At 35.9% G+C, this 248,863-nt stretch overlaps 14 protein-coding genes across 22 annotated transcripts; 8 read left to right on the forward strand and 6 right to left on the reverse strand.

Annotated features, from left to right (window-relative positions):
* Positions 1–7,664: 7,664 nt before the first annotated feature.
* On the reverse strand, positions 7,665–36,558 carry LOC113501853 (glutamate-gated chloride channel). Of its 3 annotated transcripts, none has more exons than XM_026883146.1 (11): positions 36,069–36,558; positions 27,467–27,547; positions 22,894–23,009; positions 14,288–14,358; positions 12,081–12,150; positions 11,606–11,842; positions 10,262–10,396; positions 9,754–9,906; positions 9,106–9,377; positions 8,328–8,512; positions 7,665–7,753 (listed from the first exon to the last, which is right to left on the reverse strand). In XM_026883146.1, exons 2-11 carry the CDS (start codon positions 27,538–27,540, stop codon positions 7,714–7,716), a joined length of 1,353 nt encoding a protein of 450 aa, XP_026738947.1. In that variant the 5' UTR covers positions 27,541–27,547; positions 36,069–36,558; the 3' UTR covers positions 7,665–7,713. The 3 variants fall into 3 exon arrangements, with proteins under 3 accessions (XP_026738947.1, XP_026738946.1, XP_026738948.1); XM_026883145.1 differs by lacking the exon at positions 36,069–36,558 and adding an exon at positions 32,081–32,117; XM_026883147.1 differs by lacking the exons at positions 14,288–14,358; positions 36,069–36,558 and adding exons at positions 14,978–15,045; positions 32,081–32,117.
* An 11,924-nt stretch (positions 36,559–48,482) lies between these two features.
* LOC113502008 (proclotting enzyme-like) lies at positions 48,483–67,271 on the forward strand. Of its 2 annotated transcripts, XM_026883363.1 has the most exons (7): positions 48,483–49,020; positions 63,313–63,363; positions 63,445–64,470; positions 64,682–64,874; positions 65,526–65,686; positions 66,030–66,286; positions 66,674–67,271. In XM_026883363.1, exons 1-7 carry the CDS (start codon positions 48,966–48,968, stop codon positions 66,827–66,829), a joined length of 1,899 nt encoding a protein of 632 aa, XP_026739164.1. In that variant the 5' UTR covers positions 48,483–48,965; the 3' UTR covers positions 66,830–67,271. The 2 variants fall into 2 exon arrangements, with proteins under 2 accessions (XP_026739164.1, XP_026739163.1); XM_026883362.1 differs by having other exon boundaries at positions 63,313–64,470.
* A 642-nt stretch (positions 67,272–67,913) lies between these two features.
* On the forward strand, positions 67,914–77,850 carry LOC113502143 (protein unc-50 homolog). Of its 2 annotated transcripts, XM_026883540.1 has the most exons (7): positions 67,914–68,322; positions 69,264–69,329; positions 69,999–70,119; positions 70,742–70,878; positions 71,359–71,460; positions 71,527–71,550; positions 76,609–77,850. In XM_026883540.1, the coding sequence occupies exons 1-7, from the start codon at positions 68,088–68,090 to the stop codon at positions 76,740–76,742; spliced, it is 819 nt and encodes a 272-aa protein (XP_026739341.1). In that variant the 5' UTR covers positions 67,914–68,087; the 3' UTR covers positions 76,743–77,850. The 2 variants fall into 2 exon arrangements, with proteins under 2 accessions (XP_026739341.1, XP_026739343.1); XM_026883542.1 differs by lacking the exon at positions 71,527–71,550.
* A 147-nt stretch (positions 77,851–77,997) lies between these two features.
* Positions 77,998–84,616, reverse strand: LOC113502141 (calcineurin-binding protein cabin-1-like). The gene has a single exon (XM_026883537.1). It carries the CDS (start codon positions 84,309–84,311, stop codon positions 78,099–78,101), a length of 6,213 nt encoding a protein of 2,070 aa, XP_026739338.1. The 5' UTR covers positions 84,312–84,616; the 3' UTR covers positions 77,998–78,098.
* Positions 84,617–84,685: 69 nt separating this feature from the next.
* LOC113502144 (probable 28S ribosomal protein S26, mitochondrial) lies at positions 84,686–85,800 on the forward strand. The gene is made up of 2 exons (XM_026883543.1): positions 84,686–85,238; positions 85,568–85,800. The coding sequence occupies exons 1-2, from the start codon at positions 84,771–84,773 to the stop codon at positions 85,742–85,744; spliced, it is 645 nt and encodes a 214-aa protein (XP_026739344.1). The 5' UTR covers positions 84,686–84,770; the 3' UTR covers positions 85,745–85,800.
* Positions 85,801–86,157: 357 nt separating this feature from the next.
* LOC113502142 (DNA-directed RNA polymerase III subunit RPC4) lies at positions 86,158–90,682 on the reverse strand. Of its 2 annotated transcripts, XM_026883538.1 has the most exons (9): positions 90,452–90,682; positions 90,212–90,333; positions 89,608–89,720; positions 88,997–89,132; positions 88,479–88,556; positions 87,310–87,422; positions 86,923–87,036; positions 86,544–86,651; positions 86,158–86,357 (listed from the first exon to the last, which is right to left on the reverse strand). In XM_026883538.1, the coding sequence occupies exons 1-9, from the start codon at positions 90,610–90,612 to the stop codon at positions 86,199–86,201; spliced, it is 1,104 nt and encodes a 367-aa protein (XP_026739339.1). In that variant the 5' UTR covers positions 90,613–90,682; the 3' UTR covers positions 86,158–86,198. The 2 variants fall into 2 exon arrangements, with proteins under 2 accessions (XP_026739339.1, XP_026739340.1); XM_026883539.1 differs by lacking the exon at positions 88,479–88,556.
* Positions 90,683–90,917: 235 nt separating this feature from the next.
* LOC113501748 lies at positions 90,918–92,865 on the forward strand. The gene is made up of 4 exons (XM_026882970.1): positions 90,918–91,149; positions 91,325–91,564; positions 91,866–92,012; positions 92,455–92,865. The coding sequence occupies exons 1-4, from the start codon at positions 91,062–91,064 to the stop codon at positions 92,511–92,513; spliced, it is 534 nt and encodes a 177-aa protein (XP_026738771.1). The 5' UTR covers positions 90,918–91,061; the 3' UTR covers positions 92,514–92,865.
* A 145-nt stretch (positions 92,866–93,010) lies between these two features.
* Positions 93,011–94,121, reverse strand: LOC113501749 (trafficking protein particle complex subunit 2). The gene is made up of 3 exons (XM_026882971.1): positions 93,925–94,121; positions 93,700–93,849; positions 93,011–93,614 (listed from the first exon to the last, which is right to left on the reverse strand). The coding sequence occupies exons 1-3, from the start codon at positions 94,015–94,017 to the stop codon at positions 93,435–93,437; spliced, it is 423 nt and encodes a 140-aa protein (XP_026738772.1). The 5' UTR covers positions 94,018–94,121; the 3' UTR covers positions 93,011–93,434.
* A 322-nt stretch (positions 94,122–94,443) lies between these two features.
* On the forward strand, positions 94,444–95,352 carry LOC113502077. Its single transcript, XM_026883458.1, has 4 exons — positions 94,444–94,453; positions 94,522–94,739; positions 94,918–95,083; positions 95,228–95,352. The coding sequence occupies exons 1-4, from the start codon at positions 94,444–94,446 to the stop codon at positions 95,350–95,352; spliced, it is 519 nt and encodes a 172-aa protein (XP_026739259.1).
* Positions 95,353–95,389: 37 nt separating this feature from the next.
* LOC113501747 lies at positions 95,390–100,945 on the forward strand. The gene is made up of 13 exons (XM_026882969.1): positions 95,390–95,572; positions 95,768–95,954; positions 96,126–96,304; positions 96,494–96,701; positions 97,055–97,189; positions 97,303–97,391; positions 97,557–97,672; positions 97,976–98,186; positions 98,518–98,656; positions 98,982–99,115; positions 99,375–99,516; positions 99,872–100,086; positions 100,516–100,945. Exons 1-13 carry the CDS (start codon positions 95,520–95,522, stop codon positions 100,658–100,660), a joined length of 1,953 nt encoding a protein of 650 aa, XP_026738770.1. The 5' UTR covers positions 95,390–95,519; the 3' UTR covers positions 100,661–100,945.
* On the reverse strand, positions 100,940–109,342 carry LOC113501745 (nucleolar complex protein 3 homolog). Its single transcript, XM_026882968.1, has 13 exons — positions 109,205–109,342; positions 108,804–109,090; positions 108,411–108,619; positions 107,747–107,997; positions 107,154–107,319; positions 106,496–106,616; positions 105,878–106,091; positions 105,212–105,400; positions 104,605–104,786; positions 103,967–104,175; positions 101,951–102,129; positions 101,441–101,652; positions 100,940–101,150 (listed from the first exon to the last, which is right to left on the reverse strand). The coding sequence occupies exons 1-13, from the start codon at positions 109,208–109,210 to the stop codon at positions 100,964–100,966; spliced, it is 2,412 nt and encodes an 803-aa protein (XP_026738769.1). The 5' UTR covers positions 109,211–109,342; the 3' UTR covers positions 100,940–100,963.
* Positions 109,343–109,715: 373 nt separating this feature from the next.
* On the forward strand, positions 109,716–201,841 carry LOC113502048 (regulator of G-protein signaling loco). 2 transcript variants are annotated; one of them, XM_026883425.1, is made up of 13 exons: positions 109,716–110,348; positions 111,590–113,121; positions 113,326–113,520; positions 193,624–193,716; positions 194,107–194,261; positions 194,646–194,835; positions 195,564–195,713; positions 195,995–196,126; positions 198,065–198,250; positions 198,653–198,922; positions 199,205–199,360; positions 199,760–199,862; positions 200,040–201,841. In XM_026883425.1, the coding sequence occupies exons 1-13, from the start codon at positions 109,946–109,948 to the stop codon at positions 200,213–200,215; spliced, it is 3,741 nt and encodes a 1,246-aa protein (XP_026739226.1). In that variant the 5' UTR covers positions 109,716–109,945; the 3' UTR covers positions 200,216–201,841. The 2 variants fall into 2 exon arrangements, with proteins under 2 accessions (XP_026739226.1, XP_026739224.1); XM_026883423.1 differs by having other exon boundaries at positions 109,717–110,348; positions 199,757–199,862.
* A 482-nt stretch (positions 201,842–202,323) lies between these two features.
* On the reverse strand, positions 202,324–204,473 carry LOC113502049 (probable 39S ribosomal protein L45, mitochondrial). The gene is made up of 4 exons (XM_026883426.1): positions 204,269–204,473; positions 203,872–204,112; positions 202,940–203,328; positions 202,324–202,651 (listed from the first exon to the last, which is right to left on the reverse strand). The coding sequence occupies exons 1-4, from the start codon at positions 204,290–204,292 to the stop codon at positions 202,355–202,357; spliced, it is 951 nt and encodes a 316-aa protein (XP_026739227.1). The 5' UTR covers positions 204,293–204,473; the 3' UTR covers positions 202,324–202,354.
* Positions 204,474–205,010: 537 nt separating this feature from the next.
* Positions 205,011–220,400, forward strand: LOC113501687 (protein krasavietz). Of its 3 annotated transcripts, none has more exons than XM_026882875.1 (12): positions 205,011–205,372; positions 205,680–205,751; positions 213,025–213,201; positions 214,145–214,245; positions 216,249–216,314; positions 216,579–216,651; positions 217,165–217,330; positions 218,035–218,146; positions 218,467–218,598; positions 219,105–219,251; positions 219,606–219,801; positions 220,004–220,400. In XM_026882875.1, the coding sequence occupies exons 2-12, from the start codon at positions 205,691–205,693 to the stop codon at positions 220,030–220,032; spliced, it is 1,260 nt and encodes a 419-aa protein (XP_026738676.1). In that variant the 5' UTR covers positions 205,011–205,372; positions 205,680–205,690; the 3' UTR covers positions 220,033–220,400. The 3 variants fall into 3 exon arrangements, with proteins under 3 accessions (XP_026738676.1, XP_026738677.1, XP_026738679.1); XM_026882876.1 differs by lacking the exon at positions 205,011–205,372 and adding an exon at positions 205,431–205,541; XM_026882878.1 differs by lacking the exon at positions 205,011–205,372 and adding an exon at positions 205,433–205,545.
* Positions 220,401–248,863: the final 28,463 nt, after the last annotated feature.

A 248,863-nucleotide genomic window follows, 5' to 3' on the forward strand; every position in this document is an offset into this window, starting at 1 on the left:
GCGACCCGAAAAGTGGCTGCTTCAAGCAGTCGCTCGTCGTTCGATATCTGGCGTGGCCTCATTGAGTCGCTGGTCGCTCCTTTCCAGCGACAAATATGATCACGTGACCCCATTTTAAATTTCCCGCGACTCGAGAAGTTGCTGCTTCATGGAGTCTATCGTCGCTCGTTTGCAGCGACAATCTGGTCGAGCGACCCCATTTTAAATTTCCCGAAAAACAAAACATTTATATCTATAATCTAATTGTGAACTGGCTATTATGTAGAAACAAGTGTGATTAAAAGTTACAAAGGTACATTTTAAACTCGATAAAACTACAATAAGGAAACAAAATTATGGTTTAAACGTACATTGTGTCCATACTTTACTAATATTTGTGAAATGTTTTAAAGTATTTACCTTGTCCGATTCCATTATTTACGAGAATTAATTTAGAGACCGTTTGCAGCAATACTTTTATGTAATTTAAATCGACTTGTTTCTACCGCTTAATTTTTTCTTTCCTTTTCTCTATTCTATAGTGTATTAGTCACCTATGTTCTTTTTTTTCCAGCGACAAAGGTCAACATTTTGAGTTTTATCATTACATATCACATGACCAGATTTGTCGCTGCAAACGAGCGACTGCAATGGCCGTACCTCAAAATTTTCAGCTTTGTGGCTACCTTTCCTGCGACCATATTTTGTCGCTTTTTCGAGACGCGGGAAATTTAAAAATGGGTTCGCGTGATCAGATCGCGAGCAACGAGCGACCATGAGGTTATGCCTTTAGTTAAACAGCTCGTTTTTTTGGTAAGACAAAAATTACCTGCCTGTACATAGGCATATGTACAGGCAGGTAATTTATTAAGGTAGGTAATTCATAATAGAGAAAATGTGTTTTTGCTGAACTCTAGGCATATGGCAAGGTACTCGAATAAAAGAATAAAATAAAGCATAATAATTTATTTAATCATCATGATTCCGAATATCGTAAATAAATAGTACTTAATGAAAATAGTTTGACTTCGTTAAAAGTTTAGCTTCTTCAAGGTTTCTGGCAGAGGACAAGTCTCTCGGCTTCATTCTGAAAATGAGAAAAAAATGTTTAAGTAAGTGTTCTTTTTTCATTTATTGTGGAATCATTTTACTGGGTTATAAAACTGTAGATTTCTACAACGGCAAGTACCCAGCACATAAATTTGCTGATGATGTTCGTATACCTACAACACACATACATTAAAAATTGAAGAAATGTATGCTATATAAAATTTATTTAAAAAGTAGGTAGGTATATTTAGAAAACCTTTTTTAATACAATTTCATTTCATAATCGCCGTAGAAAATTGGTTTTATAAATATAATAAGACACCATTAAAACATTCTGTATTACGGAATTAAACGTGCTGCGTCAGCATAAAGAGTCCTGATATTATAAAATCGAGCCGATTGTATGGTCTTTTAAATTACCTGAATTAACTTATAAATGGCAGCAATAGTCTCATCATTTCTGCAGGACATGGTGGCGGTGACGGCTCCTCGCTTGCCCCCCCAACTCGACGTGAACGTCAGCTGTGCTTCAGCGAGCATGCAGAGGCAGGCCGCCAGCAGAACGAAGAAGAACAAACGACTCATCTTAAACTGAAGTATTTGGGTAAAAGGCTGCTTACGGTTGAACGACTGGTGGTAATGTGATGGAAATACGTTCAAGTCGTGGGTTTTATACGGTTCAAGAAGCCGTAGCTGTTTTAATTTTCTTTTCTTTCTGATTGGATGTGTATGGGGGAGATGCAATTAGGGAAAGATTGTTTTGATTAGTTCGTTGTTCTCAAATGTGTCAGTGGGTTACAAAGTAGTAATTTTAGTAATATAACTAATACGTATAGAGATAGACGAAAGAGGAAATAACAAATAATATACTTTTCAAGGCACAGACGTGGGCAAAGTCGCAGGCAACAAGCAGTGAAAAGGACCACGGAAGGTATTACACTTTACTGATCCCTCCAAACCTGTTGATAAAGAAGTTTACCTGTCTATCTGTGTCGCAATTTATAACTAACCGGTTCTTCTTTCCACCAGAAGCTCTTAGGAAGCGGTGAAGCAAAGACTGTTGTAAAATTGTATGATGAAACACTGCTAATTCACAGTGTAACTTGTATTAATAACTTTGATTATGAATATTTATAATTCAAATCTTACTAGCTCAAAATCTCACCAAACCGATTGGCTGTCGATAGCCCTCCTCAAGGTGTTTTTCATCTCGATACCCAATGCTCTTATTGTATTCCACATGTATAAATAATAATAAATGATAAATAAATGCGGACAACATCACATACATTGTTCTGAACCCAAAGTAAGTTGCTAAAGCACTTGTGTTATGGAATTCAGATACAACGAAGGGGCCACAAACACCCAGACCCGAGACAATGTAGTAATAAGAATTTTTGCTTTGACCCGACCGGGGATCGAACCCGGGACCTCAGAGCTAGCGGTACCTTGAAACCGGTGCGTACGCCACGCGACCACGGAGTTCGTCTTTCTTAGATGGTAAAACTTAGATCATAACAAAATGGACCGTGAGGTAGACTAGCAGGCGCTGTTTATAGCACGGTCAATATTCCCAAAAGTCAAGTCTCCACTTCAAATACGTCACAAGTTAGTGGTTTGGAAAATACTCATATTTTACAATTATCAACTCCATTTTCAACCATCAACTAAAAATATACTTTAAAGTGAGAGTTAAAAAAACAATTCTAATTAGGCCGTTAGAATTTGACCTTCCTGCCGCCCCCAGATCACAGTAATTCAATACTGGTCCATGAAAACATCCCTTACAAACACTCGAAAACAATTATTACGTCTTCCGCCAGACAAATTTGAGATGTGCGCCAATTGTGAGCATTTCATTATCATTTGAGGGGCTTCATTTGATTTGCATAGAAAACCTTAAAGGCGAGCTGTAATTATTGCAAGGGGGTATAAAAACTGAGTGTTCTCGGTTCGGAATACATTCTTAGTTTTGACGAGCTGAAGTGAATACGTGCAGGATCCAAAATCAAAATGTGCCGTTTTCTTGTTCTGTTCCTTCTGGTGGCCGCTGTAGCTGTCGTGATCGAAGCACAGCTGACCTTCAGCTCGGGCTGGGGCCAGGGGAAGAGGTCCATCAATACCGACCCTGCGAATGACGACTGTAACCCCGACGATGCGATCTACCAGATATACAAAATTATTGTGGTGAGTAACGAAGGCAGAAAATTTAAAAGATTTTCCCACGGATTTATACACTCGTTTTTAATCTTCACGTTGTTTTTCAATATATTTTATAAATATAAATACTGTGTTGAAACTTTGATACCAGGCCATGTAGAGCAAAAAAAATAGGGCGATGTGCGCTTGATATGCGCGAAAGTTTTTCAAATAGAAAAGACGGATTGTTTTATCAAAACCCTGAAACAACTAATAAATTGTAAGGTCAATTTGCAATAAAAACGATAATTTTTCAAGCATCGAGTCTTTGTTTCTTACTGCATGTGACTTTAATGTTTAAGGATTTAAATTCCTTAATGAGTCCTTTTTTAAATGTCTTTCAAACAGCAATAAAATCGTTTTCATTTTTTCCTGACAGGCTGAAGCAGAAAAAATGCGAGCGTGCCAGCGGGATGGAAAAATATAAACTCCGTTAATTAAATCCCACGATATTACCATCGCTGATAATTCTAATTTCTTGCGTCTTCGTTAAATCTTTATATTTAATTATTTGTGCGTGCTTCTAACTCAAATAACCTTTGTATTCACAAACTTCACTTAAAATATTTAAAATTCGAACTAAGGATCACCAGTCACGCTGACTGTGTAGAAAGTAGAAAAAAAAATACATTTTAGAATGTCACGTCGTTAAATGTGTCGTTTGTGAATACGACTGTATTATAGATCTAGGCTGAATTATATTCAGTGTTCTAGTCTATTTCCCTAAGACTTTTTGGCAACTTCATGTAAGATTTTAAGGCTGGATCTTACATGAATTCAATTCTTACTAGATTATCATCTCACTGATCCGTTAAATTTATGTTTTATTCCAATTTGTAAAGGTTTATTTGGGCTGGAATAAATCACTTATATAAAATGTATTCTATTTTAATATAAGCTATTGTATCTCTCTTATATTATATCACTGTCAATTTGTTGAAATAAAAACACATTTACATATTCGGGTATACTTTTATTAAAATCCATTTATACATCGTTCCTTTAAAATAAATGGAAATGGTGTGAAGGAGGTATAATAACTTATTCCTTTGCCGGCTTCGTAAAGAAAGGAGAAGTTTTACGGCTATGTCACTAGCTATTTTAAACGGGAATATTTAATATAGCTTATGACAACCCTTCAAAGGCTTGAAGAAAAGCTGACCATTGGCTAAAATCGTTTATTATAGTCATTACAATATACTTATACAATTACTTATCCCTACCATCGTCCACTATCTCCATCAGATCGTACAATACATCTAGTTGCATGTCGGCGTCGTTACATCTACAGTAGGACAAAATGAATCTTAACAGTGACAGATATGTTGAAAATGCATTAACATACAGACATTTAATTGACTTTACAATAAAAAGTGTGTATAACTACAACATGCACTGAAGTAGTGAGGGTCGTGTGTCTTGTATGTGAGATATTGGTCTAAGTGAAGTGCTTTAGATGTTACCGATATATTTATATGTACACGATGATATTATCATATTAGCCCATCACCATTCATAGCCAAACATAGGCAAGTACCGGTCGATTTTTTTCTTCTTTTATTTAACCTCACATTTTAAGGAGGTGGGAGATTTTCGCCACGATTGGCACCAACCTTTTTCATGTTACCTTGAAGGCAAAAACCTTTTTTCTTGTTGAGAATTTACCACAGTTTTATTTTAATACTGTTAGCTATCTCTACTTGTCTTGATTCGGATTATGACTTAGCTCATAATTTGGTGAAATAATTATATTATATAAATGGCAACCATACCTTTAGATTGTTTTTCCAATCCAAGATACGTCTATAATAACATACATACATACACATACGAAAAGGTTACATATCGTATGCCTGCCTAATTCGTCTACAAGATTTTGAGCGTTGGACATAGGCTAACATTTTCCTTATATAATAATGGTAAACGAAATTATTAATAAGATGAAACTAGTGCTTGTCACAGCCCGAATATATATATTAATGAACGATATAATACACATTGAAAAGTGGAATTACGGTTTACCTAAATTCAAATTAAAGGACGGAAGAGAAAAATGAGCAAGAACAGGCTATTTGACTGGTTTTTAAATAAAATAGAAGCTTCGACAGATAATATATGATTTTATTCATTCGTTTACTGTTATAAAACGTGTAGAGAGAGTAGACAATAAAAAAACATTTATTGTTTCAGAACTTTTATTGCAATTTGTTTAAAAACCCATGACTTTTGATGCTGTATGTCAAATAGCCTATTGTAATTAAAATAAGGGCCGTTCAATTTCCAGCGAGAACGTAGAGCGGGCTTAGATTTGTTAGACGTGTCAGTAAAACAAGGTTTTCAATATGTAACATGTATTTACGAGGTATTCGTTAAAAGTGGTAGGTGTTGCATTCTGGATTGGTACTTAAGGTGTTAATGGAATATTCAGGTATGTATATATCGGCTTTGTCACTTTGAATGTGATAGCTTTATATCAATTTATATGTCAGATTTTTAGCATCAGATTTTTAAACGGCCAGCCAATTGATAGATTCTAGTGATAGCCGGCTTCTTTATCAAATAAAAGAGATCGTGTGATAAAAGGTTTGTCTTAATGTAAATATTCGAACACATCTTTAGTGATATTATAAAGTGAAGGTGTAGATACATCGAGACGTAGATTTAAATTGTTATCCATAGGGTGCCCCTTGAGACTATTTTAGTGAAACATTACAAAGTATTAACACAACCCATTGTTCATGAAGTTACGCTAAAGAGTTTTCCATCAGTCTTTTCACTTGCGTGAAAATCATCACGCGGTATTTTTGACAGTTTTTTGACAGTTCTAAATTTTTTATCTATATTCAAAATGGCTGCCGTGAAAATAATTAAGGTGTATATTAGTTAATGACATAATAATAGCTCAAGGGATATCTACGAATAATATAAATAGGAAACATTGAATAATATTTACAGTGATACGTACAGACAGAGAAATAAACGTTTAATATAATCTTATAATTGTTTATAATGATATAATTGTAATATTAAGTATATTACTGTACAATGAGCGACACAGGTGTAGAGAGTTGTAGGCCCAACTATATACACGTTTACCATTTACCTACATGTCACTGGATATCTTAATATGAATGAACACGACATGCTTACGACACCTAAGATGTCCGTCTAAGACACAGGCAAAGGTATTTATACTCCAAAGACGAATTAATTTGTGTTTTAATTATGTAGACATTGGAATAGATTTTTTAGATTTTTAATCTGTTCAAAACGAAGTCATAAGAAATACCATTTGATGGTATTCCTTTCATAGCCAAATATGTTTGGATAATCGATATAAAATACACTTTTAAACTAATCGGTAGTTTGCGATTTTGTCCGTGACATTCATATTAAGATTTCCAGTAAGAGAATAGCCAATTAATAGTACTTATCTAATATAATTAATAAGGTTTCATAAATTCCTTTAGTCACATCTGTGTGTTATCCTAAATACGTGTAATAAATGATACCTACACAGTACACCGACGTCATTAGGCCAAGGAGGCGCGCCATAGACAAACACCTCTATACTGTCAATTTTGAACACAAAGAGGACAGGTTCAGCAGGATATAATGATTAATTACATGAATGATGATTGATAAGGCTGTCAACTGGAGTTGACTGAATAAATACAAACTGAATTGTCCCCTTTGTGAATATTGTAAGCAAAGCGGTGTCCCCCTTTGCCGGCTTTACCTGTGAGCATTTTGACATGAAATCTATCAACTAGAGTTAATATGAACTCTATTCCCTAATAGATAAAGTCCAGTTCAAGTACTGCAGACTACAAATATAATACTTAAATGTAATAATTTCCATTCACAATGTTTTCGCTTCCACATAAAGATTAGTACCATTCTAGTCCTTATACTTTAGTTAGGGTCTAAATTAGCGTATATAAACCTCATATGTGGTTCATGTCTTAGCCTAGGTTACATTATATACGAATCCATACAAGGACTCATATCTTTGGTAAAATTATCGAAAATTCACTTTCGAAAAGTAAGACTTTTTGTACACAATTATTTGGGGCTCAATAAGTGCCGAAGTAGACATGATGGCGCATGCAGTACAATCGGACGTGATACAACGAAATGGGAATCGTGAGCTATGGAAACGTAAGTCTGAGTAGCACGTGGGTGCTCTTGCTTAGGTATATGATACATTTGAGCATAGAATAAAACGAGTGGTCTAGGTGAGGATGGAGGGGGCGTTTATTATGTCGGCTGTCGGGCGACTGCAGCGGGCGCGGGCGGGGGCGCGGGCGCGGGCGCGGGCGCGGGCGCGGGCGCGGGCGCGGGCGGGGGCGCGGGCGGGGGCGCGGGGCGCGGCGGCGGCCGCAGCCAGGCGACGTAGAGCGCGGCGAACAGCGCGTAGGGCGCCAGCACGGCCGCGGCCAGCCACCAGCGCGCCGCCGCGCCGCGCTCCAGGGCCGCGGAGAATCACTTCTCCTCGTCCTCCTCGCGGAATAGGTACGTTGACCTATGAGACACCGCAAATCCCAATGTATATTCAACGTGGCGTGTTCTCAGCAGCAGTGTCTTACAGTGCACCCCGAACTTACTATCGACGATAGTCGTATTCAGAGCGGCACTTAAAATTAACAGTATCGTGCTATAACACTAAAGTCTTTAATTTTATTCCATATCTTAAATCTATTCCTGTCATATGATAAACTTAACTTATAATTACAGAGTTGTCACTTAAACTTGTAATTAAGTTAGCAGTTCTTTTTAATAGGATTATTTATAATCGTCTAGGTTCAAAACGTTTATAAACCTTAAAGACAAACATTAACTATAAAAGATACTCCAGTCGAAGGCTGTCCTAGCCGGTAGAGGTTTAAGAAAGTTTCCCGGCTATCCTTCAGTATCAAGATGAATAAAATAACGGTAGGCTTGACTGAGGCGCGCGGGTCTGAGCTTGAACAGCCTTGATCTAGGCGATAACAAAGCAGGTGGGGGCCTACAGCCGCCCTCTAAAGGAACACTTTAGCAGTTGTGGAAGCGAGGTAGCGCTCTACCCTAGCTCGCCTGCACAACTGAGTAGACCTCACCAATATGCCAAATTGAAGAGAGCGAACACAAGTGGGAAGGTGATCCTCGAGATGACGTCTATCCTCTTGGACCTGGTGGGGAACTTGGACATCCAGAGGCGGCAGCAGTTCTTCCGCGGCGGGTTGATGTGGATCTCGCACTGCCGCATCTTGGATTCCACCACGCCACCGCGCACCAGGGGTTTCTGCCAGTTGCAGACACGTCAGGGACGACGGACAAGTTGTATCTACGACTACGTCATCTACAGAGTGCCTTTGATTGTGATGTTATACTTTATTATAGTTTGATTTTCATCTTTTGGTTTTTTGGTGATGAAAATTTAAGGCTGTTTGTTTATTTTCAAAGTTAAAAAGAGTTTCATTCGATACTTCGATTTTATATGATCTTTAAATGCGTTCGTGTTTTATTCAATTTATAAACTAAAATATTTAAACTAATTACTAACTTGATAAATTAATGATAAATCATTCCAAACTATCAACCAACATCATTATTTCATTAATGATGACTGATGCTAATTCTACGGAACAATTGACGTCACTACTCTACGAGTCATGAACTACTCTTTTTTTACAAAATAAATGATATTGTACCAAAGTATAAATGATCTTAATTTCTTCATTCCAAAGCCTCAATAATACTTAATATACCAAATCATGATCATTACCAGTACAACTAACTGTCAAATAAATCGAATAATCTAGAATATTCAACAAAGCATAACAATCCAAAAGCACTATTTGTGAATGTTGAATGTTACATCGGAGTTGAGCTCACCATAGCGAAGGTTGTGTTGCTGTCCGTGTCCAGGAGATCGGACGCAGCATCCATGCTCGCTGCTTCCATCTCCCGTCTCGCTTTCTTCATGTTTTCTCTGTGCATGTCAGAGCGAGACGCGTAGTTCACGAGCGCGAATTCGAGGAGCGCTCCGAACACGAAGGTCAGGCACACGCCGGTCCAGACATCAATGGCTTTGGTGTAGGACACGGGGGGTAAGGACGCGTTGATACCTGATGACTGCGTTGCCATTGTGAGCAGGGTGGTCACGCCTGGGGGCGAATAGTTTGCTCAGTACAGTTAGATACGGTATAGGTGGTACCTAGAGTGAAAGTTGACATTTTGTTCGTTATGTCTGGAAAACAGTTTGTCAAAAGACTATCTTCTCTTGAAGCAATTAAAATCTCTATCATACATATGTATTTCTATAGTTAGTTTACAAGAGCATTTCGATGCAACTGCTTAATGATCAAGAACTCAATTTGAGTGTAAATTGGACAATCCATGTTTAAAAGATAAGGATACATCTTACACAACATTTACCCTCAAAATTATTTATAACAATAACGATTCAAAGCCCCATTTTTTGTCTAATTAGCTTTGACAGAAAGTTTCTTGTGCAATTTTTCTTGTTATTCTGCCCCTTACCTAGTGAGACTCTAGCAGGAACAGCTCCCTGGTCTAGCCAGAAGGACACCCAGGACACAATGACAAGCATGCAACACGGGATGTAAATCTGGATGAGGTAGTAACTGAACTCTCGTTTGAACAGCAGGTCCACTTTCAGGCAACTGTATTCACCTGGAAACATGGACAAAATTGGTACGTTACCGAAAAATAAAGTAAAAAATCCACCTAGGTGAGACAGGCAATAATGAAAACTGTGTCTTAAAAATGGGGAGACCAGGAGTCAGGCTAATCCTGGCTATACCAGGCTGACATTTTGATGATGATAACACAGATTTGAAAGTATTAAAAAACAATTTATCCAACAACAGTCGTGTAGGTTTTCTATTTTTTTTTAGTAATTTAATCTGTATTTGTGAGACCCCTACAATTTGACTACTAATTATGGTAATGAGTAGTCAAATTGTTAAAAATTCCTCAATATTGGATTTAGAACAAACAGATTTTAAATAACTCCATTAATACTCACCAGTGTTAGTTTTGCTGTTACAATAGTCAGTGAGGAACTTCTCAAGTGTGAACCGGGGCAAGTGGAGGTTCTTCACTACCTGTACGGGGTCACCTTCCTTCCATAAGAACACTAAGTCGTCTGTCGTCCAGCCGTCTGCGGAACACAAGAATTATGAAAATGCTGTTTCTCGGTCGATCGGTCTTAAGAAAGGTACTTTTATAATTTTGGATGTTTAGAAAATAGCTTTGTAATGGAAAAATGAGGTATTACCGATACCACAACAGTTCCTTTCTGAAAGATCTAATAGAAAGCCATAACGACCGGAAGCATGGTACTAAAAAAAACACAATAAATAAAAATCCAGGAATTATACAATCCATAAATAAATTGTATATTATTCTCATTACAGTAAATAGAACGGGAGTTAAATAAACATCTTTGTATAAAACCAAGGCTGTGCGGTGTTTGTATTGCGGGGTCGACGAAAAATGGCGCGGTTCTGTTAGACTTAGCCGGTAATGTAAACACCGTCATTACGTAATGTAATGTAAACGAAACGCCTGAATATCTTCACGAAATTATTGTGAAGAAGGAAAATAAATATTGTGTCCGAATATTGTTTTTATTTTTAAGAGGAAATTCAAATTTTTGTGTTGCAGCTGACGTGTTTGTCTCGGTTGTTATTAATCGTTGTTCAATAATGTATATTAACAAGAATGTAGTGTACATAACTTTAAGCTTCAACACCGGGTAAATATTGTTCTTTTTTCGTTAAATAAAAACTATTAACTTTTGACGGGCCTTTTGGTCTAGTGGTTAGTGACCCTGACTGCTGTACCGGAGGTCGTGGGTCCGATTCCCGCCCAGGACAAATGTTGTGTGATGAGCATGATCATTTGTTCTGGTGTCTGGGTGTAATTTATCTATAATATGTATGTATTTAGAAATATATAAGTAAGTTTATCAGTTGTCTGGTTACCATAACACAAGCTCTGCTTAGCTAGGGATCAGATAACCGTGTGTGAGTTGTCCCAGGATATATTATTAGGATATATTATATTATTAGATGTTTGCTGTGGGATATTAGAATATCGCGCAGTAGTCAATTTTAGTGAAAAAAGTACGCCCATTTTACGCAAAAGTCTAAAGTTCACATGATTCTTTTACCGGTGGTCTAATAACGCATCTTAATGTAAGACTGTAGCAACTGGACATGTAGGGGCAACTACAATAGCTTTACTTTCTGAAGTGACAATACCCCTAAATAAAGCTATACAGCGTGGCGCGACTATGGTGACATCACATAATGTCACCATTGTAGCGCCACGCTTTATGAGGTGAGCAGTGTCTGCTTATACTTACAGCTGGCCATTCTTAGTGAGCAGGTCTGTTTGTCCAGAGGATACAACTTCAAGTTCATAGGGCAGGACAAAGTCAGGGATATTCGGATGCTGTACAGCACGTTCCCGTTGGGAAAGATACGGATGTACACGTTAGGCATAATGATGTTGTGGAAATGGCCTTCCTTCTCATTCGAGAAGAACAGATCCGGCATCCATACCCTGTTGGCTTCAGTCAAGGTCAGATATTTGAGACGACCTGAGGAGTAAAAGAAATCATTTAAAACTTTGGAGATAGTAATAATATGCTGTGATGTGTAATGATGATTGTGATAAGACAGAACTACAAATGTTTTGAAATTCTTAACGTTGTTTTTCCGAATTTACTTTGTGACAATGACAATATGGACTAATGTTAATAATCGTTTTATCAAACTTTGTTAAGAGGGACTCCAAAGATTTTTTACTAAAAATGTTGTAACACACTGTTGACTCACCTCCCAAATTGTTGAATTTGAGCCGCTCATCTAACCATTGTTCCCTGAACGTTAACTGAACAGAGTATTCCTGAAAACATGACATCTACCTGTAGCAGGCCCTCGGTACGAGACGAAAAACATTGATATATTGTCAAAAGAACCCCAATGTAACAACTTCAGATAAACCAGATACCTGAGTGTTTCTGGTTTATCAGAATGTTTTCTTGTCATTGTCTAAATGTTTCCTTAATGAATTTGATTTTGGTTTCAGATACAAGTATAATATCACTAATGGATGATTCATTAATTACAAGGATTGTGCCGCACATTATGCGGTAGACTCGTTTAACAAAATGGCTTTTACCATTTTGACAATATACCAATGTAACACGAACTCTCTCTAGACTAACGACAGTTTCTTCACTTTGCTTTCATAGCATCTGTGCATCTAAAAGCTTTAGATCTCCTTTATTTTTATCGTCTAATCTTTTATAGTACGCACAAAGCTATTTGCTAATGACATTATTTACCAAAAAGCTTTTAACGTGTTTTTATTTGCGCCAAGAGCAGCTTGTTTAAAAACTTGATTTCATTTTACAAAAGATACATTTAGTTTTGAATTTTACAGTTTTTAATCAAGTTTATTGGCACAAAACGATATTTACACACATAAATATAAGACTACGGGAAGGGACGGTGTCGAAGGTTCGCTCAATAATTAATTTGACATCAAGGCACAAGGCGCAATGCACTAGAGGATCCCTCGACATCTCAGCAAGTCAAATGAATTATCGTACAGTTAAAGCCGGCAGATGCTTACAGAAGAAGTTCAAACATGCTCACTCGAATATTGACTTTTGGACTCGGAAATGTAGAGAATTTATACGTTGAAAAATTATATAACATGGAGAAAATGAGTGTTCGTAATGTGAGCCACGCCGGAGCGATCCCAATCCAAAAGTGAAGTTCCGAGCGTCACAATTCGAAGCAACATGCACAGAAGCGAAGCCCAGTATCGAACTTACCGTCATCAGCATTCGTCGAAGGAATGCTTTTATTTATTACCTTCATGCACAATCGGCCAGTTTAACTAGAGCTACGGTACGTCTAGCTGTTGTTTGGGGTCGGGTGTCACATATTGGTGGGCAGCCACCGTTCCAAGCACGAAGGCGAGTGCGGGCGCGGCGGTAAGTCCCGATTACACAACACAAATTCACATGAACAAGACATATCAACAATTAATTACAATCAACGTACACGACCAAAATAGTTTTTATAATCTCCTCATCTGCGTGAAATAAACATAAGAAGCATGATCAAATAAATATAAGAAAATCAAAAGAAATGATGGTGTCTGGTGCGGGCCGCGGTCCCCCGTGTCTCCTATAAGCGTGGCCGGATTGGTTCGTTTTGAAAACGTGATTACTTGACAAATTGTACATCTAGACAAATTGGAAAATTGAACTTGGAGCGTAGTGCTGTTACCGAAGCGGTTGTTAGCTGATATAGTTGGAGCAATTTAGTGCGAGCTACTTGTAGTGCCAATGGTCCATCCTGACGTGTTTATACAGCTCGAGACGCTCCACTCGGAGACAACTCTAAACCCAAAAACAAAGGGAAATAAAACAATCAAAAAGAAAAAGAATAGACAAACTGTGAAGTGATTTAAACGACAATTTTGAATTTCCAGTTTTAGTACTAATATAATTTATTAAATTCGTAATTTAAGTTTTATTTACGTAGAATTTAATATTAAATAAATAATAGAAATTAATATAAATTTATCAAGTGCGCGGCACCGCACCACTCAAATTAATATCTAGCGAAAATATTAGTTACTAGTTTAATTTTTACATTGAAGGTGGGTTAAATGAAACATTTAGGGAAAGGAAAAAAAGGGTGCACAAAATAAACAAAACAAATCAAGAACCAAGAGAAGAGAAAAGAAACAAAAACACGAACACAATTATTTACGAACAGCTTGAGAATGTTTAGCGGAGTGCAAATATTGCTTAATATCCACGTTAATGACTGCCACATTTATTATAAACAAAGTTCACATGACCGAACGAATCAGATGGGCCGAGTCCATTGCTCCCTGTAAGCTAACGACTTTACAAAGATATCCCAACAGCGAAGCAATGGATCATAAACTCCCAGAAATATAAACTTTGCTTTATAATAAAGATGTCACAGGTTACATCAGGTTATGTGCAACCACTCACCATTTTGTAATCATCTATTTTGCTGATGGACCGTAGATACATGTTGACATGGACTAACGTTGGCGCATAGCCTTAACGAGAAAAAACCATTGAACATTTTAGTATTTAGTTTATACCGCTTCATAAAGGAAACCTAACTATAGTCTAGCATCGTGAGAACAGTACGCAGGTTGATGAGAATGTTAGATGCTTTAACATATTAATGAAGTGGACCCGGTCGCCGCGGGGACGACGCGCCTTGCAGGGCACACTGGTCCAGTTCATTAAAGCAAGCCAATGCCCCGTCAGATTAAATCATAAGGACAACCAGCCAGTTAACAAAACAAAACATAAAACCAAAGTCAAAACTAAGTATAATGAGTCATTATTGTTAAACTCTAGTTAAGAATATTTTAGTCTGAGATGATCAATAAAGCTAGGATCAAAACCAATACTGGCCTTCTAAGAAGTAACAGACGCGCATCTAAAAACGATTTTGGTCGTCAACACCAAACGGGATTAAAGAGAAAATTGAAAGGAAAAAATAAAGAATAAGAATAAATGAAGATTACACATAGGATCGGGTAAATCACTCCTAGTCAACAGGAGCGAGTTGCCCATTCATTTGACTTGTTTAACCGCGTGGAAACAGAAAACTTAAATGTTTGTTAAACACTAGTTGCGGCCCAGTCTGTCCTTATAGTGACTTACCATCGTGACGTCATCGATCTTTGATATACTTCGGACAAATATATTGACGCTCACTACCGCTGGCCCATCTAAGTACCAAGCAAAATATACGATAAATCACGGTATTATTATGTCATCTACGGCCTAACATTAGTTTGTGACGCGCGGTACAGAATCAGTAGGTCTAGCAGCTAGCACTCACCTTACACCTGCAACACAACTATGCTCATGGGTGACCGGCGAGTAGGCACAAACATAAACAGAACTATGATCAAACAAAACCTCGAACACTAAATAAAACGACACTGGGTACAAATAAAACGCTGCAAACAATTCTTAACGTCGGCTTGTCAACGAGAATTTGTGTTAGTGTAATACAGAGCAGTATTCAGTCAAGTTACAAATAAAAAAACAAACTTTGTCCAACATATATAAGAAGAAAATATCACTCAAACATAACAGTAATATATTACAAGTGAAATAATGCTCTTAAAGCCCTGATGTTTAATAGAGTATGCTAATCTAAAACGAAATTATAATAAGAAATGAAATTTGGAAATTTACAAAACAAACAAGTCCAAGAAAAAATGGCAAATCAAAATTATAAATACTCTATCTAAATATCGATATAAATAAGTATTGACTAACAGCCGATACTAATACCGATATGATTTACTCACGACTACATTTAACCGATACACCGATTCATAAAATAATTCGTACCAATCTAAAAAAGGGGCGTAAACCTCAAAGATGTATGTGTTTTGTTAATACATCTGTCAATTTTTGAACACTATAATATGTTTTATTCAAGAGAATGTTATTTTAAATGAAATTATTCACAATTATTTTAGAGGTAAGCCAAAATACAAAATCATCTACTAAGTATCGGATCGAGTATCAGTATATCGGTGTTATTTTCACGTAAATCGGTATCGGTATCGGCGGATACATACCTATACATTGCAATATGATATTTTCTTTACTTATCACGGCGTTACGTCGATATTAAAACGCTAACTCACGTTTCGGGGCTAAGAAACTCAGTCTTGGCGGGAAGTGTGGCGTGGGCCGGAAATTAACATTTTGTTTCAGAGACTTACGTACCAACGACTACAGCCTTGTTTAATCGGATTTCTATTGTTTGTTTTACGCTAAACCTGGATTAAGTTAACTGACATTTGACAGATTGAGTTTTTTTTATTATCTTCCTCTAACCTCTGCGTGCCTACAGCTATACGACCTCATTTGTATACCCTAATAAAACTCTTTTCTTAAAACCTCTTATTAAACTTAGTTTTCTTACACTTAGACTATCTCGAAGTTATTATTCTAATTAAACTTAATTTATTTATAATATTGTACACGCAAGTAGTGCTTTGTGGAGTGCTGACGGTTGTGCATTTAACATGTAATGAGCATGATTCCTGTTAACTACTGTAGTTTCTAACTTTATGCGACTGCCGATTTTTGCTTACAGAAGATTTTAATAGCTTGCTAACAGAAACCATGTCACATTTAAAGCGCGGTTTTTTAGAACTTTACGTCTTAACAATTATTTAGCGCAAAGGCACATCTTACAGACACATAGCATTAGACAATATACAATCGTTTCTGCGAAGCTTTTGACAGCATTGCCTACCATGGTTCCTTCCTAAATCGCCTTTGCCGTTCGTAATTTAAATAGTTACGTTTACGAATATTTTATTCTTCACATCCCGATCTTAAGAATATCTCAATCGATTATTTACATTTAAAACCTGTCATAATAATTTCAAAAAATATATTGCGCCTATTTTTTTACGCACATAATCGAATGACAGTATACAGTTTTTCGAAATCTGACTTAAGCAAAGGTATATCAATGTACAGCCTGAGTATTAAAATAACCTGTTGACATTTTTTTCATGCAATAATAATGCGACCATACCGCTTCGTATTTTATCGATATTTTTTTACGTAGTGGTTATTCAAAAACTATATTTTTATTTTGTCTATGAAATCGGAAAGCTAGTTTTTAAACCATAGAGATCGCGTGATTCGAACATTGATATCGATTATTTAATAGCACTGCAACATTTCGTTGAGTAATTCTGATGGAGATAGTGTCACGAAATGTGTTAAATAATAACTTTTTAAAAGCACACTCTAAAATACATTTTTATACTATCTCTACCCGTATTTTTAAAACCTAGGTTAATTCATTTTATTGAAGAATTTGTGCCAGCTGTATATATTTAGGTAGACCAAAGATTTTTTTAAAACCTGTTCACCTAACGTGATAAACAAACGAAAACAAAACAACAAAAATAATTAAAATAAAATAAAATATACTCGTAGCAAGGATTTCAATTCGGATCAATTGGGAAATCATCAGCAAATAAAATGACATATGCACAATATTAATTTAAATACCACAAACAAACAAACTTTTGATTGAAACATAAACAAGGATTTGCTCTCTCGTTTACCGTTAACGCCCGCCCCCGCCCAAAAACAAAGTCATATAGGCTGTAACATTTGTTTTTGATTCCAATTCAAATATTTAATTTGTCCAAGATCGTAATTAACAGCAAATTTAAAACTTGTGTCAAACTATGAACAAAATGAATACCAATAAAACTAAAAAGAAAACATTTAAATTTGGAAGCTATTCTATTCGAATTGAAATGTGCCAATCTGCCATAAACAGGTCTTAATAAAAAAAAAACGTGTACCACAAACCTAATGAAATTTTCCTATTAAAAAGGTGCGGATACGAGCTTGGAAAATTAAGGTTATCAAACTAGGTATGTCTCCTAAATTAACTAAGCTTGCGTTTTAATTACGCGAGCTAATCCCTGGCACATTAGTCGCGGGACTTTCGTATCTAAATCTCAACGAATCACTACCGACACAATGGCTTGTGGCTAACAACCAAAAATAAATTCATTTCTATAGCAATTCATTTCTTTTTGGTTACTACGGACCGTTTGTTCTAATATGCTGCAAATCGGGCTTATATCTAAATGAACGTACCTTGTAACGTTACCTGACGCCGAGCCAACTATTGAGCTAATCTCAGCATGTTTTCATATACCACGTATGAGGAAGATTCGAGTCCATCCATAGAACGATACGCGATCCAATGTAAAGGATTTGGCTCGCGTAATAAACACGCAGCTCGTACACACGTTAGTAAAACAAACGCTACAACCTGGGTATGATCGGGTCCGCACTGCCGGTACTAACACTAACATGTATAGACGCTGGCCGTCCCTCTTACTAACCATCTTAATGTCGCTTATAGTTGTTATACTTCTCACGAACAGGTTTATATTAACTACAGCTGGGCCATCTGTTAAAACGTTTCAGTTAATTATCAGTTCAGGTCTTACCTATCCATTGATTAATTAATTTCATTAAAACAAGACTGTTTTCTAACAGTTCCGATATAGAGAATATTAATTATCGAAATCGTTTTAATTCCTGAGCGATCGTTGCCAAATAAATAGAGATAGAAAGAGTAAAATATAATAAATAAGCGAGTAAACTAGCGATGGCTGTGAAAAACATAAATAATAATGATTTACAACCTTCTACACCAATTTGACAAACTTAATAAAGTGAAAACTTAGTTTTAATAAGTCTAGGTCAAAACGATTGTTACCAATATTAAAACAACGATTGCGTGTTAGTGAACACATTAAATATTCAACATTAGGACCCGTACGTAAATAGGTGGAATGAAATGGAAATTAATATTCTATTATTAACAGTTACAGGTCGATGGAAATGAGTTTAATAAGTCTATAATTTGTACTAACGATATAAGAGTCTTGTTATACAAAAAGGGGAAAACTGTCACAGGGCAAAAAACCAAACTGTTATTCCAAGAAACAATTCGGGTGTCAGGACTTTATCACAAGTGAAATGCTTTTCCATGAACGACAAAAAACGGCAAAAAGTGTTTCGCAGCTATCGGGAAAACCCACATAATCTATTGGTTACATCTGCGCAAGATATCTAGAGCACGGACAAACGATTAAGAAGAGAAAACCTTCCGCCTTTATCTATTAAAGGGGTGATTAATGAAACGTCCACTATTTTGCTTCCATTCAATAGTTTTCATAGTCCCAAACGACACGAAGCCAAAGCAAGAGAACTTTGTTGAACACGTGTGATTAATTTTAACTTGGAAGCCGAAAAGGAACATGAATTGACTATTTCTGTACACAAACTATAAGGAAAGAGTCGAAACCCCATACAATGCTTGAAAATCGGAAACTTTTGGGGTACGTGAAAGGTAAATGCATAACATTGTCGAAAAGTGGTTGGGAACGGAAAATTTGGGACAATATTCAATAATTCAGAAGTTAGATAGGCATTTCATTATAAAAATATGCACGAAATAAAAATTGTTCAAATAAAACGAGTCGCAAATAGTCTGAATGCTTTAACAAGAGCAATTGTCTGCAATACATTTCCTGCTATTTTCACCGATCATTCTTCATTCACATTTGCTTCTAAACCTGGAGGAAGCAACAGCAATTTTCTTTTATACATCACTTAACCAATTCTACATTCAGTCCGACTAACCCTCCATCATACAAATAAACCAATTCTTTGAGTGAATGTAAATGTGAACTGAATGTAATGGAATGATGCATGAGAACGAATGAATGAAGCTATAATTAATTCACAATTCACGAATTCACAAGCGGTGCTTAAGTACTTCAATTCCATTTAGTTCTATAGGTAGCGACATTTTATAATTCACATTACATTTGAATAAGTACAGTCGTAACTAATAGCACAAACAAGAAGACCTAACAAAAATAAAGAAAACAAATGTAAAATAATGCAACCATGAACAACTACCTACAGGTTCTAGAAATCTAGACCTCATTGCTAATCACATACCGAAAATTCCTGTGTCAGTTGACGCCAAAAAACCTGTTACAATCTTAATACGTTTCCCATTATCACAAATTGAAACATATCCATTAAATTAAAACCAAACTTAAGTGCTCCAGAAAATGTATTTTAAGACAAAAAATACGCGCGTAGCTAAAGCAAGATGGCGGTAAAAATCGAGGCATGATTAATGGTTTTCGCGCCACGCTTTTCTTTTGTTACATTTTGAACTGAGAATAACGAGATGGAGGACCCTTTCATGTTCTTTTTCGTGTTTAATTCTTCAATAATATATCTAAGATTTCCGGTATTCGAAATGTTTTATTTTTATTTTGGAGCTACCTCCGTGATTTTCTTAAGCTTACAAGTTTTCAGGTTACGTTACAATACTGCATAGTTACGTTTTTTGACTCTTCAATTTTATAATGAACTCGTGAAATATATATCGCGTTTAAAAAATAGACTGCATACACTCGCGGCCAAAATGTTTAATAATTTTATTAGAAACATAAACATAAATACTCATAGAGCGATGTGGGTGTTTGGTTACGTGTGTTTTTCTATCCGGCATCAAGTTAATGTGTTCCGTCGTCGGACAAACGACTTCCCTTCAACAGCCAAGATATTAGCTAAAAACCTTTTACCGTAACTTTAACCTAACACACTATAGAAATTGCCACGGTCAACATCGTTGGTTTTAATAACTAAGTAAGTATATTTTCACTGACAGTGTCTAAACCATATTTCTTTACTTTTAATTTTCGCATATAACCCATCCTAGATAAAAAATTAAATACATGTCCGAATTCCGAAACCTAACAAAAAAGAACAGTGTTAATATTTTTTTTACTTTTGTGACTTTGTTGTTGTCATTCAGCCTACCACATACTGTACTGTGCTAAGATTATTATTATACAGCTTATTTTAGTCGCATTCTCTTTTCGCAATAGTATTCACATGTGGCCTAACATTCCAGAAGTTTTCAAAATAGGAACGCGATATCTACAACGAACGAATTTAGAGAAGTATAAAATTAGCAAAGGTATTTGCTGTACAGCTTATTTATTTAATGCTTTAGTATTAAGTAAATTTTATCTATCCTGCGATTTGGTTTATAAGATCATTATAATTATCGTTCATTTTTCGAGTAAATTAAACAAAGTAGAAGAAAAGAGTAAATTATAATTTCATTGAGTTGAAGGCAAGAAATAATAATGCTTAACATTCGTCGTGATTACGGAGATGCTTATTAAAACACAATAAAAAAATAATTAAGTACTTACATACCGACATAATCATCTCATTGTTTAAAGCTAACATATTTCCTTTTCGTAGTATGCTTAGTTGTCAAAAGAAGTTAGTTAATAAGTTCCATCCTAATCCGTACTGTTATTATGAGGTAAACATTTATAATGTACATCAGTTTAGGGCAGGTTCAAGTGTGGCTGAAGCGATAGCTTTTTCCTATCCGAATAATTAGTTTTTCTGGGTTGGGGAGCTAGGTTAATAGACGGAACCTTCTTTTAGAGAAACCTTTAAATACCATCACCAAAGCAGGCATATAAGAATCTATCCTGCTAGTTAGGAACGACAAATAAAATTTGTATTTAAATTTCGAACAGAAAACTTATTTTTCCAGCCAATTAGAAAATGTCAGGACACAAAATGGCCGCTCAAAATTTAACATCCATTCAAAACGATTAACGAATTAAATTGTTGATATAAATCACCAAAATGGCTAGTAACTAAAGAGCATCTGCACCTTATTACCCTTTGCTAGCCAAAAACTGAAAATATAGTACCGGTAGTGCAGACTGGGCCGTGCCAACTCGTATATAGAGATAACTGGGGCCATGTCACGAACTATTAAGCCATTAGTGCTGTAATGAAAAGAGATGGCAGTATCAATTTGTATAGCTGCGTCTCTATCTCTCATTCCGCAATCAAAGATCATTTTTAAGGTTGATAATATTGGATTGCATTCAGAAAAGCTCTCCAACCCATGATAGATGAAGTTGGGAGATAAACAGGTGATGTAAACGTGGATAATGGATGTTTTGTTGATGTTACCGTGTTAGATCAGTGTGACGCCGGCATTGCCAAGAATTTAGGCCATTCGTCAAATCGTAAGCCCATAGAACTTTGTTTGAAGTCACGCGGCATGACACCGACTGTTAGACGTGTATTTCCAGATTCCCATTATCTATATTTTTAAATTTACAAGTGTTGTAATCCCTTGATGGTGAGTGAGAAAGGTTTCTTATTTCTTCGCTTTACACAGCTGCTATTACGTTTCTAATTTATGATCCGTCACGTTCTCTCGAATGTAAGTGCCACTCTTTTAAAGGAACTTTTTCGATTGCATTTTTGTTAATTGGACTGTCAATTGGTTTGAAACCTAGTAACTATACAGTAGAATGCTCAATCTGCAATATTGTTTTTAATACATCTCGTAAAGGAATTATCATTTGTACTTGCTCTACAAAAGTTAACTCTGTTTTTGCCAATTTTCCATGTAGCTGTTATTTGTTGTTTACTTGTTTGTTCATTTATTGGTTACAAGTACTTCAGTTCACAGCCGATTTTGTTACGGCACCACTTTCTAAATAAGCTTTTAGTGGTCATTTAACAAAACAATGTGTGTACAACTTACGGTAATTCGTCAAATACTGTCTATTCCTGCATTATTGCAAGATTTTGATAAATCAATTAAAAATCCTTCCCTTGAAAATAGACTCCACATCTAAAGTGAGCGATCATAAATATATATATAAAAGAAGAATATCTCTTGTCTGGCTCTAACTGATTAATGATCCAGAGCCGCAGAGAAAACTTAAGTGATCCCACAACTATGGAATAGACAAGGACAGCACCGAGATTTTTCTAGAAGATGCAAATCTGACACATCCTCACGACGACGTGTAAGAAAGTTAGTATCACTTTGTGGCGAAAACTGAAGGATTGGTCCTTTTCCCTTTTTCCTATTCCCTAGCTATCGCTTCTGCCACGAACCTTTAAGATTGAGCTCAGGTCCCACTCACCAGTTCCGTTGATGCCCGAAGGTCTGATCCTGGCGTCGTACCGGCCCGGGCCCAGGATCTGGTCGAGGATCTGTTTCTCCTTCTCCCTGAAGTTTATCTTCCCACCGTTCATGCATCTGTACAGACAAACGTGATTTCAGTATGTACTGGTAAGTAGATAATATTTTTTAAGATGTGGAAGAGAGATGGCACTCAACGCTGTGTCTTTGTCAGGCTTCACAACTGCAATGATATAACTTTAACGATCTTTTACGTTCATTATGCACAGATATATAGCTGTAAGTCCAATCTAATACGTTCATTGTAGTTATTGATTTACATGGCAATGAAAAAGGTTACATATCGCCCATTACGTGCACTGACTAATTAATAAATAGTGACCTATAGACTGTAAACCTGTACTCTATTCTGTCCCAGGTAAATACTTGTTCACCTTAGAATTAGAAGAACTTATAGTGTGTATCATATTATTATTTTGTTGCACTACTATTACACGGTCAACGTGGAATTTTTCAAAATAGATTCGGATTAAATATAGAAATGTAATAAGAATGCGAGAACTGTTTCAGCATCTCCAGACGTGGATAAATGGTTTGTTTTCCTTGTTCCGCGAATTACTTAAAAACTGAAATACTTGTGTGTTGTATAATTCACGTTCATTACTCACTGTCTTTATTTAAAAACTAGCGCGTACCCGCAAATTCGTCTGTGTGGTTATGAAGATTTAGAAGTTCATAAACTTTAATTTTGTTTAAATAACAAAGTACTTTGTCTAGCCCTAGGAAATTTCTCGCATAATGATTGTGTCTGTGAAATATACTTGCATGACTTTTTCAACTTTATTGAGATGTACAACATTCAAATATTACCTCTAATGAAGATTTATGAATTGGTCATTATAGGTAAAATTATATACAATTCGCATGAATGTATGAAAACTTAATATTAGGCAGATTTTGTAGACGCCTATCTACAAAAAAAACTGCGATTACAGAGGTTTTATTTCATCTGAACCATAATTACCTACGTACATCATCATTATCAACCTAGCCTTCTCGATATAAGACCATGGCCACATTAAAATAGATGGGAGTATACATAAAAGAATGTCGAGAAAAAAACATAGGCCTGCGTAGGATGAACTATGAGACAAATGTTACAAAATCATAGAAATAGATGGGTTTGCTTCATAATTAAAATAAATAATCCGTAGTTCTCGTAGGATTCCAGTAAATTATTTTTAAGGGCCATTTTGATTCTACGGTATTAATTTTTATAACTATCAAAGTAATCACCACCATATGTTAGACAATATATCACTCATAGCATCAACGAAATATTTATAATAAATTGCGTAAGAAGGTTACCATATTAAAATAGATTCAATATTTCTTAGAGTAAACATTAGTTTTGTGAATATATCTTTTACTTTAGACTGCATTAGTTTAAAACTATTTTAAACACATTCGATCGCGATTTCGATTCAAAATAACATAATAAATAATATAATTCATGATGGAAAAACAAACATACTAATATAATTATATTACCTCAGCTTTTCATTTCGGCTTAGTTTGCAGACATTTGTTTCATAAACATGTCTGAATCGCGAGCTAATAATTACTGTATATGTCAACATGGATTAAGCTTGAATAAATTATGTTCGTAGGGCTCGTTATGTAAAATATTACTAGCGACAGAGCTTGACAAATTACACGCTACACGTAAATAAGGAATATAAAAGGGTTGTTTGTTACTTAATATTTAAATGATGTACACAATATGTCTCATACTGTACTTTTAAGTAAGACTTAGCTGTTGTGGGACACGGGACACTGGTCTATGCCGCGAGTCACCAGTTTGTGCTTCATCTAACTTCATAATATAATAGAAATATTTATTTCAGACCTATTTCATAATAGTCCATAGTAATGTATTTATATAAATTCTAATCCGAAAGCTACTTTAAAATTAGTTTATTATTATTTAATATAAGTAAATGCTGGTCGATGTCTGGTCATGCAGCGCCACATTATGGGGCTATCTACATGTCCAGCTGCAACAGTAACCCGACTGTTAGAACTGTCAGGTATAACTACAATTCACTCTTACTACTGTAGACAGTTCAGTACCCAATGGATAAAAATGGAACCTTATTACTGATATTCCTATGTCTGTCCGTCCGTCACACAACCGGTACGTTTCTCTTTAGGTTATTTGTACGGAACTCTTAGTCTCGCGATTCAGACACGCACTTTGACTTATTGTTTCTGTCTCATCTGACTCTACATTAATACAATTAGTTTCAATTACAAAAAGATTTCGTATAAACCCATGGACTTGATAATACTAAGTAGCTAGAAATCAGCCTATAGTTGCTAACAACTCTGACATGTATTATAAGGATCAACTCTAGATAGTACCCACGAAATTTTAAAACTTACTAGAACATAATAAGTTCCTACGTACCTGCGTGCTTCATAAAAACCTATACTTATTCAACAATTATTCAGCTGGAAATGAACTAGTAAACGCAGAATGGAATGATACCTCTTTACTTGGTATATGAAAAGATTGCCAGTATTTTTAGAAGATTACAGTGGCTGAATGAGAAAATTACATAGTTTAGGTGTGGGTGGAAAAGAATATGTAGAATTATTAGCTAGCAGTTTGTTTGTTGTACTCAGTTTAGCAAATATTCTAAATTATGTAATTCGTGATATAAAACTTCTTTTCAATATTTGTTTATATTACAATGTTCTATAGCATCAATTTAGATGGTATGTAACGGTGTTGCAAATTAAAAACATATAAATAAAGCTTTATTAGTATAATTATGAAAATTTTGGCTTTAGATCTCTATCTTATGTCTGTTATGCGTAATGAAATAATTTCGGCAAATTAAGCCATCAAACCCAAAAGTACATAATTATAGCCCTTTCTGCACCTGTAACTATGGTCCGGCTTAATACCGCCATCTTGGGAAAATGCCCCCTATTATCGGAAAACCTCCCCCTTAATCGGGGAAACATCAGCCCTCGTTACCGTAACTTTACTAATACGGGAAAAGGTCATGTAGGGTGAGGTTACAATTTTTCGTAAAATTACATTTATTTCCGTAAGTGTAGGAAAAAAAATAAGAAATGTATTTTTAGGTGTGTCGAAAAACGTGTCGAAATTTGATTGTCCTAATACTTCTAATAAAGTTGTGTCCAAAGGTTAAAATCCGTTTGTTAAATCTTAATGACGTATTTTTTCTATTTGGTCAGAGATTGTTAAGACATTGGTTTTTTTATTGATTATTATTTTAAGTTATCTATAAACCTATAAAATGTTTGTAAGCTGACAATAGCAGAATATTACTGACCTCATTTTATGTATTAATATTGTAATAATATTTCTTCCAAATAAATAAATATTCAATTCTAATTGGGCAAGACGCCACTTTAATAAATTAAAGAGAACAGCCATATGGTACACTTTATAATGGGGTAACAGGTAATGCTCATTAATCACGACCATAAACTACTCTAGTTCATAAAAAAGTTTATTGTTCTGCACTAATCACTACTTAATAACAATAAATCATCATTTTAACATTAGCATCGGAATACCGCTTTCATCTTTTACGACGCACGAAATAAAATACACATAAAGATAAAGTTAGCTAAATAAATAACTATTTAAAACACTTCGAATAATGGCCGATCGAAAATAAAAACATTTTTTGTTTTGATGAATGAACACATCACGAACGTAGCTATAGCTATTATATCATCTGTGCCCAAACTAATTCTGATGGATTGTCTGTCACCAATTTGCCGCCAAAATGTGTCAAGAACGAACGAGTTATTTTTTTTGTCTCAGTTGACAGCATGACAAAGGTTTTATGAAAATAGTGGATATTTATGTTCATAATATACTGGAACTTTAAAGTGACGTTCGTTTTTCATGTAAGAAAATTTATGAAAAACCCCGGAAATTACCAACTTAATTTGATTTTTCACAAGCGAGTTTTTCATGGAATATTAATAGCTGTTTCTGTTCTTTCTTTAGAGGATTACATATTTAATTTCCTGAAAATACCATTATTAAGGTTGGCTGTATTTGTTTTACTAATAGATTGTCAATCTTCATCATTCAATCAAAGCTGACAGTCTGTTTGTGTGAGCCTAGTAAAAATGTTAGCTGTTTTCGTATCGATTTGTTTTGTAAATAAACTGTTTTAAATTTAGAATTGATCCTTGGATGATGGATAGTAGTTACAAAGTTATAAATAGGCTACACTGACCGAGAAGTGCCAGAAAAAAAAAACGTTATAAGTAACTTGGTATTTTTATTTCAATAAATTTAGCTCCTATGGCACGACGGTACCACAGCTTTTTAATACTCCAATCGCATTAATTTTGTTTTTATATATAGGTACATTGCTTATAGATGAATGATAAAACAAAGATCGCAGTTTTCGGATTAAGTTGTTTTTGTGTGTACTATATTAGATTTTTTTTTCTGATTGTTGTTTTAGATACCTACCTTAAGTGTCATGATTTTGTGTATTGAATGTTATACTCACTCTGCGATATCTAGGATCGTCAACAGCAACAGCAAAGAAATGAGGACCCATGTTGATGGCCGCGGGATTTCCATCCTCCGTCTGGAATAACAAACATATTGGTTAGGACAACGTTTAGATATTATACCTACAGTAAAAGATTACATGTTGTATAATAGTGTGAACAAGATAAGTTCTGGTATGTGGTGAATAATCTAAATAAATATACGTCAGTTTTGAGAATCTGTTTTCCTTGTGACATTTTTTTTTCATTTTCACAGATATTGTATAATCAACGATATATTTTTATTAGTAAGTAATTTCTTTTAGTCCACTCTGAACATAGTTACTATAAATGCGTTACGAAACCATAGTACCACGGTAACTTCTGATATTTAATTACAAATGTGTAATAAACGCACAAAAAGAACGGAAAGAAAAACAAATCGATACCTACTACTTAAGAATCGAAAATACATCTCTACCTATCACAGTACGTCACAAAAACTTATTTTTGATACCAATATTTAATTCATAACAAGAAACTACCGATATATTATTTCATAAGACGCAAGCCCATCCCTAGTCGGCGCGGAGCACCGTATAGACAGCATTAATAATGCAAGATGGCGGGCTTCCAACCGCGTAAACTTTCAGTCTGTCTGATGCACTTTATTTATAATACAGCAGTAGAAAGGTCAGGAAAACGACCCAATTAACTTGCAGTAAATCATAGCGCCGACAATATTGTAGTTTCCTTCTATTTATTTCCTGATTGCTGCCGTTTTATATTACCTATTCACCGCCCGCGCTTTCGAAGAAGCTTCTCGGCCGGAGCTATTTTAATGAGGTCTTGAGTTTATCTGATAACTAAAGGATTTTCTGCGAATTTTATTATTCTATTCTGCATAAAGCTTATTTAGATGTTGAGAGAAATATCGAACGAGGTACCTACAGTACATTACGGAGACGCGTAACTCTGTTATCAAGCCTTTGCTTTGAACTGTTTTATAGCAATTTAAGTAATATGGTTTCACAAGAAATAGAGACAGTAAATGTGAAATGTAACTCAACTCTCATCTAATCAAAACTCGAAAGTCGCGCGTGTCCAGTTCAAATCACTTGTCAGAGGTTATTAACAGTTAAGATTGTAGGCTATTACTGAAAAGGCAAGTATCCGACCTAAATACCCACAAAAATGTTCAGTTAATTTGGAAACAACGACCTGACCGATGTTTGAGCAGCTCAACACGCAAATATTTAATCAAGAACGCTGTTGCTAGGCAGTTTTGTTTCCTTAAAAGATGTAATTTGATTGTTGGTAAGTAACGTGAGACCCATTTGAGATAATGGTTTTATTTTATTTTTTTAAGGCGATGTTTAATTTTAACCTGTGAATGCTATATGAATGGAAAAAACGAAAATTTGTATAAATCTTTAGAGCTTAACTTGTTTATCAAAATAAGTCCTAAATTGCGACTGTCTAAGGTAGAGCAACCATTTTTAGGAAAAACTTGTAATGCAAACCTCAGGTTTGTTACTTAAACAGTTATCTATATCCATTAAAGTGCAGATATTGTTTAATGTTCTAAATAAAATCTGAAAAATCATCTTTAATGATAACCTTTGCTCTGAAAACTTCAGTATCAGTGTCCGCCGCGTTCCTGTCATGGCGGCGGAAGTAAACACATTAACAACAACGCCATCTATAATGCGCTAACGGACGCTTTTGACATTACTAGGTTGTAGAGGGAACTTGCCATCATGTTTAAAGAAACCTTGTTGCAGTTGTAAGAGCAAGAAGCAGAGGTATCTCGCTTTCACGACAAACTTTAAAACGATGTAATAAGCTCTCTGCATTAAGTTTCCAATAGGGTCATATTAAGTTTCCATAGGTCATGTGTTCACAAGTCTGTATTAATTCACTTGTTATTTTGAATTTATTTTCCCTGACCTTTCTAAGTCTAATATTTACACTGACTTGACGTGTAAATACACAATGTTGATAGTTTAAAATGAAAACGCTAAGTCAACTGACCTTTTAAGGGGGCTATGGAAAATGGTTTACGGTCAACAATTAGGCGTTGATATTTTTTTTGGACATCTTCACAAATATAAAGGTGAAGACAATCATATTGCAAACCGCATTCGAAACAAGGCAACTAAAAACTGCTTTTTTCACCTAACTCTGACCGTCAAGTACTCGCAAATAAAGTGGCTTTCTATAGATACCTAAAAGTATTACCAAAATCGGTTCACACGAGCTCACATACTCTACCTTTTATAAAAAGATAGAGTTTCCCAGATACCGATATTAAACCTCATTTCTCAAAATTAACAACAAGCAAGCCTGTCAGCTGATAGACAAAAATACTCTTAAACAAACGAAATAAAATTAAAAAAAGATTAGAGTTACGTTGGTTATGTTGGTATGTGTTCCAAACTCAAAATACGAGAATGCGTACCGCGTGCTCGCCAACGCATATCTCACTTTGCGCGCTCACTGACGCGCGAACGACTTAGTGTCAAACCGAATATCATTATAGTCTCTTTAGCGCCACGCTTGATTTATGAGTTGTAAAAGTGAACAGTCTGGATGAAACTGTTCCTTGGTTTCTTTTTGTTTTTCATTGAATTATATTAACGTGATCCAATCATTTAAAATGTTGTTAAATTACAGAAAAAAACGTTTTATTAAACTATACGCATTTTCAATGTTAGCGCACAGATGCATGAAAAAGTCCAGTCCAGACTATTGAACGTGACTGCCGATTTAGATTACCTGTGCATTTTATTTTAATGTTTGGGAAACCCCCGGATCGGGGTGATTAAAAAAAATCATTTTAAGCTAGCAACCGGCTCCTTTAATCTGCTATGTTTTACTCCCCCTATATATCAAAGCTCTTATATCTTCCAAAGGATTACAAAACACACCAGCGCTTAGCTACGGAGATGCACCAACAACAGTATAATAATAATGTCAAAACAATTGGTACTACAAGTTCCGCTGCAAGCCAGGAGCACCAACTTCGCCTCGCTTGTCAGAATTAACAAGCTGTATTCAATGCGATGCGACAGAAGCACTGAGCATCAAACAAAATAAATAATAAACTCATTTCTTACAAAGCGTAACCTTTGAACTTCGTGATCGAACAGATTTGTTAGCAGTTATAATAGGATTGACAATTGGAAATTCAATTGACATTTGCACTAATGGAAAAATGAAGATCTGTTTCTGAACGCGATATGCTTTGAAACTATTGGTCCAGCAGTTTTTTTGCAACGTGTCGCGGGTTTAGTCCCCGCATAAGACAAACGTTTGTGTGATCCTTAATGTTCTGAGTTTCTTTTTGTATGTGACTTGAATGGTTTTGGAACCCAACGTTACACAAGGATTTAAACCATAACATGGGAGTTGTTTAAAAAAAAATTGTAGTAGAAAAACTGGACGCAACCGCTATGCCAAATGAGAATTAATTGTTTCAAAAATAAAATTTGGAACATTAATTTTTCATACGTAGCTCTTGTTTCACTTTATACCAGGTTATGCCTTTGTTATTAAAGTTTGGTATAAAGGGAAACTATTTCGTTGACCTATACCGCGGTAAAGTTTAAAGGTTACATACAAAGTATTGCATTTCCACTTTGTGAATGTCGAGAATAATTGTTTACAGTTTCAAATGTTAGGAACAAACCCTACACGTGCACATGAGGACTACTGTGAGTCAGGATCTACAATTAATTGAATATACGATATACACTAGCTGTTGCCCCCGACTTCCTCCACGGCGTTATGAAGATATAAACTTACACGTTACTTTAGCCACTCACTAGAGCATGCAGTTTCTCCCCGTTTTTGTAACATATTTTATTGCTACTTGGTTCATATTTGCCTGTCACAGCGTAATGGTTCATATATCCTATAGATTTCCTCAATAAAAGGCTAAATATAGAAGACTAAAATATTCGTTCAAATCGTACCAATAGCTCCTGGGATTAGCGCCTTCAAAAAACCTTTCCGCCTCAAATAGATAAATCTATTACAAACTGTCTATGTAATTGAAAAAAATAATTTCGCTTCGCTCCACTGCGCTTTAATAAAACTTCCACCTTTTTAAATCTTTTAACCAAGAAAATATTACTGTTTTTTAGTATGTAGATTTTAATGTGGGTTAATATCATTATCCACGAAAATGAAAGTAATTAAAGATCTATTTAAAAAACACAGTTCGTAGTACGATTAAACTACAGTTAAATAATAAATTGATTAGCGTAAACACGTTGTTTAAATATTTTGAACAATTGGACAACTGCCAGTTAAATAGAACACAGTTACAAGATATTTGTTGGTCGTGTTACCTTGTCACGAACTGACAGAAATTTTAAGATTTTTTTACGTTTTTTTTCTTCAAATATCTTTTTACCTACCGCGTAAAGCTGATGCAAAAATATTTCGTAAATGAAAAATAATATGTAGGGCAGGATAATAATGAAGCATTGACCACCTATATTGTAGGTAAATTAAAAGGTTGAAAGTATGTACCAATTAAATTTTTAATCAATAGGTATTTAAAAAATTGCTTTGATTTGTTTTAAATGAAATCTGCAAAAAGTTTTAATCAAAGTTGCACTTACGCTTTAAATAATCCTTAAAACAAACTAAATCACAAGCACTTAGGCCAGCAAAAACAAAAAAAGTTTTTAATCACTCATAGTTTTATTAAATACTGCACTATATTATTTAAACTATTAATCTTAAATCATTGTTCGAACTGAGTTCCCGACACGTTGCCAGTACGTCCGATTCGTTTGGCGACCGCACTACAACTGCCGGCTACTGCGCTTCCTTCAGGCTGAATACGCCGCTACCTTTGACACAGCCGTGCAATCAAAATGTCAACGTGACAAGGTCGATTTTCCCGCGCATTCCTCTCTTGGGAAATGTCAAAACCGATCGGAAAATAGATTAAATATCAGTTTATAGTTATTTGACCGCGTTCGATAAAATAAATTAACAATTGAATATCGACTGCTTTTACGTAAAACAAGGTGGAAACTCGATAGAGCCTCTGCTAGTAGCGAAATAAACGCAAAAAAGGTAAAGTTTAAAACCTGAAAAAGCCATTGACCCCCATTAGATCTCAATACTCAATTATTTATTGCGTTCCATAATGTACATCAAGGTCTTAAAATCTAATAATACGGAACGTTTATGGACCCTGTCGGGCACAGCAAATATCTTAGGAGAGAGGAAGCAGTAACAAATAGCCTTATATACACACATGGTACATATGCCTATCTAAAATTTTATTTTATCTTTTTATGTATTTTTATCTACCAAGGATAAGAAAAACCATAAATTATTTAAGAGAAATCCGTGCAATTTTAGCTTAATTGATAACCAGATAAAGAGACAAGATGAATAGAAGGTAGAGTACTAAATCTCTAAAGTTTGCTCCACAATAGCTTATTTATACTTGCCTCAAAGCCACACCGGCAATATTGTTTCCCATTAAAATAATTCTGCGCCCAAAAGCAGTCAAAACACTAGTCTGGCTATCAGCCCGCTTGAAATTTCTAGTGAAGAGGCAATTTCTAATAACTTCCTGACATTTCGCCCGAATTGCACCGAATGACGGACAGGCACGATGGGCTCAATAACACAGTTCCTCGCAAAATTAAAACGGAAAAGTACGATTACTCTTTTGGTAGGTTTTCAAATTCAGGGAAGATTTCGTTTTGATGTGTTTCCCTACATCTGAAATATCTTGTTTTAATCAGTTATTCTAAGTTGCTGATACATTCTGTTTTTCCCCTTTCATAATTACATAAATTTTCTTGTACTAAGGGTCAGCATCACCTTTTATATAAACAGAATTTTGTCACTCTATATTTCTCCAAAACATAGCAAATATCCCTATTCTTCTAATTGCAAAAATAAGATGAAACATCATTCCAGAGTAATTTTATTGTGAAACCTTTTCAAAGCTTGCATGCCTTTGAACTTTGACATTTACAATATGAAACTAAAAGGCAATAGTAACTACGAGTACTCTATACACGCGCTCGTGTAAGCTAAAAATATTTACAGTAGTATGTGTGCACTCGACTAGGCACTATCGGTAATATTTTGTATCGGGAGAAGCTTTGGGGAAAACTTTATTATCTTTTCTACCTTAACGTCTTAAAAATAAGGTTGACGTTTAGTTTGTAACGAAAATATATCTTACTTAATATATTACGTGTCACGTTGTTTTTCCGATATGGAAACTCCTAAACTAGTCAACCGATTTTAATCAAATCTACACATTGTGTGTAGTTTCATATAACTTGAAAGATAGGATAGTTGATACGGGAACCTAATTTTTGTATTTTGCCTGTATTGTTACTATAGAGTTTCAGGCTCCACGGAGTTCGAAGTGTCAATAAGTAATATATAACACCAGAACACAGCTGCTGCTGCCTGAACAAAGGTTTCTCATATGTGAAGACTTGACCATCGATCACTATGCTAGCTCAAACTGCACACTGAGAGTAGGCGATTTGAGATACCAATATTGGAAGCTAGATTTCCTCATGAAGTTTTCAGTTACTGTTTGTCACTATTATCTTAGGCTCATTAGAAAGGAATGCCTAAACATGACTTAAAATAGAACCTGCATCCCGACAATACAAATGCATACACATACACCGCAAGACCTCTCCGACATATTTTCCTAAAGTAAATCAATCTCAAATAAATTGGTGCCCTAATAATAACCAGGCTATATCTCATGACCCATGTTTGCTACAGTGATATAACAACAAATGAAAACTGTGATTAAGCAACGTTAAGTTTGATAGGTGATCAATTATGTTTACAACTTTGATTCTGTAATTTGTCAGAGATAGAATAGATTAGATTAGATTAGAATATTCTTTATTGTACACCATGGAATTACAGCAGTGATTCTTAATACATACAATGTTAGGGTACAATGAATAAGAGTTAATGACGATTTCAATATTCACCCGCTAAATATAATGTGGAAACAAAAAGAACATAAAAACTAATTTACGGTACAAAACGATATAAAAAAACTAATATAAATAGTTAGTTAATTTTGGTAGTTTTCAACAAAGACTTTAACTTTAAATCTTATCAGATAAGACTTAGGTAAGTCCAGAATAACGTCAGTAGGACTAACTTTTGTACTACAGAAGAATTGGAGTAATTTACTCTACATTTAGCTAAGTACTGAAAATTATTGCAAAAATTGTGGACACTGGGATATCACTATTTTCTTTATTTCGTTATCCGTTAACAAAATTAAAAATCAAGCTTGATATTTAATCATAACTGTGGTTTAAAATTATCCAAGTAGTTTGAAACAGATTGACAGATCAGATTGTTTACTTTTTATCTCACTTTTTTGATAGGCTGGTTAAACAAGAGAAGTTTAATTCTAAAAGAGTCCATTGTTAATGGACATGTTTTCATCTCATATTAAATACGTAGTTAACCTTAGCATATCCATAATTATTTACAAAATAGTAATCTAAAAAATCTTGTCAGTAAGTTTTACACAAGCTTGGTTGACTACAGGAATAAATGCATGCATGCTTGCAGCCATTTTATCGTTGCAGGTCCCGTTTACAGCCCCACCCTGTTCTACAATACATGGCCGGTTATGGATTTTTCCCGATCTATTATTCGATTGGATTGCGAACAACATCAAATCACTCACAATTACACTCGTATTTTTATTCTGTGGATTTAGATTTTTATCAAACTATATTATATCATAACCGAATTTTGAATAAGGAATTCCATTGCCTGTGTTTAGTTTTTCAGATTTTGACGTTTAAACAAAAAAAAAAATCAACATGGATGCCATTAAATATGAGAAGATATAATTTATTTGTTTTTTTCTTTCACATTAATTAACGTTGACGGTTTATATGGTCGTAAAGATTGTAGTTAAAACCATATATTTATGGCACAAAGGGAACAGATGGTATAAAACTGCAGTACAAATCGATATCACCGGATGGTGGTCATGATTTGACCTACTTGCAATGCTTTCACAGAATTTGCTACCTGACCTATGTGATATGCCTGGTATTAAAACTGTAATATCATGATTGTGTATTAAGATGATTATTTTTCGGTTTTTAGCCAGTATCACTTCGACCAGAGCATACTAATCCTTAGCACTTAAAAAGTCACAATATTAGCAAGTATGTATGTCGTTTAAAATGTAGGGAAATATCTTATTGATTTTCTGCAAGTACACGTAAACGGTCGGCCAGTATATATATATTGTTTTGGGTTTTCAGTATTTTTAAACAAAGTAACGTCACGTGCACATTTTAACAATTCATTTATTTAAATTAAATGTTAGTTAATTTATCTACACTATTTCTCTTACCCCTACTACCTTTATTTTCATCAAAAAGACTAAGGCCCAACCACGCCCCCGAAAGCCTTCAAAATTTATTTATAAATTTTATTTAGGTAGTAGCGTTTTCGATATTAATTAAATACAATGAATATTGATTATAAACACATACCGCATAATAAAAAAAAATCCCCACAAATAGAAAAAAAATAGTATCTATGAATTCGGAATTCAAAACTCACCTCAGCAAACTCCCATCTCCAGACCACTCCGGAGCGACAATCCTTTTAAAAAAAACTGTATTAAAGATGGCGGTTACAAAACGTGTTTAAAAAAAATGTTATTAAAAAATGTCCGTAATGTTGGTTAGGCGGGCTCGGGCGCGGTACTGAGCCTGGGCGGGACGGCGGGGCGTCTCTATTGATCGGGAGATCGCGCAGCATCCGACGGCCGGAGCCTGCCAGCCTCGCGAATACCCGATGCCATTTGTACGGATGGTGTACATTGCTGGTTTGTCATTTGTATAAATCATTTCAACTAATTAACGACCACCTTGATTTCTATCATGAATATTCGCGTTAAGCTCATCGTGAGAATTAATATAAGTTTAAAAAGTTGGTTAGGTTAACAAATGTATTAAATTACTTTCCTTTTAACTAATAAACAATCTCGAAATTATACTCTGCTTTTTTTGTTTTGAGCTTCGTTAATTCTTAACTCAATCATTCGCGACGCAATCTTAAGCTCAATAATCATTAAATTACCTCTTAAACTAATTTCAGAATTTGTCTGAATGAATAAAATCTGCAACACTAATAGTCCAGACGGAGACAGACAGACATCTAAATTTGTTTTGGCACAGACATGTCATTTATTCAGCCGCGACTGCCGTGACTGAGAGTACCGCGAAGATTAGTAAACGACACGCGGAAATATGTTGTGAAAAACAAGAAAACTGAATACCTTATGTACAGCAATAGAAAATGATTTATAGTTCACGCTATTTTCATACATTTCATGTATTTTACAAGGTTAAGTTTGTTGAACTCTATTTTATAATATTCTAGTCCAGTATAATAATAAATTGTTATAAATTAAGAATCATTTCAGTGCAAAAGTAGGTCTTGTTGACATTTGCCATTGAAAGAAGGAAGACCTCTTGATCTTATTACTTAATAGTCATACCAACATACTGATGAGTGATGTCCGGGCCGGGCCCAGGACTCCAATATACGGAAAGTTGAGCGTTGATCACCACGCCAACTCACTGCAGGTTGAAGATTTCAGATTCCAATATATAAATCCCAGATTTACATGTTTGCCTTCACTGTTTGACAGTGGTGTCTTAATATAATAAGAAAATACACACAAATTTATAACAGTAGGTACTGCCTGCGTTGGAAACCACTATGACACTTTTGATCTTAACGTTTATCAAAATAAGTAAAACTTTGTAAATACCAAGGTAAATACTAACAACACTGAAAAAAGTTTCGACCAAAAAGGTTTTAAACCTTACAACCAACAATAAAAAACGTTTTGACTGTACTTAGTTCCTTAATACTTTTCCATAAATTGTTTACAAGCATTTTCAAAGGCTCTCAATTGTCTAAACACTTGACTTTTAATAAATGACACCATCACTATCTTATTACAAGACCTCGAGATCATTACCCTCATCCAAGCAGCAATGTACTCCATCCACCTGCTACGACTCGCGAACCCCGCGTGCACGCGTCGCGTTACCCTGCTCCCGTATTTATGGAGCCCACCTGCAAACTCTAATACTAGCCACTTACCATTTTATTGTTTAAACTACCCTTGCCATCACAAATGGTGATTATCGTCATCGGGATTACTAACTCCAGAACCTTACTCATTTTTGTAGCTGGTGTCGGAGTGTATGTACGTTTGGTTTGTGTTTCTGAGTTCGCGACCGTGTTACTATGTGCTAAGGGTTCTCTCGCCCTTACTCAATGTTAAGTGGCTGATCTGTTTCAGTTTTAAGAGACTTTTTTAGCAGTTAGGTTTGGAGTTGATTGATGAATTGTTCAATAAGTGAGCTAAGTAATCGTAACACTACGGGGTAATAAAGGTACTATACTATTTTCTTGAATAATTTAAAGCCCTAATTGAATAAGATATATTTTACGTGACTAGCTGACCCAGCAAACGTTATTTTGCTATATAAAATATTTTACCTACCAAAAATTAAACATAAAATTGGTCAAGGTACTCACCAACAATTGTTTATGTGAGAAATTTGCCCAACAATCTGTTATAGGTAAGCACAGCATGCATTGTACTACTTAGTTAATGTTAAAATATTGACAAAGCGAAGATACATACAAAACATCATGACATTAATTAAGATCTTTCGAATTATATTTAGATCTTTCGGACTCGTTTAACAACTAACATTGTGACACGACACTTTCCTATGTAAGAATAAATTAAACTTTAAAATCTGCGTTTCCGAAAATAAATACCAGCTCAAAAACATGAATGAATATTTATGGAACAACAGTGATTGATAAAACCTCATCAATACGAGGAAGTGAATCTGCAATACCGTACAATAATCAATATACAAACAATCTACAAACAAACATTAATTCCAAATCACGTAGTGTGTAAGCAGGACAGCGCACTACATATTATAGAGCACTGTCTCTTTTCGTCATTTACAACAATTCACCTTTATCTCATGGTGGTATAGTCCCTGTTAAAATGAATAGCCGATATTTCAGCACTGTCATGACTCTTGGCACGAATCCTCCTTCAATGTAAGCCCCAGCATAAGTATAAGTATCTATAAATCAAGCAAATATAAAAACGTTTGATAAAATACTCTCATGAATGAATATTACGTTGTCATCAGCCAGTTTTGAGTATATCCCTATATGAGGATTAACAAGAATGTAAAACCTGCTCGTTTTATGAAGTCTTCTGACCTCAATATTTCAATTTAAAGTTAAGAAAGTTCTAATTTCTCAACGTATTTCAAGTTATAAAACATTTATTTTTTTAAGTAGGTATATGGGTCTAAAAAACAATTTGTATGAAAAAACGGCTTAAAAAAGTGTATGTTATTGAACATTGAATATTATCCTATTCTATTCTAATTCTACAATTATTATATTACACCAACCGTACCTGGTAAATGAAAATGTTAATCTGTATCTCATAAATAAGTAGAGTCCTTGCCCAACGCTATCAAGAATGTTATTACATTGTTGATATAAAATGTATTTTGTTTTACGTTTCAATTTTCTCACCTTTTAACTCATGATTCGACTTTTGAATACGATTCCATCCCTTATTCAACCCCATCTTGTCATTACGGTACATTTATCCCAACTGCTTCCCATTTATTTCAATCCGAGTTTCGCAACAACAAACAGCTCGTCAATTATAAACCGTCGCAGATTGCACAGGAACCCGCTATGTTAATTGATCACCGCAGCAATCCACAATTGCCGCAGTTTATCCATACCGATAATATACCAGTCGGGGAAATTGTCGGTTTGTTATGATTTCAGAGATAAATTGAAAATTTGATTCAAGCGAGGTTTGAGGCGAAACTTTACTTTTATATTTTATTTACTTTAAATATAGTTTTATGATTATAACGCTGCTAGTGTAATCTCTAGAGTATTATATTCAAGTACCTAGGAGCAAGGAGACTCCACTCTTAGCCGTGTTGTGAGCCTTCACAAGTGCAATAATATAACTTTTTTATAGGTTTTTTTTTTAAAACGACTCCCGCAGTAAGGAATTTAATCCTTGTGTCACAGGGGGTTTACAAACATACAACTCTATTTTGATAGTAACTGTCGTGAGAATGATTCATTATTAAATGATGTAACGGTTTACTCACGCGTATTTATCGGGGTAGCCGAGTCGAACTGAGTTCGACTCGCGATCCCGCCGCGTCTGCTCATGATTAGGGACTCCGGTTGGGTCCGAAACTAGTCGGGCTACCCCGATAAATACGCGTGAGTAAACCGTTACATCATTTAATAAACATACAACTCACATGCGCAAACACACCCAGACTCAGAACAAGCATTTGTGGATCACACATTTTTGGCGTGATGACCTCAACCACTTATCCGTGCAGTCAACTTGGCTGTAGACACTCAAAAATCTAAAATTTTTATAACACTTTGCCTATATGTACTAGGGCCAATATACCTTAAACAATTATGACTTGATGACTCTACCTAGGAAGTTACAGCATAAGAATAACAGCAAGATTTTACCATAGGCAAAAGAAACTCTTATAGAACTAAACGTTGCGCGTCGTCTATAACCCTTTATCCCTCTAAGCATGGCTCTACCATACTGAAAATATTCACAAGTAACCTAAGGTAGTTGAAACACGATCACATAGCTTACAGTCCACCTGTCGTTTCGAGTATTTAACGATCAATCACCCTCTAGCACTAAGATCTAGTACTTTAAGGTACAACAGGGTTAAGCTTTAAGAAGCAGGGAAACATATTTCAGAAGGTTTAATCTATATCTACAACTATACTAATATATAAAGCTGAAAAGTTTTTTGAACGCGCTAATCTCAACAACTGGTTCAAATTGAAAAAATATTTTTGTGTAGTATAGACCATTTACCGAGGAAGGTTTTAGGCTATATACCATTACACTGGACGCACTAATAGGAGCGAAGATACAATGTAAAATGTGGAAAAAACAGGGAAAATTATTCATCTTCGAGGGCTTCCGTTCAAAAATTCCTAACTTATATCTTCTAACCACGCGGACGAAGTCGCGGGCAACAGCTAGTTAAAACATATAATCCTCCTTTTCCGCCTTTGCGTCTTTACTAGAAAGTAACCTATACTCAGACAATACTAGCATAAAATGGCAATCTCTTAAAATAATCCTATCGCAGATGTAGAAGAAAGACGGTGCTCTAGAGGGTGTTAATCAAAATTATAATCGAACTCAAAAGTTTTTGTTTCAAGTACGCTATTTTTCAGACATTGTTAAAACTTAACTTAACTTAACACTTATGCCTTCTGACGTTATGAAATGTTGTAAAAACCTTCATCTTGAAGTAGTTACACTCAGAAAAAAATATACTAAGGAGTTTTCGTGCAAATATCAAAAAACACCGAAGGAAGTGTTTGTAAAAAGGTTTTAATAAGTAAACCTTCTTAACTCTATCACACAGTGGTTACAAGTCAACGGGTAACGTACCTTTACAAAGCTCTGAAAGCTTCAGCAGTTCTTTGTGGTCTGTGGTGCAGGGCCCACAGCAATTATATTAAGGGTGGGTTAAGAACATAATTACGGGACAAGTTTCAAGTCAGTTGCGAGAATACAAGTCATAGTATTAAATTAGGCCTTAATTATGGGGGCTTATTGTTAGAGCCTCTTTTAAGGAATGATAAAATAATAAAGAGGTTTTTATTGTTTTATTAATTTGATGTGACCAAGCTTTTGTTTTATGCAGTCTTAGGCAACTTATATTTTAAGATTCTGAGAATGTTAGCGTTGATAGGATCAATCAAATATATGGAAGTGTCAACAACAACAAAACACTTCGTTCTAGCAACTCCTGTTTTGTCAACTACGTGTTATTAAAAATATTTAAGATTTATTTTCTGATACTTGCAGAGTTTCATGGTTTTAGAAGTCACAAACATTAGGTGACATCTACTTAAGACTAAAGAAAAACATGACATGTTACCTACTTACGTTTTTGGCTAGACCGGTGGGAATCCTCATGGACACCAACCTCCTCCTTATGTATATCTATGCCTCTGTAGCCAAATTACATTTCTACAACTGCATTTCATGTTGCCTCGACAAGTCATGTAACTCCGACCTGAGGTCTCAATAAATCGGAGAGTTTTCTATTGACTTTAACGATGGTTGAATTTTCACTTGATTACAGGGAATGAAATATGTTATACCCTCCCCTACTTCTATATTAATATTATAGAACTAATACTTAGTTGTAGCATGTTAGATAGTTGTAGTATGAAATTAGATGTCGAAGGATTATCCCCGGCAAATGACATGAAGCGGTGGAAACTACTCGGATGCTGTAACCTCGCATCTGAACTAATTAGACAACTCCGGAAATCTGTTGCGACATATTAATTTCCGCGACACAGTTACCTCGCGATGTCTGAAAGCCTGTCATTAATATTCTGGTATTTCAAACTGAACTATGATGTAAGTAGATTATATTAAAGCATTTGATGATATAATTGAAGTATCTTACATGTTTAACCAAAGTTTTATACCAATGGAGTTGGGCCATAATTCCGCTTTTGTGTTGGAAAAATGCTTAGGAAAATACGAATAGTGTTAAATTGAATGCATTTACCGGCCATTGAATAGCAGGAGTGCCAGTCCCTCAGGTCTTTGTATAAGTAAATCGTTTAAAGGTTAAGGTCAAATTCCAATCAGCAAACTTCATAATCCTAAATATCTTCTTCGCCTCTTTCCTCCTTAAACTTGAACTTCAAAAATGTTAATCTGTTCACCATCTACTTAAACTTGACTTAAATTTAAGACTGTGTTTACTAATCACCAAAAGTTAACATCTGAAGAATGTTAAAACGTTACACAATATATAACGAGTGTTCAGTCTCGGCAGACATTTTGACTTTCAACTTTACGCGATACAGTCATCATTTTTCAGTTAATTGAAAAAGTTTCAGGCGTTTTCGGGTGTCCATGAGGCTGACGAATTAGAAAATTGTTTTATAAGTGAATTTGGCTCTTTTATCTACCGTCTGCCTACCGTAATATAATTATTAGTACTTAGGTAACTGGTGTAATATTCTCAGTAGGATTCTACGATATGGCTTTGTTAACTTGAGATACTCGTAAAAAATAAATGTGATTGATTTGTAATTCATTGATGACCTTTTTAAAGAGGTTTCTGTTGCTTTGTTTATTTGTATCTTAAAATAATCACCATGTGTTCGTGAAACATTATAACTTTTCTTTTGAAGCATTGCATTTGTTTGTAGTTTTATACAAAGTATAACCAATTATAGTTATGCTTTGTAATTATGACTGCATATTTGTATACAATTTGATTGTATTTGCGTACAGTGCATGTGTCATTGAACTGGTTTTGAACTTGGTGGTTTTTTTTTTGTATGCTTTGTGGTTTGTGCTTTAGGTGGTTAAGATTTAAAAATCAGCCTGGCTGTAGGGATTGTTATCACTTATCATTATATCTTTTAAGTTACGTCATAACAATACAGGAAGAAATCCAGCCCTTTTTACAACTAGGTACGTCTTTGTAGGTTTTGTTGAGAACTTTAATCTAATTATTATATTATTGTCATCGTGTAACTATAAAATTATTTTACAGTTTTAATAAGAGAATTGCACCAAACAACCCGTATTCTGTGCTGGCTCTGCACGTGTTTCATTGCATTCTTCTTGGCACTGATATTTCTGCTCCAATATTATTTGTACGTGAGTTTACTTTACAACTACCGACCTTCATAACATAACTAGCCAAGTTCTGCTGTTTCACCCGCATTTTACAAGCTCCTAATAGTCACAGCTATATATTATACTAGCTGTTGCCCGCGACTTTGTCCGCGTGGTTAGAAGATATAAGTTATAATTTATACCTGCCTGTTTTTTTTCCACATTTTCCATTATATCTTCGCTCCTATTAGTCGCAGCGTGATGGTATATAGCCTAAAACGATTTTTTCATTACATTACGATTCCGGCGAATAGGTCCTATTTAGGTAAGATTGAAAGTTTAAACATCAAATATAACACAATGTTTATCTCATCGTCATCGAATGAAATTGCTGGGCTCTTATCGGTGTATCCATTTCCACTTTTCTCAATCCTGTGCTGACTATCCCTTTTTAGTCCTTACAAGCTAAAATGACCTAAGATTTTTAACAACAGAATTCTTCTTCCTTCAATTGTCCTTTATTTGTTCCCAGCATTAAGCTTTAAAACAAATGTTATGTTCACCTTTATAATGCTATTATTGATTATAATTAATTTATAAAGGTTCGCTCTCGGATGTTATCTTAGTACCAACAAGATGATATTGATTGTCCCAGTTAAGTTCCGGTAATATGAGACACGTCACACGTGGGCTTGTTACATTCAGGTCAGTCATCAAAGATATTGAGATCGTGAGATAATTTTAAACGAAGTGATCATTAGACAAAGCAAAGGTGACTAAATTGGGTATTTGGCTTAAAATATCTAATTAATCCGTCAGATAGATTTAGTAAAATATCGGGTGAGACTTTTTTCGTTTGTGATACATAAATGTAGATGATACATTGAGTTGAAATCTCATATGACATCTCTTAGCAATACACTTCTACCTGCACATAACAGTGAGTTTATTAGCCCCCACTTCTCATCAAATATGATGCGTTTTATTTTCGTATCTTTATTATTTTAATAAAATTAAATGAATATTTATCCAATATTAAAAAATTCAATTATAGTGCTCGCCATTTAATAAAATTCTGATCATAAATAGAAGTGAGAGAAATGTGATTTGTTTTAAAAAAAGGGGGTTTCCTTCTTGGTTAGTCGCACGACTACTAAGCTAGCTGAGCGATTAAGAAAGTTGGAAAACTTAACCACACAACATTCTCTAACCGCTAACATTTTCCTTGATTCGTGACAGTTAATTTGGCCATAGCGTGATTTAACCACTATGCCTACAAAACAGTAACATTGAGTGAGTATCGAGTACTTTATGGTGAAGAAGAAAACTAAGGAAAAATATGAAAGTTGCCTCAAAATTAAGAAGATACTGACTTAGGTCACAAATTCACATTAAGGCCAAAACATGGACGGCGAATCCCTTTAAGCCGAGGATAAGATACAGGAGTATTATGTTGACCATGACTATAATAATTATAAAAAAAAAATCTTTTACATTTATATATTTTTCGTCACAAAGGTCCTAAAATTGATTTTCTTTTCCTTACCGCATCTCAATAATGTAGAGTGAATCATGGCGACAGCAGTCTGTCTTTGTATCAGCGGAACCAATAGAATCGAGGGCGCCTCGCCGTGACAACTCTGACACCGCGCTAGAAGCCGGCGTGTGTAAGACACAAGAGACTTGGGCCATAAACAAATATGGAAAATATGTGAAAATGAAAGAAATCTGGCTCTTAGTAATGAGCTACCTAGAAATAACTAGGTAAGTAAACAACAAAAGAGCTACATCTGGTCTACGCCTTTTTTACAACGACATTCTTTTTTAGGCCTTCTTAAGGTTTAGCCGGTTTCTCTTTTCTTCATTCGATTTTCCTCGCCCTCACGTGCATCACTCATTGAACTCATGCATTATTTTCCTTTGAGGACTCCCCTTACTTTTAAACCATAAAGTTTATCTAAACAAAAATTCTATTTGCAATAAAACCATCAGCGAGCTTTAAAGAATCGCCGCTAGCTCCCACTTCCTGGACCGTTGGTCCCCCGCCCTACTTGTCGGCCACCAAATGTTGTCTGTCATGGCTGCCTCCTGCATATTACACAACTTACTCTACACTCTGTACCCACCTCTCTCCCGACGAAAACTTCGTGTGACAACTTTACTTTGTCAGTTAAATTATATTTCGGATGCACTTAGGTCGTGCCATGGATTTATATTGGAAGACAGGGTTTAGGTGGGTTCGTCTCTCTGCAGGGTAGAAAGGTCTACCTACACAATTCTTTGTAATGTGGGGTGACATTTTATGTTTCTTAAAGAAGGTTGTAATCTTGTACTATAAAAAACCGGTCAAGTGCGACTCGGTCTCAGTAATTGTGTTCCATTTTTACCCTTTGTGCAAAGAAAAAAAGGTAACACAAGATATTATACAAATTTAAGCTTGTTCACAATTTTTTGTGAAAGTGAATGTAGTTATTAGTTATCCCATTCCAGACGTATAAACGATTACATAAATTATTAAAATTAAACGTGTAATATCGTCCAGGTAATTACAATTATCGTGCATTTAACCCAATTTATGACGCCAATTTCATATTTCCATCCGCGTCGACATCGCCGCAGTAAGCAATTAGTGTACGTGACCCGCATTAGACGCCGAGCGGGAAATATCGCTTACATTCCCAACTAGTGTTCAAATATTCTTACATTTAATAAAACTTTTTACATGATTCTGCAGAGCATTCGTTCCAGTTTTTTGGGAAAAATTAAAGCACGTATCAGATTTCATTATGCTATTTAAAGATTTTAAGATTTTTTCCTTTTGTCGCAGGGTGGTTCAAAAACATTCAAGTCACATGCACAAAGTCACCCAGTCTGAAATTCAAGTAAGAATGTATACTTTTATTTAATTTAATGGAGATATAAAGTTCCAGATGAAATTTGTACGTGACCTATCCCAAGGTATTCTAACTTATCTATGATCTAGCAGACTCAGAAATAGAAAAATATAAAAAGTTCCTTTGAATTCATTTACAAAACCTCACTCTAGCGCCTGCACAAAAGATATTCCCACATCGCGTAGCTATTGCTCATAATAAAATGGCAGGCGCTCTCAATAAAACGCGTGGAGTGAATTTTCAAATACGAAGGGTATTATTTAAAGACCTAATATAGCACCTGGCGGCCCAACACAATAGCCCGCGAGTCTTTTGAATATAGATGACTCAATGCTAGGGATGTAGATGAAAAATTCTCTAAAATATTCAGGATTTCAGTATTTATTCAAAATGTCATAATGAACATTTCCTATTAAAGGCTTATTTGAAAATTATTAGTCTTGTTTGTCAGAGTAGAATAAATAGAAAATATGATATTCACGACATAGACACAAACAGAATATATGTTCAGTATTACATATTTCGTTTATATCAGAGACGAGGTAAATATCCATTACCTACTTGTATTCCCGAAAGGTTTAAATAATGGTCTTATACCCGGTTTCCTAGAACAGATATTTCTGACGAAGGGCAAACCACAGAACTTTAAACGTCATATTCAGAATTTGTTAACAGAGCAATCAAATTATCAAGCACGGGTAATTTACCTACCTGAAAATTTTAATTAACATAATTAGACTACACATTTCATGTGGAGTTTTAAATCGGGGCAGCATTTGACCTAAAAACTCCCAACCTCCTTCCTTTAAATTGGATAAGCATTTATTACATCATTCAATTTTCGATCGAGAGAATCAAAAATCGATATTACTCGTCACATCACTGCGCGTCGCTGGGATATTCACAAAAGACAGGATGAAGGCTGTCTACGTATCCGGGATGAAAATTTATTGTTGTTTTTATCAAGATTTTTTTTCATTCACCAAGCCACAATCACCCATAGGAAGGGAGCGGCAAAAATAACATATACGATCTGGAGAAAATTGAAACTGAATTGAATGTTTTGGCTCAGGCAGGTAATTTATACAGCCTAGTTTTGCTACCTTTTTCGTGGTGGTTGCCGCATTCAAATGCATTGAGAAATATGCTGATACTTAGGATGGACGAAATGGAATCTATTTTCGCTTTAAAATGTAAAGTCAACAAATACGTAATGCCATTTAAGGGGCGCGAATGTTAAATCGGCCATCTTTTAATATTAATATTACGCGACATTAAATCAGGGCCCCAATTCCGCTATTTACGATGGCATACATTTCGTATTTTCTTAAGCATTTTTCCTACTTTTGTTTTAGCATAATGCTTATGAGAGTAGGAATAATTTCAAATCTAATCGAATGGCCATTCATTCGTCGACCATTGTAAAATAGCAGAATCTGCGCACTGGCATCATTTAATATCAATGTTCTCACCTCTTAGCAAAAATTTCATCCTTCTTACTTTTTTGTGCTGTGTTCAGCCACACAGCAGGAAACATCTCGAACTCTTTGGACATCAGTCCCGGACCTCCATTTTGAAATATAATTTTAAGAATCGCCGGCCATATTGTGTAACTTAGGTTTTTACATTTTGCTCATGACTCGGGATTATGAAGCATCGTTTACCTTTTCTGTATGACATTGGACCGTAATTTGCGTAATATTTTCAACTTTGCTATTTTACTTCTGTAATGTTTTAAGGAAAATATTTTGTTTTTTATCAAGGCCAGTATTCAGATGTAAGTACCTAACTGTAGACCAAACCAATGAGATTTTAGTAAAATAGATATCTAGTGAGAAAATGACGCATTTTTATTGTTTTTCTATAATTTATAGAAATAATAATGTGCTCTATTAAGGTAAAGTTATATTTTAACGACGCTCAAATTTATAACGTGTCTGTTAATATTTTAGTAATTTGACCCGCCAAACCCTATTACCTACCTATAAGGTTATTAGATGTATTGAAAAAACTCATTTAATATAGTGCTTATGCCATGCTTAGCCAAAGCTGTGAAAAAAGTCTTCTGGTACGGTTTCAATCGAAAAAAATGAAAAAATCTGTTAAAATTTTTTTTCAATATTGGCACTAAGGAAGTTTTCCTTCTTTAATGTGGTATTTGCCGTAACTGTTTGTTTTGGTACGTTCTTTTTTTATTTCTTTTGGCTCAAGACAAGTATTCAGTCCTTTTGTCGTTCTTTTTTTTTAATGTTGAGATCGAGAACCTCGTTGTTGTGTATTTATGTTATTTAAATTTGTATAGTGGTAAGCCACGTAACTTGTATTCATTTAATTTAAAGTGCATCGCAGCTATATATAACGTCAAAAGAGTTATTAGTATGACCTCTTTTATCAGCTCTTTTTTTTCTCCTGCATAAGTGTCAAACACTCGTGCCGTCACACTGTAACGACTTTCCTACATCTGAACAGGGGACAATGATCACAGACGGCCTGCAATCAACCGATGCTCCCCACTGAACGCAGAAAGTAAAAGCACAACGCACCACCGCGGCCAATTCACTGTCCGTTACAAGAGTGAGCGCGACTCACGCGTTATGTCAAATTCTCCCGCCAAAAAAAACGTCAAACACAAGTCACGACACGAGTTTCGTCCGAAAACCTTTAACTTTTTTTTGGGAATATTTAAAGTCTTTTTATTTGTTTAAAGTGCGTCGAACTCCGGAGTGCGCCGTCCCCAGTTTCATAAGTGCTTATAGAATGTTATTGTGTGGTCGCGCAGTGAAAGTGGCGTGACGTAAGAGTTACATTAGAGCTGTTATTATGGCGGATATCGCTCGATTCGGGAAGCGGTGTCTTACTGTTTTCGGAATTTTTGGTAAGTCGAGTTTTTTTACGAATTATTTTAATATTGAAGTAGAATTTCTAATATTTTAAAAGCAGTTTCTCCTAAAAGTGGTTTCACTGTAAAAGTAAAGTACCTACTCAACGATGTACATAATTAATCCAAATATTGAGCAGTAAAATAGAGGATATAATTTATGGCATAATAATATATTATAATTTAACATGTTACGAAAATATATATTTTTTCTATTTATTTATCTAAACCTACAATTATATCTTAAAAAAGTGACTTGAAAATGCTAAATAAATATTACTACGTACAGATGTCACCAAACAATTGAATCGCGCATCATATTTTTAAAAGCAATAACGGCCGTGACCGCGGCGAAATGATTGTACCTTGCATTCAATTAATTAAATATTCAATCATGCAAGTATCTGCGAAATTAGCCGTCCGAACTAATTAAAATGACCTATTACGTTAATCCGATACAACATTATACTATTGGTACATAATAACTGACCCGCACAGCCCATTTCGTTAAGTTATGTGTGACACTGACGAATAACGTTACTTTTATTATTTTATTAGATAGTAAAGGTATTTCTAACTAAAATCATGAGACCAGGGGTAACCTGGAATCGTCACAATTTGTCTTATTATTCTATTATACGTGTATATTATGTCACTATACTTCTCCTAAACGGCTGGAACGATTCGAATGTAAATTTTTGGGCGTTTGGGTCGCTCCCTTAATGCTTTAATTAGATTCACAAAACAGGCACAACGAAGTTCACCGGATCAGCTAGTATTAGTATAGATTGCTAGCTCCACGCTGATCGCTGTAATTTGATCATAGTTCCGCATAGATGAGGATCGATATTTCCGGAATTTTAATCTTTCCGTAGTGTTACCTACAATATAATTTTATTATTATTATTTGTATGCACGCAAGCAGTCGAGACACAGGTTCATGCCTGTAATGTAATCCGTAGTTCGTATATGAGCTTTGATTTTATTGTTCTTCTTTCGAGACGCGTTTTAAATATTCTGTGGTCGGCACAAAGTTCAGTTCACTTTGGAATTTTCCTGTAATTTAAAAGTAGTTATGTTTAGAAAACGAAAGTCTATTTTTATGTGGTTGTTCCATTTTCGATTTGATCTTATAGAGCAAAAAGCACATCATCGAAATAATATCTGAAAATAATAAGGATGCTTTTGCGTTTGCTTTCTAATGAACTTTACGGCTTTAGGAGATGTTTATCATTCTTCCATATTATGATCGTTGTCACAAAGCACTGTTGACCCAGGCTTTCTCTAAGACACCTCATCAGATCTGTCGTAAGTTTGTTGACAAACATTAATCTCACGTGCTTAGCGCTGACTCAGAACAAATATTTAAAGGTTGAGCCGACAGGCGTGTAAAAGAAATTAGCCTTCTATGACTTAGTTAAAAAAATGTTCTTGTTAACGATAACTAACAATTCCGAACCCATGGCTATTAGCTTAAGGAAGATCTGGGAGCTTTTTTGGCGGGGGAATTCTCATGGATACCTGCTCCCTCGGGGGAGGGGACGGACAGTGTCAGGCAGTTTCTAACTAAACCCAACCACTGGATAACATCAGAAACGCTTTAATAGCAACACGTGTAAACGCATAGTGTGGCACCACGTGCAGACTGCAGCACTTCTCTTTCCACAGCTGCAACATAACTTTAAAAAGTGTTTGTACGCCTAGTCTAATTCACAGCCATATAATCGTCCAGTTGCCAAAGGTAACTAGGCAAGCAGAGTATGTTTTTTATTTGGTAATAATTCTTTTTATGGTAGAATAAGATTTAGATGGATAAAACAAGACAGTTAATCGTTTCTCCTATTACTATAGTTGAATTCGTTAGTTTTATTTCAGTTTTCTATGCTAAATCTGTCTCCACCTAATTCAGACTTACCCTACATCAATAGCCGTTGTAAATATGATAAATCAGCAAACAAATACAATAATTACGCCTTAAAAAGTAACTTCGGTAAATCCTGAACTAAAATCCTTACCTTAACAGTTCATTAACTTGTTATTTTCCCGAAATATAGAAATAATTTCGGACCTGAAACAGCTCTATCAATCTATCGCTACATAATTATTAAAATACACTTCTACTACACAAAATAAATCCATTCATTCATCACTTTCATGTGACATCAATTGTGTATGAAACACTTGCATAACATCTAGAGTCACACACTGCCTTAAATAATACATCCACTTTTAAAATCTCTCCGTAATGACGATAACTAGCTAAATATTTCATTTTAAATTAGAAACTAAACAGAGAAAGCCGTGCTTTTCTTTTGTAACAATTAACTCCGATGTTTTGTAAAAAGTATAACAGAAGAACGGAGACAGTAGAAATAGTTTTGTTTTGCGGATGCACTGTACTTAGATAACTATTATTCTGCTTTTCATCCGTCTCTAGATTCATAAGGAAATATATGTGAGCATGTGACACTAATGTTTTTTTGTGAAAATCGTGTTTTATTATACTTTATTCTTGCAAAGTGCTTAATTGTTTATGTCTCAATGATCATGTTACTTTGACCAAGGGTATAATATGTGTTTCACAAAGATGTTAGACAGATTCGTGGAAAGTTTAATCATCTGAATTAACTGTGTCAGCAATTCAAACAAAAACAATGTTTAAATTCGTGTACCGACGCGATGTTAAATATGTTCTGCTCTTTTAAAACACGGTGTAATTATACTGACGAATTTATATTTCATCCTAATGAGCATGTTTCGAATCATAAGTGGCATCCATTGGAAAAACCGTTTTCGAAACAGCCTTCAACGTGACATAATTTGTGTGCAGGTCAAAGATATTATTATAGTGAGTAATTAAATAAGCAAGAGTGCAAGTTACGTGGGGATTTTATGTTATTCTTGACCCCAGTCTAGATTTTGTTATGTACAGCGCTTAACAGTGCATGGACACTTTCATAACGCCCTTGAGTAGTCATTGTTGCAATTAAAATCCAAATGATTTTACTTTAAATTTGGTGCCTCTTTCAGGAACATTCCAACGTTAATATGAATTTTGTTGCTCGTTACCGAAATGCCATTCTTTTAAAGAACCAGCAGGAAAATCTATCAGTTAATCTTTTATAAATATTTTACAACTTAAAAAATAATAATCGATTATTTTATCTGACATATAAGGTAGCAACAAAAATATTCTCTTTACATCTCAAAGAAAGGGGAAGCCTGAGCATTGACCACCACGCTAGCTCACTCCGGGTTGACAATTTCAGATTCTAATTTTTGGAATCCAGGTTATGATGTTTTATTCCTGTTAGTCCCTGGTGTCTTAGAATAAATAAGAAGAAGGTAAGTACTATAAACCTTGGAAAAAAGATACATTTTTGTACTTGTCTATCTTGGAACCGAACCTGCATCTCGCGCATAGAAATGCATGACCTGCAAATCTATTGCGACACAACAGATTTTTATAACGACTACCTTTGCTGACTATACAATACACGGTGGTATTCTAGTAATATACCTTTCATTGCTTTCTAAACTCTAATGCCAAACATGGTCTTGGATTCTTATCTAAGTAACTGATAATTAAAGCTATAAACCATCACACTATGGATAATATTAGATATAGTAGGAGCAGACCGCTACGAGAAATGTCATAAAACTGTTTTATGAAGGAATTGTTTTCCTGAAACTTCTTAAAATATTTGCAGCAGCAAATGTCAATTTTTATTACATTGGATCACCTATTATTATAGAAACATCTCAAGATAGATTTACTGTAAAATATTACTAAATAATCGACCTGTACCATGTTATACCTGTGTGATTAGTATTTATTACTAGCTAACAACGTGTAACAATCTTAATGATTAACATACAAAAACATGTTACATTACTCGAGTATTGCATGATCGATTATCGCATCCACGTAACAATTACTATGTAATCGATTAATTTGCTACGCGCTCGTTTTTGTGCTGCTGCACGGCTATGGGCCACTGCTTATACTACGCGCTTAAAAAAAAAGAACTGTCAAGAAAGTTGTGATAGTTTCGCCATCAGATGGCACTGTTTTTTTTTGTTCGTAGAATTAAATTAGACGTAACATTCCAAATGACTATTTAGAAAACTATTTGTTTTAAATTTCAAATCGGTCATTAAGTCAGTAATAATCGTCAAACACAAATTATGACCTCCTTATCTGCTTACCCGCATGACATACCTTGGTATTTATGTAAATTCCTTCTTATTTTTACAGCACAAAATGAAACTAGCACTTTTGTGCATTTCTAACATAATTTCGATGCCCCAATTAGGTGTGACAACTACCATTTACATCGCTATTCGACATAATCGTATTTGACATATATTTAGTGAAAAACACCTTTACACCACAACCAAATCGACAAAACTTTAGCAAGAGACAGTGCACTATTTATAATCCTCCAGGCTCCTACATACAAGAGAAATCCACTAACTAGGAACAGCTTTTTAAGTTAATTAATAATCGTTCCTATTCTGCGATCTAGGAACACGCACGGGAACGGCAAATGGCAATTAATTAAGCGTTTTAAATATGATTTATTATAGAGAGTGGGTCGTAACACTGTTACTTATAATTTTCTCTCTCGGATACATGTAACGTGGTTTGCTGCCTATTTGTATTATATCGAGAAAAGCCTTGGTAAAGGCGAGTTCATATGAAACTCTGGTACTTGAGGTTCTAAGAAGTTTTTATAATCGTCTTTGATTCCATACTTTTTGATATCGTAGCCAAAATTCTCCGAAATTCATTCCCGGTTTTTCCTATCGTTTTGAGGTAAATAAAAAATTCTGACATTTATTTTAACGGAACTGTTCAGTTTACTTAAGCGCCAGTTTTGGTTGCATCATCAGACTAAGATTAACTTAGACTACTTCTGGCAAGTGATCTTTCGACAAACGTTATCGTTGACAGATCTCGTTTAATATGTATGTAGATAGATGACAGGTCAAATCGTAATCTTCCAACATTTGGGTTAAAATTGACGTGAACGATTGTATAAATGTGAGGTGGCTAGAGGGGCAGTTGAAGATTGAATTTACACTTGTAACAGTTGTAACCACGATTATAATTATGACGCTACTAAACGCGCCCTTTCTTCTTACATATTGAGATATCGGGCACAATGTTATTTCCGTTGTTATCCGCGCAGTGCATTACCCGCGTGAAGCTAACCCTGTTTGTGTCATACGCCTGTAACTAACTTACCAGCCCGCCATCCCGCCATCCCGCCAAGCGGCCATATTGGATCTGCATGATACGCGGATATTGTTTTACATTATGCCGGCATTCGGCTTTTAAGATTATGATTCTAATATTGCTTTCAATCAAATCACGATCCGAATACTTATATACTTTTTTTTGTAGAATTTTGTGCAATAGAGATACGTTTTGTGTTTTAGGGCATGGCAGGCATTTTACATTATAAATCTTTGTTTTGAACAAGGTTATTTTCCGTCATCCCTAAAAACCACTATAATTAAGCCAATTCACAAAAAAGATACTAAATCAGACATGAAAAATTATAGACCGATTGCTCTCATCCCTACATTTTCTAAAATATTTGAAAAGTCTATCTATACCAACCTTTATAACTATTTTGATAAAAACCGCATCTTTTCCGACAAACAAAAAGGCTTTAGAAAAAATATGTCCATAAACTTAGCCATATATGATTTTTTGAGTATGATTTATCCTAGAGTAGACGCAAGACAGCCATCATTTGCTTTGTATATGGATATGTCAAAGGCCTTTGATTTTGTAGACAACTCAATTTTATTAAAAAAACTGGAAATATATGGCATTAGAGGCAATGCTCTTAATTTAATCAAATCCTATCTAACTGACCGAATTCAACTTACATGTATAAACAAAATCTGTCCTAAAACTAAAACTGAAACTGAGTATAGATCTAGCCCTAGAATAGTTAAATTTGGTGTTCCTCAGGGCAGTGTTCTGGGTCCATTGCTATTTCTCATATACATTAATGACCTTCCCAACTCTACCACTGATAGGATGGTGCTATTTGCAGATGATTGCACAGTCATTTACAATAATGAAATTGAAATAAATAAAAGCTTATCTTCAATAATAGAGTGGTTAAAAAATAATAACTTATTAACAAATTTAGACAAAACGAAACTAATGCATTTCAAACAAAAAACAAATTATAAATTAAATACTAAAGTACAATATTTTGGAAAAGAAGTAAAGTTAACCGCATCAACTAAATTTCTCGGAGTTCACATAGATGATAATCTGAAGTGGCAAACACACGTCGATTCTTTATGCAAAAAAATATCCCAATCATCTTACGGCCTTTACCTCCTCTCCAAAAAAGTAAACCTCCCCGCACTACTGGTTGCATACCATGGTTATGTTGCTTCCAGGTTAAGATATGCAATAATCTTTTGGGGCAATGATACAAATTGGGACAGAGTTTTTAAATGTCAAAAGAAATGTATCCGCGCTATGTGTGGTTTGAAAAAAACTGACAGTTGTAAAGAATATTTCAAAAAATTAGGTTTACTTACAATTCCATCAATTTATATTCTAGAATCAGCTCTATTCATAAAACAAAATTCAACATTAATTACATTAGAATCTGGATCTCGCAATAGAAGTAGATTATATAATAAACTTAGCAGGAGATTTAAAACTACACTGTATGAAAAAAGTGTATTCAATATGGCTACTAAGATATATAATAAAATCCCAAAAAATATAAAAGATATTGAGAATATAAATATTTTTAAACATAATTTATCTAAGTTTTTGATAGAAAATTGTTATTACTGTCTCAGTGATTTTCTTTCCAGCTAAATAATTATTTTAATATTAAGTACCTATTAAGTACATGTTTTTATTACCTTTTTTTGTAATACTAGTTGTAAGATACATTTGTTAGCATTTAATACGCTAATAATGAATGTTTTTCATTTTATTTTTTCACATTTGTATGCCCTGTGTGGCGGATCACGGCATGAACATATTTTATTTAAGACCTACCTTATACCTGTGAATCACAAATAAACGATTTGATTTGATTTGACAGAATGGGCTTCAAGGTTTCCATTAATAAGATCCACAAAAAAAAAGTTGTATTTTTGTTTTCAAGTTAAAAATATAATTATAACTTGAAAACAAAAACATCACCGCGATAGCTCTGCTCTGACACTGGACAAACCGTTGGACCGTTCTAACACTATATTCTCTGCATTGCTAGTTTAGCTATTTAGAGTAAGCACACAGGCCAGTCTTAGCAGATTCAACTGATAATCAAACTTCCCATGAAGTGTTGCTCTTATTCAAAATTACCAACCAGACAATCAAATTTTACCTATCTATTGCTGGACATCTATAATTTTTTAACAAATCTATAGTTTAAGACACTCGCGGTACGTTTTCTGCTTACGTTACACTAATTACAAACAACACAGTTGCTAACAGGAACGTTTTAACCTTGACATCCAGTGTGAGCTGCGCTATAAATTATGTGCGAACACGACGTGTCTTCGCATACTAAAATAACAAACGTTTTCTAAACGAAATGCAACGCCGTTAGCTGTGTGTAGGAAGTTCAGGAAAGTAAAAGAGTGGGATTGTTGTCCTTACATGGATGAAAAGGATTTTTTTCAGAAAAATGTTTTTTATAAATGCGATTCTTCGTAATGCATCTGGTGTTTAGAATGATATAAAGAGATTGTTCGTGTTAAAATCGGTGAAGAAATCAAAGCAAAAAAAACTATCGCTAGTACAGTCAGTGCTGGAACAGCCCGTCTTTTATTCTTATAAAAAAATGCCGTCCGCTAAGGAATTTAATCGTTACCTCGCGGGCGGTTTACAAAAATTATGTCCGAGAGCACAAAAACACCCAGACTCAGGACAACCAAAAAAATAAGAAAAAATATTCCGACTATTTCCAAGTCAAAGATATTTTAGATAAATATAAAAGTTACTAGATGGCTTCCACCTCTGAAGTTTGACTGCAGTTGTGAAATCTCGTGAGATTCAAGGTTTTTTCCTCAACGTGGGAATCGTTTTAGTAGGTAAAAATAAAATAAAACCTTTTAAATACGATAATTACTAGATATAAATAGCAAGAGTTAACATCCTATTCACACAAATCTCCAAGACATTCACAAGCAACATTTCATAACTGAACCGAAATGCATATGCCATCATTCTGCATAAGAACATCCGTGATAACATTATGCAAATCGGAACCGAGCACAAAAGATTACCCAACGCAACATGAATGAGTTGCCGGAGCGAAATAACTCGAATTTTGAGATGCGCTGACGCCGGTCGTAACCACAGCAATTGCAAAACTTATGTAGATAAGTAGGTGCGTTTTTGAGACGAGGATAATCTTTTCCTGCAGGGATTGTCGAGTGGTAAAGGTCTCTACACCAAACCCCTGAGCGCGACTCGTCGGGGTTCGATCCACGAAGACAATCTTTCGAGCGTTTTGTGTGCCACGAATGGGTCTGGCAGTTTTTAATACACACACAGGGATATCAGACAAGAATTTTTTTTTCCTATATTTAAGGCAAGCGGAAAATCTGGCGAGGTTATCCTTTTTAAATTATATTCTTACTCATCAATAAATGATAAGGATAAGGGAATCAGCATTTTGATACAAAATGCGACCCTTCTTTACATGCCTGAAAGCTCTACTTCGAAAACTCAAAATTGACGTATTTTAACACATTCTATGGCAGCTCCCAACGTTTGCACCCTCATGTTGTTAGCCTTTCCCAGTTAACCGCCTAACAAAGACATACGACGTTACGTTCAAACAATATCAATTCACCGGTATCTATGTTACCGAGTCCGTGGAAGCTGTTAACCCGTATTTTTGACTCATTGACCGCCTTATCTGAACGACAGTGAAAGTGAGTGATGTCATCGACGCTCGCGCATTATATAAGCTATTGTGTGCGAAATGCCACTCGTTTAACATCGTATGAATATGCAGAAGATCAATAGATTGACCTAGGGTCCGTTTTCCTGATGATTTACTGGTAAACGGGATGGGTGAAGGACTCCCGTAGTTCTTAACAGCAAAAAAAGGACTTTGGGAAATTCTTTCCGATCCTCCACTCAGAAGAAGGAGCAAGGATTCTTCCCCAGTAGGGATGACCATGGATTTTTCCGAATAATTAAAAGGAACTTCTGACTTGCAACTCTTTTTACAGACACTCAAATCTTACCTTTCTTACAATTAAAACCGGGTATTTCACATCGTGGACCTTCTGCAGTAATATTATTCTTGGACAATGCGAATTGAAATCATTTTAATCTTGATGAGTTCTATGTCTTGTTATCGAGATGAAAACATTGTTGTTTTAATTTTAAGTTGCTTAACGTGTTTTATAAGGAGTGTGGGGCCTATTGTGTGTGTGAGAGATTTTTAAGAACTTTCAATAAAGTCGGAGAGTCATTCATTTCGTGATGGGACTTTCGTTGTCTGTATTTGGAGTTCGCCATATTCTTGTCAAGGATACGTAGGTTGTAACTCTTTATTAAGCTTTTTACGACTTTTCTTACAACATTTTTTAAAGGTACCTAAGTAGGATAAAGTGTGTGCGTTATTTGGAAACTACGAAAAAGCGATACATGAAAAAAAAATCATTTTTGGCTATTGATTGTCAATTTTATTTAGATAATAAACTAATTATAATGGAAATGTCCAAGTAGCTTCAGGATCAATAAGATCTTTTAACTTTCAACTCTTCTTTTCCCTACAAGCTACTTAATTATATCTTAATCAACTTGTTTATTAATCAAATACTAAGTGGTAAAAAATATCCTCAATCGTAATGCCGCAATCAGAACAGGCCCAGTTGAAAATTCTTATGAAACATTAGTTATTAGTTGGAAAATCCACGTCTGTGCAACTTTACCGATACATGCGGGCTGTAATTATAATTTATTGCGTTTAGTTACTTCATTTATACCTAGTATTTTATTTGAGTCAACTAAAAACATCGATCATATCATAATTTTGACGCTATTTTATTATAACAACTTTCGTAAGGCGGATGCGTAGTTATTTATTTAATAACTCGAGCGTATTTATCGGGATTATATTGATATAAATAATAATACTAAGCTTTATAATAAGGCCTGAATAAATAAACAAAACCCGAATTCTTTTATAATATATAATTGATAATTAACTTACATTACACAATGCTATGTCTGGTATCCAACGATAGGAATATATTACAATTACGAACTCTTACCGACCGTGGGACAGACCGTTTATGATATGCTTTTGTGCTGCTTTTCTTTATTTCAAAGTAATAATACTTATTAAGAAACGCATTACTAAGTAGGCTGGTTATTGTTGTTAGAGTGACAACAATATGACACTAAACGCAGTTATGATGAAGTAACGCTAGACGCATGTAGCAGCCTGTCGCTTACGAAACGAAATAAGTCGTGCACGCAATTTTTTTAACTACTCTCTGACTAATAATTTAGTTCATGTGTCAATAACATTTAAGTCAAATGCACGAGATCCTCAAACTCAGATTAAGTGCATGTGGATCACAAATGCTTCTTCTGCACGGATATCGAAGACCGGACACACATTGAGGTTGGAATGGCGATACCACTCGGCTATTCGTGCAATCAAAAGGCATTTAAAGTTAAACCTATGTACTTTCAGAGTAACGACATCTAGGGATCTACAAAAAAGCCTTATGCTCTTCCTTCGTCGTTCCCCCCTTTTATGAGTTCACTTCTTCAATTCTCGGAATCACCAAGTCCGCTGGTAAGAAGTCCAAGGTTACGAACAAGCAAACTGGGATCGTACCTCTTAAAAGTAAAACTGTAGCCTAAGTACAAGTTAGTCACCGCACTAGACCGTATAGTGCCGTCTCGCTTCCAAAGCAGTACAAACCTTTAAAAACAACCTGATCGCCTTACATAATATTACATAAAGTTCTGATCATTACCAGCTCCGGGTCTACCAATAGGTGCGTGAGTAACGCTGTGTTTCCCAGTGACGTAACGAGGTCAGTGTTTATGAAACATCCTTCGTTGCATGTTAATACGTGCGGTGATACCACACCCCCGGTTTTGGGACACGGATCTTTTGTCAACAAACTGCAATACCTAATTGTGCCTAAGGAAGTTTCTTTGAGTTATTTTTAACTCTGCCAAATATTATGATGAAAACTTTTGTCACTGCAATCCACAATGGATGCGGAGACCTGTATCTAAACATTTAATAAAAGTACAGATCTACAGATCACAAAACTGACAGTCTATCCAAGTGAGATTTCTAAAATCCTAAACTAAGAAACTTCCATTGCAAAAATGTCAATGAGTCAGATGGGACTTTTACAGAATATTTAAAGAAGGTAAAGGGATCTTCCTTAAAATTGAATTTAGCGTAAGCGTAGAGCTAACTTCATAAATGAAAACCACCACTTAAATGAAAGATTTCACAATTAAGCGTAACAGTAAGACCTGTTTATATACATATTTTCCAGTTAACGAACTATATTTATATAACAGCGGTAAGTCGGCAAGATAAAGCAGTCTTGACAACTGTCCGATACGAATTTCAGGTCAGTATTCAATAGACCTGTTGCTAGAACTGGCTAGGAATAGATAATGATTCACGGAATTAATTTACTTGGATTATCCATTTATAAGTTAAGTACACATTTGGCGTTTTAGATCCTAAAATATAAAATTATCTTTATTCGCTTATAGTGAGGTAAAATAGATAAAATAATTACAATTATCACACACTTTGTTGGAAAATCACAGCATGCAAATTTGATGAAGCAAACTACTATCATATCTAAATTCTTACTTCCATAGCCCAGCCCATATTCGTCCTCTGCTGGACATAGGTCTTCCCAATTTTACGCCATCTTCGGCTGCTCGCATCCAGCTCCTGCCAGCCATATTGCGCAGATATGTTGAAAGCTATCAAATTGATCCTACCATCTCTGCGAAGACATTACCAGCCCATATAAAGAGATAACTATACATCGTTGCGTTTACTGTGGACCAGCACAATTGGAGACAGTAAATGTAATGTTTGTTTACTAAGAGACACTATTTTAGTCCTGAAGAGATTAGTTAATAAGCCTTTTGCGGCATTTAATTTGCATTAAGCTAGGTAATCACTGTTATGTAGAAAGTATATTGTATCTTAAAATCAACTTATTCGGTTAATTTGAAACAATTAATACCCACGTTAGTATTTTTGTACACTGTACGATTGACAAACGCCTGGGAATGAACTGCACTAAAACATGTATTGTTAATCTTTGCGTGATTATTTTTTATTTGTTTATTCAAAACACCCTTTTTGGATTTGGTGCGAGTCGTATTTTGTTTCCGATCTGTTAAATAAAAAACTGCCAATGCTTGTTTTGTTTGATCTCCGTTTCTCATTATCTTAGCAATCTTTCCATTGTGTCGGATAATGTTTCACACAACCCTTCCGTCCTTTTTCTTAATTCTATTTAGCTTTTAGCTCCCTTGTCAACTATTTTTTTAGAACCGATTTCTAACCCAAAATATAAATATTTATTTCTGACTACTAATCAGAAATAAATTTACTATCATCCTGAGGGCCTGCCTCTTCCTCTTCTACTAAGATTGTTATACATGTAGAAGCAAGTTGCGAAGAAGAACTCTACAACTGGCATATTGGTCTAGTGTTTAGTGGGTCTGACGGCTATTCCGGAGGTCGTAGGTTTGATTTAGTTTGGTTTGCTTAGTTTGAGACTAGGCGTTGTGTGAAAGTTATGGAATATTATTATCATATCTCTCTTTCACAAACACACTTGTCTTGCTTCGCTTTGCTTTGCTTGCCCAGAACTGGCTAAGACTGACCCTAAAACACATCGAAGGCTTCGCCATAACCAATGTCAGTCAAGGCACATTGCACAACGTTAGCATAAAACTTTCTACTGACTCACAAATGCCCATAAGTCCTAGTCGTACGTTGGTAACATATTACGTTTATTTTTAAAACTATTTATGGTAATTTTGACCGACTTTTCTCGTTTATTTAAAAATAAACTAGGTCTAAATTTAGATTCTAGTTACGTAGAGGTTCAAACTACTTGATACATATACAAGATACTTTAGGATGAGTAAAGTGGGTTTTGCTCGAGTTTGTAAGTTATCTGCAGTATAATAAAGAGTCAAATTCGTTTACTTAGCTTAAATCCAAGAGCTGACTATAGGCTTCACCAACCAGATCTAACAGCGATATGACATTAAAATGTTCCATGAGCCGTAATATTCCCTTACATAACGACAAGCTTTGCAAAATATTACCAATAAAAGAAAAAGAACGCAACTAATCTTAAAAATGTAAGTTGCGTGACTTCCGCTAGAGACAATCGTGATGAGTCACGATGGACAATCTCCAAATGTTAACGAAATACCTGCGAGACACACACGACACACGACACTCCAATAAATACACAAATAAAACCAAAACCTTATTCTGAGAAAGCATTAAATTAGGTAGTTTCACTCTCCTTTGAGACGTAATCCACTATTATTATAAGATTAAACAAATTAAAAGTTTCTCCGAAACCAAAGATGGATGCGACTTTTAATTGTTTACCTGTTTTTGTTTTTCTGTCTTTGTTTAGTATTGGAAGCCTTTGCATTCGTTTTGGAATCATAAACCAAAACCTATTGTTTTTCAACAAATTGATGTGAAATAGCTAAATCGTGTAGGCCTCTACTTAAATTGGAGACGACAAAGGTGAAAGCTGTCTAATCCATAAAAGTACCTAAAATGAAGACAGTTTAAATACTTCACACGTAACCCAGCGTGTCTAAAGGACTCGATTACTTTCACGACTCGCTCATATAATTGTAACTAAAATACGAAATTTCTTTTAAAATATTCTAATATCGATTACGTGAAACTTGATTTTGCATAACGATTTTAAGATACATGTAATCTAGAGACATAATTAAGTAATTGCATGATGATAATTATTCTTCACGACACGCACGGAGGTTACTACCGCTAATATTAGAGAGTTTTATGTAGGGAACTAGGAATGTACTTTTACTTTAGCAAGCAAAAATATATTGTTTATTCAATTTTCATTCTTAGGCAAAACAGTGAGAGAACCTTCTTTATTTTAAACTCTTCCGTATCATCTCAAATGATTTTTCCAGCTTAATACTTTTTCTATTGATGTAAATTGGAAACAATAAAAGCAATGTTTCTGTTGTTCCAGGTGTAATACAGATATTACCAGCGGGATGTCAGTACGCAGACCACCACATGGGTAGGTATGCATCAATTCTTCTAGTCGCCCCCTACCTCTTGCCTCAAGTACAGACTTTACAACGTTCTTTCCATCTTCCAGTAAGCTTCGTGCAGAGCCCGGGTGACTGGAACAGACACTCACAGCAAAGGAACCCCCCATGGCATCAGTTCTCATCACCAAGAAAAAGATCTCCAGACCAAAGCGCTTACTACGCAAATAACCAGTACGACCCTCAGTATGGCTTTAACAATTATGGTCCTCAACCTAATCAAATTGGTAATCCCCACTATGGACAAACCCAAAACTATCCGGGACAACATTTCCCCGGACCGCAATATAATAGCAGATCATCCGTAGGACTGATCTATTCTGATCCAACATATCAGAACGATCCGAGGTTACTGTCAGACTCAGCGTTCACGAAAATTTCTGAAACCCTCGGTGCTATCAATACCGTCGGTCACTACCTAGTGGATATGGTCAGTGACTCTCGAGATAGGGATGAAAAGGATCCCAATTTACAACGGTTGCCGCATGCTCTGTACACCATAAGTAAAAATGTTTTAGGCCGAAACGTTACCGATAAAATAGCGCCTATCGTAAAGAAGGCTCTACCGAACGTATTACCCGATGTCCCTGTTTCAAAAATAACGAATATTGAGGCAGAAGAAGACAGAGGAGCTATATGTTCAACACCTGAGAACGAGGAAGGCTACTGTGTAGATTTGTCGAATTGTCCGAAACTGCTGCTGAACTTCATGTACCTCCGAGAATCCTTGTGTTTCAAGGATTCGCTTGTCCCTGGAGTCTGTTGTCCGAAGTACGCGATCACACCTTCGGAGAAACCGGTAGTGGCTTCATCTAGTAAACCGACACTGTTAGTACCAGTGACAACTCAGAAACCTAAGCCTGTGGTGACTGAGAAGCCGTCAGCGGTGTTGGTGCTCACGACGAAAAAGCCGAAGCCGATTACCACCACGAAACGGCCGCCCAGCACCACGCGGCGGACGACCACTACTACGCGCCGCCCGCCCACCACCACGGTGACCACACCCAGGACTACATCATATTACACAGTCGCGCCACCTGTTATCAGCAATTACTCTAACATTGTTGATATTGAAGGTAAGAAATCAACAGAATTATAAATACTCTGCTTGTCACGTAACTATGTGCCTCTGTATTTACAGAATTCTGAGGACCAACCTATTTATCCATTTGATACGTTTTTAGGTTGTAACGATCACGAAGACGATATCAAAACGCAATACTTTTCAGAAAATGTAGTTCTCCAAATACCTAGATTCATACTTTATCAACATACTCCTGTTTTCAGACTGCGGCCAACGAGAAGACGAAGGTGGTCGCATCGTGGGCGGCACAGAAGCCAAGTCCGGCGCGTGGCCGTGGATGGCCGCCATCTACCTGCACAGCCCCAAGGGCCGCGAGTTCTGGTGCGGCGGCACGCTCGTCAACAAGAAGCACGTGCTCACCGCCGCGCATTGCACTCGGGACTCCAAGCAGAAACCGTGAGATTGGCTATTCTGTTGCCAAGTTTTTTCTTGTTTTAAGTCTGAGGAAATAAGTATACGTCATACAAATTTTGTTGTAAAAGTACCGAAGAATAATTTAATTCCATATTTTGATGAATTTGACACCATTTTCTCGTTCAATATAACGTCCAAACTTCCAAAAATCGACTTTTTTTTTAACCAATCTTCGATTCACTGACAGATATTACTTATACCTGAAGGAATTATTTATGAACTTGGCATTAGATAATTATGTTAAGTCCACTTTCATTTAATTGTACAATATACATATATTAACACAAGCTGTTGCCCGCGACTTCGTCCACGTGGTTAGAATTTTCCCCGTTTTTTCCACATTTTACATTGTATCTTCGCTTCTATTAGTTGCAGCGTGATGTTATATATCCTATAGCCTTCCTTGATAAATGGTCTATTCAACAAAAAAAATGTTCAATTCGAACCAGTAGTTCCTGAGATTAGCGCGTTCAAACAAACAAACAAACTCTTTAGCTTTATATATTAAGTATAGATATTCCAGTAATTCCTTAAAATATTTTTTTATGAAAGTGCGATAAACACCTATAAATAACACTTTGCAACCATGTTCTATTTACCGTGAGTAACCTGTTCTGACCTATTGCTCTGTAGATACCCTCCCCGTCAGTTCAGCGTGCGTCTGGGCGACGTGGACCTGGCGCGGGACGACGAGCCCTCGCGGCCCGTCACGTTACGCGTCACCGACGTCAGGACACACAACCAGTTCTCAAGGGTCGGCTACTATAACGATATCGCTGTGCTGGTGCTTTCAGGTAAGGGGGACAGTTGTTGAAAAGGTCGCTTTTTATGTACGGATGAATTTGTTTACAAGGTTAGCAGTAGGTACTTATGGGTGTGATTGTTTTGGTTGTAGAAGTGCGTCACCGCTTTAGGATGTAGGTCTCGTTTACCAACTTCAGCAGTCCTGGTGGAACTATGACCTTTATTCTCTTTTCTCACAAGTCTAATTTTACAATGTAATTTAGATAGAGAATAAATGCTACGCCACTACTTGATTTAGTTATAAATGCCATAATTATTATAAGTATATGTCAGTTAAAGGCACCATCCATGATTCCCGAAAAAGACTCAAACACAAATGGTTTTTTTTATCAGACAACGTCCAAAAATCGAAATACGTGATACCAATATGCCTACCTCACGGAGAGCTAAGACGGCAGCAGTTCGACGGAGCTATCGCCACAGTGGTGGGGTGGGGCAACACGCGCTACGGCGGCGGGGAGAGCTCCAAGCAGCTGGAGGCCAGGATGCCGGTGTGGAGGAACGAGGACTGCGACCGAGCCTACTTCCAGCCCATTACTGACACGTTCCTGTGCGCTGGGTACGCGAGAGGCGGTGTTGATGCTTGTCAGGTAAACTGTTCATATAATTCTACTGTTGCATGATGATGAGTTTGCGTCGCGTTCCCATGGTCTCAGGTACAGGGAAGGGTGAAGCACTTTGGTGGTTTTAGCCGGTCGGAGTTCGGCACACCTCTCTGCCTTTCCAAGGGCGGAGAAAGTCCATGAGGATTTCCCCGGGTAGAAAAAGGATTATAATATTATTAGGATCAAGAAGCCTCATCTTAAAGTAATACTGATGAAATGTGCAAGCGAGACGACGGTCTATTACCAGCGAGAGCTATTTCTTTATGGGGTGAGTTTAGCCCCGGAAAAAAAAGAGTAATTTTGATATTTCCTCCAACTTAACTATTCCTTTATGAATTCCGTCATATTCAAATATTTTGTCTTTTGTTTCAGGGTGACTCAGGAGGACCTCTCATGCTTCAAGTGAAAGGCCGTTGGGTACAAATAGGGGTGGTTTCGTTCGGAAACAAGTGCGGGGAACCGGGCTACCCAGGAGTCTACACCAGGGTCACACACTACTTCAACTGGTTACAAGAAAACTTAATTTAAATATGTAACGTATAAGTCAACGAGTTCGATAATTTATGTTAATTATTACGTAAAACATGTTAATGCAACGAGTCACTTGTAGTTTAATATTTATTAGAGAATGATAATAAATAAGAAGAATTGTTATTTTTAATGTTGAAACGAAATTATCATTTTTATTATCAATTAATATCTTAGTTATCAACTGGACCTATTCCTTTTATTCATAGTAAATAGTAAAAATAGCACTCCATAGTTTTTCAGGTTTAATACCTCTCACCCAGTTACCATGTTTCAAGAATAAGTTAGTTAATTTAAGTAACAATTTGTAAAAATATTAATTTATTTTTTACTCATAATTATGCGTACATAAATACTGCACTCGATCTATTTATTAGCAGGACCACAGCTGGACCTATTTACTTAAAAAGATAAAAGATATTGTGATAATTTTATAATTTAAAATTACTGACTGTTAGTTATAAGATTAATAAATGTAATACTATGGACCAAATTGTTTTATTTCAACTACCTTTGTTCTATGGAAACAGCAAGACACCCAGCGGGCTCGTCGTTGCACATAAGTTATCCAAGTTCCTAACTTCATAACGTCAAGAAAGCATTAGAAGTATATATTTAAAAGTATTTTAAAGTAACTTTCATCTTGGTGAATTTAAGGTATGTACTTGGTAACTTCAAATTTTCTCTTGCTTCTATTATATATCTTAGTTATCTTGGTCCCCCTAAAATTGTAGGCGATAATCCTGGGAGTCACTAGAAGCTAAAATTAAAAAAGATTCCCGGGATTACGTTACAGTAGTTAAGGTATTTTTTTTAATTTTTGTAATAAGCCCGAAAATATCGCCCCACGAAATCCTTCAAACATAAGTATTACTATTGAACAAAAATAAATGCGCCTTTTGAATTGCTACGTAAAAGAAAGTAATGTAAAACTGTATATTCATTTCTGAACGCAACCGTAGAACGTCATTTGCGAAATGTTGTCAAAAATAATATTCCTCACATTTGAAGCATACACGTTAAATCTATCTTTGTCATACGAATAGCGTTAAACAAGAAAGCACTACCGGTGACGTTTACCATTCAACATCATAAACTGACGTTTCGCTGTGACTAATGGTTTATGTACATTCTATTGGATTAAAATAAATATAAATGTTTAAGACCCGAAGCCTTAACAATATTTAGGAAGTTTATAAATTACTTAGGGTCTTAATGACGTGAAATCTACGTGCGGTGAACATAAAATTTGGTCAAAATGAAGTACGCGACGTCGCCCACTCCAAGTCTGAGTAACTATCCAAGGAGTACTTCTCCATTGCCAGCGCCGGCTAACTACCAGCAGACGACGGCCAGTGCGTCCGTCAAGCGGTATAAATACATCAAAAGACTCTTCCAGTTCAATCAGATGGACTTTGAGTTTGCTGCATGGCAAATGGTATACTTATTTGTGGCGCCACAGAAAGTCTTCAGAAATTTCAATTATAGGAAACGTAAGTAGCTAATTTAGGAGTTATTACCGAATTGTATGTGTTGCCAATATTGCTATTTAATAACCAAGCATTTCTACAATGTTATCTTAAAATACAATTGTTGAAGTTTTGAATACTTACTACTGCTACTGTTTTACGTTGTGCACGATGTACTCCAATCTATAAATTCAATCTTTTATTTGAAATCAATATTAATAAGTATTTATTCATATCTGTATCTGATCTAATAGTAGTATGGATACAATTTTTGATAACTTATATCTTAAACATTATCATGATAAAGAATGACCTCTTAAACTGGAGATAATATTTAAGAAAAGTTAAGCTTAGTATTTTATACCTTTGTCATGACAAAACAATGAACTGATGCAACAATAGCAAACAAATGTGTAACTGATGTGTGTGTGACATTGTTGAACTATTGAATATATATTACAAAAAATGCAACTGACTCCTTTTTAATTTTGAGTCTTCATTTACCTGAGATTTCTCAATAATTGAATCATCATCATTCCGTTTACACTTTTTAACCGACTTCAAAAAAAGGAGGAGGTTCTCAATTCGACTGTATTTTTTTTTTTTTTGGATCAGCACTTCATATCTTCTTCCATACCTTTCTGAAGTCACCAGTAACACTCTTTGTAGTTAATTCATATATATCTATTATCTTTATTCAGATATAATGTTGAAAAACAGGCGAACTACTGAGAGAAATAGGTAAATTGCTGACTCTTAAACAAAAGCTTTGTGGAAAACAAACTTCTGGTTATAAATGAAAAAAATGTTTATCATAGAAGTTTTCACAACCAACGTCAACTAGAACTAGTCATTTTAATTAAGCTAAAATGTTAAATTGGTATGCTCAAGAAAACCTTTTTATCTTTTTAAATTAAATAGTGTTTTGTTTTAATTAATAAAAAGATATCATTATGGTATTACAGATACAAAATCACAGTTTGCCAGAGATGACCCGGCTTTCCTAGTTCTACTCACAATATGGTTATTCTGTAAGTATGAATTTAATACTTATTATAAAACAAAGCATATGAACATATTATGGTTACCATAACTCTGACACTCACTTGATGGTCCAGGAGGTGGAATAAGAGGCTGTAGTCCTTGGAAAAATAATTCAAAAAATCTACAAACAAATGTTACAGCACCTCCTCTCTGCATAGTTATTCAAGCTTTAACTACAAAACTCTAGATAAAGTGCTAGCTTAAATGTCGAGAATCTCGATTGATTGAACAATTAAAAGGGCGTCAAAGATGCGCAATTCAGTCCTCTGTACCATCCATATTAAATAAATATATTTAACATGTATGTATGACCCTTGGCCATAGCTGTCTGAACCTCAGATGAACGGTCAGTTCTTATATCATTCTGTAATACTAGCTGTTGCCCGCAACCCCATGGGTAGAAAATATAAGCTATGATTTATAACTGCCCTGTTTTTTTTCACATTTTCCATTGTATCTTCTCTCCTATTAGTTGCAGCGTGATGGTTTATAGCCTAAAGCCTTCCTCAATGAATGGTCTATTCAACACAAAAATAATTTTTCAATTTGGACCAGTAGTTCCTGACATTAGCGCGTTCCAACAAACAAACTCTTCAGGTTTATATATTAGTATAGATTAATTGATATTGTAATATTATTTAATATGCATGTTCCAGTATCATCAATATGCTTCGGGCTGGCGATGGACATGGACTCCTACGACATAGTGAAGTTCGTGCTGTACGTCATATTTGTAGATTTCATCGGCATCGGCCTTCTAGTTTCTACTATATTCTGGTAAGCATAACATTATGTACCTATAGTTTTCAAACTGCAATTTAATTTTTATGCTAAAAGTTAATAAACTTCAATGAAAATTTGTTGAATGACTATATAAGCAACATTATTTGCGTAAGGGTTTAGTGGTGTTTGTTTCTTTGGACTAATTATTAGGATATTTTTTAAGAAATTCGGCGGAGTGTTGGCAGCTAAAGGTTGAATAAAAAGCAAAGTATTTTTTTATAATAACTATCGTGAGACTGATTCATTATTAAATGATGTAACGGTTTACTCACGCGTATTTATCGGGGTAGCCCGACTAGTTTCGGACCCAACCGGAGTCCTTAATCATGAGCAGACGCGGCGGAACTCGACTCGCGATCCCGCCGCGTCTGCTCATGATTAAGGACTCCGGTTGGGTCCGAAACTAGTCGGGCTACCCCGATAAATACGCGTGAGTAAACCGTTACATCATTTAATAAGCAAAGTATTGGTAATATTTAACATTCAAAGTATCCAACACTCCCTACATCATCCTTCATCTCCATCACTGGCATGTTGCAGTAGACACCCTAAACGGAGTTACAATATTCAAAACAAATACGATGTGTCCATATTGACTATCTATGTCCTTTACCAGGTACGCGAGCAACAAGTACTTGCGGCGCGACCCGAGCGGCCCAGACGTGGAGTGGGGCTACGCCTTCGACATCCACATCAACGCCTTCTTCCCCCCACTCTCGCTGCTGCACTGTATACTCATGCTGTTCTTTAGCGGTAAGTTCTATGGAAATACTTTTGCAGTATTTCCAATAATAGAAAAAAGTAACAGAGGAATGCCGCTACTGGACACAGGCCTCTTCAAGCAAAAGTGTTCATGTGTTTTGTATCTGAGTCTGTCTTGGTTAGTTTAAAAGTTTATAGCGTACGCCTATACGTAATTTGGTTTGGTCCTTAAAAAGGTAATCAGTCATGATGTGACTAAATAAAGGACCAATATATTTAAGTGAAAAAACTTGTTTAACGTTGATTCTTATTCGCATTTTGCTTTTAGACTGAGTTTTTAAACAAAGAGACACACTAAGATTGTTCATCTTCATTCTTATAGTTTTCCCTTTTTAGGTTAGGTACTGGTACCTAACTAATTGGAATATGTTAGTACTGGTATGTAGTTAGGTTCTGGTTTGGTACCTACCTCATTGGAATATGCCTCTTAATTTCAAATTTCAGTAACAATTTCTCATTTTTTACTTCCAGACTATTACTTCCTGCGCGGCTTCGTGTCGTGTCTGGTCTCCAACACGTTCTGGTTGGCGGCTGTCTTCTACTACCTGTACATCACATTCCTGGGCTACAGCAGTAAGTGTACTCCCTAACACTACGTCATCACACAGCTCCACAACTAACATTCATGTTGACTTTCAGATTATGGCAAATGTCTTGACTCCGGTAAGTGTTGATTTTCTATGTTCAGTGGTAGAAGCGCTCTTTTAGCGCTTAACACACTGATTCTCAAAGTTATATAAAGCGCTTTTATAGGGTTGAGCGTTATTTAATTTAATTTATTTATTAAGATAACATAATCCACTTGTTAGTAATACATGAATAATATGGTTAGTAAGTCACAATCACAATATAAACATATAAAAATACAGCAACATACAGAATAGATTAGACATGAAGTCTTATAACATTATTCATGTACGGGGAATCTACCCTATAAGCTATCATGTTCAGGATGCTGTTGGTGCTGGCGCGTACTCTGCTGACCATTGAAGCGATGCGTTTTCGCATTATCGCGCTAAAACCGTCAACATGCGCGTCCGCGAACATGCCGGAGGCACTACAATAACGCGGCAACCCCAACAGCATCCTGAACGCATTATTATACTGGATCCGAAGGGATTCGTACGATCTTCGAGTATATGTAATCCATAGGCTGCACGTGTAGAATGTTGTGCAATACGCTCTAAACAAGGTTGTTTTAGCACCAGTGGAGCAACGTACAAACCTACGAGATACCATATTAGCTCTTACCGATAAAGCCCTTCGTTCCCGTTCCATGTCCATGTCGTCACGTAAATCTGAGGCAACCACATGACCTAGGTATTTAAAACTATCTACTCTTTCTAAGGAGGTTCCATTTATTTTTAGCGGGGGAATATTGGTGGGATATTTAGTTCCGGATTTAAAGACCATAACCTGGCTCTTTTTTTCATTATATTTAAGTCCATGGGTTTGTGCATACCCCTCACATAAACAAAGCAGCCTCCTTAGACCACAGACTGAGGCGCTCAACAGCACCATATCGTCAGCATAGCTGAGATTATTGACGCATACGTCATCAATATGGCATCCGACATGTTCGTTGCTGAGCGTGACAATCAGTGCATTAATATATAAATTAAAGAGTACAGGAGAGGTCAACCCTCCCTGCCTCACACCACACTCCATTTTATACGAATCAGACAGTTGCCCTGCCCACCTTACATTGTTGACCTGGTTTCCATACCAATACCTAAAGATATTTATGACTTCTGGAGGCGTATTCTCCTCTTTTAACTTTTTCCAGAGTATGTCGTAGGAAACCAGGTCAAAAGCCTTAGAAAGGTCTAAAAAACACGCATATATTGGCGTTCCCCGATCTGTATAATATCTGACAGTTTGCTTGAGACACATAATTGCACATTCGGTTGAGAGTTTGGGCCTAAACCCAAACTGATTGTCATGTATTTGAAGATGTTTATTTAACTGTATCTCAAGCAATCTATCAAGTACTTTAGCTATAATGGTGGCCAAGGATATCGGCCTATAGTTGCCCAGATCCGACATGTCCCCAGATTTATTTTTAACAACTGGTATCACTATGGTTTTTATTAAATCGGGTGGTAAATAACTATGACTCATACATAGGTTACAGAATAGTGATAACACTCGCGAAATATGAGCACCACCGTACTGAAGGTGCTCAATGCTCAGACCATCATGGCCAGGGGACTTACCTCGCGACATGTGTCTGATCACGTTCTCCACGTCCTTGGCCCTAAAACGTAAGCCCACCTTTCCTTCAGGTTTCTCAGCATTGAGCATCTCCCCCGATGGTCCCAACTGTGAACGCACATAGAAGTGATCCTTGAATAAATTAGCAATATCTCTCGTATCACTGCAGCCATTGACACTCACAGGCAGACCAGGCCCACTATTCAATTTACTTGTGGATTTCCAGAAGCCACGAAAATCTTTCGATGCATGTTTATCGGCAATGATATCCATTTTTATTTGGTGCTGATTATTTTGGCACCATTTTAAACGGGATTTGAATATCTTCCTACTAGCACACATTTTTTCATATTCACGACCACAATACGGTTTTCCACTTAAGACCCAGCACTGAAAGTTTAACCTGGCCTCCCTGTGAGCATCTCTGACATGCCTATTCCACCCTATTAATACACATTTTTTTTTTTTGTTTCCTACTTTGTTTACTTAATATTGCCGCATCTGTGAGGGCCGTTACAATATTACGATATAATCGGTCAATGACCGGTTTATGAGAAATATTGTTACAAAAAACTATCACAACAATGTCTAAACTCCGATGGAAAATCAATTAAACGCAAGTTTTCATGACAGACACTGCGATAGGAATCAATCTGCTCCGGACTTCTCTCTCCCCATACTGCATTATTTACTGTTACTGACTTATGACATACCTTTGGTGTTAAAAGGTTAAAATTACATTCTAGTATGAGGGGAAAGTGGTCAGACCATAGCACATCATATTTCACGTATACATTATTAATAGTCGGCACAGTAGCCTGTGTAATCAAACAATGATCCAACCATCTCCTGGATCCATGCGCCTCACTCACAAATGTATAAGTATCACTATTTATACCCAACCTTTCAACATCAATACATAACAAATTTTGTTCACTAGTAAAAGCAGAGAGTTCTCTAAAAAACAATTCATTAGGGTGGGCATTAAAATCACCCATCACATATACAGATTCTATCATACAGTCATCCGTTAAAGCACTCACCGTACCCAGACAGTCCGTAAAGTCCGACAGGTTATCCGGCGAGTCTGTGGGCATGTAGACACTAATTACCACAATAGGTCTGTCGTTTGTAACGATTTTAATGGCACACACGCGCGGATTATTACACTGTATAACAGATACGTTTTGAAACACGTCACTGCGCCATAACAGCGCAACACCTCCGTACGGGCGGCCACGCAGCAAGCCAGCTGCTGTGTCAACGGCAGAAGTACCAGTTGAACTAAATTTTCTGTCAATAGTGCTCAGGTACTGGATCTCATCCGGTAACAGCCACGTCTCCTGAAGCGCAATGATATCAGAAAAACGGCACATTTCTCGTATGTTATCGACGGAACGTTTAACGTTTTTACAGTTAAAACTAGTTAACGTAAAGGTGCTATGCATTATATGTTTGATTTGTGGCCGTTTTTGTTGACATATCTCTTACATATTTGCTTTTAAAATGCACGAAACGCCTAAATATAATGCCTTCAGGCCATATATTTTCATCTAAGAATAAAGATAATTTACTTTCTGATACAAAGAACTTGTATGCGTTGTGTTCTTTTTGTTTCTTAGTGTTTATCTTTTCTAATGATACAACATCCTGTGTTTTACTTTGTATGTAAGACACTATGTCCTTAGCCATCGTATCTTTATGGACATTAGAAATGAAAATAGGAACTTTCCTTTCAGCCGCCTTGAAACTTCCTTGAACGTCACGCGCAGTTCCCGCTTTGCCTGCATACCTATAATTCGATCTTTTCTTGTAAGATATAGTTCTCCACTCAGTATTATTTCGCGACTCGCATTCCGATTCCGCTGCATTAGGTGATACGGGCGCACTCGTTATCAACACAGTCAGCTGATCGTCCTTTTGTTGTTTAGTTTTGTTCTCAGTTACCGGCGCGAGCGGCGGCGGCGTCCGAGGCGATTTTTGCATATCACGATGAGTCACTACGACACTCGGCTCCTCGTTAACGCAGTTCACGATTTCTTTGTCGCTTATTTTCGGATACCTACAATTGGAATTATTCTGCAACTTACTGTTTGCAACAAGTTCCTCTTTTTGTAATTTATCACACACACTATTTACTTCTATCGTTGAGTCATTAATAGCATTAGCTTCATTATTATCAATCCATGCGCCACTTTTGTTATTAATGTATTGTGCTGGGGTATACATTATTCTGTCGTTTTTTAATCCGATAACTTCGTTTCTTAGGTCTTCAAGCTGCTTGACCGAAGCATATGTCGTCTTAACTTGCTCAATTTCCTCTTTTACGAGCAGCAAATCCTTGAGAAGTTTCGTACAATCAAGATGATCAAATGTAATAGGCGGCAATTTTTCTAATTGCCTCGCCACAAATATTGGAATTGCATCAGGATCTGTTACTTTGAAAAGACTAATGATGTCTTCCAAATCTCTAACTTCCTTTCCTTTACGTTTTCTAGATATTTTACGTACATCCGTTGACAGAGAATCAAACAACAGCGATTTTGATTTCTGTATTTCTTCGCTTGAGAAAGACGTTGTACATATTCTCATTAATGTAATTTCGTCTATCACCGATATTTTATTTTGTATATACGAGAGCAACTCGTCTATCACAATGTTACAAACACTGCACTTTAACGTACTCGACATATTGACGGTACCGATCACACACCCGTCACAAAGCGATGCGTGCGCGCGACTCCTTGTTATATATGTTATGTGAGTGTGCTAACACTCTGAGTGACTGTGAAACAAATATTATCTTTGTCTCTTAGCTATAAAGATGTTTTTTTCAGTAACACTAATGAGGTCCTAAATGTTTTTTGTATGATTATTTTTATTCTTATTTACATGTTGTCACTAATCATTCAGATAATTGTGTTGGTTTTACAATTGGTTGTTTTTTTAATAATTTCATAATACACTTATTATTAAACCTATAATGGCAGATCGCCTATGCGGAGCAGAGTGATTTCTATTGATAATAATGATAACAAATGAGATTGGCATTTCTTTACATAAGCCTGACAATCTGTGGAACTAGCCGACTTCATTAAATGGGGCTTTTACTAGCAAACTCGTTGTTTTGGGGTCTTATGTGGGCTATTTATAATAGGGATGAAGACTAGATATAAAAAGTAAAAATCTTTTTATCTGTCAGATGGATAATCACAAAAATATAATCCCCTATTTTTTATCTCAATAAAATTGACAAAAGATATATTTAGGGATTTGTGACGTAAAACCTTCCCAAAATTTATATACAGAAGTGACATCACGCGTAAGTTCCACTGACTGATATTTAATCATTAAACTGCCTGATGGGCATAGAAAAAATAAATAGTCTTCATCCCTATTCAGAAACGATCCCTGTAAAATCTGAAAAGGTCAGGAAACTAAACAGAATAAGTTTCTTGGGATGGCTTATTTTCTACCTTTCTTTATATAATTTTCTTTCCTCCCCAGATATCCCGATGCTGCAGAACACTCGAGTGTTCCTGCTGCCGCTGCCGGTCCTGTTCCTGGTGTACCTCATCACGCTACTCATGAGCTGGAACCTGGGCGCAGTGCTCGTGCACTTCTACTATAAGACTGTATGAAAGTACACCCCGCTAGGACTTAACCAGGTGGCACCACTGTCGGCGTTGTCCAATCAGAACGTGTTTTGTGAAAACTGCACACTAGCGCCATTCATTTGCGACGGGAATATTTAGAAACACGCCATTGCTTGAGGTGCCTTATGTTTGAATTACACTACTTACCTCTATTATGATATAGACTGGCCTTTCCCTATATCCTTAATGATCTGTCTGATGTGAAATATAGTTTCAAGGCACTGTCATTACGATAATTTGAAGATAGCATCAATAAATTGTACCTGTCCAGTGTATTATAATAGAGGTTAGTGACTTCATTCACCTTTATTATCTAATTTATAGTGAAATTGTACAGTGCGTTATTTGTACTCTAAAAAGCTGAATGACTGATATTAACATTCTTTTAGATAAACATAGATCCACCTACCGGCAAATCCATTTATCTACTATGCGGTATACTTAAAGTTAGCCAATAACTTTAAACTCGAGAAAAATCAGTACTGACCAAATAAAATAAATCTTCTCAATGATTTTGAGTTTGTGTGTCATTAACATTTAGTGCTCAAACCAGTCTATAAACAATTACACTAGCAAGGCATATAGGTATTCCACACATACGCCAATTATCGCAGAAACAAATGTTTCTTGGAATTACAGCTAAGCCTTTGCCAAATTTTACCAAAATCGGTAAAAAGTAGTTTGCTGTGAATCCTTTACAGACAATAATTGCTGTAAAATTTATGAAATTAGTTATTATTTGTCTGGTAATTGATCAGTTAAATATTTATTACAATTCGTTTTTTATGATGTTCCTTATCTGTCTGAAAAGAGGCGTTTTTCCGGCTGTGGGGCACTTACCGGCCGATATTATTTTAATATGTAATTATGTATCACGTTCTTACACAACGTTCTTATTCAGTTATATATGCTATGTGCATATATAACTGAATATAGCTCATATAGCTCAGCTTAAAGTTGGTCAAATATACGATAAGACATTTTGTGTAAGTAAATTAATTATGGGGAAACGATCGCAAGTACTTGTATGAATGACAAGTGAATTAATTAAAATGTAAAGTAGCATTTATATTATCTTCTAAAGTAAACGCAATAAAATGTCTTCGATATATCTGCATTTGGTAATGCATGTGAGCAATGTATAATAATGTAACATTTGTTAGAATTATGTTCGGTATAAAATTTGTAAATATTAAATTAAAATAAAATATTTTATAAGAAATAAATGAAAATAAACGAATCCGATTGAATTTCATTTATTGAATCAAAAATTACGATTATATAGTCATGATATATGGAAAATTTCCTACATTAATATTGATAAGGTAATCATAATACATTCTAATCATCGTCGAGGACAATAACCTCGTCTGAGGAGATGGGTTTGGGTCTCTCTGTGAACGGCAGCGCTTTCTTAGCGTCGGGCTTCTTCATGGCTGGTTTAGGAACCGACGTCTTGGTGATAGTCAGAGAGGAGGGCAGCTTGCTGATGGATGCGTTTATGTCGTGGTTCTTGGATATAGGCAGGTGCTTCTGCCTCTCCGCGAGCTTCTCCTGCAGCGTCTTGCCGGGGCTCACCTGCTGGTGCGGCATCGGCGGCTTCGTGTGGATGGCCGCACCCACAGTCGACGCTGTCGACATGTGCGCCTGCGCCGGCAGCGTGTGAGTGGGGTGAGACGTCGAGTGGATCGCCCCGAAACTAGATAGGTTTGCAGTCATGGAGGCGGGCAAGTTCTGCAGCACAGTACCCATACTCGGAGTCAGGGGTGTCGAGTTCGACTTCTGCAGCGAGCTAATCGTTGACGTGGCTGACGGTTTACTCACTGATGGAATCGCTGGCTTACTCGCTGACGTCATAGCGGGCTTGCTCACTGACGTCATAGCCGGCTTACTTACCGACGTCATAGCTGGCTTACTCACCGACGTCATCGAGGATGGCAAAGAACCGGAAAATGACTTGGAAGTCTTCATTTGTGAAACAGGGGCGGCTCTAGTGGATCCTGGCTTCGGACCACGCTTCTGCTTCTTCACAGGCGGCATAAACGAAGAAAAGCTCTGGCCTATAAACTGGCGGTAAAACTCAGCTTGGAAAGTGTTCTGCAAAGTGCTTTGCAACGAGGATTGCAAGGTGTTTTGCAGCGACGGGTAGCCGGCGAGAGCACTTATATTGCTTAAGTAAGACAGAGACAAAGCGGCCGCCGTCTGTTGCGACAAGAGGGGGTCGTTCAACATCGGCAGGTAGCTCTGGAAGGCGGCGGCCATCTCGTGGGGAGACATCTTTGGTAAAGTGGAACTTGACGTCGACGACGAGGGCTGCGGCTGCGGCGGAGGAGCTTTAGCCTCTGGTTTAGAAGGCGCATGCACAGTGACGGGCGGGGGTTTGACAGGCTCCGTCCGTTCCGCGACAGCCGCCGCCTTCGCAGCCTGCTTCTTCTGAGCATTTTGCGATTTATCCAGACTAGCCATAGTCGCTTCTTGTTTCAATTTCTGAATCAACCTCTGGCAGTATTTCATGCTGATATCCGTAAGATTCATGTTTTCGGTAATAATATCATTTGTAACTAACTTGTACCCTTCTATGAGCAAGTTGGTAAATTGTTTTGAATTTGGTTGTTTCTGTGCACGTTGGTAAGCTCTGTAAATGTCCAACATTAAGCTGTTAAGAGCTTGCCGCTCCACGTCATTGCTCTTCAAATCAGCTTGCTGGCTGAATTTTGTAAGTTGTCCCTTCAGAGACTGAACGCAAAGTGAAAACGCTTGTTGTGCTAGTTCCTCTCTGTCAGAGTCTCGTAAATACTTTTTATCAGGCTCAGGTATTCTTATCAGATGCAGACTGAGGTCCAACAATGTCTTGTGATCGTCTATCTCTTTCAGTATCTCCATCGTGAGGAGTACGGAGCGATTCATGTGAAAGATGAACCCACCAGGTCGTTCTATTTCCAATGCGGGTATTTTCCAAATATTGTTGAAGAAATTCGAGGGTTTCCTCTCACTGAACAGTCCTCCTAACTTTTGGCCTGCCCTAGACATAAAGTTAGACAGCATAAGATCTCGACAACGTTCAATATCTTTCCCCTTTTTGTAGTAAAAGTGGTAATGGGCGAGTCTGTAAATAGCTTTGTAGTGTGGGGAGAATCTACTGGCGCAGTCTTCCAGAGCATCGAGGCACGCGGCCACGATCTTCATAATTTCGTCTTCTGGCAATGCTTTGGCGTCATTAGCAGATTTTGTTGATGTGCTGCTATCACTGCTAGAGCTGCTACTGCTGTCCGAAGAAGACTCGCTAGAACTGGAGTCCGAGGATGAAGTAGAAGAGGTGCTACTCGAGCTTCCTTCTTTCTGTTCAGCATCACTTTTTTTCTCCTCTTTGTCTTCAACTGGTTTTTCTATTTCAGGAGCTTTTTCTACAACTGGTTCTGGTGGTGGGGGGGCTGCAGGCAGTGCTGGTCGAGGCGAGTCTTCGTCGATGACGATAACATCAGACTTCTTTTCTTCAACAGGTGATACTGTTTTGGCTGGAGGCACATCAGCGCTCGGCACTGCTGGGTCTTTAGGTGTTCTCTCAGTGTCGTAAGAAGCAGATCTCCTAACTTTGGCCGCCGCAGCCTCCATCTTCAGCCTTTTAGCTTCATGTGACTCTTCTTCACCAGCATCGCTAATAGATCGTTTAAGGATATTTGCTGCATGAACAGGCTCAGTTGGTTTGGGTTCCGTGCTCGTTTCCGTAGATTCCGTAACACCGTCTCTTTTTGGTTTTTTAGTAAACGGACCCTTCTTCCATTCTTCAATGCACGTAGAAAACACTTTTCCAACAGACGCCGGTATGGGCTTGCTCTCATGTTGCTCTATGAACTTGAGAATAGACGCATGGATGCGGTAATGTAACTCTAACACCTCAATACACAAGTGTGTCGGAGAATTATAGTTTATCTTCAATGGGTATGTCGCATCAGTTTCCTGTAAACTTTTAACGGCCTTCATGTAAAAATCTAAGTAGACTGAAGGAGGCTTGTTGCGTTTCTCGGCAACCTTACCCAACATGTAATAGTGCAACCAGGGTTCATCATTAACTATGTCGGGACTATTGTTAAGCTCATTAAGCACAGTGATAAAACATTTATGAGTTGTACTCAACATGTCTTCTTTCTGTTGTTCTAGCGACTCAAAGTCTTCCATACTTAACGATTCGCTTGCCTGCTTTAGGACTCGGGAACAGAACGAGTGTACTGAGTAGACGAACATCCCGTATTCCGTCCACATGTTACACGCCTTCGGATCCAACTCTAAGGATCTCTTGAAACATCGTATCACAGATTTTGCTGGATTCAAATATTCTTTCTCATGATTTAGATTCTTACACGAGTTTAGGATCGTATCCAAATTGAGCGCTTTGGCTAACGATATTCTAGCCCACGATTCTACGCGGTCGTTATTCACAGCCACGTCTAGCATGTTGAACTTCACGCCTAATTTTCGCTCTTCTTTTTTGTAATAATAATCTCCCAGCAAAAAATATATGTCTTTCATTTTATATGGTAATAACGACGGTATACTAGGTAATTTGTCTTCAACGCCTTTTATGAATTTCTCAATATCAGGGAGATATTTCTGTGGATCGCACTCTGTAGGTAACAGTTTAAGGATTCGTTGAAACAGCTGTTCGGTATCAGCTGTTATACCAGTCACTTTGCCTTCCAACGCCGGCAATGTCGGAGGTCTGAATATTTCGTAGAGTTGCTGAGCTCTTACCCAATCCAGCTCAAACGGTTTTGGATGGTTTGCATTGTGATCAATTAGATATTTAACCTTGTTCTTTCTGCCGGGATGCCCGTACAAACAGTAAACACATTGTTCCATGTTTTCGCACACTTGCTCTAAAGCTTTGGCCAAGGATGGGGATCTTAATCTTGGCACTACGGTGTCGAGGGTGAAGTAAAGCAGTTTTCCTTCAGATTTGCAGCACCAACCTCTTTTGCCAAGCTGTTCGTGAGCAATAAATAATACCATAATCGGGTTGGGAACCTCGTCGCTCGCCACTTTGTCTTTATCTACTCTTGCTCTTCCTTGATCTTCTTCTCTTTGTAATATGTAATGCATGATAATCCAAGGAATGACGGTTCCAAAAGGCATTTCGGATGCATTCGTCTCAACTTGGTGACCAATAACCCTAATGAGATCTTCTAACCCCTGACTGAGTTCCTTCTGCGACACGGCATCCAAACATGTCAGACCCTCTGTAGTTAGTATATGCTCCATACAGCATAATATTTTCACAACCGTCAGATTCCACTTCTCATATTCTGTGGATCCTGAAGTATATCTAAAGTAATGCTTTAGAGCTTCATGCAAACAGGTCAAGGACCATTTAAAGCACTCATCAGGCTTGTCTAAAGCCCAATACGTGTCTAGTATTAGTGCTAACTGTACTGCAAAATCTAAAGCCATCTCTTCATCATTCCTAGCCATTGACCTGCAATGTTCAAAGGAATCTATCACAACTGACAGTACATCTTCGTAGTTTCCTCTCTCATACGAATCCATCACAGTTGACAACTTTTTATTTCGTTCAAGGAACTTTATGCCAGCCAGAACTTCCTTCTCATTAATTTTTGGTTTAAATGTAAAATTTATAACATTTAAGCCGTAGGTATCATGATGTTCTTCCATTGCTTCAAATTCATATTGTAGTTGATACAAGCAGTCTAAAGCAAATTCATTGCATTTGTTTAGCATGTGAATGTGGAGTTTGACCCAAAGATAGCGTAATGTGAGCTCCAAACATTCAGTGCTTACAAAAATATGGGGTTTAAGGCTTAAAATGATGCCTACACTTTCTATGACACTCAAGTCATGTTTCTGTTTATCATCAGTAGATGTGTTAAGTTGCTCATTGACAGTAAGCTCTTCCACCAGAATGTTGACAGTGGTATAATGTAACAAGTCTTCATTATTCTCACTGGTGTATGTTGGAACATCAATATGATTCATATAACACTTGTTAGCTTCAATAAACACTTCAGGAAGCCCTTGTGGCCACTTCTCTCCCCACTTCGCAGATAAAGTACTTAGGAAGTCTTTCAATAAGTCAATGATATCTCTTTTGTTTTCAGTGTATTTATTTATGTAGTTCTTTACATCTTCTGCTTCAGTTTCTGATCCAAAATAGTCTTTCGCTTCTTCTGGTTTGTCTTTTTCATCAAATAGCTTTTCAAGATCTGATATGTCTGGGGAAGTCTCTCTAGCTTGATTCTCTTTCTTGTCAACCATCTCTGGTACTAAGCAGATGGGCACCATCTTGCGGAGTGTTTCATAGATGTTGTCATCTTGGTCCTGCTTGTTAACAGGTTTCTTGCGACCTGATCTCCTTTTTGTACACCACCCCCACTGCTGCAACGAGCTGAGAGCACTGCCACGACGCCTAACTGGAGTTTTTTTAGGTATCTTATGTTCAGGCTGCTCAGCCTCCACATCACTTTCTATCTTTTCAGTATCTGTTGCTGCTTTGTCCTTGTCTGATAAATCATTATTTTCATTTCCTGATAAATTATCAACATTCTTCTCTGTATCTGTTTTAGTTTCCACTTCCTCAGTTTTATTCTCTACTGGTTCTGTCTCTGGAGGCTCCTCGCAAACCTCCATCTTTTCTTCCACCTCCTCTTTCTCAAATATTATTACTAAGGGGCATGCGTGACTGTAAAAGTTTTCCGACATGTAGTGATGCATCTTCACCAAAGAGTCTCCTACAGATAGCCAATTTAGATTTGTTATAGGTTTGACTAGTTTCAGTTCTGGTATCACATATTTAAACTCTTCTGCCCTTTGCTGTTCTAAAAATGATTCATGAATATCTTCCGCTTCCTTTATTAGTTTCTCACCTTTTTCCTCATCAAATGGCTCATCATCTTTTTCATCCCATTTGTAAATTGGATCGAGGTACTCCATAAAGTCTTTGATGTATGGATAGACTGTAAATATGTGTTTCCTGTAGGCGAGCCCACGCAAGTAATCCGGGTCTAACTGCAGTGCATCATGTATAGTTGATATGCACTCCTCTTTGTAGTCTAAACCCAGCAGCAGGGTGACAATCTTGTCGAGGCACGGCCAGTGTCGCGGGTTTATATCAGCGCCGCGTTGGAAAGCATGCAGTGCCATTTCGTATCGCTTAGCGCGCATACACAGTTGCCCCAGACGGTGCCACAGCGTGACGTCAGTGTCGTCCAACTCAGAGGCCGCGCAGTACGCCTCTATCGCCGCGTCTATTTCATCAGATGCACTTAGCATTGTCGCTAAATTTTTATACGACAAATATTTCAAATTAAACAAAGGACCGGGAACTTTCTCGCCTTCTGCCGGTTTTTTGACGTCATATAGCAGTTCCGTGTCGAGAAGGTCTTTAAGTAGCTGTGTGGCATCCTTAAGGTTACCTTTCCTGTGCAGATCCAGAGCATTAGCATACTGCTGCAACGCTATTTGTTCTGAAGCCTCTCGTGTTACCTCTTCCTCAGATCCACTTTCCTCCTCCGACTCCTCATTCAAGGCAGATATTTTTATCATGATGAAGCCTAGATTTTGGTACTCGATTTCATTGATATATCTCTAATTAAATAAATAAAGAAGCCCGGCTCGTTTGAGCTTGTTTGATTCTTGATAACTTTGACTTGACATCTCGTTTGTTTGACAATTTATTTATTGATTTCTGATTGACAGTAAATTTACACAGACCTGTTTCAGACACTTTTGAACGGGATTTTAAACATGAACTAAAATAAATTATTCCGAACCTTCATAAGATTAATTAAGGTATTCTATGGTTTATATGAAATTCTAATAGTTTATTGTACATTCAAAAAATAATTCAGTAAAGTAAAAATACAAGATATATATTTCATTTCAAAGGCAAGACGGTACAGGAAAAAAAACAACATTAATGTCAAATCTTATTTTGTGAGGTTATGTGATTCCTTTAGTGCAAAAGGAATAAAATATTGTAAACACACGACAAGATTAAATAAGATGTTGTCTCAAAGTTCATTACTAAAGCGTACCTTGCCCCTGGTTATACAAAGTGCTGAAGCACACAGAAAACCGCGATGGTTACCTATCGCTAAAAGCAAAATATATCGTATTCCTAAGCGACCAGTCATATCTGAAGATGAGCGTTTAGAGCTTCTACGTTTGCACAACAACTACAAAACGCAAATGCGGTCCATCAAAAGGTTTTATCACGAGGAAATGATCAAGGAGAAATCATCACGGGAGAGTGCTAGTTCAGAAATGTCACAGCGGATTGAGGCTGAAGAATGGGCCCGATGTGTCGAGTTGAATGAGAAGTGGAACGCTCAGGTAGCTCTGGACCGGGAGGAGAGGCGTAAGATAGAGATAGCAGAACAAGATGAGTATGCTCTCAAGAGAATGGAGAGAGCAGATAAACGAAAGAGGGAAAGAATTGCACAAGTCTCAGAGGAGATCAGAAGACAGAAGGTATTTAAAACTTAACGCTGCTTTATTTAAGTTGAAAGTTCTGTTTTTAATTACCTACGTATTGCTCATAGCCAATATGAGTAACAATATATTATTCTTAACAAGTATACCTAAAATATGACTTTTTACTATGTAAACTATGTGCCTGTGTGTTCACTCAATAGTATTCTATTTCTGTTTCCATAATTAATGGTCCTATAAAATCTCTCTTAGTAGTTTAACATAAAGTTTTATTGCAGGATCTAAGTTACGAAGATTGGAAAGCGATAGCGATGATTATAGTTATTGAATGAAAGCCTATTATTTATAAGATTTTAATTTTGTTTCAGGAACTCAGCCCAACATTCATCACACCAGAGACTTTAGAAGCTGCCATAGACCATGCCATTGCCAACCCTACAGACTATAACTTTGCCATAGACTTGAAAGGCAACAGGTATGAGGGGAGAGATGTCCAAATAACTCCGGTTAAAGAGGAGAAAGCAGCTAAAGGTGTTTCAGCTTAACAAATGTTCATTATTCTGTAAATAATTTAGGTACAATAAATATTATTACATTAGGACCTGCAGTTTTCTATCGATCCTGGCCATCAATAAGTTGTTGCTATTAGCAATAAGTCCACCATTGTACTCTTAAACTGAATGATATTATTTCACTAGGGTCATTCCATGATGCACAATAAATAATATTCTATTCTAAAATTAGTTCTTTTAAACCTGAGTATATGAGTATGTATAAAAATACAGGAGAACATGATTGTGAATTAGATATAAACAATACAGAATTAAACCTAAAGTTGCAATTTTTGTGTGAACCACTTATATTGAGTTCAATGTTTTAATTGACAACAAGAAAGAAAACAGGAATTAAATAGACCCAGGTCAGTCAGCAACTGAAATCTGAATAATAAAACAAAACCTTATAATTTATATACATGATATATTAACAATTATATACAATTTAGACGGACATGTTATGGAACATGGCTTCCCAGTTGGGCACGAGGTTGAGCTTGTGTTGCAGCGCGCCGAGTGACACGAGGTTGGCCGAGCGGGACTCGTCGTCCGTGCCCACTGACACCACCTCCTGGTGGAACGCTGCCTTTGTGCCCATGCATACCTGGAGAACAATATCATAACACCACTCAAAAATCGAAACTAGCAGATAAGTCAGTTACAACACTGTGCTCTGTGATTAGAAAGCTCCACGCTACTCAGTCGCGACTAGAAAGGACAATGGAATAACTACTCCCATGCATGCTTCAATTCGAAGAGACCTTCAAATTTGCAATGTTTCGACACTCACCTCAAACAAGGTTTCACCAAGTTTCAAGCTGACGCGGCCTGAACGGTGCACCAGCAGCTTCCCAATACGACCCTCTTCTAAATCCGCTAGTCGACACTTGGTCTCCACCTGTACATCAAGCATAGATGTTTTTAATCAAATTCTTAGTGGTCAAAAATTTGACTTGTGATTGTATTTTATTTACAACGAAGTGTGTCGCAATGATATCTCAACCACTCAACTGTGCAGTCAATTGGAAAAAGACAGACTTTGATGAAGGAAAACAAATATTGTTCGCTTTTACTACTGAAATGCTGAATAAAGAAGTCACTGTGGCCGAAATAGTATAGGATGCCATCATACAATCATCTAAATATGTATATCTAATCGGAGTACTCACAGGTTTTTCTTCCTTTTCTTCATCATTAGATGTGGATGGCTGTTCATTCAGATTCTTCCGCTTAGGAATGTCGTCATCTATCTTACCACCCCGACCCGGCAACGAATCTGGTAACTTAAATCAGAAATATACAATAATTTTAGGTTTTACAAAAGAAGACAATGGAATAACTAGCTCATGCATCCCAGTTCTAGGAACAGGACAACCCAAATTATTTCAACATTTATTTTTATCAATCCACTATTCAAGGCCTCGGTATCTATTAAAATAAAAATTTAAGCGTATATTTATTATGTATTAAAACAATTTTCCATTGCTACTGGCTGAACTACGTTGTAAAATACGCAATAAAGTGTGCAGTGACGTCACAAGTCACGTTCCACAGACCTGCAGCAGTATGAGTGTGGGCTGATCGTTCCGCAGCAAGTTGACGACGTCCGTGTTCTCGAAGCTTTCCTTTACATCGACCCGCGGTTTCTCCTCCACTATCGACTCTCGCACTGTAACATACATATTCATATTAAATAATGTAATATAATGAAGGATAAGCCAACACCGTGTACCCAAGCAGTAATTATTCTTAACTGTAACATTATTGGACGATTCGATATACAGTAAAAAGTATAACCGCGCTGAAGCTCTTAACTAACTCTTAATAATTAACCTTCAATTAGAAATCCCAAAAGTATGCATGAATCTGGAATAATAAGTAACAAAGTATGATGCAACTTAATATGATACAAGATTACGCAAACATGGTGCCGCCAATAAGCTCGCAATACGATAATATTTATCCATTGTAGATCTGATATTTTGGTACAAGCAAATGCCTTTCTAAGCTTCATACAATAACCACTTATTTGCTAAGACTTAGTTCCATTCGCGTACGCAAATTGCAATGGGGCCTTGTTTTATGTAAATAACTTCATTGCTGTTTAAACCGAGATAGTGCCTGATCAAAACATATAAAACACTTCTCTTTTTGTTTTCACTTACAACTGTCTCAATGCAATGTAAAAAACGCAATATTAAAAAAAATCTTGAATCAGGCATCATCTTAGTCTGGCAGTATGTTCGCAGTATACGCTATTAATACAGCGATAGCTATAATGAAACAAAACAGTCCGATAACACAAAGTATGCATCGCAACTAGGTGAGTTGGTGAGTATAATCCGGTGCCAATGTAGCCGCTCCTTTAGCCGAGGGAAACAGTTCCGGCGGCGACACAGAGCTGCGAATGTAAACGTACTCTAACACCCTGTATTACACAGCTGTGATCATTATGACATAATTGTAAACCGCCTTTGTAACATTTCAAGAGTGACGGTTAAATAATATGTAAAGGTTTGATTGTACTTTAAGGTTTTGCGACTTAAGACTTTTCATAAAGGCAGGCTGTTGCAATCTATCTCCATCTGTTGCACGGTGTAACAGCGCAGATGCACTTATAGTTTCACCAAAAGTCGGGTAAAAGGTGCAAAAGGCATTAAAGTAGTACTAGTACTGTTTCGCGCATCAAAGCTTTAGTAAATCAGGGTGCTACAGTAATTAGTACCGCAGTCGGCGTCCTCGGGCTCGCGCTTCACGACCACCTCCTGTTTAACCTTCACGGACGGTTTAACTTGGGACCAGCCTATAAAGAAACCATTCAGTTAGCTTATTACCAACTACCCTCCAAATCCGAATAGGTAGTCTGGAAATGTTCTTGTCTTTTTTACCATTTTCTAGAAATATTAAATTTGTTTTGAAATAGAGACCATTCATGTTTCAGAAATTAGGATTATATTTTAGGATAAAATTTAATAATTCCTACAGTTTAGACATATTAGCGTAATTTGTTACGTGAACCAAAAAAATAGTCTCTCTCATATCTTTAAATAAGGACATCAGAGTTTAATTTAAAGTAGTGCTTCACATGAAACTATTCTAATATTATTAAACTAACATCCATTCACAATCTCAACAGATCTTCAGAGTCCAGAATAGACCTTAATCATTATTCACATAAAATTTAGTCTACACAATAACATGACAAGTACAATCAATACATCAGTTCCTCTCCTATTGGCTCACCTCCATCATCCATGGGCAGTTTGATGGGGGCGTCGATCTCATTAATCTTCTTAAAGTCCTCGCACTCATTGTCATCAGCAAAGTAGCTGTCACCAAACACTGACTTGATCTTTTGCTCTTCTAGTTCTTTATCAATCTGGAAATATGATTATAACAAGGTAGTATTTGTATAACAGCCCACAAGTTCCACTCAATGCTATCTAGTCCCAAACTAATCAAATTATATGTTTTGAGTACTAGATAACTGATAATTTGATGTTGTTGGGAATAGTGCAAATATACAATATTTAAAGTAGGTGGATCTGCAATACTTCTAGTTTTACAGGGAAGAGTTAATTACTCTTAAAATTCAACTAATTTGAGAGTACTTGAATAAGCTAAATTTATCGGATAGACAGTAATGCCCAAGGCTCATTTTGCAGATACATATTATTATAGATAAATAACACCAAGAAATACAAATAATCATGCTCATGACATCACACAAGCATTGTCCTGGGTGGGAATTCAACCCAAAAACCTTACTGAGTATATCACTGAGGCCACTAAATCAGCAAGCCAGACAGTGCATGATTGACACCTAAGCAGAAGTAATAATAATAAATGCTCACCTTGATAACATCTTTGACTCTTATAGTTGGCTTCTGCAATGTCTGTACAGTGTCTGAGTCTCTGCTTCCATATGACATCCGGGATGATGCATGTCGCTCAGCGGCACCCAGACCTGTAAATATTTAGAACTTTATTATCAGAAAACTTCAAACAGTGTGTTTGATCAGCTAGTCACTATATGAACAAATAGTCCAATAGTAATACTAGTCAACGAATATCCCACAGATGAGCACAGGCCTCTTCCTATGTAGGAAAAGAATCAATAGTCCAATATTATGAACAGTTGGAGTATTGAAGACCCAGCTAACTCATTGGGGGTTGGCACATTCCCATTTTAATATAAGAATCCAGAGTTCCTCACAATGTTTTCCCTTACCATTTGTTCGTTAACTTGGTAACTTTAGATACTGCTTTAAAAATGTATTACTTCAACATTCTGTACCCAGTCCACAGGGCTAGAATGGGAAGGTTTTATGAGAGGACATAAAGGTGTAAGATCTAAGGAAGAATGAACTACAGCTATGATGGATAACAAGCTTGGCATGGGTTTCTGATTTTTGCCCAAGTCTGCTTTATATGACCATTATCAAGGACAAGAATTACCTTCAGAGAATACTCCGCTAGCCTTGATAATGTTAGGAGTGTATCTGTTCTTATTTCTGTCATTTCGTCGTTCTCGTTTTTCTTTTTCATCTCTTTTTAAATTAGGCTGTGGTTTCGCTGGCCTGTAATTATTAAAGGAAGAAGATAGAGATTAGGCATAATACATTAGAGTCCGAGAAATAACAAATTTAAAGTTATTTTGTCATTTGAAGTATTTAAACATTTTATAATAATATTTACCCTTTGTTTTTATTCCTAGACACGTTCAAATTAGGTGTGAATACTTTTTTATTTGTCTTTATCCCACCAAGAGTGAGGTCGCGAGGTGGTTTGAAAGAAGCCAATCTCTGCATTGGGTCAGACCCTAATCCATTAGTTTTAGAAGACTTATCTTCTGACATTTTATTTTATATTTTCTATAATTATTCAATGTATTTGAATAAATATCGCGTGTTTATTTTGAAATGGTTGACCGTACTGTCATAATACTGTCATCATCAATGTCATTATTTTTGTGATAGCGTGATACAGTATAAAAAAATATGAAGGAAAAATGGATATTATTTTTCATTACCAAAATTAATTCAGCTTTATAAAAAATATTTTACAAGTGCCTTTGATTCATCCAATATCAAAAATCGGTTTAATGTCTTAAAAGACAGGATTTTGTACTTTTGACGGCGGTTGCATCCAGACAAAAGATATTTTTTTTCAAAACGTTGTCAAAAACCGTTGCAAACGAGTAACGATTGTTGTGTCTCTGTTTGTTGCAGTTAATGTGCATTTTTGTCGCGAAGAAGATACTGAGTTTAACATTTTATTACAGTTTATTCGAGTAATATCGGCAGAAATGGCTGAATCGCTGTTTGATATCTTTGGAGACCATATAACAAGACAAGCGATCAAAAATGTTTCGCGCCAACCGCTGTCGAACATTGGTAAAACTTTTTTGTATAAATCTTATAATGTAATCAAATACCACTTAATAAATCAAACGGATTAAGAGGAAAGGCCCAAATATAACTTTCCTATGAATTACTGTTTTTTTCACTTGTATCAGTCAAAAGTAATATGGTTGTATCTAATGGTCCCAATTTTATGTTTTCTTTCCAGAAAATATGGGTAAAACGGTGTCTTCGGGCCCTGTTAAGCCCAACGAACCAGTCAAAAAGTCCGATGGTCCAAAGAAATCATTTTTATCGAACACTGGAAAGGCCTTGAAAAATACCCCAGTCAGAAATGTGTTCACTCCAAGAGCAGCTAATGTTGTTTCCATGATCTATAACGACGAGAAAAATGATACCGACTTATGTGGAGAGGATATTGAGTTTCACAGGCCTTCTTATAAGTATGGTGAGTTAAAAATAAGTATATATTACTGCCACCTAATGTGGTGCCTATTATAAATAAATAGTATTGGTACCTACACCTAGCGGATCTTTCAACAAATTCAGAATGAGGGTAGAATGCTTAGAATAGTCACAAATAGATGATATTTTTAAGATGTGGGTCATTGTGGGTAATAACAGGATTATTATGATATAGATTACCTTCAGTCTTCATGCTAACTAACCACCATCACATTGGCAATACTAACTACAATTCAGCTAAGTCTAACAGTAATCCAGATCAACATTATCATCTCCATAAACAGACAATCACCACCGTGACCTATTTGACTACCTGTCAGTGCCGGAGCCCGAGATGCTGAAGCAGTTCTCTCCACCAAACACTCCGCCACCCACCACCAAAAGACACAGCATGGACTTCAACTGCTCTTACCAAGATGAGTTCTTTAAAGGTAAGCATTATTCATGAACTTTCAGTAACAACTAAGCAGTTCTTATTTGAAGTTGGCACTTTCAAGACTTTCAAAGCCTTAATGACTACATAGGCTTGGAAAAATGGTGGGAAATTTGGTATAATGAGATGAGAAACTTCATAAGATAATACCATAAAGATGATGTTTATTATGGTCAGTGGAAATAATATAATTATATTCTTATTCAATTCCAAGAGGGGGAAATGAAAAAAATGTATTTGTTGAGAAACTAAGCCATAATTATGCTGGTACTATTTTTCTATACATACTGTACTACACATACATGTTAAACCATTTGAGGTGCTACCTAAGTGAAAACAACACATTTTATTCGTTAACAGACCTAGTATATCTACATACAAAAACTAGATTTAAAAATACTATGAAGGTAGTCATTAATTCTTAATACTTTTTTTTTCAGATGATTTTTCAATTGACAGTGTTCCAGATGATGATCTTGGCCTGCCAGACTTGTATTGAACAATTAAATAGATTAGATTAGAATTAAGGCTATAGATTATGACCCTGTGGTTTAATAACAACCAAGCAATTTGCAATTTGGTACAATATATTTGGTCCTGTCCTACTTATTTCTTTACTTGTAAATGACAAAATAAATGCAGTTTATTGTAAACACTGACAATGCAGAGTGATGAGATTGTAACTCTGATCCATTTGACTGATTGCTTGTGCTTTGATTTAAAAAAAAAAACATTATCAACATAATTATATAAAAAGTTTACAATAAATTTGTATCTCTTTTGTCAGGTTCTTCATGATTTTCGATAATAATGATTTAAATAGGGAGCTTGGTAAAAATATCTTATAACTAGATAACCCTTTATTGCATGGTTTTAACCACCCAGTGAGTGACATTGTGATATTCATAATAAATAAAGCAGTATTATGATAATCTGAAATTCAATAACTTTCTACTTTCAGAGGCATGCATTTAATTGTTTTTAAATAAACCATGATTATTATTTTCATACAAAAATCTTTTTATTTTTGGACTTATTATACAATTTACTTTTTTACAATTACACAATATGTGCATACAGTCACATACATTCTCACCATTTATTACAACATTCTGTGAACATTCCCTTTTAATTATAATTGCAACATACTTTTTATAAATGAAACAAGTTTTGCTCAAGCTGTTATACTTTGCTTTCTAATATTTTACAGGACAAATTATTTAACAGGCCAACTGCGAAATGGGGCTTGCCTTGTTTCAGTCAGATGGCATATGAACACGACAGCTTGAGTAAAATAATAATTCTGAATCTCCATACTTTGATCAAAACAAAAATAAAAACATTTGAAATAATATATTACGATATGCCACCACTATAAGCAGCAAGATAAATTAACTTTAACTTAATAATTAGTAAACCGCTATGTTAAATATTTTTTGCCTAAAAACTGAACTTTCTTCTCAAAGGCAGGCAATGTTATAAGTGTGTCTTCTTTGTAGAATGGATTCAGCATTAGCTTGATGTAAGCTTCGTAAACATCTGTAAAGAAGTTCTTGATGCTGTCCTCATTGCGAGCGTCATGGACCATTATGAATCTCATCTGAAAAAAAAAACAATATTTCAACACATACAGATCAGAAGTAAAATAAATGAAATTTGGCAGAGGAAATGTTTATTATGCCTACCTGGCTAGCTGTGACAAATGCTGACACAAACCATTGGTTGAACTTGTCAACTGACTTCAAATATGTGTTGGTCACTTTCCACATATGCTCATCCACTAGGTCCAAAGCAGCGTGTGCTATAAACTGGTTGAGATGCCTATTATCTTCTTTCTGCAATTTAATTAAAATAGTAAGTAGAGGTAAATTGCAAATATTCACTGGAAGATAGGCCAAAGGAATGTTTACCTTTGGTTCTTTGGTCACTGGAATAAAATCCATCTCGAATATTGGATTGTCAGAATGTCCAACTATTACAAAATAATACGTTCCAGCCGACATCGTGAACTATGTTTCATGAAAACAATTCAATATTAGTCAATTCACAAAAACATATTTTGTAAAATGTAGGTGGTTCAGCCTGACACCTGTCATCAGTCATGATACTGACATTAATTGTTTCGTTACAAATCCAATCGTACGTACGCATACCATGTGTCTTAGATTTTTTGAAAGATTTTCGAAAATCTTCATTGGATTTGTATCAAATGTAGTAGAATACAATGAGCAAATAATCTTTATACAATTAAATTAAAAATGAAGCTAGTAAAAAAGTTATAATGCCAGCTTTTAAGGAACGTCGGTGCTGGATAGTTTTTAATTTAAAAGTTATATAAAAAAGCGCGGGATGTTTAAGAAAATTAACAGTGTTACTTTAAAGTAGTTAATTCTTATCGCAATTACTAAATTGTTGCATAATTTACCACTATGAATCGCAGTAAGTCGGCAGCATTATACAGTTTCATTTCCTATTCTTATTATCTTACTACTATAACTTTGTTTCAGATTTGTGGTCGACCCCAATAGAAAAACTTATGTTGTGGAGGGGATGTTGGACTAAATACGATCACAAAATATCAAATACTTTCCTTCGCGTACATTACGACCAATTATTTTTTACAGCAGATACAAAGATTTTAGAATCTTTCAACATGAATCACAAAATAAAAGGAATTTATAAAGAAGATGTTGTTATATTAATTGTGAGCAATTCTTCCAAAGAAGTAAGTTTCCGTCTTATATTTAAGTGACAAGTTGAACAAAATAAAATCTAGTTGATTATTACATTTTAGTTATTCAAAACAGTCTTGACTACAATTCATAAAGCAGGCTTCTATGGTCGTACTTGCTATGCTGCATAGTAAAATGTTATGTGTAATATATTCTGTTTGTCCATAATAGGTTAGAAAAATAAAATTTCAAATAAAATCTAACGTGCCAGAATGTCTGTCTCTGCTTAGTGAGCACTTTCCTGTAATTAACCATCACAGTGTGCAAGCCAGCTTACCAATTAACGCCAAATATCGCGACTTAGGCGAAGTACTGAACCACGCTCTGGATCGCAAAGGTACCGTCGCAACTTTATTAAAGTCGTGAAACGAATTTTGAAGATTTAGACTCGAATTCGAACAATTGAATCTTCAGCCTTTTTTGGGCCATAAAAAGCTTTGCACACCCTTTGCTACACTCTGACCCATTTTTTTCTTTTCAGATGTAATGAGTACTAATATACCAGACCTAAGAAATTTTGTTAAAATGTGCCTCCTGGATCCTTTATTTCCGCAAATGGTTCTAGAAGCTGAAAATGTTGTAATTAAAGAAATATTAAAGAAGTAGGAAGTGACATTCTATTCCTGAACGAATTTATAAATGTTGTAATGTCTGTGGTTTGTTTTGAAATTTGAATTTCAAACGTAAAAGCGTTATTGTTGTGGTGTTGATGTTGTGTATTTATTATTAAATTCCTTACTTTTCTTGAGATTTTCATTAAATACTTTGAAACGATGATGCCTAATAGATTTGTGCCGGGGCAGTCTAGTGCTTTGCGGAAATCCAGGTATGTAATTACTAAAATTGGTCAAATTGTCTGACAACACAAAAAATGTCATTGATATACTTAATTTACTTACTTTTCGCCAATATAAGATAATTTACTCGATATGATTTACTAGTAACCTAAAACTATCCTATGTTTGATAAAATATATGACTAAAATACGTATGTTTTTTCTATTTCTGACTAATATCTCCAGGCTAGAAGGCAAGGTATCTTTATTACCGAAGCCTCGACGTCCTGGCTCCACGGACCGCCTGTCCACCGAGGCTCGCAGGCCGAGCGCCGCGGGCCACCGGTCCAGCAGTGCAGAACCCGTTAGGGGAACCTTTGGTGGGAACAGACTGAGCAGGGAGGCCTCTGCTACCAAACTACCTATAAATGGCGTAAGTTTGTTCTTATACTTCATATTGATATCATTAAACAGGGAATATGTTTGCTAGTGTGATTGAGTGCTTTCAACACTATTCATTCCATTTTCAGTCACCAATTTCACTACAAATCTTTTCATTGAATGAATGCAGTATCAAGTTTTTAATTTAAACTTTCTTGTGCAGAGATCTCGTTCCCAGCAAGGGGAGAGGTTTGGTCAGTCATCTATGACTCCCCTGCGCTCCAGTCAGTACTCCAGAGCTACTACCACACCTCAGAGGACCCCATCAGAAGACCGTGCTAGCCGTAGCTGGCAAACTTCACTTGATAGAGCTTTGGCTTTTGTTACTATTAAAGATCAGAGGTAGTGTATTATAATTTTTCTTTACATTTTATACACACATTTAGATTTATAAAAAGTTTATTTTGGTAAACATGAGACCCAAAAATATTCTCTGCTCTAAGAACATTAATTGTACCCACTCATGTGATCACCTAGCTAATCATATTCATATCTTAAAACATGTCTCTTGAAACACGAATCTGCCTGCAGACCGATCTCAACAGTAGCATGGCAGCGCGCGGAGTGCGGGCGCGTGGGCGAGGCGCTGTCGGGTCGCGCGGGCGCGGCGGGCGCGGGGTCGGGCGGCATGGCGCTCATCCGCCCGCTCACTATCGCGCGCTTCGTGGACATCGCCGCCGCGCTGCTGTCCGCCATCACCCGGGATGCTAAGCTCAACACTGATAATTATGTTACTAAGGTCAGTTGGTCCTTTTTATATGTACTTAATTTTTTTTTAGACCCTTCTACAAATCAAGAGCGGCCTTGGCACTTGCTAGTTTTCTGACAAATTAAGTAGTGCTGTCGTAATATGTACCGTGTCAAATGGATAAAAGAAACATCATAATATGATTTTAATTAATCTTTTTGCCCTTCTTATGTATTGGAAAAATGAAGTAAGATTATTTTTTACTCTGAATATAAAAAACCTGAATATCGAATATTAATGTTACTTTGTCGCATTTGAAAACCTAAAGCTATTTTAAAGAAGCTATGAATCAAAATAAGCTCCAAGTTTTTTTCCTGTCTAAATGAATTTCCGTCTGTGTTCAGTTGCCTCACCTGTCGAAGCGACTGCTGTACCCGGGCACAGTGTCCAAGTCCTGGCTGAAGACAGTCAACACGCTGCACGCGTTCCCGCACGCGCTCGCGCTCATCGCATACCTACTGGACCTAGTTCAACATATTGTAAGTAATGTATACTTACAAGGTTTTATTAAAAAAACTAATTAAAAATCCTTTGATGTAACATCTGAGTATATTTTTTGCGAAAACCATATTTATTTGCTTGTATTGTTTAGGAAATGCCAGTGTTCGATGAATGGCTGTACGTCGATAAGGACGAGTTAGCGTGCTTACGCAGAGATTATCTGTACAAGTGCTGGATCAGGTACTAAAAAAACTTATTGATAAGTTGCATTTGTTGTAATTAACTGATGTTTGACATTTTATTTTAACTAATTCGTGATAGTAAATCCACTATAGCATGGATGAGATTCAATATTTTTGTCGTGTAATATTTGAAAAGACAATGTATTTAATATTTTGAACACAGGTTTCAAGATCCTGGCCATCAGTTTGAAGACTTGAATGAAGAGTATCTGCAGAATCTGAAAGTGTTGCTGGGAAATGATGAGGAGAAGATTGCTGCATTGTTGCAAGTTATTAAAAGTAAGTATGTCGGTAATTCAAATAAATTAATGCGTTTAATTAAGTATTGGGTATTAGCGTTTTCTTCATGCTTTAAAAAGTTTTTGTAACAAATCTCTATTAGGTTATCTTAATATAGAAATCATAAGTATTTCAAAGCTATACTTGTCTTAGCAACATGCCGCTTGTGAGTCGCTGCCTCCGCGTGTTTCATGTCATATTCACGCGACATTCTCGATGACCATTTTCATACAACAACATTCACTCTCCTTGCCACTCTCCATCTTTTTTTCTAATATAATCATACTCGTAACCCTCTTGTAGAGTACGAGACGTGCCTCGAGGACGAGGTGGAGGCCGCGGCGCGTCAGGCCGAGGCCCGGCGCGTGGAGCGGCGCGACGCGCTGCTGGCCGCGCTCCGGGCGCAGCGCGCCGCGCGCCGGGAGCACCGCGCCCTGCAGGACGCGCAGGCCACGCTGCGGGCGGACTACGCGGACAGCATCAAGCATATAGACACGGAGATCGAGAGGGCCACGTAAGTCATATATGAAACTTATTTAAACTGCCTGAGCTAACAAAATTTCTATATCGTCCTATTACCTATTACAGTTTATGGCATTCTAGATTAAATAACAGAGCGAAGGAACAAAATTAAGCATAAAAAAGTAATGAAATTCAAATTGTCCACAAGGAAATTTATTTCGTGCAATCCTGAAAACTCACCACGCCAGCTCATGGTTAAGAATTCCGATTGGGACTCCGATTGGATATGCAACTAGTCGGACAATCCTGACAAATCTGCGTTAGTAAACCATTGCATCATGGAATAATATAACTTAAGCCATGTTTTATCGTTCGTATTCCAGTGCTGAAAGTCAGCAACTGAAACACGAGCTGGAAACTCAGCCGCTGACTGTGGAGCAGCGCACTAAACTGTTGGACGAGGTGGACTACGCGCTGAGAGTGCAAGACTCGAAACGATCACTAGCTGAACAGATCGGGAAGGTAATACTGTTTTATATAATCTTCAACAAAGTAAATGGGCTGAATATGATATATTTTTGTCTATGTATATTTCTGTCATTGTTATTTATTTTATTTTACCTTTACATATAAACTGTCGAAACAGGTTAGTTATCTATTTCGACAAACAATTGTAGTTGAATAGTTGTTGACTCCCTATTTTGTGTTATTCTTGCATGGTAAAAATATTTATATGAATCAGGAAAAAAAGGTGACCTATTTTCTAGTGATTACAATAACTTTTGCTGTGAAAGTAAGAATTTCTTAAGGAAATAAAAATATAATGAATTTTATTGTATTTTCATAGATGGTGTTGAGTAAGGAGACGGAGTTGGCTCTGTGGCAGAAAAAGACGTTGGACAGCTGTGTGGAGTACAAGCAGGGGCTCATACACCTCTCCGCGCAGTTTCCTGATCTCGCTTCGCTTGCCATCGACGAGAAGTAAGTATTTTAATTATACACGTTATATATTACTCGTTATTACTGTAAGATTAATTATTGTTGACAAAATAAGTTGTAAATTATATTAGTAAAGTCGTCGTTAAATTGGACTTTAAGTACTCAAAGTCTACCAGTGGTTAGAGATGGAGAGAGAAGTGATGAAACAAGTGTATGAAAACGCGGTAGTATAAGCCTATTTTTGATTCGCATAGATGTGTGGTAGTTGTATGACATGAGTAAGCGTGTGCCATGTCCGCAGAGAGCTGATGAGCGCGGAGTGCGCGGCCAGCGTGTCGCGCGGCCTGCTGGCGCTGCGGGAGCGCGCGGCGCGCCTGCAGCTCGCGCGGGCCGAGCACGCGCGCGAGAGGAGCGCGCTCGCACGCCGCCGCGCGCTGCTGCTGGTACGGGGCACACGACCATCACTTTACAATATATATTTAACAACAAGACCATCGACCTGACTTTAAATAAAAACTACTGGTCTTGTAAACAAGATCTTCAAGAAATTGGGAACAAATGACAGCTACTTTATGTTTTGAAACAATTAGTTCATCCACTCCATACTTCTGACGTATAATAAAAATAAAATAAATTATGAACCTGCTCCTTTTTGAAGTCTCAAGTCTTGCAACAAATAATTGCAAAAAAAGCTTCATGATAATATATCTATATGAGTCACACAGATAACGTGCACAGTAACTTAACCAACAATAATGTTCTATTATTTTCAAAAACTCGTATTTCAAATTTCTACAGGAAGAAACCCGCTCTAAGATCAGTGAGCTGAAGAGCGCAGTCCAACGCGAGCAGGACTCACTGGACAGCGAGGTGTCGCGTGAGTCGGCGGAGGCGAGCGCGGCGGCCGCCTCGCTGCGGGAGCTGGGCGCGCGTCTGCAGGACTTGCAGCTGCAGCAGGACAACTACACGCGTCTCGACACCGAGCTGCGCTTCTGGGAGGAGCAGGACGAGGCGTGAGTAGCTCTGACCCATCATATCACGTCTCTCTAATAGGGTATTTCACAAAAAAAGAAGTAGCGAATTTTCGAGTCGGATTTGTAGCTGTCAACGAGCGACGAGTGACTCATGAGGCTACACCACCAGATAATTTCCAAAACACATCGGATACGTATTTTTTCTTTTAACTCGCTTATCTCTTTGGATATAGTGATTTCTTAAATCTCGTGTTTTGTTATTAGCCCCCACTGCTATAAATTTCATCATCTTAAATGCTTTTAATATTCCTTACGGATTTATATTATAAGATTTTATCAAAGGCCCTATTAAACGTATTTATTTATAAATGCCACTATTTCCAAATACCTAAGCCAATCTGTACATACTTCAAATATTTGTTCTTGTTAATCCACCTGCCTTTTATTAATACAAGTTGTATATTCCAGTTGGCGCAGCAGACTGACCGCGCTGCAGGAGTACATAGAGTGTCAGCGCGCCGAGGCCAGGCGCGCGCTGGACGCCGCGCGGACTAAGCGCGTGCAGCTGCTCGTCAGCAGTATACACGAGTGGAACGAGAAACTCGCGCAGTGAATGTTCTAATAATACCAAATAATAAATATCTGTGTAATGTTATTATTGTAGAAATAATTAACTGGTAGGTTACTGATGTGAATGAATTCTAATTGTAATTATGTTAAAATGTTTCCATAAGTAAGTACTCATGTCTTAATGAAGGACAGTAGAAAGAAGATCATGTATGTTTAATTAATTAAATACTAACACGTTTTTATAAAAGTACTGGAGACCCGTACCTGTCTTCTAATAACAAATTGGGTATATTATAATGCATATTTAGAATAAAACCATATCTAAACAGTCAAGTATTTTATTTCCTCAGCTACTATCTATGACCATGTTGACACTGTCCTCTATAGCTTTACACGCGTCTCTGAAGCTAGGCTGCGCCCACGCATATATGTTTGTTGGTTTCTTGCTTTGTTCGACCTTGGCTGGCGGAGTGACTGCCGGCTTGAATGCCATCTGAGAACCGTCGTATGTGTGGAAAATGGTAGCCGGTGACCTGTGGATGTAGATAAGTATATAAGAATGAGGCGGAAGATTTATAGTGATTCTGAATATTTTTATGTGGAAAATAGCAAATTTATCAAATCTTGGGTGGCAAATGTACTTGTATGATCAATAGAGGAATATAAGAAATACTCTTTTTTAAGGTGTTATACCAATCTTAATTTTCTAATACCCTAGTTAAAGCAAGACGAAAAAGGGTTTCACATTCAAAACTAAGTGGTAAGAGATGTAGGGTGATATGTTTAAGGAGTGGGGCCACAAAAATTATTTGGTGTGACTTACATCTTGTGCAGTTCCTGCGGCAGGTTGGCCAGCAGCACAGCCCCGGCAGTGGCCCTGACGGTGGGGTGGTAGTGGCGCCGGAGGGAGCACAGCTCGTGGGGAGCGGCCGCGTGCGCGTTGCAGTGAGAGGGCGACGCCAGCAGCGGGCAGAAGCGGCCCGACCCGCCCGCCTCACTGTCGGCCTCCAGCAGGGTCGCTACTGCCTTGCTTTGCTGGAGAACGACATTGAGTTCAAATCATCACATCAAAATTACATTTGTCAGGATATTTTGTGTAATGAAGTAGTAAATGAAATGTGAAGGAAGTAGTGTGATGATTTAACCGAAATGATGAGCGTAACTGATCTTATTCCGGAATGACTGAATGAATACGCTTTTTTTTAGCTTAAACGAGATAGGGTCAGGTAAAGGTCTTCACATCAAATTTTATTCAAACTAGGTGCACCTAATATATGTAGTACCCAAGAGTCCGTCTCCACAGATATGCGGCCTGCCTCTATGAGATGTATACCTGTGCGAGTTGCTGCAGAAGCGCCAGACAGGCGAGGGTCCCGTTGTGCAGCAGCTGCGGCGCCAGCGTGGCCAGGCGCTTGGCGAAGGCCTGCAGTACCGCCGGGGACACGCGTCGCGCGCGAGCGCAGATCTGGGTCACTGACTCCAGGATTATGCGAGCATCCTCGTGTGATTTACCTGATAACGTACAACTTATGTCAACATCAAGGAGTACAAATTTCCAGTAGGCAATATTAAAAAAAGACTCTTTTTGCGTTAAGGAAAACTAATAATCAACTCAGAACTTTATTTACACTCCACAATGCACAGGGGTCTTAAAAATTGAATAAAATTTCATTCAGTTACAGTATAGTAATTATAGTAACAAAAACCTGACAAATGCATGCAAAAGTTCTTCGTTAGTTTACCCGCACTTGTACACATTAAATACTGAATATGTGCAATATTAGAAGTAGCGATACCATGAACAGTCAGCGCCAAAAGTCGATGAACAGAATCAACTTTACAAAACAGCTGTTCACAATAAAATGCCATAAGTTATAGTCGCAACTGGGAAACAAAATAGAATGTACACCAGAAAATTTACAAAAGTCGCTAAACACGAGTATTTCAAAAGTATCTGTGCACTAGTATTCCTAATGTCGCTGAACATCATTCTATCAAAAGTCACTAAACAGCAGAAAAAACAAAATTAGGCTAACAAAGTATATTTTTAATGTTGCCGTGACTGTGTTAATGTACCTACTTTTGACGCTTATGTTGTTGAGCTACTTTTGGGACAGTGCTTGCTGTATCTATATCAATACAATTTATAACTATAAAAATGCTGGACCGATTTTGATACAATTTGAATGGAGTGACATTTAAAAACATGGATATTTAGAATTTTTAATCCATTATTTTTTTGTAAAATATTAAAATAATATAAAAAATATATTTTTAATTAAATTTATTATTTCACATATTTAATTTATTACTTTTAATAATTCCAATGAAAATATTTTAGATATTGTTAACGATTGGGCGTTGCTAAGGGCGCTCCGTCTTTTATAGCGGACTGCTTGTCAAATCCCAGGTTCGAAAGAGGTTTCACTAAGGATCTTGAAGGAGGTTTCACTTTGAGAAGAAGGTTTCGTTAACAATATCTAAAATATTTTCATTGGAATTATTAAAAGTAATAAATTAAATATGTGAAATAATAAATTTAATTAAAAATATATTTTTTATATTATTTTAATATTTTACAAAAAAATAATGGATTAAAAATTCTAAATATCCATGTTTTTAAATGTCACTCCATTCAAATTGTATCAAAATCGGTCCAGCATTTTTAAAGTTATAAATTGTATTGATATAGATACAGCAAGCACTGTCCCAAAAGTAGCTCAACAACATAAGCGTCAAAAGTAGGTACATTAACACAGTCACGGCAACATTAAAAATATACTTTGTTAGCCTAATTTTGTTTTTTCTGCTGTTTAGTGACTTTTGATAGAATGATGTTCAGCGACATTAGGAATACTAGTGCACAGATACTTTTGAAATACTCGTGTTTAACGACTTTTGTAAATTTCTGGTGTACATTCTATTTTGTTTCCCAGTTGCGACTATAACTTATGGCATTTTAGTGTGAACAGCTGTTTTGTAAAGTTGATTCTGTTCATCGACTTTTGGCGCTGACTGAACATTAGTTTACGACAGATAGTGTACATCATCATAATCTTGTGTCCAACTACATACTGGAGGCTCACCCCGCCTTCAGTCTAACCGGATGTACACCTGTACTGGTGTATTACAACGAGCGATTACCTATCCGACCCCCTCAACTCAGTGACCTGGACAACACGATAGCCTTTACCTAAACTGGTTGTCAGACTTTCTAACTTTAACCCGTATAAACTGTCATAAATGTGTTCATACCCTCTTCTTTAAGACAGAAAGTCGATCAATCAAACATTAATTATTTTAGAGTTCAGTATGGTCTAAGCCTATATCTAGATATAAAGTATCTGACCAGCATGCGCCCCGAGCATGGCCACATAGAGATATGCGTGGAACTTGTCGGGGTCGACGCTGAGCGCGTCCCCCGCGCCCGCCAGCACGGCCAGCACAGTCCGCACGCACAGCAGGCGCTCGCGAGCCCCCACCAGCTCGTCCGAGATCAGCTGCGCCAGGATCGACACCAGGTCCGAGTAGAACTCTAGGTTGATCACGTGGGTGAACCTGTACACAACAAATGTATATTATTAAAACGTTTTGTAAAATGAAATCATTTGAAAATGTGAAAGTTTACTCTGTATTTGTTTAAAATGTTGTGCCTAAAAATGCATACTCGTACTATAATCGTCTAATACAATTTTACTTTTCTGTGTATTAAGTTATATACGTATGTTATTACAAACAAAAACTCAATGTTCTATGTAAATAATAACTTATTTCAATTTGGAGGTGATTTTTTTAATGAGCAGAGCTCCGAACTAATTATACGACATCATATTCACTCCTAAATGTAAAAAAAAAATAACAAATTAAATACTTACTTGCGTTAAGCAGTACGCATACATATTACTTTAAACTAACCTACCAGCTAACCAAAACAGATACACTAATCTACTTATACATCAATACACAGATATATTATATATTCCATACTTGGCGAGTCCGTTAAGCGCGGCTGCTAGCAGCTTGGAGCGCGGCGCGGTCTTGAGCAGCCGGAAGTAGATGTGGAACACGGTCTTGGTGACCTCTGTCAGTTGCTTGCGTCGCGCCATCTCACTCTCCTGCGCCTCCGTCTCCAGCAACTCTTTCTCTACTTCTTTTAGTTTTTTTGCACGCTGAAATGTGAAGGAGGTCGATTATTTCGTCGTGTTTATTGCCGATAGAAATGTTTTTGTTGTAGTTGGTGTTAGATGGTAAGTACTTGTTGTTAGATGGTAAGTACTTGTTGTTAGACGGTAAGTACTTGGTGTTGGATGGTAAGTACTTGGTCACAGATGGTAAGTACTTGGTCACAGATGGTAAGTATTTGGTGTTGGATTGTAAGTACTTGGTGTTGGATGGTAAGTACTTGGTGTCGGATGGTAAGTACTTGGTGTGTGATGGTAAGTACTTGGTGTTGGATGGTAAATACTTGTTGTCGGATGGTAAGTACTTGGTGTCGGATGGACGGATGGATAATCACACCATAGTATAATAGTAGGAGCCGAGCAGTGATGAAAAATCTTACACCATAACCATACAAAACAATGATATCAATTACCTTCTTCTCCTTCTTGGACAGGTTGACGATCCTCTTCTTGTGTTTCTCATCGAGTTTCTTCTTGGTCTTGATCTCTGCCTCCGCGTCCATGTCGACGTCTCGTATCTTGAGGGTGAGCAGACAGTCGAGCGCGGCCGGGTCCAGGCGCTCGTTACGACGCTTCACTAATTGGTTGATTAGGCGGACCACCTAGAGAAATAAGTGGGTGTGTTGTTTAATATTGTAAAGTAATGTAGTTTGGGATTCATAATGAAATAAACACGTTATATATACTACATTTAAGCATGTTTAATGTATTTTGGATTTTCTGCATTGCGCGTTTCTGCGCCTGAGTGTATCGTTGCGTATATGCGATTTAAATGTCCATGAAAACTTATAACGGGCGTAGTTTTCTGAAAACACCCATAATGTCTTGTGTATTATAAGTCTGGTTGGTCTAGAGGTACGGGACCGCTATACGTTGTAAAGACGTAGGTCCAATTCCTACCCAAGGAAAAGTGTTTGTGATCTAAGCACGATCATGAGTACTGGGTCTGGGTGTAAGTCATCTATAATATGCATGTATTTTCAAATTTATCTATATCCAAGTATGTTAATAAGTATTTTAATACTCATATAAAAAGCTTTGTTTAGTCTGATACTAGATGGCGTTGGCTTATCACTCACGGTGAGCGTGATATCGCCCCTGTTGTCGTCGGCGAACACGCTGGCGCAGCAGTCGGTGACGGCCTGCCTCGCGCGCGGGTCGCGGCTGTCCAGGTGCGGGACCACGCTCTGCGCGATGTTGGCCGCGTAGTTGAAGTGCGGCCGCGACACCAGCAGCGCGCACATGCAGCGGAGAGACACCAGCGCCAGGTTGATGGCGGACTCGTCTGGCTTCCTGCAAAATCAAAAATAATTGCAAATTTTGTAAAAATAATAAGATACGAGATTTGGTTCCCTGTTTTATTACGGTAACGATACTCACTGAAAAACCCTACACTATAAAGCATTTACCTAAACCATAATAACTGAAAAATTAAGAATTAATACTGAAAAGAAGTTCTCTTTACAACTATTCGGAAAATAATAAATAATATTACACACAGCGCCATCTAGTCTCAAACTAAGCAAAGCTAATATATGTATCGTGCTCATCACATAAACATTTGTCCTGGGTGGGAATCGAACCCACGACCTCGGGTATAGCAGTCAGGGTCACTAACCACTAGACCAACAGGCCATTCCAGGAAAATAATAGTGACATGAAATGCAATAGCATGGCAATATGGTTATATAATTTACCTGGTATCCCCCTTCTTCCGCCGCAGCACGCCGGCCGCCTTCTCCAGCCGCTGCAGGTACCGCTTGTAGAACTCCAGCAACTCTTTCTCGTATTTGTACAGTGATAGTGTGTCTTTCTTCACTGCAGAATAAAGGGTATTATTATTACTTTAGCCTAAAATTTGGGTACAGGTATGAGCATCATACATCTTTCCCAATAGGCAAGGAACGGATATTGTTCAGTATGCTTGCGAAGGGTAGTAAGCTTGCTTGCGACGGACTCATTCATAAACGACTAGTATATTTTATATAATTGGTTGTTTTACTATATATTTTAACTGGTACAGTCTTTATTCAAGGAGTAATATTCTTACACAAAACTAAAGTATGGATAAGAAAGGCGTTTAAAAACTATGAATGACATAAACAGCGATCTGATCGCGATGTGAATAAGTCGAAGCCTCAAGCACTCAAGCAAAAAAATTAACTTTGTCAAATCTTTGTTTAAGCGCTGATTTTACAATCATCAGTTAACTTATATGTGAGGAATAAAATATGGTCGTTTGTCATAATTATTTTCTGTACAAGCTAAGCTAAAAAAGTAAAAATGTTAAACAAAATCGGCAGATAAAAGTTATCTGGCTATTGAAAAATCGGCCCTTAGTGAAATACCACCTACATTTAACATTGGAGTAGTCCTGATGCCGCAGCATGTACTCGGGCAGGATGTCCTTGAACACCTCGCAGGCGGACACCGTGGCCAGCTTGCGGATGGACACCAGGTTCAGGGTGCCGTCCTTCAAGCGCTCCTCCATCAAGTACAGGATCGGGAATAGGTTCTTTAACTGAAAGAAGATATCGTTTTAATTGATAATACTCATTGGTCTAAAAACACGTCTTTTTGGTAAAAAAATACTGCTTGAGTATTTGTAATATTTGTCTTAATAGCTTCTTAAAACGTTTGAAAGAATAACGCAAACTACAACGGGGATGGTAACTACGTATAAAAAACTATAATCTTCCGTCAGGCAAAAAAATAGACATTCGATTTAAACATTAGGCACACATTTCATCACAACAAACAAAAAAACAAACTGCATTTAAGTTTAGGACGTAGCTTGTGACGTAAAAACTACGAAAAATTTAAACAGACCATGTTGTTTTTCAGACAAAAGAAAATACGTATTCATTCACGACAACAAAAAAACATAATTCCATTTTTTTATAACCTAATAACTTTTCACAAATAATATTATAATCTCGTCTACTAACCTTCTTTTCAGGAGCTTCTAACAGAGAAGAGCACAGTGCTCCTATCCTCAACTTATCATGCTGTAGCTTATCTCTCCTGGCCGCCAACAGCTCCACAGCGGTGATCACCTTCTCACCGTCAGGCGGCGCCTCCCCCTCATCCGTGCCCTCCATCCCGGAGTCAGAGTCTGAATCCTCATCTGTTGGTTCCTTTGGCTGTTTGATTTGTGTTTCTGAGGCTTCCTCTTCTTCTTGTTGGTCTGAGTCAGATTCTGAGAAGTAATATGGTGTTAGTATGTACAAACAGATTTTTATTAAGCAAACAAAAAAGTAATCTCTGTCATAAATATTAGGTGACCAAAGTTACACATACAGTGAAAAAATAATAATTGAAGAGTCCAGATATGATTAGAAAACTCTATTATTTTCAATTGGCTTGTCCTTCCTCTTGCAAGAGGGCTTCACCAAAATGCCCAATTTAAAAAAAATTAAACAATCAAAACATATATTTAGTGTGTTTAATATTGATTCAGAATCTTTAAACACTTTCTTCAATAAACCCTGACATAAATTTGCTCTAGTATTTACTTAATTTCAAAGTGTGGTGAACTCTGTGCTTGAATTAGTTACTTTATATATAATCCTGTCCCCTACAATGACAACAATAATCAAAGATTATCATTACCTTCTACTTCCTCACTCCTCTCCATCAGTCCCTGTTTAGTTTTGATGGGCAGCAGCGGCCGCATCCTCTTTGCCGGCCTCTCAGACTGCTCCTGTTCATACTTTTCCTCTAGGTCACTGTCGGACAAGTCCTCACTCTCTGCTCCACTGTCACTGCCTTTGTTGGGTTTCGGGAACTTTTCTTTCTTTTCTTTTTTACGTTTTTTAGACCTGAAAGTAATTGTACGGAAATTTGATAGCTTAGTTATAATTTTTAACAAATAACAATATAGTGCAATATTTAAAATAAACTGTTTAGAAAATTCAGCATTTTGGAAATCTTTAGTCTCAATAGTCTCGACTAGCCACAAAGTAAGTCACCAATGACTAATATAATAATAAGCACTTCATTCACCTTTTGTTGGCCTTCTGTTCTTCCGGCACATTGGACAACAGTTGTGGCTGTTTGGACAGGCGGGTCATCAGATACTGCTGTTCGTCATCATCCAACATGTCTCCGAACTCGTCCCCGGACTCCGGTTCGCTCTCACTACTGTATTCTATCTGAGGCTGCTGTGAAGGTTGTTTCTGTTTCTGAACCTTATTTTTATGCCTCTGCAACTTCAGTTGACCCTTTTTCCTCATTTTATTTGTAGTCTGGTTGTTTCTTTTTACCTTACTGATCTTCGGTTTGCCTTTTTTCTGTAATATTTTAATTATTTAGTTAATTAGCGAAGTCGAAAAATTGTTGTTGGTTAGCACATGTATTATTTATACAAATCTGCAATACATCATTCAAGAAGAAAGAATACTTACCGCCATTTTGATAAGTTTTATTCTACACTAAATTCTTTAAACCAGTAATATTAAATTACTACAAAAATAACAAACCAACGTGGGCAATATTTATACTGGCTTGACTGACAGTTGAAGTCGACCGACCTGACACTTTTTGGTTATGTTGTGACGTTTAAATACCTAGGTGTACATATCAAAATATTTGGAATCCAAACATTTCCTTCCCATTGTTTAGTAATATTTTTTTTTGTATCACTAATTTATCATTAAACAAAAATTTCAGACTTATTTATTCCTATTGTTATCAGTATAATCCATAAATTTGAAATATTATTCATCTGAACTGTGCGAGTGTTACCAGTAGGTAAGTCATTACCAACTTTAAAAGTAATTAACAAATAAACTACATATTTTAAAAAACGATGCTGAAATTAGATGAAGTATGCTGTTGTTACTCTTTCAGTCAATTATTTTATTTATGAAAAGATCAATTTTATAAACTGTATATACTAACTGGGAACTTTGAGCACTTTTGCAAAACTTTTAAGAAGTTCTGTGAACGCGTACAAACTTTCTAAATGTCAGTTACAAAAGACCTCGAAACTTTCTTATTTCTCGTTTTTCTAGTTTTCTAACATAAAATTAAGTGTTAAACGATCGCGTTGACATTTGATTCAACCAACTTAATTTCCTATTTATAAAAATCAATTCAAAATGAGTGTTGTATAGTGGATAAAATAGTTAAGTGAAGTTATTGTGATGGTGCCGCAGCAGCAGCGACGGAGACGTCGTCGTGCGGCGCTGGCGCGGACAGCTGAGCGGCGTGTGGTGGTCGCTCGTGGGGCTGGAGGTTTCGGGTTCACGATAGCAGGGCAGCGGCCGTGTGTGGTGTCTGCGGTGGCGGCGGGCGGGCCGGCGGAGCGCGCTGGGCTGCGGGCTGGGGACGCCTTGCTAGCTGTGGATGGAGCAAGTGTGGCGAGGGCACCGCACGCATCGGTAGCTCGCCTGGTCGCGGCTGCTCCTGGTGCTATTGCCTTGTCCGTGTCTCCTCGAGAAGCGCCTCCTACAGACACGGAGGATACCGAGCCTGATGAGCGGGCTCGGACGAGGAGACGACACCCGCCGCCCAGGCGTAGGCCTCAAGCAATGCTACACCATCCAGGTAAAGGCTTTGAAGAACCTTTATTTATTATCTTTTAGTATTTAATATGAGATACACAAGATAAGGTGAAGATTATAATCATAACAAATAATGCTTTATATTGCATTTTGCCTATTCAATGCTTTATAGGGTTCTGGTTCATTAGTATAATTTAAAATTTATTTGTGTATTGTACAGTCAGTAACAAAAGTCCATAAATTTTATCTAATTCAAAAACTGCTAGAAAACTTTGCGGGGATATTAATGTTCAAATAAATTTATTGTAAAGTTCTGATATCAACCCTTTACCCTAATTACAATAATTACACTTTGCTTTGATCAAGTTTCTGTAAATACATTTGTGTTTATGGATTTTATATTCTGACTGTAGCTAAGCTATGCTAAATATTTACGTAGGTGGTACAACTTTGTTATAATGTAACCATGATTATGGAAATGCGGTTTAATCTTGTTTCAACATGTATTCGCTCTTTGCAGATGGATGAGACCCTAGCGTATGTAAGTGCATTATCATTGATGTCACTTTATCAATGTTTGTGTTGTGGACGCACTGTGCACTAACTTTACTTGTATATTAATATTTATTGAGGAGGAATCCCTCTAATAACAGTTACAGATGCATTTATATTTTTGCAAGAAAAGAGTTTTTTATGTGTTAATTGAAACATTGAATTGTGCATGTGAAGGAAGTTAATTAGTATTGTATTTAAGTAGCTACAGTATTAAAAAAGAAAGTACTTTAAAAGAAGAAACTTAAACTAAAATAACTAAAATTCTGTTTTGCATTCAATTAAAAACATGTTTTTATCAAATCTGTAAATATTAATATTAACTTCATTAAAGCAATTTGAATGGCTCGAATTCCGTTTCTATTGAATTAATTTTTAATCGTAAAACTAAATTGTAATCAATTTGCAATAGTAGCACATACCAATTTTTATTTTGTGGATTACTACCTGTTTTAATAACTGCATGCTATATGGTTTTTAAGTAGATTGCTTTAATTCTAACACAATTAACTGATACTCCTATTTAAAACTCATGATTTTTACTCTGATATCTTTTCATAATTACTCTGTTATCAATTCTTTTAATTTTTACGTTTCCACTCATGACAGAACACAAACAAAATACAGTAGAAAAAAAACTTTACTTAATAACTCCAATCCATTTTTTTATATTTGGTTAACTATTTCTCAAACATGTCTCAACCAACTAATCTCTTTAACTACCACTTCCAGGTTGTCATGCGGCACCAAGCACGTCGGGCGTCAACGAGATCCTTCAGAACTTGAGCCGAGCTCAGTTGACCCCGAACCACGCAGCCCGCCTCGAGTGCCGCGCTGTCGTCGGCTACCTGGGCACCATCGAAACACCACAAGCAGCCTCTAACGCCGCCCCGGGAGATGTGAGAAACGCAGTCAGAAAGCTAAGACAAGAGCGACGGCCAGCCGCACCTGTCCTGCTATCTGTTCTCCCTAACTCCTTACTTCTTCGTCGACCAAACGGCCAGGTTCTGGCACAATACCAACGTGAAAGGATAGTCTATGCTGGCTGTGGTTCTGATGCTGATCGAAGGTATTTTGGCCTCGTGACGTCTGCCGAGACCTCAGAAGCAGAAGCCTCGCATAGTTGCCACGTTTTTGCTGTAGACCCCCGAATGGCTGAACACGAAGCTCATATTACCAGAGCCAGAGAGTTTCAAATTGTTTGCACTAGAGATCCAGTCGCCGAAAGATGCCTGGAATTTCCACCGTCAGCAGAATATGTTATCGGCGTCATAAGAGGCATGTACTCCTTGCCAGCTGAAGATTGCTCGAGTCCAAGTTTGCAGCAGATATCTAAATTAGCAGCTAAGGGAGATAGTCCCGCACTAGGCAACTTTTCGAGATGTAATAGGCCTGTGTTCCGAGTACCGCGAGATCGACGGCCTTGTAGACACGAGGAGAGGATAGAAGCTCAAGACTTTGTTGCGAACTCGCCACAGCCAAGCAACCACAGTGAAGTGACGACGACCTCTAGTAATAGCGATTCAGGAATCGGCTTCCATAACGACTGCCGAAATATTGCGGATAGAATACTTGTAGTAGACTTCGCGGGTCAGCAAGCTGCCCCTAACAGATTCCGACAGGAAATGCCTCGACGACCAATAGGACTAGTCGGCTGCAGTAGTTTCGAGGCTGATGGCTCATTCCTCTCCAACACGACGCCCGTCGTCGATGGATTTGGGGGTCAAGGCAGACCCCTAAATTTAGATGACGTAATTCTAAACGCAAACGATCTCCAAACGGTCAGACACGTTAGTCCTCGGAATGAGGACGACAACTACAATTACAATAACCTCTATGGGAATATACCTTCAAGTTCTAGGGGTTACGTAAACGGTGCGGTTTACGACCAAGTGTATACGGAGACTGAGGGGCATCACTACGAGTTTATCCCTCCACAATTAGACATGGATTTGGAGATCGACCGGGTAGCTGAGACCTTTAACTCTGTAGAGATTTATGAGGAAAGATCTCGTCATCCGCCTGACTGGCAGTCGAATGAGTCTGTGGAGAACGTGACGGTGATATCGGGTGGTACGAGCAAGGCGAGCATGGACTCCGTGTCGGTGTACTCGTCCAGGTCTCACGAGGAAGCCAGGCCGTCGCGGCGGCGGCACATGCAGGCGTCGCTAGACGATATGCTGGTGCTGGGACTCCGTGAGCCACCACCAGTCAGAGATAAAGATGATGATAATTTTGTTCATCCTGGCAGTGTTAAATGCAAGGTAAGGCTACAAGTATACTTTTGTTTCAATATTTAATGTAAATTCTTAAATGAACTTCTGCAGAAAGCCTTATTAAGTGTAAACCTTATTTTTTTTCGAATTTAGTTTGGTTAATTGCCAAACTCTGACCCTCAGAGAATTAATTAAACGATCGTTACAGATATAATTTGATACGTAACATATCAAACTATCTTTATCTTCCAGGTCAGGAAATCAATCAAACCTCTAAACCTCCTATCGAAGACGAAACACATGCTGACCGGCAAGGACCGAGACCGGCAGAAGGAGGAGCGGCGGCGCGCGCTGAGCGCCAGCGCCGGCGACGTGTGCGGGGCCGGCGCCGCGCAGGGCGACGCGCTGCCCGCCGCCGCCAGCGAGCCCGACCTCAGGGACACGCAGGTCAGTGGCGGGGACTGGGCAATTGGGAATGTATGGACCTGAATGTGTGGAGTTGATAGCAAAGAAAAGTAGGTCTTAAAGTTGCGTGCTTTTAAAAGTTCGATAAAAGAAAGGAAAATAACAAGCTAAGTTGCGTGAAGAGTGCACGTAAAATTTAGTCTCATAGAAAGTGATTCTCCTTGTTGCTCATATGCTGCGATAACTAGGATAAATTCACAGGCCATGTTCATTTTATTGATTCAGAATAATAGCATACGAATTTAGATGCATAGCTCAAAAATCGTCAAACTGTATGACAGTTTGCTGGCGATATTTCCACATGATTATAAAAAATAAAATGATATACCATGGATTTCACGAATATGTTTGTAGTGACTTTAAGATCAATGAATGTTCTTAAAACCACTACGTAGTCATCCAGTCACTGCGTGATCTTTAAGTCTAGACTACAAAATTTATTTGTGTTAAGGTAAACATAGAAACGTAGTGGAAATATAAATGATCGTATCCTTGCTTGTGACGTCATACGTTACGTATTTGGCGGAGCATCAAGACTGCATTTATTGCTTCACTTTAAAAAGGATTCCTATGCAGTTTGGCCTGTTACATTTATGTGTTGGCAAATGGACTCATTTCAATGACTATGTTTTTTTTGCATATTATTTATAGAATGAATCCAGTGGATTTATAAGTATGAAATAATATAAAATGGATGAATCAAATTCCTCATATTTATTTCATTTATTGGTCGGTATGTTACTTCATAATCTTAATACTTTTATCCTACTTAAAACTAAGAAATGACTTTTACATACAGACATAATCACAAATTCTTGTGCCGTACCTACCGATATCATGCAAACTTAAAAAGCATAGTAACGTGCCATATGAATATCAGTAAAATGATATCTTATTTTTAATAAACTTATTTTTCAATTTCCATCAGATGGTTGGAATAGCATGCACGCTGTCATGTCACATTGTCGGCGCCGTCCGCATTCCTCGCCCACCATAACCGCGCTCGAAATAGATCCGAATTATAATAAGACTTTCGTTCACTCATTCAACATGCGATATAAATATATTCAATGGAAATGTGCCCAGGCCTTATTAAAATACTGATGTTTGTTTATATTAACACATTGTTGCGTTGGCAACTGTTTCAAAATATCAGGCGGATTCCATGATGAATCTGTGTACGGAATCGGACAACAAGAAATGTTTTGTTATTAACTGTTGAATAATGATCGAAAATATTTTATTGAATCTATTATTGAAACGTTGATAATGCCAGAATTATATTTGGGAGTCTGCAAAAATTGCAATTAATTGATTTTCGCAGTATATTTGAATCTATAGTGGTACTCTGAGAGGAGCTCGTGGCTAAGCTATAACCGCATAAGTGATTCGATCACAGGTTAAGCTATGCTTGACGCGGTTGGTCCGTAGATGGGTGACCATCTTTGTCATAACGAGGTCCTCCGTGTTTCGGAAGGCACGTTAAATTGTGGGTCCCGGCTGTTATTCCTACATCTTTGACAGTCGTTACAGGTAGTCAGAAGCTTGAAAAAGTCTGACAGCCAGTCTAACCAAGGGGTATTATCGTGTTGCCCAGGTAACTGGGTTGAGGAGGTCAGATAGGCAGTCGCTCCTTGTAAAACACTGGTACTTAGCTGAAACCGGTTGGACTGGTAGCCGACCCCAACATAGTTGGGAAAAAGCTAGGCCGATGATGACTGGTACTCTGTAGCCACATAACTACAACAAGAACCAATAATAAATTAATAACATCCTTGATTCTCAAAACATATTCTAAGAAAATCATGTCATCAATGAAATTATGTATCTCAAATTCAAATTAAGTCTCATCGATGTATAAATCGATAAACATTATCGATTCGCTTATCGGTTGTCCGCTCGATTCCCCGTACATGTGAATCAATGCATTCTTCAGTAATGTCGTCTGCAGCTTCTATGAATGGCGCCCATTCATGAGCGGCCAACATTCCTGGCTTATCGCTAGATACGGCGCGCGGTTACACCTGCTACAGATTACACGTAAATTATAATAACGTTTTAGAAAAAAGCTAGAAGTAAAACTATGATAATATTTTTTCTGAAGTAAAATAAACTTAGAGAGCCGAGATACGAGACCGTTATATTATAAATACTTTTTAGTTTTCAAGCCCGTAGGTAATTATTTTGTACGGATTAACTTAAACTTCCCTACATGTAAAAAGTAGAATAGCCAAGTAAGGATACGTCTTAAGTAAGTGATTAAATCAGTTTCGGAGAAACACTTGTGCGCGCCCAATCTTACTAATAATAATGTACTGAATGTAAGTGTACATAAATACATTCGGCGCTACGCTGTGGAGTACTATTGTACTTAGATAGTGAGCGAGGTACATATTCAAGAGGAACGAACAGAAGGTCAAGTCCCCGAAACGTTCTGTAGAGCCTACCGAGTCCACTTTTTGAGTCTCAGGGTACGTTTTCACTCGTTCACCTAGGCGCTTTTTAGCAACAACTGAGAGTAGTTCTATCACAAACCATTGGCGTGGGGTGAAGAGTGTCACTGTCAAATCCACTTCGCCTACCTTAGCATCAGCGGAAACGTTAAGAATCGATTCGATTACGACTGCTTACGAAATATTGCTTGATATATCTTAACTGCTATCTAAATCCTTCATAGTGCGTTGTATTATTAATATTAATACATTTTAATGTATCTTCTGCTACATGCTTGTGTTGTGGTCTTGTATGGATGCGCCGGCGTCGGTGTAGCCCGGTCAGCGAGCTCGGCTAATTTAAACATAATTGACCAATGTCAGTGTGTGTAGGGGTGCTGAGAATTGGCCACGCTAGCAATATTTATTTTTTCAAAATTTATGCCTTATGAATTTTGATATCTGAATATTATTAAATAATGTAACGGTTTACTCACGCGTATTTATCGGGATATCCCGACTAGTTTCAGACCCAACCGGAGTCCTTAATCATGAGCGTCGGCACTCAGTTCGACTCGCGATCCCGACGCGTCTACATCATTTAATAATGAATCATTCTCACGATAGTTACTATCAAAAGACAACTATTCAGATATGAATAGTTGTTATGCATATAAACTATAAAACTTACTTATAACGTAAGTTACGTTAAGCGTCAATTTCATGATTGTTTAACCTGATACTTTGTCGTATTTATTTCGCTTATAAAGTCCTTCGACCTATCGATCTGATCTGATCTATCGAATTGCAAGAAAGATAATAATTCATTGATATTAGTACTTATAATATATATAATTGTTTGCTGTCATCCTTAATCCAGGAATTCCCAATTGCACACTGCACAAGATAGTTTAAATAAATAAAATAAAAATAAATAGGATCTTAGGGTATGCAAAGTATTTGTGACGTAGTCTTCAAGCGAAGCAATAAATAGACAGACAACACATAAATCTTACAGACGTCTTAATACGAGTTCTGTTTACAATAGTCTCTCATTTGCATTCGGGATGATTTTAAATGACGTAGAGAAAATTATCGAGTACTGAGGATTTAACAATGGAAATGTCTGTCTCATTTGGAAAAGGGAATGGGAAACTGTCACATTAAACTTAAACTTGTAAATAATGATATTGGGATTTGAACGAGCTTCCATGCCTATTATTTTTAACATAACTCTGCAGTGTTCCGTAAGAGTATTCCGTTTGTCCAATCCTAATTTATTATAAGACTTTTATACTCCTATAAAAAGAGTCCCAAAAATTACTCAAAATGCTTACATTAAATTGGTATATCGTCATAATTTTTCATCGACTACATCACATATTTATCGCCTCTCGTGATCCCTGAATGACTTTTGTTCTATTTTCGTTGACAACTGTCATCTTTAGCAAGCCCCGCCCCTAAGAACTTAAGAAGGATTATTGATAAGAACACGTCACACTACGTCACAACGTCGGCGATCTTCAAAAGTATTGATAAACAATTGAAAATAAAGGCTCATTTAGACGATGCGAGTAATATCGTACGAAGCTTTGGTATCAAAAGTGATATATTATGATCGGCAATGTATCGCAACTCACACGATACTTTCTGCTCCGTCTAAATCGGCTTTAAGTGGAACGATCGAATCAATAGAACAAATAGAACAAATAAGGGATTAAATGATTTCTTTGATCAGTGTCTCGTGAAGATAGGGATTGTGACGTATTATTTGTCTGATAAAAATAAAGATAGTATTGCATCTTAAAACTTTTAGAAATACTATGTGACTAACAGGGCAACGTCCTCGGGGTCAATAGGGATGATTACTGGGTATAAGAAGTAATAATGTTTTTCGTCATCAGGGGCTTGCGATGTACCGACTTCTCAAAATTAATTGCACTGTTATTTGATAATTATATCATTTGATATTAACGACGAATATTGAAAAAAATGTAACTATTGTGCAAATTAGACTTCTGCATAGAAACCGAACATTTATGATGCTCTAGAAGGCGTGCAAATTCGATGATCTCCATGCACGGCATAAAAATACTGTTCTTCTTGTTTTCAGTATCTTTGGTATTGGACACGTGTACATAAAAGCTAGCAAAAATATTTGGACACCATTTCATTGGGTTTGGGTTTTCATGATGACAAAAAGACGTCTTTTTTCTTTGATAAGAACTTGAGAAGGATTACTACTTGACGTTATTTGACATTCGTGTTATACATTATGAATGGAATGTCTGAGGTGAACCGAACTATTGAGATGGTATCAGTGGCGTGGTTTTTTTATGTTTCGTTGTTCAGTTATTATTTTAATAAAGCCTAGAAATTTTGTAATTCACCTTCATTGCGTTATTTAATCATGTTTTAAAACTGTATTTTCTATCCCTATTTATAGTTATGAGTACGTAAATTTCAATTCATAGTAAAAAACATACGAATACGTTTTATTTATTTTTTTCAACTTTAACAGAACGGAAAAAGACAGGCCGAATTTTAATCTCCTCTTTTTTCAAGTAGTTCATGGAAAATAACACAGCCCTTTACAAGGGGATTCGACTTTTTCTTATCAATCTACCAAAAAATGTTCAAAGATTTATTCTACACACACACTACTACCACACTAAACGGAAATCATGTCAATAATACTCATTTTCTCAGTGGCCAATACTAAACAATCGTGCTATACAATGCGGCCAGCTCAATTAAGATATGGCATGGGCGCCGGCTCCAGTCTCGGACGGGCCATGTATCGCTGTAAAAGGATTTAAAAACAAACGTGGTCAGTGTGCGTAATAGTGATTATTATCATTTGCCAATTTTATATGGAGTTTTGAAATGTATTTTTCGGAGGTAGTGGCATTGGTGTTGATCTGTGCAAGTGGGATTGATCTGGGATTCGAGTGATTAGGTTTGGCTTGTGCTTTGATTTCAAGTTTTGAATGGTTGGATTTTAAATTTAATAAATTTAGTAGTAGGTAAAGTACGGTATATAGCTAAACCCGGTAATATTGAAAAGTGACGTAAAATAGTTTAATAAATGTCGCGAAATGGGGAAATTTGCCTAATAACTATATGTTAAATGTAACGATATGTCGATACTTATCCAAAATATCTTTATAATTCTCCATTGTTAGGTACTAATAATTCGGTCACGAAGAAATTATACAACTGCGCAGTGCGCACGCGCAATTTTATATTTGAACTTTTTGTTTGTTGAAAACATTTGAACAATTTTGGCTTTGATCTTATAATTATAGACTTTCAGTGGTATTTTCGTATAAAAAGGTTCTGTAATAGGGAGTTTCTCTCATGATATCTCAACATTAAAAACGTTGCCTTTTATCCATTAAAACCAATAAATTCATTCTGTACAAAAATTCTTACGAAACCTCGTTTACATGCGTTCATTGTTGAAAACAGCCCTTTTAGAAATGAATGTCCACTCAAAGTTTGAAGAGTTATTTATCTATTATTTATTTATAACATTAATGTTAACTAGAGAGACACGAATACCTCATTGTCACGTGTCATGGTTTCCATAAAGCACGTTGCGTGACACGCTCTACCATTTTGGTGTTTACCCGAGTTGTCTGGCACTTGGGAAGGCAAATTTTTCTATTGGTACTAAGTATATTGAAGATTGATTTAAGCAAGTTCACGCGCATATGTGCGATGCTCTAATTTGAATCTGGTTCAATATGGTTATCATTTCATATTTGTTTCCTTTTTCGCTTGCTAACAAGATTCAATTTTTGTTCATCTCTATTTTTAGCACGCGATAAGACTGATGTGTAGTTATTTTTTTGAAGTTTATTTGACTCAAAAAATGATGAAAATGACTAGATATGTCAACAATGATTCACGCTTTCTTTACTAGTAGTAGGTACCCTATGGACTTACTTATTGGCTGTTCGCCATAGAAATGACATTTTTGAATCGCGCACCTAGAAGATCTGGATTCGTAGCTAACGTTTTCAAAGTGCCTACTGTTTATTTTGTTAATATTACGTTTTTAGACGCAAACGTTTAAAGGGTACTTCCTGATTTAAATGTTGCAGCAGTAAGACAGTTATAAGTGAATGAATAACTAACCGAATATATAAGTCTTTCTCTTAACATAAGGTTGATGCACAACGTGGTGGTCAGAGCTTCATTCACCAATGGGTCTCGGTCTTGAAGTACCACCGTGTATACCTTTATGATGATAAAAGTGTTAATTCTCCATTATTAAATTCACATGTGGAAAAAGCTGTTAAAATCCACCTAAAACAAAAATAAAATACAAATCTTTTTGATTTCGACTATTCAGTTCGTTTAGTCATACTCGTGATCTAGAAGACTTATTCAGGTCCATAGTACAAGGTGTGACCCACAACAAACAATGTATGTTGCGACATAAATTCGTATCACAACCCAGCAGACACATGATCACAGTCCTTGGAGAATTTTGAGAAGTCGGTGTATTCAAACGTTTTTATTTGTTGAACGATACCAATCTTTTTATCTCTATAAATTGTGTGATTGTGTCTCTATGTTAGGTTAACCATGATTTCGGTTTTTGGAGGGACGTTCTCGAACCTTCTTTTCTTACGCCACGTGTGGTAGTTTTCTCCATTATAATTGTAATTATCAATGCTCCAAACCTTTCCTATACGGGTAGAGCTTGTGCCCAGCAGTGGGACGTAAATAAGCTGGCCTTATTAATTTACTTACAATATTGATAAGAGGAACATTTTTTTTCTCATACCTCCTTTTAATATTTCTCTTGAATTTCATTGCGGATTCCAAGATAGTCAAAAAGTTATGACATGCAGTATGGCTTGCTAAGTATACATACGAGTATGTGGGTTGTAATTCAAAATAGCTTTACCCAAAGCAAGCTCTTGACAGCCCATAACCAGAAACATGTTAACCCGCGCTTATCGCTGATAAAAGTTCACAAAAAAATCACGTGACATTTGCTAAACGTGTAGTTTTTTTTTAATCTCTCGTGACGATTGACGAAAGACACAAAACAAAATACAAGTTGGTTTTTTATGTTTGCGGGTTTTCAAGTGGTTCCCGTTTCAATAAAAAATGTATTCCAACGTGAAAATGAAGTTTCAGCGCCATGGATGGTTTAGATTCATAAATTAGCTCGGAAGAATGTATGGATAACCATACTAGTTGATCCAGCAAGGTTCCTTTTGAGTATCAGAAAATATTATGTATATTCACATACTACAAAAGTTAACAATGCATGGTCACCCTACTGGTAGTATAAATGTTCTATTTCAGTAGTTATCTGTTGTTTTATCGTGTATTTGTCGAGCTCGCGACCAAGGGCCGTCTATATTTAGATCCTGTGAATCACTTAAGGACGAATGTAATCAGTTGTTCCAGTTGCATTGTTTATGTAGCCGCGTTTGTTTGTCAATATACTGAAGACTTCGTGTCTTATGTTGAAACCAATCTTATACATATAAAAATGTCTGGTGGTCTGCCATCAATTCCTAAAGATATATAACTGGTGTAGTGGGAGCGTGACAGCGAATTACACGTAGAGCAGTGTCTCTTTTCCACAATTTCAAGATTTTTTTTCACATTTTGAATATAATTTAGTTATTTATTTTCTGTAAGCAACAAAGTTTAAAATAATAAAATTAAAAATAGTAAGCAGGCTACCAGATTGATGAGACTTTCTTAATCACTGTTTCTTAATGAGCATGATTTATACATACAAGCATTTTATGTTTGTTAAACAGTTTATGACGCAGCTCTGAATCGCTTCAATTAAAACAATAGATTCACAGTCTAGACATCTTGAAAGACAATTTATATCAATTAACAACGGAAATAACTTTCAAAGATTAGAGAAGGGATTAACTGACGTTTCTTACATACATACTGCATATTATTTCTATATATTTACATGTTGATACAGTGGGAATAATACTTCGATATGAAGAGAGATGAGCTGACGCGCAAATATTCGTCGTTGTATCGTATTACTACAAAAATTGATAATTCTTTTTCGAAAAATTGTAATTAAAAAGCAACAAATCGTAATATAAATCTTAATCGTTTTGCCCACACAATAAAAACAGACCATTTACATAATTATGTGATCAATAGCTATAAACAAAGCTGTTGAAACCGCATTTAATGACAACATATATTTTACAAATGCATTCAGCATCATAAACGGTTCGTTAAACTAACTCTGCTAATAACGGTCTTTATTACCCATTTGCAATTTAAAAGGGAATTGCTTACATATATCTTAACTGGTTAATTGTATTTATTAAATTCGGACGGTCATTAAGAAATAGCTAATGCTAATACTGTGTTATATTAAGTTGTGCGCTGCAGTTTTACTTGGAGTTTATGAGATACACTGCAAAATGTATTATTCATCTTAGGAGTAATAACTTAGGTACGAACATGAGGTAAGGTTCGGTGTAGCCAAATCCTCTGGTTAGGCCTACTTACTAGAAACCCGCCAAATGCGGGAATCCCTGCACGGCGGTTCAGGTTTAGTCAGTAAGAGTCTAATACTACCCAGTTCCTCCCCGAGAAGGTTCGACAAATCAATCCCGAGACAATACGCGCACATTGGGGATTGCGTGACGCCACTTGGCAAGACAGCGCAGTCTAAGTGTAATATGTTTGTTGCAGTTGATTCCACGGAATTATATGTTTTCGAGACAGAATTATTTGCTATAATCTGGTCTCAGGTCAACTACCTCTTTTCCGAATTCTATCGAAATTAGTTCAGTCGTTTAAGCGTGAAAACAAGCATACAAACACACATTCCCATTTATATAAATGACTTGTGTTAAAGTTTGCTTGTATTTCTAACTGCGGTATTTGAGTTAGTGTAACGAGTTTAATATTTATATTTTCAGTTCTGGAATGCAGTCTGTTTTAATTGCTTCTATAGTTTAACGTTCTCGTTTTATTTAATGTTGTGGGTAAGCTTTATTGGTCTCAATTCTTAGTTTGAGATTTTTAGGTTAACACTAGCTAGGTGTAATATATAATTTATAATCTAGAATGAGTGCAATGTCTGAGGTCATAATCTAATAACCCTTTCAGTTTCGTACTGATATGAGTGACTTTAAAAGTGACAGCGAATCCTGAGTTTGTTTCGACATTTCTTCTCACGTTAGTCAGAAAATGTCGAATTCAGCGAGGTTAAAAAAACATGTAAAAATGATGATATATCCTAATTATCTTACATAATAATCAATTTTATTTAATTTCAAATAATGTCTGTTGTCTGTAAAGACTCTTGGATTATATATATGCTTGATCATGTGCTTTTTATATTGTTATATTATTGAAAACAGAGTATCATCCTCCATAAAACGATATGTATGTAGGTAATACTACTGTATATTGCATTCTACTACGGCACAAGTAACTCCGGCGTTAAGCTAATAACAAATAGTGAAGCAAATTATATTGGGAGCGTGTCAGGCTACTTAAATAGTTTATTTGATAGAGAACTCGTGTGTCGTGGGCCCCAATGTAACGGTCACGTGCTCGTGCCCGCATGTCACCCAATATATCTATTGTGATCTAAGAACAGAATAGGGACTTCAATTAAGGACATTGTGGAACGGAAATAGGACTGGTAGGCATTAATTAACGTGAGAATTCGAATAAATAAGTTTAAATAACATTACCAAATATACGTTTATAATAAAAATGATTTATTTTTAAGCTACAGAGTTTAAGGGCTGAGATCACAGTTTGTTATATCTATAAGTTTATTTTCTAACAGAAATAATTACAAAAAAATCTGTTTATTCCGTTAGACAGATTTCCAAAAATTTTGGACATGTGTTTTTTCTTTTATCTCGTAAACAAAAAATGAAGGGAATACAATAATTTAAAATCTCTTGTGACGTCACTTACCAGTAAGCTTAGAAAAGACAAGCGACTTGGTCGTGTCACTCACATACATTTAAGTCTCCATAGTTCATTACATTTAAGACTGTATTCAATACCTAGGGAGACACGTATCTCCCTCCATTCACCTAACATTCAACCAAATAAGGTTGTATACCCAAAAGAGTCACAAAACGGGTCTAAATACAGTCAAAGCTAACCTAATAGTGAATACAAGACGCAGTCAATAAGTGTCGAGGCAAGACGGTGATTGATTGAGCCGCAGTCGTCGTTACATCGAGGACGCGATCTGACCTGGTTCTAACTAACCACTGAAATAGATACGTCTGATAAACATGCAGGTTTTATTGCTTACTACGGATTTTACTATACTATGTAGGTGTAATTTTTATACTTTGTTCTAGGATGGTGTCTAGCAATATGATAGGGGAATAATTTGAATTTTGTAAGCAATTATAATGGGTTTGTAGTTATCAGAAAGCAAAGAGATTTTTTGTGATATTTTTAAATCTAATACGCAGGGTGTTCGTCGTTAGAAATCGTAAAAAATAGAGAGGTCTGGCAGAGAAAGGAGGAGGCCTTTTCCCACCAGTAGGATCTAACAGAAGCCATAATATATACTATATTTTTTTTTTATCAACAAAGTTTTCCAAATTAATGTGTTCAAACTGTGTTCGATAATGTCGATCAAACCGTCTTCTATTGACAAGAAAATTAAATTTTATTACTCGAATAGCTCGACATGTAGGTCAAGGCATCTTATATTGATATCAATTTTAATTAAAATACCACAACATTCTGAATACACATAATTTAAAGGAAAATAGTTCTCAAGAATACTACACTTAGCTACCTTATTGGGTTGCGGTGTACAACGAATTGAAACAGATCTATTTTCACGCATAAATGTAGTATTTACAATATAACGGATCTTTTTTTGGCGTGTATTGAAGTAGCGTAGAGCGTAAGTGGAAGCGTAAAGAAAATATAGAGAGAATAAAATATCAGAAGCACGTAACTGTTTTATAAGTAAGACTATGTAGCTATAACGCCTTTCCCAGACAACGATTGCGGATAAACGTTCTTTTTGTTTTAGTTTTAACTGAAGATTGTACGCTCTTTGTTTTGTTTAAACTGTAGCCTCCACTCGCTTTGCGCGAAACGTCTTACTTGATATCTTTCTGAATGAAAGAGTTGGATGGTATTTAGAGTTAGGATTTAGAATATATCTATTCTTAATGATCTGTGTATGGTTTGCTTGGCGTATTTATAGGGATGGTTTCGGACTCAACTGGAGTTCTTAATCATATGACTTGACGCGGAGTAGCAGCTGAATGCAGCACGGTGTGGAGTGGCATCTGTCTTTCACACTTTTACAATTGCTGGCTTCAGCAAGAGGATTCCGTTTTCTTAAATCTTGCGCTTAATACTGCATAACTGTGCGCTAATATTTCAATGGGTAAACAATAAACGTTTCCTACTCAAATAATAAACTACAAACAACAAACCGAAGTCAAACAGTTGTGGAGACCAACATGAAAGGTGTGCGCCACGTTCCCGCGGAAGTAGTAAAACTAACGCAATAACACTTATAACCCTGGGGCGACTGTATTTTTAGACTTTTGTATGTAATGCTCAAATGCTTGTATTGTTTTTATTCTTCTTATTAATGCTCGCTGCTTTTCTGGCTATCTTTTGGAATGAAAAGTTGTTAGGCCTTTTTTTGGAAATTTTATTATTGTTAACTTTTAGATTTTCCAAGAGTTACCTTCGTATTTGGTCGTTGGATAATATATTTATTTCAAACTGCTTACAAAAATATACACAAGGTATAACGAATGCTACTAATTTAGATGTGGCCATCGTCGTCCATATTGTACGTCTTCAGCGATAACATCGAAAGAAAATATAAATTTTTTACATAGTTAGTTTTAATATGCATAAGGCGGCCGACAGTCTGGCTCTATATTCTTACCAAATCGAGGCATCATACAAAACAAAACACAACTAAAACTAATCTATTCACCACTCATGAGCTTGGCCCGTTATTATTCTGAAGAATTAATAAGCGTGCATAATTGTCCTCGTTCGCTCAATTAAGGGGACTTCCGTATTCGGCTGGCTGTGCGGATCGTGACCCCTTTTCGGCAGTATCAGGGGTCAACATGTCAAGACGATATCTGGACTACCGAATCAATGCTCTCGTTGTTAACAGATTATCAGACATTCAGACGGGATGCCTTTTTTTTTAGTTTTGGGTATGATTATGAGACTTTGTGTTTTGTGTGTGTTGAGTTTTCAAGTGCCCAAAATATTTTTCTTGTGGTTCAAGAGGGTCGGTCTACATGTGTGAATACGGCTGAATTGCTTCGATTTTAACATATTATGTTTTATACTTTTTACCAGTAAAACCATTGTAATATTTGAATTTATTAGAAATCTAAAGAAATAACAGCTTTTTGATATTTTATTGTATCTTTCTGTTATAGCTATACTAGAGACTTAAACACCTTATCATCTCTTAATAGTCTGTAGTTCATAATTCTTGTATAAATATAGGAGTCTGTAATTAGCGAGTCTAATTACTCATCAATTAAATTAATTAAATAGTAGATTTTGTTGTCGCAACAAATATCTTGTAATTATTCCTCCTCACCGTCAATTTACTACTGTGTAGAGCTATTCACAGCGCGTTGTTTGTACTTGTCAACTAATACTACTATGTGTCATCTATTGTTGTGATTAATTACAATTGTAGGCATAAACTTGTCTCAAGTCGCAACAGTTCATCGGGTTTTTAATGATGACATTTGAGACGTATGCAAGGTATGCAATTTTGATATCATTTCTTGATAGATGCTTCTGTTTAAGACAGCTTGTAGTAGGTTTTTGCTTAAATATTTTTATTGCATTGCGATGCAGTCATTTCTTTTTGCTTAACGTCCATGGCGCTGGCTAGCCGACTAGCTTGATACTTGATGGTCGGCACCGGCGGCGGCGCGGCGGCGGCGTGGTGGCGGTGCGCACGCCACGATCATTGTTCGATTTATTTACATGAGACGTTCCCGCATCGCTCCCGCAAGCGCAACCCGCCGTTAAAACAATCCAATCAGTCACTCGCCAACCGCAGATCATGACACACGTCCACGCTTCCATCAACAAAAAAAACACCAATTGTTACACTACATGACAAAAATATGTGCAAATTAACGCTCTAAACGTTTCGTAACCGTACATAACCAGTGCTCACACCATAAAACCTTATGTGAACGGTATAAGGATGAGAATTCAATGAGTTAAAAATTGCAACAATTGAAAATAATTGATTGCTAATTGGATTTATAGTGCTTTCTCTGTTCCGCTTTGTGACAAGTGAATAAGAGTTGTGTTTGATATAAGTGACTTTGACACGTGCTTTTTGGAATTGGTGATGTTTTGGTGATTAGTTGTGGTGATCAAAGCAAGATGGCGAACAGGGTGATGGGTTACGTGATATGCGGATACAATTCCGTGGATAATTTGATGGTAAGTGGTTCTTTATTATTTATGGTAATGGCTTGCCGGCACGCGATCAGATAAAGATGATCGCGAAATCACTTGAATTTGAGATACAGTTTAATCTCGGAGCACGAAACATTGTAAGACCTGTTTAACTATCCACCGGCTATCTTAAATAACTCCTAAACGCGTCAAGTTTAAAACAACATCATTGAAACACTACTATTTCTTGTAGTAAAATGTTTGTTGTTACATAACGGGGCCTCATGTACACAACACAAGCTTGAATAAGCCACATGTAACACTCAACATTAATATACAATGCGCCTTTCAGTCGACGCATTAAATATAATTTACTAACTACAAACAAACTCGTTAGTTTTAAATAGCTTTATGGTTAAACAAAGTTACACAAGAACAATATATACTAGCTTTATTCATCGACTTATTCCCTTGGTTACTCCACAAAGAGGCCCGGTATGTTTCAGAACTTCGTTTCGTTGGATTCCTACAACTAAAATGCCTTGGTTAATTTTAAACTACACGGTCTGACTCCCCTATTATACTAAAGTACTTCCCGCCGAAAAAAAAAACGAGCAATCGGCTTCTAGTTTCAGTAATCCTCTGAATATTGTACTCTGAGTGACTGGGCCATATTTGTTCTCCAACTCATTTTACAAGGTAAACACTGTATCGTGCAGAAAATCCCTGTATCCCAATATCCCTGGCTATCAAAATTATATTGATCTAAAAACTGCATGCTATCGGTAATTTATGGACAACTATTAAACGTGCTTTTAGAGATATTGAGAGGTATGTTTATACTTGAAAATATTACAACTCAAGCATTTAAAAATATATGTAGAGTAAAGTAATGTTAACTTTCCTAGGAAGGACGGTCTTCTAGTCTAGAAGCTTGACATATAACTTGTTTTTTTTTTAATTTTAATTATGATGACACCCAACTAAATTTGTTCTCAAATTCCTCAATTGATTAACACAGATACAAACCTTGAATTGATCGCACATTCCAGCTCGTTCCAGATGTCGATCTTAATTTATGTGACTCTGTTGCTAGCCGACACCAATCTACATGATTTATTATAATGTAGTTGTCTCTGTTCGCTTAGATTTCACTGATAATTATGTGAATTTAAAATTCATTGTCCATTTAACTCGTTTGATAGAGTACTACCTACTTTATCATTTGCTAAATACACTCTTTATCGTAACCATTTATTTTTACGTAACAGAAATGGGAGCCACAGAAAGATAATTTACATAAGTACCATAGTCCGAAAAAATACACTATACACCAATAAAATCCACTTATAATCACCTAAGTGATATCTTTCATTAATGTATCAGTATCAGCTGCGACACAAGTAGCATTTCTAATTGAAACGTAAAACAAAAAAACACTATTAAACTCTCATCTAGCGATCATAACTTGCGCACATGCGGAAGATGGCATTGAAAATGTAATCACTCAGCAAAACGCAAGAAAACAATTTTCACTCTGAGATTTTCTCTTGTGTTATTTATTATACTCATAAATATGACTAGACGGAGAAAGATTTACAAGTTCATCTTTACAAGAAGATGGAACTCGTTTAAAACTAATTTCTCCTATCGCGGGTCCGCGGCTAGCGATTTGTCATGAAATAACTAGCAATCTTGTATATCTACTGTTTTGTGTGTACCAAAGATAAATCAATAATATAAATACTTTATCTGATGTGTCTTACGTCTTTTAATAGTTTATAAATCAAGCGCTAAACCTGTGACAGTTTGACCTTTAACACAAGTCTGAATGAAAAAGCACAGAGAAATTATCCCCGATAAATAAGCACTTTTGTAATGTATTTTATATGTGTTATGACTGTATGAAAAGAAGGCAGAATAAAAAGCGCCCTAAAATAATATGCGAAACTGATATGCTGAAAGGCCTTATCAATATATCTTGCACAATATTAAATTGAAAACTTTCAAATGAGTTTACGAAGATACATACGTTTGAATCAATTGCCTGCCTCAATCTATTGTCTGGAATCTAGATAGATTGGTTTTCGTTCTGCCTGGTAGGATTGAATGTTTACCATAATAAATCCTCCTTGCATAATCTTCGCTGTGCCGGTGCTGGTTTATTGATGCATAAACGCTATGTTTTGATTCAACAAGATCTTCAAACGGTCGTATAGCAGTGGAGCTGATCGTAATAACTCTCCGAGAGCCTACCATTATCGTTTAGACCATTGTTACTGCAGATGTAGGAAAGAGACGTCGCTCTACGAAGTCTAGTGCGTTGTCTCGCTTCCACATCTGCCATATCTCATTAACGGTCGTGGTAGGCTCGTAGTACTCGCTGAGTTATCACAATAGTCCGTTAAATCTAAGGAGTATCTAGTATTTTACGTTTACTTTATTTTAAAATGATGCATTGCATTTGTATTTCCAAAAAAGGTTAGCTACGCTACTGGACGTATTATTCTTAATTAATAAATATTGCACGTGACTGTTCATTTTTGCAATTCATTTGTTCGCAGTTTCTGAACCATGCGAAGTGTTTACTCGGTATATTATGTCTAAAGTTGACACAGTCAGTAAGCTATGCATTTTAGTACATCTCTTCCTTCCCCAATCGTTTCGTTTTCCGTTGTTTACCTTATTTTATCGTTGCGAGTGGCTGTTGTTAGGCACTTAATTTGCGAGTCTAATATTCTTGTATTCTTGCAATCCATTCAAATTATTAATATGCATATGTATATGATATGTGGACAATTATTTCAAGCGTTTATATTGAAATAAATAGTTTTCTGATAATTACTTCCATAAATAAAACGAACATTTCCTCAAAAAATCGGCTTAGGAGGTATCACAAAACTTGTGTATTTGTGTGTGTATCAATGTGATAATTCCTATTAAATTTAGCTTGGCTCATATGTCCATTTAATTATCAGGTAAAACAATTGAACAAGTACAGCATCTATCAGTATAAAATACCAATGTGTTTGTCATTCGTAATAACCTTGACACTAATCTGTAGAACCTTGAAACCGGCCTGAAACAGACACAAGAAGTGACGTCATCTTATCATCGTGTCTAAATACCGCTATGCGTTTTTGTTTATGTCTATAGAGCACGAAACATGAAATATGTTAGGTTGAAGAAAAAATGATTCCATTTGATTCTGAATACAACAGCCTGTATAAGATTATGAATGAATAAAACACACCCCGTATGTTGCTTAGGTTTGTGTCGCGATCGCTTTTGTCTGCGCGAATATTACTCATTGTAGTTAATTACTAAAAGTTCCTTGACAACTAGTATCATATCTTATAAAAAATAGGATGAAGTAATAAATTACGGTCTTTATAAAACGAATCAATATATAACGGGATTTACCTATTTTAACAATTAACTGAACAGGAATTTCCCGAAAATAGTTAATGATTTTTGTTTGTATTTTGTAAGGCAATGGGGATAAACCGTACAGCCTAACTTATTTACTTTTAAATTGAATTAAATATTCGTTATAGTACTTGACAAGTTTAAGTTAGTAGTAAGGTAACAATCAACATTTTATGAATTAAGTAAGGTTTTCTAAGATAAAAGTAGAACTAAGTATTTAAGTTAAAACAATGCAAACCAATTTAATTAATTAACTTCTATATACAACAGCGATCAGTTTTATTCATGGAATAGAATATATTTACTTTTTTCTACATCGATATCCTAAGTCTATTGGTTACATCAAAGAAGTAAGCCACCTTCATAAGCCATCGAGCTAACATGTCACTCAGGCATGCTCTAAATGCAACAATTTCTAAACGTATATTATTATTATGTGACATGCTAATCTAAACTCTCCCTGTTTAATCATAATCTCGTTACATAAGCTAAATGACAATTACGAGAGGTACTCCAGTCGTTTAAATAAGGACATTGTTTTCATATCACGTACCTTTGTCAGACGGAAGCCATGTTTGTACCTTCCTTAGTTAAGGCATGATTGGATTATGTCATTATAATCTCTGTCTGGTGACGATTTCGTTCGGTAAGATTAGACGGTGATACGAGTACCTACTTATGGTTGTATAGTTTATGTATGTATGCACGTGTGTATAATATGATTGTAACAGGTTACTATGCTGTGATTAGTTTATTTAAGTAATTGTTAAAACTGGTCACGATAATGAAGGTTTCACACAAAAAGGCCAAAATAAAATTTATGATAGCAAGTTTTGTGTGTGTTCCTAGCGTTCAAAAATGGGTTTTGGTCTTTAAAACATAATCTGTGAACATTCAAACAGTTTATGAAATACAGCCTGGTGAGATGACAGACAAACAGAGATTTAGTATTTTCTTTTTTACCTTTTGGGTATGCAATCCAAGAAATTACATTTGATATTTAAATGAGATCACATACAGTTTTAAATGAGCGAAGTTACCATTGCGGAAAAGTCTACAACAAAGTATTTAATTGAGTAAGCACATTTTTTAAATGTGGTAAACTATTTTGCTTTTTTAAAATCAATGACGTTTGAATTTTACACACGCAGTATTTTAATAATTATCTATAGTTGTAGCTCCTACAGCAAAGCTTTATGAAATGATTCGAGCAATGAGAAACAGATGGCGCTCAATGCATTTTTGAATGAATTTGATCACATGAGAAGAGTTTTTTTTAAACAATTTAAATAAGATATTAAACAAATACTAATAAAAAAATGTTCCTTTAACTTAAATGGGACAATAACCTAAAATAAATAAAAACCGGCTTTATTTTCAGCTTATTAGTCAGACTAACCAACAATAATACCTCTGTAACCTAATTGAGACCATACCATAACTATCAAAGTCACAAATGTCCTTAGTCTGAGCATGATAAGTTCAGCTCAGCAACTAAATAAACACTTTTATCACTGAATTCCCTGAAAATTATTATAGCTATACCGCTTCCAGCTGTAGATTATGCAACTAATTAGTTCATACAACCTACCACACAGCTTCTCACATTCGGACAAAATCTTCTATACGTCATAGGAATAAGGTTGATATTTAGGAAACTGAATCACACTGTGTTGTAGACTGTAACGCGAAGTCTTTCCTGTTTATAGAACCGAACTTGAGTTTAATATTTAAATTGTAGTTAAGTAATGGTCGGATGTGTAATACTCACGGTTACATTACAATCTTGTAATACAAGGCTTGTTGTAGTTTTTTTACTGTTACGTATGGATTATGATAAATCTTTTTCAGTTCCTTTCCAATTTTCTTGGAAGTGGAAGTTTCTTGAAAGGTTATTTTGTAACGTATTGTTATGTTTCTTGTTAGATTGAATTTCTGATGAGCAGGAGGCCTTCCATCTTCTGTTAAAGTGACATAGTTACTGTTGTGGGAAAGATGTCGCTCTATAACCTTGTGTAGTGTGCTATCTCGTTTTTATAACTGTAATAGTGTTCAGGTGTGTGTAAGGGGTGATGGAAAGTCCTTGTGCTATTAAGTTTATAAATGTACTATTTAAGTATTATATTTCTTATGTATGAAAGGCACATTGAATGAAGTCGTTTTGTTACAATGCAAATACAGATAAATCGAAATTGCAATTTTTAAAGTTCAACAAATGATTTCGATTTGATAGGAAAATTCTTTGAAGTGCTTTTATATAACCATTAACCAGGGACTACCACTCAACGCCGTCTTTTGTGCAGGACGGTTTAAGAGGTCGGCCCTCACAAGACATTTATCTTTGTGTTACCACCTGCGAGTTGCGACCACCGAGTTAGTAGTTCAGCCGGTATATTTCTCACGATAAAAGCAAAATAATAGTAGATACATAGCACGTTTTTAAATAGTCCAAGAAATTTCAGAGTAGGTTTCTTTCATAGATTGATGGTTGTTATAAACGATATTGTAGTTTTGAACCGCGAACCCGTTTTTCGAGTCTAGACGTGCATAACTGGAATTGACATTAATTGTAATTTCTATATTTTTTGTGTAAAAAGCTCTCGAACGGCATTCCGTGAGACGTGTTCTACAGTCGAGTCAACAAAAGCATCAATTTTACATTGACAGTGTGATTATTTGAAATTCATCTTTCCACAACACAGCGCCATCTAGTCTCAAACTTAGCAAAGCTTGTGTTATGAGTATTAGATAACTAATAATCTAAAATATTTCTAAAAACATACGTATTAAAAAATACACCTAGAAACAGAACAAATGATCGTGCGCATCACATGAACATTTGTCGTGGGTGGGAATCGAATCGTCCGCCGGTGCCCTTTAGCAGGTAGGTACACTAACCACACGACCAACAGGCCAGTCGAATTATTTAAGAAATTCAGTAAAAAGTTGCGGAAGAGGGAGACCAATTTACTTGTAGAGGATCATCTCGTTACTAAAGCAAAAGGATTCATTTAAAAAATCTAGTAGGCCACAACTCTCGTGCGGTCGACGATACATTGTTATTCATTAACATTTTTCATCAAATGGGTATACTCAGAACGATCTCGAGTGACTCTATGAATAAATTGTTTATACAATGCTTAAATACCGAATTAGCACTCAATAAGACTGTTGATTTCATTACTGGAATTGAGAATGAGACACGTAAGATGCTCTCATGCAATGGTTTCACTCGTTTCTATGTTAACTATGTTTATAGTTGTCAAGCTATTTATAGATAAAGTGACTTTGTATTGAATTTGTAAAAGTTTTATATAGTTCTACATTCATGAAGAACAAATTAATTCATGATTATGATCTGAATTGTTCAGATATAATGCTGTTTTTTTTTCTGGTTAACAATGGCTGCAGAGTTCCCAATTCCTTGTCCCATATAGCCATGTTAAATCTTATTACACCTATGTGTTTCTAACATATAGTTGTGATGATGTTTGATGATCATCATTTTATGTGTTTGTCAAAAACTCTTTTTAATCCCCGACGCAATATGTGTGTTGTAAGTTTCACGTATCTGTATGTTTGACTGTCTGCCTTTCTGTCATCATAGTTTCCGAAAGTTATCAACTAAGTTACGTTACTAACGTTAACAGCTTAAGTTTATCAACTTAATGGTAAGTCTTGGTTTACATGTCGATACCAAGTCAACCCTCATGTAACCTATTAACGTCTATGAGTGCAAGAATTAGACATGTTTGCGTAATATCTTGTTTACTCAAGTTTCAAACAGATTATCAGTGAATAAACGATTAGCTATAAATAGTTTACCGACAGCTATATTTAACTAAGCTTCCTACGCGCGTATCACGCGGTGATTTGTGTAGACCTGTTTGTTTTGCTAATTAGCTAAACATTATGCAAACATTCGCTTATCACTTGAAACAGTGGTGATCAATGGCAGACCATTCGTATGGTGATAATTATGTAGTAGCATTTGTGAAACATTTCTTCAAATGTCCAATCAGTAACGCTCAAATGACATTTCGTTTCGATTCACGTGATATTGATCGACATCTCCATTTTCCATTGGTCCTTTTTCTATTGACGATTGTCATAATGTTATTTGGCTATAACAAAAATAATAATAGAGGTACTGTCAGGTCCTCTGCATTAAATTAATAGGTAAAATAATGAGCTCTAAGTTCATCTAAAGTCCGGACAACCTAACTTCAGATTAATAACAAGTGTTAAACGTTTAATATCGCCCGCAGTAGCCGGATAGCAACAGTTTAAAATACAGTACATAATAACTATTGGAATACAGTGGCAGAACTATGCCGGAAATATTAATATGTATGGCGTGTTATGTAAGACCATTCCAGAAATATCTCGTAAACACTATTGTTGTAGGGTTGTCAAACAAGACCACACAGTATAATAGTGAACAACAACTAGATAACTTAAATTATTATTTAGGTACAGCACCTGAGCTTTTATGTCTGTTTTTTTATCTGGATGTTAAGGTTAGTATCGAATGCCCACAAAAAAAAATCTTTTAGAAGTGAAGTAGCATTCAATCCTACTCCAAATACAAGAAATTAAGGTCCTTTTTCTAATTTGATTAATTTTAAATCCTCTTACTGAAAATGGAACATTATTCTTGGTTTACGCGTATTTAAAAGGACACACACGAAAAATCTACCATGGACATGAGTAAAAGTATATAATATGACAACCCTAGTTCCATGAATGAAATTATAAATATAGCCAACCTTTGTTTGTGACTACCTTCTGTAACACAAAAGCTTATTGATATTTATTACCTATGTTGGTAGTCTAGATTGTCGTCTAGTTTTTCTGAGAAACTTCACAGGTGTCAAGTGGTTCAGTTCAAGGTTGCTTGTTAGAATTTTAATGCTATAAGGTTTGAAGTTATTGTTGTTTTATATCATAGAGGGACGTGTAAGGAATATATTTAACTGTATTATAATATGCCGTGATAAAAATTAAGTCGCGGTGCTATTTGAACTTGTATTTCAAGAATAGCTTACTCAAAGGTATTCATAAGATTTTTTATTTTTTAAATAGCAGCATACATAATAAGGTATTTGCGTACCATGGGTTGACTAGTTTCAAACCCTTTGGGTCCGAAACTAGTCGGGCTTTCCCGATAAATACGCTTGAGTAAACCGTTATTAAATAAATAATTATAAATCCGTCTCACGAAAGTTTAATCAAACTCTTTATAAATAATGGTAGGAATTCAATATCTGTTCCAATTACAAAAAAATAAATAATCAAAATGTAAAACTCCTAAATCAATAAAAACACATTACTAATGAAAACATCAAACCAACCTACATACGTGACAGCTTTCAACGCATCTTCGACATCAAACGACTAACAGTTAACCCAATTTATTGGGAACGTTTGAGAACTGTCTAGTTTCGGAATGAGCTCGGGGACGGCGCTGGGTCGTTCACATGAAGTCCCGTAGCTTCGTGCGAGCCGCGTATGACCTGTTTACACTTGCTATGTAAAGAGGGCATGACGGGAGAGTACGGTCCGCAAAAAAGTCGACGAACAGAACTTTGATTAAGGGAATATCAAAATTGTTTCAGGACATCTGTTGTTTTAATTCGTTCAGAAAGTTTTCAGTAGAGTTCTGATGTATAAGACACTTTGTGTCTCAGTCCCAAAAAAACAGCTTTTGTTAGGAAGCCTGGTTTTGTTAGTGTTTTGTGTTGATTTGCCAATTTTAGGATAAATCAGTGACAGATGGACAGGTAGGTTATTGACTATATCGAAATTCGATTTAAAATACGAAATTTTGTGAAAACACCCCTTAGTTTCCCGTAGAATGGCCTCTTTACACTAGTTTTGTAAAGAGGGCACAACGCACTCGTAGCTTTTTATACAGTAAACACGGTGACAGATTGATAGACAGGTAGTTTTATTGCCTGATGTAAATTAAATTTCTTTGAATTTATATTTACTGTATATTTGTTTTTTCCTTTTGGAAACTTGGTCACGAAGTCCCGTAGCGTCGGGCAACTGTGACCTCTTTACACTTGCTCTGTAAAGACGACGCAACGGGTAACAGTTTAGTCGTTTGGCACAAATCTGTAGTGAGAGATTGACCGACGGATAGATAGATTTTCTGGATTAAAATTGAGATTTTGGTTTCATATTAGGTATAGACCATAGGTTTCCTGTTTTCATAACTTTCAGGAGTTCTTGTGAACTTCTTCTAGGTCTTCGTCTAAGTTATGTGTCTTGAGTATTGCCTGCTGTATCAAAATATATCATGTAGCTAGTGTATTTGCCGTCTAACTATCTGGAAGCAATTTTAACCACATGTCCCGACCGATTTCGGCCACAGCGTCTAGTGTCGCAAGGCTAGCCAACTGCGCAATACATATAATAGTGGACAAGTGTGTGCGCAAACACAGGTGCACTGTCTACTCCCGCAGTCAGCCCGATAAGAAATCAGATACGAGCCGAGAGAGTTCAGACGCAGGACCCATATTAAGACGTGCTTTTCGAAACACGAAAGCTGTCATATCTGTACATAAAAAGCACAAAACATTCGAAAGTTTCTCGTCTTGGGATTTAACTTTAGACCTTTGACTTATCAGTCCCTTGGTCGTATCACATGGCTATCAAATGAGTTATAAAAAATTACATTTTGGGAAGTACATATAAAACTTCAAGATTTTCCCGAAACATCTCCATTTATTTCTAGGTATCGACAGTTACATGTACTGGATTAATATTAATGTGATTTTGAAGTCGTTCTGCTCCGATTATCCCGCCGGGTGAACGTCTGACCTCAATAGATATGACATCCTTCTAGTTCACCTCCCTAATACAATCGTCGGTAGCAATCAAAATGTCTGCAACATGTCTATTAGCTAAGGAATTGAGACGATTATATAGTAATCTGAAAAAGATTTATCGAGACAGCCACGCAATTATCAAAAGATTTAGGTTTTCTGTTTAGCAATAATAAATCCTTCAATGATATTAATTAGCAATTGCTCTGACAGTCTCGAATTTTCAGAATCACAGTTTATTAGGCTTTTACAATAAAAAAAGAGTATACTCTGATTAGCGCGTTAACCGAGAAACCGAAAACACGCAATTAAAGTCACATAAACAAGCAAGTGAGGAATAATATATTTATTCATCTGCAAAACAGCATCCTCACAACTGACAGCTTCAATTAACAAAGCAATTATAAAAATTAAAAACAATATGTCATGTTAAGATAATACTTTATCCCACAAACGTCATCCTATCCCTTCATTAGCCGTCCGAGTGGCAATTGACATACATAACTAACACTCACAGGGGCCTATCACCTCCTTTTAAAGTTAGACCACTGCCGCCGTGGAAGAGTGACGACGCTCTACGCGGTATATAGCACCATCTCGCTTCCACAATTGCTCCAGTCTTGAAGAGGCAGTGATAGGTCCCCAGGAACGTTCTAGAAGCGATTTTAATCATTACACTTGCGTGTTTTCAATGCAGATGTATCAACTAATGAAAGAATGGGAGACTTGTACTATTGTCTGTTACAAAAACACGTCAGTACAAAGACAATGCATGCGAGATGCATTACATTACATAAGTAAGTTAATGTTAGGAAAGCGGAATTTTTGTTTGAAAAGTTGCTTTTGCGGTTTCTTGTAGCTTTGACAGCACGTCTATTGTTTTTCCTTATTTGCATGCCGTTGTTAGATATTACTTCGTTTTGCATTATTGTGTAACGGTTTTCATGCAACTATATAAAACTATGTGATAGTAACGATTGCAAATTTTAGCGCATAGACGATTACATTACGCTATCAGAATTTAGAATTTATCACATTTGTGTGCGTGCTCTGTGTAAACGGTTAATTGAACGTAACCAAAAAACAAACGGTTTGACAGAAATGATCCTTTAAGTCATTTAATTCTTGCAGACGAAGTCGCGGGCAACAGCCAATATGTATGTTATATTACTGAACAGAAAATCATCTTTGTTAAATGATCAATTTCTAGTTGACTGTTTTGAACGTACTTTAGAGACTATACTTTCAACGATATATGATTCCTCCATTCAGATATCTAATGACTTGAAGATAGGAAAACCTGAAATTCCAAACTCCATACAAAAATTCCATCTATTTAATTACACGACAAACCAAGACATACCATTCAGCATCCGCTAGTTGTTTGTCCGTCATAATAACAAGAACTGACAATTATCTATTACTAGTAAACAAATTACAAAAGCGTATCTCCTTCCATACATGATTCCCACGACGAAAGTACACAATTATTAATAGACCGCTCTATAATTAGCCACAAGGCTGTGTCTGGAGGAAAACCTGTGCGGAAATATACATCCATGTCTGTAGACTACGGAATAATAACGAAGGTATTCACTGAGCGCCTGTTACAGATACGTGTTTAAGGTTGATTGTGATTGAAATACCAAATGTTTTTGGTACCAGGATTACTGAAAATTCCGGCATAAAATGGAATTCGAAATTCTATGTGTTCAGTCAAATATTCATTGCAGCAGTTGCTGTAGTTGGAGCAATTGTGGCAAACACTTGGATTAGAATAAGAAACCTGAGTTTTTAGACAAAAAGACCAATACCATTTTCCTTTTTTAAGTACCTTAAACCGACTTTCCATAATCGTTAATTGTTTATCCATGAACTCTAAACTCTCAAATAATTATAAACACATAATGTAGCTAGATTCAAGATTTAATGCAATGCAGCATTCATATCACTAATTGGCCATATTTATGGAGTTGTAATATGCCAGCGGTATTAACAGATCGCTCTAACATCGCCGCGGACGGAACTGTATCGCACGTGCCGAGGGCAAAGCCCCTGCAACGGTGCATATGAGGAAAAGAGACGGTGATATACAATAGGATATCAGCGAGACCGAGACGCCAGATGGTGCTGAGCTATCTGGAGTACACCTGTTTAGCAAGCAAGGATTTCTTGAGAATAATAGTGATAGGCGAAGGAATTCTGATGAGATAACGTATTTTAACGCTGATGCTTGTATGACGTGATTTACAAAGAAATAATAAGTCCAAAAGTAAGATAAAGTTAAAAAAGTAGTCAACGGAAATGGAAAGTACATAACATACATCAAACACCGGAAACCAGATCACACTAGTCATTAGCAACACCAGTCAATACCAAACCTTTAAAAGGTAATCCGTCTGGCTCATAAACAACCAATAACATCTCACATACCAACATTAACGACCAATCATAGGCACATAAATCGTCAACAATGTGCTTTATGTTTTCCCGTTGTCTCCCTGATTCATTCTAAGAGCTGACTAGTCGACAATGTGTACATTCACGAGCCAAACTTGCGAAATTACTTTAATGCTGTATTTTTGCGGAACAGCTGAGTGCGAGTATTGTGTTGTGTATTTCATCTTGCCATAGTGTTTTGAGTGTCATTAAAGTTTGTGATGGATCGCTAATGTTAAAGTGATTTTGAATTGAAATCATTGTGGAAATTGCTAATATTTTTGCGAATGTAAGTTTTAATTGTGTTATTAGTTTAATTATTACCTTAAGGATGGATGTATTTGCAACTTCCTAATTTGTTGTGCAATGTTTCAATTCATCGTTGAAGTATTGAATAGTGTATTACTATGCTGTGGAGTTTGTGGAGCCGTTTCTGCTTCATGCTTTCGGGTTCTATGAAAGAGAATACTTGACGTTAAATAATATTGGGCCAAATGAGTGTTCAATGAAATATTTGGTACATTTAAATAAATAATAATATATATAAAAGAACATAAATTATTTTATAAATTCCCGAACTCAAAACGATGCTAGATTATGAGGACCATTTCTATATTTACAAATGTTTTTGTAATTCTTTCCTCAACAACAATACTGCGCATCATGTGTAGTATTTATTGAATTCCTCTGATTTTTACTATATTTGTTTTCTGACTAAGCATTCTATTTTTGACAAGTATTGTATATAAACCTCACTTTGCGTTAACTGACGTTTACCGTGAATATTCCTATTGTTTGTGTAAGCCTACCTATTGGTTAAGTTTCAAAAGGAAATGTTGTTGGGTTTTTCTAGTTTGTAATTTACTACTAATGATGGTAGATTTGCTCCCTCTTGCGTTAACAGATGACAGTCATTTATTTCACAATATCATCATCGACTTAGCCATACTTTTGTCAGCACTCTTGAAATGCCTTATTTCGACTTTTCAAATTCCCATGTTTTTGACGTGTTTTTATTCTAATTCTTTCATAAGTGATATTAATTTTTGACAAAGTCACTACAACTGAACTAAAACTCTACTATCGACCATATAGATATGTAATAACATCAGGTCTAGATAACTTTCTTGCCAGCAACACCATCTCCCAACAACAACATGGATATAAGATTCAATCGACGAAGAAAACAAAATCCAATACAAAATGTAACAAACAATCCAAGCAAATGTATTAGTATCTTAGAGCTCACAGCAATCATTCCTTAGTACGTCGATTACGTCTGTCGAATACTGGCCAGTCTAAACAAGATCCAACCGTTGTTTACGTCTGCACTCTCATTCATGGGAACTTTATAGCTTTCGTATGGGTTTCACCTACGCTTCGTGTTTCAGTAACGTCTGGTATACATTATTAGTTGCTAAGTACGCGTAATAAAACTGCAGTAATGGACGTCGTCGTACTTACTTTGAACCACTGCTGTAGGTAAGTACAGCCAGTATCAAATCATGTTAGAAAACATTTTTAGGAGTAGTTGGCTAGTATTCCACAAGGGAAAACTTAACATCGGAAATCAACAGATATGAGGTAGCTATACGTTTATGACGGGTTCTGGTAGTTTGGAAGTCGGGATTTCTCTATCGAATTTTATTACTGACAATCCAGACTGCATGCTCTGCTTTAGGTTTAACAGTTTACATATCTTTTTTATTGAAAATTTAGCTTTTATTTTGCTAGCAACCTCAGAGACACTAAGTTTCTTCTCAGTAATCAGTTTCTCAATTTAGAAATCAGTTTCGACACACTTTCTTTTTCTCACAATGAAAATAATATGAATAAGAAAACTAAATCCACTCCTAATAAAAGCCTAAAATCAAAACTACACTAAGCTAGTGCTATAAATATAACGAATACATCCAAACTACACAGTGGAGCTCACATGTGGCGCGATCTGTATCAAGTGACGGCACAAAACGCTGATTACAGATAACCTCGTGGGAACTGTTACTGAACAGTTACGATTGTTTTAACGTTTAGACACTTTTATTGCTCAATGCATAGACTAGTATTTGTTTGGAAAGCGAGAAATGTTTTAGTTAAAATCCGGTCTGATAGATGGATTTTTTTTGAGCCGATAGGCAACCATTCTTTATGTCATAGGTGTAGCTGTTGTAATTTTACATCTGTAACGTTTCTTTTTCTCGAAGTAGTCAGCGATTTCTTACCTGAATCTCAAGCGTGAATCCCCCTAAAACAATATGAACGTGTCTCCACCCTAACGGCCACTCAGAAGCTATCTCAGTTTAGTGTTGGTTAGTGTATCATAGCGTTCATACGTCACCCCTAACCGCGTAGGTTGTATATCACGGCGAGTACATCGCAGGATATGGCTTCACGGTAACTTGATCGGCAGTTGACGCTTTGCCGTTAGACTAACGCACCTTAATTAAATTATTATCAGCCGGAAACATTATTCGTGTATAACCAACTGACAGTATAAGGTCGTCCATAGGACATTTCCTTAGTAAGAAACCATGGGACATAGTCATCATATAAGTGAGTGATTGAGGTCTTCTTGTAGGACAAGCGTTTGTGTGATCCACGAATTCTTGTCCTCAGTCAGGGTTTTTTGTGCATGGGACTTGAATTATCAAAAATCCCTGCGTCTCCATAGAGCGAGAGCGGATTTTATAAAACAAGATGAAAAAAGGTTTCGCTTGATATGTGCATTACACCCATGTTTCTTGTGGAAAGTGGTCTATATGTGCACTGGCACGTTTCTCCCATTCCATTTACCCTAATACAGACAGTTGCGCCTTGGAATGTACTGCAGCTAAGCGCCTTACCGCAAAAACTCCCATTTGTACGGAATTTAAACCAGTCGCTTCGATACCAGTATAGTGTCTTTAACACATTAATAGATTTTATATCAATGGTTTACTATTACAGGAAGCGAACTTAACATTTGCCACACACAGGAGCAAAAAGTACATGTAAAAAGTAAATACAAACGCCCTTTCCTTGAATTAGTACCGATCAAGGAAAGTACTTGTATGATGTGGTTCATACTAAATATGGAATATTTCTTCGAGATGGTTCCGTGTAGGAAAATAAGGTGCAGTCCACTATATCTTACTAATGGTATTGCAGGTGTTGAAGCGAGACAGGAATACTTGGTGTAGAGCGGCGTCTCTTTTCCAGATTTTCACGCTTGGTGGTAGGTCCCCAGACAGTTGCGTAGTGTTACCAGCGTTATAACACTCATAGCTAATTCACTTAGAAGTGCAGTCAAACCGAGACGTCTGAAACTACGCAACTATGACGCAATGAGCTGAAAAAGTACTTGTCTAATAAATTACTTTAGGCAATGAATTTATGAGGACTTGCAATTTAGCAAAGTTCTGCAAAGTTAGGCTCCTGTTATTTTTATTGACTGCACGTCGATGATTGACGATATTCTTTGTTGAATAATTACGAATGACCGAAAGTGGAGTACATACCTTGTACACAATATCTAGAACCTATGAATGTGAACTAGTAAGAAAGCTATCGAAAATGTTTTTTATCCGAAGCGTTTGTGGTATTGGATCTCAGTTATGTATCCTAAACCAAATATATAACCTTCTTGTCTTCTTGGCATTTTAATAAGATTGCAATTCTCTGCCTCTCTTTGCCATCATCATAAACCCTATTCATACCATACTTAGATTATTTTACCTTAGTGTTAAGTCCATCCTGTCTGCAGTAGAACATTTTGGTTGAAATAAAAAAGTAGTTATTGCCAGTGTACGCTGTGCTATGTTAATTCGCACTGACATTTACAGTCCCTCGAGAATGCGAGCCTGTATGGCGATGGAATGCTGTTCTTGTTCCGTGTGCCCCGAAACTTGCACGTGTACTGCGACAATAATTGAACTTTCTTATAATAATTTAAAAGTCAGCTTTACCAGTAGTCTAGTTCTTGCGAAAAACATGTTTCCTATACGACACAAGTTGTGTTATGCTGGATGCGAGCAGCTGAAAAAAGATCTCGATGGCGTGAAATTGGGGAGGCCTATCCAGCAGTGTACGAATATAGGCTGATAATGATTATAAATGTTATTCACATTAGGTTTCTGAAGTGCTATTCTATACTTCAAAATCCTTAAATTAAACGCTGTTATCATGAGAGTAACATCTTAACAGCTTGCAGATGTCTTCTCATAATAAAGGTTTTGCTTCGTCATTGTGACTTGCAAATCTACAATATTAACAAAAGACTTTGCTAAATATATCTAAGCAAAATTATTCTTCTACCATGTTTCATAATTAATGTTATGGTATTCTAAAGACATACTTACTATTAAGAATAAAATGTTACCCTGGTTTAAAAGTAATACCATATCACCAATATGCTATGTTTGCTAAAAGTACCTAAGCTAAGCAACAATATAATATTGCATATAAAAAAGCAAACACTTTTACACAATTAGGATCACTTAATAAGTGTAACTAATTTTCACTTAACATACGGTACGCTGTTTAATTTTTTTGATGAATGATATGCCTGGCGTCTTTACAATTGAGAGCTATCGTCGGCCTCTAATCATTTTATTAACGCGATCCTCTTAGCTCGGGGTCGACAACCGAACGTGAGAACGCCCTAACGCGCTTCACTGTATAAGGCGTAATGCAGTTAGAGGCGACAACACAGATAACTGCTTACCAAGACGCGACGACTGAGGGCCTACCAAGTACCACGATCTTCTAAAACTAACGTTGCAATTGTATTGTCATATTCCACCCCATTCACACAACGCCATCTAGTCTCAAACTATGCAAAGCTTGTATTATGTGTGCTAGAGAACTGATAACCATACTTACATGTATATATATTTCGAAATATATACATAATATAGATAAAATTCACCCAAAAAGAAACAAAATTATCGTGCTCATTACACAAACATTTGTCCCGGGTGGGAATCGAACCCGAACCCTATGCCGCTCTATGCCGAGTAATGCTCTGTCTCACCTCCACCATAGTAACAGTTCTAGTGCTAGGTAGTGGTATACCTCCTGAAATAGTTTTCTTTTGCTATGTTCTAAGTAATGCTGAGCGGCATTCCAAGGATGTCTGTGACAATAATTTGGTCACGATCACATACACCTGTAGCTATTGGCAGTGCGATATTTATAGCCTTATTTTTGTGTCAGATGGACAGACGCTATCCGGTATACAGTCGTTTAGTCTCGAGTAATGAATTTATTAGTGTTCCGACGCACCTTAATAAATGCTACTTTTGTGTCTTGCTTGTCGGAAAGTTTTTGACCTATGAATATTTTCGTTGGCTGATTTTTGTCAGTATGTTGTAAGTACGTTTGACCGGTTAGATATCGAAAATTACTATTTAGCTAAACCAACCTTCAACATAGTCCAGTTTCTTAATAATACAAAATACATGAAAACAATGTCAGTTATGTTTAAAGATTACCTTATATTTGTATTACCAATTTTACTTTTGAACAATGAAAATCGTGATCGCGACTGTGTGTATAACACCTAACCGACACAAAAGGTGGTACGGTTAACAATAGGTCGTGAATTATGTTGCGATGGTCTGGATGTCTGAATATGTGACAAACAGGAAAATACCACAATATTATCGACTGAAACCCTCTAAAAATATCAATGAAATAACAAAAAAGAGAGAGACATTCCAGATTTGTACAAGTTTTGATAGATTTTTTCCGATGCACTTCGATATTATAATTTACTTTAAGGAACAGTTTTCGTATCAATTAAATCGAATAATAAGAATACCTGGCAGGAATCTTGAGCAAACATCGCTTCCTAAACGTGCCCTAAATGTACACTGTGTACATTCCTAAATATCAAATTAAGGGAAAATTGAAATTTAAGATGTTACTCTACCATACATCAAGTGTTGATTCGCGAGTTCCATTCTCCTTTTATTTTGGCCTATATTTATGATGATATGATCCTAGTACTGAGCGAAGGGATCCTTCCATACGTCATTCAAATTAAAACTAGAAAAATGGTTATTCCAAAAGTATATCTGATCTACCAAAGCATCACGACTCCTAACTTAATCCACGCCATCATCATTCAATCATTTCGGCCTAATATTTTCAATTCGTTTGTCTTGATTGAATTTTTTGCGCGTCGTGATTGTTTCCTGTTGTCGTCTATTGTTTTTGTGGCATTTTAGATGTTTTGTCACGTTATGGGTCATTTGATGATGACGTTGTAAACAAAGGTCATCGGAAAAGCTTTCGTGCTTTCGTTAGAGATGGTTTAAGGAGTGAGCAAGATAGCTTTAATGTTTATATGTTTTTGTTTAAGATATCAATTTCAAAAACCAAATATTTATTATGATGCTTATTGATTCATAAAATTAATTATAATTTTTTATTTGTTTCAGGTAATAATATGTCTATTTTCTCCTATAAGAAATTTGGTAAGACATTTCATAACATTTTCTGTACAATATAATACTATACCGACTATTTTAGTATTATTGCAGTATGATAACCCATATTAAACACGTACAGTTTTATAATGCATTGCTATCATCACGGTTAGCTGTTAAAGACGGGAGCCGTGCAGGATACCATGAATTTTAAAGCCAGTTATATCCGGTTTCAACTCCTACTACTGAACTGGTAGTGGAAAAACTCACAATTTCATCACTTGAGAAAAATCCTTTTAAATTTCATAAAACTTAATTATTATTATAATAACTTTGGTGAAGCGGATTCATATTTATTTATTGACTGTTTACTCACGCGTATTGATCGGGATCGGTCGACTAGTTTCGGACCTAACCCATCTTTTTATCATGAGCTGATGCGGCACGGGGCATTTAAACCGTTGCTTAATAAATGATTATAAAAGTAAATTTGTTTTGAATCGTTAATGCCTCACATGTATACTATATACCATATGTTTATATCAACATACTAACTGAAACGACCCAATCACTTAAAACGAATAATACGGCTTAAAAATTTGCTTGCTTGCTAAAGACTTTCATTGACAAGTTTTAAAGTGACTTTCAAGTGAGAACTCGTAGTACCACCAGCAATTTTAGAGCGTACATTAATTACAGGCGATTAAAGTTTATTATCGTGCCCTAATTGGATGATTGTCGCAACTGAGGAAATTGTTGGCCCCGCAAATGTTCCTATCCAGTGTACCTACAGCAATTTACTGTAACGCACTCGCTTCGGATGTTGTTGTGGCAGATGGGACTCTTCCTTCCTAGGTATATCATTACACGACTGACTATAGGTCTAGATGTTTACCAGCTGTTGTGGTTAATAGGTGTAAAAAATCAGTTATTAAGTGTTATCTTATGTCTAGACTTTTATCTGGTGTGTTATGTTGGTATGACTAAAATAAATTGCTGTGTAAAATAAATTTAGGTAATCTATTGAAAATGTCTGGTTTTTTATGCCATTAGTGTCTGGATTTATCGCATTTTTTGACAGGGATCTTTTTATGTTCAAAATGTCATTATAGATCGTGAAGCTGTATATTTTTTTAATATAAAAGCTAATTTCTATTTTAACATATCCCTTAAAAATACAATAAGAAATTTAAAAATAATTAACTTTAACATTCTAAATAGTAAATCTTACTCAGTAAAAAAATGTCATAACATCCTAATTAGAACATAACATGCAATATGCAATAGTTTCGTAATCACGTTTTACTTAAAGGAAATGAATACTCCAAGTCACTAATGACCTCACTACGAAACACATGAGAAGTTGTAATTGAGTGTCGTTCACTAGATAACACGGTGACCTATTTACTGCTAGACATCGACACTGCTGACTTGTGTAAGATTTATGTATCTAATGTGCCTTTTAAGAATTAAGATATTAGAACTTTTGATGTAGGATTGCCTGCGATGTAATAGCAATAGGTATAATCTTTTTGCGGACTTTATTATGTTATTTCAGTTGCACCCAAAGTATTTATCATAGGTAGCAGTGTATGATGAGCGAATCTGGCTGTTGTCCATTCTAATCTTGACTGACTATTTCGGATGTATGATTTATGATCGATATATGGACTGACTTTTTCTTTAGTAAAACGGGTCTTATGTATTGTATGTTTCGTTCCGTCGCTATTAAAAGCTATGTTTAAAACTAGATAGGCATTGCTTTGATTACAGTTTTTAATTATCAACAGTCTACTTTAAGTCGTGCTTTTTACACGTAGGTTATGTATAAAAATCACCTCTTAAGGGTATGAAGTCGTTGAGATAAAATCTATAATTACAAAACGACGTACCTTTTTAAAAAAGTGAAACCTAGCGACACTAAAAGCCCGACTGATTCTCCGCAGTTGATGTGAAAGCGTACGGAACACCTTACTGATGGACAGCTAGGTGTGCGGCGCTACGGCAATGGGCAAGAAAGTGGCCGCGCCGACATATGCTGTCGTTGTGCTTAGGCTAGGGTTGTCACACGTAACATAATAATAAATTTTCCTTGTTGGTTATTTCTTGTGAAGTAAGCAGCACCCTTGTAGTTCTTTGTATTTCATTCTTTTAAGTTCTGATTTTGTTTACTGTCTTGTGTGTATTTTATTAAATAAATAAATAACTGAATTATTATCTCAAAATTAACGCTCAAACGATCAATTTAAAACAAAATAGATTACATTGAATTTAACTTTTGGCTCACATCACTTCGCTAATTATTATGCGGATCAACCTTACGGAAATTGGTTGTAATTCTCTCACGCCCAATATCAGTACAGCAAGATATATTATTAGTTAGAACCAAAAAGAGCTATATGATCACAACATTGTTAACAGTTATCTTGTTTTTTTTTTGTGTTGACCTATGTGTGATGACCCTAGACCGTGGCTAGTCAGCTGTGACCCGTGACGTAACTTAATAAAAATGTGTGGGTACATTATATCAGTATGATATTGTTCCGTTGGATAGACGGAAGAGAGAATTAAATATAATTACAAACTCGTAGAAATTTGCGTATCATGACTTGTTGGGGCTTATGATTTTTGTAGCCATGTGATTCCGATAGTTTTTGCGAAGATTTTTTTAAGTCAACATATTTTACTCTTAGGTAATATTATCATAATAACTTTATTAATTTTAAAAATAATTTCTTCTATGTTCCTCCGATTCCTTCTCAGATTCCTATAACATTCTTTCAACATAAATGCGAACTTAGCCCTACTCCTACAATAATATAAAAGAGGGGAAATGAATAGTCCGCGTTCGACAAAGTGCAACCATGAACAGTAGGACAACTGTACCGACTTTACAATCTATTTTTAATCTTATGTCATATTTGTTCTTGCCTTCCTTCGCTATTACTACTACTCTGTTTTTGAGGTATGTCAGGAAGACTAAAAGAGAAATTGACCTCGCTTACGATTCTCAAGATAGTTCTTATTCCTATAAATCTTATCTATACAATTTATACACCTACAAGTTACTATTGACTATGTGTCAATCACCTGCGTCAGCTATCAAAATATGACAAGCACGCAGCCATCTCGTTATAGCATAGATGACCGCTATTGAACCTAGCCTTAAAGGCGAGCCTTTGTGTACAACCTTGCCCAATGAGAAAGTCAAGGTCACAGATAGACAAACTTCAAAAGGTTGTGTGGTCATGACGTAATTTCATGACCGCGACGGTAAGATTAAAATATTTAGACATCGATACTGCTAGACGTGCATGACACACACCTTTACTGCATAAGAAGTGTAAACGTGATTTTATGCTCATCGAATCAAGCCACTCGATAGAAACTCCGAATGTATCTTTTTCGCTTTTAACTATTTCCGATTGCAAAATGTCGGTCAACTAGCAAAGGATGAAGGCACGCGAGGTCCAATCATCTTAATGACGACACCCACATCCGTTAATAAAAACATGGCGGAAGATTAAAACCAACACTTTTACAATCATTGCAATTCTGGCGAGAAACACGTAGATACCCTGTTTTATGTCAAAGTGTAAACATATTAAATTATCTTCAGACAAAGTTAACTGAAGCTGAAGAGACGAAACAGGTGCGTGCCGACTTGTTTGCTGTTTCAGAGTTATTTTGCAGTTTACAATCCTAATCGGTCACTGTCACTGTACAGTGTATATATCAACGTGTCATGGTGAAGGAATCAAACGCGCAGTTACTACTACACCATGAATGTGTTCATACAGAAAAGTTCAACATAAAAATAAAATCTATTAATATCATCCTTGTTTTAAATGAGTAAAGTTCACTCTCTCGATAACAATACAGTTCTATACTTCCGCGTTCAGTTGCACTACTGTTTTTTATGTCCTGTGCCGTAGGGGAAGCCACAGGGCTCCGAAAATAGTAGAGGGGCGAGGGGCGGGGCGTGGCCCGGCGCACGCGCAGTGCCTGCTGACGCTCCGACCTACACTCATGCGCATGCGTTTTGTTTCACGTATAATATAATAATTGTCTATACAGTGAATAAGTGAGTAGTGATATATTTGTATAGTGATGTTATGCGGGACCAATGGTGCGGTGGCGGCGATGGATCGCGCCTACATGTCACTGCGCGCGCGCAAACCTCAGGCCACGAAAACGGTTCGTTTTTTATTTATTATCATTTATTAATCATTTGATTAAACCTAATAGTTATGCACATTTTATTTCGTAGTTTAATTAAATTAAATAATGATTAGATGCTGGTTTTTACTTGATCTTCATTAAGCGTTTCAACTGAAAAAAAAATGAACATATTTTATGTGCAGAAGGTTTCTTTTCATAAAAAAAACCTTCTGCACTAAGGCATTTGGTCCTTGAGTCGCGGGGGTTTCGCTAACATCCATGTCACATGCACAAAGACACCAAATGTATACCAAATGTAGGTAGAATGCATAAGGAAATTACAAAAGTGTACAAATCGGCACGAGTTGAATTTTAAAGAATTTAAAAGTAAAGGAGTTTAAATTTAATATCTGATACTAAAACCTTGTTGATGCTAATAGAAGTCTTCAAAACTATTTAAAGAATTCCTAATTAATTACGCGTTTGCTGTGGGAATTGAAACGTCAAGTTTTCGCGCAAAAAATCCGAGACAATGCGTTCTTTTGTCGTCATTACAACAATTAAGACTGTTAGTGTGTTCTGACTTGCATTTGTTTGTAACTAACCCATTTCTACGGTTTTAGATTGGTTAGTCATTAGTATTCGTATAAGTTAGGACACCTTACTTAGACATGCCTTAACTAAAATGGCAGTTTAGTCATAAGCCAAACATTGTTCATTCAATGTGGTTATGTAGGTAAGATTAAAAAAAATATATGAGTAAATGTGACTGTCTGATACAGCTTTTCCTCGCTCATTTTCAACCAACTCCAAACAGGAGTAGTTCTCAATTAGTCTTACTGATGATTTTGATTTTGAACGATTTGTGTTGATGTTTTTTTTTTTCATTTATCGTGAAATATCTGTAATTTTACCCGTAAAAATTCCATCAAGTTTTGCTCAGTAGTTTTTCTATGAAGTCTATTTTGTTTCTGTGCTTTATTGACTTGACCATGTCTCCAAAAAAATATGTTTTTTTTTTTATTATTGTTCTGCTGATGATTCCTTTAGCGCTATACTTAGCTATGTACATATTATTGTAATATTAACATAATATTCATAGAAAAAGGTCCAGTTTCACAGTAAAGAGTGAGTCTTGTTGAAATGAGTTAATATAAACATTAGTCATTGTTTTTATTTGATCATGGAGGTTTCCTTTAAGTACTGTTCTATGACCTATATTTATAAACATTTGTACTAACACAATCACCGGTACTCCAGGTACAGCGGGTACTTTCTTTTTCTCAAAGCCTATATCAACATGATCAAGCTTTGATGAAAGCCATTAACCTATAACATCATATTTTTTTTGATTGACGGGACCTGATTGTCTAAGAAAACGTCTAGTTTTTTTATGGTGTATGAGTAACCATTCTTCTAATACATAAATAAATCTTATAATAAATAAAAAAATATCATTTTTCCAGTTGAAAACTAATTCAACATACAAACCTCAAATGAAAAGCTGACGTTAAATGCCAAATAAGCAATATACATGCCTAATGCCTACATTTACCGTAAAAGGGCATCCAGCTAAATATAAGTCGTACATCGGGAAAGCAAACGGCACGCGACTATGACGTATCACGTATCTAACAATGCTTACGCATCGGACTGGCGCACGCGCATGACTCAAGCACGACCAAACGTACTTATTTGTTTTGAGTTCTCGGTAGCCGAGGATTACCCCGCATTGCGATTACTTAGTACGGATGTAATTGTTGTTTAAATTATTTATACGTTTGTTGAAATTATAATCGTTAAGATATGTCTAAATTTAATGGGAACAGGATGTGAGACTTATATTCTTATTCTACTTCTTTTGTTGTGTTTTTCTTTCTCGTCAAGATTCGAGTCGATATTAGTTATTATTATAGTTGTAGAGAATTAAACTACTAAGTTCTAACTATGTAATCTCCTAAGCAGTAGTTGCTCCTAGTAGTCCTTAATTTTTTTAATTTACTCTAAGAATAGAATGTTAATAAAAAAAAACATTTTCAGTGTCAACTTAATTGTCGCATTGTGACCAGGTGGCTTTATAACCGGGTCATGTGACATAAGATTAACGTAAACCGTTTTTTTAAGTAGGTAACTACTGCGTGCAAATAATAGTGCGCTGATAACATTTTTTTGAATGTAGCGTGATAATATTTGTGTTCGATTGTGTACGATTTACCAACGAGCTTAAGACTGTTAGTAAACATTATAATCTAATTCACCTTGAATAATTTTGATAAGTGTGAGTTTATTTTGTTTAGGGGGAAGCAATAATAATAAATTCATCAAATTACAATAATAAATATTTAGAGCAAACTGTAAACCTCGACGAAAAGCGATTTGAATGTATTTAGAACCGCCTATATTTTAGGTTAAGTACTTATTGCCTTTGATTCACTTCCAAATAATTCACTTTACAGACTTAAATAAATATAGGTTTCAAAATGAGTCGGATGTGCGTAAACCTGAATCGGTATCCGACCTCGTTCGGGAGCGATGAACGTCGCAGCCGACAAATATTACGAGTACATATTAATGTCATGGTCACGACTAAACGCTGCGTGAATGGGCGGCTTTATTTTCGTTAGGGCTGACTTGAGTTTGTGATGTTCAATAATAAATAAACCACATCCGTGATACTCAGAAGCATTGAAGCGAAATTAAGATCAATGATCTTGGAAATTGTAAATGAGGACGTTCAAGTGGAATTCTCCAAATATTATAATAACATGTATTAATCGCCTTTGCAATGTTCGTATGAAAGATGCGATGAAATATTAATGTTCCTAATTTCTTCATAACACTGACTCAGATCTTAGTTATTGTTTGAAGCGTTTCTGAACATATGTGTAGACTCTACGACATGATATTTCTAGGTCACTTTTCTGTTGATTTTGTGTTTTTTTATTCGCAAAAGTGCTTGCCAAGCCGATTTGTCTATAATACAAATCTTGTATAGGACGACTTAAACCTCAAGCGCGTGTAAACTTTCGACTTCTGATTCAAGACTCGAGACGTAGTCAAATTAAAATTAAAAAGATGATTTGGTCGTTTCGATTAACAAAAATATCTTAGATAGACCTACTCATATGATAGTTTTTTTCATTGCTTGACAACCCTACCTCACATGGTATTGTAATTAGTTTGACAAATATAAATGTGCTTCTGCACTCAACTACCTATAAACTTGACTGTATATTTTTTCAGGACACTTCCACAGTTTATTTACTTATCGTTACAAGTAGTAATAATTTTGTCATTAATATGGCAAAACTGATTGACGTTTCCCAGTGCCATTAAAAATATATCTAAATATAAAGTCAGATAGCACTAAATTCTGATTTATTATATTTTCATTATTCAGGATTGAAATATTTAACTAACAGTACGGTTTTATTGGCAATTCAGATGTTCCAGTACCATCTGATGGCATTGGCCACGTCAATATGATTTACTGCTTCCAATATGAATGTTTGTTTTAATTACATTTTCGGCTTTAAGAAATATGTTTTGCGATATCAAGATTATGCTTTTTAAAGTTCGTTCGTATGCGAGACAACCCGAGTCAATTTTACGTCGGTTATAGTCTCAAAGCAGCTTCTGTTATACAAAAATATTGTATTGTAAAGTTGTTCAGTATTAAAGACTTGCAATTTGTCAGTTGTATGGTGTATAAAAGTCTTGAGGATTTTACCTTTCACGGTATCGTTATTAGGTCGTTTCGTGTCAATATTTATTTCTGTAAGTAGGTCCATAAGCCAAATACCAATCGCTTAGATTACGTATTTTTAAATAAACCTTATTCCGTAAATCTCTTTGCACGTGACTGTACTTTGTCGTCGAGAGTACATTAAACAGTGGAATATACGCGATAATCTGTCTCCCTTATCACAATCTATCATCTTACGTAACCAGGCCATTCATCTCCACAACCATTTTCTTTACTGTGGTTCACAGGGGTTTGTCTAACTATTATGTATTTTTGTTTCGCTGCAAGAAGGGCCCGAATTCCGCCATTTATAATGACCGATGTATGAATGGATATTGGATTTAATTGGCACTGTTCGTATTTGCCTAAGCATTTTTCCAACACAATAATTAGAAATTCAGTTAGGGGCGGAACCCCTTATTGTCAATACAAGGCATTTCCAATTAGGAAAGTTAGCAATATGCTTAGGAGACTGTCAATTTAATATAATTAATATTCATTCATCGGCCATTGTAAATAGCAGAATTGAGGCCGACTACTTTTGTACTATAAGCAATTTCAATAACTGCTGTCAAAAATATACACTTTGAAATGTTATTTAATGGTTAAGACTATTAATAAACTATTTTAACCTTTGTACATACGTTTACAAAACAACAGTAATGAATATTGTTGATGACATCAACATTTGCTTGATTTACAATCTATTAATAACTTATTTATGTTTAGCTAGTGCTAAAATTAAAATGGAATTTATTCACACTTCATAAAACGATCAGAGTATTTCAAAGTGTGTAGGTGTTGTAATAACGTAAGTGAACTGACTTTTAAAGTCATCGGACTCGAACAAAACGACTAGTTTAAATGAAATGCGAAGTTAGAGAAAACGCAATACCATGAAAGTGCAGTACTGTTTTTTTTCCATTCGATATACATTTATCTATACTACCTAAAAGTCAATTGGTCCTCCGATCATCGCATTCACATCGCGCGTGTATCTATGATAGCTGTGAATTCTCAACGACACACAGAGTGTCATACAACTCATTTCCATAAAACAACAACTGCGATATTCAAAATAGTCCCTAAAAGTTCGTTTTCGAAAGGCAGTGTTGCCACAGGTGGCCCCGCACCTGCCCGTCACGGCAGGTGACCTCCCCTGCTATCTGCTTCATTTTAACCATAGGTTTCTGGCAGACGGGCTTTTAAATCGAATATACCACACTCTCTTTTTAATGCATGGGTAATGAAAGAGAGGTCGGACTTTACCGTTGAGGTCGAATTTATATGGGCTATTGCCTATTGGCTAGAAAAATCGCTACGATATTAAAATTTTAGTGTAAAGGCCTCCTTTTTTGCATAGATAAAGTATCCCAGTAAACGACTCTTTCATCTGAATTGATAGCCACAATTAATTTCATAAGTGTTCCTAAATGAATATCCTCTTCTGGGTGAAGTCGAAAACAAAAATCATTTATTCAAATTAGGCTTCTAAGTAGCACTTTTTGAATGTCAAATTACATTGGATAGCACGAAAATTTTACCGCTACCTAAGTGCAAATTTAATAAAAACGCATGCCATGTTCATTTCTAGAAGTCAGCAGCATATCTCTAAAAAATATGCATGTAAGCTGCCGGTCCAAAGCCTATATTTTACAAGGCGTCGCCTACTGCATACCAGTTTTTGTTACGTGATCAGCAGTACATTACTGCTGATCACGATACTTTGACCTGTACCTGCAAGTGGTAATTACAGGTTGAATTAATTAGGAACATATCGTCACGCTTACTGCTTCCCGACCGTGAGAAACTTTGCAGTTATGATATTTAAGTACGTTAACTTGTACGTTCTGTACTTCTGAATAATTTTATCATGTGTGTAGAGTACTTTTTAATAGTTTTTAACCGTTTATGTGTCTATCACATAATAAACACATCAGTCACACACACACAAGTCCGCCATTGTACATATTTGTATGAGAAGTATTGAATAAAATAAATAAAAAATAACATATTCGAGTCTTCCAAAGTCTCTCGTATTGTACGTTATCTACAAAATTCATATACTTCATGTATACGTAATATATTTGCTCATTTCGCATGAATTTGAACTTCGCTGCCCTCCAGTCGTCCGCGACTGTTTAGCAGTAAGGCTTGGCTCGGTGAGGGCGTTGGTAACAATAAGTCGGCCTGATGATGCAGAACGAGGGCACGGCTGCGAACACTATGTAGGTTTTATTATTACTCTGATAACTGTTTATATAGGGTGTGCCTGCGTAGCGTTTTGCTTTGTTTGAATATTGGTATGAAATATAGGCGACAACTTGAGAACCCTTAAAAGCGCCTGTGATCTGTCTATGAAAGTATGAACATTTCAAAATGTCATACTTTTGGCACCTGGTCTTGTAAATATGTAGACATTCTTGGTTGCTTTATATTTACTTGACATTAAAATGGCATATGAACGTTGGCATGGCGGTACCCTTGGTCATGTCATCACTATAATATTTTGATCAAGTTTATCTAATCTAAAAGAAAACTTGCTAAAGCAGAATAACTAATATCGTCAGCTCACATTCTTCGTTTCATTTCCAGTAGTATGACAAATCTTCCTAGCTAAGAAACTAGCTAGATTTTACTGTTTTGTAAATACATATGTATTTAAACTCCTTTCGTACTTCCATTTCACACCTCCCACAGTCGATGTGTGTTTAAGTGCATTTAGCATTGTTGAAACTGCAAACACATCACATGTTGTTGTGGGCGTGGTACTGTTTAGCTTATGAATCAGTTACCAATGACTTCTGCTCTCTTAGACCATTGCCAATGTTCAGCTTTTTCTAAATATAGTCTGTATTTAACAAAATCATTAAGAACTATTTGTTGTTCTTGCCATTCGTAAATGCTCACTTAACACGAACATTCATATTGTAAGCAATTTATTTTTCTGTAACTTAAACGTTAACACTTAACTTCAACAATGCTATTCTTTTTTAAGGAAAATATTATATTCAAGTCTTTAAATAACTGTTGCTACATATTTTTGTCCGAGTTCAAGAATCTTATGAGAAACGTCAATATTTTCGTGTTTTGATGACTTTGTTGTAAATTAAATATTACATTTCCTTATTATTTACACCATGGCGTGTTATTTTTCTTGTAGTTACTTCAACAAGATTGTTACATTTATAAGAAACTCAGCATCAAAAATAAGATAGCTAGGTATTATTAGTATAAAGAATTACCATGCAATTAGCGACGCCTTTCCAGTGATCTCTACAAACCACGTTATATCACCCACTTCCTGTATTCCTATTCATGGCCTTTTGTTCATAATACTGAATCACCTAATAATACGGGTCTGTATTGTTGAGAAATCCTCACTACCAAAGCCCTTTGCGGGAGGAACACCCCTTTTGTACGATTCTTATTCAAGCAATTTTAGAAAATAATTCAATAAAGGATGCTATAAAAACTTCATTATGGTGCTTACGTTTTCTATTTTAAACGAACTTTCCCTCACTACTGGTAGTTCAGTGATTTTGTAATCTATTCTCCACATGTGTCTCACAAGTGTTTTGTGTGAAAGTAGCTTTGATTTCGTGGTCCAACGCCTCTCTTCCCGTTTTACTTTGTATACCGAAATTTTCTGAGGCAACTTGTGCATAAAGAAGACGATTTTGTCCTACCTTCTCTTAATAAGCTTTATTGTTCTCCTACATTTCATAATGGGACCTTCGAGCTTTTGAAATCGATCTATAAACAGCAAGGATTAGGATCCATATCTATTTTAGAAGAGCATTTCCCAGTCACTATGATAGCAGCTAATTTTACGCGCATAATAAATTACATTTTCATGAAGTCGCATTAACATAAGTGCTCTCAACATTTCACATTATTAATCACACTCGGTTCATTTGAGTTTAATGAGTCTGTGTGAGATGCCGCTTGATATTCTCTGTTGGACAGTTCGCGTTACGTGTGTTAACAGAGTGTATACACTGTACTGTAACCACATGCGGTTTGAGAGGCTACCGGCAACACGTATTGATAGCTACCGTTCACTTATAGGTACCTACTAGCTGTTGCCCGCGACTTCGTCCGCGTGGTTAGAAGATATAAATTATGATTTATATCTGCCCTGTTTTTTCCACATTTTCTCGCACTTTATTAGTCGCAGCGTGATGGATTATAGCCTAAAACCTTCCTCGATGAATGGTTTATTCAATTGTTGGTTGTCGCGACATGATAGTCAATTATACATCTCTACTACTTGTAATCAAACGCATGATTAGTGTTAAGAACGTGAAAAAATAAACATTCGAGACGTCATCGATGTTAAGTCACCTTTAAATCTCCTGCTATTTCTCACACTTGACGTTTCATTTTAAATTAAGTTGCATTCAATATTTTTAGTTGAATATGAAGGGGGAGTCGACAGCTTCTTCATTCATAGGTATAATCGTTGTTTCCTTTTTTTACAAATTTCTTTCGTTCAATGTGCGTTCACCATTACTGTGTCGTTTATTATTCAAGAGTCGTAGCGCGGGCATGACGCACGCGTGTATGGTAAACAGCGGCTGATGATCGCCGCACGACAATTACAGCTTACTACTAAATGATTTATATCCAACGCACAGTTTTTGATTAAACATTTGGCTTGCTGTGAAGTCTACTAGTAGACTGGATTTAGTCCAGTTTATGTATTTCGAGCTCATTATTTTTGATCCCAGACTAAATTCAAGGTTTGTTTACTTCCAACTGGAATATTCAAAGTATGTAGATATTAAATATAATCCAGAGACCTAAACGTTTGCATAGATTAATTTTAAAGATTATAAATAATCACGGCTTTGCTTCAGGATAAGAACACTTACAATTTACTGCAAAAAAATAAGAAATGTCTTAAGCAGAAAGCAAGCTCAAAAGCATAATGTAATATCCGCCTTCTTGTCCTGTACCATTGGCCCTTTATTACCTTATTCCTATTGTATAAACTGTTCAATAGTATAACAGTAGCACTAAAGCCATTATCGACTCCTGAAGAAACTTCAACAGAATATATTATATTGAATCAATCATTTATAATCCTCGCACATACGTCAAAAATTGACGCAATTTTAAAGAAACACGAACTTAAGTTGTTATGTATTAAAAGATAAATATAGATGTTTCTTATTTGTAAGAAATATTCTGAAAATAAATCATTTTCTGAACGAGACTAACAACTCAATTGCTGTTCAAGTAATTGATATAAAAATTGCGTTTTTTGCCTCGATAATTGGTTTCTAAAGGCTCGTTCAGATAGGTCGTTGTTGGAATAATAGCGACATGGTATTTTTAAAGTTTCAGAGTGTAATGCTTTGGCTTTAGGTATAATGACGAATCCCCGCCAAATAGGTGTCTACGGTCTTTTAAAAATTGAAATACAATAAAAATACGTTTTAAAAATTCTTATGTTTTTCTTGTTTAAAGGTTATTTAATACCTATTTTATACCATTATCTTAGAGGTTTTATCCGATACCCTGATACGAAACGCAATTTCTCGATAAATATGGCCATTTTACCTAGCTAAACGAATCAAGCCATTAGCTCAGTTTAAATCGATTAACACTTAATTACCTATCGACATTTACTTGGACGATTTAATCCACTTTCCGGTCGTTTGATAACTGATTCAGTACTTAGCATTAATTTTATTTATGATCTTGTAAGTAGTGATAGTTTTCCGACGTAGTAGACGATGGAACCCGTCCCTGTTAATAACAACTTTCTTGTGATACTAGATTTCACCGCCTTTTATGGATAGCATATTATTCTAATTAATGTTTCCTGGCTTAAAGGTTTAATACTTTAGTAGTAAGTAGGGACAGCGATTGAGTGATTGAGGTTATTGCTAAGTTTCAAGTTGCCATGGCGAGAATTGCCTGCATAATCTGTTTGTTTTTAAGGCACTTAATAAGCTATTTTATATATCTTTAATATAACTGACGTTTAACATTATGAACCGTTAGTATCCAAGTTAGCCCATTTTTCTGCTTTGAGACTAGGGCACATATGTAGGTACTGTAGAGTGTAGACTATCTACCCCAAAAGAACTGACGTCACTAGAGCCACCACGTGAGCTCTTGTCTAACTCTAAACCCACTATAGAACACGCGTGTCTCCACCTCTCCCACGATCACAGTTTCCCACATCCCCGTGAGAACAATATAATTGCATCCTTTCATATAAAACATTTTTTACCCATTTCTAGTGAAGACGTTACTATCGCGTGTCGTTTCAGCAATTTGTCTCAATCATGCCTCGTTACCTCCGTTTATTATTATCGCGTTAATGTTGCCCACATTGTTGGCAGTGATTACGTATGATGCTAAATCTTGTTAGTCTTGCCTCTTTTGTTACTATGTTGGGTAAAGACAAATGAACTCAATATGTAAGTCATGTGATCGTACGACGAGCTTAAACAAAGGCTACTGTAAATAAAATGTGAAATTTCGTCGGAATATACTTTTAAGTCTACGGTTCCATGTGGCTCAGGATAAAAAATCGTGGAAGGATTTGGATTAGGCCCATTTAACTTGCCCAGCTGTTGGACGCAGTGGACTAGATAAATTAAACCATTTACGAACGGTATAATGGAGAGGCATAGGGTAAAATGAGTTACAAGAAAAGCCAAATATTATATGGACAATAACAGCCAAAAATATATCAATGAAATAGACCCATATACTAACAAAATCTGTTTAAAGTAACACAAAAAATGTTGCAATCAGTTTTAATTTCCTATTATTACTTCAATTACACACACTGTGGATCTAAGTGGCGCATCACCTTACTTCTTAACATAAAAAAGTCATAGACTATGTTCATGTTACTCAAATTAGCATTACATGTTACAAAAGTACACTTAATATCACAGAGAAGTGTTAAAACTTTTAAAATACGGTAAAAAAACACCATCCAACTTCGTCTTATCGACAATAGATGGCGCTGATAAGCCAAAGGCCTCAAGTTTCGTAGAATTTTGTTAGAACTCTGACCATAAATATTTGCATAAGTTTTACATTTAGTTTAGCATAGATTTGATCATGTTACATAGGTATGTAAAGTAAGACGGTGTAATAAAGTGTAGTTTGAGCTAATCGCGGACAAACTTGCAATGTAATATGATAATGCGTTTGCACATACCTCGGTGAAGATTGTTGCATTTCATTATGTACTTAATGCGGTAATACATATTTCTTCGTTTCGATATTATTCTGCTTTGTAGCGTGATGCACGGGATTTTGGTTTACCTAACTTGTTTATGTTTTCGTTTTTTTACTTTTCGTAACTGTTCTTCATAATTACTTTCTCATTATTTATTTATAAACTAGCACTTGTGTCGGCTCTAACAGCTCATTGCCATAATGCCTTTTCAATTGAACGAGCCTTAATACTCGCTTTAACTCAAACATACTAAATAACATTACAAAGAAAATGTGTTATAAATACCCCATTAATCATCCCAATTAACCAATATTTTCCTTGTATATCCTTAATTCTAAACCAATTATTGTAATATACCGGATGTATAAAAAGCTTCGACATGTTTCCTAAAATACCTGTCTGTGTCACGGTGTCTACGTGACTCCAGACACCACGGTCTGTAGCCTGCGCCTAAACAGTGAGCAAACGATCCATTGTCGCCTCCACTGACGTCAGTGCGCCCGCGCCGATCCACTCAACAACTCCACTGAATAATTAGGTTAAGGGCGTATTATTTACTAGAACTATGGCGTCTTTGGCTACTCGTATATATTCAACTTTGTATTCTGTATAAGGTGAAGCTTTGACGCATTAGCGGTACTTCAAAGTCTTCAAACGCATTGTATGCGTTTTATCTGATTGAGATAAGCATAGAACATTCACGCCTTTTTAGAATGAGGTTAGCGTGGCCAGTAAAATGGAAGTGCATCGGAAATTTAAAACTATATGAGAAGTTTAGTTAAGAGAGTCTCAAAACAGAGCAATAATTGCCTATTTTTACTTAGACCTGTCGGAAACAGTGTGACGATTCGAGCTCAACAAACAATAATATATAACAGTTTTCATTTATTCATTCTATCCTTGGGATAAGACTACTGTACATTTGTCATAGCAAATAACACGAAGAGGATATAAAGATATTAATTTTGTTTGCTTAGCGCTTACCTGTCTGAATTAGCGGCGTCTAGTCTCACCGGATGCAGACAATACTTGCAGAATTTACCAAAACCGATAAAGAAGTAGAATAAAGAAACGATTTTTTCTATATTTAGCTACACAATTGATTTACATACTACAGAAGTCCCCGGTCATTTACACACAGAATACAGTTTAATCATGAATTTCTGAAGAATGCATGAGTACAACATTATAAATAAATGCACGAACAACACAAAATGTTGAAGAAGCTGGGGAATGCAATTCAGAACTCATACATGACATTAAGTCAAACAAAAGTGTTTATTGTTTATTGAATTTCATACCGAGTCGGTAAACTGTGGGTCGAACACGAGCTCGTAAAGTACGACTTGCTCTTGTTGAAGAGAGAGGGCGCTCTACATTGTATAATTATCTTTCTCGCTTCCACATCGGCAGAATGTTTACTTTAACATGTGGTGACCGCACTCTGGTAAACTCTTAAATACAATGCTACGAACGAATATGAACTCACAAATATTGTCCAAGAAATATGTCGTGAAACAGGAAACAGATTCCATAATGTTCGTTTATCAATTTGCCTGAAATTTTCCGTTTTAAGCAAGGATGTGCGGCGAAGGTTGTCCGAGATTGTAACATGTGCTGTAACAAACATGTTTTTGTTTTCACGTTGGGATTATTTCTTTGTTTTCCAATATTAAGGTTTTATTTTACTTATTGAGACTTTCTTCCGCTTTTTATGCTGATTTTGCAAACCACATTCGTTGAGTGTTTTGGAATTTACTGATATCTCTTATCAATGTAACACAAAATCCGCATTATTCAGAGTTAACTTTCTTCAACCTTGCGTAATACTTGGACAATCATAAAGTGAAAAACTGAGAGACTATTCTAACTACTCCTGCATTCCAAGCACCAGTCCACAAGAGGACAATGTGCTACAAACTGTAAAACAAAACAAAACATTTAACACGTTTAGCAGGATGCCTCAAAAATATCAAGATCCTATTGCAAAGAAACGTGTTAAAAGTAATCCTTTGTTTAGGTATAGCAATTTACACCTGGACACGGATAAACCGCGTAGTCTATACCTACACAACTTTGGAAGCCGATGATGTAACTCTGAAAGAACATTCTGGAAAGCTGTAAACTTACAAAAACCTCTTAGCATTGATAACACGACAGAAGAACAAAATAAACGGATACTAAATAACATACCTAGACGATTTTTAAAGAGGTTGTGGAAATCAAAATATTTGCTCATGGGTAGTACAACGGTTTACGCATGCGTCCTTATCGAGAGTGCCCTACGAGTTTCGGACCCAAACAGTATAAGAATACTAGTTGGGTCCCAGTTAAGATTAAGATATCATACGCTGACTCGCCGGTGGTTAACATTTATTCATGCATTCAAGCATGAATCGTCCTTACGAAAGTTATTATGAAATTTAGTTGATATTCAAATGCATCAAAAAATTGCTAGATACTAATATACTTTAAGAAGGAGTAGGCTGCGATATAATAATAAAATATAACCTAATTTTATGGATTTTAGAACTGCTGCATTAAAGCTTCTGGACAGTCAATTTCATTACTTTCGAGTGACGAACAATTTTTTTTAATTGTTCTATTTTAAAATATGATGGAAATCTGCGAGTTCAGATGTGAGTGGTGTTGTCGAAATAGTAGTAAGCATCGAATTAGGAGGGTGGTGTGAATCTGGTTAGAGCGGCGCTCGGTCACGAAGCTGTAATGTCTGTTAAGTTGCGGTCACTCGACTTGTTTGCTCTTACTGAACATGATGATCACTGAAATACTGAAATGTACGATGATAATCGAAAATATATTTATTGGAAACAAAATACTGGATAAGATGATGCGATCTAAATTGTGTTTTTTTTAGAAATGGTTGGATTACGGCTTTTGGATTAAAATAATGGCTAAAATAATTAAATTTAACCTACATATAAGTTTCTGTAACTATGAATTAAAAATTAAATCTAAAGGTTTTTTATCCGCTTTCACACACGTGTCACTAAGTCAAAATAAACATGTAGACATGTGTAGGGCATACTGCATGTTTGGTATAAATCGCCGACGATGCTAACACAGGTGTACAAAGGTCGAAACCAAAACGCGATCACTCACGATCCGTCAATTTGCAACACTTGTATGCAATAGCAATTTTGAAAATATTTCCAAAATAAACGAGTTTCAATAACGGTGGCCTCGAACGGAACATGCTACTAAAAGCTGCGAAGACCGTGTTACATATTCACAGTAATATCTAAAATGTACCTACTAAAAATAAAATTTGCCAAATATAGCCCCATTTTTTTTTTAAACGACTCCCGCATTATGTTATTTTATCCTTGGGTCGCGGCAGGTTTCACAAACATTCAAGTCATATGCAAAAAGACAGTCTCAGAACAACAATGCTTTTCCTTCGCGGGGATCAAAGTCCCGACACGCCGCACGTGGTGGTTCTTGCTTGGTGACCTCAACGACTCAGCTACTTGTCCAGTCAATTTCAACATCGTGTAGCCTACAAAGCAAACGGTTTTATCAAAGATAAAGATTTTGGGAAAACCTTTCCTGGCTGCTTATATTTGTCCATAACTGTTGAATCCATAGTCATGCCAATGACTGAGACATTGTCACATCACGACCCATTACCGTATCATTTCTCCATTTCACTTTTCCTTTAAAGTTCTTTGCCCTGCAGCACTTGCTATATTATTCGCTGACAACACTCTCTGAATATTTCCTTTACTACGTTCCTGGCATCATCAATTCACACCTGCCTAATAGATCACTCATTAGTATAATGTATAGCATCAGTTAACATTACCAGTTGCTACTGGATTTGCTAAATAAGTCGCTGATCACGAATGTTTGAGCGATACTTGGTTACAAAAGATGGGATTTCTATTTCCAATAGTACGACGTATGTGATAACAGCTTTTATCTAATAGAGCTGAGATAAATGCCGTCACTATTTCTATCAACATCAATTGTAACAATGGATAAGGAAGATCATGCTGATCACAAAGCAATCCATACCACCAGCATGACTTCAGAAGTTTTATTACGCGCAGAATGTACTATTGAAATCACAGCCGAATCCAGTATCGATACACAATCGATTAGGATTCATGTAATCGATTAGAGCTTGTAATGTGAGCTCGTGCACGTTTTATCGCCTACTTCTAAGTACGTTTCGGACCATCAAACGCTTATTGGACGTTCGACTCGTGCGATTTTAGCTCGCGTATGTAGCCTGACGAAACCTAAACGATATTTCCATATACAAGAATGTCTCGCCGCATGTTACGTTCGTTCCGTATTACTATTAACTACGGTTTAATATGCTTGAAAGTTCAAACTGGACATTGCTGGAAATACACGTCTTTGATAAGTTGTAACTACGGTAAAATTACAATAATTTGTGTGTCTACTTTCTAAGACACTTTAAAAGGACTTACGAAAGTTGACTTTAGTCAACTTTCGTAAGTCCTTTTACCAGCGTGTTTAATGAAAGTCTTTTCACCGTAATACACACGTTTATGTCTTGTAGTAAAAGCAGTTATGTAGCTAGAAACATTTTCTTGTATACAGAGCAGTGAAATAACTGCATAATAAACGAAACATAAAGTGCGTTTGTAACCTTTAAATGCATTGCAAAAACTTCATTTGCTTTGCTCATGTAAATGACCGTTCCTTGCCTAAAGAAGTCTTAAAAGCTGTAAAAAAACTTATACGAGTACTATGAGTAATAGATATGCGATAGCTACTGTTATCTCTCCATAAATCATATGCAATTTAGAATCAGGGATTAAAGCGTTAAGTTTTTCAAGTGTCGCCCACGACGCGTGTTATCAGTTGTCAGTCAATTTGCATCCAGCGAGTGACGCGTGAGCATTACAGATTGCTACCGAGTACCAGCTACCTGCGGCTTGCCAGTCGATCGCACACCGGCGACCATAACGCACGTCCGCGCTCCGGAAACAAAACAAAAATCAATCAAACAAAATCACCGGAAATTATAAGTTGACACAAATGATAAAATAAAAATAATAAACAATTAAGGCGGTATCAACGTGAACTAGATGTAAAGATAGTTAATTCGTGAGTGGTTTGTTATTAAAACAATAAGAGATAAACAGTGGTACGTCACTGTGTGGGATGACGGTGTAATCAGGGATTAGTGTTATCAGCACGTGGATATTTTGTCGCGGGACTGTTGTGACCGGTCCTGGTCATCATGGCCCGCCTGGCGACCAGCGCCGCGCACCTGTGCCAGCGGCTTCAGGAGCTCTACCCTCAGAAGCTGATGCTGGCTTCCAAGCAAGCTCATCATCACGTAAATATTATTTTCTATTCGTTAATGGAAAACCGACACGCCAATTCACCAATGTTAATAACCATGGTTTATCGGCGATAAACAATTATATTGTTTGAAAGAATTTGCATTTTAGGACAGCTATAGATAATTGGTTTTAATGACTCACTATAAAACCATTTATTTCGACTTTATACTAGACAACCTACCGTTAATCTTCTTTCATAATAAAAAACGACTCTATTATCTTACCTTATCTCAAAACTTTTTAAACCAAGCTACCTGGTTACCTAGCAACAGTCGACGAACAAAACAATGATTACTTAAAACAAAACAAATCCGGTGCCAGTCTCCAGTTCCGTCAATCGTCGGTAATGTCCATAAGTCCATTATAAAAGACAATACTTGTCCACTATGACATTGTTATCGAGTTTCGAAATCGGACTCAAGGCTCCCTTATCACCGGGCTTTGTTTGCGGCCACGGTTGAGGCCCCGGCAATTACGAAATGGTTATTATTTGGGGAACAGTAAGTACAGGGATACCGGCGTTGTCTAAGAATATGTATATTGCACGTAAATACACACTCTTGGACAATATGTTCTTGGAAAAGAGAATGTATTGTATTTATCTCGGTACCATGTTTGGTCCTTTGTAAAATAGTGCTATGGTTACATTTGACGTAAGTGGACATAATATTTAGAATGACCAGAATTTTTTTGTTTAAAACCGCTTTATTTCAACATTTACAGTTACACTTTCGTAGATCTAATGCTTTTAAGTACCTATATCAACAGTCCCTAACTTGACTTCTTTGTGAGTCTTTCCCTAGCTAAACCCAGCCCGTGTTACAGCAAGATTCACGAATATCTTCAAAACCAATATGCCTTTCTCCTTATCATCAAGTTCCATATACTGCTGCTTGTCCTCATATGACCTAACATTATGTGCTGGACTTTAATCAGAATCTCCACGATTAGCTCGTCATACAATGTTTAATGCCTGACGTCGGTGTGTATACAACGTGCAAGCGATTAATACAAGTATATATAGCATCACCAGCCAATACTTGTAATCGCCGAATACCAACGTAATCTGTTTATAGACATAGATTATTGAACACGCACCCATGTAAAAATATTTTACAATTGCTTCAATAAATATTATAATTTCGAATGTTTTGATATGCCAAGGTTCTGCTATACGACGCAATGCGATTATGTTTGATACTTGTAAAATGAAATATTTATAACTTCCGTTATAAAATTTTAAAAAAGCTTGAAGTTTGTGATATAAAACATAACAAATATGATTATTTATTGATGTCTTTCATAATAAGTCTTTTTTGATAAAAAAAATGTGCATAAATAAATTCCGCAGTTTATTTTGTCGCGGGCTTGATCCCCGTGTAGGACAAGCATTTATGTGATCCAGAGTCGTTACAAAATACTATGATGTTGAATTACAAAATCGTAAATGATCCTGATTATAATTTTCAGTCATTAGCTTTTAGCGGTCCAAAATCCTTTAATATAATTTCACTTTTATCACGAAGTGATAAGGTCGATTTTCTTCTATTACTCTGACTCAAACAACATAATTTCGTCTCCTTAATTGATTGATTGATACTAAACGTTTGCTAATGCCACGCTTGTTGAACAATCAGAGTCACGTGAGTCCACAACGAACTATTTCCCGTAATTACAAGTCACGTTTACAATTAAAGAATATTTTCTCTAATCCCGTATAACATGAGAAAACATTGTTTCATTTGTTTCATAGCTATTTGTTGCAGAACATGATCATTACGGTAATAGTTGTTGCTTCATTTGTTGATAAAGAATGCTAGAAGTCCCATTTCCAAGAATACGTTAAAAATACATCAATATAAACATGTTTTTTTTTTCATTTATTTACGTTTAAGTATTGCCACCAGTACATACAAGCAAAGCGATAGTTTTTAATATATAAATAATTAACTTACTGCTTTAATTATCTAGCAAGAAAATGTAAACTGGTAATGTTTAACACGACTCATTGACTACATTAACAGTGTCTAGTCTCTACGTAGCTAAAACCGTCAATCTAAGGGCTAATACCATCGTTTGATGACGTTTCCACAACTATCATAATGTACTACTGAAACACACAATAAGCACAAGGAGGTACCAACACATCGTATTTAATTAATCCTGACTCAAATTGGCCGCTTCGCTGTATCACTATAAATAGAATACTAGGAAAATGTATAACATTTTTCGTTTAATATTTCTAGGAATCATCTATCAAACTTGTATGTGGTTTTAACGTGTTGTTGTGCGATAGTAATGGTTTTAATGTTTATTTATATTTATTCGATGTATTACCGGTTCTCAGAATGTACTTTTGTGTAGTACTTTTAGACATTTTTGTAAGTTATTTTAATCTGGACAAATTATAACTGAAAGTTTTGGTAATAGTTTGTTCGCGATGATAGCTTAGACTTAGATAGCTCCAATACAGAAAAAGAGGTTCTTGCAGTTGCGTAAATGTATCAGCTTACTAACGATGTCTCTTCTCCACGAATGCAATGATATTACTTTTAGATGTACCGGTAGACTATCAGCCAGGTTCAAATATCTCCCAGTTCAAAGGCTTCCTTAATAAAAATACTTTTAAAAGTGTCAACATTGTCACCGCCTACACAGCACGAGTGACGCTAAGCACATGATTATGCATGTATCTGAAGGCACATATCTAAGGCATTCCACTTGATATTCCTTTATAAATATTCAGTTTGAATAAATGGCGGCTAAGTAGGTGTCTGATAACATCTCTCCTAGCCGGTAATGAGAATTTCACCGGATACTAAGGTATCTGATAGATATGCGCTTATGCAGCTTTTACTTCGGCCTGAATATGATACTCTCTAGGATTAGGATAAAATCGACGAGTATTTTCAATACAAGTCTTAAATATGCATTTTGAATAATGATGTAGTTATCATTAAGTAGAGGGCTTCATTTAGAAAGATAAAATAGAAAAGAAAAATAAAGGACAAGTAGTATGTATGTAGTATTTGTAATTATACAAAAAAGAAATGTAATGCACTATTAATCGTTGCTAACACATCTAAACATATTAATTAAACATACTAATTTATAAATGCGAATATAATCGTACCTATCATTACACGTCTGGGACCAAACTTCTCAACCGAATGCCACGTAAGCGGAGACGCAGCCAAAAACTAGTAGTAACCAGCTATCAGATACATTATCTTGTTATTGATACAAAACCGATTTTATATCTACTCAAGATGAATCTATATTTACAAGTGTCAGAGTTTCGGACTATTCTGTCCGCTATGACGGAACAAAAGTTATCTTATCAACAAATAAAACATCTCAAAAATAAAAACATATCTTATTGTATGAACGATTAAGTTGATAATACTTTAATGTTGAAGTATTTGCATAGCAACTGGTGTTCGTTTGTATGTTTATATGATTGTAGTGCTTCTTGTAAACATAGTTATCGTAATTGCATAATGAGAGAGATAATTTAATGGGTGTGGTTTGTTAATGACAAGGCAATGTGTTCGGGTCATCTGTTATTGATAGACCACTGTAATTGGGGCTGTAATGTGATATCGACCTATATTGCTAAATAAATGTTTAATAAGATAGGAAGTAGAGCAATCGATTAAATGTAATATTAAACATAAAATTGGTATAAAATCTTCGAATAGTCCTGTCATTCTGAACTGTGAATACAATTCGTTATCCTTAAATGACGAATAATGTATACACAATGACACAAACATATTTGTCTGGCGTTGATCTCTTGAATGTACCTAGTAACGAGAAATTACTACGTATTAGGTTGTTGAATTAATGAAAATACGGTTGAATTGTAGAAAACTAAGAACGCTTAAACAAGGCATTGTTCATCTCACGTATCCTACCCAAATATTTTATCTATAAGAAATTTTGTGTAAAATACCCTTATAATGTTCAATTAATAGACTAATCAAAATTTAGATCTACAATACTTATGGTCAAAACAAGGGCTTCGGCTATCGTATAAGTACCTAAGTTACATCAATGAGCTTCTGATTAATCAGAATTCCTAACCTAGACACAGTTTGTAGGGAATTACCTAACACAAAAATTAAAGAATGTCCATATTGAATTTCCATACCCTTAATGTGAAGTAATTTCAAGTGTAATATCATGTTGTTACAGTAAGCACTTAGTATACATAAATCATGATTGACGTAATTTCCTTATCATGCAAAGGACATTAAGTGAAATTTATTCAAAGATTTTCCTTTGAAACTTGAAGAAAGGTATACTTGTATGAAAGGATTCGATCATTACACAGTTGCTTAATTGACGTAATACATGTGTTGTGTGATGTAATGTTTGTGCTTCCCTAATGATGTTGTTTAGTATGCATCATAGAAATACTCAGAACAATGAAGCAGATGATTTGGTCTCCTGTAAACATTGTCTGTTGAATTTATTGTTATGGATGGCGGATGATGAATGTTGTAGTCAAATCATGATAAACAACTCTTACGAATAGATTTCGATAAATAATTGAGCAAAAGCTATATCCCTTGAGGAGTCAAGTGTGAATTCGAAACCAGTCGTCAGATATCATAAATCACGGTTTCACTAAAAAGTTCCAAGAGTAACTGTGAAACTCTATGTAAACGAGAATTAATTGGTCCAATAAATCAAATTTTCACGAAACATTAGGTCTAAACAGAAGCTCATGTCCAGGTGCGGACGCCTAACGACTTAAACAACATGAATGCATATTTAAAGTTTCCCAAAAGCAGAAACGTAATAATCCGATAACAACATAAGGCATTACGGTCTGACCGTCAGACGGTCTGATACGGTGACAATTGTTATGTCTAAAATGCTACAGAAAGAAACTAATAACAAACAGTAATCGATCATAATATGTCGAAAGAGCTTTACTTATCTTCTATTATCAGCGACGTATTGCGCTGTCTCATGCCGGTTTATAATCTCACTAAGCTTTGCCGAGATTTGTGACGTGTTACAGGTAGCATGTGATTGTGATATTATATATAGAATTAATAATACGCAGTCACTTCGAAAGTGATGAACTAAATCTTCATTAAGAACACTAGGTCGGCTTTAACCAATGAAGTTTGCAAACAAACAATACGTTAGGATGCAGCTCCATTCAAAAATGTAAAATCTATATTCATTCATATATCATTTTCGAACCTCTTTTTTCAACTCATGACAAAGCTTAAAGGATTTTAATGTCATAAATTTGATAAAAGATACACCTTTCATTGTTTTTCTCCCGCATCATCATGCGTTGGTAAACAAGAAAGACACACCCATACAACCTTTAACTATATCATCAATGTAAAACGCTTGATGAATTTGCTTTTGGAAAATATCTACCAGTAACTCCTTGTCTTAAACTAATATTATTGTAATTGAAGAATAGAGATGCCGCTCTACGCCATGAAATGCGCTGTCTCACAACTACACGAGCAAGCTTTAAAAAGTGACGGTACCCCTCCCTCGAAGGTTACTACCCTGCGGAAGATACTTCCTTATCTTAACCACTATACAAACCACTTCTAACCTAACCTTACATTTATCAGCAAATAGCACAAGATTTCACCTACCAAGTATCAGGAAAACATAGTTTATAGGAAGAGGATTATATTAACACTTGACATAAGATAAGTCCGGATTATATCAGTTCTATAAAGACGGATAAACTAGCGTCCTTAAGCAAGAAGGCTTTGCTTTCAATGCTGTAAACATGTTTGTACGCTATCTTAGTATTCAGTCCGTATTTGATGGCCTCAAGCCCAGTGTAGTCTACATTTCTAGTTTAATGGTTCTGTTCTACATTTCGTTATATGGTTTGCACGTTTATGTCATGTTTTATAATGCTTTCTTTTTAAATGGCTCAGTTTTAGTTTGCGTTAATGATTTTTCAGTTATCAAGGTCACTTACATTTTCATTACGTTTTCATTTGCATATGTATCTACATATATGTAGTTCGAATTTAAGTTAACTTCTATGTACATATCGATTAAGTTGAAAGTCGTCTTAAAAGTTGTACCTGTCATAAATTTGTTTTATGTTGACTACTGTGTTCCTTTGTTGGGAAAAGCTTCCAACAAAATCCCGCCAGGATTCTCTACCCTGGGCCCTAAGTACCAGCCCACGTACGTTTTATCGTGATCTAATTTTATTTTTGTTAATGACATTGTTTACATACTGTTATCTATTTTAGATTCTTCCGCAACACTATCAACATCTTCAACTATATCCAGCGCAAGTCTTGAGCGATACCGGTGAGGCGACGTCGTTAGAGACACTCTTAACTTACCGTATTTCATACCGGTAGTCGATGATAAACTATATAAAATGGCATCGATTTCATGTAGTTAAGTTTGTTTCAAAGAAAAATTTTATCTCCAAAGATAAGTAAAGTAAATCTTAAAACAAAAGAAAATGATCACAAATTCATAATAGACAACCAACAGATAAATAATTTTCCAGTTTCAGAATATGGACAAAAAATCTTTTAAGTCCACTTATGAATCACAATCTATACCTCAAGTCTAAACTCGATAATATTAATCGAGTCATTATAAAACAATACACTACCTCTAAAGTTACTGCAGTTGTGGAAAAATGGGCGCCGCTCTACATTATGAAGCTCACTATCCCACTCCCACACACATAATAAATACTACTTGAAGATGTAGCGGTAGGTCCTCAAATCGTTTACCGGGGTATGTAGTCGACATCGCTCGCACGTACCGTATAGGATACCGTAACTCACTGGAGTCTTTAGCCACGCATTCTTTGCGAACACTAGACCGCCTTTACTGGCGAAACACCTATGCTGAGAAAGTTGCCAATACAATGGGTATAACGATAGTGTGGAAATTGGGAAAGTTCATTTGTATTCAATGTATTTTAAAGTAACAAATAAGAGTTGAAGTTTTGTCTCGAAAATGAAAGTTTGACTAATTATGAAAGTGGAAAATCAAAACATTTGTTTTGTTGGTAGTAACAATAAATATATCTACCTCTGTACACCCTAACCTTAGTCAAGAACTCCAATCAGAGTAATTAATAACAACAATAATTAAATTTTAATAACATCCCTTTTCAAGTATCCAGGCACACATACTCGAGTATCTAAGATGTGTTGATAACACAAGTTGATATTAATCCGTGAACAATCGGCCGCTATTGATCACGTACGGTGGATGACAATCAGTGGCTATTGTTACTGAGTACATGAAGCAGGCCGGTGAAGCGTGATACTCATTTAAACAGCTGTTACATAACTAGCTTCTGGACAAAACGTTAAATCCCTACTAATATTGTAAATGCGAAAGTAACTCTGTCTGTCTGTCTGTTACGCTTTCACGTCTAAAGCACTGAACTGACTTTAATGAAATTTGGTACAGAGATAGAGTTGACCTTGAGTAAGAACATAGGATAGTTTTTATCCCTGACTTTTGAAGAGTTCTCTTGGAAACGCGTTATATCGCGACATCGACGCGGGCGAAGCCGCGGGCGAAAAGCTAGTTGAACATAAAAGTCAATGTAGCAAAAAGTCTTGGCTAGCATATTGATACACAACTTTGGTAGGCGTGTTGTAGGTACTCTAGTAGGATAGGTAGGTAGGTGAAAAGTCGTCACGGAGAATTTAGAAGTATAAACAATATTTATAAAAGTACAATATTTGACAAGTAACTCGCAAAGTCTGTGAGATTAGTAAAATTTTTCTAGATTTAACACAAACTTGTAAAGCGCACGATTTACAAAATTTCACATAAAATGATATAAAATGAAACTTTTAAAACACCCACTTGTTTACAAAACTCACGATACATACGAAGTTATCGCATCAAAATGATAGTAAATCTAAACACTAAATAGTAATACAATATTCTCCACACGAGTTCAACATTGATAGACTATACTGCCACAGTATTGCTCGGCGATGGCGCAGGTTGTTTGGCTTTCTACGTCCCGTATAGTATGTAATAGTAAATAGCTGTTTTATTGTCCGCCCGTTTCATTCGAAGCCGGAAATCAAGGTTTATAACGCCATTATATTTTATTTTATACTTTTATTATGGACTTTGTTTTATAGTTTGCACTTTGCACATGTTGTCTGTTACGAAATTGAAGATTTAGTTTTGTTTTAGTGATTGATTAATTTTGTTATTTTTGACTGCATTTAATTCACAGATTTGAATTGTTAAGTCAAACGTACATTCAGAATCTTTTCGTGTCCATGTGCGTACAACAAAGTACTTATTGCTAGAAGCTGAAAACTAAAACGTCGTAAATAAACTGGCACCTCTGAAAAATGTTAAAGGTAGTTACGTCTCACAACTCTGTCTCCAGAATTTAGATCAACCGGTATTTTATAGTTTTTGTAGTCTCATCTAATCACTACACCATCACCTATACTTCCTTTTAGTAAAGTGCATTTGTACGAATACAATACATTTTACTATTAGGGCATGGTCAAAGGCATGGTCTTAATAAACTCAACGTCATAAATATGAAGTAGCCATCGTAATCTCTATTTAAATAGGTTAGTCTTCATTAAGCATCGCTCCTTCCGCCTGCAGCGGCTGATGTCAGAGAAATCTCTAGTCGAGCTAGTACTCATCAATTACACTTATCTTCAGTCTGATAGAGTAATTAAGGCTTGAGTTTATATCTAAAGTGAGTACCGGTCCAGCATCTTATGTTTACTGACATATATTGAATAGGAATTGAAGTAAGCGTTGCGTTGCTTCAACAATTTTAAAGTTAGTGTCACAATTACTAAAAAACTTTTTAAAAATTCAAAAGTCATTCTTATGTTTATTTTGTAAGTCGAATAATAGTTTAATAAAACAATGAATTAAGTAGTTGAACAAACTAAAACAAAAGCATTTGTCTCTCTAATATGTTTCCTTTCGTGAACCAACAACTATTTGACACGATTTTACACAAAATAAATGATTTTAATCAAAACAAGAGACAAAAAGGTAGTTTATTGACGCACAAGCTGATTGGAAACTCAATAATTAGTTGTGTTTACACAAGTGTCGGTGTTGGCTATTGTGTGGCGACGGGCGCGTGCGCAGCCCGTACACTCGCAACCAGACAATGTGGTTAGGACGCGTTCACACCGCGGTTCACGTTGCCACCAACGAGGTTTTTATTTAATCGTGTATTATGACGTTTTGATATTCCGGTCAGTGATGAATGGATGATAATGTCAAATAGTGCATGCTGAATTACACTTTGTTGCGTCGTAAATAAAGTTGCTCTGTACATATCATTTATGCCAGGGAATCTTCAGTTGGAATGAACCTCTTGTATTTCACTCAGTCGAGCTGTGTCGAATTTAAAGCCTCTGAAAACTGTATTTAAATGTCAACCTTTCCACCCATTTTAACCGTGTAAACTTACTCTCTAAGCATGATGTAGAATTTTAAGATTCATGAAGTATAATTAACAAGCCAGCTGCTTGTGTTTAGTCAGGTTCTGAGAAAAAGTCCGAAGTTTTCCTTCCGCAACTATTATTTATTTCCAATAATTTTGTCTAAACGCACCTTAATTGTAAATACCATACACCTGTATTAATAAAGACGATACTTGTTGACATCTACGTATAGGTAACATCCAGACATTGGATGTCTGTATCGAACAGAAAATAATACATTATAGCCCATAGCAACAGCCTTCCAATACCAATACCAGAACAAAGAACCTTAGAAACACCATTATTTAATATCGATATAAAATTTAACTTCAAAATTAATATATCAATTATTCGTAAACTACAATAGTTTTAATTGGCAGATGTAATTGTTCTTTGTATTGACTTAATAGCTTGAAAAATATCGGCCATTTTGGAATTTAATACTCGTTTGACACGAATAGGAACAATTAGTTTTACAAAGTAACTATAACTAAAGCAATTAAAATAATGTTAGAGTTTTTGTCACTTTCTTTCTTACTCATTTTGTGATAAGATTGTGAGAGATAAAAGTCTGTCTGTTCATGGTACTATTGCTAGTACGGGAATGCTGAGAAAGCTATATATAAACTTCGTGTTTTGCAGCAAATTGCTTCCTATAATTCCTTAGAATTTATATCATAAAAAAATATAAAACTACACTTTTCCTCATGTTTCACAGAATACATGATGTAGTATATCTGTCAGTAGGCTCGTTGTATCGTTGTACGGAGAAGGCGCCGCCATTTATTACACTATACCAATATTAGCGTCGATATATCTAATTACCTAAAAAGATCCGTAACCTTGATTTGAACTGCGTAGGCACAAGACCACGGCGTAGCATATCGTGTAGCTTTCGTAGCGTATACCTCGCGTAGCAACTGTCTTGACGCAATGCAGACAAAGTTCTTTATAATTGATTGTGTACCGCATATCGATAACAATAGGTACTTTATATTAATTTCAGATGCGTTATTGTGTATCATGAGACTTTAATGCATCGATTCTCGGAGTTCTTCACAATTTTCCCGTGTGATCTCGATACTCCCGTAGCATTCACGTTATACCGCACGCACGTCGAACCAGATTTTTCCTTTTTTTCTGTCAATTATGTCTATTTGATTCTAATTGCCCTTGTTCATTGTCTCGGGACGAACCGTGTGGGAACTCCGACGGTAGTTAACCACAATAGTTCAGTTAGTGACTGAACGCCGGCAGCTTTGGTCGTTTGTGGACCTCTAAAACTTGTGACGTAGTTGCAGTGAAAGTGTTATGCAAATAAGATCTTTGGTCATTACTTGCTCGTGAAGGTCTGATTGTGATTTTGATGCCCGAAATTCTTTGCCGTGTTTTAAAGAACTATGAATTTGCGCTGATCCGGTATGTATGCGTGTTGCCTAAGTTGTTTTTTAATCTTTGTATTCAATTCTTCGTTAATCTTTATACTCAGTCATTGCCCTTTCGCTATCGATAAAAAAGGTATTTCCCCTTTCTAACTTGTATAAGTGAGTTTCGACATTACCTCTAAATATTAAGTATAAAACAGTCCTTTAACCATAAAATAATATCACGAGACTATTTATTTTATTTATTTATTTAATACTTCTTGCACATATAGTACTATTGCTTGTTGTTTTTGTATTAATTCTCAATAAATACACGTTAATAACTATGACTTTCTTGATGAAAACACCGCGTTATTTTTGTATACTATTCAATATTTGTGCCACCTGCGGTCTGGCTTCTAAATAACGAGTTTGTCACTGCGTAATAATTTGATTTTGTATTTGCGGTTTTAGTGATGTAAGTTTTTTAAGTATTCTATAGTTTTAGGTCAGCTTCAGTATGAAATAGTACGATACAGGTAAAATAGGGAAAAAAACATTAATTTTCCTGTTACACAGTTTTTAAGTGTTATTTTAAAGCGAGACGTAATAATACTATGTTTATCCTTTAAATTGCAGACATTCATTTTAATGTAAAATGCTACTGTAAAATTTTATTTTGAAAAGAGTAACTTATGGAGTTTCTTGCCGGTTCTTCTCCATAAGAATGACACTTTGGAACCGTGCAACTAGAGTCAGTAATATAACGTTTTAAAAGTGCCTGAGATACGGCCTATTTGAAATAAAAACTTTTTGATTTTGATTTTTGATTTTAAATAGCTCATATTATCTTCTAAACAAGTTGTAGAGATAATGAAAATGCGTTGTAAAATAAGATAAACCTAACACAGGAAAAAAATGATACCAAAAATAATGAAAAATTGTACTATCATTTGTCTCGGACGCGGCGTAAAAAACTTACATTTCCCTTTTAAATGCATTCACGAAGAAATCTTTGATAAAAAATGGGCCAAGTGCGAGTCGGACTTGCTTACTGAGTGAGTTCCTTACCTTGTTCTTCTCTACATTAAAAAGGGCATGAAAAAACATGGGTAGTATAAGACTTCCCTTGAATTTTTAATTTGATGTAGCACCACCAAAAATAACTATCTTTAAAAATATCAACTATCACGGTTTATGAGCTACAGCCTAATGATAGACATGGAACCCTAAAAAGAACATAACAAAATGACTTCAGCAACACGTGAGTAAACGTGACAGTTCGCATCACGATGCAGTTGTAAAATCAGGCTTCTGCAAGAGATCAAGATCTCCCTACACAGTACACTGATACCATCTACAAATAACCGCTCGTTTCGACGCCATTTTATTACAATTCTTTTCCGAGTTTCCTCTATGTGAATAGGATTATAGGAATAAGTGCTATAAACAGTCTTTTTTACATTACTTAGCTAAGAAGATATTACGGATTTTCACACCTTCGGTTCCATCAAAAGTAATTTCAAAACCACGATTTTGGGTCCGGTTCAGATAAAACCAGCCTAGAACATCTCTAAAAATAACAAAATCTATTGCCATGTTCGTGGGTAACTTATTCATTAGGTCTGGCAGTGTAAGACAAGCATAATTAAACTAATGGAAAAGAACTGTGTACGCTTCTGAATAAGATTCGACCTTTTCTTATCAGGATTAGACGTTCTATTTATTATAAATTTCAATAATAAATATGATACAACTTTAACTCTTAAGATTGATTTAATTGTGCAATAATTAAAGGTTACGACGAACGACTAACTCTCCAACAGTACAGACATATTTGCGTCTATTTTCTTGTGAGTGAATTATGAGAATTTGATGATAGTTTGTGGTTTTTCGAGGTTGTATTACAAAAGCGACCTTAAAAAACTATGAATGGTTATTTAAGTGAATAATATACTGTGTTAATAATATAACATTAGAATGTGAGTATTGCAAGGTCTTCATGGCGACCTTTGCTTTTCAACGCTAAAAGTTTATATCGTTCAAATTACTGAATTTATTTGAAGCAACATAAAACAATAAATTTATACGTACTAGCTTTCTATATAACCTTTAACATTTTAAGGTTTTCTTCACAATATACTTGAAAGAATACTTTCAATCTTCAATGTCAAACGCCGAAAGATAACCCAGTGAAAAAAGCTGGATGTCAAACATTGGAAACTATCATCAACCCTCAGTGAGCAAGCTTGCAAGCACTGCTTAAACCTACTTGAAGAAGCCTTTAACCAGTAGTGAAGAATAATCAAACTTCAATATATATGATTAATTTTAGCCGCAATACACCCGTTTTACGTAAGTCGTGATAACACTAATACCCTTTTAAATAACGTTACTCATAAACTTATTTCTGTTCTATAAGAACATAAGAACTAAGTAAATACAGCAGACACTGAAGATCTCAGATATTCTATATATATTGTTATCTGTAATGCCTCGGTTAACATGCGATCTAATTGTGTTGCTATTTATAACGTGCAGTTTTATTGCGTTAAGTTTATTATGTTATGAGAATTGTGCATGCTGTGATATGATTCACAGAGTATAAATACATTTAAGATAAACTCTTTTAAGATTTTTTTCTTTCACTGGAGTCATAATTTGTGATAATGAAGACAAAAAAATCGACCATAGTTTCGTATTTTTAAGTAAAAACAAAAATAAAAGTTAATGGAAAATTTTGTGAGTATTTGTTTTGAAAATTGACGTCAAGACCCTGCATGTATCTATTATTGAATTCAAAAATATTGCAATACATCAAGTGACGTCATACGAAGGACAGAAACAGCGCGTCATAACACGTGAAGGTGATCAAAGTGTCAGATATGGGTTAAATTAAGTGAAAACGGCATGGAAACGAAACAGATAGCAGATACAACAAATGAGAATGTTATTTGTGGGAGATAAGTTTGATAACAGATAAAGATTATTGAAAGGAAAGTCAGCGACGTCGGCGCTGTGAGTTCCAAGTGTGTTCCATTGCTTAAAGCTAAGGTGCAAATACTAAACAACAACACAACAACAGCACAGCTCAACTTCTCTCTGGTACATAACACTCTTATAAGCTGTTTTGACACCTGGGGTCTTACTGCAACTGCAACATCCTCACTTTGTCTAATGCTGGTAATCTCCTGGTCCAAACCTACCACAGTAATTTGCATCATATTTATCAACTCCTTACCTTTCAAAAACAAGTCCCAGCATTTGACCGTACTTTACTATAATATCACTAATCGTTATATAGCACCCCCAAAGCAGTAAACAGCCTATGTATTATTGCAATCGTATGTCACTTCCAAAGAGGGAAAACTAAAGGAATTGATCACCACGCCAGCGCACTGCTAGTTGGCGAATTCAGATTCCAATATCTGAAATCCATTGTGGAATTCAGTGGTGTCTTATAATAATTAAGAAATTAGAAAACAAACAGTTAATTATCGTGAAAAATTAAAAACAATACACTCGACATGTCAGTAGTGATGCCACTGAAACAGTTTCCATCAATGACTCATTTATATTAAATTGTGTCAGCAGCTATCACAAAATACATTTAAAATAACATGGTTTTAATAAAACAATTTTATTGTACATTATATGATGAATCATTCACTTTAGGTCACATAAAATGTTTACTTTCGATATTTTTCATATAAAATCTTTAAATCCATTATATTTAAATTAGAAGATTTACTTAATGCCTAAGTTTTGTAGATACTAATAGACTAAGCTTGCTTTAGATAGTCAACCTCTCAATATTAGCGTTCAGTCATCGCATAAACTGTTTCTATGCGGCAAACTTTACACGAAACAAGTAGACCGTTCTAATCAATAACATACCTATAGAGATACTACTTACAACTCTTTACATATAAACAATACTGATATGACTATAACACCATTCGTTTATCAAGCAAATATTAAAAAATGTTAGGCACCTCTTGAACGTCAAGGTTGCAGTAAATAACACCTTGATTTGCCCACCAACCCCTTAGAGCTCTGGTTGTGAAAATGAAATGAAATTACAGTGAGCTGTCTTTCTGTTTAAAAAGAACCTTTAAAAACAAAAAACTGAGCACCATTCACCTCATCCCTATATCTGTGCAATTATTTTAGGAATTTTATCCCGTTTTCTTTTCAGATTAAAAGTTTCAGGTGAAATTCAATTCTGCAATATTATTGGCTACTATCTTGGAATGAGATATATATAACCTTGTATGTATCTACTTGTAACACATACATGCACATAACCTCGTTAACACCAGACACAGTCTCGATAATTTTTACAACTACAATAAAAACAATTATTTGCTTATTGTATGCGAATTCACTTTGCTCTATGCGCCTGCGCAATTCAGTTTGATTCAGTTGTCTTACTAACCCGGTAGGCGATAAGTTGAATGAACTCGTCACTGAAAAATATTCCGTTACATCTTGTCTTATCATTGTACAGGTTGTTATGAAATTAGACTTAGTTCTACAAATATAGGTATTTAAATAAAATGAGAACCTATTTTTAGAATATTGTCAAAAAATTGCTAGCGATAATGTTTGTATTTTTGATCAATTTAAACTTTATATTTTTTTAATTGCATAACACTAATTTATGTATATTACAATAACCATCTCGATCGTCAATATTTATTGATTGTGAATTTATTAACTACCGGACAGGGGTAAGTAATCTTTGAATTTCCCATATTGTGCTCATGCTATCCAAGAACTAGACTTGAACAGGTAAAGCTCTGCATAATTTAGGATTTTCTCGTAAAACATGCAACGTTCACTCGAAACTTCTTTGCTTTATTCAGAAAGCTGTAAGTTTACATTATCTCGACGCCATATGTTCGTTACTTCACTCGATATTTTTAACTGTATCGTCTGTAAATGACCTTTCTAAAGCTTTGCCTAGTTATTTGAAGGTAAAAGTACATGTTAGCTAATATGATTGTAGAATGGCGAATTAATTAAATGTAGTAAGGCCCATTATGTCCCTAGAATTGGCCAAGAAAAGCGGAAAATACTACTTCCAAGCAATAAAACACTTATTCAATTCAAATGCGTTCAAAGTTTAAATTATATTATAGAAAAATTATTCTCCAGCTCACCTGGACGATATATATGCTGAAAACTATGAGAGGAGTAATGGATTCAAATATAGGCATAAGAATCACAATTCGGATTCTAATCGCTAGGAATAGAATACAAGCAAGGCAAGCAAGAATAAAACTTAGGTAATTGTCATGTCTATATCTCTCTTCTAATTCTTTTGACCGTGACAAAAGACGGCATGATAGCTAAATACGACATTTGCGAAGTTCCTTGCATAAAGTTTCTATATCTAATTGATATAGATTAAACTAAATACACAGCTGATGACATATATAAATCCTCTTTCGAGATCTTTAAACGACGTAAAACCATATTATATTGTTAAGGTAATAAAACAAGATACCACTATCGAATCTATTTTTATACCGGAGATAAAATTCCGAAACCCTTATTACGGAATCTATGAATAAGTAATATGTTGCAATCTGTTAATTCTGTAATCCTGATTTCCGTATAAAACCTAATATCCAGTTGGGACGATATTTTGTAGCACTCGAAAATCCACTGACGTCTATGATAACAACCCACACCTGGCCCCCTACCACAAAACACTACATAAAATTGCAAATCACAAATGAATGAAATGGAGATATACTCTCAGATAGCGCTATCTCTCATCCACGTCGATAGTCAAATAGTTTTAACGTGCCCATAGTACGCGGTCTGATACCGCATAATTAGACGCGTACGCTGAGAGTTTTGTTTCGGCAGTCTTCGGTTGCCTCTTGCGCTGAACATACGCGTTTCCGCGATCCAAATCTTATCTTGTGATCACTGATCGTTTATTCTTTTTACCCCTAACTACTTGAGTGATTGTGAACATGCCTACTGAAGTGTGTGAGAGATTCATTGCGAAGCTGCTGCGCATTGTAAGTTTTTACTTACTTTTTATTAAAAAAAACTTGTGTTTTATATGTTATTATAGGTTTTTCGTTAAAAGAGTTGGTGTTTGAACAAAGATCGGTAGAACGAATCAGTGTAAAATTTCTTTACAATGTAAGCCTCCAATTTGTAAAGAAAACCTATTCTTTTATTGTTCTATTACATTACATCATTAAAATACAATTCTATTCTATCCACGTTCCATTGACGTCAACGGTTTAATTACAATCTGTAATAAAACATACTGATTTAGGACTTGGACCCCTTTTGTTGACTCTGACAAATTATTTCAAGACGTAGTTTTATAAAAAAGAAATTCCCACTGTCTTTCTTTAGAAAAGTTATTACAAATCATTGCGAATGAATACACCTACATTCTTTTTAATTATGCTCGATGCAAGTTTTTATTTAATGCGAAATAAGAGTAAAGGGGACAACCTGATGCTGTGATATTATTATTGTGGGGCCTATGGCCAACACTGGACACTGAGAGGCTGTATTCATTTATTTATTGATTAAATGATTACAAAAATTAATATAATTAGTAAACAGCATAAAATCTGAACTTAAAAAGACTCAGATGGTTTCAAGAAGTGTACATACATACATACATACATACATTATTTATAACATTTGTAAATCATTGGTACATTATCATATGCAAGAATTTTCTGTAAAACAATGTCAGGTCGTTTAGCGGCACTCTGTTGACTCTGCCAAGACTCGAGTGGCAACAGCCTTCTCAATAACCATTGTTAATTATGTAACGCTAATTACATATGCTAATTAATATTAATATTCTTTAGTTTTACTTTAGTTTAACGTTTGTCGATTTTTTGCCTGACTGCAGTAAGAGTGGTATTTTATAAATAATTTTGTTTGCTCAGCTTGTGATCTCAAGAAAGGCATATTACTTACTGGTTGATATTTATCTTGTATTTATTATATAGTTACAACTGTTAAATAAACATTTTTTTTAATTATAATTTAAATGTATTAATATACTTAAGGTTGTTTTTTTTGCAATTCATCTTCTTCACTCTTATTTGGTTAGCATGTACTTGCCAAGGACCAAAAAACACTTGCTTTAGAAAATCTTCAACTTGAGGCTATCTCTGTGGAAAAGAGATGCCGCTCTACGCCGTTTGTGCTATCTCGCTCCCACAACTGCATATCTTACTTTAAAAGGAAGATTCTTCAGATAGAATACCGTACATTATTTCAAGTATATGATTCACAAGAGAAAAATGAATGAAAATAAAACTTATGACTTTTCTTAAAATACAGAATTGACACAATTCCAGATTCCGAAACTTATTATTTGATATGTAGACCGTTGCGTAGTATGTGGGTTAAAAGTGGGCAAACATTTATAATTATATATCCTGCTTTTTTCTTGATGTTTTTCATTGAACAGATGCAATGTTTTAAAATCATTGTGTTCTGGTATTCTTTAAATACCCTGGCGAACGGAACGTCAATATGTAGGAACTGTTAGTAATTTTGGCCTTATTTTGAAATTGCATAGATACAGCTTTCAGTACTCAAAGATTACAAATTAAACGGGGCTTACTCCCGACATAGCAGAGTTCTGATTTATTTATTCAACACATGCTTACTTAAAAGGTGGTCTCTACGTAAGATGACTGTAAAGGCTCAATTATCAAAGCTTCTTTATTCTGGAAGTGTGGGGGACAGTGGGGACAGTGCCCCACACTTGTAACAATTCATGCTCTTACAATCCAATGTAAGAGCATTTCCCATACTTGGAAATGGAAAACAGAGATAGATTTCTCCGAATGATCCAAATATCCTTATTTATGAAGAATATTAAAATTTAATTATTTGATTCACATACGCAGAACATTAATCACGTTTGTTTTGAAACAATTATTTTTGTACTTTTCACATAATTACAATTTTCCTTCTCTTTATGTGACCGAGTTGTGATTGTTATTAAATTTATGATTCAGACTTCTACTGAATTATTTTGAATAATTATGTTTATTGTTATGATGAATTATTTTTATTTACTCTACTGCGCACGGATTTCAGGGAGACTGCTCTAAATCATATTTTAAATGATCAATAGATCCTCCAATATTTACGAACATTACCTATTTACAATTACCCAATATCACAAAATTTACCATCGGTCATCCGCCATTTTTTTTCGACTTGAAAGTATAAAATTCGCAGTCAACAAAATTTTCTTACTACATTGACGTAACCAGAGTATAATGACACTTCACCCCACCTTCTGCTATCAGGAATAAAAGCATTTAATTAAATACTAATGACTTAATACGTAAAACAATACGTACGCTCCTACACAAAATAACGAAAAACAAAAACAAGTCATTCACACCTTGATATAGTATCGGGATCGGCTGTGGCTCAGGTCCTTATATTGTTTATAATTTACATTTAACAACGCGTACGATGTCTTAGGTACGTTCTTATAGTAACTCACGCAATTGTGGATTGAGTTGAAATTTTTGGCCAAATTACAAACGGTATTGAACAGTTTTAATGGACAAAACCGAGTGCGACATTTAATAGGAAATGTCGTTGGTGTCCAACTATTATATCAAGTGGAAATGGAAACGCATGTAGTTGTACAACATTGCGAAGAGTTGTTGTTATCATTCCGTTAGGTTGAGCTGTCACTTGTTATGTTATGAACATTCCAATAGCTGTATATACTGTATACATTTGAAAACATTCTAAAATCAATACGAAAATTGTTTAACATCAATTTATAAACAAAAATACCTCTACTGAAATCAGATGTACTTATAAAAAAAATAACTTCTACTTTAAGTGCTTTTTTTGAACCACTGGACAGCAAAAAACACCCTTGCCTCCTCCCTATTGGTATTAATAGGAACTAATCTTATTAGTTTATTTTTGACAAACATTTAAAAACAACACCGTCATGACCCGACATCGTGCCTGTCATCAATATATAATACAATATTATATCCTATTGTTTATCAATACACACGTACATAGGTGATGCGTCTCATTGCACATGTTTTGAAACCAACGAGCCTGAGAGTAAACACCATTTGATTCCTACTGAACTCTGTTTATTTTACAACAAATATTTTAGAGGTGAATATGCTCGGTGTTACATTAAAACGTCTGTTTTTGGGAAACGACTGAGATTCCTTTTCCATTGCTATATGAATGTTCATGAGATTCCTGCAATGTTACGTGTTTTAACTAAAAATATCGTGAATTCATTATTCAATGTATTTATGCACTGTCGACGTGGTGGATGCCAACTACCGGTCAATCCTTGTGCCTGCTGGTCTGAAAGGGTGGACACTTAAGATGAAAGAAGAAAATTCGCAATATACCCTTCAAACACATATTTACAATAACTTAAAAATCGCACACGACATAGGAAAAGTCGCATTAGATCCATATTTACCTCTATTTACATAATATTGAAGTAACTAATAAAATAAATACGCGAAAGTCCGGTACCTGATGGCACTAACACTAACACACAGGTACCTGGTGCTAATGAATGCATAAAGTGAAACGTGACCGTATGCACCGCACGACTACCGACGTCACGCTATTGACACTTCATATTTGTTGGCTTCTTTATCGACCATCAATGAGTTTTATAAAGCTTTCAATAGAAGAATGAGCAATGCATGCTGGCATAAACGTTAGGAATCAGTTCACACTGCGATATACTCAGGAAACCCAGTTATTGAACTTTCAAACTACAGTCATACAAGAGTAAAACCTCTTTTTCTCTTTTAGTTTGAATGTCTCTCCGCTCGAAAACCGTTTAGTTTTTTAGGAAAATCTATTGTTTTCGTGACGTAAGTTTAAGTTATTATGAAATGGATACAAGCGCTTACAAAATACCGTGTTACATATCATTAGTAAGATATCAAGTTGTTTACTGACAAGAGAGAAAACCCAAAAGCTACGGTAACCAGGTTTGTGTCAAATCATGTTTATCTGATAGTTAGTATCACATAAACCTTTAATCGCTTTACACCCACTGCTATTGACGGCCGAAGATAAACCCATCAAGTACTCGCGCGAGCTCTCAAATTGATTTTTACAATGCTGAATAAACGTGCTCCAACAAATAATATAATGTTTTAGAACTACATTTACTTTTACTGTAATCGGTAGAACGCAGAGAACTAAGACCTACATTAGGGTTAAGGACTGGGCGTGTGACTTGAATTTTCGTGAATCCCACACACGAATTAAATTCCTTGAAGCGGTAGATATTAGAAAAAAGGGACACAAAAGGCGGCATATTTATGAAATAAACCTACCATGTTCCCCTTAATGTCTGGCCAACGCTTTCGAGAATTGTGCACCTGATAGCTAGAAGTGATAAAACTATCCTGGTATAGCAGACAATACGGTGCGCGAGTGTTTTCCTGTCTCCGCTCAATTGTCAGGCGACAGCGATCTGTCTGGTCTTTGACCTTCCCTTACATCATTTGAATAGAATAACCGATTGTTACAAGTCTAGATTTTAAACTGTGTCGTAGAAAATGTGTTTTGTCGTGCCTTCCGACAAATCTAATGGCATCTGCCTCGATTGTCTTTTTTTTTCTTAACCTCAATGTAAGAAATTCCAGAAATCTTATTTTCTGCACGCTCAGATAAAAATAACTTAAAATTGTCTTTTCGGTTTTATGGAACGGATCTACGGAGTTTCTAAACTGTCTATATTATCCAAAATGTTTCCAATAATATTAAATTACTTAATAAAATACTGAAAACGAAACAAATTAATTTGTGTTTAGTCTAGTTTCTCCATCAAACAGATCGGCATCAGAATTAGGTTGCGTTGCATTTTTGTAAGAGAATGTGTAATGTAAACATTTATTTGTGAATATAGATCACGATTCGGGAATATCCATGAATGCTTCACATTCCCGGCAATGAACAAGTAATGGAAAACATTTATATATTTGGAAATACCAGTCTTTGAGAGCAGGTATTCCTCTTTACATTTATCAGTATAACAGGCAATGTGTTTCTATAAACTATTGAGTGTATTTCTGTGAGGCATCAAACATTATTTCGGTTGGAATTTACAATCACCTGAAAACTATTTATGCTTTAAATTACACCGACAAAAATGGCGACTCATTTATGCGCCACATAAAAAACAAACAAAGAATACTGAAACGGTCGTACCTAAATATGAAAATCAAAACCATTTTTTGTCTAGAACCTCAATATATTACTCAATGCCCAGTCAAGGACTTCAGAACGCATTATATACGGCTGAATACTTTATGACTTGCGCCGCAGCCAGCTCCGGAAATTGTTTTGTTTAGTATGAGTATTGTTATTGTAATTCTTCATTGTGTCACGAATCGGGCGACATGCGACAGTGGCGCGCCGGGACCGGGGACACACATCGTCCCACCTAACGCTGTACTGCGCTGTGCTCAATACTCGACACAGTCGTCACTCGCTCGCGACCACTGCCACAGCCACACTGCTAGCTGTCAGTTACCACTCAACCGTGACATCGAACGGAGGGATTCCAAATTCAAAGCCTGAAATCTCATCTGACAGAACGTTTTTTTTTAATTAGTGGTTTTGAAACAGTTGTTGCATTTTCATCTGACTTAAATCTGTTGTCAAGGACTCTGCTATAAAATTAATTCCCAATTTTAAGTCTGAGTGTTTGTTTAGTTTTGTGGCGCGTGTTTCGTTTAATGTTTTGGTCTTCCGAATGTGTTCTTGTGATAACATCAGAGTTTGAATTGTGTTGTTACTGAAGATGGTCGTATGGTACACGACGGATGGTAAAGAAGAGGTAAAATTGTGCTTATGTATGTCATTTGAATCATTATGTATTTATGTTTAAATGTTTCTCCCCTTCAAAATTGCTAGTGTAGTAAATTATCTCTCGAATACTAAGACAAAGTTTCCTCGTTTAAAATAGTTTGTGGAAAATTTGGATTTCATGGCTCAAGTCAATAATTGCTAATTAAACAATGAATGAACGTTCCCAAGTGACCGTGTTTCGGTTGTTTGCGTTTCGTTTTTATAGAAGTGTGAGACCGTGGAACATGTACAGTCGTGGGTCTCAAGTCTCATAATAAGATAATGTTGCATCAATGTAACTGCTGCTTGCTTTTTCACTTTAAAGCTTATCTAATCTGAAGTAAAATGTGAAAGTAAATATCACAACTTTATAATAATCTTGAATTACTTTAACAAATCCAGCAGTATCCAATGATCCATGGTACTTCCCCACTCCATAAAACCATTTTGAGCAATATCAGTAGCTTTTGCATCAGGTGGATACAGCGTGGTCCGGGGTTTTCCATCAGCAAACACCTGTCTGTCAGCGTGTCTGCTTGTTCTGACATCAACAAACACACGTATCGCCTAACTTCTAACTCAGGGCTGACAGTCAACGAGAATACATTTACTGTATTCCGTTAAATATCAGACAAAAGTATTCGTAATGAAGATCAAAAGTGAATTCCTGGTTATAAACATGTTTAGATGAATTTAAACGGAAAACTGTTCTATAATTTCTTGTTAAGGAAATAGTGCTTACTGAAATGTTTTAGGGAAAATTTTGGTTAATGTGAATGTTTAACCGTCATTGATACGTAATAGTTGTATCAATGACGATTTTACTCAAATGACAAACATTCCTTCCTTTCCATTATGACAGAGGGCTTGTGCTTGTCCCTTTCTATTCTTGAACAGAAAGTAGAAGAAGAAAACATTTTTTCTTTAGTCGAATCTTCTTTTTTCGTGCTTCATGTTGTAATGCACAATACCATACGACTTCAAACACATTATCAAGTCTACCAATAAATTTCTAGGTCCACTCAGTCATATATCATCTCTGATAAACCGATGAGCAATCGTTTCAATGCCGAGAGCGGGGGCGCGGCCATATTACCAATTACGATCAATTTAGCCCCTTCCTCGCTGTCACATGTCGCCCACATACCGGCATTCGTTTCAATTGCATTCTCAATTCGTTGATAACGTAACTGGAGGACTCCGGCCAGGCCATTGGACTGACCGGAGACATGCCCGGTCACTGTTCATGAGGACGCAGAGCGCTTACTGTAACGGTATCCGGTGAGCCTGCTACCAGGCGGTGGGTTACGAGTCTATAGACGAAAAATTCTTGACCATAAAAAAAACAAGTCACTTTTCTCAATAGATGAGCATTATTAGAACTATTATATGGAACTATGCCGTCGGGGATTCTTCTTATACTTACTGACTTTAACCTAACCGCGTTCGGTCGATGAATACCTAAGCTTTCTGCCTGTATTGGTACTGTATTTAGGTCAGACTAAAACTTGTGTGGGTGAAAATACACCAATTATTCAATTAAGTCCATTACTTTTTCTGTACACAATAACACATTTCAGCATTAACTAAATAATCAATGGATGATACAATCGCTTAAAACTTACATAAATTGATGTTAATATCCATTGTGATGCTATCGTGCGGCTTACTTGGACGGCTTCCTTCCGTTTAGTCTGTAATCTGTGCAGAATATAAAGCAACAAGTTAAGTTCAATCACCGCAGAACCAATAAACTAAAATCAATATTTATACTGAATTCTTGTTTTTTTACCCTTGCAGAGGTTTTCGACAAACCGTCTTAATTTAGATATACAACTCATAAGGCTATCTATTGTCAAATTCTGCTTTTAAACATAGGCTGACCATCTAGAATATAAGTCAATTTCATCCCTTCACCTCCCATCATAAGTACATGTTTTAATTCGTTTTAATTTGACTGTTTGTCAGCCCTACGCTCTGTCGGCCAGCTCGGTCACGCGTGACGTCCGCATTTCGGTCCTCAATGTTTATCACCCCTTCATGAATGACTGTTCCTCGCGACCACTATTTTCCTTTATAACCTATTATGTACACTTGCAGTGTTATTCATGTCTGTACGTGGTTTGCGTTTCAGTCTATCAGGAGCAGCCACTGGGCTAGGTAACTTATTACTACAAATTAGTGTTAATTCGTTTAATAAATTATTTCGTGTTTATTCAAGTGTTTTAGTCGAACAGGATAACGGTATGTATTAAAATAGATATTGTTTAGCCGAAGGATTTCCTGTGGTTTGAGCCGCGAACTTGATTCCCAGTCTGCATACTATGTAGTTATAGATATTTGCTCGCCACAACGTCTTATCAAGTTTTTTGTTAAATAAATACATTGTCTGAAGTATTTACCGACAAATAGGTTCCCGTTTAAAGATAAAATTTCGCCACGAATCTGTCTGTATGGTACACACAGGTGCATTTTCTAATTACATCATAGAAATCGGTACGATGCTGGTTGATTATAATTTTAATTGCGTATTCTTATTTTTCTTGTCGGGCTGAGAGTGAGAGCATCCATAATCTTGACACAATACCCACTTGACTATCCATTCAGTCTCGCATTACTCATTAAATAATAACTCGTAATAACGTCGTGTCGAAAAACAACTCTCACGCAACTTGTAATAAAGACAAAGTCAAACAAAGTCATTTCTCTTGTAAAAAAGTAAAACTGTGTTGAATGTTGTGACTGCAGCCGTGCGAGTTGTTTAATTGTTTATCTTTTTATTACATTTATTTTTGGACGAAAAGGGCGATAGCCTTGTTTATGGCATGGTTATTTAATCATCGCAAGGTTAAGAGCCGTCGAGTGCTAATGTACCACTTAACAGTAGAAATAAACGAAAATCGATTTTATTCCTTTGGAACAAAGACTATTTGCAAGATACTTAATGGAAGCATCGTCTACTGTATGTAATTCCTATCACAGTATTTCTCTTTTCAATGTTAATCTGAGACAGCTGGAAGTTTTTGAGAGAGATCTGCATTGATAAGTTACAAATCATTGTGTCACGATGACTAGGTAAATCAATGTCCTATTGTCCGTCACGTAGATACAACATTTTAACTTGGTAATAAAAACTTCATAACCAATTATTCCGCGACTTCCCCGCGTTGTTGCCAAGAAATTAGTTAGGATTTTTTTAAATCTGATTAATAATTTTGTAAAACAATGGGTGGCTAATCTAACACTGAAAGTTTTTTTTTCAAATAGGCCCAATATTTCCTGAGATTATCTCGAATCAAACAAACAAACTCAGCTTTATAATATTAGTACAGATTTTACAGTAGATTTACTTTAAAAGAACCCATTAAAAAGCTCTCAATTTCTATTAAGCAACCGAACTAGACTTATTACTGAATAGTCAATACATTAAATACCTGTTCCAATTAATAGATCGATTACAACATTTACAACTGAATGTAGCCGAAACATGAATATTAATGATATCAATAACATTTACCGATAACGTTTTATTCAATAAAGCTAACGATAATGACAGGAGAGACTACTTATGTTCAGTTGTCGGTGCAAGGTTGTAATTCACTGCAATTATCGATAACCGCATACCAGCTATTTCGATTGTTTGTATCAAGTTTTTTATTGATAATGTTGTTTACGAAAATGTTGTTGATTTATGCACACTTAAATGGGTTTTAAATTGGTTCGCAGTTGACGCGGCTTAATGTTTATTACACTTTTTATGAGCAATGATTTCCTATCCATTAAGACCCGTATGTTTTCGTCGTCATGTCAATCCTTTGTTTATAGTTTATGTTACTTTTGAACTAAAGAGTATTCGATAAAGGTTTTTCTAAGGCTTGAATAATGCCAGAGACTTGAAACCTAATAGTTTATATTTGTTTGTCCACAGAGCGAGCAGTCTTCGCCGTTCCGACGCTGGACGACTGGCAGCGGCGCCGGCAGCTCCTACCGCCACCACGAACACCGCAACATGTATAATAAGGTAAATAGAAAATACTTAATTTTAACACGTGCTTATGCATTATTGTAACGCAATTTGCTTTGACTCATGACCAGATCAGAAAATCGTTATTTTTTTTACACAACGCCATCTAGTCTCAAAGTTTGTATTTTGAGTAAACGACAACTGAGAAACATACTGGTATACTTCTAAATAGGTATACTATAAATATAAAATAGACACAGAATGATTGTGCAAATCAAACAAACTTTTGTCCTGGATGGGAATCGAACCCGACCTGGTTTAGCAGTCAGGGCCACTTACCGTCATAAACTAGAGATAGGAGACTATGTACTAGATTTATCTTGTCATCACCCTTTGTTGTTAATTACTTCCTTTTTTCCTTATACTAACTGTCTCCTCTTCCCCCAGCAAATGAGCGAGGGCTCGCCACAGGTGTCCAGCTCGGGCGGCGGCTCCAACGTGTCGCGCTGGTCGCTCGGGCTCGAGCACCTGCTGGCCGACCCCGCCGGCGCCGCCGCCTTCGCGCACTTCCTAGCCAAGGAGTTCGCCGCTGAAAACATCAGGTAAGAAACATGGACAAATGGATCCATATGTAGATAGGTCTTAAAAAGAAATTGACACAATTTCGAGATCATTTTGTAATCGTAGCAATTTCTTAATGATCGTGTCCGTGATTAATTGATGATAAATGAAGGGTGTTAATTGACACAGTTAATTAAAAACTATATCTATTAATTGAAAAGATTGACCTAATTAATTAAAAAGTGTGGCTGCTAATTTTCATAAAAGTAATATTCGATAAATGGTTTTGTTACTTCCATTCACTTTCTCGTGTCTTATTCCAATGCTAAGTCGATGTCTATTCTGAACATAACTTCTTCAGTAATCAACAGGTTCTGAATGAAAGTTTCCCTACACTAGTTTCTAAAGCCTCCTGTTTTTCCTAGATTCTGGTGGTCGTGCGAGCAGTACGCGGCGACGTCGGACGCGTCGTGTCGCGGCGCGCTGGCGGCGGAGATCTGGCAGCGCCACCTGGCGGACGGCGCGCCCGAGCCCGTCAACGTGGACGCGGCGGCCCGGCGCGCGGCCGCGCTGCTGCTGGCGCACGACCCGCCGCCCACTGAGCTGTTCCAACAGGTACCTACTGGTTATAAGAGACTTCAAATTTAAGCTACGTCAAACTCATCGACACGTGTCGCCAATAGTTTACCAATTACTTGAAAGCGAAACTCACTTTTACAGTTGTCAATTCTAAGAAAAAATGTTATTTTTTCTTTTATGTGAAATTAAAGTCAGATATCGCAACTAAACCGCTCAGCAGTTTGAATTAAATTTGATACAGATAGCTTGAATTACAAAAAAGAGCACAGTCTGTTTTTCAGATACAGCAATAGGCAAAATCTTGAAGACGGTAAATTGAAACCTAAAACAGTGTAGTCTACAGAAGTTTTGTAACATAAAAACTCTTGATTGCCAACTGAACAACCAGTAGCTAAACATTTGCGAAACTCCACCGCTACGCTCATTCGCGTGAAATCATTAATTACGTGACGATCTTCTATTACAGGCTGATAAATTATTGAGAAACATATTATTACAACGCAATCCGTTCCGAGTCGTGTAATAATTGTTATTGTTGTTTATTTTATTTACCAAGTGTACAAAACTTTTCATAATTTGTAATTTCATTTATATAAGACTTACTCAGAAGACATGTTTTAATTTCTGTTACTTTATATTCAAGAAGTAGTTTAAAAAAAACAATGTGAGGAAAGTGATTTCCAAGTTAAACATGACCCTACAGAATAATACTGATACATCTAAATTAACCTAAAATAATATGAATTTATTTGTCTATCCCGCAGGCTCAGAAGCAGATCTTCAACGTGATGAAGTTCGACAGCTACCCGCGCTTCCTGCGCTCGGCGGTCCACGCGGAGTGCGCGCGCGCAGACCTGCGCGGGCAGCCGCTGCCCTACGCGCAGACACGGGAACCTGACACTGATACTACTAAGGTACTTAAAATTAGAATTGAATGGATAATAGTAATTTAAAGGATAATAAAAGCTGATATTTTAGTAGGTGATTGTCAAAGACAGTCAAAATAGCATAAAGAAGGTAGAACTAGTATTTATCAAACACTGCAATACAAGGCTGATGATGAAGACAAATGTATGTTTTTCTTCAATATGATCTACATAAATCGAGGTCAGAAACGCACCTCGTAGAATGTTAGAATGAATCAACAAGTCTTTTCGATGGAAAATTAATTTTCAACGCATTTATCCAATTCTAGTTAAAGAAATCAGCCAGCAACGCGTCAGAGCGTCGTCGCAGCGGCGGCGGCTCGCTGTTGCCATGGAAACTGCGCCCCGGACGGGAGAGGTCCAACAGCACGCAACCTAACGAACAGCCACCTATCACTGATGTAAGTACATCTTATTAAACCTATACCTAATGAGTCCTGACGACAATAGTCTGTGCTAACTACTGATGTACCACAAAGGATGAGATAAATACGTGAAACACATTAACCTGTATCGATATCGCGTCAAAAACAATAAAACATTATTACTAAACACGGTTAAATAACTTCCATTTATACAAATGTCACAAACATGAAAATTCTCCATAAACATGACGCTATCAGACCTAAATTATAACTTATCAACATAATTATAAATTACATGAAATCTAAACAAATAATTATTAATGAAATTGGCGCCAAAGCGTCCCCAGATTTAGATACCGCGGCACATTTCCACTGCAATTGTATTTATAGTATTATTATAGGGATCTACAATTATCTCCACACACAAACTTAACTGTATTTCTATTTTTGGCATACATTTAAACATGCAACCTAAAAAAGACCTTATTCCTAAAACGATAAATTTGATAATTGCTTCGTAATGCAATGTAGTTTCGTCCTTTCCGTTTTGTCTTGGAAAAGTAGATCATAAAACGTCACTGCCACAAAGTTAGCAATAGCAATGTACTTTTTAATAACAAAAACAATTTGTGAACTAAAAACACCTCTCAACAATTAAAAAATCAATATTAGTATTATTACATCAATAACATTTTTAAAAACAAATGACAATTTAAGATATATGAGTTCCTTTCATCACCATATTGTTCTGTAAATATGCATAGTTATCTGGCAAACCAACGTGCAGTGCGGAAAACATGATAATGTTCAGCCAATATTTGTTCTATTCGTGTAAATTATAACGTAATTCTTTAGAAATGTTTCACGATATTGGCGCAATAGTTGTACATCTTAATAGCATTATTGCCTATTATAAATTCCAAATGATAAAGTTGAAAAAACCAGTTATAATTATGTTGTATATTAATAAACGTCTGTATATTACTTTATCTTATGATGAAGCAGGGTTTTTTCATGAGAAAATCCTATGGCGTTGAGAATATAGTTCACTAACTCAAGATTACATTTGGTGTATATAAAATCTAGTAGTAGCTTATTTTAGGTTCCTAATGCCATGGATATCCGCGCTATCCAAAATATCTTACACAATCCTCAGCGTTTAATAATCTCACTTCAAGATATTTATTTATAAACAGTAGACCTCCTTAAATAGAAAAATAAATAAGCAGACTAAAATACAAACAATAACAACCGTTTATAAACACCAGACAATATAAATAGCCATACGAAACCTTCAAACACATAAATAAGTAAACTGTGTACTTTTGTACATAGCCTGTGTACTTCTGTACACAACGTACGTACTGATACAGACTTTAGTACACAACTATAGGTTATTACTTACCCCAGTATGTGTTTCACGATGAATCTGCAGAAATATATGAAACGAGGCGATCACGACACACAGATTGTTTTCCAACAGCAAACAGTTTCTCTGTTATATTCCGCGGATCCTACTATACTAGATACATTGTGTACATAAGTGTGTTTACATTTGTTAGTAATTATTTATTTACTAGTAGTTTGTTTTACTATTATGTTAGAGTGTACGCGTTAATGAGTTTTCTTTAGATGTTTTGTTAATTATAATATTTGTCAAGTCACTCATATTTAAAAAAATATGGATATTATTATACTATGGCGTCAAATTCTGGAGTTGGGAGAAAACCTATCAACTTCTTCTAGTAGTCATAATAGATGTCCCATTAAATACACCAATCATCGGTTCATAATCCAGTAAAGCATTTGTAGCTGCCATTCGACTAACTGTATAAAACTTCAGACCTACCACCTGGTGGGTTTGGTGGCTTGGTTGTAGAAGAGAGACAACGAACTGTGTTTAGTAGCGCCATCTCGTGCTTACAACAGTAAGCCTTGTTCCTTCAAATGTTTTCATTATCTATCTTTCCTTAGGTGGTGAAATCAAGTCAGTCAGCCCCCGGGCAGTGCTCGCTGTGCCGCGTGGTGCTCCCGGACGGGGCCACGTCCGTGGTGGGCGTGGAGGCCGGCGTCACGGTGGGCCGGCTGGTCGACCGCCTGCTGCAGCGGCGGAACCTGCTCTGTACCACTTATGATGTACTGCTCAAAGATGCCAATCAGGTATGAAATGAAAATAAATAAACTTTAATTATAAAAAAAATAGTGTATGTCTAAGTTTGCTGCTAAGTTGTATGTAATTGTAGTTATTATTATGGTAGGCTCTGTTTTGTGGGTTCGATTCTCGTGTGGGATAAATATTAGCGTGATTTACAAATATGACTGTTTTTTGCATATATAATAAATAAAAAACAAATCTAATTGTTGTCATAATGCAGTTAGGGTGAATATTATGTTTTTAGAATTAGAATTAGAATATTCTTTATTGTACACCATGGAATTGCAGCAGTTATTCTTAATACAGAATAAAAAAAATGATTTATTTTCATATATTAACTTTATAAATATTCTCTTAAACAAAATGAGTTAAAATACAATATACTACAGTTTCGTATAAATCTGCAGGGCACATCGAGCACAGTAGACCTGTCGTCCCCGTCCACAGTGCTGGGCGGGCGCGAGGCGCAGGTGGAGCGGCGCTGCGTGGTGCGCATCGAGGTGGGCGCGCGCTGCGTGGCCGTGCGCTGTCGCGCCGCGCGCCGTCTGCGCCACGTGCTGCGCCCCGTGCTGGCCCGGTACGCGCCCGCCGCCGGGGCCGCGCCCGCCGCCGGGGCCGCGCCCGCCCGCGCCGTGCTCAGGGACGGACAGCTGCTGCATCCCGACACCACCATGCAGGTATGGAACACACACTTTTTGTTAAACGCTTCTCGCAATTATTTGTGTCGCACAGGTTTCTACAAACATTCAAGTCATATGCACAAAGACACCCAGATTCAGGACAACGCATTTGCAAATCACACGTTCACATTCGCTTATCTTAAAATATACTTAACAAAAAATAAGCAGCTGATAGCAATTTTGTGCGTTTTAACTCATATCCTAATTGACATCCCTGGTCTACCTTGAATAAAAAAAATCAACTTACTAACATAACTAATAATTTATTTCAATCCCCAGGAGTTAGACGGCGCCCGCCTGCAGATAGTAGAGGTGTCTGACAGCGGCGAGTACCGCGCGGCCGTCGGAGAGGCGCGTCTGGACACTCGCGACGACGACGCGGACTCGCTCAGCGACTTCAACGCGTACGACGCGCTCAGGCACCAAGACGATCAGGTAACATAAACATACCCATAGAATACGAGCTGACCCAGAAAACTTTGATTTGTCATACAAATTAATGCTATGTAAATGTCCGATTCTCAGACCTAACCAATACGTAAACAAAATTTCATGACAAACGGTCGAACCGTTTCGGAGGAGTTCAATTTCGTACACCGTGACACGAGAATTTTATATAATAGATGTTTATGTACATCAATTTACTAAGCCTCATAATAGACAAGAAATAGGGGAAACCCTAGATGATTTTGGGTTGATATTAAGTTTGATCTTTATCTCTTATAAAGTTCAACAAAAGCGTCAAATTTTTCACAGCCTCTGAGCCTACATTCTTCATAATTCAGAGTAAATCGTTCAATAGATTAATAGTAGACTTGTTTCTTGTTACAGCAGAGTGTGAGCACAGCTAGCGGCAGCAGTCGCGGCAGCGCGGGCGCGTCCGGCCGCGTGCGGGCCGCGCTCAGGCCCGGCCCGCCGCTACATCACCATCCACCTGGTCAGTACACACACCTACACATAAAAGTAGTTTATTCAAGAAGTATCCCACAAATGATGCTAAAAAAACGGTTTAGTTGAGATTAATTTCCGTTAGAGAATAAATCAAGTCGTACCTCATCAAAGTTCCTCTTACCTACTTCAAACTTTATTCTAACAGTACACTACGTTCCCTCAGATTTCCTGGAGAATCTCCGCGAGACCCAGCGCCAGCGACTGCAGAACAAGTCTCCCCCGGCAGTGGGCGGCGCGCCCCCCTCGCCGCCGTCCCCGCCGCGCTCGCCCGCCGCCGCGCGCGCGCCGCCGCCGCTGCCGCCCAAGCCCAGCCTCAGGCATGCGCCCACCGTCGTCTGAGGGACCCAGCTCCTCACTGGCTACAGACACAGGGACTCAAGTCCCACTGGACCCGTGTCCCACAGGGCGCACGTGGATTAACGGCCACGTGTCCCCCAGGACTCGAGTCAGTACAGACTGAACACGCCCAGGCCACTGAGGCACGATAAAGGACCAATCCACACGCCTCAAGCTAGCTTACCTTGGGCCTCATTCTGATGAGTTCAGAATATAATGCAGCTCGCCACGTGAAGAGAAAATATCACTAGAAAGTGATATTAAATGTTGTTTCTAGATTACATAATGTTATAGCTGATTAAAATCACATGTTTGTATGAAATCGTCGTCTATAACTTTATTTCTCGAGTTGAAACGTGATTAAATGTAAATATTGAATGAGCTGTTTTAATCAATCTCATAATTTAATGTACAAAATGTTTGCCATTGTCTTTCTAGACACGAACGGATGTCTATTGAAATATAACTAAACATTATCATAAAAAGACATAATATATGTAGTTGAAATATAAAAGAAAAATACAAATAACAAAAAGCCGAAAGCTCTTTTTTTAAGCACATTGCTCATTCTACCAAAAAGAGTTTAAGAGTATATAAACTAATTGTATATACAAAAGGCTGGAATTTAATTGTTAGTTATATTTCAATGTGATATTACGTTATAAAGCAAAGATCAACCTAGATTAAGCGTACATTAACATGTAAATACAATATTTGTATTACTTTTGGTGCCTTCCATAGATTTATGTTGCACTTGAATGAATGGGATTGCTTTACACACAGACAATTAATTATATCAATTCATCCGTCTTACTTAACCAACTACGTAAGTAGGTTAAAATTTTTGCATAAACATTATTTTATACTTACAAAATGATATCAGCTTTGAAAACCTTATTACAAGGGACTAAACACTATGATAACTTAACAAATAATTACAGCTAATATTGGTATACAGTCGTGGTCACATACATATCAGATTGACAAAACTATCACGACTGTTACCGACGAAAACAAATAAATAAATGATCTTTAATTTTGTCACCTATTAAAAAAATGTTGTTATGTGTAAAAGAGTTGAGTTGTGATTTTATTGTCATGATAAAAAGTATTAACAACTTATTATTGGGAGTAGTTTTTATAAGCAAGCAATGACTTTCCTTTCCTAAGAACTCAGATGATGAAATTTATCTGGTTACTTATTTGATTGACATCAAAATCCAGTGAGATTGTGTTTTATATGGATGCTTTGCACTTGGGATGAAGAGAATAATGTATAAATGTACTAAAGTAACAGTTTTATAAGTTAACGTCGGCACAAAATCAGAACAATATAAATAAAGTATATTTGATCTTAAAATAGGTATGCTCAAACTAAATTACCTATTTAACACTAGAATGAACGATGGTTATTTTTTACCCGACTGCGCCCAAGAAAGTAATGTTTTAAGAGATCTTTTTGTGATGTTGTGCCTTGACTTATAAAACGTGTCATTCGGGTCTGCTTTAATATAATTAATATTACGGTATTGTACTTTAGTTTGCCGAATAGTCAGTAGTTAATTTATTGTAAATGAATTGAGTGAGTCCCGCAGAGTATACATTATAAAAATAAAATGATAATATAGACGCATTTGTTTTATTCCATTGGTACTCCTGCTTTATCTAGCATAATTTTATTATTTTTCCACTATGTAAATTATCGAAAAAGACAATTCGTTGTACTGACTTGTACTACCTGAATTTCACGCACTACGGTCGAATAAAATCAGCGGGATCGTTAATTCAACTTCCATTGTAAAATCTGGTAGAAAACTACCATGAAACAATGAAAAGACTATAAATTGGATTTGCTTGAAGTCTGTCAACACTGAGTAACTGATTCAAATAAAAACATTGGTTTACATAACTATAATTACAAAGCATATAATAAAATTGACGACACAACCATACCTCATTCTGATCCCCATAAAGACTGATCATGACATTTAAGACCAATTAAACCTGCGGGTTCGATCCCCATATGGGACAACTTAATTCTAATCAACAGGACTAATATTTAAAAAAAAGATTACCAGACTGTTTAGGAAATTTAAATAATAAAACCTCTATTACTATTTACACTACACATTTATTTACATCTCATTTATCAGCTATGGCGGCTGTTTCCTTTCCCTCAATACTTTCCACTTTATCCGGCTTCACCACCTCCGGTTCAGGCTCTGGCATTAACCTGGTCAGCTTCGAAGGTTCCTTGGGCGGAGTCCAGTCAGGGATTATCTTCTCATGGATACGCCATGTACCATATAAGTTAGATAAATGCTTCTCAAATACAATGTATTCTAGGACGTCTTTAGCTACGATCTCGCTGCCATGGATGAGGCGACCAAAGCGGTCGTATACGGCGAGGGTTTGGCGGGTGTGGAAGCGGACAGTGACCTGGAAATAATTTTTAGTGGTAATACTTTTTTTTTTTTGATATAGGAACTTAAATTTTTCAGCAGGTTAGAGAAATAATCCTTATGCAAAAACTGTATAACAATAAATATGAGACCTAAAATTTTAGAAAAGATGTTGCTCAGGAATATTACTGTATAAATACAAAATAATCTACTATACAAAATAAATCATGTAATGAGAATGAAAATGAGATTTATTTTCTTAAAAAACTGTCCTATCACAATGGGAACTAGTTTTAGGTTAATCATATGTTATATATCTCCATACCTGTCCATAAATATTTTCCTTGCTGACAACATCAGTGCATCGAGCATGCACCACTCTTGGAGGCTCCAGAGATTCTAAAAAGCTCCATCGGATAGTTTTCGACAAAGTGTTGAACCTAAACTCTGGGTAAGCTTTCTCTGTGACATAATCCCTGAGAGCTTTTGTATTTCCACTGGCAAGGATTTCATGTGCCTTAATGTATGTTTCCTGGGCTTTCTGGACAAACTCTTTTTGGTCAAATTCCTCTTCAAATGACTTAATTTTACGGATAGCCATCATTGATTTCGACTTCTTTTCTAGTAATTGTACTGCTTGTTTGGCTCGTGTTGTGGAGACCAGGGAGGCCTTGCCATCACCTTCTGGTGGGACATATGGCTCAAATACTCCGCCTGGAATAAGTAACAATTTCTAAGAATAATTTCATGGTATGAAATCAAAAATTTACTTTTAATATAATATTTTAAAATGAAAAATAGAAGAGATACATAGCTCAAAACTATCTGTGTATGTCTATGGATTGCTTATACTTTAGCAGCTGGTGAGGAAATAAACTTAACCACATCACAACATCGGAACTTGATTCAAACTCCAATTGATAGTAACACTAAAATGTGATTAATGCAATTTTGTCAATGCAATTAATAAAGAATAATGTTTTCTGGGTCCACTGCTCTGGTGTCAATATTCCCCAAATAGGCGCACAATGGTCTTATCAATGAAAAGTAGAGTAGTTACCAGAAAATCGCAAGGACAAATGTACAGTCACTCAAAATGCCACTGGCAGTCTTGGTAGGTCAAGGAATTTGAGGATGCTGGTAGTTGTCCCCTGCTTTTGGATGGGCTCTGATTATTTTTTGAAGAATGTTGATAGTACAAAACCATATATAAGATTTCAGTTTAAATTGTAGTCAATAATTTGGGAAAATACATACCAGTAGCGGAAATATAGAAAGGCCGTTCCATCCATGGCCTAGGCGGTAAGAGACCTCGCTCCTTCATTTTCTGTCTAATTTTCTCAGGACCCAATGCAGCAAAATCCTCATTTGGGTCCGGTAACTCAACCTTCAGATATTTCTGGGCTCTTTGCTTCTTAAACTTAGGTATAAAATGCTTTGATGTAGTAGTTCGAGACGGCTGAGTGAATATTACAGGCGCTAGGCGCAGAGACCCCATCTATAAGTAAAAGAGTAATATTCATTACATTAATGTGTTTATTAAATTACATTTTGTTTTCACACCTATTATAGTTATAAATATTAAACATTATTATGATTATCTACTAGAATAAGCTGTTTTATTTACTATTCCTAACACAAGTTAAAATCATACCTTCGACAGTAGGGAGTTCGCCATTTTAGAAATTTGCAGTTTAATAACTGTGTAGATTTCAGTGTATTATATTTCGTATCATCAGTTAGTAATTAACCACACAATCAACCCAGTTTGAGCTTAGTGCATACTTATATCTAAATTCTTATTTTATAACCTAAAACCAAAATATTACAGGATTAAACTGTGCCACAGATAACGAAACTTATGTATGAATGAGTATTAAAACATTTCGAATTACGATTTCGAACTGAAACTATTAAATTGTTTAATAGTTTTAGTTCGAAAGTTCGTGTATTTTCATTACAAATTTACCAATGATGTTAATTCCTAGGCTTAACTTGATCCATTAAACAGGAATAATCATAGTAATGGGTACAACGAAACTTTTAAATGTTATCTTTATTATCGTAGGCTTATAAGATTTGAAATTACCAAGTTTTTGTAATTTTCCCAACTGGCGCCAATATTAATTGGTAAATTCTATCTGCTAAACATGAATTCAAATTTTAACATAACTTTTAATTTTGTTTTTCAGGGCTTAGTTCGTTTAAGCAATTTCCCTTGCCGAACTTGGGTCATATGTTTATGAACAAAAAATGTCTATGGTGTTTTGTTTTTTCTGCCATTTTTAGTCAAATACTTTCCATTCAAATTGTGATTTTTTAATAAAGTGATACAAAATTTATCAAATTTATTGTGTCGTCTTTAAAAATATTTTTATTCTTATTAAAGTTTAGATTGTGCTTATATATACCAATATTGAAAATTTTTATTGTTTTGTCTTTTGAAGTATTTCTGTCTCCAAGGAGCCTTATACGTGCTTTCTTCTGTTATATTACCTAAATATAAGTAAATTTCAGAAATATTTCTTAACATTACATATTGTAAACGTCGGTAAAATAAGCTACGAAGGAAAACGCTCGGGCAGATTTGAATCGATCGTCGCGACTAAACCGGACATCCGGCGACTCCATAGTCCACACACGTTGTCTCTAGCTCAAGGGAATAGAGATCGCCGCAGCGTTTCTTTCTTTTCTGAACAGGCGCAGTCCTAGAGAACTCGCAAAAGGAGTAAAAGGCTCCTACATAACCTGTCACTACGTAAGTATCAGTGCACACACTAGTTTATAGCGCGTCGTTGCTTTGTTCGCCATTGAGATTCGTGAATCTAAACTACTTGGGGGTCCTTGCTGAGTCATAGCCAGGTGATCTTATTGTTGGGTTGTGGAATATTCCTTTTGGATTGTTTCGGCGGTCCGTCACATTAGAAGTAAGTAAGTGAAACGCGCTTGGACGCCATAATAGTAGAATGAAGGGTCGACACGGGGTTGCGTGGCGCACCGCCGCGGCCGATGACCTTATAGCGGGATGGACCTTTATTAATTTGCCACGTGTTTTTTTCTTTCAGCAATATATTGTATGAGTCAGAAGGTAGAAAAACCAGTATTATCGGGTCAACGGATCAAGACCAGAAAAAGAGGTAAGTTTTATTACTTATTTTTCACTTAAACCTAAGTTAGGTCTTGGACACATGCCCAGATTCTTGAGTCCGCGATGGAGGCCAATCTCATCCGAAGTTAGTTACTTAGTTAAGTGAGTTGTGTTCTCACATGTTTCTCGAAGACGTTGCTACATAATATGAAGTCGTTAATTTAATAACGATCACCTTGGCCGTGACACTTCCAAGTCCAGTATAATATTCTTAGCCTTCTTGGTGAATGTCATCGTTTATAGAAGTGGGTCACATGATTTATTAATTGAATATTGTCATACAGTAGCCTGAGTACACCATTTCTACTATCCTTCAAGTGATTTCCTGATTAAGTGGTCTGCCAGTAATTTATCTTCAAACTTAAATTGATAAATTGAACTTCCTTTATTACAATTAGTAACATAATTTCTCTCAATGTGCTTTACATAAAACAATCATTCTATTATCTTCAATACTTGCTTTAAAAAACAAATAAACCATATATTGTAAATATTATTGATTCTCACACATTCAATTATTTATGTTGAAACATCATTGAAATGATCTCTAAGCACAAAGGAATCCCTCCTTGAAATTATATTTCACAAGTATTCTTCTTAAGGCTGCATTTTCATTCAGCATGCCTACCTAGCATTTTTTGCTGTGTTTGACCTAGATTAACTTCAGACTTTCTCTTGATTGTATATAACTGTATATTTTTGAGTTTTACAGCTAACTTAATACTTTGTTTGAACTTTTGCGGGCAGCATCACATAATTAAATGAATCATAGTTATATCTGTGAGGTGCATTAACATTGAATTTTTATTTCACAAAAATTGCTAAAATTTCTAAATAATGTCATCATGATTAATTCGGTTGGAAGGACAATCTTGCCTTATCACTCCTTTGTGGAAGGCCCTCACTTCTAGACTATTCTATAGATGTATCATGTGTCATTGAACTTGTATGCTGAGTGACCTTCAAAGGTCTATTAGTCATTAATAGATATGCTTTGAGTTGTTTGAATATTTAGATATTTTAATAATGAGATGTGTTTTACAATAATTATTGATTTTAAATAAATCTGTATAGACACACCATATGGCTGAAAGTTAGATACTTTATGTGAATACCAGTATTTTCTTGTCAATCAATAAAGACAAGGAGTTATTACAATCACTATAATTGTTACTACCGTATCAATTGTGCGACAGAAATAACTAACTGTCCAGTAGTTACCTACTCCAATTGTTTAGCTGGCTCCTCGTTATAACAAATATAGAATTGGACTTTGCTCTGTGGAATAACCTCAACATTTATTGTGTTGAACTAAACATATAAAACTAATTGATATTTATTCATCCTCACTTGAAATAAGTAGTACATTATTTATTTACTTAAATGTAAAGAAATATTTTTAGTTTAACGAAAAAAAATGGGTACTACTGAGGTCTGTATTTTGTCTATGGATGTTAAAGTTGCGAGCCCTGTAATCCGGCACAGATAACTTAAAACCACGTGGTTTTGTCGGCAGTCGTATTTCATTCATACAAACGTTATTTTTACTGTTGGTATTCCAAGTAATCATCCACTAAGTTTGACACTTTGGGAAAACGCGCGCAAAACCATGTGACGTTATTTCTTGTTGTTTTAAAATTATTATACACGAATAGGAGCGAATACAAGAAGTTATCTTGCCTATATCGGAGTCAAGGGAGCAAGCCAGTCCAAATAAGGCCGACCTGTCTTATAATTTATGCAAATTATTTAAGGAATTACTTACAGTACCAACCAACACGTTCCAACAAACGTAACAAATTGAACCTTATTTGTGTAGGATTAGGGCGCTGTCTTGTTAGTTATGGGTACCTATTTAGATTGTACGGAGTAATCTTGATTTGATAATATCTTCATTAGAAACTAATGTTTATATTGCAAATCAACTATTAATACACATGAGTAAAATTAACTAGAATCTTCATGCAAATCTTATCCATTGTGGTCTTAGCTTCAATATATCTATAGCATCTATTTTTCCGTCCCTTACGTGTCATAAATGGTATGGATTAATATTTATATAGGAATCCCTAATGTTCAATTTATAAATTCAATAATTTGACTCACTTAAAAACTATATTTAATGGTTCATATCCAAAACCACTTTGGGACCGCTCAAATCATTGATTTGGGCGGAAACAGCTGACGTAACCAGTCATCCCGTCCCGACACATACTCTGAATAACTGACCTCCGAAACGCAGCTGAATCGTTGCATTGAACGTAAATGCCATACGATCCTATCGATTATAAATTTAAATTTAACCTCGATGCCCTGTGGTAAATATTTACTTGTATTTCTATCTTTAGAAGTAACTGCCGATTTCATTATTCAATCTATAGTTTTCTTTGCCTACTAGTTATATAATTTTGACATCCCAATCTAAATCCATCGATTTACAAATTGAAGAATATTTAAATGAGTGTCAGACCTGTATGTCTCCATGTAAATCATTTCACGACTGACTCGCAAATGAGGTTGCCATCCGTCCCGGTTATATCTGGTTCTGAGCTATAGAATCCGGTTTCACGGTTTGTCATGGTTGTCAAATTTTTGAGATGCTACCTAGCTTGCTTAGAGCTTTTATACTATAACGTTTACCATAAGAGCTTCTTCAAAAAATCTCCTGCACGTGTTGTTGTTCACTTTATTTAAGTAAACAATTATGTAATCTATTCCTTCTCGAAACGATAAACTTCCCTTTTATGTAATCACGAATTAACATTCTTCACGGCCATGGGCAAGGTCGAAAATAATTATAACTATAGTTGTTACCTTACAACTCCACGTCTACAACACACACATTTACTAATATCAATTAACAACAACATTTACAAGTGTGCCTTGTTTTCTAAATGCTAGATAAAATCAAGAATCTCGAATGTATTGTATTTACATAATGTGCTTGAGTTTGCGTAGGAAAAGCATTATAATACAGCTGATACCGAATTAATTCTCTACTTATAAAATTCAACGTGTCGTCCACCAAAGACAATATTCCGTAGTATTCTAGACATTTTCCTGTTTACTTATTATTACGCATAGTTTTCCTTGTATTTGTTTTTGGATATCAATTTACTTGTATAAGACTTGCTGGAAATTAACAAGCTTAATGGCGTTTTCCTTACTCTGTCTTAGTCGAGGTTCTCACACTGTCCCTTGTGGTTTTCGAGACTAAAAAGTTGATTCGTTGAGTCGGTGGATACTTAGGGATGCAGGCCTCAAGGATGTTGAGAAATTTTACAGAAGCTGCGCGTAGCCTGCTACTATATTACCAATGTCCGTTCGTTCAACAGCAAATATTCCTTTTCATGTCAGCCCCGTAGAAACTAATTTAGAAAAACTATTCTATTAAATATGTTATTACAGGAAAGGAAATTTCATTTAACTTCCACGTTCGATTGAATTAACTTCAATACAAACATTCATTTGTAAATGATATAATATAGGTTAACAGTTAGCAGTGGCTCGTCACGAACGCGATATGCCAACAAAACATAACGGTATTACGTGGTAGCGGTACCTCGCATTACCCACCACTTGAGAAGCTTTAAAAATGTTTCACACTTTGAAACTTAACGGTGTAAAAACCATTTTCACTTTATTACAGCATTTGTAGCCTTAAATGTGCCTGGTATTGTAAATCGACCTTCGAGATAATGTTACGCCGTGTTTATCGAATAACGTTGAATTTAAAATCTTTGATAAATACGCGTAATTTGTATTCAATACGTCTGTAGACAAGTGTGATGTTTACGCCTTGTTGCTAAAGATAGATAATTCATTTATGTCGTGTATTCCTTATTAGTATTGAGCTTATAAACGAATGAATGGTGGAATAATCCACCGAACACAATTCGTCGCTATACGCTGTTATCATACTTGCTCAACACATGTGGCGCTTAAAAGAACATCTGAGTTCGCTACTCGCAATAAATTAATAAGACAAAGTGTTCGTATGTATTTTACACTATACAAATAACATCACCGTTTGAGATATTCAATATTTTTAACTGTTTTGTACGCTCTACGCGACAGCTTTCAGAGAATCTCTCAGATATTGAGCAAGTTTTAAAAGTATTTTTGATATTACAACCGCAGTAAAATCTTGGAATTTTGAGAATGCTCAGATGTTAGAGAATTAAAATTGTTTGATCGTCTTAGCAACGTCCCTACCTTTGACATGTTTTATCCTTTAATAAAGCCCACAGAAACTTTTTAATTAAAATCTGGTTACTCTGGTTTTCTATCGTTAAAAAAACAGACAGACAAAGTTCATTACGAGACTTCTTGTAGAAAGAAAAGCTCAATTAAACTCGATGTATTACGAACTCCGTTTGAAAATATTCATTTCCTGTGTGTAGATTTTATAGTCGGCCATCAGTTTTATCACAAGGTAAATAGGCAGTTTTAAGATGGTAAACGAATTCAATGTCATCCGATATGGTTTTTTTTGTCGTTGTACCTACTTTATATTTAGAAAAAGAAAAGAAAAAGTTTCTGTACACGATCTATATCTAGCATAAAGTTTTTCCTAAACTAAGGACGACTATCTATCACGTTATTGATCAGTTAAGTGTGTTCATTACTTGTGCAAAATCATATTATCAAGCAAGTCTTGGAACTCGAGTGTTGGAAAGTACCGTTAAATCAGTAATTTTATCAATTCCATTGTGAACATCTTTCCGCAGGAATAATTCAATCGGCAAAGTAACATAACTTTTTTCTGACTTGCAATTTCAGGCCCATACCATACGGTCTCAAGATGGCGGCATCTTATATCAAAATGGTAGAACCAAACGTTTTATAAGCACTGTCGCATCGAGTAACTTTACAGAGGTGACATTACTCTTAAATCTTGTGTAATGTGAATTGGATCTAATACTCTTAAAAAAATCCAAGGCCAAACATTATCGCGGCCACCTATAATTGTGCTTCTAAATATAAAAATTAATCTATTATTAAATATCTAAATTCTGATTTAATTTCGTTACGATTAGCTTACACTTCTCTAGTGATTTATCGTTAAAGATATAAGAAATCAAATAAAAAGCAGACTTTACGAAAGCCAGTATAAAACAGGCCAATTAGTTGTTAATTTCCACACAAGAAACGCAATAAACATGTTTTGTATCGCACGAAAACAAAACAATATCTATCTATTCCTACAGCGCGCCAACAGCTAAACAGATAGTCGCTAGAACATTATTCGGTGTTCTTTTATGTCACATCGCGCGACCTTCACAACGAATTCTCGAGGCAATGTGAAAAACAGCTATTTTCTTGCATTGTACTTGTTTATCAAACGACTCCGTACTAAATTTGGCACATAGTATTTGGCTTCCCTAAAATGTGGTAAAAAAATGTCACGGCTATTCTTCGTAGCAACGGAGATCAATTAGGAAAGTTGGTACCCATTAGTTTTTGTTTGGAAGAATAATTACAGAGCCCTTACGAGGTCATCTTAATTTTCTATCTTACGTAAAATAGTTTACGAAATCGAATTTTTGTAATCTATTCTTCGGAAAATCAATTTCCATTGAGTAATTAACAAAATCACTTGAAAATTAAGCTTATTTTAACATAAATTCTACATACACATTCATAAAATATGTTACGACGAAATAACTCATTTAAAACAAAGTCTTAAGCTTAAGGTTAAATTCGTGATCAAGTCGTGTGAAACAGACAGTACCTGTCACAATTAGTAAACTTAAGTGCTAATTACTTCAGACTTCTCCCGAGTAATAAAAGTGGCAAACCCCAGACCACTCGCTTAACGAGCCAGTCCCGTTAATGAAATGGAAGCGCGTTTCATTGGCTCCCTATATATCATTGGCTTGTGTTTTGTCATTGAAATGGTAGGTACAAGTTAGCTTTTTTTCATCCTTTACACAAATTTATTTCATTTCTGTTAAATTATTTACTCTTCTAACTATATCGTGATACCGAGACACAGATCTTGATAAAAATTTGCTACTAATTAATCGCTTGACAACATAATGGCTCCAAATGCAGACCTCATTAGTAAGATAAATGATTAATTATAATATATAAGTGTACTGTGAAAGTAATGTGTTTAACCTCACCAAAGATAAGTTAACCTCTAGAACTGCTGAACCCACGTACATAATAAACCTATCAACTTTAGAAAGTTCGCCCACGGTTCGCCCATCCTTTTGTAAGCTTAACTAATATATATGCCCTCTTTTGATCAACGATATTCCTATGAACTGTGGTATTTTGTTAATCTTGGACAACACTTTGTAGGGATAAAGGTTGACCTCCTAAATGTTACATAAAGCGAATGGTTTACTTTGGAAAATAATATTTTGTATTTCCTTAACATGTTCAATAATCTATAATCTTAAAAGAAAATCTAAATCGCAAAATTACTGACCGAGATAAATAGAGACGGTTCTTATGTTAAAAGAGCATGTTTAAAATCAAATCCTATCAAGGAAATTGATAGAATACTGATTATATAAGTATACCAGTTAATTCCCAACCCAGATACCGCTAATCTTAACATTATATCAATAAACTCATAACCGTATTATTTGAAATAAATTAGATAAACAAATCTCTTATCTTGCACTTATTTGTTAACACTAAAGTTACGCAACCATTGTTACTTCCTAGCACGTCGTAGTATTATCAGCGAGTTGGGAGTGTTGGACCAAGGCTCTGCGCCAGTCCGCGGCTAATCAAAACTAGGTCGTTGTAGATAACTTGAAATCCAACTAGTCTTGGCAAACTACTTAAACACAACTACATGGTATACAGTTGGTACAGTACAGTTTTTGTTTTTTTTTAATTTTTTTTTTTTTAATGTAAATTGTGCGGAATAGGTTGCCAGAGGTTGTAGGTTGTAGGAATAGGTTGTAATTTAACAGTACTTGAGGTGTTGTTGAATATTTATTTAATGATAAAACTAATTATGTGAAGCAATGGAGTTTAGATTAAATTCTGGTCTATGTTAATTGTACTAAATTATTAGCACATACAAGTAATTATCTATAAATCTAATCTAAATAATCTATACTTAGATATTTCCATGGCTAGGCAAGGTTTATCTAATACAGTTAAATAAGTTATTTATATATTTTTTTTTCATATTGGTCGATGGATTGGTCACTACAACAGTTTTGGGCATGTGTACTGATATTAGTGTTGGAATTAAGTAATAGATGTCCCTTCTAAGAGGTATTTTTTATTTCCAGATGAGAAAGAGAAGTACGATCCGAACGGCTTCCGCGACGCGCTCGTGCAGGGTCTGGAGCGCGCCGGCGGCGACCTCGACGCGGCTTACAAGTTCCTAGACGCGGCTGGCTCGAAGCTCGACTACCGGCGGTATGGCGAGGTCATATTCGACGTGCTCATCGCCGGGGGGCTGCTGTGTGAGTATACAAAACTGTTACGAATACTCTACAGACTGTAAAATATTGCAGCTTCAGGAAATCCTGAACCGAAGTAGAACTGTAAAACACGCATCGATTTTAAGTTTCTTGAAAAAAAATATGAATTATTTTTAGGAATAATATTTTCAAAAAGTTAAATAAATATATAATTACTAAGGTTTTAAGCAACCAATGAGCGATAAACTTGTAAAACCATTTCTGATTCATTGGCTGAAACTAGGCTTTCTAATCAGCTTTTGTAAACTGTCATTCATGTTATACCACAACGCGGCACTATTCAAGTGACGTTTAAAACTAGATTAAATATTAACTTGTTTCTAGTAAATGTAGTCCGACACCAGTGGCTGTACCTATGAGCTCTTCTAGCCCTTGTCCAAGCAAGACAACACACAGGGGCGAATTGCTTCCATAACAGCGCTAGTTAAAAAAAAATTGATCGTTTTACCTTATTATTTTTAATCATCCACACATCACATGTCATAATCATATGAAACTTGTCATACATACAAAACACAATGCAGAATGATCATAATATACAATAATACACCACTTGCAGATGCATACTTCCTGTAATTTAAAGATAATTAGGGGCAATGTCTAAAGTCATTTCCACGTAATAACTTGTAAGAGAAAAAATATAGTATTCTACAACAGATTATAATTATTAAGTCTAGCTTAATGACGTTGGCTTACATGTTAATAAAAAAAAACATATGCGATACTCTGATATAATGTTTAATGCCTAAGAACTCGCAAAAAACACAACTTTTATTTTGAATCTTACATGATGAAACATTTGGCTAGAGTCCTGAACTCTTGTGTTGACAACAACTTTTCGTTCGTTATTTTACCTGACTGCCTCCTACACACACATAACACACACTTTTGTTACACGAGTGTCTTATAAGCTCGTGTGTTGCAGTGCCCGGCGGCTCCGTGTCGATGGACGGCGAGAGCCCGAAGACGAACACCTGCATCTTTACCGCGAACGAGGATATGGAGACCATGCGAAACTTTGAACAGGTAACTATTACTTAAAGTAGGTATGAGTTGCGATTCTGCGAGTTGAAATACCATGTGCCATGCTAGGATTTACTTAAATTCATGGTCGAGTAAAGCAGCCGTAGGTATATTTTCATACTCAATACTTTATTTGCACTCCACAATGTACAGCTTTGGCCAAAAGTATTGAGCACCCATGATATCTTTCAGTTTTAAGTGGAGTATCAAATAGAAATAAAACAAAACGTTTTATATGGGTTTATTTTACTATTTATTAATAGAAAATTAATATTTTGTGGGTCCACCCTTTGCCTTAATTACGGCAGAAATTCTTTTTGGTAAAGAGTTAACAAGTTTTTTACAGTCGTCAACAGTAATCGAGTTCCATTCTAGGCGCAGGCAGCGTTTTAAATCTTCTTTGTTGTTAATTGTGTGGCGCCTAACCCTGCGCTTTAATAAACCCCATAAATGTTCTATGGGGTTCAGATCTGGAGACTGAGCTGGCCAGTCAAGCAGTTCCGTGTTATTTTCCCGAAACCATCTCATAGTGCGTGCAGATTTGTGGCATGGCGCGTTATCCTGCTGGAATTTGACACCATCCATATTCGTGTCGCCAAAAAGTTGCGTGAATGAAGGCAGTAATGCAGTTTCTAGTACATTTATGTACTTAGTAGAGTCCATGCGACCCTCACAAACGAACAATTCGCCAACTCCAGAATCGGTCATGCAACCCCAGACCATTATGCTGCCTCCACCGTGTTTAACGGTTGGGATCACACACTCTGGCTTAAATTCTTCGCCCACACGGCGACGCACAAAGGTCACACCAGGTGTACCAAAAATCTGCAATAAAGAGAAAAATATTGAGTTCTGTAAAACTAAAATAAATTCAACTATGCGTTTGGTTTCTAAAACATTTTATAAAATTATATCAGGGCACTAAATTGACTTACTCACCTCAAAGTTTGATTCGTCTGACCACACAACATTTGACCAATCTTCAGCAGTGAAAGTTCGGTGTTTTAAAGCCCATTTCAATCGAGCTTTTTTGTTGTTATCGGAGAGCCATGGCTTCTTCCTAGCTTTACAGCCTTTCAGACCAGCTTCTTGAAGTCTTCTGCGAGTAGTTCGAGCAGAAATTGGCTTCTTAATTTGTTCCGACAACTCAGCAGCGAGCTCTGAAGATGTTTTTTTCCTATTTCTTAACGACTCTCTCAGTAACTGACGATCTTGACGGTCTGTGGTGATGCGTTTGCGCCCGGTTCTCGGTCTATTTTCATGTGATCCGGTAGTAGAGAATCGCTGAATAGCATATTGCACGGATCGGCGCGAACATTTCACAGTTTTAGAAATCTCTACTTGTGATTTCCCTTGCTCATACAGAAGCTGTATCTGCACACGTTTTTCTAAAGAAAGTTCGTTTTGTTTTGGCATATTGCAACGATAACACTTAAAACTTCTGAAATAAAATACAAAAGGCGCACTAGATCACTGGATGTGTTCACAACGAGCGATGGTAGCGAACTGATAAATAAACACAAAAATTTTAAAAACACATTTTATTGCACCCAGGTGTTTTATTGCTAGTTGTGCGGCGTGGGTCATTGTTTAAACCTTTGTATATGGCCGACAAATGAATTCTTCAACAATAGATTTGGTTTACTCTCATTCTTTCCGTGAATGAGCGAAATTTGTAAGGTGCTCAATACTTTTGGCCAAGGCTGTATACATTTGGGTTTGGTCGTAAACCGTGTACCTAGTCAATAATGTAACGCTTTAAAATTGTCTGGAAAACGGTGTATTTGAAATAAGAACTAGATTTTGAACAAAAAGTACTGTGTTAAATGAATATTTCGTTAGTTCAATATCTCATGTAGTCTTATAATGATGAAAAACATGGCTAGAGTCCTGAAAACACAGTGTTGAGAAACCCTTTCTCGTTCATTTACTTCTGATGATACTCTTTAACAATGCTAACATAACAATGTTTACACACGTGTTCTAATAAATTGTGTTTGTTCAAGGTATTTGTGAAGCTGATGAGACGTTACAAGTACTTGGAAAAAATGTTTGAGGAAGAGATGAAAAAGGTAAGAATATACTTTTCTATCTATAAGTAAACTTGTGACTGTGTTACAAGGTATAGCAGCGTTATTTTACCGTAAATTAGAAGACTACAATAAAATTTCAGACAGTATTTGGCATTTCATATGATGAAACATTTGGCTAGAGTCCTGAACATAATGTTGACAAAACCTTTTCGTTCGTTTTTTACCTGATTACTTCTTTACCATCCTGATTTAGTTAGATCTCAGTAGTACCATCTACATTATTGTTTGTTTGATTTGTTACAGGTGCTAGTGTACCTCAAGGGTTTCGAGCCACTACAGCGCATCAAGCTAGCTCGTATGACCGCACTGTGGATCGGTGAGTTAAAATATTTATTCGTACCTTTTTCAAAGTCCATCTAAAATAGAGAAAGCAGACGAGCAACCGATTAATTTACTATGATAAGTTTTCTTTAGAATTTCAATGGGTACCACAATTTCAAGTAATTGATTAAAAGTCCGATGGCTTTGTGGGATAACTCAAGACTTTCATGATGTGGTCCTGCGTTCGATCCTCGCCCAACCTAGGGGTTTTTGCGTCTTGCACACGATTAGAGCCGTGTACGCGTACACAGCGCTGTGCGGTGTCGAAGTTGTGCTACAGTAAAGTGCCAATCAACCTCGGACCTCGCTCATTGCGGGGCCCGTTCACTGGTGGCGCGACATACCTTTTTATGATTAAATATTGTTTATTATAAGTTTATTAAAGTAAAATATAAACTCATTTCATAAAAAAAAATGTATATATATCATCGTTTTACTATGGAACATTGTATAATTAAATTATATTCAACATGGTTTTTAACTTTATTGAATAAAATGTTTTGCGTAGGTAACGGCTGCGTGCCGCCGTCGGTGCTGCTGGTGCTGGTGAACGAGCACCTGCTGAAGGACAACCTGGCGCTGGACTTCGTGCTCGAGGTGTTCGCCACCGTCAAGCAGGAGCGAGGGGTCACCTCACTCGTCACCGCGCTCAAGAGGGGACAGCTCGAAGGCAGGTCGGTATACAACAACAACTACTCATAAATATGACTTGTTACAGTTGTGGATGCATGACAGCGCGCTAAACGACAAACGTAAAAGTTTGTCTCCTATAACTGCGAAATGTATGTGGCGATAGTCTGTTTTTGCATATAATATTTAGATTTAATATTCGACTTTACTTCGCTATACACAGTAACGACATATTATAAAAAAATCTGCAGCACAGTTTGTTTTGTGAACAGATGTGTATTTATACGGCATTCAGCACATCCTGATACATGTAATCGGCAGTTTAAAATATTTTCCGGTTTTTGTTATCTGTGTTTATTATAACATGAGTTTTTAGTCTCTGCCCAAAAATTTCTACAGATTTTAAGTTGGGAGGTTTTTCATATATCTTCTACCCCTAATTAATAACTATAAAGCGAATTTATTTTCATTAAAATTCGTACAATAAAGTTAGGGGAGAACAACGCGTCATTGTACTGGCATGTCGTATTCTTGCGACACTGTCATTAATGCCGCTACATTTGAATTATTGAATTGTAGAATCTCTTACCAGAATGGACTTGTTATAATACAGTACCAGCTCATAAAATACCGTTTCTCGGCAGTGTTCCAGATTTCCTAAAGTGTCCTTTACATTATATACTTCCTATATGTATATGGTATGATGTATATAAGCAAGTATATTAAAATATCTGTTTTGTTTGGTCAGGCTACTAGAGTTCCTGCCGCTGAACCGTCGGAGCGAGGACGTGTTGGCTTCATCGTTCGCGTCGAGGGGTCTGGGCGAACTGCTGCGGCTGCATCGTGCGCAAGCCTCACAGGTACGAAGCAACACATACAACACATTACACAATGTTTTTTAGTGCATTGTAAAACGAAATCTAGACCAATTTGCATATTTAATCTTCATTTTTTAATATAGTTTGTTTTACTTATGTATGTGCAAAAAAATAATTAATTTTCACCACGGTCTAGTTTTTGGGACAATAAATTACCTATTAAAGCTCAGAGACCATGGTGTATGTCCCGTCTATTTGCTTATTTTTTTATACCAGCATTTTTTCCGATGTTCGAATATCTTGGCAAACCATTTTCGTATACAAAGTAAATATTTAACAAATGTTTGTTGTTTTGTCACCAGGAGGCGCGTCGTGAGCTGACGCAGGCGCTGCTGGACGAGCTGGCGGAGGAGAAGCCCGTGCGAGACCTCATCCAGGAACTGCGCGACATGGCGGTCAAGCACGCCATACCCGACCACGAGGTCGTCGCCATCGTGAGTACTACTAAGTTTTCTAATACTTGTGAGATACACATATCCGAAACATAATATTGAATGTTTATGGTGCTATATATAGGATGATAATGCTAAATTAATTTGGTTTTTTGGATATTGATCCAATTATTTGAGAGTAGACCATATATCGGTTTTCAAACACACAGGGAATTGTATGGTTTTACCATTAAACATTGTTTCCAATAAATGCATATTATAAATATTTTATTTCGATTATAGTGAAACTATTTGCGTTCTGATCAAATTTTCACAAATAGATAAGTTTGATAGGATTTGTAGGTTCTAATGATGATACTCGATGACGAGTCGGAGTGCTTCAAGTAGTCGTTCCGAGCAGGTTCAGACTGAGTCTTTCAGTCTGCTCCACGTTTGGTTCGCAATCTTGTTTCACGTTGTCGATATGGCAGTCTGAATAAACACAATCACGCCCTTAAACACAACAAAATAAGATTCAGTTTACTATATCTATGGTTTATTTCATACAGATTTGGCAGTGTGTGATGTCCCGCGGCGAGTGGAATAAGAAGGAGGAACTGTTGGCGGAGCAGGCGGCCAAGCATTTGCGCTACTACACGCCACTGTTGGCCGCGTTTGCGCAGTCCGCCAAGGCTGAGATCGCGTTACTTACTAAGGTATGTTTTACTTATGATTTTTGTAAGGATATGTCAATATTGAATCAATTTTGTAATGTGATGAAAGCGGTACTTGGTTAACCAATTGGGATATGCTGCCTTAATGGATGATTGTTATTTAATTATGGTCAGGTAAGCCTTAGCTAGAGGTGTTCTGTTGCCATTACCATGTTTCTTTTTGTTTTATAGCAGTTGAAATTTTATTAACACAGCATATATTTTTTCAAATTGAAAGTGTGCTTGTTATAAAGCTTATATGTTAATTATCTAAAGCATAGATGTAGGAACTTAAAGACGCCTTTATGTTGAGCTCTTAATCCCATACTAACTATATTTTTAAACATGTTTTGCCAGGTTCAAGAGTATTGTTATGAGAACATGAACTTCATGCGCGCGTTCAGCAAGCTAGTGGTGATGCTGTACAAGACGAACGTGCTGTCCGAGGAGGTGATCCTCAAGTGGTACCGCGAGCCGAACTCCAGCAAGGGCAAGATGATGTTCCTCGACCAAATGAAGAAGTTTGTTGAGTGGCTACAGAGCGCTGAGGAGGGTAAATATCTAGGATTCATACTTTTCATAACACTTTATCAAGGACTTCCTTGATACGTTAATTGCATGAACAATTATGGACACTGGAATTTCTAAAATATTTTTTGGATTCTGTTTTTCGAAACTCTTCTTGTCTTCGTCTTCTTGTCATACCCATAACTTAGGTTTGGATTATATCTATAACTTTATTTTTGTATTTCTAGAATCCGAGAGCGGTGAAGACGAAGATTAGATTAAGAGCAGCGAGTGAGACTGACAACACTAGGCGCCGTCCCACCATTGAAGCATAATCACACGCCCGCGCACCGACAGCCCGACCTGTCCGCCCTGTCCGACTCGTCCGACAGTCGCGACAGCCGCGACAGACCGACCCGACACATCCGCACGGGGCGGCGCTCCTACCGACACCCGGCCGTCGCACCTATACCGATAATAAGTGTACCATAATATAAATAATAATATTGTTAACACTAGGGCGACCACAGTACGGGACAATGTTTTCTACAACTGTATATTATTCATTTCTAAATAACATGTTGATGAAATACCATATTTTTTATTCAATTTTTTTAGTAAAATTCAAATAAATGGTGGAAACCACTAAGTTTTTTTATTAACACATGACCATTTTATCAAAACGCAATTGTTATGATTTGAGTCACACATTGCAAACAATAAATAATTGAGACTGAAAAGAATTATTTTAATTCTTAATTTACATGCACTTTACCATTCTAACTAATCACACTACCTACAACTTGGCTACAAAATCCTAGCTCCTATATCCCATAAACAAGAGCATTTAAAATAAGTTCGAACACGTCATATTTTACTGTCGATTTATAAGTATATTGTCACTGATAAAAATTCAGAACATAAGTGAGAATTGAAAAGCTTAAATTCTAAACAACATAAGGCAGACAATATTTGTCATCTCACATTATAATGATGCAGATAACGTAGTTATGAACATTTTTACAAACGCAAAAGGTCAATACTTATTTAAACAATGAATAACGGTAAAACGGGGTGAATAGAGTTTCAAGGGGTGAATAGAGAATAGTGTTTATTAGGGGGTTACATGAAAATTTTCTTACATTAAAATGCTTAGACACAGTTACTTTATGAAATACTTGTGAGTTTGCGTATAATCTTTATGTTTTGTCTAGTTAAACGTCCAAATTTTAATAAAAACTCTGTTTCTATCCACCCCAAAAACCTCTATTCACCCCGTTTTACGGTAATGGTTATCACTTATCAGGGCCCGATTCTGATACATATTTGCAATGGCCGATGAATGAATGCCAATTGGATTAATTTTGAAACTTCCTAGCATTTTGGCATTTAAGCATTTTTCAAACATAATAATTTTATTGCAAATTAATGGTATTGAGCGTGAGTGTTAACTTCGTGCAAAATTTTCAAAAATTGTTTTGGATAAATGCTTACAATAGTACGAATATTTTCAATTTAATACCATTTCCAGGCATTCATTGGCCATTGTAAATAGCAGAAATGGAGGCCGATGAAAGAATGAAAATTGGCTTAAAATTACACATTGTATTCTCTTAAGCTTTTCTCCTAAACAAAAATTGAAAATTCACTATGGGAGGGTACACTCAAGGACAACAGAATGAATTTTCAATTATTTTTTTGGTAAAATGCTTATGGAATAATTACAAATGAATCCAATTGCCATTCATCCATCGGGCATTGTAAATAGCAGAATTGGGGCCGAGTTCCTCACAATACAAACTGTACTTAGTTTGAGACGCTAGATGGCGTTGTTTGGAAGTTGCGATGTAATATGTCAATTAATGAGCTCGTGCTAATTCGTTGACACTTTGTGCCCGATTAATCCTATTACCTATCCCAAGATTGGACCAAGTGAAAATAACATTTATTGAGATAAGTTGTCGGAAGTTCTGATAGTCCTTGTAAACACAGATAAATATCGCCTGCCAAAAAAATGAACACGTGCGAAATCTTCCAAAGAATAATATGATTTGTAAGGTCGCAATTAAATTTTACCGTTTCCAAGGAAGGGGTCGCCAATCTCAATGTCACTATGTACTATAAATGTATTGTGCCAGCGCCTTTGAAAGCACCCCAATCTAGTATCACAATTCAAGACCTTGAAACACCCTAAAACGTTACTTATTCAAATCTGAATAAAATTAATCTGTAATAATAGGGTGGTACATACTTATTTGTAAGAATACGGTATGTATTTGTCCGGTGCACAAAGGATAAGCTACATAACTGCCCAGTCTAGAGCTCTATCGAAACATGCAAATTACGTTAAATAACAACCCTGGTAAGGGGAGACGAACATAAATGCTTTAGAATTTATAAAGCACATGTTCTTTTTCATTTAAATTGCCATAATATGCAAGATTTGCCTTACACGTGGAGAAAAAGTACCTCATTTAATTATTTTGCGACTGACCGAGGTAGGTTTCAAGGAGGTTATCTATGGTGTACAGAAATATTGACACGTGCGGTAGACAATTATATCTGAAATCCTCTCCTCGCACCCCCCTAGTTCTTTAGGGGTAATTAAGATTATACACGTGGTATATTAAATATTTAGTTAAGTTAAAATGAATGTATCTTCTTATCCATATTTTAGTTCCGTAACTGCTACTTTCCTCTGCGAAAGGTAATTTATCAAATGTGGTAACAGTACGTAGGAGACCGCCAAAACAAATTAATTAAATTAATAATCATCACTTGTATTTCTATACTCTATTTGTTAGCCGACTAATAAATTAAATAGGGTTCTTAGTGTCACTTTTTATTAATAAAATATTAAAAACGCGCATCTAGATTTTTTACTTTTAGGTAAAGGGATACCTATTTCATTTGAGTTAGTAGTCTAGTCTCGTAATCACTCGATGTTTTTGTGACTTATCCTAACAAGCTAACTTATAAGTGTTACTATAATCTAGGTAGGTAAAGTTTATCGCTAACAATAAACACCTACTTTGAGATATCACGGGCATCGACCTAAGGGCCTCTTTCAGGATTATAAACTGCAAGTGCAGCTTACCCTAGCATAATACGAATATACTAATAAAAATAAGCTCATAATATAATACCTATTAACATAAAAACATGAAATCGATCCAGTATTTTTAATAGCCGTGTAATTTTTGTAAAGAATGACGCAAAAAATAATCCCCATTTGTAAGGTCGCCAATTGACTAAAGTCCATAATTCTATATCCCTTTTATAACGTCAAAAGGGTTAATCATGTTTGCATTCGTAATTCAAATATAACATGCCATATTGTTTGGTATTCTGCGTTATGTCACTTTGGTCGTTTTTTATTTCCATAGACAAAATAAAGCAAGGGGAGGCAACCTTCCGGAGCATTCATAGAGGACTTGTTTAACGGCCATAACATTGTCCCGGCGTTCTTTTTGTTTAGACCCCTCTCGCGGTCCAAGGACACCGTGGTCCGTCGCGCCAAGGTCACGTCAGGTGATGCCAAATGTTCGCAAAGTTTGTACACGTGTTGGGCCGTGCTAACGGTTTTAGGTATTATTATTTCTACATTTGTATTTAAAATAGAGCGTAATAAGATGTTACGGGGAGGGTCCTGAGCTGTTGAGATCGCGAATAATAAGTAGGTTACATATGTATAGCTACAAAAGACATGGTCATTCTTATGGGATTTAGTTTAAAAAATATCCTATTTAAAAAGGTAGATAGATATATTATCTGGCGAAAGAAGTTACTCATCTGTGCGTAACACGCACTTGGTAGTGTATTTTGTTAGATTGTTCGGAATGGATAATACTGAAAGTTATAGGAAGAATATAGGAACTTGAACACTATCATTACTATGGTCCCATGATTAATTACACGCTGCGTCGAAAATAAAGCACCCTCAGACTATTGTGTTGTTTGACTCTTGTTGTAAAAATAATAAGTTTTAAGTAATAACGGTATTAAGATTGACACATTTGTAGTTTTCTTATACACATTAGCCACATAACTTGTAAGTTAGATAGTTAGGTTTCTGCCACTGCATGATCTGGCGCTAGTGTCGACTTTGAGTTTACTCCTTCACACTGTTGATTGATTGTAATAGAACTCGATGATGTCTTTTTATATACTTAATGTGATTAACTATATGAAACTAAATTGGTAAATTAGTGTCGTTACCCATTTCAAGTGTAAAGCTATATCACCATCAAAAGCGTAATCACCATTTTAAGAATCTCTTCGTTCCATACCATAGAATTTTATACACAGAAAGACAAGAATCTTGAAAGTATGTAGGTGGATAAAAAGAAATATAAAAATATTACTGATAGTGAATCTATATCTATACTAATATAAAAAGCTGAAGAGTTTGTTTGTTTGAACGCGCTAATCTCAGGAACTACTGGCCCAAATTGAAAAATATTTTTTGTGTTGAATAGACCATTCATCGAGGAAGGCTTTAGGCTATAAACCATCACGCTGCGACTAATAGGAGCGAAGATACAATGGAAAATGTGAAAAAAAACAGGGCGGGTATAAATCATAACTTATATTTTCTACCCACGGGGACGAAGTCGCGGGCAACAGCAAGTAATAAACATAAAAATCTGATAAGTTTCCTTTTAACTTGGTAGTTAAGAGGAAACATATTGAAATACAAACAAAAGCCCTTACAACGGATACAAGTAAAACAGGTCCCTAATTTAACGTTTAAAAGGCACTTAGGTACGGAACGTATCCCACGAAACGGGTCAGGGCTTACAAGTACGATTTAAATACCTATTGAACAATATATAATGTGAATTGGAACTGGTCTTCGCCAGCAGCTGTGGCATAGGAAGCGACCGGCGTAGAAAAGCCCTCAGATCACATCAATGGGACGCACACCTGCGTATGTAGTGCCCAAGTACTCGGCAAGGGCTGCCACGGAGTGTTGCGAAACACTGATTTATGGACGGAGATTTTAAAGATCGTGTTATTTTTCTCGGGTTTTGGCGAACTAATTAGTAATGGCCTGTTACGGCGTTTCATACCTCGTTGATATTTTATTTTTAGGCGGTAGTTAGTATGTATAGGAAAGAAGAAAACAATCTAAAAGACTTCAACAAGGGCGACCAAGACCTTAACATTGATGATGGATTTCCGGATTTCTTTTTCGCACATATAAATTTCTATGGTAGTTATAAAACAATCTGATATAACCAAGTACCCAAATAAGTATCCTCAACTTTACAGAAAAATATTCAATAAAGTCTACTTCACACAGACGAAACGTGCAAATATATAACCGAGAGCTCTAGAAAGCTCCTTCAGCCAAACAACACGGAGTTTCAACCCTCGGCGCGCACAAAAGCTCACTTATCCTTCGATGAATGCGACAATCACTGATATACAGAATGCCTCCGCGATACCCTTCGAAGCAAAAAACCCCAACAAGACTCCCTTCCTTTATAACCAAACCGACTAAGCTTACTCGGATTGCAGATGTCTTATTATTCCTTTACAATGTTATTAATATTACAGTTTTTTGAGTTTCCTGTTATGTCATTTGCATAAGTATGGATATTGGCCTTACCCGCCGCGCCGGCCTTACTGCCTAACTCAAGTGGACTGGGAACTTAACACGTCAAACAACGTGTTGATTTCGTTGTATTTGTTTATGCCTCCGCTCTAAAGAGGTCGATAACGTCGCTACATGATTAACCTCTTTGGTTATTTATTAGACGTAGAAAAAGTTACTTCTATGAGATTAACTTGTTTAGGTGGACTGTGCAAGTCATTGCCGAGATGAAATATTACATATGGATATTTTTGTATGCGAACGATACTGTGAATGGACTTTAGGAATAAAACTTGTCTGTTTTCATAGCTTATGATGCGTAAGTATTTAGAGAAATTCATATCGAAAACCTGTGAAATATCTTGTATTCGTATTGAGACATCTTATTCAGTATATCAATAAGTTGTAAATAATGGATCTTTGTATTGGGTTTCGTATCTCTTATTAAACAGTTAAAAAGTAGGCCTGTAATGACCTAAATTATTCGTGAACTTTGATTTTACTTCACACATAATTTAGAATATCAGATTTTACGATTTCTTTCGACCATAGATTAGAAACACAGTGACATAAAAAAGACAATCGGCCTCCTTGATTTGAAACTCGTTTTTCTTGTTCATTTGTGACGTCACACGCCCACATATTTTATTAATGACCGATATCCAGGGTAAAGACCTAACAGATATATTTTAGTCAAGATAGAGATACAGACAGGCTAGATTTATAACGAATAATTTTGTTAGTTTTTCTCGTATTTTATGGCTACATGCTATTAGCATTCTGAAATATTTATTATATTGAGGATTAAATATGATCCCAAAATAATAATTTATAGTTTTAAAAAAGGTGCCGTTTGTTTTATTTTTCTTGTTTTTGGTTTAAAGACTTTCTCCTACCATTTTGACGATTCGGTTTCCTTGAATTTAGGTTTTTGTTGTAATGATGTTAACTGTTTGTTATTTTTCAAATCCAAATAAACAGCATACGCCTAAGTTATAGAAATTAAATGAATGCTATTGACAGACTACGCCTAACTTAACATTATGAAAGAAAACGAAATTGTGTTTGCAGATGACTTAAAATTCGCTGCACTCAACAAACTCTTGCAAAGGAAGCGAAACTGTATAAAGTACTTTCCTGAACGCACCGGCAACTAGAACTACCATTTTGAATTTAGAACTGCATTGTGAAATTGTCTATTCCCCGGAAACTATACAATAGAGTTTTTTTCGTTGTTAGGCGCAGGTACCCTCGGTACTTATTGTATTGCAGTTAAAAAAACGATTAACAGTCCTCGTCGGGTTTGGACGCCCTTATTTCTGGAATTTTATGATTTACGTCAACTTAACAATCAGTAGAAACGCGGTCAGACAATAGCGGAGAAAGTTCCGAACTATGATATTAATGTTTCCAAATTTAAATCCGTGTTGCCGCGTTCTTTGTTCTTTGCTTGGGAATAATGTGATTTGAAACTTGTTTTATACTTTAAAATAAAATACATTAAATTGTTATTTAAAAATTCACATTCATGGTGGTCTTAGTCTAGTGCTTACTCAAGACGGAATTTTATAGCGTCTGTCCTACAAACTTCACCGCTAAGCAGTGCTTTTAAATCCATCGATTTCTGAAAATTGTAAATTGTCCATCAGGCCAAGTCGATTCACAACAGACGTTTAGAATGCTTACTCGCTTACTCCCGAAAGTTCTTTTTTAATCGAACTAAGTGGTTGATATTAGCAGTCAACAGTGTGCGACTTCACAAAGTTATTAAACTAAGCTAAAAGATAACAAAAGATGTCTGAAATCCGAACCGAAAAGGTAAAATATGCCCCTATCCTGTCACATTTGATCATTCCATTATGCCAGATTGACTGCCAATAGCATTAAAACAAACATTAAAAATAAATTAAAACAAAAATGGAAGGCTCACGATGACATTTCGAAATGACGTTTATTACAAAATTATTCTCCGCCAGAGAGAAAATCTAATTTAATTTCTAAAAGAAAATATTTTCTATGGGTTAATTGATCGAGAAGATAGGAAACTAGATTAAATGTTAAATACTTCTTTTAGTAAACAGTTTACCGTATAACTATTAGGCTTATTAGAATATCAGGCGGATGATCGCTTCCTTAATAGTGTTCCATTAATTATTAATTAATTATGGCGAGAGAAACGTTGATACAGCTCTAGAAATTAAAAGTTGTAGATAGAAGTGACCTTTTGGCTTGAACTTATTTATTATTATAACGCCAATTTGGTTGTTTGTTTGCTCTGATTTTCAGAATCATTTTGTTCAAATCGATAAAATTAATTGTGGCGCAAAGACAAGTTATCAAGCGAGGAAAATACACATAATACCTTTTGTATTTAATAATAAAAAAGGGCCGTACTTAAGAGTAAAAAGCTCTGAATTACCTACCATGCATGGTGGAACAAGAAATAAATGGGGATTAATATTACATCAGGCAAAAATAATATATAAAATAAAGGAGTTTTGTCATATATGACATCTATGTCACAGTCATCATCCAAAGAAGGTCGTCTTAGTGCCATAGTGCGAAATATTAACGCAAAGTGTTTAAAATGGACAACTCAACAGTTTTAAAAGCTTTCATTTTGAATTGTGTGTTCGATGTTTTACTTAAATAAGAAACAAACGAAGCTTTAATTCTTGGCCGACTTTATAAGGAGGTTATGTATTCGGCCCTACAGGCTACTTTCTATTCAACGGATTTTCGTATTTTCTTTAGTATTATATTCAAAAACAATTTATCTGCTGGTGACTTCTGGTAGAGCTTTGAAGAACGTCTTTATGTTTAACATGGAAATTGCTAAAATAATTACAATCATTGGATTGATAAAAATGTGACACAGTTAAAACCTTGAAAAGGCAACCGGCGTGGCTATGTAAAGTACTTTATAGACGACAAATTGTAGGTTTAGGATAGTCCGACACCTTCAATGAGCTGACAGCAAGCTCACAGCAGCCAGTGTGTTTAGCCTATAAGAGGTTACGCCTGCCAAACCAGCGCAATTGTCCGAAGGGTCCCGATACGCAAAACGCAACGGAAGGAACATGGGTGGGCTTTAGTTAGTACTGTAACTCTGACTTTCTCTTGAACTCAAAGCGGCTAAGTCTCAAAGTAGCTTTAGCTTAGCTAATTCCTACGACTCATTTGATGATTTTTCCATCCGAAAAGGCGTGCTCTTATATCGTTTAAAGACAAAACGGGTGCTTTCGTGTATATCCCATACCTCCAATCCACCGAATTGAATTTAAGTAAGTAAGTAATATTAAATTATTAAGAGGCCGGTGTAAGCAGCGCGCAACAGCAATTCGACGCGAGCCAAAAATCGGACGAAACATTGCTATCTCTATCGGACTTCTCGCGGCGCAGCGCGTAGCTGTGTGCGTGCGTGTAGTACGTTTGTAGCGAGTCATTCATAATGACTGATAACCACTGCATTGTACTAATTTTGTTCAGTAAATGCTTTATTTTTGTTATTTAATTTTCGGAACCGTTGGTGAACACAAAAACCAGTAATGCTTTTTTTGGAAATTATTGTACGATGGCTATATCAGAAGATTTAATGATATTAGGTATCTTAAATCTAAAAATCTAATAAAATAAAACGTGAACGAAAACTTTTCAATACAAACGTAATACCAAAAGACGGTACCTATTTAATTTATCTAGGTTCCTATGAAACTTTTAGTTTAAAACGTTCATTATTACGAAATGCCAGCGAATTACATTTCGTATATTTTAACACCGCTAAGAAAGATAGGTACCTATACCAATATACCGTAACGCACGCATATCCACTTTATTCAAAACTAGCTGTCGCCCGCGACTTCGTCCGCGTGGTTAGAAGATATAAGTTATAATTTATACCCGCCCTATTTTTTTCTCATTTTCCATTGTATCTTCGCTCCTATTAGTCGCAGTGTGATGGTTTATAGCCTAAAGCCTTGCTCGATGAATGGTCTATCCAACACAAAAATAATTATTCAATTTGGACCAGTAGTTCCTGAGATTAGCGCGTTCAAACAAACAAACTCTTTAGCTTTATATATTAGAGCCTATAGAAGTATAGATAACATTTATGAGCTTATATATGATAAAAAAATGCATATATTTTGCTAATATAAAGTGCCTTCTCGTTTATAACCACAACAATATCATAACGGGCCGTGCAGCAGAAATCGTAATATTTTAATTTCGCTATAACTTCAGAACCAAACGTCCAATTTTGACTATTCAAGGACCAAATATTATCTACATTAACTGTACATAGTGAGGAAATAATTAATTTTGATAAGGATTAATAGCATGAGTAAAATAAACGCGTTTAAATGTAGTACAAAAAAAATCAAGATTTTTCAATAAAAAAATGGTTATTGTGCCTTACTCAACATAGATAGGTATGGTGTGTCGCGAACTTTTTTGTAGATATTTATAAGATCTACAATTACTTAGAACATTTTATGGTTCTATCTTTAATAGTTTAGGCAGGGTACGCAAAATAAGTAAGTTTTTTGGTTGATTTTTTACACCTTGTGTCCGAAAAACCCTAATATCTTACGGAACCCTATTTTTGTGCAAAATTAAATATAGCCTATATTACTCGTGGATAATGTAGCTTTCGAATGGTGAAATGAAACAAACAAAGTTTTCCTCTTTATAATATTAGTGTAGATTAAAATTCGGTAAATTTAAAATGATCAAGAGTATGTTTTCGTTATGAAACTTATTTTTTGGTACCAAATAGGTAACAAATATTACGTAAGTAATCCAACCCAAGTTTCATTTTTTTTTGTAATAAGAAAGAGTATGTTTTACACTATCCCATTTTTCCATTAAATTTTTTCCAAATATTTCACTCCCACCCCATCCATGTATTGGCTAGAGGCCTCCGTCGACTCCGTCGTAACTCGCCTATACCTACGCGATAATCACCTACAGCGAGCGACAACTGTTACCAAGTTCCGTTTAAAATTTTAAAGTAGGTATGCTGGAGGCGGTTTATTTAATTATTATATTAAACAGTACATATAATATAATAGGTAATATTTCGTAAGTAAATAGTTAGTTAATAAAAAATATATTTATTACTAGCTTTTCGCCCGCGGCTTCGTCTTCGTCGATGTCGTTTTTTCTTTCTTTTTTGATAAAAAGCTACTCCCGCACTAAGGAATTTAATCCATGTGTTGCGGGGCTTTCACAAACATACAATTCACATGCACAAAGACACCTAGCCTCAGAACAAGCATTGGTGAATCACACAAACGCTTGTCCTTGTCCTACACGAGGATCGAACCCGCGACACGTCGCGCCCAGTAGTTTAGGCGGGATAACCTCAACCGCTCGGCTATCCGTGTAGTCAAATTGAATGAAAGTGTCAAAAAACCTTGACAAATATATTTTTTTGCTATTTAGACTTGAAACCATAATTTCGAATTCAAATGCTACAACAAATACATTATAACACTCAAATTTAAAGTAAAGGAGAAATCCAATTAACATTGACAGAGTAGGTATTAATCTTGGGCCGCTATACCAGAGCAAAGCAGACAAAAAGTAAACAAAACCTATGTGCTCGCCCTCGCTCTACCCCTTGTCTAATTTATTTAACTCTTAATTTTAATCATCACTTATTACGTCGTCGTCAAAAATGAATACTTTATTTAACTATAAACAACAAAACAATCTTTTACATCGGTAAACTACCTAATAGTCATAATGTCGAACCCAACGCCAGCGCATGCCACGAGCAGTGCGTACACGCACACAAACATAGCGTGTTGGACGTTGGTGAGACATGCGACAGCGATAATATGGTTCCAGATTTGTGATAAATTTGGTTGTGTTCCGTAATACCAAAAATTATGAATGAAAACTTATTTTATGTCCACTTTTTTTTTGATAAATTGCAACTAGACTATATAATCTGTGTTCCTATTAAAAGAATATTAAGAATATTAATGTTTTAAGTACAGAAATATGAAGTTGAAAACATGCTGTTAGCGGTGTTAAAATATACGAAATGCAATTCGCTCGCATTTCGTAAATAGTGAATGTTTTAAACTAAAAGTTTAATAGGAACCTAGATAAATACCGTCTGTATCCGAATAACATAACTTTAAATCGGTGATATGTTCGTAGCGACAATGATTTTGGTATTACGTTTGTATGGAAAAGTTTTCGTTCACCGCACCCTTAAAGTTAACGTTTAGGAAATGAATCCATTAGCTTCTGACAACATTAACACAACGAAACAATTAAAGTTTGTTGATTGATTTACATTCACTAATAGATTAACTTTAAAATAAAAATTTAGAACACAAATCTATGTGGGAAACACAAGTTAATTAAAAACCAGACCAATTTGAATAATTTAAATCGTTCTACAAAAACATAACCTAACTAAATTAATAAACATTTAAAATCGTGTTCACTTTCACAAGAATTGAATGAAAGATCTCAAAATAAGTATACTTATTTACATTTATTTTATTAGCATATCATAAATGTTAATAAATCAAGAATATATTCAGATTTTTGAGTTCATTCACTTGACCACACGAAATCCCCGTAAAATCTGTGTTTGACAATAATTTTAAAAAAAATACCGATTTGAATGATAATTTTATTGCATAGGCTATTCTGATATTAGCATTTTAAGATCTATAACTAAAAATCAAAAGTTGATCATTTCCACTGCCTCTACTTTTATTTATTGTCCATACACCTAGGGATTCCTTAGATAGTATGTCTTGACAGATTCAAACACTGGCCTCTACTATAGTGCGCTGCACTTGTTATTCTTTAGGTACTTTTAAATATATCTAATGAATTACACCTAAACTTTGAGTGATTTGATTAAAAACTATACTGGATCCACAGTTTTTTTTGCAAAGACTAACTGCAAGCCCGTTGACTATTTCTAGCATGCAAAATACAACTTTTAAATGAAAAAAAATAGAACAATAATTTGGTTGTAATATTCAGGGACCCGTACTATACTGGTGGCGGCGTATTAAAATAAAGGTCTACAGTTGACTGCATGCACTCAATGAGAAATTATTTTGTTTAAAATCTTAGGTTACGTAAAAGTATTTACCGCTGGGATACTGAAACTAGTTCTTTTATAGCATAGTTAAAGTTTTAACGGTCACTTAGTCAGGTTACACTCAGATTAAAAGTTGCAGTTTACTTCTAGATTAAAATTAATTGGATAAACTTGTCTAGGTGTCCGATCCGTTACACTTACGGTTACGGGAAATCTAAATATCGAACATAACTTGTGGATGTCTGACAGATCATATTAAATGTCAGTTTTTATAGCTTCAAAGTCATAAAACCTCTGTGTTAGAAACGGTTTTATTAAAAAAAAACAATCGTTGTAATTTGAAATAATTTCGTGACTATGTCTTATAATATTACTAGCTGTTGCCCGCGACTTCGTCTGCGTGGTTAGAAGATATAAGTTATGACTTTTTCTTCGCTCCTATTGGTCGCAGCGTGATGATATATAGCCTAAAACCTCTCTCGATGAATGGTCTATTCAACACAAAAATATTTTTTCAATTTGAACCAGTCGTTCCTGAGATTAGCGCGTTCAAACAAACAAACAAACAAACTCTTCAGCTTTATATATTAGTATAAGTATATTAGTATATAGATGCCAACGATATCTTCGCTACGTTTCATCGATTTTTAATTTCTCGCGCGGAGATTTTAATATTACGATAACTCATTACCTATTCACTTTTTTGGTATAGTGTAAAAGGCAATTTTGTTCTATATTACATGTATAATAAATCTAACTTATATATTTGGATAAGGATTAATACTGTATTGTTAAAAATAGGTTCGTAAATAACCCATAATTTTACTGTATTAAGAAAACACATAAAAATGGTTATTGTGGGTTATCCTTGGAATTATCCTTGGACTTTTTTGTAGATTTATTAAAGAGGTACAAACCCGCCATACATAGTTTTGTTATAACTCAAAAGGTTTTGGCAGCATTCTCGAGGAAAGCTCTCGAATGGCTTAATTTTTTCCGACATGTTTAACTAATATCGTTGTAATATTGTCAGTTTACACAAAACCTAAACTTATTATACACTAAAACCTTCCTCAAGAATTGCTCTATCTATTGTTGAAAACCGCATCAAAATCCGTTGCGTAGTTTTAAAGATTTAAGCGTTCATAGGGACATACAACATGATGACAGAAAAAGCGACTTTGTTTTATACTATGTAGTGATTTGTCTTATAAGGCGAAGCCGCCAGGCATCGCCCGCTTGGATTATTTTAGCTTAAAACTTCATCTGCCTTCAACGAAGTCAAATAAAAGTAATCTTTGTGATACCTAATCCAAGGTATAATCTCTCATTAGAATATTAGTATGATCGTATCATTCTACGAACTATGAACCTATCCATAAGTACAAATCCATGATAATAAGAGAAGGCATTTCGTCTATGGCAAAATGCGCGTGAGCCGGCCGGTGACGTGTATCCGGTTATGTTTACATTGGCCTGCGTTTGTCTATGTTTACAGTTACCTACGTCTGAATAACACTTTAATTGGAGTGTCACATTGTACAGGATAAACAGAAGATTCACTAGAAATATTGTGTTTGGTATTTTATCATTTTGTCTTGTTAAAACATTGTAGTTATTTAACCTTCAAATTGTATGGTTAATTTCTATGTTTTACTTACACACAAAATGGACGACGACAATTAGGTGATAAGTATTATCGACCCCACAGTCAAACCATTGCAACGGTTTTGCGGGGCTTAGTTAATAAGTTACCTACCTTTTTGTTTAAAGATAAATAAATAATAAATAATAATAATACCTAACTTGGAATTATGTCGTTCAACAAAAATGCTTAACTGCCTGGTTTATAATTGATGACTATGAAGGTTAGGCGATACGGGGAGCTGTCTATGTAAAGTGTCCTTCAATAAGTGCTACTTTGTAGCCTAGTTTGAATAAACGGATTTTGATTTTGATTTTATACTAAAAAAGTTGTTTGTCTGATTGTTTTGTTACCTTTGAGTAATTAGACATTCCGTCTATTTGACATTCAGCTAAAATGATAAGACTGGAAGCTAACGTAGCTTAGTAAAAGTCTCAACTGAAAACGACCAAATCGAATTTAGCTTCAGTAAATACCTATACCATTGATAGCGTAGAATTTGAATGTCATAACACATTTGACTTACTGTAAACTGACCTGTTCAATACATAAGTCGGCTGTCACCAAAGTCAGTGATATTTGACCTTAACGTGTACCGAGAAGCCATTGGTACAGACCCCATGGCCCATGGCTATAGCACACATGACTATAGCACTATAGCACCAACTACAGGAGAAACTGAATAAGCGACTGCTTTGTTCGTGTTTAATGAGCTAATCAATGCTGACTGATTAGAAATTAGATATTTCGATATAATATAACAATCCATAACTTTCACAACAACGCCATCTAGTCTCAAACTAAGTGAAGCTTTTATTGTGAGTTATGGACAACTGTTGGACATACTTAAATATCCCCGTCTTCCCGTGGGATCATTTTCGGTTTGTAGCGAGCGGGCTGCAGGCAACAGCTAGTCATCATCGGCCTAGCCTTTTCCCAACTATGTTGGGGTCGGCTTCCAGTCTACCCGGTTTCAGCTAAGTACCAGTGTTTTACAATTAACGACTGCCTATCTGACCTCCTCAACCCAGTTACCTAGGCAACACGATACCCCTTGGTTAGACTGGTTGTCAGACTTTTCAAGCTTCTGACTACCTGTAACGACTGTCATAGATGTAGGAATAACGGCCGAGACTCACAATTTAACGTGCCTTCCGAAACACGGAGGAACTCGTTATGACAAAGATGGTCATCCATCTTCGGACCAACCGCGTCAAGCGTAGTTTAACCTGTGATCGACTCACTTATAATATGTTGTTATAGCTTAGCCACGAGAAAAGAAACTGCTAGGTGTGTCTAATATTTAAGAGCCACTTACAATTAAGCGGCATTTAAGTCAGACAAATACATTTAAAACTTTAGTCCAGGTAGTCACCTGGTGAACTAACCTCTCCGGTACCTAATGAACCCGTTTTAACGAGATTTAATTTACTTAATTAATTAAACCAGTACATTTAAATTAGTCACATCACTTCAGTAATGGATTTAAACTTATCAACTAACTTATAATTAAGAGTACTGTCAGCAAAAATGTGGAAGATTCTTTCCGTCCGTCTGTTATTTAACTATATCTCATGAAGCATACTACATTGACAGTTGATATTTTCACAGACTATGTATTTCAGTTGCCGCTAGAATCAAAAGTACTAAAAATAAATTTCGAGGTACAGCAATGGCTGTTACGGTCATAAAGTAGGTGAGTGGCTTAACCAAATTCAAATGTCATGAATGAAATTAAATCTGTATCAATCAAGTGAACTGTGATATTAATCATTTTTATTTCGCCGAGAAAGAAAACTAAATCCCTTTTTTTCCGACGTTACAAATATTTATTTATAGAACTACAAAATCGTTGAATATTCATTTAAAAATCAACTTAACTGCATTACAAAAAAGTTCAAAATAATCTTTTTGCAAAGTAAGTAATTAGTTGATAGGACATAATTATGAACTTTCACATCTTCACGCCCTTGTACCTGTACCGGGGTGGACAGTTACATTCCAGGGACAATGATTTTCTCAGGAAAGCAATGTTAATTAGTACTAAGACTTAAATTAGATGATAAACACATACCCGCCTCTGCCTACGATATTTTTGCGAAGAATAATAAAGAAAGGGTCAAGTCTGAGTCGAACTCGCTACTCTTTCGATTCCGTATAAGTGACAAAAGTACGATCTTAAAACAACAAATTTGGAAAAAAAATGGTTACCCTGCATAGATGTAGTTAGATTTTTATTCTTTGATGTTATAGCGGCAACAAAACGGTTTATAAGATACAACCTCGTAACAGACGGAAGAGCATTTGTAATGGTGTTGTTTTAATAAAAATACATAAATGTTGTCATTGGAAATGTAAAAGTCCACAGCAGTTTTAGCAGTTTTTTAAAACCGACTTTCATTCAATAAAATCATCAATTGATTATAATTTGTTTAGAAGGGTTAAAAACCTTAAAAGCTTACATCACTTACATACACATTTACAAACCGTATTTTGAAAATGGCTGAGGTCTATCGAAAACAAATGGAATAAACACGAGTTAAGGTGGTAATTGTAGAACATTTAAAAGAACCGTATTATTATTACTCTTACAATCATAACGTCGTAAATTTACGTATAATTATAATTAAGCCAAGCTGTTCGCCGCGTACTCATTAAATTAACTGTTTCCTGTAAAATGGCTTTAACACCCAACAGCTGATTCTTACGTATTCTTAATTATTGATAATAATGATGTAAGTTACATACAGATTGTGGATTGTCCAGCGATTTTGAAGAAAAACCTCTGGTTCAGGTTCCGTAAAAATATACGTACCTACAACCAGAAAAAGAAATCGTATTTGTTAATTATTATCCCACTAATATTATGGAGGCGAAAGTTTGTGAGTGTGTATGCTTGTTACTTCTTCAGGTCAAAACGGCTGAACAGATTTTAATGAAATTTGGTATGGAGTTAGCTGACACCCTGCATTAACACATAGGCTACGATTTATAACGAGAAAATATTTTATTTCCTAACCACGCGAACGAAGTCGCGGGTAACAGCTTGTTTTTCATAAAATAACAACGATTCCCACATTAAGGAATTTAATCCTTGTGTCGCGGGAGTTTCACGAACATTCAAGTTACATGCAAGACGGCAACCAGTCTCAGGACAAGCATTACTGCAAATGTGCACTACGCGGGGATCGAACCCGCGACACGTCGTGCTCTCGGGTTTGGCGTGGTGACCTCAACCACTTTTGTTTGATTATTTGGCAACAAAGATATTATATTTTTTAACAACATAAAAATACTTTCGACTTAAAATGGAAAACGACTGAGCCTAACTTGATCAAATTTTATTTTACTAAATGACAGCTTTTCACGTTAAATAAATGAGAATACACCATATTACTTCATCCAGGCCTAAGGTATAAGGAAATAAACATAAAAAGAAAAGTAAAGAAAATACAGACACATTGAGTACTTAACCTTTTTTGAAGTCGGTCTAAGAAAAAAAAGAAAAAAATAATGCAACCGAGAAATTAACCGCTATGCTATCACAATTAACACAAGACCACCTAGGAATTGAAATTAGTAACATTTATTGACAAATTGAAAGCCATTTCAAAAACATCAAAATCCAGTATTAAATCGTTATTCTTTGGTTTTTATCATAAATACTTATGTATTCATAATTTATAGTCATAAAACTAGTAGTTTATGGTCTAACAGTTATTATTATAAATTCTGTATGAAATTGAATGAAAGAAATAATTAGTACAATGCTATCAAGGTTTATTGTTTTCGTTAATTATTTACATTAGACATTTAAGTAAGCTTGCATTACAAATAATAGTTACAAATAATACTTTGAGCATAAAAAAAATTACCTAATAAAACTTTTTAGAACTTTACGTAGTTGCATAGAGCTTTTGACCATCTTCAGAAACCGGTCAAAAGGGAGTCGGATTCCAGTACCGAGGGTTCTGTATAGACGGTTCGTTCTTTGAGCACGGAACTCTAGAACGGGTATTGCAAATATGAAACAGCATGCTGGTTTTGGGCTAGAAACAAGCTGTTTTTATATAGGTATACTAAATGAATCATACTAAATTTCCTAATCATTGATGTTAAGAGGCCGGTGAGAAGCGCGCAAGTGCAATTCGACGCGAGCCAAAAATCGGACGAAACATTGCTATCTCTATCGGAAAAGCTGTTCCTTGTATTTGTTTTTATTTTAATTCTCAAAAACGTAACTTACGAACAGTAATAATTAACTATATAAAAGAAATAAAAAAAATCACGTATTCTATTACATTAAGGGATTAACTCTCGAAATAAAATGAAACAGCTCTGCAAATAAGGTAACAGTTGTTACTTGCATATCTATACATTTATCATCACTCAAAACTCAATACGTTTATGTGAACTTCGGTGGTAGGTACATAAGGATTGTAAAGATTATATACGTTAGTTATTTATACACTAACTGTCTGAAGAGACGAAACCTCTAAAGAACAAGAAAAAAATCTACTACTGGGCCCCGATTCTGCTATTTACAATGGCCGATAAATGAATGGTAATTGGATTAAAGAAATTATTCTTATTCTCTTAAGCATTATGCCAACAAAATAATTGAAACGTACTAGATTTCCAATTATTTTGAAGGAAAAATGCTTACGATTATACGAAAAGTGCCATTTTAGGCCAATTTTCATTCATTCATCGGCCATTGTAAATAGCAGAATTGGGGCCCAGATATTCGGTATTTTTTCGTTAGTTTCCGTAGTGCAGAGAGGCAGTGATATAAGTTCCTCACGTGGGTTGGCCGGGTAACGGTCGCCCCGAATGCGACCGGTCCGGGCAGAGCAAACGTATCAGCGATACAGCTCAGCTGTTTGGAGTGTTTGGACGGAATTTCTTAATATTAACAATTAGAGTTTGTATGTAACTGGTATGTATTTAAAGATATACAAGTTTGTTTTTCAGTCGCCTAGAACTCGTAATACAAGCTTTGTTTAGTTTGAGACTAGATGGCGTTGTGTGAAAGTTGTGGAAGAAAAGGCACATAAAAGTAGTTAGGTTTCCATAGCTTTGCTTGAACTGAAAATTAAAAAAACAACATTTTTCCACGCACTTATAAAACTCTACAGTACCTAATGATTCTGTGTGTAAAATGTTTCTTGTGGATTGTTTTAACAATCGTAATTACTAAAACCTATACAGTCAGATACCTCATTGTGGAAAGTTTTAAAACTTTTACTTGAATAAATCAAACTACATAAATAAATAAATACGTTAGTATCCATTGTGTAGCATTTCGATGAAATTCTATATGGAGGTAGCCAACACCTTGTATTAACACAGGCTTTTATCCGACTTCGTGACAAGAGGGTTATGTTTTTGCAGCTATACCTAATAAAAATCCAAGCAACGACCAACAGCCACTGGGGCTATGAGTACTGCTAAAGCTTCGTACTGGACTGGCACTTTCGTAGTGGACTGGCAAATGAAAATTTGAGTATTTAGTAGTTGTTTATAAATAGAGGTTCACCTATGAATAACATAATTCTTTATAATAATTATAACGCTATATTACCGCTAAGTGGCAATTTTTCATAAACCCAAGCAGACATAGCCGCGGGCGAAACCTAGTTAGACGTATAATTTCAACTTGTAGGCAAGTCACGAACATATATTTTCGGTTATAATAATAATATGGACACATCAATTTATATTTTTTGACATTTCGACACGAAGTTCCATTTAATATATTCTTAAACTGTATCTGAATCGAAATATGATTTCTAATTATGTAATAAAAATTTGTTCTTTCTTGATGCCATTCATTCATGGTCAGCGACTAATTAAAAATTTCAAAACCCCCGACAATTGCAGACTTGACAATCGGATTTCCATTTCTCATTTTCCATCACCAATTTTATCGTCAAACGAAGCTAAGAACTCTCTTTGAATAAGGTATCGTTATTCATTAATTTAATCCACACTCGAGAATATTTCCAGACATTCGGTTATTCTTTCCCTTACCTTACCTTTTAACTTACGCTTTAACTTTGTAAAAAACTGTAACAACTGCCTTACAAAGTGTAAAAAAAGTCGCACATAACTCACCTTTATTACAAAAAAAAAATCGCTCAATCCGTTTGGGAGCTATGACGCCACAGAAAGAGAGACACGTGAAACTGAAAACATTAACTCAAACTTAACCTAACTAAACTTAACTTAACCTAACTCAAAATAACTATTTTCAGTAACACTGTTTAAAGATTTTCGTCAAATTGTCTTGGAACTAAAGCTTAAATCGAACCCAAACTCAAAGCTTGCGACAGCCGTACATCGTAACTACTGAATCTATGAGGTCCGTCAAGCAACAGCTGTTCACAACAGATTGCAAGCGCTTCGAGCGATCCAAGTCTTTTTTGTTTTAAAACAAGAAATTATGATTTCCCACTTGTAATAACTCCTGGAGGTAATATTTTTTATAATTTGTCAGTCGACAGTTTATTACCGAGTTCTGTTTTCATAATTTAAACCAATTTCCTACTGGTTGCCAGTTGGTTTCACTCTATAGGCTCAAAGTGAGGTGAATCGCGAGCGCAAGGTTGTAGGATCGAGTCCAGATAGATAGACTACTTCAACGTAATCAAATTTTTTTGATTATTATATACATTAAATACAAGATTTATTATTTTGAAGATGTATCAGAAAATAATTATTTCAATTTATCACTAGCCGGTCTGGTTAAAGCTTACGTATTTGCTAGCAGCATAGATCGGACTTAAAAATGATAGTAAATTCGTCTCAAAAAACAAAAACATTATAAAAGTACTAAAACTGGCTTTATTAATATTTTTAAATAAAGCCTTTATTAAAAGTAAAATCAAATTTGTGATCGTAAAGCGACAGGTTGCGGCCACAGCTGGTGGGGACAGCTGCGGCGCGCATGCGCCCGCGCAGCCCGCGCGCGGCTCACGGCTGTGTGTGCTGTGATAGATTGCAAGTATAAGACGCTTTTATAAAACGTGCTACACTTTATATTAAGGATTTCTCATGAATATTTTAAAGCTAGTGGTTTAAATTAGGTTTGTAAGTATCTTCTCTCTGTCTTTGAACTTCGGTACTCTAGCGGTTTGGCTCTTGAGATGAAATGGCAAACAAACTCCACAGCAAAGTGATATTTTGACTTCAACACATCGATACTTGAATATACAAAAACGGACAAGTTCGAGTATTTTCAAAAAATGGTCAACCATCATATTTAAGACTTTACCAATCGCTGCCTAGCCTTGATTTTTATTTATTGTTATAATGGCAACATAAAGACATAGATAATTATAATCTGTCAAACTTCTATTGCGGTTTATGAGATACAGTCTGAAGACTGAAGGATAGACGGACTTTTCATGTATCGAAAGAAATCTTTTTTTTTTCAACTCTTTTACACTTAGGTCCTACACAGTGCCATAAACTTAGAAGTGTGACGAAGTGTTATACTTACATTACTAACGGTACGCTTTCGTTAAGTAATACTTAAGTTGAGTATTACACACTTGACCTTGAGAGCTAATCTTAATAAATCAAGACTCCTGAAGAGGGTGTACAAGCTTCGCTTTTGATGAGGTAAGTTGTATCAGTTAACTTGCTGTCGCTCGCGGCTTCACTCGCCTAGATGTGGATTAAAGCTGCATAGCCATAGCCCTCCTTTGGCGATGTTGGATAAAAGTAGCCTGTGTGTTAATCCAAGGTCTTAGCTACTTAAATTTTATTGCATCAAAATCGGTCCAGCCGTTAGGGTGTGAAGTGGTAGCAAACACACACATAATTTCGCGTCTCCCTATAATTTTAATGTTATATACAAACATGTACCTGCCTTTAATTATCGCATTTTCTATACTTTTCTACTATATACTCAACCAAGAATCGAATTTGTTTCCACATTTACCATCAAGACCACCAAATGAGCCACGGTAAATTAAACAGAGTTGTCACTTGATACGTGTGACGTCATCACTTAGTGAAGTTGAGATAAATAAACATATCGGTGTATCCGATGTGAACTGGCGGCGATTCTGCGCAAGCGCAGGGTGTGTCAAGCTGCGACCTACGACCACAAGCTCTGGCCTGCGGGTGGCAGGGAGGGCAATCGTTACCTGATTAACTGACAGGCCAAGAAGGAGGCGCTTTGTCCTGCTCTTCCGTTTTTAAGAGGAGTGAAAGTGGAGTGAAACCTACCCTTCGACAGTTTAATGGGACAAATCTTAGCCAGAGCCGCGCAGAGCGTGAGTGTGGGTTTGGCAGTAGGCCTGTGGTGTTTTTAGTCGGCGGAAGTTTGATAAACCCCAACGATTCAGATTCCAATCTTCCGATCTTTTCTTTCACAGTTTGTCAGTGAACTCGGTGGAGTCCTCGAAAAATACACATAATTTAGAAAGAGTCACATACACTCAATACCTACTCAATACTCAATAAGTTTATTGCATTCCAAAATATAAATAGCAACCACATATGTAGGTAGGTTCTTGCCTGCTTTGGAGATCAAACCTGCACCTTCGTACATATACAAATAAATACAAATCCGTACATAGAACTCTAAGAAAACAATGACTAACATAAAATCTTCATAATAGGTGCATTACTTTAGCAGCTACGATCACAAACAAAAAACAATTACAACCAAAATTGTAAGTAGAATTTTGACCTCAATAATTTCGATTCAAGCATTTTGCGTAACAAAATACATTAAGTGTAACAAATAAATAAACATAATTGTCACTTGCATTCCGCGCGTTCGTAAGCTTGACCATTGGTATGCGCGGGCGCAAGACGTTAAAAATGTGAATGTTGTAGACATGTAGCTACTTAGTTAGAAACATTAGGTAGGTAGATTGACTTTATACTGATAGCCGAGTGGTAGAGAGTGATGATCATGCCGTGTCGTGGGTTCGATATAGTGCGCAACAAGAGTCACCCATTGCCAATACAATGATCACTCAATAATTGTGTACCAATGAGTTGTAAACTGTAAATATGCTAAATGCACAGACAGAAAATTGTCTATAATTAAATTAGAGCCTTGATTAAACGTCTCCCAAGCGGCTTTTTTAGGTTTACTAGAAAAAATCTCCTTTAAAAACAAAAATATTGAGGTAGAACGAGCAACATCTTCTGTCAAGACGAACGCCATCTCAGTCTGCCCGTGACCATGATACCTGCAAAGGTTTCGAAATGTCGGGAACTAAAATCTAAAATTAAACAGCGATAAAATCCGTAAAATAGTTTCATTTCAATGTCTTAATATTCGCGTAAACCTGAGAAACCACTAAACAATTGTGTTACTCAAATTTTTGTTTAAATTAAGTTTACCATCTATCTTATTAAAATCAATAAATAACAAGGTGTGTATTTAAATTTTACCTCTCTTATTCCTTATCTCAAGTTTAAACTGAATCGCACCGAAACACTAATGTCCATTGTAATAATTTTACAATGTCACAGCGGGTATCTCTATTGTCTAGTTAACTATTAACTTAACGAAAAATAAGGATGGTCCAGTCAAAATCAGTTTCTTTAGTAGACAATGTAGACATTAAACCTTTCTTAAAACCGGTCAAGTGCGAGTCTGGCTCGTAATCCGTACAAATCGGGTAAAATAAAATAGAACATGAAAGGGAACATTCAGTTAAGGTTACATCAAACCCTTACCTTGACCTTAACTTTTAATTTTAACAGTTATGGATTAACTGAAATACGTCATCTATGAAAATTTCAACTCTTGTTTCTGTGTTGCTTTGAATGGCTGTAAAACCCCTCCAACGGCATTCAAGGAACAAATACAAAAGCACGAGAACCTAAACAAAAAGGAAAAAAAGGTACCTAAGCTCAATTTTGAAGAATATACAGATTAAAACTGACAAATTATCCATATTATCATTTACCTAGGTACTAAGCTACCCCGAGCCTTTAAGGTTTGTCAGCCACATGTAACAACATTAGTGACCTAAAAAGCCGAGATGTCCAGTCCTCTAGCCAGGTGTGTGATGGTCGCCCTGGAGCGGGGGGGGGGGGGGCGGCAGATGCCGGCGCAGCTGGCCTGCGCACGCGCACGCCGGGCGCACCTTTACGCACCTTTTGTAAGGCTATGCACTTTTTGTTCGTTCCTGATTGTGTTTAGATTCAAAGGTATTTTTGTTTATTTTAATTTAATATAATTTTTTATTAGTTATTTCTTTGCTTGTCATTTTTATTATGTTACTCCATTATAAGTAAGTTAGTAATAGATACATTTGATAGGCGATCATATGACTGTGTCAAAAGAGTGACAGAAGTAAGATATTTTCATGGACTTCGAAAAGCTAAACGGAACGGCAATGTGTTTGACAGAAGATGTCTGTTTTCATGTTCAATCGAAGCGCCTGAAGCAGTACCTACTCAACTCAATTCTAAAGTACTTCGGCAATTTTAATTTCATACAATTTGTGAGAGTTCGATTTCAAAAAATAGGCAAAAGGGTCTGTTCTTTTTTTTTAGTTACGTTGTCCGTTTGATCTTTTTGGTGTGGGGAAACTCCCCCGAATAGACAATTCGAACGATTCTTAGAAAGGGCGAATAGTGGTGCGTGGTAGAAAACCCCACACGACAGTAAAAAACAAACGTGGGATTTTCTAGTATTTTTTGTCGATTTTCTTGATAATTTTGACATAATTGTGCTGAATAACTTAATATTTCTTGAATATATCGATTAATGTTGAGTTAACCGATAACTTAAACGGTTATGTCGGGGGTTTGGTACCCGACTGGACAAATATTGACATCATTGATACTTGATAGACATAAGTAAGTAACGAATACCGCATACAGATAGATATTACTTTCTTTATGAAATTATGAATGAATATGTTTTATGACATTATTAGGAACGCATAAAATGTTATATTTGCTATTTGGATTCATGCGCACACCGATTATTATAAACTTATCACGTTGGCACTGAATTTATAAAATGACGATGCATTGAACAGTTCACTGATAAGCAAATTTTTTTTTTTTTTACAAAACATAACTTTAGGACTTCAAAAGTTGTTTTTTGGGTTTTGAAACGAATTTATTACTAACTTCGCTGGCTGCTCGTCTTTCACCAGACTGTATCTCATAATCTGCGATAGCTAAACAGTTGACATTTTCACAGACGATGAATTTTGGTTGCTGTAATAAAAACACACTTAAGTAATAGTGGTTTAGACATTAAACACAGCATAAAATTTATTTTTGTGCGAATTATTTGTAAGAACCCATCAGTATTGCGAGCCCGACTCGCACTTGACCGTGTTATTTATTACAAGGGGTTTAAGTAAACTCAATCACAACTTGCTCTACAGATACTTTGCAAGCGTTGCCATAGCAACGACCGACTTCCGAAATGTCATTATTAATGGCGCCACAATAAAAATGTCAAGATAACATTCTGAATGCGATGCAGATGACCTGCGCCTACGCAGCGTTCGAGAAGCCAGCAGTAAGTCTAAACATCCGCTCGATACAGGTTTGGAGGCCGATAGCAATAAGTGTTTGTCAGCACATTGTGTTCAACATAAAGTATGGAGTGAAGACTAATAAATACATTTAAAGCATCCAGGATCCATGAGGCATTTAATTCCGGAAATTCAAGGGTGAGGGCTCATGCCCTCGCAGCGTGTCGTGGCGACTTCAACCACTCGGCTATCAGTGCAAAAATCCGTGTTGTGGGTATTAGAAGCCCTGCCACCATGTCTCAAAGCAATGTTGTTGCGAGTGCAGAAAAGAGATGCAGCGCTACACCGTGTATAGCCCTGTCCCGCTTCCACAACCATAAAAAAAATACTTTAAGACATGGTGGCAGACCCTCAGGGCTCATGGGGAACCTATTTTCTTCAGAAGAAGGGTTTTTGTCAGGTGTTACGCTGTGGGTGTCTGGTTTGCTCTTCTAAGAGGTAACAGAAACCCTTACTTTATGCGGATGATGGCCAAGGAGGATGGTTTTAGTGAGGTTACAATCTCACACATACCAGTCTTATTAATCCTCTCAAGGGTCCTCCCAAAAAGTCCTACCTATAATTAAAAAAATAAACAAGTTTCTCCAAAATTAAAAAAAAAACATTTAAAACAGTAAATCAGATTTTTATTTGCTGTTTACGCAATAACCCGTTAATTCCTAGTTTTATAGATTAAAATTACCGTGCTACCATATTAGGGAAAACTACGTAAGTATTCGTGTCATGTCCCAAACTTATGTTAAAAGTTTAAAAATTCTCACTCAATATATTAAAAGTGATTTGCATATCTACCTGCTAGAATCTTAAATCTATTTTTTGACGTTACGAAACGTAATTTCGTGTCAAACAGGTACCGTTTTGACTTCCTTTTAGCTTTTAGTGTAAAATGTTATAACATTTTCCTTAAGTCATCAAAAATATTGTTCATTTAGTTAAATATCGCATTACATCTTACTAAATGCCGTGATAGAATTTAATCAAATTATTTTAATACAAATAAGCATACGTAATCCGAATTTTGCATTCAAAATCAAAATATGTATATTTTTTGTCTCTGACCCCCGCCCGCCATGTTTAAAAACAAAAAGCGTTCAAACTTATAAGTTCCATTAACGGTACCGTTTACAATATTAGTTATTAACACAATATCTCACCTATTACCGGGGACTGTGTTCCATTGAGGCTGGCAACAATGGCTATAGTAGGTTCCACAAAAATTTCGATCAGCTAAAACGTACATTTTTATGTTTTCTGAGAAACAGTTCGAGGCGAGGCCGTAGCTTTCGCAAACCTGTTTTTACTATCAACAAAATTAAATATCAACCTTATTTACTGTGATTTAAAGTTCATTTTTGTGTTAAATAATAGTATTTTATTGTTTGTTGTGTATGGTTGCTTCCTTTTGTTCTAAATTGAACGAAATTCGCATCGTAGCTGTTGTATTGGCAAAAATTATATTCCTTTTAAAATTATAATATAGAAAGAGAAATACTTGTATTGTTAGAAAAGTTTGTACTTGTAGAACAAAAGTTTTAATAACGAATTTTGCTCGCAGGTAAACCATTTTTCGAAGGTAATCCGTCTATAGACAAAATTAAAAAGATACGGATACTTCATTGAAGGATTACCGCTTTAGGACATTTGAATTTGGAATATTGTAGTTGTTAACCATAAGGTGTTGTTTGGTAATAGTTTTTTTTATTACATAGACTTAAATAGGAAAGAGGCCTTAAGATTTATGAGTATTTAAGTGTTACTTCTATTTCTACTTAAGTTAGAAATACAAATGACTTCTTGCATTAATGCATTTACGTACAAAAGCGTTATGTAGAACAAAAGATAATTAAATTCCGTTTCCTTGGTGTAAGGACTGCACCTGCGTTCAAATTTCGAATGTCTTTATTTTTTTAAGTCCTTTGACAGTTGTAAATTGGACCGCGTGGTTTTCTGTTACAATTATATTACGTCTAGAAATAAATTAAACTTTACCTAGTGTATTAAAATTTAAAATTATTAATAATCATGATTCATTACTTAATAAATAATTGATGTGGCTAGGGAATTAAAAATATTTCAAAAAAAAAGTTTTTTACCCATTTCATCTTATTTTAGTGTATGTGGGTTTTATATTATTATTAGAATCAGGTATTAAGCTTTTGATGTCATTTCAACCTCTCAATCAGCCCGCTTAGCTTATAATCTATTGTCACTTAATTATTTATGGCTTTCTATCACAGTCTAAGCGACTATTTGTTTAGCTTATAACATTATCGACACAATTTCTTTTAAAAGGGTGGTGATGGGAGGAATGTGTATCTTATAAACATTACGACGACTGGTAGCCATTTTTTTTGGTATCTGTAAAAGATTACCATAATTAGAAGAGAGATATATATAATCTCGTGCCTACTTAGTAATGTGAGAAAATGATCTATGGCATCATAAGATATTATGACAGTCATGTGCATAATTTGCTTAAAAAAACGGTTTTTTTATAGAGATTGGAATATTTCGGCCTAAATAACAACAAATTAACTATTTTGAGGCTATGAAAAAATATCACAACAAAGTACCTTTTAACTTACGAAAAAAAAACTGCCAAAGATTATTTTTTATCAAAAACTTAAAAGTGATAAACTTTTTTTTGCAGTTCTGCCTTGCCGATGGCATTTTTAAAGTACCAACTTGATTATGATAAATGGAGACTAAATCTATACTAATATATAAACCTGAAGAGTTTGTTTGTTTGTTTGAACGCGCTTATCTCAGGAACTACTGGTCCAAATTTAAAAATTATTTTTGTGTTGAATAGACCATTCATCGAGGAAGGCTTTAGGCTATAAACCATCAGGCTGCGACTAATAGGAGCGAAGATACAATAGAAAATGTGAAAAAAACAGGGCAGGTATAAATCATAACTTATATCTTCTACCCACGGGGACGAAGTCGCGGGCAACAGCTAGTACTAAATAATTAAATTGATGACTGATTACTAATTGGTGTATTTTAGATAGGTATGTAAAACAGAGAAAGTATAGACAAAACGTGTTTTGTTTTAGGCGGGTGCCGCAGGTCAATTTTATTCATCCAATATTTAAGTATTGAGTTATGTACAAATTAACACTAAAATACGCATGAAATACATCTTCATGAACATGATAAATTGATTTGATGGTTGATTTAGGGTTTTGAATAGGGTTGTATTGAAATAGGGTTGATTTGGTATTATTGAAAGTATTCTTATTTTTGAAC

This window comes from Trichoplusia ni, chromosome 16, assembly GCF_003590095.1.
Source record: "Trichoplusia ni isolate ovarian cell line Hi5 chromosome 16, tn1, whole genome shotgun sequence".
NCBI lineage: Eukaryota > Metazoa > Arthropoda > Insecta > Lepidoptera > Noctuidae > Trichoplusia > Trichoplusia ni.

Excerpts from the sequence above, each read along its gene's own strand:
- LOC113502144 (XM_026883543.1), top strand. The coding sequence starts at position 84,771 with ATGTTGTCTCAAAGTTCATTACTAAAGCGTACCTTGCCCCTGGTTATA. Across the intron at positions 85,239-85,567 it reads AGGAGATCAGAAGACAGAAG|GAACTCAGCCCAACATTCAT; the intron begins GTATTTAAAACT and ends ATTTTGTTTCAG.
- LOC113501853 (XM_026883146.1), bottom strand. The coding sequence starts at position 27,540 with ATGGAAATCCCGCGGCCATCAACATGGGTCCTCATTTCTTTGCTGTTG. Across the intron at positions 23,010-27,466 it reads ACGATCCTAGATATCGCAGA|ATGCATGAACGGTGGGAAGA; the intron begins GTGAGTATAACA and ends TTGTCTGTACAG. Across the intron at positions 10,397-11,605 it reads CTCACTAAGAATGGCCAGCT|ACGGCTGGACGACAGACGAC; the intron begins GTAAGTATAAGC and ends TGTGTTCCGCAG.
- LOC113501749 (XM_026882971.1), bottom strand. The coding sequence starts at position 94,017 with ATGTCGGCTGGAACGTATTATTTTGTAATAGTTGGACATTCTGACAAT. Across the intron at positions 93,850-93,924 it reads CAGTGACCAAAGAACCAAAG|AAAGAAGATAATAGGCATCT; the intron begins GTAAACATTCCT and ends ATTAAATTGCAG. Across the intron at positions 93,615-93,699 it reads CATTTGTCACAGCTAGCCAG|ATGAGATTCATAATGGTCCA; the intron begins GTAGGCATAATA and ends TTTTTTTTTCAG.
- LOC113502077 (XM_026883458.1), top strand. Across the intron at positions 94,740-94,917 it reads TGAGCAATTCTTCCAAAGAA|GTTAGAAAAATAAAATTTCA; the intron begins GTAAGTTTCCGT and ends TGTCCATAATAG. Across the intron at positions 95,084-95,227 it reads CCACGCTCTGGATCGCAAAG|ATGTAATGAGTACTAATATA; the intron begins GTACCGTCGCAA and ends TTTTCTTTTCAG.
- LOC113502143 (XM_026883540.1), top strand. The coding sequence starts at position 68,088 with ATGAAGTACGCGACGTCGCCCACTCCAAGTCTGAGTAACTATCCAAGG. Across the intron at positions 68,323-69,263 it reads AAATTTCAATTATAGGAAAC|ATACAAAATCACAGTTTGCC; the intron begins GTAAGTAGCTAA and ends ATGGTATTACAG. Across the intron at positions 69,330-69,998 it reads ACTCACAATATGGTTATTCT|TATCATCAATATGCTTCGGG; the intron begins GTAAGTATGAAT and ends TGCATGTTCCAG.
- LOC113501748 (XM_026882970.1), top strand. The coding sequence starts at position 91,062 with ATGGCTGAATCGCTGTTTGATATCTTTGGAGACCATATAACAAGACAA. Across the intron at positions 91,150-91,324 it reads CCAACCGCTGTCGAACATTG|AAAATATGGGTAAAACGGTG; the intron begins GTAAAACTTTTT and ends TTTTCTTTCCAG. Across the intron at positions 91,565-91,865 it reads CAGGCCTTCTTATAAGTATG|ACAATCACCACCGTGACCTA; the intron begins GTGAGTTAAAAA and ends CTCCATAAACAG.
- LOC113502048 (XM_026883423.1), top strand. The coding sequence starts at position 109,946 with ATGGTGCCGCAGCAGCAGCGACGGAGACGTCGTCGTGCGGCGCTGGCG. Across the intron at positions 194,262-194,645 it reads TTCGCCGCTGAAAACATCAG|ATTCTGGTGGTCGTGCGAGC; the intron begins GTAAGAAACATG and ends TGTTTTTCCTAG. Across the intron at positions 194,836-195,563 it reads CCACTGAGCTGTTCCAACAG|GCTCAGAAGCAGATCTTCAA; the intron begins GTACCTACTGGT and ends TCTATCCCGCAG.
- LOC113501687 (XM_026882875.1), top strand. The coding sequence starts at position 205,691 with ATGAGTCAGAAGGTAGAAAAACCAGTATTATCGGGTCAACGGATCAAG. Across the intron at positions 217,331-218,034 it reads AGGGGACAGCTCGAAGGCAG|GCTACTAGAGTTCCTGCCGC; the intron begins GTCGGTATACAA and ends TTGTTTGGTCAG. Across the intron at positions 218,147-218,466 it reads ATCGTGCGCAAGCCTCACAG|GAGGCGCGTCGTGAGCTGAC; the intron begins GTACGAAGCAAC and ends TTTTGTCACCAG.
- LOC113502141 (XM_026883537.1), bottom strand. The coding sequence starts at position 84,311 with ATGATAAAAATATCTGCCTTGAATGAGGAGTCGGAGGAGGAAAGTGGA.
- LOC113502049 (XM_026883426.1), bottom strand. The coding sequence starts at position 204,292 with ATGGCGAACTCCCTACTGTCGAAG. Across the intron at positions 204,113-204,268 it reads CGAACTCCCTACTGTCGAAG|ATGGGGTCTCTGCGCCTAGC; the intron begins GTATGATTTTAA and ends TTTTACTTATAG. Across the intron at positions 203,329-203,871 it reads TTTCTATATTTCCGCTACTG|GCGGAGTATTTGAGCCATAT; the intron begins GTATGTATTTTC and ends TACTTATTCCAG.
- LOC113502008 (XM_026883362.1), top strand. The coding sequence starts at position 48,966 with ATGGCGGATATCGCTCGATTCGGGAAGCGGTGTCTTACTGTTTTCGGA. Across the intron at positions 64,875-65,525 it reads CGGGACTCCAAGCAGAAACC|ATACCCTCCCCGTCAGTTCA; the intron begins GTGAGATTGGCT and ends ATTGCTCTGTAG. Across the intron at positions 65,687-66,029 it reads CGCTGTGCTGGTGCTTTCAG|ACAACGTCCAAAAATCGAAA; the intron begins GTAAGGGGGACA and ends TTTTTTTATCAG.
- LOC113501745 (XM_026882968.1), bottom strand. Across the intron at positions 106,092-106,495 it reads CGGAAGAAGGGGGATACCAG|GAAGCCAGACGAGTCCGCCA; the intron begins GTAAATTATATA and ends TTGATTTTGCAG. Across the intron at positions 101,151-101,440 it reads CCGCAGGAACTGCACAAGAT|GTCACCGGCTACCATTTTCC; the intron begins GTAAGTCACACC and ends CTACATCCACAG.
- LOC113501747 (XM_026882969.1), top strand. The coding sequence starts at position 95,520 with ATGATGCCTAATAGATTTGTGCCGGGGCAGTCTAGTGCTTTGCGGAAA. Across the intron at positions 96,702-97,054 it reads CTGATAATTATGTTACTAAG|TTGCCTCACCTGTCGAAGCG; the intron begins GTCAGTTGGTCC and ends GTCTGTGTTCAG. Across the intron at positions 97,190-97,302 it reads TGGACCTAGTTCAACATATT|GAAATGCCAGTGTTCGATGA; the intron begins GTAAGTAATGTA and ends TGTATTGTTTAG.
- LOC113502142 (XM_026883538.1), bottom strand. The coding sequence starts at position 90,612 with ATGTCAGAAGATAAGTCTTCTAAAACTAATGGATTAGGGTCTGACCCA. Across the intron at positions 88,557-88,996 it reads ACTGCCCATGGATGATGGAG|GCTGGTCCCAAGTTAAACCG; the intron begins GTGAGCCAATAG and ends GTTTCTTTATAG. Across the intron at positions 87,423-88,478 it reads GCCCGAGGACGCCGACTGCG|TGCGAGAGTCGATAGTGGAG; the intron begins GTACTAATTACT and ends TGTATGTTACAG.